The sequence below is a fragment of the Seriola aureovittata genome, chromosome 6 (assembly GCF_021018895.1).
Source record: "Seriola aureovittata isolate HTS-2021-v1 ecotype China chromosome 6, ASM2101889v1, whole genome shotgun sequence".
NCBI classification, from domain to species: domain Eukaryota; kingdom Metazoa; phylum Chordata; class Actinopteri; order Carangiformes; family Carangidae; genus Seriola; species Seriola aureovittata.
This window is the reverse complement of record NC_079369.1, coordinates 4,393,857-4,608,940: the sequence shown is the minus strand read 5'-3', so window position 1 is coordinate 4,608,940 and position 215,084 is coordinate 4,393,857. Positions and strand designations below refer to the sequence as shown.

The window sequence follows — 215,084 nt, the reverse complement described above, 5'->3', positions numbered from 1 at the left end:
GTGCTCAGTAACATGAGGATTCCCACCATTTGATTCTGATCAATAATCTAACTATGTAAAATCTGTGCAGCCACACCACTCTCTTGAGCTCTGCTGAGATATTCCTGAAATTTGAGTTTCAACAAGTCGAACATATTGAGCAATAAAAGTGCTTATCTGGTCCAGTTGGCATTCTTTTCCTGTTGGGGGAGTTCTTTTTCAGCTATGCTGAAACCGTAGCCCCTGTCTGAGGTATGCTAACTTTAGCCGCATCACACACAGCTGGTTCCTATGCTGCACAAAAATATAACTACGCTACGTTTCATATTGCTGCCAGAATCCATAAACCAGTCTCATTTTGCTGAATCGCAAACGCTGTTTTGATTGTGGCACATGGGCACTGCATGTGTGTTTTTTTTTAGAGATTTGAGGCCCTTGTACTTATTGCTGGAAAACACTAGAGTGTTTCCAGTTGGAAGAAAAGAAAAAAAGTCCTCTCTAGCCTAAAATTACACTGCTCGTAATGAAAAAGCTCGATCATAACTGGCTTTACACCACAAACATCTCCCAATCAATTAATGTTAACGACTTTTTTTTTCTCTCTGTACCCTTTTTGTTCATTTCCAAGCAATGGACTTGTGCATGCACATGTGCAATATGCATGGCCATACACACACACACACACACACACACACACACACAGCAAACAGGCTGTTTCCTCCATGCATAATTTTACTGACTGATTTGCTGCCCAAGCCACAAATCCAAACTGAAAACATAAACAAACTGGAAAAAGTGAGGCAGCACTAACTCTCATGATTCATATGTCTGCACTGTTTGGACAAAGTGTCTTATTTGAGAAAGCTGTTATCTATATCTGCTTTTCAAATGGAGGCACCAAAACTAAAAATGAAGTCTGACAGCTTGCAGTGATTGCTATTAGACTCATTTGCTACTGATTTTATCTAGATCCACTTTATCCAGATGATACAGTAGGCACACCTGGCCACATCCTCCCTCACACAGCAGAAGGCTGATTGCATCGACTCAACAGCCTCCTGTGAAAATAACTTTTTTCTCTTCTGAGCTGGTTGGGAGTTTATGTTTCCGCTGGTGTGGTTGAAGTCGTAAAATTTTAGGAGAAGCACAGCGGCACACGTGGCTTGTGCAGACACATCGTTCATTTACACTTGACCAACTTGTGGCCTCAAACCCAAAGCGTCCCAAACCACTTTGGGAGGCGGTTTTTAATACATATAGCAGATAAACAGCTTAGGATCCTGAACCATAATGTGTGTTGGTTGCATTTATTCTTGGCTTTTTATCTCTCTGACAGATCTAAGACGTGACTGTGTAAATGAGCTGGTAGATTTGTTCATGTTCTGTTTTGAAAAGCATCGATCCATAGACAGAATTTAAACTTCAGTAAAGGTTGAACCATTGTGAGTGACTGTTATTACTCTAAAAAACTCATAGAGGGAGAGGAATGACCACTGTTTATTTTCAATAGAAGGAACTTTTGCTGCGCTCATTTGGATTTGTGCCAACACAAGCATATCATCTGTAGTGCAGATGACATTCATGCAGCAGACCGAGCCTGCTTGTGTGTTTGCTGCTTCTACGCTTAAAATCACATTTTTATGCCTCTTGGTTTTTCAATCAGCGTTTTGATTATACAGAGAATAAACTGTTGAGTATAGGGTTTAAATGCATTATTAATCTAAACCTAATTCATTGTGGAACTAGTGTTTATTCCTGCCAAACCAGCCTCAGACTTGAATAGAGTTGGGGAAATGCATTTTAAGCCTATGGCGTTGAGTGGACCAGGTAAAATGATTTCTTTATGTAAATATTTAATTAGAGAGAAATCAGATATCAAAGCAAAATTTCACATGTAATTCTTATATTTTATGGTAATAGAAAAATTACGAATGCTAAGTAAAGTAAGTAAGTAAAACAACCAACCAACTAACCAACCAACCAAACAACCAAACAACCAACCAACCAACCAACCAAACAACCAAACAACAAACCACACAACCAACCAATCAAACAATCAAACAGTCAATCAGCCAAACAACCAACCAACCAACCAACCAACCATACAACCAAACAACTAAACAATCAACCAACCAAACAACCAACCAACCAACCAACCAACCAACCAACCAACCAACCAACCAACCAAACAACCAAACAATCAACCAAACAATCAACCAAACAACCAATCAATTAAACAAACAGCCAGCCAACCAACCAACCAACCAACCAACCAACCAACCAACCAACCAAACAACCAAACAATCAACCAAACAATCAACCAAACAACCAATCAATTAAACAAACAGCCAGCCAACCAACCAACCAACCAACCAACCACCAACCAACCAACCAACCAACCAAACAACCAAACAATCAACCAAACAATCAACCAAACAACCAATCAATTAAACAAACAGCCAGCCAACCAACCAACCAACCAACCAACCAACCAACCAACCAAACAACCAATCAATTAACCAAACAACCAACCAAACAACCAATCAATTAAACAAACAGCCAGCCAACCAACCAACCAACCAACCAACAAACCAACCAACCAACCAACCAACCAACCAAACAACCAACCAAACAAACAAATACTGAGTCAATTGTCCATCATCACATTTAATTAGAGATAAAGCAACAGTAAACTCTGCAGCTCCATTTGCACTCTAAGCTGCAGGTGTTTTTCTTACAAAATAGAGCATCTTCTGTGGAACCCAGCAGGAGGTAAGTTCATTGATCCGTTGTGTTTTCCATGGACAGAATCTGGAATTCCGGTTCAATAAGAACCATTTTCCCAGCAGGACTGGGGAAAAAAGTAGAAAATCGAATTTTACTTGATGGTTTACAGTCGGTGTGCTCAGGTCACTATAGAATTGGCCCTGAGTCATATGTAAGATCTTCAGTTGCTAAGTTGAAAACTCTTTCTCTAACCACTGAGTCTGGCAGATTCAGAATATTCAGGAGGAAAACAGATTGTGAGGTGTGAGATTTGACTGAAGTGAAAAGTGAGTCCCATATTCCTTTGCACTGCACAAACTCAGATGCTTTAAGTAAGATCATTTTTTTCCATTGTTTGAAAATGTATTCACAGCATAGGTGTTTTGGCCACAGTGGGGTTTTGGATGGCATGTTTCTAAATCTGTCATCCAAAGAGTGAATGGGCATGAAAGTGAGGGTGTTGTTGAATATTACTGGGTTCTTCGTAATTGTACAACATTTCTCCTTGTTACCGAGGAGTAGTACGGCATTGAGTGGAAAGGCATTGAGCTCATGTTGTTCAGCTGTGATCCATCGGATTTCACTTTCTTCAGAGTAAAGCTAAATCCATACTCACCTGAACTCGGTTGCAAGATCAAAATTGGAAAAAGATTCAGTTCAACTGAGAGATGAAAACTTTAACATAAAGCTGATAGAATTTAGCAAAACCACAAAAATAGCCATTGCGTCAGGGGACAACTGAGTATTTGTTTTCGTTTAACTGATTTCTGGTAAATTTTCCTTTGAGCTTCCTGATGAAAACGCAGCTCTCCTTGCTGCCAGCATCTGAAAGAGACACACAGCACAAGTTTCAGGAGGGCCAGACTTCATCAAGGTTTGTTTTTCCATCTAGGAGAACTGCCCCGCCAGGCTTCCAGAGTTCAAATCTGCACTGCAACCAAACCAAATAAGCCAGGTCCAAGTACCCGCTCCTAAATACAACCAGATGTCTGCCCACAACTAATAATCAGAGAAAATACACACCTTTCCTACGACGGGTCCAGCAGAAGCCCCAGCTGATCAGTGAAAGCTGTCATCCAGAAAACAGATGTGCAGACTGTGCATAGAAATTACACTCACAGCCCGAGGCAGCACTGAAAGGTGAATGGAGCAGAGGTGTAGTTAAAGAAAATAATAAAGCTGCAGCAAGTTGCTCTGCAAAACTCTGCAGCTGATATTGACAGAGAGGATCACTAGACGTTTCAGTGTTTGAAAGTGGACAGTTTTGAAGATTGACACCTGCTTGTGTCATGCTTAATTCATGTTCTCTAAGTATAATATTCTGAATCAAGTTTTCTTTTTTCTTTGCTTTTTATTTGTAATTATTCTAGTGCAAATGCTGGCTCTCCCTTACTGTTGATGTTTTATATAAAATAAGATTTAAAGAGCCTTTCCCCAGAATGAACACCGTAAACCTACTCATTGATAACTGAGCGGTCTGAGTGATTGTACTGTTTCCTGTCTGATTGTCAGACTGACATGAACAACCTCAGTGTGTCTCCGATGGTACCAACCAAATCAAATTTCACAAAATGGCCCACAAAGCCCGAGGCAGCCCCGAGGCAGAGAGAACTGTTCTCACGTAAAGACCGTTATTTGTGTTCCCTTCAACACCAGGCACCAGGTTCCAGACAGAAAACCTGAGCGTAAATCATTACGTTTTTTTTATCATTTTCAACAAAGAGTGGAGGAGGACATATGTGTAGATCTGACAGAATCTGTGACGGATCATTTGCCCTTAAGAAGATGCAGTATATTCACCACCAGCTCCTGGTTAAAGGGCTGGTTCACCCAAATGTGCTGACTTACACTTATGAAATTATCCAACCGTGCAGATATCGTTGTGTGTGGATTATCCGACACTGTTTGTGGAAAGACACGAGGCCATTAAACATATTTTTTCAAAAGTTGTAAACACCGCAAACAAAATTCTATTCACCTCCACTGTAAAGGGATGGAGAGAGACATTTTTCTGAGATGGATAACTCAAAGTCTGGTCGAATAAAAATAAAGAAAAGCTTAACCTAAGTGAATAAAACATGTTTTTTTTAGTTTCTTCAGCAGGGCCGGAGGCGTTTTTGCGTTGTCTGCCTGTTCCATTCTCGTGAACACAAAATCTCAGTATCGCCTTGAGGGAATTTCTGAAATTTGGCACAAATATTCACTTGGACTCAACGATGAGCTGATCAGATTTTTGTGGGCAAAGGTCAAAGTTCAGGATGACAGTGACCTCCCGTTCTTGTGAATGCAATCTATCAGGAACACCTGGAGGGAATTTCACTACATCTGGCACAAATTTGGACTCAAGGATGAACTGATTAGAATTTGGTGGTCAAAGGTCAAAGTTCACGGTCACTCTGACCTCACAAAACACGTTTTTGGCCATAACTCATGAATTCATATGCTAATTATGAAACAATATAACATAAATGTCTGTAGGGATAAAATGATGAAGTGATGACATTTTATATCTAAAAGGTCAAAGGTTGACTTCACTGTGACATCATAATATAGGAAGGGTAGATTTCCTGCAACTGGTAGGTGGAGGCATAAAACCCGAGGTGGTAATTCTATTTTTTTTTTTGGGGTGAACCAAACCATTCAATTTGAGTCGTGAACTTGGAGTCAAGACAGACTCAACTTTGACCGTAACACCACAGATTAAAAACCATGATTATGAAATTACAGTTAGAAAAGAGTCTGCGTTTTCCTGAACAATTACATGAAAAACATTTGGCTTAAAAATTTCAGGTTATTGTAATTATTATTTCCGTAAAGTTAAAATACTCTGAGCCTCTCTTCTCATTGGCTGACTTTTTTCTGCATGATTAAATAAAAATATAGCAGATTTCAGGTAAACATGCAGAGAAACCAAATCCTGCAAGGTTAGATGGCAGTTCCAGGTGGGCGGGGCTTGGGACATGGCTGAGGGTGGTGACTGCTTTGTTGTGACATCACAAAGTCCTGACGGCTCATTTTATGGCTCAGTTTCTGAATACAGGCTGTGTGCATTTCTCTGTGGACTGAGCACTTTGATACTTTCACAGTATCAATATAGAACCTAGACCTGATCTATAATCAAACAAGACATGGGTAGAGAGCTTTGTACTATATGGGACCTTTAAACAAAAGAAGGATCATTCTCTTATATTGCTGATATTTGACATTAGAGCAGCTGGTAGTGGGAAGGAGTCGAATAAACTTGCAGTGAGTCGTACCAATCAGCCTTGAAGGGGAAAGCTGACGTCTGTTCTTTGGGGTATCTCAAGGACAATTGTGAAAAATCTTTTTCTAACAGTGGTCACATTTTTTGAGAAAGAAGAATATCAGAATACAATCGTCAAAGGTAGCCTATCCCTTAAAGGGGCCCTCTCTGTTGGCTGGACTGAGCTGAATTCCACAGACACGTTATCATGAAGCCTCCCTGAGGAGTTTTCATCTCTGCTCTCAATCTTAATAACAGACTCTTCCATGCAGCTTAGTCATAGTTAAATCAGACCTGGCTATGGTCTGTCTCTTCTTCTCTCCTCCTCCATCTGTAGGCCCTCCCCCTCTTTTACCAATCAGTACAAGTCTTATTTTATTTTATTTTTTTGATTTTTTTTCCAGTCTGCTGCAATTTGTCTTCAAGCATTGGTACAGAGATTCCTGGCGTTTTGATGGTTCAAGAAGCTTCTCATTACAAATCTACTAGGTTTTATAGTCTGACAGCTGGGCTTGACTTGCTCTTGATTTCCCCTGAAGATCAATAATGTCCTGCAGACAGCAAAGGCAGTATTATATAAACAGCTCTCTTGATGAGGGTCCCATACACAGCATCACGACTCGGTAAGCCTTAGAGATGGAGCACCTTTCACACCGAGATATCTGCTTCTCTTACTCTGGAGGCTGTCAGGACTAGAGGGGCAGCAGGAACGCTAATTTATGAAAAGAAGCCCCGTGATTCTTATAAAAGTCCTGCTGGCCTGATTGCTCTGGTATAAACAGTGCTGTCCCCGCTCTGCAGATCCAGCCATGCTCCACTGCCCTGCAGAGTCTACACCCTATATGGTCAGCATAGTAAAAACACTCAGGGTTAGAACCCAAAACAAATTATTCACAGGGACCTCTGTTTATGGAAGTGTCACCTTCTTGACGTTTCACATTTTTGTGAGGGTTCCTGTCCTCTGCTGCAGCCCAGCTGCACAAGATTTCCCCCTCGACACACGGGAAAGTGAAACATGAACCTCACGCAGTAAGCAGAGCATTTAAGCGTTCAGATTAAACCGCACATCTCAATGTCATAAATCCCTAATGATCAATATGTCACATACACAGGATTAAAGTTGACGTCCATGAAAGTGCCACGTGTTCCTCGGCACCTGTGAGACCTCCTCAGGCCAGCAGCTGTTACTCACCATCAGTTTACATCAGCTGTTCAGTTTATTAAGCATGCACATGTGTTTCTTTTGTTCACCATTTTCCAATCATGAGGGAAATTCGCTGGTGTGCTAACACCTCAGCGCTGATGTAAATCAGACGTGCATATGATGCAGAGCAGAGCGTTATGACCTTGCCTGGTAGTGGTGAGAGCTACTAGACATACAGCCAGTGTTTGGTTTGATCTGCTAATGCATTATCCAGCTGGCCCTCCTCCTCTCTCTCTTATTATGGAGGTCTTGGATGAATGCCCTTGAAAGGTTGATCTTATTGAGAATTGTTAATGCTGTAGTTATTTTCATCTGAAATATCATATACTAATATAAGATGTTTCAGATATACATCGAGAGAGAAGTAAATAGCCAAATTCTTTGTGACAGAATAAAAATGCCTTTAAATGTCTGTGTATGTCAAACACACGTTACTATGTACAGAAGGAGTTTTAATTTCAGCCCATTGATTCCAGGTGTTCCAGGTTGGCAGATTGTTAGGTGTTGGGGCTTTGCTTTATGCCACAGTGAAAGTCTCAGACTGTACACACAGTAGCTTTAATAACTGACTGAACAAATGTATATTCACCACTTTGTGTTTATTACAATTTTCCAATTAGCACTGAGAAAATTCAGTAAGCTATGAAGTGAATATAGACCAGAAAAAATACATACAAATATATACATTTATGTATGTGCATACATGTAGAAAAACAAAACAAAACAAAAGGTTATTTTACTCACCAACAGTTGTCTCCTCAGGTGGGAAGAAACACCGACCAACTCTGTCAATGTCTTTTCTTTTACTGAAGTTAGCATGCTAACCAGCTAGCCCCCGGCCCATCTCATCACCTTCCAATACCAAGTCACTGCAGCCTCCAGTCTGCCCTGAAGATGTAGCGCTGCCCAGAGGCCGTATTATAACCTGTTGTCTTGTAAACTAAATGACAGCTGAAGCTCTTGTCAAGCAACAATCACCACCGCCCACCACTGGCAAGAATCCAAGTTTGGTGGCAGGGAAAACTTACAAATAGCCCCTTTAAAAAGGATTAAACCCAGTTATACCTAGAGTAATATCTGCCACAACACAGACACAAGTCACTATTTATCAGCCACATGATCTAATATTGCAGAACTGAGCTAATTATCTTAGTTATGTCATTAACCGAATTTCACCTCCAGTCATTGCATTTCGCTGAAAAAGGCCCATGAGACTTCTACCAAACTGAGCAGTGATATAACACCTCAGTATCAACTTACATACAACTAAGAAATCCTCTGCTGTCCTGTAAACCTTCCTAAAGTTAAGAAAAACTATCAGCAACTGTGACATTTAAAGCCCAAATGTTCAGCGAAGCAGTTTGAGAAGTTAAAGTCATAAAGAATAGTTGTTCTAAAAGTTGAGCTCTGCTCATGAGAAAGATTTTTTTCTCCTGACAGCAGCTTGAAACTGCACAAAAACACCTAATTCCTAATTCTTTCTGCCTCACAGAGAAAATCAAATGTGCCGCAGCTCTTATCTCCTCTTATGAGCAGAGAAATGTGTAAACCCTTCCTCGCTGCCTTGAACACTGGACACCAGCAGAGGGTTCATGTGGCTGCAGAAGACAGCTGACCATCACCGGCTGCATCTATTATGAATCACACTAAGTTTGCCTCCGTAACCTACGGCTCCCTCTAGCAATTTTCATCCAGTGGCCCTGTCTTGTCAAAGAGACAGCCTTGACGCACCTTGGTTCTTCCTCCAAACAATATATTTACTCCACAGCCTTGACAGAGCAGCCTGTGTGAAGGCTGCCATATTTCTGGCTCTAAGCCTCCTTTTATTTGTTGTATCCCTGCTGTCCTTACTGTCGGCGTGCCTCGCTGCTATTGTGGGCACCGTGCTCATCAAGGTTAACTCTCTGACTCTGTCGGCATCGACTCCAGCTGTTCTTTCGTACAGTTCCCACGAACCCTGACGAGAATAATCTTTACTTAAATGAGCCGATAAACTGAATATTTTCTTTACATTAAAAATTAATCATTATTTTTCCTTTACAATACGCAGAGCTGAAAGCAAACTGCAGCAGCAGAACATTTTCTCAAATGTTCCTCTGTTGGTGCTGCTCAGGGCTTAAAGGCAAGAGCAGGGAAGAGACAGTGATATTTGTACAAAACTCAACTGGAGTTGATTATGTTTAATGTAGCTATTTATTTAGCGATTACCTCTATTACCATTGTGGAGGAAAAGCTTGTGTCTCCACATGCTGCTGTTGTTAAAGCTCTGACGTCACTGCTGATATTAAAGCTACTGTGTGTTGACCTGGAGGATTGTTGTACACTCTCCAGTGCACTGGTATACTTCAATAATCACTGTCCTCCTCTGTCTTATAATAACATAACATATAACATAGAAAGAATAAATATAGAGCAATATAAAATATAGAAAAGGTGTATGAAATAGAAGATAAGGTCGAGATGACTTTCAGGGAATTTGCACATCTACTCTTACGTCCTCATAGAGAAATCTGGATCAGGCCTTATGCCCCGCCCACCACCGCTGCTTGCACTAGGTCGACAGGTGAAAGAGCAGAGAGTATCTGGATGGTTAGAGGAGGAAACATTCAGTTGTGCATCAAAATCTGTGCTTTTATTTTTTTATTGGTTTGACACAGCGGCTGACACAGGATTTGTTCCTTAGTTACGTATGAAACTCATCATATGTCTTGTAAATACATGAAAAACACCACACGTCAACAAGGTTAAACACTTGATTTCCATCAGAGGACGTCTTGAACTGAGTAACTGAGTAATATTCCTTTCATCAGTTCATTTATTTCTTTAAAATACAATTCATATCTGATCATCAAACAACGACCGATATAACGAATGAAATAAAAGGCTAAAAAAAGAAGTTTATCATTTTGCAGCTAAAACATCAGTTTGGCCCACATGATGCCTTTCCTGTGAGGCCTCCGCATCGATGCATGTATGATTTGCACTTGAGAATTCAAAGCAGCCCTCTGAGGCAACGCACAGAGCTGCAAATGGGGGGGGCTGTAGCCAGTGTATCAGTCATGGGGGACATGGACAGTCCACTTTGATTAGACAGGTTCATTGGCGTCCCGTCGGGGTGTGTGTAGTCCTTCAAGAGCTTCATCGGTGCCCTGCAGGAGCTAAATGTATCGCTCCTGCTCTTCATCTCGGGCCTCGCTGTCGATTCAGAGACTGCAGCGGTCAGTTACTCACATTCACAGTCTCTTTTATGCACAGTATCAAACATCAGCAACTATTCCCCATATTCCCTCTAATCCATATGAACTGTGAACTTTGTTTTTGAATGTTGTCAGTCATTAAAAGTAAGTCCGCTCTTTAAATGTCTTTAACGCCACCTACTTGCAGAAAGAAATGTGAATACTGTGCGTAATTACAGTCATTGCTGCACTGTAGAGTGGCCACAGCGAATAATTCACCCCAAGGATTTATGACTTTAAAAAAATCTGCTGACATGAATAGTAATTTTTTTTTTTTTTTTTTTCTCTCGGGGTGAGGAGGGGCGACAATCCTATTTGTGCCAGCTCTGTGTTATTTGCATGCCTGCAGGGTCCTGAGCTAAGAAAAGAAAAGATTGCTATCTGCATGGGGCAGTCAAACTGAAATAAACACTCTTTAAGTTAATATATTTAAATGGAAGTTTCATACTGATAAAACATAGTCATAACTGGTGACAGGGTTTAGTATAAAGCCTTCACATTATGCCAGTTTAGTCCAGCTGACTGCAGCCTGATCACAGCATCTGATACACTGTGGTGCCAAGGAAACGCAGTGCGTTGTGTAAAACTGCAGACGGCATGCTTATGGTGGTCTCAAAGCAGATAGGGACCTTCTTTGCCGTAAACTGCACGGTTACCGACACCAGCGTAGCTCATGTGGTAGCTGGGCCGCACTAAATCTCCGTTCCCAGGGGTAAACGTAGTCATGCGGGCAATCATTAAAATTCAGGCTCTGTTGCGATCACAAAACTGCGGCGTACACACAAAGAGCTCCCCCTGCTCTTATAAAGCATATTTAGACCATTAGATTAGCCACAGCTGACAATTAAGTTCTTGGCTGCCTCTCCCACACACACATTTTCCTGAGCCTGGTTCGAATATTAAAACACAATCTTTGCACAGAGTGAGCAAAGGGGCTTCCTTGTCAAACACTTTCAGTTTCTTTTTATAGCTGCTGAAAGTGTTGATTCAGTGTAAATCCACGTGAGGGAATTAATCCTTTCACACAGTAAATTTTGTAGTTGTTGTTGAGTCTCTTTGTGTGCTTTGATTTGAATGTGCAAATGCAGTCCATCTTATCTGTGCCAGATGTTTCCAGCTTGAGGCCATTTTAGTGCGTGTGACTTGAAGGGTGCTAACTAAAGGAAATTACATCAACCATCTGACAGACTACTGTCACATGTATCCTAACATTCAGCCTAGTAAACAGGAAATGGCTGAAGAGAGCAACAAATCATTTAAATGAACTCAATGAGCTGCAGAAAACTAAACAAAGGCTCTTTTGTTATTCCGCTGCAAACTGGGAAAGATTAATTGTTTGAAAAAACAAAAATGGATGTCCAAAGAAAATCACTGCAAAAGCATTTCTGGGTATAAGATTACATTTGTGAATGTGGCGTCTGTTACCTGTTGAATTCTATCATGGCTTTGAAGCAGGACATGGCATTTTCCCAGACTACTCCTCTTCTGGAAGCTACGGCGTACCTGCGGTCCGGCAGCCACCTGCTCTTCCCCACAGAACAGCAAAAACATCTGCGACCTGCAGAGACTTGGCCGCCTGGTGTAAGCCCGGTGAGCAGACACCAAATCATAGAGGGGAGAGGAAAAAATACAGAGAAATAAAGAGAGACCCACAGATGTTGCATTGCATATTAATGCTAACAATCTGCACAAAGATGGGAAGAAAAAAAAACACAGTCAGGGATCCAGATGTGCGGAGGGAGCGACTCCCTGGGGGATACTCCTGGCAGAGGAGTGGCGTCTCCTCTAGATGGAGAGGAATAATTCATCCTCGCATGAACGCTGCAGACTCTGCTCGCGTTGTGTTTGGGCCAAAGGGTCGGTGTGGATGTCTGGTGATCAACCTCAGATAAACCGAACTGTTCCCTGCAACCGTCCACTGTCACCTCATCAAAGACATCACAACAAATTAAAGGAGCATTTGTGAGGGCACAAGGGTTCTCAGAATGGCTTGATGAGTATGAAAATGATGTGAATCCAATGCTATTACCCCATCATAGCTAATAGGCACATCACACCTCTCAGCGTTACCAGGTGCCAAGAATCATAGAACATCCCACTGGTTAACAGGTTGACTATGGGCAAGTATGTATAATGTGACTTTTCTTTCCATTTTGCACAAAACTGCAATGGCAACCGGATACTCTCATGGAAAAGAACTGTAAAATTGTACATGTAAGGGTTGTTAAAGGGCTGAATTATCACATATATCACATTGTGGTGCACCTGGCAACACTGAAGCCGTCAACCTATTGCATTTCTCCACATCACAGAGGTCGTATACACGGCACATGGGGCTGTAAGGCGTTTTCCATTTGGTTTAAGCACGACATCATGTATGTAGCAATCACATGCATGTCTAAGACCTATGAGATTTGCGTGTTATAGCTGGAGCTAATGGTAGCTTAACTAGCTAGCTTACTGAAGCTAGCTCTGCTGAGTCGTTTCAACTGGGTCACCGGCTGCTTTAGTCTGCCAATGACACCAAGTCTCAATGATTACTGAGGGGTGTCAAAGTGGTAAAATCTGCCACTGTTACTGTAAACTGCCAGTGGCTGATAACGTAGCAAAACTAGAAGGAGCATAACTTAGCGAAAGAGATTTTGGAGGGGAAAAGTTTAACAGCACCCTCTCAATGTCATCAAGGAGAAGTGAAAAGATTATGGAGGCTTGTGATGAAACAACACTTTCTCCTGCAGCTTCTTCCACGTCTTACTGAGGCAAACAGGGAAACGTAGTCCTTCCACTGAGTCCTGGCTCAGCACCAAAGTTTCCATCCAGTCTGTTGTGCTTGGTTCACCTCCAAAAAGACGAATGGCATCATTCAGCACCTCAAGTGATCTAATAATTCTTAATAAGACTACAGCTGGCCGTCACTATTGAACAGCAGAATGAAAGGTCAAGTAGGAGCATGACTCAGGTTCCAATACAAACAATTAGAAGTCCTGTTTATTGGTCATTTAAATCTGTTCACTACGAGGGGGCAGTGCAAGTTGCTTGTTCTCGCTTGCTCAGTGAAACCTACCCGAAATTACAGATGGCACAAAGTGTAGTTTCTGCTGCTGCCTGAGATGTGTTCATTGGCACTGCAGAGGGGCCGTGGTTACACACTGTAGAGGCAGAAAAGGTTTGTGTTGGATAAGGACCAGCAGAGAGGGTTGCGCAACATTAGGCTGAGCTCACTCTGCATCATATCTGGGATGGGGAGGGACAGAGGCAGAAGACAAACCACCAGAGCATAACTCAGAGAGTAATGGAAGCGAAGGTGAGTCAAGCTGTCCCAGGGGACGACGAGTCCATGTCCTCTTCATATAGAAGGTGATGAGTGGAGTTTAACTCAGACTTTTGTCACAGAGACTTTGTCAGAATAAACTGAATCCACAGCTCCAAGTGTGTGTACATGTGCAATGGTCAGGAGGTGAAACTGTAAGAATGAGCTCATTCTGCACTGTCAGGACTATGAGATTAGATAACACACACAACATCATATTTCTCTGTGAGGTGATGTGCTGAGGTCAGTGCCGTTACATTATGCAACTGTGTCATCACCAGAAAATTCAGGTGTCTGCACACACACACACACACACACACACACACACACACTGGCAGCGACCCAGTTCTTTGTAGTTGCACATACACATGCGTGCCAGATGCACATACAGCACACTGTAAGGCATATATTATGTACACGATTACACACAATATGCAGGATGCAAGTTTGCACAGGCATGCACACACACACACACACACACACACACACACACACACACACACACACACACACACATACACACACGCACACAATAATTCAGAGAAGCATTCATTTTTGCTTATTATTCACTGTGTACATAGTATATATATTAGAAGTATTATAATAGTATATAGTATATGTAGTACTATATCCAAGTATATAGTTAATGCAACATCCATAAAGACGCAAGTAATATTTGTTTCTGTATTTAACAGCTGTTCCTAAATGATTGCTCAGGTAACCGTTGGTTAAAGCGAAGGTGGTGGAGTGAGGTCACTCAAATGAATTTGCTCATATGCAGCTCCCTCTAGTGGAAATAAAGTGCCATTAGAGTCTAGAGCAGGATAATAGCAAACACGTCTCCTGCCTAATTCAGTGGTAAATAATACATCATATTATCATAATTATCAGCTTTTTGTTTTTTTGAATCTTTTCATATTAAACATCATAACACTAAGGACTACATTCACTGAAAGGAGAAGTAGGAAATGTGTATGTGTATAATGTATGTGTGTAATGTCTGCATTTAGCATAGATGATCAAAATAATGGCCAGGAGGAAACTACAGCTTTTATGGTTAATTATGAATTTGTGTCACAGCAGCTTAGAAACGAATCTATCCACGGCAGTGACACGGCTTGACTTCCATGGGCTCCTTCATGTACCATGTATTCCAAATGATAAGTAATTAAAGGGCTTGGATTCACACAGTGCTATTCACTGTTACCATTCACCCATCCTCATATAGTGAAGTCCATGCCCTGTACTGATCCGCCCTCTCCTGCAGCTCTCAAGAGTTCACTTTCGTATACAGGCTTTCACTTGGTGGCCTATAGCAGTAAATAAAAATACATAACATATACTGCAATGTCCCTGGTTTGATTCTGGCTGGGGGGTGGGGGGGTCTATATTTCTTAACCTCCTCCCACATTTCCTGTGTGTATCTACAGCTTTCTATTAAAAACAAAAACACATAAATGTGCAAACAGTAAAAACAGCCAGACACTGCTGAAGTGAAGATAGGAGAAAACAAACATTGCTCCATCACTGTTCATTCCACAACAACACTTCATAAATGTGCATGCATTAATACATTCGAACAATTCTGTGTAGCTCGTTTCACCAGGATAGTTCACCCAGTGTCAGTATTGCACCTCGGGGAGTCCTGGGTACAAACATTTAATAGAATAACACAATTGAACTTGGTATAGATCAAGTGCTCTGGTGTGAGTTCAGTTTACATTTGAGAGCCTGCAGACCAGTTTGTTTCCATGTAGACCTGTCCAGCCGATTTCATATAGTTGCATCATAATAATACAGACTGAATGCAGCATCTTTGGCTGCAGGGATTTTTCCAGGAAATGTAGATCCCATGTTTCCATGTTTCTAAAACTCCAACGACTCCAACCAGTCGGCGGAGCGGTGGGGTGGCCGGCCAATGTGACATATTAAAGGCCATGTCAGTGCAGTTGCTTTAATTTAAACTGTCCACTACACTGGTGAACGTGCTTACCCACTGGCAGCATAGAGTCTTAAAGTCTGTTGCTTGTGTGTGGAATTTGGGCTCTTTTTGTGCCAACACACAACCACAAAAACTTTGCTGCAGAGAAATTTACAGTCACTTCACCAGTTTATGTCGAAATAATTTAAAACTAAAACTCAAACGGAAATGGCTGGTCAGCAGCGTTTCATTAAATTCGTGCACACAGTGTACTAAGCCGTCTCTGACTGTAATGAAGAAATAAAAGTGGTGCGGGATACTTTTGAGATGCATCTGAACTTGATTGAACCTCTTCAGCACAGACAGACACTTCTGCAGTGAGAGGGATGAGTGTGTAGAGGAGTGCAGACTGCGACCCCGAGCCAAAGTCTGCATTCCGCAGCACTACAGTACATTTATTACAGCAGCTGGATGTACAGGAAGCTGCTTGGCTGGTTGAGTGCGTTCATCATGCCAAAGTGTTGGGAATAACTGGCTGAGGCTGCTGAGTGAAAAAAAAAAAAGCACATCATATGCTGCTGCCACACTCCCACTAAAAACAAGTGAAACTCCTGCGAAGCTACTGTCTCGGAAAGAAAAAGAAAGAATTAATCTGTGATATTGAAATTGACACGGGGCAGCCAGCTGGATGCCACCATACATATCCAACTGGGATGGGATTTCACCGAAAAGATGATGACTGTGAACAATAAAATCACTCACAGCGTTCTGTCATCATGAGATCAGAGTGCAGAGAGACTCAGTTCACTGTGGATCTAACTTCTCTGGCGGGGGAATCATTAAAACAGTCCCATCGCTTGATTTCCCCCGATGGCAGTGTTGCCCTTATACCCAATTGTTTCTCAATTAAACTGAAAGTGTTGCAGCATGAAGGCGCAACAGTAAATAATACAACTGCATGAAAGCTCAAAGACTGTCAATCAATTATCCCATTAGTGAAAAACTTTGCTGAAGAGCCCAAACAGGCCTTGTTTGTCTTGTGTGATTATAAACTCGAGCAGACTGGCATGTTCCAAGGGGCCACATTCTGAGGCGGACTCATCCAGTGGCCCCGATAACAAGGCAGACGGGGGGTCCCGCCGTAACCTCACTGTTACCCAAACCAGCATCTGTTATTCTTTTGTGCAAAAGCATTAACTTAACAACAGAGCCAGGGCCATTCACTATTCTCTTTATAGAGCAATCATGGGAGGCAAAATTGGCTTATTGCAATAATGAGCATGCACATACAACATCTGACACGGACTCACAAGATTTCTCTCGGCTTTGAAGAGAACAAACACATCGGTGAAACTTTAAGCATTCTCTTTATTTCTCTTCCTTAGATATGTTGTGAAAAGAAAACAAATATCATCGCAGACTCCAAAGCACTTCTCATCTCCAGTGTACAGAACTAATCAGCCTGTGTTACTCGCCCAAGGTCTTCCCATTTTTTTATTAGCAACGTTCAGCCCCCAAAGTGAGGCAACATGAAAGAGAAAGCAGAGCGCTCAAAAGATGGCTTCGTCTTTGCAATTTATGTCAATCTCACTTGCTTTAGCGTGTTTACAGAGAGATCAATTCCCAAACTCCGAGGGCCAACACTGTCAAAAATGAATAATTTAATAATGATAACCTTAAACTTTCTGTTTTTCCATAATTGCCTCTGTAATATTCTTCCTGATTTTTTTTTTTTCTGTGCCAAATAGACATGACTGGAATCAAAGTAGTGCTGCTTGTTTATTTCGAAGCGGTGACAGAAACAGTTTTTTTTTTTTAACGACTTTGACCTTCAGTTGTTCACAGATTTGGAAAAGAGGCTTTGTCTGCGAAGCCCTGACGTATTCTAATCTATTCTAATGTCTACACAGTTTTTAAATGACTTTCCTGGCTGATTTCTAGGCATAATAAATGACTACAAAGTTCACACAGATTAGTTTTCCTTGCCCTCTACTTAGCCCTTTAAATCAGTCCGAGGCAGCGCTAAGGCCGGCAGCCTGGCACCGCACCGCTCTGTTACATCCATCCCACAACTCAACTGTTTAAGATCTTGTATGAGCATTAGGATGTGAATATCCGCACTCCACGTGGCTCATCAATGAATTATGGCCCACTGATTTCCAAAAGATACCACTGTGTGAGATCTGCTTAGCTGATGAAAAATTACATCAACATCAAAGAAGTCCTCTTAAAAGAGCAAGTTTAGAAGAATTAATATTTGATAATGCTGAAACCCTGCATAAGCACACAGGCAATGAGTGCCTGATAATCTCTTAAGAATATTAAAAGCCCTAATATGCCATATTTACTGATATTAGGGATTAAAACAGCATATAATATGCATTTAAAAATCGTTTTGCATATCAAAATACAATTTGTGAGCAGTGATTTAATGGTAGTTAATAAGACTCACACTAGGAATGGGCACAGCAGGCTTCCCTCTGCCACCTTGTGGTCATTTGATCTTACTGCAGGGATGAAGGGGAGAAGGGGTGTTCAAAACATTATTACATTATGATTATCTTGTACGTATTTGATGCGGTGCATGTTTCGGTTCATTTTTTGATCTTATATTGCACGCATGTACAAAGCCAGTACAGATGTTGTTACAGGTGTAAGTTAAAGGATCGAGCCACAGATTTCACACATGCTGGTCATCATTACAAGTATCGCTTCTCATGTATGTAGTTTTCTGTGGGTGAGGAAAAACACTGTGATGATTTCTTCATGGTTACTTCAGTTTAGGCCTGGTGTGTGTGTGTGTGTGTGTGTGTGTGTGTGTGTGTGTGTCTGTGTGTGTGTGTGTGTGTGTGTATCTGTGTCTGTGTGTGTGTGTGTGTGTGTGTGTGTGTGTGTGTGTGTGTGTGTGTGTGTGTGCAGTTAGTGACCAAACATCAGAGTTTTACTGTTTTAATTCTGACAGTTCTTCTTAAAAATCTGTCTCCTCTGAGTTCTCTTACCTTTAGTAAGTGCAACACTTAGCTGGAGTACAGTCAAGAATCTATGTAATTTCAATTTTAAAAATGTAAATGTTAGTTATTTTGAATTCACAATATTAGCATACATTGTTAAAATTGTGTTGCCAATTTATCAGTGGTGAAATGTTACCAAGTACTTAAGTACAGTTATTAGTACTTGTATTTCTTTGTGCATCACCAAGGGACATATGTTAGTTTTTATATTAAGAATTTTCATATAAAATCTATAACCAGTTTATAAAATATGCTGCATTTTCAGGATAAATATTTTTTATTTTTAAAATTAGCTCCCTCTCAACCAACTACAACACGATACAATACTGCTTACATGTTAATGCATAAAAAGAAAAGTAATTTCTAATGCAGCACTTTTACGTAATACAAGATATTTCCATTGTGGTTTTACTTACGGATCTAAATATATCTTCCACCATTGCAATTTCTTTAATACATTGAATAATGGATACTGTTTATATTTTGTACTGGTTGTTTTCTACAGTGGACTAGTTGTTTGTTGCTTGTTTTTCAGATTTAGTTAAACTCGGTCTATCATCTGTAATAGTTGCATTTTGTGTGTGCTATAGTGCAGCATCGAGCAAAGCTCCCCTGCTGATTCTAAAGTCTATAACCACAGGGCGCTTCTTATACTTTGGAATTACCTGCTTTGAAATTAAAATTTCCGTCATCTTTTAAATCACAGATAAATCTTTTTTCTTTTTTTTTTCCAGAGAGACATGATGACATGTCACAGCAGGTAAAGCACAGGTGTAAATAAAGTATGAATAAATGTCTGGAAAAGGTTCATCACCGGTGCTCAGCAGATGCATGGCACTTACTTGGGCTAAAGCTTAATTTATAATAGAAAAAAATGAATTTAAAATAGTGAAGAGTGGTCAGGTGCTGACCTTGAATTCTGAGTGAGGTCTGAAGCAACCTTTATTAGTGAGGCAGTTCACCTGTGCGGCTGGGGAGAGACAGGCTGTGATCTGTGTTAGTGAACTCAGTCATTCACATACTGTCTTGTGCCCTGTGATTTAAACTGGTTCTCTGCCTCTCTTTGTTAACTAGCTTCAGTATAATGATGTAGTTTTCTGTGATGTTCCAACACCATGGCTGGAGGCAGGAGTTTAGTCAGCAGCGAGCAGGATCAAGAAAAAAAAAGTGAGCCACTGAAAATGGAGAAAAATGGCTTTCAGTACCCCAAGGTAGGAAATAAATTGCAGACGATAACTAGTGAAGCGAGGCACAAACAGCATAATAAATTGTTCGAGATTTTTGCTCTCATTTTGCAGAGCAAAATCAAACTTTGGAGTGCACAGTTGGCAGGCCATTAAAAGAATTACTTCATGCTCTGAAAACAGAGGGCTTGTGTCAATCCCTATATCTCACACAAAAAGACAACGCACTCCTCGGAATTGCTTTGTGTTTTCTGCCATCTAGGTGGGTACGATGATAAGCTCAGATCACAGTGATGCAAGCACAAATACAGTAAGTGACTTGGAAATAGCTTTAAAAGCAACACATCTCTGTTGAATAAGGAGCTAAACCAAGAGTTAATACACACTGGCATGGAGTAGATAAATATTTATGCACAAATATTTATGTCTTACAGTTTCTCAATATATCAATATTAATGATTAATGATCTGCATTCCACACATTTAATAATTTAGCAAAAATAAATAAATCTTATTTTGCCCACTCTATAAATATTAAACAGATTTCGAGAAATTTTAGCTGTCTACAGACTATTTTTGTTGATAATAACAATGTAATTCAAAGATTTGTTAGTTGTTTGCTTAATCCAATCAATATTTTATGTGTTTATGAATATGTGAATTACCACTGCAATCACCCACTGAAGACACCACACACATACTGTGCTTTCCTAAATGCACTGGTCAAAAACATACTAATGTTACACACAATAAAAGTATATTATGGTTTGGTTATATCTGATTGTGTACATGGTCTATGGTAGAATTTAGATGGATAACCTAACATACCTAACCGAACCTGTAAGTTTGGACTCCTCCTCGAGTTGAGCTCCCAAGAACCCAATGGTCACTCTGACAGAGCTTCAGAGATGGGACAAACTGCCAAAAGGACAAAGGTCAACTAAAGTACCGAATTAGGGGGTTTTTAATAAATTTGCAAAAATTTCTAAAAACATGTTTTCACTTTCTCATTCTGGGTTATTACATGTATGGACGAATGGACAAAAATGGCAATTTTATCAATTTAAATTAAATCCACTATAAAGTGTGCAAAAAGTGAAGAAGTCTGAAGCCACTATAACTCAATCAAAAAGGCTTCCAGTCTGCAGTCAGTTTAACTTTTCATAAAAATTAATCTAAACATGTTCCACGTTTTGGATGCCTTTTAATAGCCTAAAATGGAAGGAACAGAAGGTACTTACTTACTTACTTACTAACTTAAACATATTAATTCATCATTGTGTATATGAGGTTAACCATGCTTAAAGCTTGCGATTTTGACTACTTAGATAAGGAATAAAAAATACATACAACATTTCAATAAATGATTATTGTGGTAAATAACACCTGTTCCAAGAGACACTGAGGATGACGATTTTTTTTCCCTTAGACGCGAGGTTTTCAAGTGGAAACATGAAAATTACACTGGGGCCAGAAAAACCATGCAACAGTATTAATAATGCATTTTCAACATGCATTCTGCATCATTATTCTACAATTTAAATGAGGGTTAAAGCTCACTAGCTTCACTTGTACAAGAGCAATTGAACATTAAATATACAACAGTAGCACATTTTCACCAGTGAATCTTACACTGGAGCCATGTTGAAATTCAGTTCATGGTCACCTAAGACAATTTTAACCCTTTCCGTCCTGCCCTGCTTATATAGTCTAAGCTCTACTTACAGTGCGAATGACACTGTTGTGTTTAAAGAGAGCAACAGAGCAACACTCTTCCCTGTGCACAGTCATATTAGATATGTTGTGATAGATTTCTTTATTTTTATTTTGGTGTACCCTCTGTAGGCCATGACACTAACAGCCTACTTATTACTTATTCTGTTTAATCTTAGGTAATTTAATGTAGTATGCAGTTCAAGGTCATGCACCTCAATCCCAAATTTTAAAAAGAAAAAACTTGTTGTGTTGTTACACTGTTATCCTCCTATTTCATATGTGGGGACATTAGTGTTACTTTAATATTGTAGCTTGGTTACTATCCTTTGATGGTCCTAGTGTGTTGTTCTCTCGGGCTCGCGGGGAACCTGGACAAAAGGGGTCGGTGTGCAGTTTGGGTGACGCTCATTTCTCTACCTCCGCCGTGAACAGTGAAGCCCTCTCCCCTGGACCGGAGTACAACCTACGTGATTTTAAAGCAAAATGGCGACAGTCTAACAGAAAGGGAAGAACCAGTGACGATGTCAACCGCAATGACAAACTTGTGGACTCCGATCGTCGTCGTCGCCCTCAGGTAAGCGTTACACTCTGCGGTGCCGTATGATGTGCGCAGGGATACATTGTATCCAGGCACGGTCATTAGTCAGTGACGTGTAACTGTCGGAGGTCGCTGTGAAGCTATGAAAACACTGCAGTGCCTTGAACGGTGCCGCCGTGTTTTCTCACATTAACTTAAAACTGCTTCCGTGTTGCTACGTGGGGACTAGGCGACAGAAAAGAGCTGTTACGGTTGAATTCGTACGGCGTGATAACATTTGTTGTCACGTTGGATATCTTTGTAGGGAATATAATCATCTCACGCAGACCTAAACGGCTACATAGTAAACTTGGCTTCTCTGCCTTCCCTCTCTGACTTTAAATGGCCTATTACAAACACAGGGTGATTGTGAGAAAGAGTGAGTGAGAGTGATTTTGAATGCGGTGGCTGTGGGAATATTAGTAGACCCACATCGTATGGAAGTTATTAAAAGCCAGGTGTATTGCCAGTGGCTAAAGCAAAGCTGAACTCCAGTCAACCTGCAGGTCAAATTGAGACTGCACTGAAGGGCCGGAATGAGGACAGCAAAACATGACATCTAACATAGCATCTAAACACATTTTTAACAACTAAAATTTGGATTTTGAACAAGCTGTGGTCTATAGCTGTTCCCAATTAGACTAAAAATATTTTTTTTGTTGTTGTTATAGGACTACACACCTAGGCTCCACCCACACAGGTGTTTTAGCTGAGGAGACTTGTCCCCAGGACTGCTTGGGTGAGTACAAACTGTGGTTGATCAATGCGCCCCCCCCCCAACTTATTATTATTATTATTAGTAGTACTTACAATCACATAATTGCCAACATAGCTTCACCCAACGTCTGCCTGATGAAGGCTGTGTTTGAAATCACTCCCTGTTTACTGTAGGCGCCTTTAGTGCACTACATTTACCCTCCCTTCATTTTTTATTTGACTGCATTTTGAGTGTGGAATTTATCCATTACATAGAACCATCAAAATTTCTCAAATTGGTTTGACAAGAGTCCGTGATTCTACTTTCCACTGACAGTCACACAACGCGATACACATGATACTACATCAGTCAGTAATGACGCAGTGTGACGTTGATTAGCAAATGTCCAAAATCTAAATTAGCCTTTATTGTTCACTATAAAGTAAACTATTCACCGTCTTTGTTATTCTGACATGTCCACATAATATTGGCAAAATGGCTGCAAATGCACTGCCGCTGGCAATTACATTAAAATAATATCCATTGCTAACACTAATACAATCAGTTTAACTAATCTTTTGGGAGATAGACACTGTGTGTTCGTTTGTATTTGGTTTCACTTGGTAATGAACTGTTACATAACACAACAAAAGTAGCTAATTTAGGCTGTTTATTTGGTGTGACTACAAGGTTAGCACTAGCGCTAACCAACTTGAAATAATACATGAATACTCCCAAATCAGAATAAGGGGTGTTTTTTTGTGTTCTTCCCATTCTGCCGACAGTGTGTGAATGTAGCAATAGTTTTGAAGTCTAGAGGTCTAATGAATCAGAATAATCAAAAACACTTTGTCGTTGTGTTTAATTAGATATTATTACTGTCTAAATGACTACATTTGCATCAGCTTGCAGTGCAATATTTTTGTTGTCTTTCAATAGCTATTGCAATATTCAAGCAGTAGCATGACAGCACTGGAACTGTTTTAATAGCTCACTGATAATTATAATATAATTTCTTCCAGTAAGAAAGAAAATTATTTGCATACTAATCTTCAAATTGTCTTCAGGATTTGATGTAGTTGTTGTTGAAGAGCAGGTTAAGGAAGAGTTTTATATGATGGTAGAGATTATAGTATTTTAATAGCTGAGCTGTTGGGGACGATACACACCTTGGGGAATAAACATTGCTAAGGAAACATTTGACAATTGACAGAAAGAACCCAAACACTGGTGGTTCTGATCTGCAGAGTGTTATGCAGCAAAAGGTGTTGTTCGGTTGAATTTGCTATAGCGTTCATCAGATATAGATATTTTTCTTTGGAAACATCATCATCAAACTGAAAGCAAATAATGCAGAGACCAATTGAACTTGCAACTAATCACACATTTCCTTTATGGTGTGAGTATTTTGTTGATATTTTTGTGCTCAGTAGTTTTGTCATTACAGAACTTCCATAACGTTGGATCTACAGTAGGAGAGCTTATGTACATTGTAGTTTGATTGTGCTAGACTTTTTAGTTTATGTCTATTTTTTGTGTTTGAAATATATTTTTCATGTATAGATAAATCTAAATGAAAAATAAAAAAAATAAAATAAATAAAAATCAAAATAAGGACTCCAATACGCTCCAATAGTTGAACACAACTGTGGTTTTTGCCTCGCAAACACTACTCATCATGAACTGGCCAAAAGGGAGCGTTTTACGTCATAAATCATGGTAAATAATAGTAAATTGGTGGTAAAACATTTTCACCGAGACAAATGGTGCTTCGTACATCCATCTGTCCATCCCCAGTGACCACCCAGAATAATTATATGAACAATCTATGAAAAAAAAGGCACCTCCCTTCTATATTAGCTGAAATATGTGATTTCATGAGTCATTAAACAGAAGAGATAAACAAGCATATGAGGCAAAAGTAGGAAGTTGTAGCTTCTGCAGACAGCGAGTATGAATGACATCCCAGCTCAGGAATTGAGGTATTGTAAAGATGAAAGGACAGACCTAAAGAAGTGAGTCCATCACTCCCTGCAGGTGCGTAAGGACGAGCTTACGTGGCTATAGGAAGAAGTCAGTGACAGCTTAACAGCCTAGTGTAGGTTTTAACTGCATTAATGTACCGCAGAGAGTAAAGGAGTCAACTGTTGGACTAAATAAATCACATGGTTGAGGCATGTTATCCAGAAATTGATTATATGTCACTCGACAAGGTCAAATATTTTAACCAAGATGCCTGAAGTCCCTGAATGCTCAGCATAGCAAACAGTTATGTGTTCTCCGTTGGCCTGGCTGGCTGCTTACACAGCTATAAATGAAGACACCTGGGACTACTTAAATGGGAGTACACTGGCCTGAATTAGCGACTCGGCTGAAGAACAGCTGCAGAGATGAGATATTTTAGTAATCAGGTGGATCTACCAAGAACGTGGAGTTCTGCAGAGCTATATTAGAGGTGAGGAAACAAGGGCGGCGTGTTTTCACAGAATCACATTGCTATTGCAATTGAATCATCTGCATGAAATTAATACCTATCAGTTATTTCTCGAGGTGGTCTTAACATATGACGCTGTTCAGGTTTTCTTTTTTCTGTCGCACAACAGGCCGAGATGGTGTCAGTAAATACTAATTTTATCCAACCAGTAACTGTTACATAAGACAGAGGAGAGTTTAAGGTAAAGTTCATGAATTGGCAGCAAACATAACTGCGACACTAAAGTCTTTTATAAAGGTGCTTATTTGTCTTTTTGGCACACTTACCATTGATTAACTGCCTTTATACGTCTTAATGTTTCCTTATTATCTGATAAACATGAATTTGAACGCATGTTTTCAATGTCCACTACAGAAAATGACACATTACTTATGTTTGTTTACCAGTTTGCTTAAAGAGGCCCAACAGGGAGTTTGACATTTCCAGGGTTGAGTTGACCCCAAACATAAGTAACTTCACCATGAAGAATAACAAACATTACAGTTTTTGAAGGACTATTCGGCAAAGAAATGCAATATATACTGTATGTTTAAATATACAACATATAAAACATCTGGTTTAATAAGAGTGCATTATGGTAATTCTTGTATTTTGTCTCTTTCAATAAAAGTGCAAGCTCAGTTTGGGTGACCACTTCGATACTTTTCTATACTGGGTTTGAACAAACATTGAAAGAAGAATGTTGTTTTTGTTGTTGTTGTCATCATTATTTGAAGCTTTAGTGATGTCCCTCACTTGTAAGTCGCCTTGGATAAAAGTATCTGGCAAATATGTAAATGTAAATATAGGTGTATTTGTACATGTGCAGTAGTGTGCTCTCTGTGGGACGATAAGGAAGTAAAGCCAGTGCCAACAAAACACAAGGTTTCTCTTCTTGTCAATCATTCCAGTCCTTAATCCGACCCTGCTAAAACCGTATTTCCTTGTGTCCTTACTTGGCTGTATTGTTGAGGAAATAATGTCAACAGTTTTCAGTTATGAATCCAAAAAAACAAAGGTTGAATTTGGAGGGACAGATTCCCTGAGGCAGGGTGTGTCACATGGATTCATGAAACTGCACTGAAATCTTACTTGGGTTGTTTCCCATGTGAGATCTGTGTATAGTGTGCCGCCTGTCAGCTTTATTAACAAAGTTTCAGAACACTTTACTAACTATTTGACTCTGTTACAGGCGCGTTTTAAAGAACCATGTGATGGAATCAGAGCTTCGACACAGACTGGTGAGTACACATTGACTGGTTCCTTCTTCGAGTTTTATCTCGTTAAACATACTGTCTGATTATTCAGATACACTCTCTCAAATGTTACAAACGGAGGTGGCATTAGTAGAATATTGTCTCTTAATAGAAGTGACATTATCCGCTCGTGGCTCATGATTCAGACAAGAATCCCAACAAGGTGACATGCAAGTGAGGCGATGCACATTTATAATTTGTCTCAAATAGCCACCGAACTGAAATGAAGCCACTGCTACAGACGAGCGAAAATGCGTGTTGGTTGTTTTAATTGAAAAGCAAGAACATGTGTATTATGTGAAGTCTTAATATTCTCGTTAATAATGCAATTCTTCTAATCATAATGGCAGAGCATAAACCTAATATGTGGCCGTCTCTGAAGAGGTGTTATCGCTCAGAGACACAGTTGTATGTCTCCTTACCGGCTTAACACCTGAAACTGTAGCTCAGATGTGTGAAATGCTCTGAAACTATAGCTGGGTGTGATTAGCAGTCAAATTAAATCTGAGATGTCAGTTACATGTGTCAGTGCCTCCACTCCTACACTTGGCAGGTTGTAGGGAGTGACAAGCTGGCTGTTGATTATTTTCCAGTGTGAAACAGAATCACTGACAAGCAAATAGCGATCACAGTTCAGCTGTCTTTGTTTTAATTTTCTTAAAAATCCAAGCCACTGTGGTGAATTTGGATGTTGAAATTGTCACCGCATTGAGTGGTAGGATTATTAAATGAGTAGTTCAAGTGTTGCTCAGGAGTTTCTTCTGTAATTTTTATAGCAAAATATTTACTAAATAGTGATTCTGCTTTATTGTCTCCAACTTCATTGACAGCCTCATGCTGGTCGCTCTCTCTAAACAACCTACCACAACACAGACACGTACACAAGAAGCTGTGTTTCTCCCAGAGGTTCATTTCCACCTTTTTTTTAATAAATGTCTTTTTAATTGGTTCTCTATGACAGTGGTTGGACAGAACAAGAAATTTGAAGATATCACCTCGGTGATTGACATTCTTCACTGTTTTGTGACACTATGTTAATTGATTATTGAAATAGTCGTTAATTGCGGGGCTACGTCGTTTTGATTTTTAGACTTTTATACAGTACCAGTTACAATATAGTGTCACTTTTTAACATTTCAGTGCAAATACGTCAGTATGTGATGAAATTTAATATGAAAAGTATGGCGTGTATTTTAAGTCTCCACATCTTTATACATTTGCTTCTTATCTTATTTGCTCCATCTCATAAAGTTTCTATACTTTCTAACCCATGTTATGTTTGAGGGATGATCAGATTTTTGAAATTGTAAAATGCTTAATAGTGGCCACTAGTACCATTTTGTGCAAATTGATTCTACCTACACAATTTTTTGACATTTGATTTAATATGTCTAGTATGTGCGTACAATCTTATTTTCAACCCTCATACAGTAATTTCAGCTCTCATATTTGTTTCCTGGTTACAGTGCACGTCATATAAATGAACATTCACTGCTGCTCCTGTAGGAAGCTGTATGAAGACATGAGAAAGCTTTTGCTTTCTTAATTTGTGACGGCAGCTGTTCTGAGAAGGGTTCGCAGAAACATATTTTGGATGAATTTCTAGGGATAACGCTTCGTTCTCAGATACTTATCCGCTGACACATGATGCAGCCTGATTATAGAAAAAAGCTTCAAACAAGCAACTTACAATACAGTGCACATCTTGACAACATGAACGCTTGGATTTCTTTTCTTTTTAGTGTCTAGTTCTGGTTATCATTCATGTTCGTAGACGTAAATTTTCTGTTCTTAAGGGATTACGCATGAATTAAATAGCACTCCCATTTATTCCTGGCAAGGAAATAGTTTCAGAGCAGAAACAGGCTCAGACTATTTAAATCTTTGGTCCATCAAAGGCTGGATGAAGCACTGGATCAGGCTGCCGATGCCCACAATCCAGCCTGCTGCTCCCCCTCTGCAGATCAACCCTCCTGTTATCCCGCCTCACTCAGGCTATGGACCGTTTCCTCCACTAAGGGGCAGAATATGATCACTGATATGCAAAGTCGTCACTCAAAAGGATGAAGTATTGAAAAGCAACATCAGATAATGTGGCCTGTGTAATCACATTACACTGAAAAGATGTTAAAAAAAAGAAGGGATGAATGATGGACACAAAGAAGGGCTAAAAATATATGCTTATCATTATATGAAACCTTATAGTAAATAATGTCCGGAGGTAAAAAAAAAGAAAAAATCCATATGCACATGCAGTTATGTGTATTCATAATATTATAGTACAAGTCATTTAGTGCTTATTTTTGAGGAATAATCTAGTGTACATCCATTATTTATATTTGAGTTAACTGTGGTTTTATTTGTCAAGCACAATAACTAAATCCAAATTACCAGGCAACCTAAACAAAATAAGCGCTGTATGTATTTATACTTCAGATCTGACCCAGATGCACCCAAGTCTACAGGAGTGTCAAATTAGAATAGTCTTGTATTTATCCCTCTGAACATTTCACAAGTCCAAACAACCTCTATCTCTGAGGGTTTGGATTAGTGAGCTTCTATTGTACATGAGCTGTGAGACAGCTAACCCTTTTCTGTGATACCTATCTAAGGTTGAGCTCAGCACTTTCCTCATTAATTTCCCATTTATTCTCAGAGTTGGATGTGATATTTTAGAGATTTGAGCATGCGGGGCACAGGTTAGGCGCAATTATGCTGACGGAGGGCTTTTACAGACATGCTCAATGAAATCTTGAGTATAGGATTATACATGTAGAAAGTTATATAGCGATTAACCTTCATTTCAGTCCCCTCGGTGATCTCTTGGAGGCAAATCCTCCTCCAGTCAGCAGCTGTCAGGTATATTTCTCCACCCTAATAAATGACCTTCAGAATGATACATTGAGGCATTCATCCTCCTCCTCCTTCTTCGTCTTCTTCTACTTCTTCTTCTTCTTCTTCTTCTTGCTTTTGAAGCATATGAGGAAGGAATAGCATTTGCCCCTTCAGGTAGTTCAATGCTTCCTTAAACTACATCCTGCTCAGTTTTTCTTCAGCGGTAACTTAAAGGCACCCTGTGGAGTTTTTGACCACTAGTGGCGCTATGGAGCAGTGTTTTTAGCGGTGAGTGGACCCTTGTTTTGACTGACAGGTAAGATGACTTTTTTTTTTGTGTGCAAGAAAACTCCACAGGGCACCTTTTAAAGTATGAAAGTGGTATGTTTTATTACCTTTTAAATGAACGTCTCTCTCACAACATGTGCCAATCTTGTGTTTTCATCCGTGTATTTATTTATGATTTTTTTTTTTATTATTTCTGATCATATTTATTCATTGTTATGTTGGATTGTAGATTGTCACAAGTGTTTATTAAAAACTCCTACCAATTCATTTTTCATGTAAAAAACTGTGGTGGGGGTGCTGGTGGTGGTGGTGGTGGTGGGGGTGGGGGGGGGGGGGGGTTAGAGTATCATAACCAGTTTAATAAACAAACCTGTTTCACAAATTAGCTGGAAATAAACGACAGTAATTTGAAACAAGACAGAATAAAACTGATTTTTGCACCAAAATCAAGAAAATGCCAGATGATTTTAAAAAAGCTGGAAGCAGGTGAAATAATCGCACCCTCCATTAGCTTAGATTTTTCACAGTTTGAAGAAAATAACATTTTTGGAAGCGGGGATTTTCACAGTGTGTGTTTGAATATGTTGGCATGTGTCTGCATGTGTGGGTTTGTTTAATTTGTTCTTTTTTTTGTTTTTTTTTTGCTGCGGAGTCAGACATACAACAACTGACGGTATGTTAGCAACAGCAATAAAACAGTGTCTTTTTCCTTTTCAGTGAAGTAAATATTCCTTTGTAACAAGAAACTGGAAAAATCCTGTGAATTGGCTCATAATCCAGAAAAGAAATCAACACCCATGTTGATGTTATAGTTGTTAAGTACCATAATTCAAGGTATATATATATATATATATATATATATATATATATATATATATATATATGCCATGATTATAATTACTTAAGCAAAGGCATTTAACACTGTTATAGATTGAATTAATATAATTATCACAAATGCAGTAGGACTTCATGACCAAGCCACTTCAAACTATCGCCAACTACCGCTGTCTATTATTTTTGGTGCGTTTTGTACACCGACGCCGCAGTAAGCAGGCTTTCACAACAATGGCAGTTCCCTCCCTCGCCCCTCAAAGAAAGGACATTTTTGAGCCCCTTTGATTTGGCCCAATTTGTTTTGATGTGAGGAGTGAGTGGTTTTTAAAATCTCCTTAACTCCCCAGGCCTGGCCCAGCCTCCCACAGGCCTAATGACCGTAGCCTGGCCCGTGTTGAATAATACAAATGCTCGCGAGGTGGAGATGGGGAGGAGGGCAAGGGGTTAGACACGGGCCCTCCTTTTACAGTACACCTCCATTGATAAGATTGTATTAATTGGTATGAATAGAGAGGGTTTTCTCCCTCTCCTTGTATACATTTACCATTATACTCATTAGCTTCCCGTTGCCTCCCAGCGAGTTTCTCCTTCACATCCCCCGGGCTCTCCTGGGAGGCAATTTGCATCTCTCCATGGTGTCTCTCTGGGGTTATTGAGGAAATATTAGCCCCCTTTTCTTCTGTGGCCGACCCTTTGATTTATTTGGAGCTGGAGCTGATAGAGTGGCACTCACATGTTAATGACTGGCGCTGATACAGGCCCCTGGTGCAAGACGACTCATTGATCCGGGTTGAAAAGGTACAATTGACAAGCAGTACTGAATAATCGTCTTACATGTGTCTGCGTGTGCCTGTGTGTGTGTGTGTGTGTGTGTGTGTGTGTGTGTGTGGATCTTGGGAAATGACAAGGGATTCCCACTGCTGTCAAGGCTACTGCGCTCAAGCTGTCCACTTTTTCTGATAGAGTTAGATAAATAGGCTTTTGTTGGCCTCTGAATTCCTCGTGACTTTTTGACAGCCACAGTTTTTGGCGTTTTTTTTTCTTCCGAGGCTTGTTTCTTCTTTGTTCACCATAGGCTCTGCTGTTCTTGTCATCTCTTTGACCCCCATGTGATCATAGTGGTTCTTATTTTAGCCATTTCTAGGTCTCTAAACCCAATCAGAGGCTGCGAACGACACACTTGATCCAGTTTCTGTTTGGAGTTGTTTGTCCTGATCTAATAATAGAACTCAAGGTGACTACTGAGGACTCGCTTTGGTTGCCATTAGTGACTATGAGGCCCCCCTCCCTGCTCCTGCCGTGGTGCTCTCATATTATGTTTTAAAGAAAGATAATGAGAGATTTCATCCTAATACCTGCGATGCTTGACATGCCTCCGTATCTAAGCTCACTGATGTCTGCTCTGCAATGTGGAGCCTGTCCTCAATTTGGAGAGCAGTTTGACACCAACTCCCTTTCATCTGAATGGTCACATGTCTACGGCAAAGCGGCAGCAACAAAGTTTGTTATATATTTATATATATATTTCTTTTTTTTTTCCCCCATCTCAACTGAAGTGGAAAGCATCTGAGCATGCCTAATCATAGCAACAACCTCTGTCTTGCTTAGTATTTATATACTTTCAGTTATATGGTAATAATAACATTTAATAAAAGTCAACATCCTAACTGCCACTAAACAAAAATACCCACCGCTGCAATCACCGCATCTCCTCTGCATACTTATAACAGATTAGAGGTTATGTATATCAATTGCACAGCTCATGCATATTGTTATGAAGGAGAAATGCAGGAAATGGAAATGTGCCATTTCAACGAGCCGGCACAGCTTGCCAAAAGCGGGCAAGTGGGTAGTGCTTGTGGTGATGGTCGGGTTTGTTTTCCTCTCAGTGTTGGGGGATGAGAAGTCATGTATCTAAACAGAGCAGATATGATGTTTATGAGAGCCATCTGCTTGGCAGCCCTCCTGTGCCTACTGCCCTCCTCAATGTGAGAGCAGCCTCATTAAAACGGTCACATGCCTGAGAAATTTCTAACTGCTGTTTTTTTTTCTTCTTCTTCTTCTTCTTTTACTTCTTCTTCTTCTTCTTCTTCCCCTCTTTAAAAGGAGTAGAGTTTAAAACTAACAAAGCCTTGGGAAATCCCCATCAGACATCCCTCCCTTAATCCATTTAATTTTGAAAGGTATTGTTTAAAGCTTTAAAGTTTATATCGTTTAATCCCCCTCCAACACTACGGGCAGCAAATGAGGCCGTGTCAGCAGCTTGAACAGATATAATCTACTCCACACAACAGAAAATCCTCCTTCAAGACAAGGTTGCATGGGTTTCCTGTGAACTCACTGTTTGATGTTTCTACCTGCTATTGAACATGACTTCTGTCTTAACCCAACTGTCACTCGCTCCCTGTCCCCTTTTATCACTCCGAATGTTCTCGCTTCACCTTTTTTCATCAGTAAATCTACCATCACAGCCATTTCACTCATTCCCCTTTTTCAGGAGGGGGGGGGGGGGGGGGCAAGGAGAAGTTTGTTGTGGGCAGTTTTTTTTCTCTCTGCTAATGTTGTACCTCGGCCAAAGAACAAGACTGTTTTTGGTTTGTGTGATTGGTTCAAGGCGCTGCTCTCGCCGGTGTGAACCTTGTCCCGTCTCTGTGTCCCATTTCTCCCTCTTCACTTTTTTGTTTTTTAAATACATTATTTTCTATCCCAGAACTTGGTTAAAGAAGGAGACATTTTAGGAATATATGCTTGTTGAAACCGGTCTCATATCAGTCCTCTAAAAAATGAACTTAAAGCCAGCGGCTGGTTAGCTTAGCACAGAGACTGGAAAAGGGGGGGAAAGCTAGCCTAGCTTTTAGCCTAGCTCTGTAAAAAATACACCAACAACAACTTGTATACACCTTGTTCTTTTGTAGGCACTAAACAAACAAGATACGACATGTTTGTGAGCTAGAAAGCTGCTGGTAGTAGGATTTTGTTTCCTTTGGACAGAACAATGTTAGCTGTTGATTCCAGCCTTTATGCTAAGCTACTGTAAGCTAGCCCGCTGCCGGCTGTAGCTTCATAAAAGTTAGCGTCTTGACGTCACGGCGGGGTTAGCCTTCGTTAAATGAAAATGAAACACGCTATTAGAAAAATTGAAACATTTGTGGTTTTAAACAAGTTAAACAACAATTACTTTGTGAACATACAAAAAAAAAACCCACTGTTCCCATAAAAATTCACCGCGGCGGCAGCAGTTTTGTTCGTATCAATGATGATCACCAGTAAATCTTTCAACTTCCTAGTTGTAATCTCTGCTATCTGCTTCTTTAGGGCTTATGGGAAATGTTGTCTGTTAAATATGTTGTTGTTTTTTGGTTTTAAATACCATCCTTGTCTAGACATATGGAGTGAGCCACACAACATACTGTTGCGTAAGCTTATGTTCCAGGGATGGAGTTTTTAAGTTATTAGTGTAGTAACAAATTTCAGTGGGATTTTTAATGAGGTTGTTGTGCAGCAGAAGTTTCTGTTCCCTTTATTTTGTGCATGTGTATACCCTTTACATATTTTATAACACATTATTTTCTATACTAACATCTTATTACTTAAAGCAAGGTAAAGTTTGATGGGGAGATTTTTTTTTGGGTTTTTACCTCAGGCTATCTGTTACCTCCAGTGTTCAGTAAAACTAAGATAAGCTAACCAGCTGCTGGCTGTAACTTCATACTTAACAGACAGACCTCAGAGTGGTATTGATCCTCACATCTGAGTATTTCTCAAATATGTCACAGTATTGCCTTAAGTTACCACTTCCAGTAATGCTTACCTGTGAATCTTTACTTAAATCACGTGGATGCATGCCGATATTCTTGTTGCTAAAGCATGCATTAGCATTTAATTTATTGTTTAATTTGTCTAAAAAGCACAATTTCTTTGCAACATACGACCTATGGCCCTCATATATTTCCCTTTACTTTGAGTCAATATAACTCCAGTATATATTTTCACTCAAGCATGAAATTACATTGTTTAGTTATCAAAGGCTTTGTGTAATTACATTTGTGCAATTCAGGATGACAGGGCTGATAGTGTCTGCACAAGATGCTGGCATACATAATCACAGCCAAAATCCCATTAGGGAGAATGGAGACCATTATTATGGAAATGACCTTTGGGTGACAAGAATTCAGTGGGATAAAAGAGTATGTAATCCAGACAAAGACATCGTGTGAAGCCATTCTCTTTATTTTCTCCTGTGCAAATTTAAGAAATTTAGGGTTGTTTTCTGAATCTGCAAGTGTTGTGTTTTTTTAATTTTTTAATTTTTGTATTCTTATGCAAAACAAGACAAGCTTTATCATATAGTAGTAATTTCTTCCTGCTTCTCTGCTGTTTGATACTGTGAGTAACGGCAGGGCTAAGATAGCAGAAGAAGAACTTAACAGTGTTTTTCTTTTTCTTTTTTTTTTTTTTTCGCTGTGGCACCTTCGCTGAGAGAACATACTCACCCTGGGATTACTGGAGTGTCAAGCTGTATCTCTGTCTGTTTGTTTTGAGCCACGCTTTGATACTCTCACACTAAAGAGGCAGCTTCATAAATTCACATTGTGTCAAATAAATCAATAGATCCCATTAGCTGAGGAAGTTGTGTAGTGCAGTACTTGAGGGACCGTGGCCCCCTTGTTTAGACATTTCTCCAGCAAAGGCGATGGCAGAGGAATATAAGGTTGGCTGTTGATCCATACAGACAGCTCCAGCAGTTGAAATGGTTTGGCTGACTGGTCCCAGTTGGTCTTTAGCGCCGTCTCCACTGTGCTGCCAGCCTGGGTTTTCAGTTGAACAGGAAGAAGGAATTTGCTTAGACATTCACAGCCTTACAAGCCTACAGCACCAAACTCTTCCTGCTCAATCAGCTTGTTGTCCTGCTAGACTTTAAGTTCTGAATTAAACAACTTTGAGTCACAATGAATCTATCTTTTTTTTTTAATTTTAATTTTATTTTTTAATGTTCATGATTCGATGTTCAATGGTCAACGGGACTTTGTCTACTGTGAGGTTGCAACTGACAATTATTTTCACTATCAATCACTATCTCTTTCCCAGATTAAATCGAAGGCAACTGGACTTGTATTTGTCTGTGGAAGACAAATACAAGTCCAGTTGCCTTCGATTTAATCTGGGAAAGAGATAACAATGACCTGGACGAATGAGAACTTGCACAGACACTATCAATCACTGTGTAGATTGTTATCAATCAATAGTGTTGTCTACAATATGTCAGAAAATACTGAAAAATACCAATATTGACCAATATTGTTTTGTCTGACAGTTCGAAACCCAAAGACGTTCACTTTACAATGCCTTGTAGAGTAGACGGTTCTTGAAATGTAGATCAGAGAATCGCACTGACAGGGTCTAACAATAATGCTTGACCTCTGCGCTCAGTGTCATTGTGATGGACGCAGGTTGCGAACTTTGTCTCTAATCACTTTCACCTGCTATTATAGTCACATTGCCCTTAAAGAAAAGTCATATGACATTACTGCCTACACAGTTACCTAGATTAATGAAATAAATAATTCAAGCTAAAAAAAAAAATTTTGCAGGCAAATGTTATGGCATTTTCACAAAATTAGATTGTGCACAGTGGAGAATAACAGGAAGATGAAAGAGAATAGGGCATGACATGCGCTGAGGTTGTGAGCCAGACTCAAAGCCATACTGATGTGAGTACATGGCATGCTTCCCAACCCACCGACTATCACAGCATACTGCAGGAGATCATTTTTAACTCCATAACTTGAGTTGATGTCACTTTTGCTGTTAGTAAAGTAAAAATCAAAGCTTTTATTATTATGGCAGTGGAGTTTACAGTTTATTAGGTACACCTCTAACAATCTTATTTCATCCAACACAACAGCCTTGCAACAACTCCCATCTCTATAAAAGTTGAAAACTCCTCCATTTTTTGTTGGTGCCACGATTCTGCACGACTGCATTGGTGTATACTGAGATGTGTTTCAAATGATTTGTCCACTTCATTTACATAATAAATGGTAGGCAGAATATTAGAAACAGCTCTCAGCACTAACCATTCCCTAAATGATAAATAAATAGCTGAATTAATGCCTCTTTGACAGTGTCAACAAAACTAAATATTATAAGCTTTATAAAGGTATTCGGTTGCATAGGATAATACAGATGTGCCTAATAAAGTGGCCACTGAGTGTGGTTGGTATTTTCTAATACTTTGTTCACCCAGGACAGATTATTAAAAAAAACGTGTTACAATAATCTTAAAGGCTTCAAAAAAATGTAGGTTATATTGCTTGGTTGTTGTATCGGATTACATCAGATTGGACAGGTGTACCTAATAAACTGGCAAAAGGTTTATCTATAGCATGTGAATTTATTCCAATTTGAAAACATAATTTTCTATTCCTGTTGTCCTCAAAATGAGATGCAGACTTCATGTCCTGAAAGACAGAGAATGAAAACTGCTCAGTTCATAACTGAAAGGTGTTCTGTAGTTTGTTTTCCTTTGTCTAACAGAACACAAAAATAATGACGCTCTTTCTAAATCTTGTTTACCAAATTGAAAAACAAGGCGAGTGTCTTGGGTCTTGGGTAAAATACGAAACAGGGTTCACAAAAGTACACAGCAGATTGATCTGTGCATACATCTTAACCGTATTAAAGCTGATAATCCCTGTAAATATCTTCAGGTAAATCAAAGTCAGCCTTTTAACATTGACTAAATGAAGTAAACAGAAGCAAATACATTTTTAAAAAATCGCATTTCTGTTGAACCTCTGTTCGTTATAAATATAGAAGCGAGTTGTGTGAGTCGGCTGCTAATGAGGCTTGCACATTTTGAACCAAGATATTTTGATGGTTTTTGCCACCCTGCCGTTTTGGGGTAACAGTGAAGTTTGCTTTAAATATAGAGCGTCTGTTCCCCCTTCAAACCTCTAACACCACAACAGATGGGGAGAATATGGAGCTTGGAAGGTTTTACCTCAGAGGTGGTAACAGTGAAGCCACTCATTAACACTGAATTTACCACTTCGTTAGCAACGCAACTTCCTGTAGAGAGCGACCAGCCCTGGATGTCAAATCCACCGAGCTTACATTTTACACTAAATCAGCCTTGGACAGCACAGTGCAGTCTGTGATGAGATCTAGCATACACATGTTGAACTGTGTGCTGATTATGATCCTGTTCAATGATTCAAAGGCATCAATTTTAATATGTTTGTTCAAATAAATATGAATAAAAATAAGAAAAGAACCCTTGTGGCTTAAATTCAGCCATTCTTAAAAGAATTAGTATGCCTGTCCATGTGGATGTGCAAAGGTGTATGTTTTCTTTGTGTGCGTTTTACACAGATTGTGTGCCTGCCAATTTGGCAGGATTCAAGTAACAACAGTCTCATGCTGGGATCTGTGTTGGCACCATCACAGAGTGATAAGACACAATATGATCTCATTGGAGGTGTACTTTGTTCCCATGGAAATTGGTCAATTTTAGCAGACGACTGAGAACTTTAGGTGGCGAAGCAGGAAGGTTATCTCCCAGAAGTACGCTCACATAATTAAGCATCCTCGCCAGGGTATTCAGGGCTAACAGCAGGGTTTGTTGTGAATAGAGGTGGCAAAAGAGGGTGTTGGAAAATCATAATGCAGCACAGAATAATACCACTCTCATTTTACGGAGCGGTGGGAATAGCCCAAAAAACTATTTCTTTCAACAGTACCATATTGTCAGTGTGAATGAGAAAGAAATAGATTTTATTGTACCTGTTGTACAGCAGCGTGTCCTTTTGTAATTTACATTATTTCATTTGGTAAATTGTCTTAGGATGAAAAAACAAAGTGGTAATATGCTTAGCTAGGATTATAAAAACAGAGACGTCTTAATAATATTGTGATGTTCTTTTATATTTCAGAAAGTACTGCTACTATGTCTGATCTGAAGCCAGATGTTCAAGAGGACAAAGACGTGGAATCAGTGTCTGACAGCCCGGGTCGTACTCAGGAGCCATTACAGAGTCACACATTTTCTCTGAAAAACAATACTGCAGGTCTGTCCTCAGATGAACACGAAAACCCTTTAAATGGAACCCAGCCGAATCCATTTGTATACAGCAGTGTCCCCGCTGTTCCCCATGCAGGCAATTCATTGCCTTCAGGAGCACTTGTTAATGGGCCTGGTTCACACCCCACCTCAGAGGTACACTGTGTCCTGAACAAAGGCTCTGTTTTATCCAACAATGTCCTGGATGCCGCGTGGCAAGTGGAGAAGGACATGAGCCCCGAGGTGTTACCACCACCTAGTGAGCTTCAATCAGACGCTTGGAAGAACACAGCGGGGCTCGCTGTAAAAACACTGGCCACACAGCCAGGTGTCAACACGCCACCGTCTCACTCGGAGGAGAATGAGTCTAAACTGGCCTATTCCGCACTGTCAGGTGACAGTGCAGAGCAAATGCACATTAGCCAACCTCGGACAAAAAAGACAATAGAAACAGGATCTGGACACGGCGTTGAATGGCCAGAAAACTCCTCTGATGATTGCGATGATGTTGAAGTAATCAGTTGGGATTCGGAAAGAGAGAGCTTCCTGCACACTGACAGAAGGCTGGAGACCAGAGTGATACACCAAAGAGACAGGCGCCACAATACACATGTAAAAAGCATGGCAGGCTCTCTGGAAAAGGTTAACAACAGCTTAAATCACACACGCAGACGTTGCTGCAGTGGTAATGATGTTGAAAACGTTGACATCGCCGGCAAAGCCGATTCTTTGGACACACAATGCGGTATTAAATATTCCGTGGTGCCATTCAAAGATCTCCCGGCTTTACACTCCGAGCACCATATTAATAGAGCAGCACAGGAAGGCTGTAATGAGGAAAATGACCCTGAAGATGAAGACAATTTCAGTCCAAAAGTGGAGCAATCGACAACGAAGCAACTTGGGCGAGATCCGTCTTTCTTCTCATGCACAATATGCAATGTTAATTTCAAGGAAAAAAGACATTTCCATAGACATATGATGTATCATTTAGGCAAGCATAATCAGGTGAACAGTGAAAATGTTTCACAGACCTTTATATGCAGGGAGTGTGGGCGTCTGTTCTGTGATAGCAACTCCCTCATGAGGCACATCATTATTCACCAAGATAGGCTGGAAAAACTTATGGAGGAAATCAAGGGTCTCAAAAACACTGACGTTGAAGACGGAGGCGCCGCAGTGCAGTGCCCTCAGTGTGTGTTTGGTTGTAAATGCCCCAAAATCTTTGTCCAGCATGCCAAAACGCATGATAATCTGAAGCACTATTACTTCTGTGAGGAGTGTAACTACATTTCTCTCACACGGCAGGCACTTGAACTACACTTGCATGTCGCACACCTCGACACACACCAGCCTCAGTGTGGGGAAATGACTCATACTAATGATGCAGAGGAAGCAGACCATGTTCAATTTCAGTGTAAGATGGGTTTTTTCACCAGCAGAGACAAAGTAACATTGGAAAGACATCCTGAGCTGGAGAATCCGCGATCACACTCTGGCGATTATAGAAAGTTTGCCGACCAGCCCAAAATTGCTGGGAGTAAATCTGCCTTTGGAGAAGCAGCCCGTTTCCCCCACTGCTCCGGTGGACATGAGGACATTTACGTTCAAAAGTCTGAAGACAAAACCGTCAGTTCCCCTCAGTTCAAGTGCCACGTCGGCTGCACCAAAAACACGCTGTCGCCATCTCTGTGGAGGATCGGCAAGCATGGAAAATTACTCCTGCAGCCAGAGGAAAAATTAGATGTGGCAACTGATCTCACCTGTGTGGAAGAAGACGGTGAAAAAAATGACCACGAGGCTTTTGGCAGCTCAAAGCAGGCAAACTGTCCTGCAACGGCTGATGTTTTACCATCAGCTAGAAGTCTTAAATTAGACCAGATGTTCTGTCAGCGTAGCAAGAACAACCTGGAAACCAGGAGTTTACACGCCAAAACAAACCAAAATTCTCTATCAGTGAGAAAAATGTCAACACCTTTGCAAAACACTATTGACAACATGAATGGTAATATATTGCCAAGGCTTAGCCGGAGGCGTAAGAAACATTTTGGAGTTGGAGAGCTGGAGAAAGGCTGTGAGGGCGGCCATAACTTCAGTGATGACACCAGCAGAGCCACAGGCAGCTTCTTGGAAAGCAGTGAGAGAGAAAGGAACCCGTACGCTCGGAAGTATTTCAGAAAGAGGCAGAGGTTTTCAGCCAAAGACCAAAGCGCCCATAAGCTCACAGATGAAGATGACGGAGATGAAGACTGCAGTGACATAGAGCAACTCATAATCAAGGAGGAGTATATCGAAACCACAGTGTGTGATGATTTCCCAGAGTCGCCTTGTACGTCTATGAGTGACGGCTTTGTTGTTTCCCCTTCTCAAGTGGTAGAGCACAAGCTCTGTCCGTACTGCCCCGCCATCTTTGAGTCTGGAGTGGGTCTGTCCAATCACGTGCGAGGGCACCTTCATCGCGTGGGCTTGAGCTATAACGCTCGGCACATGGTTTCGCCGGAGCAAGTGGCGCTGCGTGATCATCAGCCGCGAACCCGCAGAAGGATCCCCGCCGCCATGAGGAAAATGAGAAGAGGTACGAGCTTTATTTCAACTATTCTTACAGGCAATTAAACGATCAGAACTCAAACAAAGGAGATATGAATGAGTGTTTGATAAACCCCTCCCCCAAAAGCAACCGTCCAGACATAGTTTAGCAACCAACAGGCACAGCAGGCCTGTCTAGCCTTTTTCAAAACAAATGAATACACAAGTTTAAGAAATGGATTAAACAGCATTGTTTACCTGCTCCAACATTAGTCCTTCCAGCTACCTAGCGTACTACCAAGAGTCAGACGCTACCCAGTGTTACCTCCAAGGCCTCGCATTTCATAATAGATTATCTTGTGGTGTACAGGTTATGTTAAAAAGAAAAAAGAAAAAGCCCAATTCACGGCCGGCACTTCCACTGTGTAGTATTTCCCCACCGTACAGGAGCAGGTTCTGGATGCTATTATATCAGAGTTGTGGACCAATGTTTGCAGCTCTGTCCGCTCTTTTTTCTGTTCATCCTGAACATCCTGCTAAACAAAAGATGAAGCATCATGAACTCTGTATCCCAAGGCAAGTTATATAAGCTAAGTAGCTAAACAGGGTTAAGAATGAAAATTGTCTCACATGATATTAGGACCAAGTAGTTCTACAATGCAATATAGGAAAAATGCTGTGTCTTATAGTTTCTCTGGATCATTCACTAATGAGGATGCTATCTTTAGCCTCAGTCTTTTAGCACAATATCATGTATGTTCCCCTCGAGTTTTACAAGGCAGCATTGTCACCCAACTCATGGAGCTATCATTATCTTAATAAGCTTTCTACAGTTGATAAAATCTGCCAGCGAGAGTTTTCATCTCTTTGGTGAGAAAGTAAAAAGCACTTTTGTCTAGCTCCGTCTGAAATGAAAGACCCATTATTTTGAAAATCACTATAAATTTCAAGCGGCAAATTTATCTGGTTGTCATTATAAACAATGTATGTGCCATGTGAGAATTGAAAGAGGCATAGCAACAGTAACCAACGGGGGTGGGGCTTGGTGAATGGCAATTGTCAGCTTACTTAGATTTTGGGTGAACTTATATTCAGTTGTAAGACAGATTTAGCCTTTTTTTTTAGCATGGCTGCTGTAATTTCTTTGCTAATGCATGATAATTAAAGTCACAGCTGCAGTACGGGATACTGTTTTGATCCTTTCATTTCAATTATTGTGACAAACTTTATCTTATAATACAGCTGTTAAGCCAGAAACAAAAGGAGAGCACACATGTCCCCTGTGCTGGGGTTGGTTTGATACTAAGACTGGCCTCTCCAACCATGTGAGGGGACACCTGAAACGAATAGGCAGAAGTGTTACCAGCACCAGTAAGTCCCCGCTGTGCATCCTAAATGAGCTGCTACAGGACAAAAAGGAACATGGGAACATACTGCAGATCCTAAACAAGGACCACTTCCCTCCAGGACCTTCAGTCTCTCAGAAGTTCATCAGCAGCAGCGGCCTGGTCTTGATGCGCGCGGCACTACCAGTGACACTCCAGTATGAAATGAAGCGTCCACATGCCATAGGGGATAGATTTGTACCAAAGCAGGAGGCACAGGCCTTCTCAGAGAGGAATAAGCCACAAGCAGAAGCACAAACAGACCTGAAGGCCTCCTCAAGCACTTTAGTTGAACTGCTAAAGACGAGACGGGAAAGTTCGGCGCTCACAGCGAGAAACAACCGCGACGCCCATGCAGCCAGGAAGCTCTGTGTTATGACCAAAGATTACAAGGAGGAGACACAGATGACAGGTGTGGAGCCCGCCTGGACTCACGGTATGGAGGCCTAGGCTTTGAGCTTGAGAGCAGTTTCATGGCTGAGCAGGTTTTGTATGTTTTAGCACGAGTAGAAGTGAACTCCACAGATACAGTGACTTACATCACTGCCAAACACCTCAGGTAAGTTTTGAGTCCATGCAAGTTGATTTTCACACTGTAGGAACTACAGTAGGAGATTAAATTACATTTGTTAAATTGGTTAAATTGGTTAAATTATACTATATTTGTAAACATTTTTGCAAAATCCCTCATAGACATAAGAAGAACTTCAAGAAATATAAAGTAATTTACTACTCAGTTGAATCATTCGTGTGTTAATTCTATGCGAATGTGTAGAACATGTATTTTGTGCGAGCTGCTTTGTTGTTAACAGTGGCTAAAGTTCATAAGTTATTCTCATCAAATACACGTATATCCCTTAAATGATTTATAATAATATATTAGTTATGGTCACTTGCTCATTTTATCATCATCAGTAGAATAGCAGTGTCTGAATTGCTTGATGGGACACTATATCTTAAAGTACAATAGTTAGAATAGAGTTATTTAACTGCATATTATTCATCTCCTGTGTCTGGTGCTTAATTTGAATTGCAGCAGGTGCATTATATTTTATACCTTTTGCTTGACAACACTATTTTGGAACAGGAGATTTTGGCATCATCAATCAAAGAAAAGTGAAATATTTTACCCCCGAATGAAATCTGGCAGTGAAAAGACTTGACAATGCCTTAATGACGGTAAAGTAGAATCAAACTGCTCGTATTGTTTCCCCTTATTATCAGTAGAGGAGCATTTGAGCTTTGTTTGACTGAAGAGGAATGCACCACGTATTGTAATGGGGATAGCATTTGTTTAATCAATATTTTATCACCAATTTACAGTTTCTCAGTACAGATACCTGTATTCTGCAGGGGGAAGCCGGTTAAACAGTGTGAGAATGGTTCACAATCATTTGATTTGTGGGAGAAAGAAAACAACACATATTGTCGCTTGAATGTCACCAAGTGTTTTTGAAGTTCATATTAAAAAATCATGAGATTCTCTTGATGTCGAGTTGGAAGCCCATCATCCGTGTTTGCACGATTTTGATTAATGTCTGTCCAAATCAAACTTTCAGTCAGGGACTGAGAAAGATGTTGGTGAAGATTTAGAATCAAACTGCTCTTTGTTGAGTTTTATTTTAAACTGAATATTACAGCGCTTGTCATTATTGTAGTGTTATAGTGGCAGCTTAAATGTACTCCCAAAGATGGCTGTCTGCTCTGTGTCCTGCCCTGAAAACTGATTTGGATTCCGGTTTCTATTATACTATTAGATACATTATATTACACCATTTTTAATCAACATTTATATTATTTATATGAAGAAAATCAATGGGACACTGTTTTTATCTCCTCTTTAAGCTGAAATTACTTTAAAAAATCAAATCAGGTTATTTAATTTTAATGTTTAATGTTTTGGGAAAACCACTTAACCATCCCATTTCTGGGTATTTATTACAAGTAATGGAGTGCAGCAGTATCGCTGCCGGTTTTCTGTTATAAGACTAACAGATCTGTGATTTCTTTTATTTATTTATTTTTTGTGTGTAGTTTATGAATCCTGCGTGACTCTCATGAGGTGGTGTATGTGAAAATGGCCCCCCTGAAGACACAAGATTGTGTTAAACTTTACCGGTAACACTTTTCAAACAGGAGAGTGCAAATCAGATGTTTGCAATGAAACCAGGTGGAAGAAGACTTAAGATCACACTGGGACTAACAGTTTTTGCCTGATAATAAAATTACTGCATGAACTCAAAACGCTATCCTACAGTGCCTCTCTCCTTAAAATGCTATGTAACTTTTGATGATCCTAAACCTTGATTTTAGGCATAAGTATCAGATAAACAGTCTCAAAGTGAACATCATCCAATACTAATTCCCATTAAAGCATAAAGACAAAGCAGGTGGAAAATATAACCACACCCATTTGCCTTTTTCCCCCTTGAGTTTAATTTATTTTTTCCATGTTCTATCTTTCAGGGGAATGTGATTCAAGTGAGATTTGTATTGAGTGTAACAGCAACTTCCCCACTGCTGTCAGTCTGTCTGGTCATCTTCAGGCCTATGCATGCAGGAAGAGGATTGCTGTATTTGAAGAACCGGGTAAGTTTCTGAAAAAGGAAAAATGTCACGCGATAAAAATTGTAGAAAAAATGTCAGAATGTAAGATTAACATCGATTAAGTGGCTCGATCTGCAGAACAAAATTAAGAAGAATATTTTTGGATGAATGCTGCATTGGGAGACATACATCTCACTTTAACAAATGAGATTTTGACTAGAATAGATTATTGGCTGTGAGATTATTTATTTATATTTTGCCTGTCAGTGATAACCTAATACACTGCCTCAGATAAAGCAGTGTGCTGTTTTGTATTTTAGGCTATGATTATAAGCAGAAGAAGCCGAGACCAAGGCCTGGGCTGAAAAAGAAGATTTTACCCTCCTTGAACTCTCAGATTTACACACTCACCTGCAGGTACAAAGAATGGAAGGTTACACGTGTAGGCAGCGAGAAATCTCTCCACCCAGTTACAGATTTCATACACAGGCACAGGGCCGATAGCTCATCGGCCATGCAACTGGAACGCATGTAAAATACATGTTCCGTATCTGTGCGGCTGCAAAGGTCTGCACGGGCCTCAGTTCAGACGTCCATATACGGCCTAAAATGTGTGACTGTGTGGAATGTGTGCGCTGCAAGTGCATCAACTGTGCATGCGCTAGCAAAGCCAGCTGGATGCTTGTCGCTGCTGGCCAAAGTAAGCCACGGAGGAACAACCACAAAAACATTTGGAACGACAAACTTAATGAGACCCGTAAAACACCATCACCCTACTCAACATGTCCAATTTCAAGAAGCTAGCAAAGGCAAAGCGGCTAAAACTAGCGCCACGCCGCTTACCTCACCTGTGCATGTGTGGATCCAAGAAGTGAAGATTTATAACCAGAAATAATTAGTTTCCCCTTATTCATAGAGAGAGAGAGAGAGACCCCTCACCTTGTTACTTAATACTTAATAGTGACTGTTTTATTATGAACATACATTTGAGCTGTATTGATTGAAAATCAGAATCTGCCAAAACTGGAGTAAACAGGCCAGACTCTCAAAATATCAGAAAGGGGAACCAGCCAAGAAAATCCCCGACGATGAGGGGCACCCCAGAGCTAAAAAGGTGCGGCCTTTCAACCACAGCTATTGCACCTATCCTCTCCCAGATTCCAGGCCCATATCCACCTAAACAACGGGCCGCACCACATGCGATATCTGAAATGTCAAAAAATCAACAACTCGTTTCAGAGTGCAAACATGGAAGCAGTGGCTTTTTTTTTCTTTTTGTCAGTGTTTTCCTGCGAGAGGTTTATAGTCCACAGCTGCTTGGGAAACCACTCAACTGGCTTAAGGGTGAGACACTGTCAAGACACCATGTAGTCAGTAGACAACAGCTTCCCTTCTTCAGAGTAAATTGAGGACGTCTACGAACTCCCTTGTCAGAGTAATACACTAGGCACATCACCTGACCCAGGCCACTCCCTGTACATATGGAATCTGTAACTGAGGGGTGGAGAGATATTAATACAACAGAGAACATCTTACATTTTCTGACTGGAGGAAAATGTTTGCGTGTAGTAGCAGTGACTGTTTCTCCCTTTCTTTACCTTTGCAGATTCTGTGACCTGGTCTTCCAGGGTCCCCTGTCCATCCAGGAGGACTGGATCAAGCATTTACAGAGGCACCTTCTGCACACTGACGTGCCCCACTCAGGAACAGGGATGGTGGAGGTTTTGGGTCTTCGACACAAAATACAAATAAGCATGACTCAAGAGCACCCAGGCACTGTGTAGAGTTGCACCGGCCTGGAATGTGAAATCTGAATTTGCACAATATTTAATACCACTCATTATTTTAAAGTAATCTGCGACTGCTGATAGAAGTATATAATAGTTAATTCAGAATACTTTAAAATCTTATATATAAATAATACTGTATATATAAGCAATAACTTTATTATAGGATATTACAATGCTATGCTTTGCCTTATCCACTTAGTTAATACAACTTTTAAGATTTATCTTTTAGGATCTATCTATCTAGTTTAATTTGAACATAACCGTGGCAAAAGATAAACATATTTCTCCAACTCAAGCTGGTCTGCATTGTTTGTCATGATAAGAAAAAAGTGCCTTGTTATTATGACAAACTAGTTTGTAAAAATGAGAAAAGATTACAATTATAAAATGAAAAAAAATATCCAAATATCTGACTTTCTATGCCAATAACTGAAAAAAAATCTCAATATCTTACTTTTTATAAGAAACTTTTTGCCATAAGAGGAATATTGCCACTGCTATATTGAATGACGGTCATGTCTCACTTTCTCTTAGAGCCAACATAAAATAAATAGTGTGCTCTTTTTAAGCAGTGTACAAGGGGCTGTCATTAGTTTGCGGATGCTTTGTAGGATCACACCTCTCTGTGCCTGTAGCAGAGAGTCCTCTTAATCAAAGTGACATTCAACATGCTGCATTATGTTGAGACAACTTGCTCCGTCATTGTTTATTCTGCTGCTCAACCTTCAACCATCACTGCAATTTCTGAAACCTGGCCCTCGTCGCGGCTGCGATATCGGCGTCTTTTTTCGTGATCTGGTTATCACGAGAAAGATTTTACAGTTATAATGATATATTGTTATTTTTTTTCCCCTCATTGTTGCAGCTCTGTATGTCTGAAGGCTTCGGTTCTCACGTGAGGAAGGATGTCTTGTAATTAGTGACATATTTGCACTGAACATATACAGAACATGCCCCGTAACCTGTCCTCCAAACTTTAACACAATTCCTCACAACTTGGTGCTTATTTTGCCGCTTAGCAGAGACAGTTTGATACTTTCAGACAGGAGAACGGGCTATGCAATGCACAAAGATGGCATATCAGTTTGAACTGGTGCACTTAAATTCTAATTTTTCTATTTTTTCTTCTTCTTTTTTTTTTACATTTTCACTGTTCAACTAATCAAGCAGGGAAGAAGACATTCTTTTTTTCCTGTGTGTACATTGTATATATCAGCTACAGTTTGTCCTCCTTAGCGCACCCACTGTATGTGGTTGAGTCAGCTGAACGCATTATCAAAAAAATTCACCCCACACTTCAAAGAGTTTGATTAATCCATATAGAAAGAGAAAATCATTATTATACATTCAGTTGTCAGTTGTGCGGTCTAACCCAACAGCCCTGCAGAAAGCCCTGCTTCATGGAGGTTAAAATGTTCAGCTTGAGTCGAGTCGAGTCGTGTATTTTGCGGTACCGTTGAACTGCATGTGTTATGTTGACAGGTGTTCCTATTATTTTGCCCACTCTATACAAATCAATAAGCGAGGGGCCAAACAACAGGCACACCTCTCTGTATAATGCGATTAAATTCAACAGCAGCACAAATTACAGCCTCCAAAATGATCACATTATCGAGTCAACACAATTCGAACTCAACACTATAACCTTCATGGAGGAGGATTTTCTGAAGGACTGTTGGCTTCGACTGCATTTGTTTTTAGCTAGGTGTTCCTGATAAACTGAGTGTATTGAACGAATGTAAATGTATATATTGCTCCCCAGTTTTTCACATTTCACACTGTAAAACTTTAACTAAATTAAAGAAATATTTACCCTGGTTGTATGACCAGATGTCATAAAAGATTAGGCATTTTATGTATTTATTTATCTATCTATTTTTCCTTGAAATATTCAACTTGTTACACTTGAGAGTTTAAAATTGTAGCACTCCGAAATATACAGTAATACCCTGATTTGTATTATTAGCGTACAAGTTATCAAATTATGTAATAATTTCTATATAATATATATCTTCTCTACTGAGCTTCGATTGTTTTTAGATTTCAAGTTTAACTTAGAAATCAGTGGCATTAATAAACAACATGCATGATACAAAGCGTCACTACTATAAATTTAGTGAATTATACTTAATCAGCCAAACATACAAAATCAAAGTCAGTGTTGCTGAGTTAAATGAACAATGGGATGTTGATGTTAGTAGTAACTCATGGGAACTGGTTGGTAATAATAGTTTTTGGTGAAGTGGACAAAAGGTTTGACAAGTGTGTGAAACAGTTCGGCAAAGTGTCTGATGAAGACTTTGGATGTACAGTTGAAGCCTGATAGTCATGGCGATTGATCGGTGGAAACAAATGGACACATTTTTTTGTTTTATGTGGAGCTCAAAAGCAAAAACACAAGAAGGTTAAAACTGAATCTTTCTGCAGCTTTACACAGAAACAAGAAAATACTATGGATCACACTAAAATTAAAGTGTAACATCTGCAATGACTCTGTTGTATTTCCAGGATTATCTTTGTTTGGTTTTGCTATATGTGTATTGGTATAGTGTTGTCATCATCATCATCATCGTCAGCAAGAAAAAGAGAATATGTGAACACTGGTTTAACAGGTGATGTGTGGGAGGTACACTGCAGTAATGATATGGTAGCAAAATAAAAACAATGAATTTCTGGTAGATTTTATGGAAGAAAACGCAAAGTTGTCGAGTGTTGGTCATGTGATCTGTTACTCCCTGTTCGTACTTCACTTCACTGCCGACAGTTGTGTCGATGGCCGTGTTGTTGTAGCCGTAGCATAAACAAACTCAAACAACAGACTAATTAGTTGAGGTTAAAACTCATTTCATATCAAGGGGAAAGTATCTGATAAACTTTAATTACAGAGTTTCAGCAGCAGCTGGAGTCTGTTGTTTAAAGGTGTGTTATGTGCTAACGAACCGTTCCCCCCCGCCCGCGAAACATGATCCAGTTTTATTTGTTATGTTTAACAATAATTTAGTTGCAAAGCTTTCGGGTAAAAAGATACAGATTCCAGTGTCACTTTGCACTATAATTCCCATCAGGAAGTAATTTTTAGGGCTATGTGCTATTTTAAACTCCGGTTTGTAGCTTTACAGGCTGAGTGTTTGATGTATCCAGTGCTTGATAGCCACTTCTGGGTTTTCTACTTACCAGTGGCAAAGGGGGCTAACCCTGCAGTTTATCTTGGGCAGTATTTAAAGCAGCGATCAAAGCTGTACAAACCAATTGTCATCATGCTTCTCCGGAGGGAATTTTGAAGTACATTAATGCTCCTTCTTTGGGAAATAATTGTGCCACTCTGTGACTTCATTAGGTCTCCTGGCTGTTTCAAAAGATGTTCTCTCTGGAGGTTGAAAGCCACATCGCTGGCAGACAGCATCCCAAGGGGCCGAATGAATAAAAAAGGAGAGATTATAATGAGATTGAGTTAGCCATGACCAGAATTGGGCTTTTCATTATTCCACTGGCTGGAGAAAGAGAGAGAGAGAGAGAAAGGGAGAGGGAGAGAGAAAGAGGGACAAGGCTGACATAAAGAAATGTGTTGTTGCAGGACGCACACTTGCCATCTGCCATGGGGGTCCAATGGTAGGCAGCCACTGCATGCTTATCATTGCCATGGGTATCAAAGGGGGCCTCCTCTCTGGAGATTGCTCCATTAAAACTGCAAACGCCAAACCCCTGTACACACAAAACAGAGACAACCTGCACTTCAGTCAAAAGTAACACTTACTATTGATTTAGCAAAAATTAAAACGGGAGGAACCACTGGGAGAAAAAAAAAAACTTGACTTATGTTTGTATATTAGCGTCTGAAATATATTTTAAACTCAGAGTTATTTAATGAAAATAGTACCAGTTTGTTTTTATAATGTGTGTTGCAGCGTCCTGAGATGAGTGCACCAACTAATAGGACTTTTTTCTGTCAGCCAGTCTCATGTTTTTCCCCCCCATTCATTGTCTGTGGCAGCAGAGATCCGGAGATCAGGACCATTGATCATGACCCGTCCTTTGACCAGTTATCCATAAGTCTCACAGACTGCCTGTGTGAAAAAGAAAAAAAAGAAAAAGGAAAAAAGAAGAAAAATCAATAGGTTTCCATTATCTGGTTGGGCAGTGTCACTGGCCTGTCAATGATCCTGTTACAGCGGTGGTACAAGGGTGACACAGGCCCACACTCAGTCGCTGCTGACAAGAGGAAAACATGCTGACAGGCACCGGGAACAAGTTGGAACACAGATTTGCACTTCAAGCAGCCGTCCGAGGAGGTATCGTGCAAGGCCACCACGCGGCAAGGGGCGAGCTCGGTTGGGGTGGGATGGAGGGGGGTTGAGTGGGTGGGAAGGAGGGGATGAGAGAGAGGGGGGGGGGGGGGATTCCCAGCCAGCCTCCTTCTACTGTCTGACTGTCTAGCTCTCTACCACAAATGCTTTTATCCTCCTATAAATTATTCACCTCTGGATACAGCAAAGGAAACTCGGTTGCACTGATTGTGGCTGAGGGGAAATTCATGAAACCTATGGCCCAGTCTACATCCAGAGCTCGGCCACTCAACTCATGCAGACCCTACCTATGCTATATAATGTATGTGTAGCATACATATAAAATACAATGCAAAGATTCTTTTTTTTTCTTTTTCAAATCATCATGTAGTGAAGTTTCAGGGCATATGTCAGTTTTATGGCAAATGGTCACTTTCATACTCATGAGCTGACTCATTAGCTCTTTGACATATTAGCTCTTCACCTACAAAGAAAACAGGAGTCTCCCCTCATCAGTCAGTCCAGATGGCCAGTCAGAAATTAAGGAAGACATCAACTGTCTCTTGAAACAACATGAATCAATATATTTTGACAAGGATCAAATGTGCCTCAGATGAACCTCTTGGCCCTCCCAAAACAATCTTTCTCCTCTTGTCAAACCTCTTTATTTTTGTTTGTCCACATGAAACGATCACACATCCCGTGACTCATGATTTTTGAGCTGGCTTTCAGCAACGTAATTTAATATTTAACACCTGAAACTCTCAGCTTTAACCTTTTAAAAAGCAGGCATGTATCAGGAGGAGGTGGATATATTTCAACATGTAAGTGCAGCTTGTACATAATTGTTTTCATTCAAGCTTTTATTGTCTAAACCAGGTCTTGGGACATTATGACGTCACGCTCCTTGTTAAATGTGCTTGAGAAAAACTACCCAACATTTTTTTTTTTTTTTCAATTACACATACAATATGTGTACATTTTTTTTTTCTTATTTCTTGTGTAGCCAATTCAGCCCATAATGACTGGGGAATTCAGGTTAATATGTTGACAAGGTTTAACAACAGCGGGTCATGTTGCACAACACGCATGGCTGGCTCCGTTCACTCCGGCTGACAGGTCCTAATCATGCGCTGCCCTAAAGGCACTGGGGCAAAGAGGGTTTTAATCACTGAATTACAGACCAGCGCGAGGCTTCAAATTGAGACGTAATTGAGTGCGTTATGGTGCCATTAGATTATCTGCTGTAATTACCTGAGTCAGAGGAGGAGGAATGGTGTGTGTTTTCTGTGTGTTGATGACGCGTCATCGTCTTTTATTCTACGGTGTGCAAAATAGAAATAAACAAATATATCTAGTAAGTAAATTTTTATGGCTTTTTGAGGCCAAAATAAACCAGAAAAAAATACAAAAAAAAAAAAAGTGCACAAGTTTTTATGTTCTAATTAATGAAGTTTCATCTGAGGCAAATCCATTACAAAGGCTACCGTGCAAATATAAACAATCTGAGCATCACCATCACCAGTGTGTCATTCACAGTGAGGACATTAATAATGCAGCCGACAATATGTCCGCTCTTGACGTCCTCGGTAGCGATGCCGCACCTTCGAAAACATCATTATTTCCTATTAATTAGGCGACTCACCAACCAATTGCCGCAGTAGGTGTGACGGGGGAAGTGGTCAGGGAGCAGCTGCCCTGCATCCCGCCGGGCTCAGGCTGACCTCCTTTTTTTTTTTTTTTTTTTTCTAACATCACTAAACTGGAGGCTTGACAAACCGTATATGCGAGCACAGTGGGTTTGATTTGGATGAGGGGCGAAATGAAGAATATGAGCCAGAAATGACGAGTCAGGCAGGATTTCGAGTTCTGCCAAAGAATAAATTGAAAAAAAGAAGAAGAAGAAAAAAATCCAGATCTTAAGGTGTCTGTTTTTAGGCGGAAGTGTCTGGAGTGATCCATCATATTATACCCGCACTGCTTCCATCCTTACTCATTCAGTCATTTTTTCCATCTCATTCAACAACAACAAAAAAAAAGAAAAAAAAAGAGAGATGAACATGTGCTGTGAAATCCCGCAGTCATTCACACAAAAAGAGAATATGAGCACTGGTGATTGTGTCCCAGTAATCACTCAGAGGGGTGTGAAACGGCTCTATGGGATTAAAAGCTGTTTACTAACCACTGGGCCCACGAGGAGCTGCATGCACCGGCTCCACTCTGCAGTTTGACCGGCGGACGGCAGGGGGCGCTGCTCATTTCGTTCTGAGAGCTACACAAGGAGAAACGCATCAGCTGGGTTACACGGAGCGGTTATATTGAAACTATAACAATGATAGCAAAATACCACACATGAGATAAATGCAGCAAATTAGGGTGGTGAATTAACAAAATAAAAGCCACCAAATTCAACATGAATGGTGCAGAATGCTGCGTTTTGTTCAGTTCAGTTTATTGTGGTGTTTTTAGATGTGCCCGTTTGTGATATAATATTGCCCAGATGATGTTGGCCTATTGCAGCCTAGATGGGCTTCCAGGACAGTGAGCTCCCAGCAGTCAAGCTGACTTCCAGACCTCCGTAAAGGCCCTTTTTCCATGTTATTTCATTTTTATTAATGTGCTGTGGCTACTGCAAGCTCACATCCCTGCTCTCAGATATCTGCAGGAGCTGCGCAGATTCTCTCAACATCACATCTGTAATCAGACACATCTCAGAACAAAAAAAAAAACAAAAAAAAGAAAAAAAAATCTTTGCTTTTGTCGCATTTGAGGAAGAAATTTAATTACAACCGCGGGTGTATGCAGGCATTGAAAGAAAAAAAAAAATACCAGGCGACATTTGAATATACAGAGCAAATGACAAAACATGAGGGGGAATAACTGACAGATGAAAAGACAGAGGATGTGCAGCTAACAGGCAAAACGCGCCGGTACAAAGCCGTGCACACCTTTGAGAGCAAGAGTTTGTTTTATTGCACTTCTCCCGGGTTGCATCTCCTGTCGATTTGCAGAAAAGGAAAGGGGGATAAGCGAACATGCCCTGTTTAAGAAACAAACATGCAGATTAGATGGGAATCTGACAACACACAGCTCAGACTTCATGTCCCACAGCTCAAATCTCAACAATGAAAAAAAAGAGGGTTGAAAAATCCACTCAGCGCGGTTGACAACACTTACCGTCATTCTGCAGGAAATAAATAAATGCAAATAATGAGGTGGCATCTGGAAATAAACAGTGGAAGTTAAGACAGACTGATAACAACTCTGGTCCGCTTAAGACCCAATGGGTGGCACTCAAAATCTTTATTTAGACGTTTCAAGGGTATAGACACGAATATGAAATAAAACAAGAAATCTATAATGTGTAAAACGCGAATTTGATGGATTTGGTGCACTCACATATATATATATATTTTATTTCTAAAATAGAAATTAAACCTTAAAAAGTCTCTCTCCTGAAGCACAGTGGATTTGGGCGTAGCCGGCAGGAAGCCTTTCTGAAGAAGACGAAGAAGAAAAATAAAAACAGACCTCACAAGGCACGTGTAACATTTACTTCAAGTGCAGGGAGTTGTCACCTCTTATGTTGTACCAGGCTACATGTCAGCAGCAGCGTTCACAGCCTCCACTCACTCACTCACTCACTCACCTTCCAGGATGCTGCTCCACTGTGGACTCCCACCCACCACCACAGGCCTACATCAGCCAGACTGGTCTGAACACACCCAGGGCTCACCTTGCAGACGACACACCTTCCCGCTGACTGTAGCCTGATTGGAAACTTCAGTGTGGTTCTGAATACAGATCAACATTTCTTTATGTTGTGTCATCACCCAATGAATTTATTCTGATCACTTATAGAATTACGTACAGAATGCACGTAACGTTATAGTTTTTAAATCTTTGACACAGTGTAATTCCTGTCATGTTATATGGTCTTAGATTAACGAGTCAAAATTGCAATAGAGGCTACAGAATTTAGGCGTACTGGTGTCACATGATCATACCTCCCAAATCCATTACACACAACACCAATTAAATAAACAAACAAATAAACAAATAAATAAATAAATAAATCCTGCAATACTCTCCTGATTTATAAAAAATGTTGCAAAATGTTTTTTTAAATTTTATTATTATTTTAAACCTGATCTATGGAGTTTAAAAAGTCACGTGACGTTTACTTCGGGTCGTGACCTCGTGCCAATCCAGGAAGTCCAGGTGCGGCAGAAAAAAAAAAGGCGGAAAATATACAAGTGGGATACAAAACAGTTTCAGCTGCTTTGCGGTTTCTATCAACGTTTAGATTAATCCGAGTATTATCGCGATAGTTTGCAAAGTTAGTGGCACGAAGTTATTAGAAAGCTTTTTGTAAATAAGCGAGAAGCCGCTCGGTTTGTCCGGATCTTTCTGATGGATTTGTTTCACCTCGACATTGATGGGAGCTTCCGACTGAATGAAGACATCCGATCGGCGGGAGGTAAAGCTCTTTCCTGACATTACACCTCTGTGTGCTCTCTGATAGCCCCATGAAACACTTAAGATAAGTCACGATGCTGCTGTACAGGACGGTTCAGTGTCGCCATGGCTTGTTTATTTCTGGGCCTGATCTTCCAACATGGCCGCCTGGTCTGGGCCTTGGGGGTGGGGATAGGGTCGCAAGTCAAATCTGAAGGGTCACAGGCGGATTATCTAGTTAGGAAAGCATTAAAGAAAAAACTAAATACATTTTTGTGTTTGGTGTATATTTAATCTGAGAGGCCAAAATCCTAACTAACTAACATTTTAAAGGTCCCCTCAACTCAAACATGTGTTTTGCTTGTTGTCACTTAGATGTTTGACTGTGCAGAATGATGTACGGTATCTGCACATTGTGACACTAGAAGCCTGTTTTTATGTTCATGTGCTGACACAGCTTGTCCGTCCTCATCTTGTGACATCACAACTCCTTTGAGCCGATTGTGGTCCAATATGAAATTTTATTTTCATGACTTTTTAACTGGTTACATGATTCTTGTGTGTGTGTGTGTGTGTGTGTGTGTGTGTATGGAAAAACACAACAGACACAATTCTGCTCCACAAAGGAAAAACAAAATAGCTACAGATTTGGTCAAAATTAGTGTATAAACTGTATCTGACCTCATGACATCTATTTTATATATGAAAACACAACGTCTTAGAGATGTGTAATTTTCCTGAAAACAGACCAAGTCAAAACACAGTCAGTTGCTGCACTCTGGCTTGGTTAACGGTGTGCTGCAGGACTCGTCACTGCACGTACTGCACTGTCTTCCTTTGAAAGTTAGCCAACTAGACAGCTTAAGTAAGAGGGCTACATCAAGTGAACGCTTGCTTGCCCAACAGCCTTAACATCCATTCTGGTGAACTTACAATTACCTCAATAGTAGGGCTGATATTGTTTTGACCGTGTGTGTGTGTGTGTGTCCTGGAGATACCAACTGTGGCAGGAACTACCACAGAGGTGGTTGTGAGCACTCTGTCAGGTGTTTGCGTGTCTGTGGACAGATTTTGTCACTGTGATAGCAACACAAACTGTGCAAAATACAGTCATGAAACTTTACAGCTGTGTAGTGGAGATCCAAATGAAGGCTGAGTTTGAAGGTGGGTGTGGCCCGACATCAGAGTACTGCAGCACTCACGTAATGGTCTAAATGTAGTATTGACTACTGAGCGCTCGTGGGTTGGAACGTCGACATGTTGACGGGTGTCGCGGCTGGTGGGATCCCATCGCAAAATAGTTTCTAGTGTTGTTATTCAGTGTGTTGTTCCATATAATTAAATAGGGCAGCAGTTATCAATTCATGATGGGGGGGGGGGAAGCTAGGCTAGTAGCTATGCTAAAGGTAGCAGATCAGGTAGCTGCAGCTCATGTCTTGACTGGTGAATTTTATGTGAGTTGGTGTGGTTAGGCTTTCTTTGAATGACGTACTTATATGTATTAAATTATAAATGAAGGTATTGTTTTGAATTCAAAATAAATATTAATATTGCTCAGACATAAAGAAACACAGTCAAACAGAAACACTTGATTCCTCAGCAATGGTGTCCATGGCTTTATAGACTATAGGATGGCTTGTAAATAATAGTCAAACTAAAGTTATTTTACTTAAGCAAACTAAAATGGAGTTAATTAGAAGATGATGCGCTTTCTCTGAGCTCTCTGTGAAGACTGTCCAAAGGCTGCAGTCTCAGTATTGTTTAGGAATTGTGAGCTCTATGGCGATGATTCTTTTGTGTAAAATAATCAGCCTAAAAAGGCATAAAGTGAAAATATTATAACCTTCCTGTTTGTTTCCCAGTTTGCTTTCCTGCCTGAAAACTTTCAACCCTTTTCTCAACTTCACTGCTTCTGTTTTTAATGCGATCTGCCTTTATATGGCAGAATTATTATTTAAGGAATGTATAATAGCTACATGTCTGTAGGGATACAACATGTGTAAGTGGGTACAAGCCAAAAAGTTTGAGAACCACTGTTGTGTTGTGTGAGAATGAACTGTAACACATAATTATAAGTAAATTACAAGAACATAATTGTTGGTTTTCTAAAAGTAAGAATGTGAGCTTCTCTGAATGAAGATTTTTTTTTTCCTGCACCGCAGTAAACCACTAATGAAGCTCTTTGAATACTCAGAATCATTTCCTCATAACCTTTGGGCCAGTGTGAAATAATCTTTATACTACACTTTACAAGTGTTTCATTTTTTTTGCCCAATTTCCTGCTCTGTGAACTGTAACAGTACACAGTGGCAGCGTCCCCACGGGCCTGAACATTACGGGCTGCTGTGCATCAAATCTCCCTGGCAGCCTCATTATTCCATTCTCCTCCACCATCCAAGGTTGATCTAATCACCAGATCAACAACTGCGATGTGTGAGAGAACAAATAATGGAGCCAAAATGAACAAATGATTAGTATGCTGTGAAAAGTACAATACGTTTCTTATTTAGCATTTAGATAACTATCTATCCTGAGGAGCAAGCTTCAAAGTTGAACTCAGTTTAGGCGAGGGGGATTAATTCTCTCTACTGCATGCTTCATTGAATCTCTCATTACCAAACTTTGTCTGTATTGATGTTAGATTTGATTGAAGATTAGAGCATTTAGCAAATCTTGCTTTTCCGCATGTATCAGGCTTTTTCAAGCGCGGCACACCGCTCGCTGGTCAATACCCTCACTTTTATCCAGTGTCTGCTTCATTTAAACTTAATCAACTCCATCAATGAACTGGAACAGCGAAACGTCCCCTGGAACAATAGCTTTTGTTGGATAATGCTTTGGTCTTATTCCCAACCGGGTGGCGATAAACCTAAAATTACACTATGATGAACTATTTCAATCAATATGATAATGGAAATTGGCTTGGTGACTCTTTGCAGGGCTTAAGGAGGCAGGCTAAAGCCTATGTGACATTAATACATCTCCATGCTCTCTCCCTGCAGTTGCAACCCCCTACCTCACTTTATTGTCCCATCTTTTCAGTGACATTGACTACACCATATTGCAAAGCGCCTGGTAGTTTAATGATCTATCTGCACCGGGGAATGCTTGTGCTGAAATGGATGCACAAGCTCGACGGTCTCATGCATTGTTCTCCAGCTAAATTATAGGCTCTATAGTTTGTTTCCTGTAGTGGCTCAGCGGGGTGTAGATCAATCATTGATGGCACCGCTGTAAAGCAGCCGCAGCACGACTTTTGCTGCTCATTTGGACGTTTTGTCCTTGTGTGGGATCCAGTGCCTGTTATAGGCTACAGTTCATCATATTTATACTGCTACCAAAAGACCAATTTCACAAGCCTTAGCAAAGAAAACGCATGCTCCCCATCTGTTGCATACTAATAAATATGCCACCTTCTGGGACAATCCAGGAGTGATCATGATGATCAACTGCCAAGTGATATGACTTAACCATAAACCTGTTTATTTGAAAAGTTTCCCCTCAGCCATTAATTGTCATTTTATCTCAGCATCTACTATTATTTTCTGAATTGATTTATAAAACACACACAGAGTTGTTTTGCTCCGCACCTCCACACAGTCATTTCATTATCATTTCTGAAGCCAGTGTTGGCACATGGTATGAGATGGATGCCTTTGTGTTGTTTCACACAGACCTGAGCATTTATTACTGGAGCTTAAAGTCACAGCTGTCATTTAGAAAGGAATCCATGATCAACCCAATCTCCTATGAGTTACATGCGCTGATGGAGTCATTGGTGTGGTTTTCCCACATGTCACAAATTTGTCTTTGAAACTGACAGAATTTATAGAGAAGGAATATCTTCCCTAGTGGTAGAACCAAGAAAATATGCAGTTTGGCCAGCACTTCAGATATTCAGTTTCAGGAAATACAAAGCCATATCATGCACAGATTCAACATCTTATGTTGGAACAATAATGAAGCTTAAAATATGTTCACATTTTAAACAATGTAAATTATATTTTCCTTATATATTATATATTGTTTCACCCACTCGCAACTCAGAAGCAGATCAAATCAGAATTTTTTATGACCTGGCCTGCCCGATCCGCGGATTAACCACAGTGACCGCGGATATAACTGCGACCTTTGCATCAATAACGTGTACTGTTCATCTCTGTTGACCATTTCCCAGAGTCTGTGGTGGTTTTTTGGATTACCTAATGTTTTGATTGGATCTTTCCATTGATATCTGTAAGTCATGAATAAGAGACTTGAAATGATGAAAAGCGTCACCGTCTGCTTGTGTTGTGTTGTTGTCGTTACATTATTATTATTATTATTATTATTATATGGTAATGCAGTGCAGACTTAAGTAGTGCTTATATGATTTGTAGTTAATTGGCTAAAACATTGCAAAACAGCAGTATTGCCCTTTAAGGTATTCTCCATCGAAGAGACGAAGGTGCAGACGAGGCAGACATTACCGGCAGATTAAGTGCTAATTAGTGATGCCGTCTTTATGTCATCACCACATAGGGGTGTATGTGGAGCTGTATAGAATCTGCATGATGCATTGGCACAAGTTGTTGGAGAAAAATGTCCTCACATCTTTCAGCAACCCCCCGTCAAAACTGTTGGCATTACTGATTTAAACCACCAGTAGCTGCAGCCAGTAGTTTTCAGCAGTCGTCACATCACTTAGACCAACAGACAGTTTTAGGTTTTTTGACATAACAATAGACAATATATTTATATTTGAGAATAAAAACAATTGAATAATGATATATTGGCTATTTAATAGAATTTTAACCAAGATATTTACTGAGTCTGACATTTTACACTTTGGTGGGCAGCATTAATAATATTCTAAGTGTGCAGTCAGGTTAGAGTCTTTATTATCCGTTTTAATAGTAAACCTTTAACTATTTATCCACAGTCTAATTAGAGTTAGTTTTGCTGGAGGACGGTTCATGACAGAGATGGATACTCCCTGCCTCTGTAACCTCTCACCTCCTGCAGCAGCCAGTCTCAATTAGCCTGTCCTGCATCTTAACTGACTGAAGCTGCTTCCATGTCACCATCATCCAGCTAACATGAAACACCAGATGTGTCGTTTGACACTTTTGAATATGTTGTTTGCCTTTGTTTCCATGTTTTTTTCCCGCTCAGTGCTGGAGATGATTTGAGAGGACAGACATGCACAACAGATACAGCACCTTGAACATCAAAGACCTGCACTACAGTATCAGTAGCAGTGTGTGTGTGTGTGTGTGTGTGTGTGTGTGTGTCTGTGTTTCTGCTGTAACGCTGCGCACGATTGTGCACACCCGCGCATTTGCTGTGAGTTTGCGTGCACGTCGCTGCGCCTGCTGTAGGAAAGCATCCGAGACAGCCCAGAATATAAAAATTTACAGGCCTTTTTCCTGCTTTGTCTGTCTTCTTTCCCATTCTCTTAGGTGAATGGGGCCTGAGTGATAGATCCAGAACCTTTCATCTCACCCAGTGAGTGTAAATAGCTGTCATGTTTGATTGACGCTCTGACGTGCACATGTGATGCTGTGGAACAGGGGAAGAGAGAGTGAGAACGTGGTACATGATGGTTCTGCTGTCTTTAGACCAAAGTTGTAATGAATGAGTAATTACACAAAAACTACATCTACATTTTCTCAGATGAAATTTTCCCACAGTGCACTGCAGGGAAATTTGCATAAGTTCCATAACTGCTTAAACTGAACAAGATTGGATCCACATTATTGGCTTAAATCTTATAGTAACACAAATCTTAGCATTTCATAGTTTGCAAACTGAATAATTTCAAAAACTGCATTAATGTTAAACATAATTCCACAAAACAGTTTATTTCTTATACACTATCATAGAATTCATTATCATTTTGGATCTGCTAAGCATGTTGCAGCCTGTGGCAGCCAATTAAAATTAAGGTTACTTATCATAATTGACAACTATGATATGTATACTGTAATATCAAGCATATTTACATGAGTAAATTGTGTTGTTTTGTCAAACTTCATTCCTTTACTGCAAAACAAAGCCAATGTTACCGCTTGTCTCTATCACGTCTTTTCTTCTACTGAAGTTAGCACGCTAACCAGCTAGCCCTGGCCTGTCTGATAGCGACTCACTGTAGTCTCAAATCTGCCCTGAAGACGTAGCACTGCTTATAACCTCTTGTTATGTAAATGTGACAGTGGCCGAAGCTCTCTTCAAGCGGCAATCACCACTACCTGCTTCCGGCAAGGAACCACGTTTGGTGGCAGATATTTGTTCCTCTGAGCTTGAACTGCAACAATCTTCAAGTATTGTTTGTGTTGTAGGCATCTTGTGCTCTAGTTTTCAAGTTAAATCCATAATAATTGGGGTTGGGGTGAGTTGGTTTAGCTGCTGTTTGGTCCTCTGTCTTTATGTTTAGGATCCTTCTCCTGCTTCATTGCTCTAAAAATGGGAGACTGTGATTTTAAAAAAAAAAAAAAAAAAAAAAAAAAAAAAGGCTGAGAGTCCTGTACTACTCACCTTCAACCTGCACTACTTACACCTTCAAACACACTTTAACCTGAAAGTCAACACCTGAACTCTAGAGTCACGGTTTTTTTGAAAATCCCAATGTGTTGGCTTATGATACCAACACAACCACCTGACACTGTCCAAATATCAGTTGGATGATTACCCTGTCTTTGATTTTAAAGAGTTAATGTATATTGTTTTAGAATACATTATGCACTGCGCTCTGTGATGGCTTGACACACATTTCTTTGTTTGGCCTCAGAATGTTTGCTGATGTATTTTACAATGGGCTTTTGCTTTGATTTAATACACCAAAAAGCATATCACTCTCATCTGCACTCCAATGGGCTGGAACTGGCGAGAAGGAAATCATTTAACTAAAGAGAATATATGCATCAAATGAAAAGCAGATGAAAAAATATGCAATTATGTTCCTGATTGGGTTAAGTATTTCTCTGCCAGCACATGCCAGCTACCACTAGAACCTGTCCAAAATGGGCGGCTTCCAGGCCTGGGCGAAGCCCCAGGAAACGTCACATCAGAACGGTGCCATCTCCCGCTGCATCTCCTTTTCCTCAGATCCATGGCCAGTGCGTCCCCCTCGTTCCCCTCTCCTGTTTGCTCCGCTCAGCCCCTCTCTGCGTCCCAGATAATGGAGCTCAGCTTCTGTCTGCCAAAGGGTCCATAGCTGCCCGGGAGTAATGACCTGAGGGGGTACTTTGTGACAATCGGGGTATAATAATGCCTCCAGCCACAGACAAAGCAGACCCTTGGGGTCAATTTTTAAATACTTTTATGTTTTTCACCGAGGGTACGAGTCATTTGTTTTTATTGTAGGCCATATACTACACATACACTGCAGAAACAACAAATTTATTCCAAACAAGGGATATAAAGTGTGTGTTAATGTTGTTTATTTCAACAAAATGTGGTTAAGTTTTGATAGAACACTGCTGGTGCTGACCTATCGCTTCTGATGAAACATCTTCCACTTTTCAACAGAATTCATCCGGCAAAATGTCTGTAGGCCGTAGTCCCTCAGATCAAAATAGAGTTATTGAGGCACGCTGGGGAGTATGGAATCACCTGCGAATAAAAGACTTCTCCTAATAGGTTAATTGTAACAAAAGCACAGGGTCTTGCCCCATTGAACAGAAAAGGATTGTCGAACACAGGCCTGTGGAAATGATGTCAAGCAATGTGCTGCCTGCTCTCCCCTGCAGGGCCAGAGTTTGTCTGTCAGCAGTTAAATGCTTACCTCCTACTCCTCCCCTAACACTCAACAATCAATTTACCTCCTCGGGTCTATGAAACCAAAGATTTGACCTTGCAGACTTGAGCTTTGTTTCCCCCTCATCTCTCACACCTCAAAGGGTACTTATTAGAACACGGAGGAAAAGGTATTTCGAAGTCGGTTTTTATACACGCAGAGCGGATGTAGTCAAATGCTTCTGTGGCCAAAACCACAGGGATTCATTCATTTGGTGAATGAATCCAAAATTTCCATGCAAATAAGTTTTGACAAGAAACAATACAACAGTAGCATTGTTATTATTTTCAGTTCCTGTTTCAGGCCAAGCGAGCTGTTCTGCTTCAGTCAATATAATCAGGTGTTTGAAGGAATTGACACTGAGAAAAATATACTTATTGGAGTTAGTTGAGAAGACTGATACCACTTTGTCTGCTAAATATGAAGCGACAGCCAGCAGGTGGTTAGCTTAGCTTATTTTAACGACTGGAAGGAGGGGGAAGAGCCCAAAGGTAGCTCCAATATTCACTAATTAACATCTTGTTTGTGTAATTCATAAAACCAAAAATTGTAATTTTCACACTTCTGTTCTAATGTGTTAATTAGGGAGCTTTAGAGGTGTTGTTAGCCACATTGTTTTTTTCCCTTTGGACAAGGTAGCTGTCTGCCCTTGCTTTCAGTGTATGATAAGCTAAGCTAACTGGCTGCTGGGTGTGGATTTCTATTCAGCAAACATGAGAAGATTGATACCACTCTTCCCTCTGTGTGCAAAGTAAGAGGCTGGAGCAGGAGGCTGTTAGCTTAACGTATCATAAAAAGTGGAAGGAGGTGGATACAGCTAACATGGCTTGGCATAAAGGTTAAAACCTCTTCTGAGTTCAGTTTGTCATTTCTACATTTTCAGGAGACGCTCCAATGGGTCGTATCAGACGGTTGGTTGTTCAGGTTGCTGGGCTGGTTTAGCTTCAGAGGTATGGGCCTATTTATGGATGTTGGAGCGAGCTAGGCTAGGCTAGCTGTTTACCCACTGCGTCCAGTCTTTATGTTAAGATAATCTATAACTATACTATTAATAATAGTCTGTGCTATAGGTAATAATATGAAAACGTATCAAAAATGAACAGCATCTTTCAGTGTTTTGTATATTTCACGGATGATTTACTTTCATGTTGATGGGTACACAGCCCGGGGGTTGTCTCTGTGTCAATCAAAGACTTCAAATCCCAAGATTTATTCAGTCTCCCACCCATTGGTGCAGTTACCAATGGAGAGAGTGCATCTCCAGCAAGGTGCGGGGTAATTGTGCAAAAAAAAAAGAAGAGGAAAAGCAGCACCTTTTTCTCTTATGTGACATTTATTGAAACTGCTGATGGTTCGCAACAAAGCTTTCTTCAGGGTGTATGAGGAGAGATTTTTAGTGAAGTATCATCTGTTTCATCTGTTTTTAAGAGATTATTTTTAATGGCGCCTTTTGCTTTTCAGTTTATAGTGTTTTAGTTTTCAGAGAGGAACACAGGAAATGGTGTGTTTGTGTGGTGTTGGTGGTGGTGATGATGGGGTTGCCTGGCTCCAGCTCACACATAGACTGGCAGTTTGGATTGATTTCATTTGTCATATTATATTCTCATGCACGATGGCTAATACACAAATTATGCAAATGGAAGCTGCAACATCCAGAAAAAGTAGTAGTTTGACATTTTGGGAAAAAAGTTTGTTTATTATGATACACTTTCCTGTCGAGAGTGAGATAGGAAGGCTGTACCCAGTTAGCTCAGCTTAGCATAGAGACTGGGAACAAGGGTAAATGGCTTGCTTAGCTCTCTCTGTATAATAACACCTCTAAAACTCGCTAATTAACATGTTATATCAAATTTCTTTAAGCCACACAAACACTGAAGCTTGTGATTTTTATCATCTGCATCATGGCTGCAAACCCACCGCAGACAAATCAACCCTTTACACTGTCATGTTTCTACCTGGTGTCACGTGATGATGAACTGCTGCAAATATCTAACACAGAAACTACTTTAGGCCGTGACCTCAAAGTTAGCAGATAAACCTGAGTTGGTTAATATTGTAATAATGTGTAAATAACTGGAGGGGTTTTTGTTGTGGGGTTTCCCATTCTGCTGACATTGTGTGAATGCAGCATTTTGAGGAATGGGTAGGTGGATTTTTATGCTAAGCTAATGGTCTGCTGGTTATAGCTTCATATTTAGCGAACAGACATGTCCACCGTAGTGTATTTCCCCTGATTTATGTTGAACCTTTCTTTTAATATTTACTTATTTTATCATCACATGTTGACTTGTGGATATTGTTTTACAGTATATTTCACGTTTTTGTCTTTTCACTGGTCGTTCCTCAATAGACATTCAGTGTCTTGTGGTAAAAACTAATTAAAGACATGATTTTTTTTTCTCAACTACACCATGTGCTCCTGAAAATCAGCTTTTGATCAACTCACCGACGTATAACATACAACAGCGTCCGCCGTCCATGTTGGTGTGCAACAGCACAGTGTTTCAGTATGAAAAGAGAAGCTTCTGAGATCATTCTCTGGCAGGTTGTGTCGAGGCTGGGCTTGTTTTCACCGCCGCGTTAACCATTAAGACAACACCGTATAGTTTGGGCCGGTGGAGTTTTCATTTGCTGAGGGGGAAGACAGACTGGTTGAGGATGTATACACGCGGGGGAAGAGCTGCAGTAATAGAACTCAGCTGGAGTAGGTTACTTGAGGGAATGCTTCAGGAGCGGGAACGGAGCCAAAAGAGCGAGGAAACATACTTCACTTTATTGATTTTGTCGATCGTCTTAAATGAGGGGCACTCCAGGCCAAGGGCTCACCTCTGCATTTTCTCCCTGTGTGCCTGTGCTGTTTGGTGGACAACAAGCAGTAGTTACAGGCTCTGGGAGACAGGAATTATCTGTGTGCTTGTGTTTGTATAGGGAGGGAAAAGTGTGTGTGTGTGTGTGTGTGTGTGTGTGTGTGTGTGTGTGTGTGGTGAAGTTCTGACTCAAGTTTATTATTTTTGAAAGTGTTGGACATCAACCGTTTATCTTAAACTGTTCATGCCGGCTGTCCGTGATGTTTCCGTGGTGTAAATAAGCCTATTGTTTGGACCCCATGCATCATCTTGAAGTGCAGAAAACGAGTGTGTCCATGAAAGACACCTGGCCTACACCTCCCCCCATCCTGAATCATGACCTTTTGCTTTACACCAGAGATACACGCTACGATTGTGACTTATTCATCAACTGTGACTCGGTTATAAATGGCTTCTTAAGGCAAATATTGATTAAGTCAAGTGTAACATCACTTGGCTTAAAGCAAATGTCCATAAGCAATTACGGCATGTAGTCTCATAGTATTTCCATTTTTGCTTTAGCTGACATCCTCATTTGTTTTATATTCCCATAAGTCCTGTCAGCTGGGACAGGATTCCTTTTTCTGTACAGTCGGTGTCAATAGTTATTCAATAACCAGGACTCTGACACGTACACTTAAAGACACGTACACAACAGTTCAGTCACTGAGAGTTTTTCAGCAAAACTCCACACCATACTTTTAGATTTTTGTTGAGCTGTATACATTTTCTCAAAAAACTCTGATAAACGATTTTATGCATATCATCCACCCTAAATGTATTCACAAAGAATCGTTTGTTGAAGGAAAGTGTGATGTGGAAACTAAGAACAGACCTTTCACTGAAGGGAGTCATCTTGTGTCCAGCAGTGATTTGCACATTCATATTTCTAGAGGTTTGAAAGAGGAAGGGTCTTAATGTACCTTATCACATTGCTGCAATAACCCAGGACTTCCAGTTCAGCCACTAAACAAAACTCATCACAGCTGACAAATGTTTATCATGTTGCAGTACACGTGTATATGGTTGTCCAACCCGACTAAACAATCATCTATTTTGATAATTGTTTTTTTATGCAGAAATAGTTTTCTTCGTCTTTTGTGATGAGCTACGACTCTTTACGTTTTTGAAGCATTGGTTGCACAAAAGAAATCAATTTGGTGACATCAAAGTTGGACGTCAGGATGATATGAAGGAGGTTTTATAGAAGAAAAGATTTACAGATGAATTGAAAAAGAATCGGCAGATTCATTATGCTCTTGGAAATGATTGTTTTTAATCAAAACGCACCACTGAGCGCTTGCTGTTCAGGTGAAATCATTTTTCTCTGGCCCTGTGAGTTACCTTCCTTTGCTCTTCATGTAGACCTGTGCCTGTGAATGTGACTGTGTGTTGTTACACTTTGGAGACACCTTTTGCGGTGTTGTTTGTTGCCATTGTTGTAGATCATGACACATTTTATAGGCTGGGTGTTTGGTATTTGCTTCCTAACAGCGGGCTCAACCTGCCTGAAGTGCCTCTCTCTGATCTGAATGTTGTTTCTTGAACCTCTGTGTTATCCCCTATGATTACCTTTTCTGTGGCAATAACAGTTTAGCTGCACTGAGGGAATTGATATGATTTTTTTCTTTTTTTTTTTTCTTTACAGGGTCTCCCCCCTGCATCCCCATATTCTTGTCCTGCAAATCATCTTCATCTGTGTCTCTGTTATAAACTACCTAAGCTTCCTTATCTTTTGTCCCTCTCACTTCATTACACAAAATCCCACAGAAAGCACTGGGCAGGATCACTTAGTAGCAGCCGGCTCAGTGGTTTTCCTGTTCTTTTATTAAAGTGTAATCAAACATCGGTTTAAGTGGAAAATAAATATCCAGATCTAATAAGCTGCTCAGCCGGATCATGTAAATGCAAATTTTCAAGCTGGTTCCCATCCGTCCCACTGAGGGGGAGAACAAGCCACAGCAATCGCCTCCTCCACCCGCGATTGTAAATCAAGGAAAATAATGGCTGGATAATGACCAGTTTGCGGTCTCAAGCAGATTGAATGATAACAAACCGCGCATGTTGCACACAGCTTTTCATTTAACATCCTATCATGGGGAAAGCCGGCGAACAGCTTGGTGTGCCTCATTAAAGGGGTTGTCGATGCCTTGTAAATTTTGTGGAGCAAGGGGTAGAAAATTCACAAGACAAACTTCCTGATAGGGGAAGACAGGGTTTATTCCCCGCCCATAGGGGCCTCCTGCGCCGAGGCGGGGAGCCCGGAGATCTGAGAGGACCAGTGAGCCGCCAACTGCATCGCAGTCGTCTGTTTTCTAATGTGAAGGAGTAAGAGTGTGAATGAAAAGAGAAGAAAACCCACTCAGACAAGCGCTAAATAATAGACATATAAATTGCTTCGTTTTTTCTTGTTTGGGGAGACGCTGATTTAGCTGCTAATTGGTGACAGAAACTGTCAAACGGGTGGCAGATAGTGATTGTGGTGTGTTCTGTCAGGATTAGGTGAGAAGGAAGAAAAAAAAAAAAAAAAAGAAGCAAGCTTTCTTCTGGTGAAGGCAAAGACAATATGACGGCAGTCCCCTCCCTTCACTTGTCTGATATTTACCCAAAACACATTAAACAGATAAAGAAGAGAAAAGAAACAATAAGCTCGGGATTATGGACCCTGTCTCTTGCCTTCGTCTCGTGCTCTCATGTCTTCTCTCTTTTTTTTCCCGCTCCTCTAAGCTGTCTCTGTGATTGATTAACGTGTTTGTTTGAAGAAATTCAGAATGTTTGCCTGCACAATAAAACACACACAGACGCACGAATGCGCGCAGGATGTACACAGACGACGAGCGCTCGCACGCACAAAGACAATGAGGCGGGCTGTAAGCAGGGAGATGGCGAAAGAGACGGATAAAGACTGACTGACTGATCTCTCGAGGGCATCTTCCTCTAACCCTGCCTTGACTCTCCTCCCTTCTCTCTGGAGCATTAAAATGAACAGTAATTAGGCTTTGATACTCTGGCAAATGAACAGTAATTAGAGTGTGCTACTGTGGATCCTGTGCCTGGGCTGCTCATTGAATATTCACACCATTATTGAACGTTAAGATTAGCTCGCCGCTGTCGTGCACAAACAGTGTGGCATGGCAACGGCCCTTTGCAGATGGTGTTAGGGGGATGGTTGAGGCAGTGTGTGTGTGTGTGTGTGTGTGTGTGTGTGTGTGTGTGTGTGTGTGTGTGTGTGTGTGTGTGTGTGTGTGTGTATAGACAGGTCGCCCAAGCCCGGCGGACCCTCAGAGGGGATTTTCTGGTTATTAGATCCTTGCCAGATCATGGGCCAATTATAAAGAAAACTGTCAGTCAAGGCAAAGTGGCTATGTGATTAGCGGAAAAGGACAAAATCAGGTGAGGAGTGTGAATCTTTCTGGAGGCAGCTTTGATTTGCTAATAAGAGGGAGAGGGAAAGGACCGGGGCAGGGTCCCCAGCTGTAGTCCTGCTTTGCTCTCTTCATTTTCACTGTGACCTTCTTAGCACTGCTGGTCTAATCTGCACTGCAGAGGAGACATAAAGAATGGCTCTCGAGGGGGTTTTCTGGGTCCAGACTCTGAATGAGGCACAAGGGGGTTGGCCACCAAAAACGAGAGCCATACCCCTTACTCCCAACCAGAGGGACATGAGTAATCAAATAGTTCCTTCAGCGCGACAGGGGCCAAATGCTGCTTAATTACCCTAATGGTTTTTAAAGACTTTTTACTCCTGATAAAAAAGAAAAAAAAAAACACTTAAACCTATGTCACAGAGAGAAGGAGGAGTGAAAGGATAAGAGGAGGGAGGGAGAGTCGCTTGTCTCTGAGAGCATCCTCGACAGACAGAAGGTCTGTCCGCTCCTCTTCCTAATTTCTAAAAGCACGACAGTGTATCCTAATTTAGTGGCTGGTGACCAGGGCTGACATTGAGGGGCGTGGTAGGGGCCTTTTTCTTCCCCGGCCGGGGTTTTCTGGCTGGGGAGAAGCGAGCGCAGAGGGGAGACAGGCAGCACAGTGCCAGCGCTATAATGAAGCGCGGGAGACAGCAGGCCTGACAGCTTTGGCAGGTGATGCATGGGGCCCATGCTAATTCTTCAGCAAGCCAGTGATGGATCCTGAAATCTTGACCACACATCCCATTAGCCCCTGTCTGTGACAGGAGAATAAAGATATTAAAAAATCCAGGAGAAGTTGGGAGAAGGGGGTGCAGGGGGATGCGGAGCGGGACATGGACAGCCAGTCAAAAGACCTTACGCAAACCTCCGAGTCCTCTGCAATATTTTCAGCAGCAAAGTTATTGATGACTTAACCTCTGGGGTGCAGGTTATGGGTGATGGATACTGTGCATCCCCAGCGTGGAACAGCAGAGGATAACAAGGTAGACAGTGAATCACCTGCCCACAGCTGATAAAAATAGAATATGACATGTTCTACAGCGTATACACCACATTATTCCACTGTAAATCCTAAAGAGATGAGTGAACTGGGCGTTCCTGTAAATAGATTAGTTCATTGAATGGGTTTTCTATGGTCTCAGCTGTTCTGCACATTCCCACTGCCCTGGCTTTTGCATCTCAGCACTATGAATGGAAGGACTGTTTATTAGGCAGCTTCTCTGCGACCTCTCTTCCTCTCAGGAGTAAAAAAGACTAAGGAAATGAAAAGCGGAGGAGGGTGTGGAACTCCTCAGCTATCAAGCACTCAGATGTGTTTACCATATATCTTTTATCTTCCTGTGCAGGATAAGGCTAATATTTTTGACAAGTTTTGTGTGAAATATAAATGACCCAGTCCTGATACAAATAGGAAAACTGGTAGCGAGGCGAGCCGAATCGCAGCCGGGCCCTGAGAATCCTTCCTATTTCTCAGGGTTGACAAATAGCACAGAGGAAGTTCCAGGGGAAACTGAGAGGTTACTGTGACAGACAAGGAGCACAATTATCACACTATGATGAAAGAGCCATGGCGAGCGCGCGTCGCACCGTTAATTACCGTCCTTTTTCCACCAGCCTCTAATGTGAGGAAAAACACGCGATGACAAGTGTGTAAAAGAGCAAGCACTAAATTACTGTCAGGAAAAATAAACGGAGGATCGCGCGGCCCGCACAGTGATTTACGGGGGCAATTAGTCACCGCCCCACGGAGATGCTGAGGACAGCAGTGCGGCGGGAGTGTGTCAGGGAGAGAGAGTGTGAGAGACACCTCTACGCTCCACCCACACTTCTAAAGAAATGGGATGGGAAGTAGGAGAATGTTCTCTGTGCTCTTGGCTGAGTGACCTTTGTCTGGCAGAGCGCCTTTATCCAACTTTCCACTGGTTTAAATGAAGTTCAGAAATGATGATCAAGCGAACGACAACACGGCGAACATCCTACTTCAAATCAGTGCCATGTTGTCATATGTACGTGTATCATAATGGAATGAAAGAAGTAACATCAATGGGAGATATGGAGCAAATTTAGGTCACCGTCACTTGTTTTATGCCGAAGTAAGTTGATTACGACACAGGTGTAAGACAAGTTAAGCAATGTCTGTCATTACACTATCAGTAGAATAAAGCCTTTTGTCTTAAGTCGAATGTGTCAGCGTACTTGAAATGCTAAACGTCTAAAATGAACAGTCCCCCCCGCAACACCCCAACACCCCCCCCCCCCACTCCACCATCAAACATCAATGGGCTCTAATTGTTTCTAAACGTGACACAAGTTAAGATACTTCAGTTTAAAGCCCGTCGTCACATCTCAAAAGTGACGCTTGATTCCTCATCTCGTCTCCGCGAGCAGCTTCTGAGACAGGAGGTTGCATCCCAGTCGTCACATGTCCCTCATATTTCATGCTCGGCTATGAAACGAGGCCTTTCATCACACATTAAAATACCTGTACTTTTAAGGAAGTAGAACCACTGGGAATATGCCCGAGCGGGCGGAGAGCCCATTGATTTGTAATGGCTGATGACAGATAGTGTCACATCATCTTTGTTAATTTCACTCATTCTGAGCCATTGAACAAACATGGCGTGCCCGTTTTTTTTTTTTTTTTTTCTGTTCTTTTTTCCCTCTGAGTGAAATTTCTGAAGTGATGAGGCTATTGTTGAATAAATTTGAAGTGAGCCTTGTTAAGAAATTGTCACACCGTGTGATATCTCGCAGACGTGATGAAATAAAGTAAAGATTGAAGGGGGAGATGCAGTCAAAAATTTATCTTAATATATCCATCACGGCCAACTAAAGACAATTACAGCGGAGCACTTTAAAGAAAACCCTTATAACATAGACTCTTGACTCGCTAAGCCTTTGAAGCGTTCACTTCACTTAGCGCTAATACTCGATGCTAACATGACAACATGTGTTGGAAGATATTGACATTTTAATCTGCCTTGTCATGCTTGTATACACATTTAGACTGAGCAGTTGCACATGTGTTGTAGGACAATAATAACACTGCCAGTAAGCAGAGTGTTATGGGCAGTGTGATATGAAGTGGGAGGGTGAGTGAGTGGGGGTCGGGGTGGGGGTGGGGGTGGGTGGGGGGCTTCACATTCTCCCGGCCATACAATTCCAGTAGGGGCTAGTGAGTGGGCTTGCAAGGTTGAGCCACATTTCCAGGTCAGTGGCCTTGAGCATGCTTGGTTACAGCTGCCGTGCCCATTCTTATTGGCAAAGGTGCCATAAGACGGGATTGCGAGGGGCCGTAAGTGGTGAGGAGGAAGAGCGGTGGAGAAGCTAACCAAGAGAGGACCATATGCATGTCCAGTAGACTGCTTCCCTCAGGCTCTCTTTCTCTCTCTCTCTCTCTCTCCACATCCTTCACTTCACTGCATTATCCACTCCTTTGCCAAGGCTATAAGTGCCAGGACATCAGACTTCCTCAAGCTGTCAGCCTCGCTTTTGCCCAGAACAGCGCGATGTGAGATTGGAGGAGAGTAAGTAAAAACAGCTGGTGGTGCTGGAGAGCAATGAGGAGAGAAATCCTCACAATCAGGTTGGAAAGAAAGAAAAAAAACAAGGTCCAATCTGTTTTAGCTTTAGCCGCTGCCACTGCCAATTAAAGGCATTTTTCTTTGTATATGTCTATCTGTCTCACACCTTATATTATCTCTGTTCCCTCTACAGTGTGAGAGTCTGAACCATTTTCGATTTGATGTTTCTCCTACTACTCCTATAACTACTTGTAATTCGCAAAGATACGCACTGAACTGACAGTTCACCATTACATGTGTGTTATCATTCTCCAGTTGTTCACAGTCACATGATGTATTTTTACATGTGCAGTGAACTGGCTAGGACCCAAACTAACCCCCCAAGTAATGTAGCTTGAGATTTCAAATCTTATGGTGCTGGAGTTTAAAAACATGCTGCTGCTATGCACATTTCATTCTTACGGTGTAGCAGATCAGCTAGTGAAAAGGAGTCATTTGACATTTTGGGAAATCCAGCAGCTGGTTAGCTTGACACAAAGACTGGAAACAGCTAGCTTTGCTCTGTCCAATGGGAAAATGGGTAGAATGTGTCAGTTAGCGAGCGCTGGAGATGCTACAAGACAGATTTGTTAGATTTGTCAGTTGGACAGTGCCAAGCTAGCTGTTCTCCCCTGTTTCCAGTGTTTGTGCTAAGCTAACAGGCTGCTGGCTAGTCCTATATTTTAACAGACAAACATGACAGTGCCACTCTGCTAGAAGCACATACGGTAAGCAACATGAATGCTAGCAAGAGAGCTAAATGTTTTACATACCTTTTGTTTTGTTGCTAGCTTGTTGTTTAAAAAATGCTAGCATGACACTTTCCCAAAGGCATTGGGTTGACGGGGTTTTTAGCTGCAAACTGTGACTTTAAAAATCTTATGGAAACCAGTTTTATCAGCAGCAAACGGTATGTTTATGTTGAAAATATTCTGTATATAAAACAGATTGATTTTTGGAGTCTCATAATGAAGGAAATGCAAAGAGCTTGTTTTCCTAACTCTTCACAAATCTGTGTATTCTCAAAATATCCTCCGCAAAATCCACACTGGGGATTTAAATGTGTAATTTTTATCAATGTTAAGTTACTAATCATCAAATTAATTTTGCCACCCCTTTTGCAGTCTTTGTGTTGTGTTTTTTTTCTGGTTTATCAAGGAAAGCAATTTGAAAATGTATTGGGGCTTTTCTTCATAAAAGAGATGCAAGTGTGAAAACACTCCTCGACTTTTTCCATCTTTATGGCTTCTGGTGTTCTGTGAAAACAAGCTTTGAAATTAGGCTCACTAACTGGCTATGAAATAACAGACAGCCATGGAGAAGAGGAGGTAAAAAATAGGGTCTATGAATCAATATGGGCAATGGGGGAAGGCCAAATGTAATAAATAATACAATAACAAGCCTAACTAATGAGCTGTTGCGACGGTGCAGTTCGCAGAATAGTCCCTTTGTATGAATCCCTGCTAATAATCTTGGGGAGCTGGTGGATGATGAAGTGTTGCCATAAGGCAACACCTGTGCAATTAAAGCAGCAGATTCTTTTGCACGTAACATTAATTTCAGCCCTTTATAAAGGCCCGATGAGCACACTAATAATCTAGTCTACTTGACTCCGTGTCTAGCTGAAACAGAGCATCTAATTAGGTAAAGGTAATTAATTAGAGATAAACGGAGCTAATCAGGGCCCGTTAGCACTCCCACTTTCTTGGCATTAAGACACGGAGGCTCTTGCTCTCTCATTGGCCACCATGTCATCTGTTCAGCGAACATTAAAAAGATATGTTTTTAATAGAGGCTCTGTGATCTGATGGTGAACTAGCGTGCTCCCTCAAGATCAAGATACTATTCTGTTCCTCCTAATGATCTTATTAACTGCAGAATTTCTCGGTAAATTATTGTTTTAGAAAAATTTCAGGCTGTTTCTCTTAAATAGCCATCATGATAGTTACACATTGTCTAATTGGGGTTATCTAAGGTGCCTAATAAAAATGGAATGTAGATATAATATGTAGATATAATAGAGCTGAAACGATAGATCAATCAAGAGAAAAATGATCCGCAACTGTTTTGATTAATAATTTCAGTCATTTTTCCTGCTTAAAAAAACAAAACATTGTTGAGTCTTAATCTTCTACTGGTGAGGATCAGCTGTTTTCCTTTCATCTTATGTGATAGCAAACTGAATATATAACCAAATTAGAAATCTGAAGATGCGATCTTAGGCTCTGGGAACTAGTGATTGGTATTTTTATAGACCGACTAAATAATCGTTTCATCAAGAAAATAATTGTCAGATTAATCAATAAATGAAAAGTCCTAAACAATCCTTTTTAGTAAATCTAAATTCTTGAAAAATACAGCAAGATTAGTTGGTAGCATCTCAAACCTAAAAGTCTAATGGTGCTGCACACTACAACCTGTGACTAGAAATTATATTACAAATACATGAATGTAATTTTCTGTTCTTTCCCCAATATTTCACGAGGGAACATTAAGCCCGAGACAGCAAACATCCAGCTTCCTATCATTTTTGTTCTAATTATAATATGAAAGGTGAAGAGGGAGGGGGGGGGGTGAAATGTATGCACAGCGATGGAACAGTTACTTCTGTGCTACATTGATGCAGCAGCAACATGAAGACCCCTGTGCTTCCGCTCATGTACCTATCATGTCCAATTTTTTTCCCCCAATAGATATTCCAGTCTGCGCATACGTGCAAATCCTGTTTGAAAATGGAAATTTAATGGTTATTGTAATGAATGTTGACTTAGCGGATCAGAAAGCAGGAGGAAGGAAACGCGAGAGATCCTGTGAGAAGGAGAAGGTTTGTTTAGATGCTCGGGTGTCGTTGGGTTTTCATGAGGAGGAATGATTTGGGGGAAACATGATTATTTTTTTCCCTCTGCTTTTCCCCTCGTACACAGGGGAGTCGTCTGCTACAAGAAGGCAGGGCGCTCCCTCGACACGCATCATTAGAAGGTTTTTTACAAGCGACAAGCAGGCTATTTGGCTGTCATTGGGATTGTTTGAAGAGAATATGTTTCTGCACCGTACTCCAGGGAGCCCCACATCAGGAAAAAAGTAGATCACCCTTGAGCACTTGACACTGCTGTTATGCATTTGTCAATATTAAGGCTAAGAGGTTGGGCTAGTGTGTGTAAATTGGAAGTTTGCCGCCGTTGCTCGCCTCAAATGTGAGTTGACCTTTAGCCTGGCGTGTCACTCATTCACTAACCTTGTTTCTACTAATTGCTGCATTCAGCCTCACCAGTGCTCTTCAATTATTCAGTTAAACCTAAAAAAATAAAGAGAATCTCTTAAATAGTTTCAAGTGTGCTAATGCTGCGCGGCTGGGTTAGCTTTTGTTAACGTTCGGTATTTAGCAATTGTGAACGCAGCATGTGCCACATTTGCAGGCACTCGGCTGTTTTATCTGATAGTAGTCAAATTAATACATTTCAAACTTTTTTATTTATTTATTTATTTAAAAAGCAGTGTTCGCTAGAAAAGAGCCTGTGTGAAATAAACTGCACAAGACAGCAGTGAAAAGTGAAGTGGCGCATTGCGCGGACATGATGGACTGTCATATTCTGAGCGCGGCCCATAATGCCGCCATCACTGGTCCAAAGTGCAGGGTGTGTGCAGCGTTTACAATTGAAATGAGGCAGAGTGTAGGCATAGAGATCCTCATTATATCTTTTCCCCAAGGGCTGAGGGCAGCGCTTCAGTTGGGAAGGAGGGAGACAAGTGCATCCTCGCTGCTCCGCAAAGACAGAGACGAGTAACAGTTTGGTTTCAACAGCAATCTCCAAATGGCTTTTCAAAAGCGAACGGAGACCAACACAGTGGGGAGAGATTTGTGTCGGTGTCTGCGATTCTGGTTCATTTGTCTGCTGTTCACCATGGGCGAAACAGGCAAACATGGCACACGGGTCACATCTGATTCCCCATTGGAGACGAGATGGCGAGAGGATGGCAGCAGTGCGAGGCAGCATTGCAGCACTCTGCCGTGTCCAAAAGTATCTGCATCAGTGGTGCTGATTGTGAGGCACCCGCTGGCGCTGTTTAGATAGTTTGACTACATCAAGCTCCCTTCCAGACGGCTCTTACTGGTGCGATTAGAGGAGGGTGAAGATGAAAGGTGTTCGGTGTATTTTTAAAATTGTTGATTTTCCGTGTAATGATAGCTCGTGCAATTAAGCACTGGCTTCAGGCTCTGCATGTCCTTGTGAAAAAAATCTCAATTATTTGTGTGTGTGTGTGTGTGTGTGTGTGTGTGTGTGTGTGTGTGTGTGTGTGTGTGTGTGTGTGTGTGTGTGTGTGTAAGTGAGAATGAATGTGTGTGTGTGGGCATATCTGCCCATGCTTCAGATAGATTTTCTACATTAATATTAAAATTTTAATTCTATGCACCAGACTGAAATTTCTGTCAGTGTTTCGCAGATATAAAATGATGTACATCAACTTATAGTACATCAATGAAATTTATTAAAGGAGTTCAGATGTGTTATCATGGTAGTATGTTATTAAGCTAACCAAAAACCACTTATAAGACAGTTAGGTAGGAGGCAGTGTTTTTTAAATGCAACTTATTAGAAAATAATATGTTCAAAATAACATTTAAAAAGGAAGTTGCTATTGTTGTTGTTTTTTTTCCCAATAACGCTGCTGAAAGTGAGAATGTGCTGTAAACAACAGCAACAGAGGCAGCATCAGCATCCTCATGTTGTTTATTGAGATGAACTCGCCTGACAGCAAATGTTTCCTCTTGGATTGAAACATAAGCCAGCGTTTTCTTTGTTTTCTGATGTATAGTTTTCACGGTGCGAATGACAGCACATTTTGTGTGTGTGTGTGTGTGTATGCGCGTGTTAAAAGGTGGTAGGCATGTATGCATGCAGTGATGGGGCTTGGGTGGGTGGGTGGGTGGGTGGGGGGCTAACCTGTAGGGGAGATTGTCAAAAGGGCTAAATTTGCCATGAGAGTAATTGTGCTGTTCCATGACATTCACTTCTGCTAAATGTAATCACTTTAAATAATGTCAGTGACATCTTGTGAAGTATTTGGTGGAAGAAAAGGCACTATGTAGGGCAGGCATCTTAGTGTGTGATCCCGACTGTCTGTGCGTTATCTTCTCTTTCATTAGAGATGAACAGCCTGGGGTTGGATTGGTGGGGGGGGGGCAGTGTTTGTGGATGCAGGGGGTGGGCAGTGGTTATAGGAGGGGGTGGTTTCACTGGAAATGGTAAATAGGATTATAAAGAGGGCTCCATTGTTGCCTAGAAGACAAAAGTGACTGATGATTAGCTTAATATTTGTTGCACAATGCAACACTGGCTGAACATTGTGAACATTTATTGCTAGTGCCAGGCACTTTCAGCAAGCATTTCATCACACCCAACTCTGGCCCTGTGAAATCCCTTGTAATTTTACAAACAGTCAGCGTGTTAGAGAAGTAGTGAAAAAAAAAAGAGAGAGAGAGAGAGCATGTTATCGGCGGCTGCCTGATGTGCCGTCTATACCTTGAGGCACGGTGCTGGAAAATTCAGCGTGAACTTTCGACACTTAAATGCTAAAATGCGACTGATTTGAGATGATAATAGGCGCCCTAATAGAAGCTGATCCTTTGCAATGGCTTGGAGTCTTATAGCACACCGCTGTAATGCAATGTGAGTCGACAGCTAAAAAAAAAAAAAAAAAACGGAGAAAGGCACAGATAGTGAAAGATAACACAACACATAACCCTCTTTGCTGGCTGAGAGGGAAACATGTCTTGTAGTGCTCTGCTATGTATCAGGGTCGGTCGGAGGTAGCGGCAGATTGGAGAAGGAGCAGGAGACGGGGCAGGAGACAGTAAGTGGAGCTGGCAGAGTGAGGATCCAGGCTAAGGGGGCTTGACGGTGTAAGAATGGAGCTGACCCCTCAGCCCTCCAAGATCCACAAATGGACAGAGGCGTTGGACGGGACAGGCCTGGAGTCAGAGACCTGCTCAAGGTTGACAAGAGCCGGGGTCAACCTTTGGCAAGCCTGACTGTAAACAAGCTGCTGTAAGAAACCTAAAGGGCTCGAATCAGGAGTGCTTCCATGGTAATTCTTCACTTATTGCCACGCTGAGTTGGCCTCACATATTTGAGGGCTGCCTCAAAGGGAAAAGATCTTGTAACCAGTTTTTGCTGCAGCTACAGCAACAGTCACAGAAATTATATACAGTTGTATTCACTTTAGATAGTTCCCATTCACTGCAAAGGGAGCTTAAAGGTTTGGTTCGCCCAAAATATGAAAAAACATATTTTCTGACTTGCCTCTGGTGGTATAGATACTGTTATTTTATTTTTATTTTTATTTAACCCAGCCATGAGAGATTTCTGCCTCTATCCAGAGTCAGTTTAAACATTTTCAACACTGAGCACCGCAGACATAAGCTTTATTTGTCCTTACATCCTGACTTCACTATAGCCTGTATTTGAGCCCAAAAGCCCATTGCTTAGTGAAGTTTCAAAAATAAACCTACAGATTCCATGTTTATGGGAATGAAAGACAGTTTTCACTGATGTGCTTTTGATAGATCGTGGGCAACAATGGAGGTATATCAGGCCACGGCTATACAATCAGCTCTTGTTAGTAGGATCATACTGAAGTAATACTGGGTAAACTTCCAGCTTACCTCTGTTCCCTGTTCTGCCTCGGCTCAGGCAGCTGTCAGCTACACTCCTCTAGGTGGTTGCTTGTTGTACTGTGAGTTTTTCACAGATCTGCAAATTAGATTTATAAATGATATAGATGATATATAGATGTATTGATGAACACCTATTGAAAATTTTAAGGACGTCATAAAGAATGAGTTCCATTGAGTTCGATTTGCTGTCATGCCGTATATCTGGTATTTTATGTTTTATGCTGTATTTTAATATGTCTCGAGTTTGCATGGCTGCTATCTCGGCCATCTTCTTTTTTTTATCTCAATGGGACTTCCTGGTAAAATAAATGAAACAAATCATTCATTCATTGTTATTGTCTTTTCAATATGACAATTTCCAACCTTCCTTAGCTCAAGGTCCACTTACTAGTTTTAATAGAGCTTTCAACCCCATCTCACACACAGATATCATATAAGAAAATATGTATTTTTTGTCTTTTTGTGAACTGAACCTTTACCCTTTTTTAATTTTATTTTTATGGAATGATATAAAACTGAAAAAATTTGAATAGAGATAAAGCCGCATAGTGTGTTGACTTAGCAGCATGGCTGCTTTAGCACATTTACATGAGACTTTCGGGCTGTCCCCGCTGGTGATAAATTGAAGTAATGGTACAAGAAGCAGCTTCAGTTATTGTGCAGATGAATGTAGCTGTCTTCTGACTATAGGAGGATGTGTTAAAAAAAAAAAAAAACTTCTGCTCATTTGTCTTGTTCATCATCTCATCAACACGTGGGGGTCCTATGGTGACCATGTCCCAGACAGACAGACGGTTTGTCAAGAGTTTTAATTAGTAATGGGCGATCTCCAGGGGGATGGATATTATGGAAGAGGGGGTAAGTGTGTGTGTGTGTGTGTGTGTGTGTGCGTGCGTGCGTGCGTGCGTGTTGTCTGTGAATATGTTCATGTATGAAAATACTCTTCACAAAAACTGTTGATTGCCGATTGTGAACAATGGAGTATTTCATGAGTTTAAAGCATTCTTCCCGCACAGTTGATATTAACACACACATACACACATCTTGCCTACTCAGATAGGGAGGGAAGCCGCCAGCAGTCACACACACGCTTGCATTATTATTATTTCTGATGCATTTAATATCCTCGGTTTAAGCTTTGAAGACAATCTTTGGGGAATATTGAATCTAACCATTCTCTTTTGCCCCGGATTCCTCTCTCAGACAAAACTTTGTTAATTAGCCCCATACCTATAGGCAGAGTTTTCATTTTCTGACTTTTCCCTGATATTATTAAAGATGCTGCTGACTCTTCCCACCCTGCCTCTTCCTCCTCCTCCTCTGTTGTCTTGTTATCCGAATGTGCCATTGGCGTTTCTTTCATGCAAATTTGGGCCAAGCATTTTTCCAGCATCCTCCCATACCATTACTGGTTGTTGGCCCACGGTTGGCCCTCCGTGCCGGTTGAAGCGGAGTCTTCAACGCTTTCTGATTGTCTCCTTAAGGCCCTCTTAGCCCAGTCCACACCAGCGCAGTCTTGTTAGGAGTTATCTCTGCACCCTTGTTCTGGAGTAGTTCAAAGTCTTCACAAATCCAGCTGTCAAACTAAAGTTAGGCATGGGACCTTTTAGAATGTATTTTAGAAATCAATAGGCCTTCCTGAGCCCACCTCCTCCTTCTTCTTAGCTCCTCATTCTATGAACTTGCCACAGATTCCGTCACAGACTGACTATATTTGACTTTTTTTTGCTTGGAATATCTCATCCATTCAGGTTTTCAGTCAGATTAGCAACAACACTGTTGCAAAAATAATTTGCATTAATAAGGATGCTGTAATATGCTTCCCATAAGGAGCCTTATAGTAACTCATTAAGAAAGGATTATGGGTTTTACACTTTACAAGCTCAGTGACGTCAGTGACGTCAGTGACGGGTTGGGAGGTTGGTTCATTGTGATGGTGGGACATTCATGCTGTTTCCTGAAGACTGTGTGTGAAAACTGCCACTTCTTTGAAAAAAAACCCCAAAAAACAAGTTCCGAGGAACTCAAACAAAATCATAATTTCTTTGAGTTAATGCAAATACAACCCACATAAACTACACTGTAGACCTGACGTGGTTTCTGGTGCATCTGCTGCTCTAGTGAAGGTAACGTTTCTGTTGGACAGCTGCAGTGTAGAGTCAGCAAGCAGTGTTTCCTGTATCCACAGTTTTTTTTGCTTCTTTCCGTGACCTTTCCGATGGTTTGGTGTGTTTGGATTGTCCGTCCGGCGTGGCTCGCTAATCAAATATGATGCTGAACTGTAGGAGCAGACATATGTAGCTCAAATCAAATAAAGAGCGCCAGCCCTAATGAGCAGACGCCGCCACAACGCCAATGGAGAATGAAGTTGGGTTTGAATTTGTAAGTGCTAATATGGGAACTAAACATTTATTTTCCTTTGAACACAGAACAGTCATTATGCAGACTCATGAGGAACGTTTTAATGAAGGAAATCCATCCTGTTTACAGAGTACACTTGCACAGCACTATAAGCTTTTCATAGCTAATGACGCACTAATAACAGACTATTAAAAGCACTGCTGCAGATGAGTTTATTTGAAATGTTTAGCTTGAATAACACCCACTTTTACCAAGTAGTTGACTGGCTTTTGAATAATTACATCTTCCTTTGATTTGACTCTGACTTTAAGAATATGAAGCGATGTCCTCCGGCTATGTGATTCACACTAAAGGACTGCTTTACATTGCCAAAGGGGCAATGCTAGGTTCTCCCCCATCACACAAACGGATGTTATTCACAACAATATGCAAAGTACCATCACCTGGGACTCTCAAAAGGAACCAGACTTGAGCATTAAATCACTGGAAAGTCATTATTCAAAGAAGTTCTATATTTTTTGTTTTTATACCATACTAAAATACATGATTTATCTGCATTGAATAGATAATATGGTATTACATATCATAACCCTAGGCTTGTTGTATTTCATATTGAAGCTATTTATTATACACATAAGCAGCTGAGTGACTGGAGTGCAGCTCCATGAGGGGGTATTTTATCTGTATGTGTCTATTTTGTCTAATGAAGAATAAAAAGTCAAAAGTCTGTGTTGCTCACAGCTCTGAAAAATGTAGACCTTTTAAATCCAACCTCGCCTCAGTGGCTCCGTGTATCACTTTCCACAAAGTGCTGGTCAGATTTGTCTGTAGGCACTTGTGTGCAGTAGAGGTGTATTTTGTAACCCTTGATCGAGACATATACAGGGAGAAGCAGACGGGAGAGAGAGAGAGAGACAGAGGGAGAGAGAGAGCCATGTTTGAATGAGCCATTCCTTCTGATGCTGCACCCAGGCAGGCTTTAACAATGCTGTAAAGCATAATGACAGCCCCTCAGAACAGCACCATGATCACAGGCAGTAAAACTATGCAGATGGTGGCAGATGATCAGTGCTATGTGAACAGAATACAAATGACTGCAGTCCGATAGAGTGAACTGTGGATCCCGTTAGGACAAAGGCGCAGTAATGGCCGCCTCTGGGATAATACATAGACGACTTCTGCTGTTGCCGCTTTTTATGGCAGCAAACTTTTCATTTGTGCAAAGTTATTGAAGTTATTTGCAGAAAGCTGCAAAACTGACAGTGTGCTCATGTCGCCCATTAAATCCCATATGAAGGGTAAGTGTGTTCCCTTTGTATGTCCTATATCTGTTAATACAGCTGGATATTTACTGAGGCAATTCGGGTTAAGTACCTTAGATACACAGCAGCGTCCCAGCTGGGATTCCAACCTTCTGGTCACAAGTCTGGTCTTTTAAACATCCCTGCTAATTGGGCTGTGGGTAGATTTCAGAAATTGTTCAGGAGACCAGCTCTCCCCTGGTTACCAGTGCCAGACGCTAACTTTGAGAGCACTCTGCTGTAACAAGCATATTATCTTTTGTATCATGGTTACAAATATGTGGAATTTTCTTTTAGCGTAGATTATAGAGAATTAAATCTTATTTCGCATAAATTACCTGCTGTTATAATTCATTACTTTTTCTTCCCATTAAAGAAAAAAAAATCTATTTATAGCTGATATTTATTCTGCTTTAGCCAAATGTTTTCACACTCACTCATCAGTCACCTCTCTGTGTTGGATTTTGCATTGTCCGCCATCCTCTCACTGGATTGACTTTGCATGCACTTGCACTGAAGATTCATGGGAAACAAGGCATGCGCATAGTAGTGTAAGTAATCTGAAAAAGCAAGAGCCGGGGTATGAGTACATTGCATATAATTTATGCACATGCGTGAGTGAATATGTCAAGTGACTACGTAGTCCGAAAGAGCGGAGAAGCTGGGGTCCAGGGAATTTTTTGAAGGGGAAGCGTGTTTGCGTCGGAGCAAGTGTAGCCACAGAGTTTTATAAAGAAAACATCAAACTTTCATTGTGGCTGAACAAAATAACAACCCTCTGAAAGTCAAGAGTTACTCGCAGCCCTCTGTAATACGTCAGGCACAGTGTTTCCTGCCCCCACTGACCAATAAATATGTTGTGTTGAATGGAATTGTGGGATTGTTTTGTTAGGGCGTTTTTAGCATTACCGCCGCAGGATTCACCAAATCCACCACAACTGAAATCCTTAAAGATTGTAACTTATAGTGTACACATGAAGTAATACGGCTCCCAACGAGGGATCTCCAGTGTTTGCATCATTTTTGTGTATTACTGCAAAAATAAATAAATAAATAAAACATAGGCCTATATGTATCCTGACTGGAATTGGTCAGTTGTGTTTCGGTAAATCCAGTAAACAGAGACATGTGCTCTGTCACATTCTGTCAATGCAATATCCCTGCTGTGACCGAGCATTCGCAGCGTTGGTGTGTGACAACCCTTGACAAAAGCATGTGGCAGAAATGGGTCACTGTATTTTAAATAAAGTAATGACCAATAAATAAAGCTGCTATTTTCTCTTTTCCAGGTTACATTAAAAACCCTACAACAAACAAAACAAAACGCAGAGACTTTGCAGGGTCGGATGTCAGCGTAGTCATTACATCTCACTAATAGGATATCTTGTTTAGATGAGTATTGGTTTGTTTATAGTTCATCATTTGTATTGTATGTGAAACAGACAATAACTAGATCAATCTGGCATGTAATAATCAGAGTGCGGTTAATATTTCAAATAGATTTGTCTTATCAAGAGGTTGCTGCCGGCAACACGGCATTTGTTGTGTAATTCATGCAACAAACATCCATCCAGACTGAACATCGTATTGTGCGACCTGATGTGATTTCTAAAATCACTTCTGTCTCTCTCTCGCTACTCCTGGTTTTTTTGGGGTTTTTTTCTCGCCGTGTTTTTAAAAGGAAGTAGATGTGAGTTTGAATTAGTGAGGCGAAGATGCACCTTGTTGTCTGTGTGTTTCAGTCGGTTTGTGTGGCTGGTAGACTTTGAGGAACAGTGTGTGACCTCCACAGCTGGCTCATTTGGACTGTACAGTTAGATAATTGTGAAGTGTGTGATGCAGCGTTAGAATACCCTTTAACCTCTGAATCTCGACTGAACTGTGCATAATTGGTTGGTCAGCTCCTTTGCTAATTAGTGTAGCATTAATGTGCACGGCCCTGGGCTAGCGTGGTGCCAGAGTTGCTGGGGGGAGTGTGGGGGCTGGCATGGCTCTGTGGAGCAGCCACCATTAACACTGGCCCCGTAGGAAGCCCACTGGGAGGTGAGAGTGCTCTAGACTAAACCCAGTCCGGTCCCGACTTGGCCTTGAAGGCTCGGAGCTCCTTCTGATCCATATCTTCCATGTCCTCTGCGGAAGGAGCGCTGATGCAGACGCGCAGAGCACCAGTGACGTTATAGGAAACTTCCTCTGTGATCGCTCGCTCTGTAAACCCGTGACAGGCATGCGACCCCTGCCACTCCTCAGCAGGCCGCCCTCGCTGCCGGCAGGGCAGCGTCGAATGGTGACTGATGTTGGCATGAGATGCGCTGCCAAGTGCCCTACCCTGTGTGTCCAATCATGGATGTTGATTTCAATTAGCTCAATCACATGCTCCAATACTGACCTCTCTCATTCCAGGGCTTTTGTTTTCAGTTGCATTTCGTTCTCCGTGCACACTGCTTCCACTTCCCCCCTTTGGCACACAGGGTCAAATTGTTCGGTGTTTATGTGGCTCCCGGTAATGGCGGGTCCTTGGTTATGTTAGCCAAGACATTTCAGCAGTGGCCTGCCAAGCCTCGTTGGTCATCAGGAGGTGGGGTAAAGGGGCAGGGGGTTGGGCTTATGATTTAAAAGCTACCCTGATAATCAGTCTGAACAGCGGTCGGTCCTGATGGCTGGTGGCTGCCTGGTGCTAGGTTGATTGATGCTGGCCTGCGCTTCCATACGGAGCCCTGCCATGTGGACCCCACTGTGTAAACACTGTCACTACGGCGAATCTCTTAGTTCCTTAAAGCCTAGATCAGTGGTAAGCTTTGTAATCTGCAGTGGTGACCAAGGGAGGTGTGTAAGGGGATCAACAGGACTGCTATCACATACATAACCTGACAGTGTTTAAGGATTTCATGGACACTAAATGTAGCTTTTGAGGGAAAATACTTTAGATATGATTAAGTTTATACATTGATTTATAGGCACTTTATTCTTATTTCTGCCAAAAAAAAAAAAAAAATCCTTCCTGTATCTGTTAGAGATTCAGAGGATGATAAAAACACACTTGTCTCTGTTTTCCAACCTTTTATGATGCCTCGGCCCATGAATTTCCTTGCTACCACAGCCCATTGTCTGAGGCCCAGTGGGGGGAGGCCATTTCTTTAAATATCCTCAATGTCACTGCGATGGAGTGTAGGTCGGCTCTGGGGCCTGCAGACCAGAGCAGTGCTCCTCTCTCCCATCCCATCCCAAACGCTGAGCTCACAGTCAGAGATAAGTGCTTCTCCAGAGATGGCCCCTCTCCCTCAAATTGCCTTCCACATCTGTGTAAGAATGTCCACAATGTGCATGTTTAACATGTGACCATTAATCACAGTGAGACAGTCAATTAAAGCCATCAGAGCCACGGGGGCCGGAGCCAGAAGCATGTGCTGGCAAATAATACACAGACACATCAGAGGACACTTTCTTCTTTTAGTGTGGCTGCAGTTCATCAACAGTCTCAAATATGGCCGAGGAGGAAGTGGTTCAGTGGACTAAGGACTGCCCTCCTGACCAGGTCTTTTTGTGTGTTATTATTATGTTATTATGTTTGAGTCTGAATGTTTTTATAGTAAGACGAGGGTGATAATAGTCACATCTTATTGCGGCACCATCCTATAAATTTGTTGTCTAAAGTTAGCTGTAACATCGGTTACTTTATTACAGCAGGTACACCTGTACAGTTTACTGCGAATCAATACAACAGCTCTGCCATAAATTCTCTCAGTTCTCGCAGTTAGATGTACCTGGACCTCCTTATTTAAATACATTATAGGGGCAGAATATTAGGAACACCTGTGGATATACTACAATCCAGTACAGCACATTACTTACGACCTCAAAGCTGAACCGTAGGATTGAATTAACTCCTCTCCGACACTGTCAACACCAGCCGAACATTATGGGCGTCATACACGTAGATTTTTAGGACAGAACAGGTGTAGTTAAAAAAAAAAAAAAAAGTTCACACTGTGTGTATATCATGATATAATAATGATATTAATAATGACTTTAACTATCTCTTGCCCTATAGTAAGCATGTAGTTGCTGTTCAGATTGTTTATTTACGTAACACAACTTGTAATCATAAGTAAAACCTGTGCATTCAATATGTTACTTAAGTAAAAATACAGAAGTATTACCAAAAAACTCAATGAAAGTATCATGAGTAAAAATACTCACTATGCAGCAGACTGATCATTCTATTGTTATTTATTATATCATTGTATTATTATTATTATGACTAATACATTAATGTCCGCATCATTTTAATGTTGTAGCCAGTCAAAGAGGAGACAGATTTCAATGACATTTCATACGGTTGAGTATCAGAAACCTTTTGCAGTGCATCATATTTTTAATACAATGATCACATGTTTTGTGTGTAAAGTTAACCAGTAGCTGAACCTGACAGACGGCGGCGCAGTTAAAGTGAAAAGTACAATGTTCGCCTTTTTGAACAGCGGTGACATGAAGTGGCAATAATCAAGTAAAGTACAAGCACATCAAAATAGTTGGTTACTGCTTAGTTTAAAGTGTAGCCTCTTTATAGATTATTATTATTTTTTTTTAAAGAAGAGAAATCCAGTGACATAATTTGATTTAAACATCATAAACAGACATTTAATAAGACTCCAGACGTGACATTTAACCATGCAGTTATCCTGGTAGAAAAGACACCTTCCAGGTCATCAGAAGAGCAGCCCTGCTCTTTTATTTTCTCTTCCTATCTGTCAGCACTGCCTTTGTCATGGACACGGGCTATAGATAGAGTTGTCAAATCAGACCTGCGGGTCACCGGGTCGCGGAACCTCTTCACTTCCGTTGACCTTCACACAGACAGATTTATACACTGTCAAGTCTCGGGCGCTCCCTCCACAGCCCTGCCTCCCGTGATCGGAGACAACTGTAATAAAGACAACAGGCTTTGACCCCTGTCACTCTTCATTTCACCGGTAATTGTCGTGATTGCCGAGCAACACTCAGATTTCATACAGAACGCATTAGCCAAATGAGGTGAGGTGAGGACTGTGATGGGTAGCCCTTTCTGTCCTCGTATCACAGCCGGCCTGTTTGGAGAGGGAAAAAAAAGAAGAAGAAACAACTTGACTGATTTGCCAGTATAATCACAGTAAATTACTTGTAGCTCATTTGCAGATTGTTGTCAGCGAGATGGAGCGCAGTTTACCCATTTGACAGCTTAGTTAGCAGTCCAATGACTTGTGAAATATCACACTTCACTATTTTTCCAATTCGAGAGCCATGCAGGGAATGTGAGACTTGAAATTGTGAGATTAAGCCGTGGTTCACCTCCAGCAGCAGAACCCACTGGGCATACGTCATTTTTTTTCACAATAATAAGGAATTGTGACCTTGAATTAAAGTTTTGTTTCTTTTTTATTGTTGCCAATAAAACACTAATGTATTTCCTGCATGCTGTAACTGAACAGTGACCAAAGGGCAGTAATTACAAAACCAGAGAGGCTCAACTACCAATAAATGTGAATTATCGTTGTCATGGCATGGCAGCATTTTCATCTCTTCTCTTCTTTTTTTTTTTTTTTTTTTTGTGTGTTACCCCATGTGGGTAAACAAGCGGTTGACATGAGTTAATTATTAATTAAACATGAAACAGAAGAGAGAAAAGCATGAAGCAGTCCCTAAAGAGACCTCTAAACAAACGGGGCGTGGAGCAGGTACCAACGCGACCCCGCTCCCAAGAGTGTTGTCTGTGGTGAGACCGCCGACTCACTAATGAGCTGTTTGCAGAACTGGGTACACAGCGACAATGACCCCCTGACCTTCGCCCACACCGTCTGGGGAGCAGGGAGGGTTAGAGGGAGGGAACGCTGCCCTCTCCGTGCTCTGCTCCTGGTCAAATCAGTTTTTTGCGACTCTTGCCGTCCTGCCGCTGCGTTTTTTCACAAGTCTCCTCCGAGTGAATCACCGCAGCTGAAAGAGCAACGTTTCCTTTTTCCTCCTCACTGTGTGAAATTGACCCGCGGTCTTTCATAATGTCAGAGTGTTGGGATCTTGATAACGCTGGCTGAGCCGCACACTCACTTACATAATTACGATTATAAAAAGGCCGTAATGAGCATATCGAAACACGTGACCTTCAGGCGCTCCGTCTCTGTCCTTTTTTTCTTCTTTCTTTTTCTTTTTAAATTATCTCGTACACATTTTTTTTTTCACAAGTGTTCTTTACAGTGACAGAGTATGAGATACTAATGACCACTTTGACAGTTTGATGCTGTGCGCGTCGGCCACCGAGACCGGCGACAGTAAAAACCCATCTAATTAACCCTCCTGGTATGACATCATGTGATTAAATTAAACCACGTCATCTCCCTCTGGGTTTGCCTGGAAACAAACCCCAACAATTCATTCGCTAAACTTTAATTTTCAAACCTGTTTCAAAGGCCTGATGCAAAGATAATTACTAGCTTCATCTCGGGTGGGTTTTTGTTCCATCCCCTTGTTCATTAATAACGATAAGAGGTTGGAGGTTAAAAACTCATTTAATTGCCTTTATATTAATGGCATTATGAATAGCAGGGACTGTGGAGTCTAATTCTGTCCAGTAGTTAGTCTACATGCAGGGGCCCCCTGGAGGGCCGCTCATTTTGCCAGAATTACACTACGGCAGAACTGGAATTAATGTGCACCACACTTTAACAGCGATGACAAACATGCTCTCCAGCAAGGAATTATCTTGAGAAATGGCTGCGGAGACACGCGCTCCCTCTCTTTCCCCTCTACACACACACACACACACGCACACACACACACACACACACACACACACACACACACACACACACACACACACACACACAAGCACGAGCTGCAGTTGCATCATGAATCCACATTTTGTAAACAGAGTCCAGTCCAACTCATGTTTAGATATTCTCTTGCCTTTCAGGGCCCCAGTACTAATTAGAGCCTCTTTACCCTGATGTCCTGTAGAGGTGAATTCCTTCCCACCTCCTGAAAAGAACCGAGCCGGGCACTGATAACTAAATTGTAGTCTGCTTAGGAATAATGATAATGAAAATGCCTTTCAGCCAAGCCATTTCACCCATGAATATTGCAAAGAGGTAATTTCAGCGAGGCGTTGGCATTTTAACTAATTTGAATTCCTGTTATCTCTCCGATTTTTTTGGCTGGTTTTATGGTTACTGGAGCAGATTTAGTTGTGTATGCATTATGGCCACGAGAGCCTAACCATACATCTGAATGCTAATTAAACATTTGAATAATCAGCTGAAATAGTAGCTTAACATGGGGAATGCTGCTCTGTTGTATGTGGTGCTAAAATCCAAGCATCTAAAGCCTGATTTTCAAGACAAAGACAGTTTTTCGCACCAAAAACAGTGATTATAATATAGTTCAGAGCTAGTTTTTCTAACCTTTGATTATCTCTCTGTTTCATTTCCTCTACTGTAAACACCCCCTCTGTCTGTTCATCCCCACAGTGTGTGCATTGAAGTAAAAAGTTACAGAATTTGTAGCATTATGATCCTAGCTAAATAGCACAAGGAACTTATTAGTTTACAAGTATCACCAGCCAGAAATGAGGCCAAGGGGGGGATGATGAATGAGTATATTTCCCCAAGCAAAAGGCTGACCTGGATACTGCTTTCTTTCCTCTGCTTCCCCAGTGCCAAGTGGGCCACCATTTTTCACTGGCCTCACACTTAGCCACGGACAAGGCTTATTTGGGCCCTCGCTAACGGTAGCCCTGACCCGCGCGGTCTGCCTCCGCCCGCCCAACCTCGCTCCGCACTCATCCGAAAATTGTAATCCCTTCTGCCGGGGCCCTGTAATTTGATCAAATAGCATGCACCCTTCCCCAACACTTATTGGCCAATTAAGTCAAGTTCTCACGCAGGGGGTCCAGCTGGCTCGGTGTTATCTGGGGATGAATTGATTGAAGCCATTCCACGTCTATGAACCCTACTTTAATGATGTAGGTGATAATACTTGTAATTCTTCTCAGTCAGGGGACTCATGGGCACAGCTGTTACCGCAGTAATCCTTGTCCTGATACACTGAAGTACCAGCAAGGCATTAATCAGTCTCTCAGATTCTCCTCCGCCAGGTTTTTCTCCACCTTTTCCTCCCTCGTTCTTGCCGTTGCTTATGTCTCGTAGCTAATACTACATCTGTGAAATGTGACACTGAAGAGAGAGAAGAAGAGAAAAAAAAAAGACGAGGCGTAGCACACGGTTGTAGGGGATTCAACGTTAATGATTATGCACCGCTTGCATTCCCCAATTCGGGCCCTGACCACTTTGTTAAAAAAAAAAAAAAAAAGACACTCGCACCTGCCCCACCCACCCCCCACCCCCACCCCCCTTCTTCCTCCAACTAAACCATGACAACTTAAGAAGGATAGATTTAGGAGTGAAAAATCAATAAATACATGCATTAGTTTCAAAGGCAGACATTAACATTCTAAAACAGACTTCTCTTATAATCCTGCCTCTAGCCATTCAGTCAAAATATCAAATTATCATAATGAGGTCTAACTGCATATAAATGCTAAGAATTAAAATCAGAGGAGGAGGTTACACATAATGTGATACATTCTTTATTATAAACTGCACAATATCTCTATACAGGCGTAACATCTCCATAGGCTCTTCATTTAATAGTTTTCATCGCAGCACTTTTTTTCTTTTTCTTTTCATTATTGCTCATTCACCTCTAAGACAATGGGAATAGGTGCGAGCGTGAGCGTACGCCCTCACGCCTCTGTTTCACATGCTTCCTCATAAAGGTGGAATGCTTTGTCAAAAAAAAATTAAAAATACAACAGATGACCTGAATTTTAGGCATATTATGCACAAAAGAGTTGAGCGTGCTCTTAAAGAGTGTCGACGTTGTCTTTTAACTTGAGATCAGAGAGTGAGAATTGCATAGAAATTAGTCTGTAACCGGAGCCTCCATCCCTCTTAAGTTCCTCAGTTAGAGATGGGAGAGGAGGTGGGAGAGGAGAGGTTATCTGCTCAGCTGCTGGGACCTTGACAGCCTGCGTTTCTTTTTTTTTCTTTTTATTTTTTTACCCCAGTCAAACCGCTGCACTTTTTCCAGCTCACACACACAAAAACAGCAGCTAATAACACGCTCTAAGTCACCATTAGGTCACGATTAGGGTCCTCAGGGGTGCGGTGGGGGTCAGAGGTTGCCAAAGCCAGGTGGAAGTCTGCGACAAATTTATCAAGGGAATGAGATCATGTAGGTTACACTTTAAAAGAAGCGTCGACGCGGGCAAACACATGCAGGCCAGCTGGTGCCGCGTCGCGCTGACAACACTCACCTGCCAATGAACAGTGAAGATATTTACCACCACAGTTCAATTCATTACACTGCCTCGCCTTTTGTGCGTCTGCCTTCAAATGCTTTGCTGGGCATTTGCTGTCTGCAGTTATTAAAATAATTTCCACATATTAATGTTCACAAGGCAGAGTATCCATTTATCTGTGCCATTAAATTTACATTTCCAACTTCTGTAAAAATCTATTTCCCTTAAAGCGATTGTGTCTTGTAGGGAAACATAAAATCTTACATTTTGTATTATGTGTGTAAACTTAAGTATACTGATAGAATTTGCAAATCACTCTGAAAGTGCATTGAATAATAATGAATAATACATAACTGCTGAACAAATTAGACTGGTGTGAGCTCCGGCGTGTTAGCTGTGTTAGCTGAATGCCATTAAGGATCTCGATATTAAGGATGAAAAATTGGGCGAGTAAGCAGCACGAGCAGGCTGGATCGGTCTCATGGTAAACAATTTAGCGCGGGGGCGTGCAGTAATTACTGCTTTCAGTCTCATTTAGAAAGCTTGTTGGCGCTCGGGAGCATGATGTCACTACAATGCTGGATGCCTTTCTGGATTCGTGATGTGCAGATATGAACAGTGATTTAAGTGACAGGACGTTTGAGCTGTCATGCCAGCTTTGAACACTTCCTAACCCCCTCCACCCCCCCTCCTTTTTTTTTTTTTTTGCTCCCCTTCTAGACAGTGTCACGCCTACTTTTGTCTGAACACATATTGCTCAGTTTAACTGCTACTTTTTTGTCTTACAAATATGTGTGTGACTGTGTGTGTGTGTGAGTGAGAGTGTGTGTGTGTGTGGATGGGGGAAGGAGCAGTAAATGATCAGCAACCTTGAAATCTGCTTATGTGTTATGGGTTTATTGCAAAATCAAATGAAGAAATGCATTATGTACATTTATGTACATACATAGCAAATCAGCAAAGCAGCGCCAGTTTTTGTGTGTGTGTGTGTGTGTGTCTGTGTGTCTGTGTGTGTGTGTGTGTGTGTGTGTGTGTGTGTGTGTGTGTGTGTGTGTGTGTGTGTGTGTTTTTGTGGCTGCAGGATAAAATAAGCAACAAGCATTTTGGGCTTGTAAACACAACCATAGAGCAGCGTCTGTTGGTTTCTGTCCTTATTATTTTTGGCAGGGTTGCATATGTTCCCGGTGCAGAGCTGAGTTTGATTATCATTCCAATCAGCAGAGGTGGAGAGAGTCACATTAATTTGTAGTAATTAATAGCACTGCTGCATCTGACAGCACATGCTAACGAGACCCTTTGATTGTTTGGATCTCTAAGTGTGCCTCTCCTTGTTTGCATCACCTCGGAGGAATTCGTAATATCAAAGCTTAGCGCTATCTGATACTTGTCAAAATGCAATTTATAAAAGTTTAATTCTTTTATTGATTTAGTTTAGGTTTGATGCCTGCAGTGTCAGCTCCCCTGGTAGAACTTAGTGGATTCAAATGCTTGTCACCAGCTCGGCCTCCTTTTTACTGAGAACAATTGCCATAGGCCAGCCCAACAGGCATGGTTTAATTGCCATTAATTAAAAGCATAAATCTTTTTCTTCAGTTGCTCTGCTCTTAAACAGGGCTTTGCGTATCTGCTTTTTTCCTGTGCTTGTCAGAATCCCTCCTGGCTAGTCAGCCACCCCCCCCCACACACACACACCCCATCACCCCCCTCCTCTCTCCCTCCCTCCCTCTCTCCCCTCTTCCTCCCTCCCTCCCTCCCTCCCTATCTCCCTCCCTCCCTCTTCCCTCTCTGCTCACCAGACGTTTCTGGAATCATTTTTTTTAGCACACTCCTGCATGATCTGACATGAAGTGCGGGCAGCATGGTGATATTTAGTAAACCGGCTTCCTTCTTTATTGATGTATAATGAGGTCAAATGAATCCCCTCGTACGCATGCTTAGATGGCTCCTTGCCTCAAATCCTTTCTGACAGCGAGTAAAACAGCCGGCAAACACAACGCCGGCTCCCTGAGACATGGTTGTGAAAAAGCAGGAGAGAGAGAGAGAGAGAGAGAGAGAGAGAGAGAGAGAGAGAGGGAAGAAGAAAAAAAGCAGCTCTTTTATACCTTGGCAATTTCCCTCCTGTCTAGTCCTTAATTAGACACTTATTACCCTCTGAACAGTATTGCTCTTCTGCTCTAAGCCTCTAATACTGCAAATACTGGATGGTAGAATTAACATTAATGCCAGGTTTATTATCAAATGACAGCTTTATTTACTCAAAAAAAAAAAAAGAAACACTACAAGCTTTCATACAACTTCTGTTTGAATTGCGCTACACTGGTTGTATGTTGGGATGATATTTGGCATCACTCAAAGAGCAGTACACCATTGTTTAAAGAGGGATCACTGGCATCTTAAATCATCAGCGGTGTCAAAACAACTCAGTTCCCTTTCACTGCCAAGCCTCGTCCCCCCTCGCCCCTCGGTCCAGCACCCTCTGCTCCTGGGTGGCCGCGTCACCGTCAGCGGCTCGTCTCATTGGAGCCCTGTACGCCCGTTTACGCATATTAGCTTTTTTTTTGCTTTTTTTTTTTTTTTTGCTGCATCTGCCAGCATTCACAGCCATTCCCCAGCACAGCTGCATACATAGTCAGGACTGAGCCTTCCCAGGCCTTATTAAAGCCAAGAGAGTGTTTCAGTTCAGGGTCATTGAGAGAGTGCAGCACATAAATATGTTAGGGCAGCACTATCAGCCGCTCAGTTTACTGGGGGTGATCGATGATGGTCCCAGTACACTTGCCCAACAAACATCTTAAGCGGATGCGGTTTTTGCTTAATTGGGAGCTTTGCAGCTCAGATTCCAACTTATTTGATGTTGATGATGAAGCCCCAGGAAAGCTGTGAGATTCTTGTAAACTAAATGTGCATGCGTGCTGTCTTCATTCATACGCTGGTCAGAACTGTTACCCGTCAATTTGACCTGCATAGTCGCCGCCCCCCACCCCCCCCCCCCCACCCCACCTCTTCTTCTCAGGGAGTACAAACGCACGCACACACTTACACATACACACATACACACACGCCCTGAGCTCATTTTTAATCCTTGCAGCTCACTGTGAAGGCAGGAGGAAGTTCCAATTAAAATTAAAATAAGCTCTTTTAACGGTCTCTTAAATTGACAACTGAACAATGATTTTCGAATTGGTATCTGTCAAAGGTCTCGGAAAATCCTCAGTTGATAAGGCCCAACGCATCCAATTAGTAGCAGAGTAGGGCCTCAGCCAGTAATGATTTCCAGGTCCCCTAAGATGTGGCGCGGACACTTATTGCAAATTACTGACAAAGAGCCCTGCTGTATTGATGAGGGGGAGAACAGCCAAGTCTCTGTGTTCCCATCAGGTGGACGAGCACCGAGAGGGGCCTGAAGGAGAAGCCCGGGTGTCTCTCTCTCCCTCTCTCTCTCCCTCCTCTGCAGCCGTAATGTGGCCTCGCTGTGTAGCTCATATACAGCCCCCCTGCTGACACGGACTCCGAGAGACCGGCCTCTCTTGACATGAGCCCCGGCTCAGGGAAAATGCTAATGCTAACATGAGGGAGGTGTCAGGAGTGGATCATCAATATTGTCTGCAAGTTTACTGCCCTCTTCTAATTATAGCTCCTCTCTCTCAGGGCCGCAGGAGGCTGCAGGGCAGCTCCTTAATTGAGCTGAGGTAGATTTCCTTCCTTATCATATTCACGGCCCCATTGTTTACAGTCCTTGAAACTGATTGAAAGGAATCAAAAGATTCATGGAGATGTGATTCAGCACAGAATGTATTTGGTATGCGGGAAGAATGAATAAAGGAGGAAGATTCTTGATGGTCAGGTAGGGATTTATATTTGAAGGCCATGCTATAGCCAGAGGTCATATCATTTATTCTAAGCATCAACGCCTCTGGAATAATGTATGTGCTGTGTTTTGCTTTCTGCCTTATATTGCAGGGCTGGTACCAGAGGGGCAAATAAGAGCAGCCTCCATGACAGTCTAGTAACTAGTGCTGTTCACCTCAATTATGGGAGTTAATGAATAGATAATCACACTTTGCATTTGGAATCGCTGCTTGTGTAGTTGTTATTGTGGCGCGCATTTCCTCCACTGCCTCCGGGGAGCATTGCTGCGGGTCCACCCGGCTCTCGGGCCAATGTCGAGTCCCCAGATGTTTCCACGAGTCTGAGGCCTCCATCCTGCTGTAGGCTCAGTAAAGAAGGTGCTGACCCTGGTGACCTGAGCCTGCTTCCATTGGGTGAGAAGGGGCCGCTTCATTCTCCATGCTTCAGGGTCAAATGGTTTGTAGTTTGTAGTTTCCTCTAGTTAGATGTTTGTTGCAAATGACTGTTGAGAAGTGGGAGGGTCCGGGCTGGTAGCAGAGAAGGTACCCGGGGCAGGGAGGGGTTTGGGATGTTTTTTTGACATTTTTGCTCGAGGTCGATGATTGTGCTTCCGTCTTCACGAGTGCTTCTTTTGGAAAAACAGTACGAGCCGGTGTGTTGATTGGTGATTAACACTGTTTATCTTCGTTCATATGCGGAATTATTCGATTCTCTGCACCTGATCTGCGTCCGCTCATTGTCTGTGTGCCGTTGTAATCCCCGCTAAACTTGTAGCCCCTCTGCACGTCTGTGTTCCTTTAAGATGAGAGAGGCTTTGATTTCCCCCATCTTTGTGTCACTCTGACTGGCATACTATTTGACAGGTGGAGTTAAAATAGAGAAAATTGTGGATGAAAATTCGTCAGTCTCAATCTCTTGCCCTGGGCTGTAGGCAGCAGAGACAGAAGCCCACTGCTTTGTGTCAAATGTTTATCAAAGGGCCTGATTAAATTGCTGTGTTCAGGGTAACAGCCTAATAGAAGGAAAAAAAAAAAAAAAACTGAAACTACTATACCTTGGCAAGCAGTCCTTGTGTGATTGTGAGCGAGAATAAACCCGGGGATGTTGAGGTGCCAGAAGAAACCTCTGACCAGCCAGCTGTAAAGGAGGGTGGAATATCATATGCCCTTTGTTGTCGCACAAAAAGAGACGCAGACTCTGAGATCTGTTGTTGTTCTCACTTTCCTCAGTCTTCTCAATCATTCTTTTTTCTCTTTATTGCTGGAGGAAATAAACCTGCCCCCTTTTGCTGAGGCCGGCTAGCTTCCCCTGGCCATTCCTCTCTGTTTTGTTTCAAAAGGGCAAGGCTCTCGAGCCTGAGCAGTTTGCCCTGCAGTCCCACGCCAGGGGCAATGCTTGCCTCAGCTGCTTCATCACCGGGGGACTGGGCTAACGTCTCCTGACTGCACTTAGCTGTGTTTCTCTGATACGGTCATATCACATCAGCATGGGCACATGTGACATTGCATCTCCTCCTAACTTTAAGCAGTTTGTTGCCATCCACAGTCTTTCTGCTTTTATCTTCCCCTCTTTGAGTGATGTTATGATTTGTTGCAATATTTTCTGGCAGCGCCGCTGCCACACGTTTGTGTCGGATAACAGGGCCTATTACAAGATCTCTCGATCTGGCCAGTTTTCCCCTACAGGAGACACGGCGAGGCCTCTCCCCAGTTTTTTTTTTTTTTTTTCATCCTTACCCTCACATTTGAATTTCTAGATAATAGGCTTTGACTTCTGGCTGCACGTTTATGGGTCTTTTCATGTTATCAGCTTAGCTCATAGCGTGGAGCTGAAGAACACAGACTCCTAGTGACAGGCCAGCCAGTCAGCAAGGCGAGCCTGTCAGGATCTCTCATACACTAATGATTTCCCTTTAGTCTATTTTCTGTCTCATTGGCCGTTTCCTTCAAAAACAAAATTGCTCATTTAAATTCTCATGCCTGGGGCATTTTGGTCTTCAAATATTGTTGGAAAGTGAAAGGATTAGGCAAAATATGCTTTTTTAAAATGTTAATATATTTTCTGGTTCACTTTCTCCTCTGAGGCCAATTAGGGAATTTCTGCTGGCTGCATTAATGTCAAACTGACATCCCCAGCTATAATTACACTGTGCTTGAAACCTAACTTTCACTTGTGGGTAGATGAGTGTGCCTTGCAGTGACACAGAGACTCGCTCTGCCAGCTTTTGATCATTTAATCATTGCTTGCTTTCTTTCACTCTTTCCTCCCTTGCTTGCTGGTGATTTCACCTTTTATTCTTTCTGTTGCAAAATGCAGCGTTGTGTTTCATTATTCACCGCCGCGCTTTGCAGGGTTCATTAGTGACATCATGCCTCCACTTTGCCTGCTCACAATAACACAAGGAGAATGGGATGGTCCCTTCAGGTGCAGATACCATATGTACATTGTTTATTCGCTTGACTCGCAATTTACATTGTGTTGTTTGTGGTTTTTTTTGTTTGTTTTTTTTTTTTACAGTGCAGGCAGTGAGTGTGATGTCAGTATTTGAAGGGTGGGTAATGTGTGCCACAAATGCACCATGCCTCTGCCAGTCCTCCTTATGCTGCAGCTCTGCGTCACCTAATGATGGTTAATGCATTTGCCACGAATATGAATGCTTCCGCAAAGAGCTTCTCAAACCATATGGCAGATTCCACTTGTGGTTTGGGCTCCTTTTGCCTGTCACTCGCTGTACAACCACTGATACTTAACACATCTTAAATATTTATAAGGAAAAGGTCATAAGAAATATTGATATTGGACACATTTATGAGGTATAATAAAATTCAGCATTGTTTTAGTTGAAAGTTTGGTTTTGCTCCAAAAAGCTTGGCAGTGATTTCTGCACCTATATGCAGCCATTTTTACAGTTAGACACTCAGGATGAGCAAAATGGCATGGGACGCCTGACTTTCTTTCCTTTTAAATCTGATGAATTTTCCAGGAAAAAAAAAAGGGGGGGGGAATGCTTAAAGAGTGCAGAATTTCATGTTTTACTGAAAGCTTTTAGATGTTTGTGATTATGTTTCAGATTGTTATCAGGCATCAGCACCACACTTGTTTCTTCCTATGCAACAGAGGTGTTGACGCTCGTGCAGATGTGCGACTTGTAGCCAAACTTCGCCGCTGATCTGGTTCCAGACACCAAATGTTGCCCTCCAATGAAAGCGGGACTCTTGTGAATGAGCCGCATGCCCCCTCTCCACTTAGCCTCCAACAGCTTGACAATTGTGATGCCAATCAACTTAATGACCCAGTGATTGTTTTGAATTTGCATTACCCCATGTTGGACACCATCAATCTGTTACAGTGTGTGCTGTTTCTGGCTCTGGGGAGAAAAGAAAAAAAAAAAAAAAAAATATCACACAGCACAGTTTGACAAAGTGCACACAAGCTTCCTCGGCTATTCGTAATGTCCATCGGCCACCCACAACACCCCCCGCCACCCCCTCCCACCCCCTCCCTCCTCCGTCTTTTCTCCTCGCCTCACTCCGTTTGCATTGTTTTACCCTTTCGCTTGGACTTCAGGTAATAGGAAATGGCACTGACCCCTCCTGATCCCCCCGATTACCTTCGTGAAGCGTGAGTGTGGTATGGAATCACACATCAGGAGACGAGTTGTAATTATTTTTGCGATGCCATCAGCATGGATCAATCACTCAGGGAGGCTGCTAGTGGAACGCCGCTCGCAGCCATGGATGGAGCCAGCAGCGACCCTCTTTGACTGACAGCTTTGGTAATTAAGTGATTGTATAGACCCCTCCGACTGTTATAACAACCTTGTCAGGGCCAGTCTGTGTTTGGAACACACTCAAATCAATGTGTTCTCCACTCCCTGAGCATTTCTCATCATGTACCTCAGTGAGGCGGGGGGGCAGACACAATCCTGTGCAGTGACACTGCTTTCCTTGAATATTTGTCATGGCAGCATTAAGAAAAAAAAAATACACTTACACAACGGTGTGTGATTTTTAGGATATTTTATTCTCATAGCAGACCGGAAACATCAACACCCGGCGCGCTAACCCTCCATGAATAAAAGCGGATTCACTTTCCCTCCTGTTTTGATCATATTTTGAATTGTACGGCACAGAATAATACTAACCCGCACTTTAAATTGAACTTGAATGTCACATGTTTCATTACTGCACAAGTCGAAAATGACGTTTAGAGGTTGGAATAATGTACAATACGTCCATCCTAAATGTCAGATCACTCTCACGCTGCAACCTTTAATTCCAAAGCTCCTGGGATATAATTTTGCATTGAAATTTGATTCCCATCATCACGTCATCCTAGCCTCTCTCCATCGCACTGAAATGAAAAAATGTTCTCCGTTTGCCAGAGGAGGAGCAGGTTGTCCTGCATGTGTAATCTCATCACTAATATAGTTGTAAAAGAGAGTAATTGGTGCGAATGTCCCCACAACTATCCCAACATCCACCACACTGATGGTGCAGAAGACAAAATCCATGCCCCCCATTCATATATATGATTATGAATTATTTCCATTATATTTTCCAATTATATTATTAGTTGTATATTTTTATTTTGTTAATTAAATGAGAATTTATTATTTATTTATAATTACGTCGTCACTCTCCGTGGCGACTGAGCTCCGCCTTCTGATGAAGGCCATTAGTTGCTGCTTTTTGAAGTCGAGAATGAACCTTCAAGCTCAAGAGTTTGAAACCTGCCTATTAATAGATGCTTTATAACACGTGTAATGTGTGTGTGTGTAGTCATTAAAATGTGATTACAATCGTGTTAAACTGTGTTATCAATCATTTATTAATTGTTCACACAGCAGTAAAATATGCTCTCTAGAAGTTATAACTCCTGCCAGATAAATGATTAAACCCACATCTGATAACAACTACATTATAATGCGTTAGCAACCATTTAACAAGTGTTTATACACTGTTGCTAAAAAAGGGGAGTTAAAGTTTGAATGGTTCTTGATGATAAATGACAGTTAAACTTTGGAAATGAAGCTTCTGTGTGACAATATTTAATGTGAAGTAGGTAGTATATAACTTTGTGTTAATTGTGTTGTGGTTTTTTTTTATTGTTATATTTCACAGTATACCCAGAAAATCTTTTGATTCAGTGATTGCAGACGTACGTTGAGTCGCTTGCCCGCTGATGTTGAAGTTACGTCACTTGTTTCCTGGTTAACGGCCACATCTGCAGCTTCATTCCACTTTGTCAGAGGTCTGGGTTGAGTGAACTGTTGTCTCAGTCATACCAACACTAAGTGGTTTACAAGTAAAACTCAAGTTGTTGTTATTTATTTTCTTAGCTGCTGTTTCCAGATCTGTCATGTTACAGCACTGTGTAGGCAACTTAACTAGAAATCATAGGTGCATGGATTGTGCAGGTTCTCAGGTATAATTAAAATAACTAAATAAAAAAGTCACTTATAGTGTTTTTTTCATTTTGACCTGTGACTCATTTGGATGAATAAATGCTTTGGAGCTGCTGTGGAAATGACACATAACAAGTGCAAACAGTTAAATGAGTTGACTGCGCCACATCCAGAGAACAAACCTTGATCAACACTTTTACAGTGTGAGACTTAAGAGAAATGTTGTTCTGTGTTAGGCCGGAGATTTTTTGCATCTGTTTTCTGAACAGAACATCTAAAAAGAAAGATAATTTTTCCAAGTGTCGGCACGTACAAAAGATGCGTTTCACAAAATGTTATTTCAGGACATGGTCAGAGACCACTGAGTGCTCATCAGAAGCCTTTTTGATTTAAACTGTAATTCTCTGGAGCAACATGCTTGTGGCAATGAAGATGTTTTAATTCTCTCTGAACTTCTGTGTCAGCTGTTGGAAGATCACTGGAGCTTTTTTTTTTTTTGAAGTACTGTAACCCAGCCGGTTACCTTTTCCTGTTTTCACCTGTTTTCCAAAACCATACGTTCTCCATTGGCTCATCACGACCTCCCGGGAAATATAATAAACACACAGATGCACAAAGATTAAGGGTGTGATATTTGCTGGAGCCGGATACTTCTGAAGTCCGGGAAGATATTTCACTAGAGGTTTTTTTTTTTTTTTTTTCTTTTCCAGAAGTAAGTCATCATTGCAACAGACTGATTTGCACCAACATGGTTCTAGGATTTTAAAGGATTTGATTTTTGGGATTGTGAGGAATCTAGCAGGCTGCTGGAGGTTTGACAGCTACATCCACTCATCCTATATCCTGCATGGGCTAATAAAACATTTAGCCTGTTTAGCCTTCAGTAAATACATTTCTCCTCCTTTATCCGTCGACCACCACACAGGAGTGACGACCCTGGTGATGTAGGTTTGATAAGTCACAATGATCTTCTGACATTTCAGTAACTAGAAATCATACATACCGTTAGTCAGCTTTTAATCAGTAAAATTGGCCATCTGACCGTCTGTGAAGGACAGCCAGGCTTGGATCAGATGCTCAGTAACAAATCTTCCCATTTTCATATTGTAGCTGTGTAAACTGATGAATGCAAAACTTTACCAAATTAGTGAAATTTGCATAATTTGTTTCTAATTTCAAATACAAACATTTGCAAGTTGGGGGAAAAAAAACAAAAAACTCTTTTAGATTTCCCATGACCATAAGCAGAATTCTTCAAAATATCATTTCTTTCCTCAAAGTCATGCAGTTTAATTACTCAGCACGTCTATTAGGTCATGTGACTGGGATTCTTTTTTTTTTTTAGTAACTGTAATACATTACAAACTGTGATATGCAACTTCTGGTGACACTTTATTGTAAGTTAGAAGCAGGAAAGATTAGTTTCATGGTTATAAGTGACAGGTGAAATTAAAAATTGTTATTTAAAAAAATACTTTAAATTGTATGTAAATAACTACAAAACGCACTTTTTTAGTGACTTTTTTTTAATGTCATTTACGGTCTGATTGTTGGATCCTGATTTTCATGACGTTGGTAATAATGTTATTTTAAAAATGAGACCTCTAGTAGTCGTAGTATAGTGAGATTATGTTTATCTCTCATACAGCCTTAAACGTATTTTTCTCTTCTTCGTGTCTTTTTGTAAAAAAAACAAAAACAAAAAAACCCCCTCCATCTCTGTGCGCGCGTCCCCGGCTGCTGCAGCCTCTTCCCCGCAGTGACTGACGCTCTAAATGCGGGGTGTCTCTTTGTAAACGCTGCAACTGTGCAACCTAAAGGTCGCCAGCGGTGAAGTGACAGCTTACACGCAAAGCCGCCCGAGAATCAATATGGTGCCAGCCACTATTACACTGTCCCATCATCGACCATCAGCTGAGGCCAATAAGACGATACCCTAACTGGTAGCATTCAATTTGCTCCTGCGGTGCCTTAAACCTAATAAAGCGATTGATTGCTCCTGTTTGCAGTTGATGAACAGCCCGCGCGGCTCTCCACACATTGACTGACATGTTTAAGCATCGCTTTGATCTGATCTGAGCGATTTGTAGGGAATAAGGTTTGGAAAAGGCCTGATTACAGGCTGCATGTGGACAGGATGGTCTAATTGGCTCTCCGCTGCGGAGATAATGGCTTTTATATATTTCTGCCCATGTTGCTGTTCCTAATCTTGTTTCTGTGACTGGCACTTTTGTTTTTTTAGACAAGAGCTTCATTAATGTCTGACTGGTTAATGAATACTTGACGTCCATATTCATTTACTATCAGGTTCTGTGAGTGAAATGTGAGGTAATTCGCATTAAATGGCAGCCGAGGCCTCAGAGTTTGCTCATGAACTTCACTGCTGCAGAGTGTGGACTCGCTTTGTCGCCGCCTTGTGCTCAGACTGTGGAGAAGGAGAAGCTGCACCTCCAGTGAGAGGAGGAGGCTCCTGCACATTTCCACTGCTAGAGCCATGAAACCTCACCGTCCTGCTGCACTCCATTTAAACACCTTTCACTAAAAGATAATCATTTCATTGATTACGTTTAATGCCTGATACAAAACACACTTTTTCTTTTTTTTTCTTCTTAAAAAAATAATTAAATAAATTAGATCCTAAAATTACTAGGCCCTATTTTTTAAGTAAATGACTGATATAAATCTGCTGTAAGAAAGAAAAAACATTGAACAGTAAATGTTTGAACACCTAATTGTCAAAATACTACTGTTTACAACTGTTAATGAGAATTTGCTTGAAAACATTTGACTTATTTATAAAAATTGAACGAAAATTAAGTTAAAACCCAACATGAGTTATTTTGTAATAAAGTGATTGTTTTTAATCTCCATACTTAAAAATACATTTCTCGTTGCATGCAAAGAGCAACAGAATAGAAATAAAGAAATACAGAATAAATACATAGATCCCCTTTTAATTGATAAAAATCCCTGGATAATTGTAATTAAAAAAGAAAAGAAAAAAAAGAGCAATTAAATCAAGAACAAACCTACAGGTCCGGATTTGTGGACAGCGAGAACAACAGCATAAAATCTTCATCCGTCTCACATCAATAATCATCATCAGCACCGTCTTCATCATCAACCTGCTGGAGAAGGAAAAAGAAAAATAATATAATAAAAGCTAAAAAAAAAAAAAAAAAAAAACCCGCTCCATGAGTCATCCCCAAATTCCGGGGGAAAAAAAAGAAGTGCGGAGGCTGTGTCCGTCTGAAAGAAACAACACACGTCCGACAGAAAATGTGGGGCAGGAGCACATACATTCACCTTTCTATGAGAGATGGCATTTCCCATGAACAGGCATGATCCAGAGGAGCGAGCACATGTCTGCAGAGCTGCTGCAGCTTCTCTGCAGACACTCTTGTCAGCTGAGCGCGCCGCACATTTTCCTCCATATCCTTCAAGTCCACGTCGGGGGAAGAAAGTGCTGAATTCCTACTACCTTTGAACGCTCATTAGCACCTCATAATTACTTTACTAATTAGGATGACATGGTTATTAACAAGACGCGCTGTCATGACAGTCACCACCACTCCTCCCCATCCTAAATATGTCGACCTTGCGGCTTTCAGATAATATCCATAACGATAGATGCCATCCGTGACACCGTCAGCCGGTGATCAGGGCGCGATCATGGCCGGATTTTCTGATTTGAAAAATCTTTATTTTTCTTTTTTTTTTCCCCTAAAATGATTTTTTTCAATTCAAAATCTGCTCTGAATTTTGACAAAGTTTAACATAGCCTATTGCAACAGCTGAGCTTTTTGTATCCCTCACAGTTTATAGGCTTTGAAAAGTTTAACAAGACAGATTCAGGGAAAATAAATCAACTTCAATGATAAAACAAAAAAACAAAAAACGTTTATAATTTATCCTACCATAGTGCTGGAGCTGCTGCACTGCCACTGTGGAGTTTTGCCTTTTATCAAATTATTTACAGCTCTGAAATGTTTGGGGTTTTTTTCATTATTTTCCTCAGTCTTTTCTGTCGCAGCTAAGATGTTTCATATAAAATGTTTCCAGCATGGCCTTAAAGCACATGCATGTTTTTTTTTTCCTCCTTTTTTTTTTTTTTTTTTTTTTTTTTTAAAGAGCTATATTAGAATTAAACTCAATTCAATGGTTGGCTTGAACTGTCTAGATAAAGAAACAACTCCCTGATTGGTGAGGTGCCGGAGCCGGTCAGGATGTGAGCCAATGGCAGCGGAGGGAGGTGGAGGGGGCGGCGGGGGGAGAGAGGGAGAGAAAAGGCGTCGAGTGTTTATTATAAAGGAGAAAATATTAATTCCCCCTCGCCGTGGGCCGTGACGTCAGTATAGGAAGTCATTGTAGAGCAACACTGGAGCGATTAGCAGCAAAAAGGGGGAGCCTGATGTCGAGGAGTCAGCCCTATGTATATCTCTCTATACGCCTCAACTTTTAACACAAAGTTCAATATCCAAACACAAAAAGGGACGTGGACTACGCAGACCCACACTTTGCTTTTCCGTATTTTCACTGAATGTAACATCTTGGACCATAGGCTGTCTGAGCCGCTTGTAAACGTGGATTTTGTCTCTCTCCTGGGTTTATTTGTCAACTGTTTTCTCTCTCTTTTTTCTTTTTTTTTTTTGCTCTTTTTTTTGTTGCTTAATTTTCTTTCGAACTCCGAGTTCATTTTGCTGACTTTCTTCTGATTTGCACCGGAAGAGAAGCATCTCACTGTTGTTATGAAGACTTCTTCACTGCTTTCTTAATATGGAAGGATCCAGCGGGTCGAGCTTTGGGATAGACACTATTTTATCCAGCGCCTCTAACTCTGGTAACCCCGTGCTAATGAACGGAGATTTTCGGCTCGGCGACAGCAGGACAGCGGATTTCAGGAGCCAGGCAACCCCTTCACCATGCTCGGAGATAGACACTGTGGGAACAGCCCCCTCATCCCCCATCTCGGTCACCATGGAGCACGCCGCCGATCCGCATCTGGTCCAGGACAGCCTTCAGCATCACCACCATCACCACAACCAGCCGCAGAGTTTGCCGCTGTCGCCTCAGCAGCAGCCGCTCGCCGGGGCCGGCTGCGCCCCGAGGACTGCCACCTCCTCCTTTTTAATCAAAGACATTCTGGGCGACAGTAAACCGCTGGCAGCCTGCGCACCTTACAGCACCAGTGTATCCTCACCCCATCACACGCCAAAACCAGAAAGTGCCACGGCTCCGGACGGCTTCAGGCCCAAGTTGGAACAAGACGAGAGCAGAAGCAAGTTGGATAAAAGGGACGACATTCAAAGTGAAATGAAATGCAACGGTAAGAGCGCAACGATGTTGTTTATCTCAGATCATGTAGGCTGGATGTTGTAGTGTTGTGTTTCCTTTTATTAAACTGATGATGAGCTTTTACAGGCTACAGAAGCCCAAATGTAGCCATGAAAAATAGAGCAGGGGTGAGAAGTAACGTTATTAATTGGCACATAATAAAAATAATAATAATGATAGTATTAATAATAATAATAATAATGATAAAAATAATAAGGCTCTACAGTCTGATTCTTTGTCTTAGTTGCAGCTTCCTTTATTAGTCTAATAGATGTGAAAACAGATGTAAGCCTGGTGAAGTTCCCCGTGCGCGGGGCCTCCCTAGTGGGTCAATTAGAGAGATTATTGTTCTTCCTAGAGGGGGGATCATGGTGCACTGAAAAACAGCTACAAATAGAGATGGATTGACATATTGATTTCTCGTTTTCTGAAGGAAAAGAACCACAAAAAAAAAAAAAAAAAACTTCAGGTGACAAATAGGCTGCACACAAATATCTTTTATTGCTCCCGCTGCCACACGTGTCTGTGTGCATCACTTTGAGCAAGTGTCTGAACAAGTTGGTGAAAGTTTGAGTGGAAAGCGTGGAGCCTCTGAGTTTCCACCACTCCGTGTGGTTAATATTGTTTAGTGGTTTTTATTGGATCAGTGTTGTAAATAAGGCTGAATAATATTCTTTGACAGTGAGAGAAATAGTCTGCAGATCTCTATCTCTTACAGGCCTAATTGTTCATGTTTAACTACATCATGTTTTGTGTTTAGGGACTAAAGAAGAGGGTGACCGGGAAATCTCCAGTAGCAGAGACAGTCCACCGGTGCGCACGAAAAAACCTCGCAAAGCACGGACAGCCTTTACCGACCACCAGCTGAACCAGCTGGAGAGGAGCTTTGAGCGACAAAAATACCTCAGCGTGCAGGACCGCATGGACCTGGCCGCGGCTCTCAACCTGACAGACACACAAGTCAAGACCTGGTACCAAAACAGACGGTAGGCAACACACACACACACACACACACACACACACACACACACACACACACACACACACACACACACACATACACATACACATACACATACATACACATACACATACACACACACAGGACAGAACACACACGGTCCAACTGGTGCAACAACAGAACCTGTAAAATAAAACGAAACAAAACTCTTTATTAGAACAGTATTAAAACCAGCTGGAGCCACATTTAATCATCTAAAAAAAAAAAAAAAAATGTAATCATGTTGGAATTATTACATTGTTAAATAATTTAACTGTCACGTTCATCAGGAATTTGATTTTAATAAAGCTGCTGAATTCTTTTTTTTTTTTTTAAGCCTGTGTAATTCACATTTCACATGTTTGACAGGCCTTTATTTTGGCAATACTTTTACTCACCATTCGTAACCTATAGAAACCCAGTAATCACATCACATAGAGGAAATACAGGAAAAACTTTTATTTGGATGTTTCTGGAGGTCACAGATGCTCCGATGATTCTCAGCTTTTGTCGTTTGAGAAAACAAACAAACAAACAAACAAACAAAAACTCTCTCTTATTTTATTTCTTGAATAAGTGTCTACACCTCTGAGGCCTACATTATACATTCATAATAAAGTCCTGTGTCATGTCATGTCAAGATGTATTTCGCAGAAAGAAATTATTCTACAAATGTTTTTTTTTTGTTTGCACGTGTTATGCATCTGTTTGTTTACAGCTTCATTAAGACCTATTATATACATTATATTTAAGAAGTTATAGTCAATGCAGATATTTCATTTTTTTTAAATTTCCACTTTTTTTTCTTGCAGTATATGTTTCCTCTGCAGACCTTCTTTCAATTTCCTGTAACTTTGACATTTTACCCGCTGCTCTTCAAAATAAAGGTTTCTCAGAAAACTTAATTATAGAGCGTCTATATGAACAGTTTTACCGGCTCTTGTGCAGGTGTGAGAAAAGTAGGTTTGGGCTAAGGAGACCTCAGACTAGTGTCTTGATATTTCCTTTTCGCCTAATTAAACCTTAACCATAAACTCCTGCCTGCAATAATTAGGCCTCTGCATAGCAATTAAAGGGGCGTTTGGGGAATTAGTAAGAGAGCGAAGTGATTAAATAATTCATCTGTTGTATTTTGATCTGATTTCCAGGACGAAGTGGAAGAGGCAAACGGCGGTCGGATTAGAGCTCCTGGCTGAAGCAGGAAACTACTCGGCCTTACAGAGAATGTTCCCGTCGCCCTATTTCTACCACCCGAGCCTGCTGGGCACCGTGGACAGCACGACGGCAGCCGCGGCGGCCGCGGCCATGTACAGCAGTATGTACCGGACTCCTTCCACGCCGCATCCCAGCCTCCAGAGACCTCTTGTCCCGAGGGTGCTCATTCATGGCCTTGGGCCGGGGGGGCAACCGGCACTAAACCCCCTGTCTAACCCCATGCCCGGCACACCGCACCCGCGATAAAACACGAAATAAGACGAGAAAAGACGATGGCCAGAAAACCTGGTTGAACACGTGATGTGAGTAACTGCATCGGAACCACATTGCAGGACTTTTTTTCTCCCGTCAAAAAGACACATTTAAAGACATTTTACAGAAGTAAAGGAGGTATTTAATATAGGCCCAAATAGCCTAAACCCAGTCCTAAAGACTCTCTGTCCGGGCCGAGACAGACCACGAGGACTGCCCATGTCTGATTGTTTGTTTGTTTGTCTTTTGTACAAATACACTTACATTAGCAAATAAACTTATAAAGTTTATTAGATGGAGAAGAACGGAATGAATAAAGAAGTAATGATACTAATTGAATTGCAGATGCTTCTATTCTAAACACGAGTCCAAACATTTTTTTTAAATGAAAACTTCATGCAACAGGAAGAAGATTCAAAAATCTAGAAACTATTTTAACTAATTCATGAATTTATCGATGACATATTATGGATTATTAACTGGGTATTGGATTAGCACGTTTGCGGAGATAGTGCCATAGCAATTAAATCTTATTTTCTAAATAATAAAAAAATGTTGATATTTATTTAGTGGATTTTAATTTAGTAAGAGAATTTTGTACTGTATATATATGAGCCTATATTTGACCTATAACACATTTCATCTCAGTTCGCCCTTTTTTTTTTTTTTTAGACTGACATAATTTTTATGACATAAATGGATCAACGTAAATAATTTGTCATAGCAGCATATGGCCTTTAAATTGGAGGATACTTAATTTGGTTTCAAACTAGTGACTTGGAGGTCAGTCTCCACGCCTTTACATTTATGTTTACCAGCACATATACATATGGATGCGCAGCAGCTGATTGGTGGTGGGATGAATGGTTTTGATGAGTCGGGTATACTGGGAATGTGGCCTTGGCTTAGCAGCTGTTCCCTGGGAGCACAGCAGACAATAAGCCTGAATTTCTCAGCGTGAGCGATCAGGCGCAGGATCAGGAGAAGAAGTCTGCAAGAAAAAAAAAAAAAAAAAAAACTGCTGATAATCTGCTCATTCTCAGTAATAACCAGTAGCTGTCAGCGAACTTGTTTCTGCAGGTTTTTGAGGGAAAAAAATCTCTGGTGATCTCGCTGCACATTGTGGTGTCATTTTTAATTTTGCATCATTTGCATTTTGCATCACCTTTTCTTAAAAAAAAAAAAAAAAAAAAAAAATCCATGTTTCATCTTGATGTTTTTGCGGTATGGCTGAATTAGGATTTCCTGTGATCATGCGCGTTTTTCAGTTTCTGCTTCTGTAATGCGGCGAGATGCTGCTGCATGGTTCAGGAGCAAAAAAAAAGGAAAGAAAGAAAGAAAAAAACTGAACAAACACAACCCGGGTCTGAAATTAAATGTTATCAAAATACTTTGATTTTATTTAGCCTCCTATAAGCGCGCACCCCGGAGAATCTGCCGAGGAGGCGCTTCGTGTGAATTAGCGCCTCGGGGCTCGTTTGTTTGGGTTTCTCTTCTTTGAACCCGTTGCTTATTACTGTGAGCTAAATTGACCTTCAGTAGCCCCACACACATATTCAATTCTACCTTTTTACAATTTTTTTTGTGTGTGTGTGTTGGCATCAAATTCTGCAGATTTCATACGCGATTGTTTTTGCTTTATTGTTTCTGATATTTTCATTCTGGTCACATTCTAGAGGAAGATGGCCTGGGCTACATTTTACATGCTGCATTTTTATTATTTGAAAGTGTGTCTTCTAAGCAGAGCGGCCATGTTCACATATGCACAGGCCCGCAGACAGCCACGAACATATGACAGCAGTGTCACTTTGCCAGTGGAAGCAGTAAACACAGGCTTAAGTTTAGCTGCTTCTTAATACTTTGAACACATGTTAATGATGCCTGTTTAAGCCGTCTGCTTGTCATTCACTGCATGGACATTTCTCTCAGTCATTTAGTGCAGAACAGCCGCGCAGCTTTCACTTTCTGCAGCATGGCTTTTCCTCCACGGACGGGAGCCTTTAAGGACATATAGACACATTAAAATGCGTTATTTATTTTTTTTCCTCCCATTTAACCACATTGCTTAGACAAGCGCCAGAATTATTATTGGCACGAGTGTTCACAGCTACAATTATGGCGCGCTTCTCGTACAGTGCGGCCCAGAGTAATTACACTAAATACAATATCCATTCTCATTAAATCTCGGGGTTTATGGATAACAGAGCGAGACCACATCAGGGTGCAGAGGAGGCGTTTGGAGAGCGCGCCGGTGCAGGATGAATCGCTCCCTTCTTGGCCTTGTAAGCAATGGGAGATGATTGCGAAAACAGCCCTGGCCTATATCGCCAATGTTGAAAAATATTAGCCTACCATATTGACCCAACAGCTTCAGCCCATTACAGCAGTATAGTGCCGACGCATGTTGTTCATATGCATGACTTCTACAGCATTATTTATTTATTGCACTCTGCGGGTGGGAGGGGAGGGGAGGTGGGGGGTGGGGGTGTCGGCGGTTGTGCGGGCTGCTCCAATTCATTAATAATCGCCTAAGCCATACAGCAGCACTGAATTAATGGGCTGCTTCCATCTCATGCTACCTGCTAATTTTGGGCGTTGCTCTATAGTCAGTTTATTGCAGGATTTTTTTCCTCTCTCGCTCAGTAAATACGCGAATTTACAGCGACAAAACAAAGCAGCTGAAATCTCTGTCATTTTAAACTGGGCCACAGTGAGTCTGAGTTTAACTGGCACCATTACGCTGATTGGCATCATTTGCATTTGTTATGGCTTCAGTCGATGGCAGGATGAATGTAAAATTATTATTATTATCATGCTTTTTTGATTTATTTTGAAAAGGTTTTTCAGAGGCGTTAATAGTCAAAACTCGAGAGTATTTTTTGACCTATAAAACAAAAGCGCAATTTATTAGATATGTGTTTTTTTTTTGTTTTTTTTAAACTGTCTTGATAGATGATGAAACATTATTATTATTGTTTGGACCAGAACTCTCTGTGAAGAAGCTGCTGGGGCCAAACGGAGTTCTGCTGAAGATGAGCAATACTTGAGAAAACACAATCACATGGTGGAAAAAAAAGAAAAGTGCAGCAGACTTGAATAAAGAGGATTAGGCTTTTCTTTTACGTGGCGCATATTATCCAGAACAGATGGGCTTTAGAGAGTCGTTTTCTTCTTCTTCTTGCCTCAAGGAACCTTGTTGGGCACTTTAATTGCCACTTTTTCCAACTGATGTAATGGTGGGATATCTTTTTCATTACAATAATGAGGTAACACTTGCTCTCCTTGGCCTCTCATTATCACATCTCCTACATCACTCACTAAACACAAATTTAACCCCACCCCCTTCCCCAAAAAATCTTTGGCGCTAACTTACTCCTATACATCTTGTACACTATTATCAACAGCTGCTGTCGACCGTTCCCATGCCTGACTGTGTGTTGATGCGCGTTGCAGCAGCAGCAGCCCTTTTCATTAGGTGGCTGCAGGAGAATTTAAAGCTCTGCATAATAATAAGGGGTTTGACCAGCAGCGTCTATTGGCCAGATCACATTTTAAAATGGTGCATTATAGCTCCTATTGGAAATATACATCATGTGCTGCTTTTGCCACCTCAACTCATGCATGCATCAAGTTGGTGCGGAGTGATCTTCATCCAAAACACATAAAAGCCAGACTAAGAGAAACTAGAGCTAGATGGTCAGCCTTGATATTTTCTCAGTGGGCACTTCTTAACCATTTCTCCAATCATCAGCACTGTGCTTCCAGTTTTCCCATTTTCAAACCCTATAAATATACCGGAAATGTTACAACCTCTAGAGCTGCAAGATGAAGCCAGAGGTGCAGTCATGCTCCACATATGTAAAATAATATAATGGTTGGAAATAAATACACAGTGTTTTCAGTGTCAGTCAAATAGCATTGACATGTTCAGCTGCAACCTCTTAGAAATAATAAGTAAAAAAATAAAAAAAATAATTTAGCATTAATTAGTATTTAGCCTATTTTGGTATTAATGTAGATGCTAAAACATTTACAGCTGTGATGCAATATTACACTTGCTCACAGAGGCATTTTGGGTCATAAGAAGCAGATTCTTTTAGCCTACTTGAACATTGCATATATAAAATATTTAACTGTTTATATGGTTTTAAGTTCTTAAGTTGTTAAAATGAAACTTGTTAGTGCTCATTAAGAATAAACCCCTTATCATTCCCATCAGCCTCTAAGTATATATTGTAATAAATTAGTCTTACTTATTAGTTTTACTTTGAAATATCTTATCTGTCCATATTACATGTCAAATTGACTTAAATTTCATTTTCCATTCATTGTATCACTAATATTATCATTATATTTTAACTATGAGATGTCAGGAATCTATAACAGTTTATCCACAGTTATTTGGTTATTTAAGATACTAAACGTACACAGAGGTCAGCAGCAGCTGAAATATGAATATACATAAAAATGATTATCAAAGACTGTTAATCAGAGTTTTCCTCACATGCACAGAGTTGCCTTTCTCTCTGACCTGGCAACATGTTACCTCTAGCCCCCCTGTGCTGATGCAGACAAACAAATTAGTGGTAGGAAGTGTTTGTGATTTAAAAAAATAAAATAAAAAAAAAGTGCTTTATAGCTTTCCCTAACTAAAAATGCTCCTAAAGTTTGGTTGTTAAGAGCAGTGAGTAACCAGTGAACAGACTTGTTGAGATGGAGTCTGTAAGCCATCCACTCGTCATCTCATAAACACCCACCTCACGGCTGAGCCGAGACTAGCGCGGACATCTGCAACAGTCCCGCTGAATGATGCCGTATAGCTACGACATATCATAGTTTAAATGGCCTCATCATTTCAGCAAATCCAGCCAGTTTCCCTCTCTCTTTTTGTCAAGTGACAGGACAGCTGATGGCAGAGAAGCTCCGCTACCTTTCAAGTTTCAGCCAGGCGCCGTCACATGCGACCGCACAACCAAGGAGAAAAAAGTCTGTCAGCAGTGATGTCAAAAGCTTCAATTTTTACAGAGCAATTAGGGGTTTCATCACAGCGGAGTGATGTCAGGATTCATTACGGCTCAGCAACAGCTAATTGCTTCAAGGTTAAAGTAACAGATCTGACGGCATTATATTTTAAGTGACAGACTCAAATTCTGGTGGTGTTTCACAGAGCACAGCGCTGACATTAAGGGAGTGTGCTCAGGAGGATGGGGGCTGAGAAGCAATTGAAATTACTGCACATTAGGGTTGTGATTGGTTGGAGTAACTAACTCTCTGAGGAACATAGGGACTGGTGTTGGGGTCTACCTGTGTAAGGGGAAACAAAGGACAATGTAGCATGCACTTTGCAAACATCCGTCAAGTACTCCACTCTTGGATTGTTTCTTGGTCCTGGTAATGGAACTAATGGAAAATCAAATTTCTGTCAGCACTTTGCACCTGTCTAAACTACTCGGCACCCTTTCCTGTTTGTAGTGTCACCAAAACCTATGTACACAATCTCCAATACTAAACATTTCTGCTTGTGACCCACGTAACATGAGGCCATATCTGCTCGCAAAAGAGATCTCACCAATCTCTCCAATTGTTTCATTTCGATAATTTCTAAAGGCCTAAAAGGTTACACAGTATTTCACAAGAAAGAAGCAAAGACACAAGAAAATGTCAAAAAAATAAATACATGATTTAAATTTTTCTTATTTTCTATTTAGGCAATCATTTTGCAACTCACTAGATTAATCTTGAAACCACCTGTGGGGGTCCTAACCCACAGGCTGGGAACATCTGGTGTGCGGTACATCTGTGTGCACCTGTAATAACTTTTATTTTGGCAACGTGGGGACAGGGGAAACGAGTTGCAAACATAACATTATTGGCTGTCATGGTGATGTGGTGAACCAATTAGCAAACAATTGCCTATTTGAATATCAATCAATATCAATGTAGCAACATTAGCATTCCATCATTCTTGTGTTTCTGTGGCCATCTGCTCATTGCAAGTCCAAAATACATTAATAATATGCAATAACAGTATAAATATAATGGTTTTGTCTCTGTTTTTGGTCTCCACCAACTTCTAAGGGAAATGAAAGCTCCACTAGATTCACCAGCCAGCAACCAACTTTGTCAGGTCACTGTTCATTTGGTGCTGGTCAGCTGATGTGTTTTTAAGAGCTTTTGGGCTGGACCACAGCAGCATCATGAATGTCCGTGAGTGACTGACTGATCATAGTTGAATGATCATAATTCCACGTTTACAGCCTGCCTTGTTCCCAACTTATTATTATATAACTTATTAGCCTATTTATCGCTTGATTTTAGAGACATTTTGGCTGCATTGCACCAGCGGTACAAAGCCTCGTTTTTTATCCACTTTTGTCAAAACTACTACATTATCCGTCAATACAAACTCAGCACTTCCTGTAACCATTTCAGATTAAAAGGCCTTTTAGCATTTGAGTGGACAGAAAACCATTACTTCTTAACAGGGCTTTTGTTGCTGTGACGCAGTGAGCGCGTTTAGCTTAGCGGTTATACCGATGGTTTCTCTCTTCCCCTCCGACTATCCTGCTCTCTCTTGCTCGGTGTGTTTTACGTTTAGTTATTCCCACGCCTACTTTAGTGATGAGGGTAAATGCAATAAATGTAGTGTATTTTCCATAATGGAAGCAATTGTCAGTGAATTGGGAACGCGACTCTGTCTCCCTGCAGCTCCCGACTAGCTGGGACGCCAGGGCAGCTGAGTGACTGCCCTGTGACAAGAGGTGTAGCCCACGGTTCACACACATGCATGATCCAGCCATCCACCAGGTTTATACCTATTCCTGTTTACTGAAAGCAGCTGCCTGCTGTGGCCGAAAACAGCTCAGAGTGAGAGCCGTGAGAAACAACCAAAACAGTAGAGTTGCAGCCCCGACAACCAAAACAACGAGCTGAAAGTCGCTGTAGTACACTGCAGTAATTCTCTGTGGGTTCATCTGAACCTTTTCATATTTACGAATAGTGTCATCTGATTGATAGTTAATACAGAATATTGATCATAGCAGCTTTAAGACAAAGGCAGCAGAGAGCTAAGTCTTTAGTGTGGGCTAAACTAGCACCCTTGTATTTAGACCTTTTTTTTTTTTTTATAACTTAATGACCCAATTTAAGAGAGAAATCGAATGTATTTGAGGAAAATGAATTATAGATTGGGGCGTCCATGCCAGGGAGCTGCTGGAGTCATTCCTTTTCAAATGAGCAGTTGTTTACCCTTGGCTTTTTTCTCCTTTTAAAGTAGAATACCTGATCCTTTGAACTGATTGTTTGTTTAACTGCTGCTGGGAATCAAGAATCCCTGAGGTCTGAGTAAGTGTTGATCTAAGGTTGGATTTGAAATAGCCTAATGAGGAACTCTTTGGATAATTAGTGATAGCTGGAATGCTTGTGGATAATTTGAGTGCTTCGCCACCCTGTACGAGCAAGACGATGGGGAGGAGGGCGGATGATGAAAGAACAGAAAGATCAGGGTTAATGAAAATTAGCATGTCAAGTTAGTCCTTACCTCTGTGTTTTTTTCTTTTCTTTTTTTTTTTTTTAATCTTTTGTTCTTCTTAAGATGCGTTATTGTTGATGTAATCGAACAATTAGCGGTGTGGTTCATTGCAGGGATAAGGTGCTGGTGGGGAGGACGGCTGCTGCTGCTGCTGCTGCTGCTGCTGCTGATGGAACTGCAGCTAGCGCTGTGGTAATTAGAGTCAGGGAGGTGTCTACTGGTGAGGTCCAGCAGGAAATGAGGAGGTGGCAGTGAGCCTATGGGGAGAAAAAGGCTGTCCCCCTTCTGTGCCCACTCGGTAGTCAGTGGGAGACCACAAACAAGAGCTGTGCCCAGTTCAGACAATCATACAAGTTTGGACTGGTCTGGACTAAACCACTAGCAATTCTGCCTCTGATATTTTTCACGGCTGATGCTTCATTTATGTGTGTAATTGTGTGTGCGATGACACTTAGCCATGACTGGTGTTGGATAAGATTTCATCTTTTATAAGGCAAGAGTTGTCATTTGTTGTCAGTATTCAAGAAAACAACACTTCTACTCAAGTCCAACAGAGTTACATTTGTAATAAAGAGTGATTACAGAGTGATTGTTCCATCTATGATATGATATTGTTACAGAGTACTTTGTAAATAACAATCAACTTCATTTCGAAATGATAAATAATGTAAAAAGAAGCAGCGAAAGAAAGCTTGTCTAAACAGGAGCGGAGCCGGATTTGATTTTACAATATGGCAAAGTGAGGGTGACATTAACCTCATTTCCATCACATTGTTTGTTTTTGTTTTGAATCACAAGAATAAGCAGCGAGCACTTGCTGGAGGTTGTGTTATGGCACAGTTAATTACATTTTTAAATTAAGGCTGTCTCCAGATCAACTTGGTGAAGAGTGACATTGAGAGCAACACTGGGTGTGAAGAGAAGGACTGATAGGAGTTTACAAGTACCTGCGACGTGCAAGCACAGGCCTGCCGAGTGGTGAAATGTGATTAGGAGCTTGTGCTAAGCGCTGTCTGGCCCTCTCACCACTTTACTGCTGCGGGCTTCAGGCCAGAATGCAAGTTGTTGATTGGCGCTGCATTTGTAGATATTTCACAACCGTCATCTCCTAGAATAACGGGGATGACTATTTCTAACACATGCATACGCAGACATATGTCTGCTTCTCATACGCATAAAGTGGTGAGAAACTTTAACATATGCCTGTGCATAAACAGTCAGAATTGCTAAAAGTGTTGCTAAATGGATAAGGAAGGATCAGATCGCCAAGGGACTCAGAGAAGCACACTGAAACAATAGCTGTGTGTTTCCCTGGCAGTTGGAAATAAACAGAGCTTTTGCAGGGACAAAACTGGTCTTTCTCTGCATTAACTATGGGTATGGGCTTTTTATAAGGTTATTTTCCCCATAGCCACACAAAGCAGCTACCCCCCTAGTTGAAGCAATTTGCTGTTCACAATGCCTCAGCTTAACCAGCTAGGTCAGGTCAAGTTGACTCAGACAATAGGGACTTTAGTGTCTCACCCACAGCACAGAGTGTCGCAGAAACAAAGCAGCTCGCTGCAAGTGGAGCAAACATTTCATAAAGTCGTGGCCCCAGTCTATAAATGTCCTGTCTAATCTGCTATTTCTCGTCAAGCAGACCTTTTATCCATTTTTAGGATGTTTCTTTAAAAAAAAAAAAATCAATATTTGGCAAGAAATTGCACCATATTATTCCCTTATGCCGCATTCCTTTGATAATTTTGATGCACTTTACCACAGATAATGATTTTTACATATGTATACAAAGCATCAGGTCATATTGTTGTATGTTTTTCCATTCAAATGTTTGAGTATAATAAAATGTATATCGCTGCACCATAATTCCATATTATTGTTTATCAGCGTTCATTGAAATCACACCATATATGATATGAATTATTAAATTAGTGACTGCAGGCAAATCGTAATTAAAAATGAAAAGAAAGAGCTATTAATGTTTTAAATGTATGAAACATTTTCATCTACGTGAAAAAAAAATATTGTTTTGTGAATTTCGTGATATCGCTTTGAGCCAGCCCGTCCAAATAAACGTAAATGCAAAGAGGATTAGAGCTGAAATGATCAGCCAATAACCGATCTGTTGATTTGTCGTTTATCAGCAACAGTTTTGGTAACTTGAGCTTCTCATGTGAATCTTCTCACTTTTTTCTTTGTTTTCTATGATAGTAATCTGAATGTTTTTGGGTTCTGGACTGTTGGTTTGACATATGACTCTGGGGAAACTGTGATGCGCATTTTTAGCTATTTGCTGCCATTCAGTTAATTGATCAATTATTTGGCAAATTATTCAATAAAGAAAATAATCATAAGTTTCTGCCCTAAAGGGGATAAATGTCACAAGTCGCCAAAATCTACACAGACAGAAATAGAGTCTTTATTGTACGACCTTTAGGTTTCTTTCAGCACGTATAGACAATGTAACATCATTAGGGGTTGCCATTCGCTGTCAGGTTTCCACTGCTCTGAAATGACTAGGGGAGAGACCCAATTATAAGAGAACATATGTGCGATAATAGGGAGATAATTGCAGGGTGTTCACAATACCCATTTTAAGACCCAGCAGCTAAGTCTCCGCTCAGCTGCTGTATGAAAAATACATTCAAGCCCAGGTATGTATGAAATATAAACTAAAAGCACTCAAGTATTTCTATGATGCCTGAATACAGACCGTAAAACAGAATTCCCTGAATCTGAGGCTCGATACTTTGTCCATACTTTATGGATGTACCCATCAACACCTATGGGAATTCATATACAAAGGTCTCCAAGCAGCATGCACAATGGCTGCATATAGCGGGAGATGAATATCTGATTTGTCACATTTGAAACGCTAATGTTTAAACCAGAAGGAAGAGCACACAGTAATGTGTTCATTCATCTGCATAAACACCACCTGTCCCGGCACAGACAACTCCTCAAGCAGCGAAAGTTTAGTGGCAGCCTGTGTGCAAGCCAATCAGTAGGGGCCCAGCTGTGGTTTCACGAACCCGTAGCGTTTTCAAGTGTCAGAAAGCGCTCTGAGTACTGTTGGTGGTGCTAGAGAGAGAATACTTTCATTTCATGTCATCTGCCAGCGAGACGAATAGGCGACACGATAACAAAAAGAAAACAGGGTGTGCTATCACGATTGACATCCAAAGGTAATTTATGCTGGCCCTTTATTTACTCACGCAGCTTCCATATACACACTGAGAGTTGTTCTTGAAGGCTAATTTGGAGCATATTTGGCATATTGCAGGCCCTCTCTCCTTAAGAATTTCCATCATTTGTCTCAGGCATGAGCAATGTGTTATCAAAATCCAGAACAGCATTGATCACCTTGCCTTTTTTTTTTTTTTTTTTTCATAGTGTTATCATCCCTGGAACAGCTCCTTAGTGCCAAAGCTTTTGTTTGTTTTTCCTGTTGTTTTTTTCTACACTGATACTAGAACAATACTGTCAGTTTCTGTCTTGACTTCTTTCCAAAAGTGGAATATGGCATGTTCCTCAAATGGTATCTGTAATGAAAAGGAAAGCTTGCCTCACATGACACCTCTTCAGCTGCATGGGAGGGACAAAGCTTGTAGTTTGTTTTGATGGTTAAAGAGGGGATGGCATCTGGCATCGTAATTATTTGAATAAATTACCGTGGAGCACTGATAAATGAAACCGAAGTGCTGTCAGATCTTGATCAGGTTCTGTTTGTTTTTAAATGCACAATTCTTTTAGAAATGCGACCACAGTTCTCAGAAGCCTGTTTTTTTTAATTATATGTCATCTTCTCCTTTTGAATACAGTCATTTTTTCTTATTTGATAAATGCAATTTAGTTATTTACTGCGTTTTTATAGATGTAATTCAGCAAGTAGAAATCTTGTTTTTTTTTTTAGTAAGGTTAGGTTTCTTCACAATTGCACTTACGGTAATGGTCACTTCCTCCAAGTAGTCCACTTTCAAGAGAAGCTTTTAAAGGCAGAATTGTGGTTAAGTCAACCACCAAAATCATACGACTGATCCACAAGGAAGAAAGGGCCAATTAGAGATCATTTGGCAAAATAGCTTTAAATTGCTTTCACTCGTGTATTATTTGGTCTTTTATTGACTTCTGCTGAGAGCAAAGGTGGACTCTCTGACAACCAGGAGAGGGGCCGCCGCCGCCATGCTGCTCTTTCATCTAGCATTGTGAGAGCACCAAGTGCCCGTGTGTCCGCCAACCACTTTAATCAACTTAATGCGACTGATACTGGCTGTTGTTATGAGCCTCTGTTCGGATTCAAAGAGGCCCACACGTGGACAATACCGTGGAAGCTTTTCTGCAGACCAAGTGCTGTGTAGGTTAGAGATGGAGGCACAGATAAGATGGGGGTCATGGGACATGCAGACAACACTCAGACAACCTGTCTGCAAGGGCATGCTGGTTCCTCTCTCCCATCCTTCCATATCCACATCTTTACAAGGGCTACACAGCACATCTGATATGAAATGTGGGTGATGGACCTTTGTTTAGTTCAAAGGTTCATACCTCTTTATTCCTAAGTCCCTTTGTGGATCCTTGGGCCTTGAAATATGTATAACTGTCCTTTTCATTCCAGCCATCTGAGGGGAAATCAAAGCCAGAAGATTCTGTGAGAATCAGTTTGAAATGGAGTGTCCATACGGTGTCATCATTTCTTAACCTGCTACCTAGCACAGAGCCCTTCATGACCTCCAGCACTGCTGATCACAAAGATATTATCAAAATACATAATCATGTGTTTCAGATCAGTGGCTGGGAATGTTTTCAGGCAAGTTTTATTTTACTGCAAAGCGCTCTCACACGCTGAATCATCTATTGTATTCATTTTCATGTTCTATATATATATATATATATATATATATATATATATATATATATATATATGTGTATAATTTGTCATTTGTTTTTTGTAATTGTCCTTTCTAATGAATGCAACTTTGATCCCCAAATATTATATGTAAGAACTTGATAACAAACAACAACTGATATTTATCAACTGCGAACAAACTAAAGAAACTTGACATGAATAGGTCAAGTAAACTGACCGTGTACGTACTGACCTATATTGCATTGTAAAAGAGTTAAATGAAAGAAATGAACCAGATATATCACATTGTGTAAACCAACCCAACCCTCAATTTAATGTTGATTTTCAAGTCACAAAAACCTAAATTTCATATATTAAATCCCAATTTAAACACACTGACAAAACACACAGTTCCCAGTTTATCATTAAAGGAGAAAGACAACTCGCTTTAGCAGTATTGGAAAATGAATTGTTGATTAGGCGAGCTACTGCAGCAAGCAACAAAGAGCAGTACAGTACCTTCAGACAATGAACGGATGCCAACACCACCTCCATGACTTCTAATGTCAACACAGTGGTGGCTAAGCTAATCTCTTCAGGTTAGCCACATGATGAGATTAGAGTAAGTAGATAGCACGAGTTGGTAATGTATGGTGCGGGTAGTTAGGATGGGATGTACCTGATAGCTGTGGTGGATTGTGGTGTATTGCACCCTACTGACACCCACTGAAAATACAGAACATTAACATTGCTGAGCAACAGCGGTAACCGACTCACTGTTTGAAAGCACCTTCACAGTTTAGCTAGCTAGCCACCGTTAATAAAGAAATATCTCTAAAACCTAAATTCAAGGACTTATGAATAGCGGCAAATATACAGTTCATACTTCCTTCTTCATTTTTAAAATTAATTGTAACGTCCAAAATGAGCTAGCTTGGCAGGCTATGTTAGCTACTCACCTCACAAACATCATGCTGCAGCATTACTAGCTTTCGTAACCAAAGTGAAACTGAGGCACGCACAGCTTTTTGAGTCCTAATTGATTCATAATTTGTCTTTGGTGCTTTAATTTTTCCCATTATCATAGAAACATTACTGCAGCTGAATTTGACCGTTAAACTATTCCAATCACTAAGCTACTGAACCGGACTAAGACGGAGTATTTAAAACTAGCCTGATTGCTGTCAAACCCCTGATGAAGGCAATACCTTAACTATCTTGTTCACATGAATAAAATGAGATGGGAGGGAAAACCTTTTTTTTTCTTCAAACACTTTTACTTTGCATCTTAGAATCTGAGTAAAAAGCAGAAGGAAATCAATGAAGGTGTATACATGACAAGAAAAATTAGAAAGATTGATACGCGATCCAGGCCTGTTAACAGGTAAAGAGAATAAATGTATGTCGGATAATGAGATCAAGGTTTCAAAAATTGCGTCACTCAATAAAATGATGAATGAGAGCCCGTGTTAAACTGTCTCTCTGGAAAGGAAAAATATAATGGGAAATAGGAATTGTCTGATAATACCTGTGTCTATTGTCTGCTGTATGTAGGAAATTTAATTGAGTAGTGCAGAAGCCTTACAAAAGGACAGAGAGAGACACACAGCCCTTCAAGGCATGACATTGTTTTTGACTTGGCAAAGTGCTGAGCTCAACAGCAGACCACTAACAAGGAGACAATCACCCCTGAAGGAAGGATGCATACAGAGAATGGCAGGAGGACTCTTCTTTAAAGGGAAAGTGGTGAGCACTCACTGTCTGATACTCCTGTGGTTCGCTCCTCAGTCACAACAAAGGTCTAGTGGACGGGTGATTTTCATACTCCGTTTCTCCTGCTTCATTTTATATTTGCACTGCGGTTCAGCATCGACATCAACATTAAGATTTCTCTTGAATATCAATAATTTAGCTTTTGCTTGGAGTTCATTTTCAAAGCACTCAGTCAGATGAAGAAAAACTGCATCAACTCGCTTTTATCTAACATTGAGAACAAACCAATCTAAGGCATTGATGTTATTTCTCCGCTTTGTTGTCTGAATTGGAGTGTTGATCCCCGAGACACAGTCGAGGTTTTGTTTTTATCTTTGGATTAAGGAAGCATAGGTCTTTTTTAGATTGGGGAGTGCTCTCGCAGGGGTCAAATAACAGATTAATAGGTCCAGTAATGAGCTCCCTGGAGTGTCCAAGTCTCTCTGACTTCCCAAACCTCCATTATGTCCTTTTATGATGGATGGTGGCAAACATCATTCACACATCTCAAAGAAAAATAACTAGGATGCCATTTGTGTGAAGGAGAAACATCACATGAAGTGATATATTGTTCTGGTATGATGTTCTCTTTTGTATCTTTGTTTGTCATCCATGCTTAAACTGTCACTGCTGTCTGCTTTTGTTTGGTCGCCTCACAGCAACAGGGATGTTAACACGCCACTCTGGGTGTCTTGAAGGTGCTGAAAAGAACTTGGGTTTTTAGATCTGGTGGATTCGTCTACTTTGATCCAATCACACCCTTGATGCTCAGACCACACACTGGAAAATATGAATGACAAGACACCAAAGCTGCCCATTCTGTCTTCGCAACAAGCCACCGACTGCTGTATCAGCACAAATCACATGTCAAGTACAGTAATGAGGTGAATCCAGATTTCTCACTGTTAAATCTAACTTATGATAGTGTGAAATTAAATTTTTAGTTTCCCGGTAATCATGGTAACGGGTATGTGTGAGGACAGAGATTTTTCTGTCTTCAATCGATTGTTAAGAGCAGAGTTTTTGTCCTGTTCCATGTATTCTGGCAGTTCCACATTAAAAAGTGAAACCCAGAAATCTCCCCCTGTATTACAGTAAAAGAAGACTCTTTTGTCATCCTGTCTCTCCGTTTGTCAGTATGCAAACCATGAGGCTGAGTAGCAAGGTCGACTAATGACTCTCATAATTAGTTTGGTCTTTTTTAATGTGCTCTCTCACACCAGTTAACTGCAGCATGGCCTGCTGTCTGTCACAGGAATGTGATTTCCTCATATGGATACCATAGACTGTATATAGAGATGGACGTAGCCTCCGTGATGTCACCCAGGGGTTTCTGAAGAGCAGTTTTGAAGCTCAGAATGGGCTGCTCCACCTTCGCCATCTTGGCAGTGCCTGACTCCACGTAACTCCCAGCTAATCCAAAAATGGGCAAAGAAGTGGGGCGTGTGTGGAGCAGAGACTAACTTTAAGCCTTAACAGGTGAATTATATAAAAATTTGTACCAGGCTGTAAACATGTTTATTGCTGGTGTAAAGTTGGACATTTTAATGTGGGAGTCTATGGGGCTTGACTCGCTTTTGGAGCCAGACTCAAGTGGGCATTTGAGGAACTGCAGATTTTGGCACTTTCATGCTGGCTTCATTCTTTAGCCCCGGAGGCTGCCGCTTGGTGGCTCCATGTCATGCTAATGATGCAGTATGACAGTTGCTAAAAGTGTTGAGTGAATGAGTTATCCGTCAGCTCCGTATGACTTTATCCACCGCACTAGAATAGCTGTGCATGTTCCCTGAGCTTTCCAAAAGGCTAGACAACAACACATGGTCAAGGTGAGGGAAAGATTGTGGTTATGATTAATATAAAGGTTTGCACCAAGTTCACGTCGGTGAAGTTGGACTTTTGTATTTCCCACATACTCTGCTAATGGCTACACCATCTGGCTACGCATAGGGCCCACTCCTTCCTGCGTTGGCACTGAACGTTGGACAAAAATCGCGAGGCGTCCCATACAGATGATTGATTCCCGGGATACTGGACATGGGCATCACTTCAATGCCATTATAAAACTGAGTCATTAAATTGGGCCATTATCAGATTAATACATTTGGATCAAATTAACAGCTACATTTTTAAATTACAAATTAATCAGGAAATGTTACTTTTATGTCTTGGTATGCTGAGACATCTTTCATTAAGATCTCTGGAAGGCAGAAATGTTGCAGGAAAACCAGATCTTCACACCTATCCACTCAATCCCAATTTATGGTCGGCCTCCTCTCATTGCAAAATCTTTGATGAGCAGTGGGGAATGTTTAAAATCCTTAACAGTGTTGGCCTTGTCATCTCATGGCTGATTAATAAGTGTGGGGAGCAGAGCATAATCAGCTGCCAGAGCGGCTCCCCTGGTCAGATATCTCTGTCCACCATCATTAACTGACCTTACACGTGTAGAGAATAACCACAGGGGGAGGACAGACAGTACAGCAGTCACAGGAGACAGATCTCAGGAGGTGATTACTTTATGCTACGCCATGGAGCGATGCTAATGACCTCTGTGCTCTTGCATTAATGGCCTTTGCTGTCACATTATCATGTGGCAGAGGTGTATGAAGAGGTCCTCACCCCGTGAAGACAGTTTAATCAGAAAAAGGCTCAACTAATACTTGGAATAAGGTTTGATGTTTAGGACGTGCAGGGATGAGCAACTTTGATGGTGGCATTGGATGAAAAACTTCAGTTACAACCTACAACAGTCAGAAAGTGTTTGTGTATGATAATTTTAGGACCACAGACTTTGCAGCGGCGTCTTATTCCTATGATGCCCTATAGGGCAAGTGATATGCTAAAACAATTTCTTGTTGAATAGCTGCTGCATTGACTGTGTGCAGCTTGTAATCATAGTGAGGTTGCCATGTTTGGTACGACCTTTTGACCTGTGCTCAGTGATGGAGGCTCACCAGGAGACGGGGCACTTAGAATCACTTCCTGTATCAGTGTCACGTGGCTGTCGCCACCTCCCCGCCCCATCCGGAGACCAGCAGCAGGTCTGAGTTTGTTCACCCCAATGGGAGAAGTGAACGTGGATTATAACAGATTATTTCACCAAATAGTCACCAAAATAACAATTGGACCCATTTTTTCCACAAGCCACATAACTTCAGAAGATCTCTGGAGAGATCTGGCAACACAGATAACTTTTCTCTGTGTTGGTTCTGGTCCAGATTCACTGCTGCAATGCTGCAGACATGGCTTTGCAAACGGATAAACAGAAGTTAAGAGGGACTTATGTGTAAAACCGTCAATTAAAAGTTAAAACTTGAATAAAACTTGTTTCTTTGCTTGACAATATCATTATTGTACAGCAATTGTACAGTATCTAGTGTTGTATGTATTGTTATGTTTTGACATGGACAAGCCATCATGGCCACGCCCACTCCGGAGACATGAAATGTGTAACATTTCATATCATTGGCACCGCTTGTAATGTGTCATCTTTGGTATAGAGTATCTGCGCTAATGCTAGTTTGGCAACATGGGTGATAGCCGGAACTATGCAACAGGAATTCGTCAAGACACAGCTTCACACTATCAAATAACTACCACTGAAATCACTAATTGTGTTTTTGTGTAAATGTCTGACTGATGACGTGCACTGTGTAGGTGTTAGTGAGCATTTTCTTTTTTTTTCCAGCCAGGCTAGCTAGCTGTTTCCTGCTAAAAGGCTAAACATGTCCAGCTCAGTCCTGAACCTTCAGGCATGAGATGAATGTCGTTTTTCACATCTCACTCCTGGAAAGAAAGCCAATAAGCTAACTATTCATTTAGCTAAGTGTTTGTACGAACTTCAGTTTACAGGTTCCTGGTAAAATAGAAGATTTTTTTTTTCGTCTTCCGACAAACAAAGTCATCATGAAGAATGTGTGCCGTGCAAAAAGAAGAGAGCTCCAGAAATGACAGTATCACTGCCTTAGTGGAGGAGGAGGAGTGTGTCATTCCAAATTCAGCAACAGCTTCTATTATAGCCTCAATACGTCTCATACAGAGCGGCAAAGCTTTATGTATCTTAGGACCCAATTTCAGAGTGAAAAGAGCTGATTGACTTAGGGGCCCAACTTTCTTTTTTTTCCTTTCAGTGAACCTCAGCTAGAGTGAATGCAAATCAAGGCAGGTGTATTAATGGACATCTCTCTCACTGTATGAGACGGGGACTTAACGTCATGCTAAATTGTTTGTCTTGTGCTCTGGGTTGAGCTCTTCATTATATAGCTCTTGGAGGATTACTCCGGGATTTGTGCGATTCCTCTGACTCATACGGTGAAAACAACACTGAGGTGTATATTGAAGCAGCATATGGAGAAATGAAACGGGGGCACAATATTAAAGTAGTCACACACTCTTATTATCTATTTTTGCTAATGTTTATTAAAGTTGTGTCTCGTGATAAAGATTTCTAAAAGAAACTTCCTCGTGACATTTTGCAGCCGTATCCAGTTCAACCCTTTTTATCTCAATGACGATGCAGCATTTCTGCTCCTGTTCAGTCTCTGTTACACATTGTTGTCTCTGTTGTGGCTCACTATTCTTGTGTCAAGTGGGGCCATAACTTGTGTGTTTGCGTTGCCCCACCAATACTGATGTCAACGCGCTTTGTCCCCTCTGTGCAGAACCACACCCTGAAGGCAAATGTGCTCATTCACAAGGTTGAGTGGATAACACTCTTTGGGCTCATGTATGCAACGTACACAACGAACTTCACTTTATGTTTACGTCGGCCTCTTCTTCAGCTCCTACCTCTTGCTGATGGCGTTGCCAACTTTTGCTTCAAACCTGCGATTTCGAGTATGTTTTGCCTCATTTTCTGACGTAATTCACGTCCTAAAATGGGCTAACAGCTCAATGAATCCTTACTTTTTTTCTTTCTTTTTATTTTACTTGACCAGCCAAACAGAGGGCATTGCTCCTCGGTATCCATTTCTCTATAGCAGACAGCAGTGGTTAAATGGCTGCCGTGTGATTCCTGCATCTTCAGCAGACCCAGGCCTGAAGGAAAAGTGTCGTCTTTGAATTCACTGCAGAGACACAGAGCTCTGGCCCCTTTCTCCTCTCAACTTCCCCCTTGAAGTTTTTTTTTTTCTTATAGCTGAAAAGAGAGCAGGATTGTGCTTTAAAAAAAAGAAAAAAAAAGTGAGGGGGTTTTTAATCTGGGGAATGAGTGCTTTGCCATGCAGCCCAGCTCTAGAGAGAGTGCCAAGCAGGGCCAGGCAGTGTATTAATATTTAAATTCCAGTCCAGATAATCAATAGAAGGGGGTACTTCTGTGTGCTGTTACCCTCAGATGGGAAACGATAATAGGGAGAAAACCTGCTGATTAGCCTCCTTAGAAGCTCTCTTCTCTGTGTAGTGCTCAATACTTTAGGAGTGATTATAACCTATTGAGGCAGAAAACCTGATCGAATATAACCTCTTTTGAATTCCTTGTTCCCTCAATAGTGTGTCAAAAAGAGCATTCAGTGGTTCGTGTTCGCGTTCGTGCCTTTCTGAGTTATTCTCATTTCTTCTTTGCATATGGTGCGCACGAAAAATTTCAGGCAGCCTTTATGTCGTAGCATAATGCTTTAATATGGGTGCCACTGCCATAACAGGCACCAAAAGGGAACTTATATTTTATTCTTCTTTTCAGTGTACATAAAAAAATCCCAGCTTAGTCCTTTTTGTCTTTTGAATGCTTTGAACTCCTTTCAGCCTTTAGGGGGACTTTTTGTGCTGTGGACTGTGGTGTGCATTCACTGTAAAGGCACTCAATACCGCAATAAGACCACAAGCAAAACTGAGTGTCTTAAGCGGGACCACACATCTAAGGCATTTGCATAATTTAAGGAGGGAAAAAAAAAAAAGAAAAGGCAAAAAACCAACCCTCTTCATTTAAGATGAGAATCGAGGCAACGCATACCTCTCTCGACCTATCGGGTTACTTCGTGTTTTGGTCAAAATGGTTCAACAACAGCTGAAACACAAAGTCTTAGAATTTAAGCCTTTCAGGGCGAGATTCGTCTTTTTGTGGAGTTAAGGTTTTAGCCACTTTACCACCTCCTCATAACACGGTGTGTCTGAAAATCTGAATGCATAAGAGAGGTCAGGATTTTTTTTTTTTTTGCCATTGTCCTCACTTAGTTAAAGCATCAGAGATAAAGAAAGGGGGTGTGTGGGGAAGGAGGTGTGGGGAGGGGGTGGCAATGCTTTTCCTGAGGATAATATCTCGTTTGAAGGGCCAGCAGAAAGAAAAGCAGAAGGAGTTGAAGTAGTGGTGGTGAGTATCTTGAAAGAGAGCAAGGCCAAAGCTGAACTGCTCAGTTCATTTTCCACCTCACTGGCGTCGTAATCCATCTTGGCCAGCTGCTAACAAGATTGAGTCTGAAGTTTACCTCCACAATGAGATAATCAGATTAAGATGCACAAAGATCAAATAATGACCCGGCTTTAGGGCAAGTTCAGCAGGCCCTTGATTGCGATGTGTGGTCCTTCAGATATATTAAAGAATTTAAATTGTCTCTCCATAAACACGTACGCGTTATCAGAGAAATGCGTCTGAGATGAACAACGATGCTTATTTTCATGCTTTATGTAAAATCGTCACCAACCTTTTTTCCGTCTTTTGCTTGGAAGATAAATGTATGAAGTGAAAAAAACATCCCCAAAAAAAAACCACATTCAGCAATTTAAAAGGTTTTCAAAGTGATATCTGATTGAGAAGTTTTGTATTTTTCTACCCAGACTCCTCTCTCCTCGCGTACTGCTTTGCTTTAATAGAGTAACGGGATTATTCAGAGAAGCATACAAATGTGATTGTCTCACAGCAGATGGTGCGCACTGCTTCACCTTTGAGAGAAGTTAATTAAGCCCGCCATATTGTGCCCATCCAGGGGAAAAAATGTAGATGAATATTGAGCAATCGAACCCTGTCTCTTTCTCAGTCCTCAGTTGCGGGGACAGAGGAGGCCATTGACACAGAATTATGTACAGGGTTCAATTCATTCACATCCACTTTCCAGCTCTCTCTTCCCACGTTTCCACGGACCTCCTGAAAGTTCGACCCGCGCTAAATGCGCCGCATCACGGCGGCTGCCAAATTCTCAAACAGCCTCTGTTGTGCGATATCAAATGGGTCAGTGGGAGGGAACTTTCCTAATTCCCCTACTCTCTCACCGTCAACAAATTACCTTCCATGACCTTACAAAACACTTAGTTTTCACGCTTCTGTCCTTCCACTTAAATTTTTTTAGCGATGCTTAGAAATGAATGAAAACTTAAACTCGCTATGAAATGTTTTCCAGAGTTAACCCGTCAAACACTAAAGCGGCTGGTGTGTATTCCACAAAACATCAAAGGCCTGTGAGGTAGAGTTTAGAAAAAAAAAAAAAAAACAGGGAACTGCGGATTATTAAACCAAGTGAAGTCAGAATAACAAAATAGTGTTCAAAGTGCCCAACATGGAGGGGGAAACCTGCTGAGTGCAATATAAAAGTAGGGGTTAAGCTTATTGTAAACTCCCTCCGCTACGTTCCAAAGGTAGATGTTACATATGATTAGAGGAACTCTGCTGCGGCAGTCACGGCAAGCTACTTCCGTTCCAGTTGAGCATTGCTAATTTTTTAAACCCTTGACCACATGTGTGGCACTACTGTGTAGCTCCTTTTTTCCTCTCTTTTTGATGTGTTTTCAGAGGGGGGGGCGGGTGACTGCAATTTTATGGTAAAATGCCTACTTGAGCCGTATCCTCGAATGTTTAATCATGCTTAGCGTTTCCCAAATTATGTGAGGAAATAACTTAGATCGGCTGTAATTAAAGGATCATTAGGTGTGATACTGGCCAAATAATTAAGCTTTTTTATTTGTATATTTAAATTATCTGTCCTATAATAATTTCTATTTCCTTTCAACAAATGTTCATGAGTAGCTCCCAATGGAGCACTGACTCTAAAGCTATTTAAAGTAAAGTCATGTGCCCAAAGTGCTCAATTGATCCAAACCATGTTCTTTAAAAATAGCTACTTCAGAACTTAAACTTCTGATCAAAATGGAACACAGTGACATGTTGTTATTAGTATTTATATGAATGTAATAACTACTTGAATAGATGATACCTTGTATGGATCACTCAGTGAGCGGGACAGCTTCTCCGACTGGGGTTATATTTATATTTCTGTCCACACATGAACTCACTGCTGTACCTTCACTTTCCAACCCTGGCTTTACTTTTATATACCGGCAGTTTGCAAGAGTAAGTATATTTTGGGAGAAATTAAATGCTATAATTGCTTCTTATCATCAATTAGGAAATGTTTTTAAATGAACTTATCTGCTGAGTTTCAGAATGGCTCACAGGTCCTTTCCCTACAACATCTCTTCATAGCAACTAAATCACAGCGGCATTATTTTATGGTTTTATTCAGGCACCCGGGTCTTAATTAAGGTTCAGGAAAGACTGTGTTCTTGAAATATTTAAAAAGCTGACAGTGACTTGAAACATGAAACACACTGTGTTTACTTCACCTTTAACCAAAACCACAACTATTCCTCAACCTTCAACAAAGCGCTTTTGTTGCAAATCAAGCAAACATGTTTTACAACTTAATAACTGTAATGGAAGAATAATTCACCAAGATACCACATAACAAAACCAATAAAGAGTACAATCAACCATTATCATCTGACTGTATTGTGGAATAAAATAAAGACAGACTTTTCAAACCTTTTAAAAAGTATCCAGTGTAGTTGGAGCATGTAGTGGTTATAAATGGTACTGCACCTTAAGGTGTGTCTATATTGTCTTCAACTCTCGGCAGAGGTAACAGCCACACTGATTTTGAATTGATTATTTTTTCATTGCCTGTTATGAACACTGTTCACTGTTCAGAGGAGGCGGTGGAGATTTTACATTAAGTCAAAATCCAAGAAATGACAACAAGTAAGACGTGAACTTTTCCTTTGGATCCCATTAGACCACGGCATCACACCAGCTGTTACTCTTGTTGCCTGTATACTTGCAGTGGATACCCACAGTTACAATATCTCATTCAAATTTATTTACAATATAATGTAAGTCATATTAAACAAATGACTTGCAGGTAGCAAGACATGAAAGTGACAAGATGAGCAGTGGGTGATTTACAACAGAAGTAATATCATGCATACTATGAGGAGAGAGTGTACGTCTGCTCAGGCTAACACTCATTAAAACAGGCATGACGCTGCAGGGTGGAGGGTCATATTACAAGGTTGGGGATTATGCAGCTCCATCACTTTTGAATTGACAACACAAGTTACCCAGATCTATAATTATACTTCTCTTATCTGCTGTTACATTGGCTAATGATGGAGGAAACTTGAAGGCTTGTCTGGGTTAGTTTTAATGAGTCCCCTTTCTTTAAAGACCACAAAATGCCACCAATTTAAGCACTGCCAATGCTCTCCTTTTCAAGTTGAGAAACACACGTGGAGAAGGAAAAAAATCATCTCGTTGACCGGCAGTGTCAGCAGTTAAGAAGCCAGCATGAGCCTGCTCGTTCTCCGTGGCAGAGATCAGATTAGATTTTCACGAAATGAAAGTTTTCTGGCACAAGATGATCACGGCGTCACTCAAACCTTTAATTAAAATAAAAAATAGTCCATCCTGCACAGGCACTGCATTTTTTTTATTGATTATTTTTTTAAAGGGAAACACCAGTGATTTAACAATCTAGATGTTCTTAGTCGTCGCTAAGACATAAGGTTTAATTGTGTGGCACTCTTATAACATACAGTATGAATGGCTCTCTTCCAAAGCTTGAAACCAGAAAGGTAATGAAGCACAGAATTTAATCAGAACAAATGGAGATACTCAGACTGGACCGCTACGACTTGCATGTTAGAGAGTGGCAAGCATCATAGCCAACTTGCAGTGTGATTATCTATGGAACATGTGCTCTACAGACGCCAGCTAGAGTATCTTAAAGCTTTTGACATTTAAATGACCCAGAACATATTGTCTGTGTGTGGGATGTTGAGTTTTCAGTCTTTTTAGAACTTGGTCATTTGATCCATCTTTGTAAAAAGTAAAAGTTTCGTGGTCAACATCAACCTCGCCAAGTAATTTAACTGCTAACAAATTACAGAGCACTTGTCCTGTATCCTGAGGTGTTGTAATAAAGCCAAGTAAGAACTAGCGAAAAAAAAAAAAAATGGAAGCAAGAGATCTCAAGCCAAGAAATTGTCTTGATACATAATATGATGTTTAGTGTCACAGTCAGAGAATCTCTTTATCACTTTTTGTCAATTTATACTCTGAAATGAGTAAATGGCCTGTTAGCTGCAGCTAATTGTTCCATAATGCAACACTGTGATATGTGCAGTAGGCAACCAAGGCTCTAATAATGAGTGTTGTTATATTAGCATTCAAAAACGTCCTGACTTCCAAACTTTTTGGCATCTTACCACTCTCCTCGCTCAGTCTACGCTTTGTAAGTTATAATGATTACCACCACAAAGCTGCTGACCTAGGCTCCTGATAAACATGCACCATGCAGCTTTGGTAACAATACATTCTTTCCATAAAACCAGGATTAAAGAGTAAGAAATATTACAAGTTCAGCATCAAACTTCATCCATACTTCATAATCACCAAGAGCAAGTCTCCAGCAGTGGAAAGCAACGTCGATGCTAACTCTTGATTCTATTTCTATCACTTTTTTTCTTCTACTGAAGTGAGCATACTGAGCAGCTAGCCCCACTGGACTGTGTTTTCACTTTCCGATACCGAGTCACTGTGTTGCCCAGTCTGCCTTGAAGAAGTTTTGGCTGGTCCAAGTATAACTAACACTCCAAAAAGAAAAAAAAAACCCATTAAAAACGATGAGAAAATGTTGGTTGTACAATTTATGTTCTCTGTGGTCTTTCTAAATAAAGAATTGATCAAAAAAAAAGGGAAAAACATTGTAGTTTTTCTAATTAATGTGAAGAAACACTCATGAAGGTGCTCTGAGCAGAGAGTGCAACAAAATATATAGACAGATAGACAGAACCGTCTTTTTAAAAGCATTCAGTAAAAATTTAAACAGTACAAAGCTTAGTGAAAATACCTGCATGAAATTCACCACCTGGGCCCTTCATTTCTGTTTAATTCAAGAGAGCAGTAAAAACTGATTTACTACACACTGAGAGCCTTCTCTTTAATTACATTCTCACAAATGCAAATTTTTCTCCAATGTATTTTTCTCTCCTGATTTAGTTTAGTGATCTTAAATGCTTATTTGGAAACAAATTAGTCATTGCAATGTGGGATTTAGCCCTGCTGCATTTCCTCTCTGAAGTTGCATTGGTATTCAGCTATACCACCTGTTCACCCAGCCAAGGCTCTTCCGCAGAAACAAGGTGTATTTGCTCTCCTTCCTCATGCCCATTTGATTTGCTGCAGCGCCGCATGATGATTGGATACCAAGTGAGAAAAAGGAGAAAAAAATTGTTTATCCACCAAGTTAAGTCAACTGGCAGGTGTTGGGACTACCAAAAAAAAAGATTTAGATTTTCAGTGTGACTCATATTGCACTTGAAGCTCGAGTGGTATGATTGGGTAGTGAATGATTTAATTTGCTGGCACAGTTGGTGTCCGATACGCTCGGTAGCAGTGAATTACACTGTTGAGCAATATCACAAACTAACCTGAGACCTTTTTGGGTAATTGTCAGGAACATTCGTGTAAACATATTACTGATTTAAAATGTGACACATTCAAAAATATAAAGTTCTCTGAACACCCAATTCTCACACAACTCATTTTATTTTCTAATATCCGCTGAAGTCTACCCTTATTGATATAAATGTGGTGGACAAAATTTTAGAAACACCTCCCAACATGCAGTTCAACAGCACCACCACCCTCACCTAGTGCGTTCAAGATGACCTTAAAGTTGAATCAGCACCATCTCATTAAGTAGGATTGTGATGTTTGTATGAGACTGCTCACTAGATTTACTACTTGTCCTGTTTTGAGGGAAAACTGACAAGCTGAGGTTTGGGAGGATCTCTGCATGCAAAGCTTTTTCAGGTTGTTGTGAATAGTTTTCCCATTTTTCTCATGTTCTTCATGGTCAGTCAGTCAGACCGAGACCTGCACAGTCTCACACCTCCACCCACGTTGTTATTTTTTAATCATAGACATTTGACCCCACCTTATACTTTTCATAATGCAGATCATGTAACTCTGACTTGTATTTTCCCACTGTCAGAGTTTCCTGTTGTATTTCCTGTTGTTATTTACACTCAGTTTAGACCTTCTTTTGTTTGTTTTTGAAGGTGGGACTCGAACACTGATGGTGCTTTATTGATTGATTAATTTAGGTTAAACTATGGTGTTATTTTGTATCATTTTTGTCAGCAATTAAACCTATTTATATGATGAGGATAAATGGCTGTAGAAAACAATATATCACAGGACATAAAGTAGTATAGACCAGTGGTTCTCAGAGTGGGGTCCAGGGACCCCCAGAGGTCCTTGAGGGGGTTCCTAGGGGTCCCCAGAAAAAAAGGGGAATAATTTATTTTAAGTGACACAATGACAGAATGTATGACTATTTTGGTCATCTGTCTGCTTCATACACTTTCTGTAATAGAACATCTAAAAGCAAAATGATCTTATCAAATGGGGGTCCATGGTCTAATTTGTGTCAGTTTAAGGGTTCTTGATGTGAAAAAGTTTGAAAACCACTGATAAAGACAATTTAAACAACTGTAGTGTAGACCCGCCCAGTTCAGGTACAAATCCAAATCCAGATACATATAGTAGCTTTATCACTGCATTCCTAGTTCCTAATAAACTGGCATCCTATGACGTCCTATAATGAGTATGCAATCTCACCGCAGCCTTTGAAGACTCTGATGGCACTAGCATAAAAACAGCTGAATCACTGCCGTGCATATGGGTTTGTTTATCACGCGTTACGAAAGTTAACACAAAAGCACAAGAAATTACATCAGCTAGAAAACAATTTCTGCTGTTTCCCTTCAGCCAAAAAGCATAAGCACAAGCAAAGTGATGCATAAGCTCCACGTCTGAGGGAGCGCTGGAGACGGTCGGTGTTTTCCTTTTAAAAATAGCTTACAATTCATGAGAATCTAAATCCATTTCACATTCAGGTGTGATAAAGTTCCTGATATTAACCCGATGATGTTGAAGCCATTTTTGACTGAAACGTCAAATCTTCCATGCGTTTTCACAGAAACACATACATCTCCCAGTGATGCTGGTGTTAATAACATTAGCAGATGAATTGGAAAATTGGTGTTTAAGAATACGAGTCTCAGAATGAAACTGTATAGCCCGCATGACTACGAACGCGTCCCCGGATCATCTTTGCATGAATCTGTGCAGCAGGTCAGGGCCAGCAGCTTTTCTGAATTTCAAAAAAACACACTTCAACACGCATGTTAACTGTGTTCCTCACAACTATACTTGCATAATACTTCTTAGCGTTCGTGATAGTCCAGAGGCATCATTCTGGTAGAAAACATAAATGGATGGTTATGTTTTCAAATCACAGCATTCCTTTTTCTCCCAGATTCAAACAATGTAGGCTAGACACAAAAACAAACAATGCAAAGCTATTTGGTTTTTAGCTCCCGACCCCCCCCTTCCTGATCTGTCTCTGCAGAAATGACAGGAGAAGTGCACATTTGTAGCTTGCAGGTAGTGGTTGGGGTACAGATTGAAGCTATGATATATGACATGTGTTGCAAGCAGTCTCTGTGTATCTCCCAAGGACCTGTCACAGCTCCAGCACAGGCAGTTAAAGGCTCTGTTATACACAGTTTAATCCTCCATTTAGGTCACAATTCACTGCTAAAAACACGGCTTATTTACAGACGTCTCTTAATTCAAGTATTAAAATTACCATTGATAGTTTAAAATGAGCTTTTGGCAGCTTAAGCTTTTAGTATTTCCCCGTTTCCTGGCAAATCCAGACATTTAAATGTGAAAATACACAATGGCTGAAGAGGCAGAAGCTTCTCACTGCAGCACATATTAGTAAAGCTGCTGTATTTTTCCACGCTCTTTGATTATTTCCAAAATGTTTTCTTTTCCAGACATAATACACATGTCCTTAAATATAGTCAATTATATATTAGCCCTGCGCAAATAAGTAATTGTTCTGTTTTACATTTAAAGGCTTCTGATGTTCCCCTCAGGTTTTTAGCCCCCGATCATGTGCTGATTAGGACTGCATTATTCACTCAAGGTTGTGTCATTGCTAGAAGCCAAACCAAGCACAAGCCTTGTCCAATAGACTTTATTTCAACGGTTAAATGTACATGCGCACATGGAAAACTGCACTTTAAGGAGCATATGAATACATTTTGTGTCGTAGCTGCACATAAATGTGAGTTTAAGAAAAGTCTGATGAAAGAAGTAAATGAAAACGGAATAGTAAACAGGAACAAGATGAGCTAAAGGAATCGATCCGCTTGTGGTGTTTTTTTTTTTTTTAAGAAATCAAATCAGGTCAAATCTAATTGAACCACCTCCTCCTTTGAAGAAATATGATGCCCTTACATGAATTGCAGGAAGACTTATAGAGCAGATACCAGCAGTTAAGTCTTAATAGAGGTGTTTTTTGCTTACCCCCCCCCCCACCCCCCCCATCCTGAAACTGCTGTGATGCTTAGCCAGATAATAGTCATAGTTTGACCAGAAATAGATCTCACACGAAGCAAACTGGGTTGATATTTTTTTTTTTTTTCCTGTAAGTGGAGCACTGAAGAAATGTGGGATCTTCTCTGTTGTGACACGGGGATGATGAGAGAGGCACATCCCCTGAAATGCAGTCTGAAGGTGTCTCTGTGCTTAGAGGACACAACGTGTATAAATGACATTCCACCGGGCTATATCCCTGCGTTTTGCCGTTGTGACCTATGGGTTGGGGGTTGTGTGCCTCCGATCACAGCAACAGTCTGAGGGGGAATCTGTTAAGAGTACAGTAAAGGGAGCATGTCTTTCTCCAGAGCCTGCGGCCGCTGGTGCTGAGTAAGCCCATGCAGCAGAGGATGCCTGTGAATTAATACTCCTTGACAGTAAATGTCAACAGAATTTAAATTACACTGCCTGCTCTCTCTCATAAGCATGAGAATGTCTTTAACTTATATTGGGTGCCATGAACACGGCCACGGGAGCCTTTGGGGGAAATCTTTTTTTGCACTTCAAGATGTCTCCCGCGTTTGAAACCACCAGCTCAGTGTTTCTTGTCGCATATCTGAAACCAGCAGCAAATTCAGCAGGCATGCATGTGGCTAATTAGTTGAATTTAACCGCAATGATCATTAGCGTTGTAGACAGATCTGCTGTGATCTCAAACCAGCGCCCTCCCCTCTCCTGGTCAATGGAGCGTTTCACTGTTCATTAAAGGAAGACGTTGTGATGGAGCAGGCCCTGGCTGCCTGCGTTAGTGTTAAATCCCATAGCAGGAGCAGCACAACAACATCTATATTAAGATGACATCTTCCTTAAAAACCCAGTTTTTCCTCCCTAAAACACTGGAGGAATAGAAACACGCTGGAACATATCATAACAACATGATACTGGAGGTTGTAATGTGCCAGAAAGCTTGTTTTAAATGGAGTAAGCCGCAGCTTATATTGATTCCGGTGTCTCGTCATTAACACTTGAAACAAAAACACCTCTAATGGTGAAATAATGCCTGCTAATCTATGCTCAAATTGTGATCACAGAGGTAGGACATCTGCAACAAGGAATACAATAAGATGCTTAATAACTTTCTTTTATCCCACGCTGGGAAATTGGAGCGTCACCAAAGCAAAACTAAAACAGTATGTTATAGTGTGTTATGAAATAAACTGACCATAAGTGATACAGGGTGGGACATTTTTCCAGTTTAAATTATAATTATTATAATAATAATGATAAAAACATACACACGAAGCAATGACTTACTTAGCAAACGGGAAAGCTGTAAAGATCGTCTCAAGTGTGAGTTTCGGGGGCTGGCGCTGAAAAGTAACACAAATGTTGGCGGGCAGTGGCTACCCTGCAGTGACCCCTGAGACTGGACTTGTTTCAAAAAGAACACAGTTGACAGGCCAGCACTATCAATGAGCTGACCTCTCTGCAGCCCATGCCAGCAGGTATTTTTCCAATTGTGTGTTTTTTTTTTATTTTATTTTTTTTATCTTTTCTTCACCCTGCCACTATTTATTCCCGGTGTGTTGAGGTATGAACCGTGGATTTCAGTGGTTGTCCTGTGGCTGGTACGGAGACGAGCGAGCGGTGAAACGACGCCATACATTCAGATTGACACTGTATTTACTGTACACGGCACATTTTGAATAGTTAATAGCAGTTAGTTAGCTTACAGTCTTTTCCACTCGCATTTACACTGTGATCCATCATTTTTGTTTTCAATTATATTCGATATTGGTGCGTATAATAATATGTGTAATTTTATGTATAATTATGCATAATTAATCCATCTGAGTCACTAGTAAACCGTGAGGCTGGCTAGTTAGCGTGCAGTTTCAAATACCTGTAAGTGATTCATTTGGCATGGTGACATGTTTGTGATACAAATACATTGTGATAATATGTAGTGAGCAGTAAAATGATGCCATACATTCAGACTGACATACACTGTAAAAGGCACATTTTTTATCAATCTAATATAATGTGAGCGACCTCAGACGATCAGCTTCCGAACTTTTCTTCATTTGCATTTACACTGTGATCTTTACTGTTGTTTTCAGTCATATTTGAATCAGTGCATATAATAATATGTATAATTCTGTATAAGTAAGTCGCTAGTTTTGGTAAACTGTGAGGCTAGCTAGTTAGCATGCAGCTTCAAATAACCTGTAAGGGGCTAATTTTAAATGTTTGTGAGACAAATACTTTGTGATTTTATGTTTTACTGTAATATTAATAAGAAACCTATTAAAGTGTAGCATGCTTACTTTTATTCAATTCAGTCCCAATCTAGTCATCCATTTATCCTCGTCTTCAACATCTGTCTGCCTGCTGGACTGCAGGCTTCACATTTACCTTTTAGTGTGAATTGCAAATGTTACCGAGTGTAAGCACAGAGTCGGATCCGAGACGGGGGGAAGGAATATTACATGTCAACAGCATGAAACCACCTTTACCTGAATAGGCCCTAATAAGCTAATTGACCTTTTCCCATCACTGGCTCTTTCACTGCTGTCTGACGCTGAGAGGAAATGTTGGAAAGTGAGCGCGTTTCTCCTTTTAGAGGGTACACGTGCAGAACTTTGTTTCTTTACTTAGCTTTTTAAGGATTTGAGTTTAATGAGCAGACTCTCTCCCATCTGGGTGTTCAGGTTTCTTTCATCTCTAACCTTCCATATTAGATGCAAGGATACCTACCTACTGACTCTCTTCTCTTTGTGTGCCGAGGAGACAGAGGGCTAATGTCTCCTTTCATTTATTTCCACAGTAATAGTATTGTGGTGTGCGAGAGCTTAACATTTATTAAGCTATTTATAAAATGTAGTTGGAATATATACATGTCAGATGTGATTCCATTGCAGTTGTTGTGCCATGTGTTCCAGCAACATCCCAGACTGCTCAACAAGGAGGCCACATTATAACCTATAAACATCAAAATTTTTAACCGAGTCTCCCACTGCGGTTGTTTCAAGAAATGCATTTGTGACACCCTTTGGTTTGAATTCCAAAGTGTATTTGTTTAATGCTCTTTAAAGCTTGTCTCTGTAAGTATTCACATCTGTCTTTGAATTTTCTATCCTACAGAATCGCGGTGCAAGAAAATGTCAAGACGGATCTTGACTCCACCTCCGTCCCTACCCCCTCTAAAAACCACTTAGCCATGCTGAAGTGCACTTTGTCCGTAACTAGATATAAAGGCCCTTGTTTTGCTCCATTTGGAGAAGCCGCGGTGTCCAAAGCATTAAGTGTAAAGCGCACATCTTCTTGTATATGTAATTTTCTGTGCAAATATGTGTTTTGTTTACAGAGGGGGAAAAGGTTCATTGGCAAACCAAGCATGAAGTGGAAAAAATATGATTCTGATGGAGCATGAGTGGTCAGTTAGAGATGTGTGCTTTCTTTTCCGTCTTCACTATCCTGAGGTCATTTCTTTTATTCTGTTAGCTCCACTTTCTACCCCATCCAGCCCTCAAACCCTGTTTTATCTCTTTAATTACAGCCCTCACGAGCAGACACATAAGTTATAGAATTGGGTGTAAACAGGAGAATCGTGCCTGCAGTTTTGCATAATCTTTGACATCGGCCCTCTGTATGCTCGAGTGATATCTGCATCTGATGTTCGCCGTCCTTAAGACTGGAGGGCAAGAGGGGGAGATCCATACTTTGGAAAGTGCTACAAATTGAATGCCGAGGGCCAGGCCTGCTCCGCGGTGGGAGGGAAGAGCGTGTCCGCGGAGAGATGGCCGCTGAGACAAATTAGAGCACAATTTTCCAACTGTGTTACCATCATGAGGACAAACGTAATAACTACAGCTGGAGTTGGGATGAATGTATTAGACAAACGTGACTTGCCGCCCTCGCTGACAATAAACAGGGAGGTGGGTGGGTGGGTGGGGGGGCGTGAAACTTGTTCAAACAAAGTCGTCTTCGCTTGTATTATATTAGATATTCATATTTTTCATGAATTTTGATGTTTTAAAGCATTAGAAGTTGTAATGATAAAGAAACATTTAGACTTGAAGTAGAAACCGCAGCGTTCCCTTTAGGCCACACGGCATAACCATTTTATTCACAGTAATTAAACTTGCTCTGCTCTTAAGCAGACACACATATCTCTTATAGCCTGTGGTGTTTTTGCTCTAAGGTTTATCCAGAGGGAAAAGCAGCCAACTTTCACATAACTGTGTTAATACTCCTCTATTGTCTTTTTTCCTCCCCCCATTAAAAACTATAGTATCCACCTTTAGTTATTATTCGTGGCCGAGGTATTTTCTAAGGTTTCTAGCATCCGTGGAGGATGAAAAGAGGAACTTTGTTAAAGATGATGCTGCAGAATTAGCGCTTGATGTTGAAGCGTGTTCAGGCCCCCCCCCCCCCCCCGGTCGCCTCTTGTTTCATTAGAGAAGCCCCTCTTTGTGGGTTTTCCTTTTCCACTCCGCGAGGGCCGTGTGGCTCAGACAAGAGAAGCAAAGAGAGCAAACGCGCTGTGACAATCGTGTCCTCCTTTTTATTCAGGAGCTTTCACCATTGGCACGACGGTTGGCCAGGTTAATGTCTCCATACAGCATGTCAGCAGAAGCATCCTCTCCACTAGATGTGCACCGTGGTGTGACGGCCGGCTCAGACCTGTTTGCTCGGAAGCATCCCACTGCAGCAGAGCTAGAGGAAATGTATGCTTTTCTAATTTTACACCACAATTGATGGTATATGATTTCGAGAGAAGGTGAGAAAATGGGTGTTTGTCGCGTGTGTGCAGCAACAAAAGTGAAAAGGAATACAAAGACGGTATTTTGACAGCACGGTTATTTCAGTGCTGTTTAATGTACTCGCCAACTACCCATGGTCAGCTAATTTTATCATCCCTGTCTTTATGCAGGCCCTGATAAATTCACATCAGCGTCGCATGGACGAGTCACATTTCTTATCTTCACAACAAACGTGTGAATCATGGTGTGGCAAACCTTGTTAATCTGCCTGTTTACAGTTTGATGAGTGGTATCACACTATTCAGGGCACATGGGGAGCAGTGGAGCCTCTCCAGACTTCTGCACAGTCCCGTGTCATTTACTCGCCGCATGACAGGATACGTAAACCGCGCTTACTGGAGGGAGCGACGACTTCTGTTCGACTCGAGTGCGTTTGTGCTGTTTTGGACGGATGGTTTGACAAAGGCCAGCACTCGTCCAGCCTGCTGCACAAATACTCCCATTTAAGTATTTGCTTGACTTTAAAGGCGCGAGGCTCCCGTCGCTCCTAAGCAAATGTGGCATGATGGTGTGCCACAAAGTTGAGTCCATTTGCCTCGACCGCTGCGCTTTTCGCCTGACCATGCGCCTGAGATGGAGGGACATTTAGACTACATATGGAACAGAACTGTTGTCACACACAGTTGTTGTTCGGGCGCGTTGCCGAATGTGAAATTGCGTCCAGTTTGATTGCGCTTGTTCTTGCACTTTAGGGCGTGGAAAATGCAAACTGTGCTGATACACCTGTTATTGTGATCCGACACTATTATATTAAAATAATCAGACAGTTTTGGAGCAGACTGTTGTTTACGGGAAAGTTTACTTTGAGATACATGTAGTTTACTTTATACTTCTATTCTTCTACATTAAAGAGAAATATTACTTTTTACTTCACTACATTTATTATTATTATTATATATAATATATATATATATATATATATATATATATATATGTTATTATTATTAACAGCTATGATTGTCACTTGTCAGATTTAACACGTGATCCCTTTAGAAAATATAATGTATTTTACTTGATAAAACTACCCAACAGTATTTAAAATAGTTAGTTTATGGCGTGGTTTTGCTACTTATACATAAGAACATTATCTAAATACTTCTTCCATTGCTGCTTATTTGTTCCCCAATGATCAGTTTGGTGTCTGCGTCCCTGAAAGGTCATTATTATGATAATGATTGTGTGAAAATGCAATAAAATGCCTATTTTTTTAATTTCTAGATGGATAATAAAGATGGATCTTTGCACTAAAACAGTGATTTTTTTTTTTTTTAAATTCAACCAGTTTCTCTTGAAGCTAGTGCTTAATTTTTATATGTAATAACCTTTGAGGATAATATATATTTGTTTGACGGACATAAAGGAAATGTTACTCGGACAGCAGATGTTTTAACATATATCTGTGATCCGATGCGTCACTCTGGTGTGAGAGTAAAAGCTCTCCACAGTGCGTGTGATATCTCAGGTCCTCAGTGATCTTTGCCATGTTTGAGCTGTAAATAGAGAAATGTATGCCGGGGCACAGTCTGTGAGATCCTCCGTGATTAGGTTGCTTAACACTTTAGAGGATGCTTTGAAAGTGAGATTCCTCCTCTCTTTAACTCATTGTCACGTTGTTTTTCAGGTCTATAGATTCCGCCTCTAATCTGTTTAGCTGTACTTTGAATTTGGCTGCGTTGACATCTCTTCGCTTTAAGGCCAGGATTTCTTTTTCTCCCTGGTCGAATACCCTTTCACGTAACTTAATATGCCATTTTGGTCTCCCAGGGACAATAATTGAGTTTAGGCGAAGTTTAAATAGCTTAAAGGACAGGGAATACAGATGGGCATCTCTGTGATTAACAGACTCCAGCCCAAGGTCTCTGTGTCAGGCGCTGGATTAGGACATTACGAAGAGAATGACAGAGCTTTTTGGCACTTTATTCCCTCTCAATAACATTCTTTCACATATTAAGTTAATTCCACCCCTAGGTAGGGACTTTATCATGCAGAAGACCTTAATCCACTGTTGTTGAGTCCATCTCGCCCGAGCTTTGATGAAGCCCCCCTGCTTTTCTGTGGGTGCAGTGGGCCTTGGTAAGACAAAGCACCCGTGACAGAGACAATAAGATGCAGCTTGAACCACAACAAAAAGGAGGTTTCATCCATTGGAGTGGAGAGAAGAGGTGTTGTTGAAGGAAAAATGAGAAAGAAAACATCAAAGGAGAAAAGGAAAAAGAAGACAAATTCACACAGGAGAGCCAGCACTTCTGATCAAGAAATGTATCACTATTAACACTGTGTGCGTTTATTAGGTGTAGAAGGCCCGGCCCCACTGATCTCTTGTATAGCACTTTATCTGAGGGTCACCTTTGACCCCCTGTTGAAAAGCCCCAGTTGATATGATGAGCGTAAGCTTTGGGTGTTCTTTTAGATCTCGTATTGGTACTATCCCAAATTGAAAAGGCGTGTTTGTGGTGCCAGCAGCCAATTTATCTTTTGGCTTCTGTCACTCTGCATGGGAAAAAAGATTAGTAGTCAGCCCCCCCCCCCCCCTGTGAAATGACCACCAAGGGAAATTGAAAAGTCACAGAAAACACCTTGGAAAGTTTTGTGCTTCTAATTGATTCGCTTAGCTGGCGTTCAACGGGAGGTTAGAGAAGTTTGAATGTTCATATCGTTAAAAAAAAAAGAAAAGAAAGACGGATTTGAATGATTTCTTGAACAAAAACAAAAACAGAATCATAGTTTAATTGTTTTCCACAGTATGGACACAGTAACAAAAAGCTGAGCAGAGCATATGAGCAGTCCATTGACCACTCTATAGAAAACATCTCTGTTGCACCCTGAATAGAATAATTAATTCAGTCACCTGTCTGAACTTAAGCTGTCCATTTGATTGTCAGTGGTGCTCAAAGTCTCTGAAGGTTTTGATCCTTCTAGCGCTAACAGATGGTTGTTGTGGCTCGGCCTGGGCTGGGAATCGCTCCTTAAGAGCAGACAGAGGGTTGGAGGGGGAAAATCCCCTGTTGCCATCCCTAAGAAGACCATAAGCTTGAGCAGAGAAAAAGAAAAGGCCTGCTACTGGTGCTAATTACCCAGAAACCACACAGAAAGTGCCCACTGTCACTAACTGAAGAGGTTCACATCCCTTCTTACACAGATAAAAGGCGTAGTACGAAAACATTTCGCAGGGGACAAAGAAGGGAAGATTACCATAATCTTTTGGTTTGTATCCCCTGTAAGCTGTCCGTGTGTCCTTTTCCCTCACTCTTTCTCTTTCTCCTGCTCCTCCACCCTTTCTCCCTCACTCTCCACTGCTCTCTCGTTTCTGCTTGTCTAAAATCTGGTTTGAAGGAGCAGAAATGGTGGGAATTGGCTTTGCAGCCTAAGCCTGACAGTTGTGTTCTTCCCGCCTTCCTGTGATCATCCATGTCATTGGTGGGCTGCTGTTGGGGTAATCAGACAATGGCAGGCGAAACGAGGTGTCACTGTGCTGACAGACCCCTCTTCATGTTATGTCATTGTTAATCCTCAGCCTTCAGCCTGCTCCCACTGCTGCTTTCATCCAAGCATTCTCCATGAAGGGGATAGAGGATAAATATGATGCCTTCATATTTCTACATATCAAAGCGCTCTCAAGCGGCTGTTTTCTCCCTAAGTGGTGAGGGATTGTACAGCACACAACTCGGAGTGAGAACTTTTTAAATGAGGACATCACAGCGGCTGCACTGCACTGGCTCCCTGACTGTCCCAGTCACAGGAAGCCTGGACCAAAGCCAGTCACACAGTCAGGAAAACAGCCACTTTAAAAGGAGCTGCATAAACGCTGTCTTCTCTGGCTGCGGATCACCCCAGAGGTCTGATCGTTTTAGGATTGTGCCTGCCTTAGAGCACCTCTGCCACGCTCATTGGAGACTGTGATGAGGCGTCGAGACATGGCGGAGGAAATGGTTTCAATTAAAGGCAGAGAGTGACGGGTGACTCTAAGAGTCCCCCGTGTCTCTGTGAGAACAACAGGAAGTGGTAGAGTCTCCGGCAATCATTATCCAGTGCTTTTACAGCATCTAAAAGCTCAAAACATTCAGATTGATGGCAGAATGTGTGCTCAGTGTATAAGACATCCCATAAATGGCTCCGTTTTCACTCTCTTGCTGTCTGCTTTTTTTGGCTTCTGAGTGGGTGGTGTTGAAATAATGACAGGAAACCTGCTAGTTTTGGTAAAATCTCAAGTTTATGAGCGATTATACTACTTCTCAGCAGTGTGAGGGGGAGCACTTTGCATTTTTCTCTCATGTCAGTGTGAACAAAGTGGCTATTTTCATTCAGGTATAACAGTCATTACATTTCCTCAACATACCCTTTAGATCAGCCGCTGTTTGGTTTGTGAGATTCAAGACTTGCCTCTGTTCACCTGCCTTAAACGCAGGTCACGGTTTTTTATTTATCCTTTAAACAAACTTCCATTTTTGTCTTTTCAGATGTGACACATTCAACTAAAATACACCCAGCCCTTTTCATTTTATTGTTCGGTTTCACCGAGCTCTGATTGCATTTGAAAGTGATGCCACAGGTCCGTTCCCATTGTGTGCGCTGTGCTGCGAGTCTTCGCCTCATTTCTTTGACAGCCTCAGTGTGAGACTGATGTTTCAGAAGGTAGACATGTGTGCTCCCTGTAACGCTGTGTTTACAGAGCCTCCCCACCAAGTCTCTGTTCACTGCATACATGGCACAGAAGGCCCAGATGAGATAACACAGTTTACTGCTGCTCTTTCTAGTGGATGGCAGCAGAGAGAGAAAGGCAACCGTTGGACAGAGCTACACTATTGCTGAAGCTCTGTTCTTAATAATGAGGAATCAGAATCATATTCACACAGTGTTGTCATGCTGACTGATCCCATCATCATCATCATTATCGTCGTCATCATGTATACTGCAGCAATCAGAATCACCGTTAGATAAAATCATTTCTGCCACCATTACCACCAGTTTGTTGTTCAGCCACGGTAGAAAGGATGTAGTGATTTGACTCTCTGTCAGTTACGGAGTCAAGACGATGTTAACGTTGTTAAAAACTACCATCAGCTTTCATTCAAGCTCTGGCACAGCATCTCTTGCAGAGGTCAGTGTTGCCTCCGCTGTCTCACTCACCTCTGTACTGCAATAGGTTTGCATTCAGTAAAACTAACAAAACGTACGCACCCTGTAAAGACATTATGAAATAAATAATCATGAAAATGAATATAAAAGAAACCAAAACTGTGTCATAATTTAATACATTTAAGTCAACCCATTCATATGAAATGTTATTTGTATTTATTTTTCATAATAACACTTTGAAAGATGAAATAACATTCTTCCTCATACAAATGAAGAAAAGTTCATTAGCAATAAAACTCACCTTTTTTCAATTCAATCCGCTCAGGATTTTGAGTGTAGGCAACATACAGTATGAGCAGTAGCATAAGGTGGCTAACGTTAGCTATGTCCCATAGCAAAGGCTCCTTCAAATGCAGCCCCATCAAACAGCGCAGAAAGAGAGCCTGAGGACGCTTTTAAACCGGCTTTCAGCTCAGGTCAACAGCTAACGGTACAACTTGTAAAACCAAGGCCCTTAAAGCCTAAAGTTTTTGTAAAAAAAAAAAAAAAAAAAGTTACATGTTGGTCAACGTTGCTAGGCGACAGGAGCTGTGTTGACAGATCGTCTCATTTTGGTTCGACGACGACTACCTACACCATGTTTTAGCATTTAGCAATTAGCCTACCCCGTAATTGTCACTTAAAAATAGTCTCTGTTTAATTTCAAAATGCGTATGTTCATTTTATAATCAAATAGGAGTCCCTCTGCTGACCATGCTTTGTCATAGCAGCCCACAAACTGCTTAATTTAGCCAGCTAGCTCCCGTCAGTTAGGACTAAGAATAATGACAAAATAAATCCTGATTAGCCAACTAACAGCTGTCATACAGTGGCAATCAACAACTTCTCCTTGTATTTAGCTCAACAAGGGAGGAGATGCTAAAAAGTTAGCCAGGTATGAAGGTAGCTTTCAGCCACGGGCGCTTTGATTGTGATCTGTGTTACCTTAGCAAAGTTTTGAGAAAGACACAGCTCTTTATGAATAACAAGATTATAGAGAATAGTTTTTTTGTGTGTTTTTTTTCTTCTTTGGCTGACTGAGCTGGCAGGAACTATCTGGCTAGCTGGCAGGCGCAGAACTTGCTAAAGGGGAAGATTCTGGAGGGACCGTTTCGACGAGGGTCACGTGGCCGACACGCTAAAAGAGCTATCGCGCCCACGCAAACAAGCTAATCTTTTCACTCAAACGATAATGTAGGCTACCGGAGCTGCATGTTTTTTTTTTCGCTTGTCAGATATTTTTCCATCTAGTCTTCCAGGGAAAACAACACCAGTGACCATTTTCAAAGGCACCATAAACAAACTCTACAAAACAATGTGTTGTGTTACATTCACTGGTGTAGAAGAAAGGCACATTACATATGCCCTGAAACAGCCTTTGTTGTAACGCAAGTCAAGATGATGGCAGAGGCCACAGATGTGATTACACTGAGCTGAGCACATGTCTATTTACTCCCCAAATTCCTGTTACAGTCAATCTGATTTTCTTATTCAACCTGACCGAGCTCATTTACAGGAGAGACAGAGGAGACAGGGGGTAGAGAAAAGAAACAGGAGATGCTGCATTTTTAATCTAGGACATTGGGTAGGAGATTTTTCTTGACAACAAACAGCACTTACAGGCGTGTTACACACACAGAGATTCTTCTACCCTGGAGCCCTGTTGCTGAGAAGCAAGAGTGAAGTGCTGACCCTGAACCAGTCAGCTAAAGACAGTTTTCATTAAGGATTTCCTGCGTAACGTTAGTCTGTCACTGAATTCAGATTCTCTACATACAAATCCCAAAACTTGGTTTAGAGAACCAGTCCTCCCAGGGTTGTGAGCATCATAATTATGCCTTGGAGTTAACCATCACTGGAGAATATTTAGTCAAATCTGTAATTGTTTCTGAATTACCCACGGATCATGCTAGAAAAACTGTAAAGGAAAGAAACTCTTCAAGAGGCTCTGTGGGATTTCTTGGCGTAAGTGTTTTAACCATAAGCGAGAGTTGCTTTAAAAAAGTGTATATATACACACCTAATGTATTTTTCATCCTTCCCAAACTGTAATGGGACTGAACAGAAGTTCAGTGTTTGGGAGCCATCTGAACTAATTACAATCACTATCCATAATTGAGAGGCAAATGCATGGAAAATCGCTCTACATCACATTTCATTTTAGTGACAAAGCTTTTCAGAGCAGCGGGTGACTTTTTCTGTGTCGTAGCTTACGCCTGGGTGGTGCAGTGCTTGATTCCGTGACAGAGTTTATTGAAATGATTTAGTCTGTAGCGGGCCGCGTCCAGGGATTTGCTGTCCAGAGGTGTTGGGTCTGGAGTTTGAGCGGCACTTCTTAGTGCTCCATTTTCCTCTGTTCTCTTTGTCTCAACACCTCCTGCTTGCTGGGTATCAAGCCTTTTTTTTTTAAATGCCTCTCTTTAAGCGAGCCGTTTTGAGGTTTATAATCAAATTATTTCCCATCATAACTTGTGCCCCCACTATACTGTGAATGCTGCAGTGTTATTAGTCAATTGGTTTATAATCCTTTGTTAACTAAATGGATCCCATGTATACAAATCCCCCTCAGCTGGACCTGTGGCATTCTTTCTTTGTGTAAGCTCACACACACACACACACACACACACACACACACACACAAAAAAAGGGATTTTAATTAATTCCCAAAGAAGACAATAACCACCAGGAATATGGGGTTGTGCACTTTGGTCACTAAATTGATTGCCACCATATGGGATGTTTTTTATTTGATGGTTCTTTTCTGCTGAACCACTGTGTTCATATTCTTCAGCTGGTAAAAAGATTTAGATGCCGCTTACCGCTCTGTTGCTCTCTCATGTTGGATTTGTGCGTCTGTGTTGGCCTAAATATGCTTTTTTCTCCGGTGTGGCCGATGCTGCGCTCTTATGGAGCCCCTTGATCAAAGGATAATGCACAGACTGTCACTTGGCCTCCCTCAGCAGTTGGCAAGAGCACTCTGAATTATTCAAATGCATTCTCATGAATACTCGTGCAGCTTACAACACTGTTGATGGCAAATAACACTTAACTAAATACAGTAACATATCCTCTTTTGTAATTCTTTACTTAACACACTGGTGAGGACTGCGTTCGTATAGTTGGGTTGTCCATGATTATACAGCGAGGATGGCACAGTTCTTTTGTGTTAGTTGCTCTGTGCTGTAGATCAATTGTTTCCAACCTGGGGGTCGGGACTCTCCAAACAGGCCTGAGGGGAAATGGCGGACAGTCACAGAGTCTACTCACATTCTGTACTTAAATACAGCTCTGAGGTACTTCATTTTTATGCGTCTTAATATCGTCAGAAAATAAAAACTAATGATATTAACGTCATATTCTTGCTGTCAGATCCTTCACTTGCCTGTACATGGTTCTTGTATCATTGATTTGTGTGTGTTTGCAGTCAGGATTTTCAGTTTTGGGGTCATGTTTTGACACAGGGAGGTGCTTCGAGGGTTTAATAGGCCACTTAGTGAGCGACTGACCCGAGTCGAGGGTCACTTCAGGTCGGCCCACCAGGCTGCCGCAGTTCACCTGCTACAAGAAAGTAGAAACACGTGAGAGTGCAGAGATTAAAAGACAACTTATTTATATTGTTGTGTTTTTTTGTGCAGTTGCTTTATCATTTTGTAAATCTGGATTTTTTATTTTTTTAGGCTTAATCTGTCTGATACAAAATTTTGACAGTCGTGTCTGGGGTGACCTTTGACACGTGACGGCCTACAAGACATTTTACCTCCTACATGAAACTGCTTGAAAAGGGCAGATATAATCTTATACAATATTTTACATAACAGTAGTATTTGAACATTTTATTTTATATAAATAAGAATATCGTCTGTACTGAAAGGTTTAAAATCCTTAAATGTATAAAGCGCTGTGTCGGCGCGCTGATCGTAGGTTAAATGGAAGAAAGAATCTGAATCATCCTGTAAGTTTATCACACATTTCTTGACATATGCAGGACACAAATGTTTGTCGCTTCTGTAAAACGAACTCATGTCGACCTCGTAAAGAAGGAATTTGGGGCTAACCAACATGGCTTGACTGTGACTTGTGAGACTGTTTGTGTTTATCTTCTCAAAAAAAAAAAAGTGAAGCTATTGATTTTGTGGGCACCCGATATCTCCTCTTTTGTTCTTGAGGTGAATTTTTGGAGCTGTGGTGCTGACAGTCGGTCAGCAGGCCCCAGAAAGATCACGTGACCGCGCACAAGAGTGTCAGGTCATCTTTTCAAGCCTCCTCTGATCTCGGAGCTGTGTGCTCGTCCCACAGATAGGCCAGCTGAACAGATAAAGGTTGGATGAGCCAATGCATGAGGTGCTGTGGTTAGTAGAGCAGCGGGAAGTGTCTATCAAATGCAGTTTTGTGCAGGAAGATTAAATTTGTACTACTGCCTACTCTAAATGTAAGAACACTACCCTATTGCACATCAGCAGTGTAGCAGATTTATATAGCTTAGGGCTACACCATGTGGATTTGGCATTAAAATATATCATGTGGGAGTTGGGTTTTTTTTTTCTTTTCTTTTCTTTCTTTCTTTCTTTCTTTTTTTTTTAATGTACCGAGTAGTGACCTCTTGGAGGATCTAATTTGACTTCCAAATGCAGTAGTTAAGAGCAGTCATCCACCGAGTGTCAGGACTACTTATTAAAACATGTGGCTGCAGCTGACAGGTGGTGAAATGTACTTCATCATAGGGTCCACACTATCTGTCTGTCTATCTATCTATCTATCTATCTATCTATCTATCTATCTATCTATCTATCTATCTATCTATCTATCTATCTATCTAGCTCATCAAAGTGTACTGGAAAGCTCACTAGCTTGCAGCCATTGCTAATTACAAGTGAATAATTATACTTTGTCATTAAAAAATGTTTCAATAATATTCTAATTCATGTACTTGTACTTATATAATTCACATTAACCTTAACACTTGTTTTCTTGTGTCCTTTGGACTGAAGCTAATTTGTCTATCTAGTTCGGACTTGTCCGACTCCCCCGGATGTAGACTGTGGGTACAAGCCTGCAATTTGCCGCGTGCGTCACGTTTCCTCTTCCCTGCCTGTAACCATTTTCACAGTCTCCTTCACCCAACCTACACGCTGAAAATAACAAGTTTGACCGTTCATTCACACAGTAGACATATGACTTTTACTGTTTTTGTGGCATTTTCTTTGCAGGGAATTAGCCACCTATCTGTCCATAGGAAGCTTGTTTAAGTGACTAATTATCTTAATGACACGCTTGGGACACATCCAACTACATTCTAATCTTTATTTGTGTTTTTAGTTTTAATAGTTAATATTCTAACTAGTATCATAATATGTATTTGCAGTAATTCATTGTGACCTCAAGATTCCTTGTTTGTCTATATTGCACTTGGCCGTTTTGCGATTTCGATGATATTTCGATTAATTATTCAGCCCTATCTTCCGTCCATCCACTGGGAAGCTAGTTTAAGACATTTTAAGTGACTAATTATTCTAATGACACACTGGGGATACATTCTAATATTTATTTCTGTTTCTAGTTGGCTAATATTGTAATTAGCGCAATAATATGTATGCACAGTAATTAAGTGTTTTTCCTCCGGTTGAAGCTAATCAAACGGCCTCTGTGGCCGCTTCTGTAATCACACCTTGACTGACACTCGCTGCTCCTCACTTACTCGTCTTATCAGCCTCACTTTATATCATATTGTTGGAGAAGAGTGAAGGGGATGAATATTTCAGCAGCTGAGTGAGCATGAAGCACCAGCAGGGCTTCATGCCATCTTGTTTGCACTTACTACAGCCATTAAGTTTACAAGCAGCATTTGTATTTATCACCAGGCCTGGATGGTTAGAAGCAATCAAAAACCAAACACAAGGAGAGAAATACAAGGTTCAGGTTGACATGTGAAGAAAAACTGAGGTGAAGTGCTGACATGCTGATGTCTTAGCAGATAACACTTAAATCATTTTCCTCCAAAACTTCACTGGTAAGGGTTCAAAGAGATATAGCCATAATACAAATTTTTGGAGTAAGTAGTGGTGTTTGAAGTTATTTTATGGGATTTTGCTGTAAGGCCCAGAATTGATTTGCAGAAGGGATAAAAGGAAGATACTTTATCTTCGGAGCTTTGTCGGAAAAAGCTTAGCATCCATTGGTAGTTCCGCCAATATGCCTGCAGGGCATGGAGGTAGGGTGAGAGGGGGGTTGCTGGCATTGACATTATATACCAGAATGAATTGTGCTGAGTTTACACCTCCTGCTGCTTACGTTCTGCTCTTTCATAATCTTTCATGAACCATACAATGTTTTATTTAATGTCCTGGGTCAGAGAGAAACTTGAGAAAAAACATATTAATAATGAAACGCATAGTACTAGGGAGGGAAAGAAGAAGAAGAAGGAAAAAAAAAAAAAACTTGGTTTGAGGCTCCTCAGCAAACAGGTCAGAAGGACCTTTTGAAGTCTACTGCTTCAGTGCAGTCAATAGTTTAAGAACTTGTGTTATTTCTGAATGTAAGGCCAGCTTGGACTTTTCTCCTACCTGAAAATGCCAAATATCTCATCGCTGCTGCCCAGTGTCTCACTGCAGTCCTTGAAAGGCTATTCAAGCAGCCAAGAAAAAAAAAAAAAAAAACCCCTCAGTATCTCAGGTTGGTACTTGAGTGAAAACACTCCATGACCAAGAGATTATTCTGTAAATACTCCTTGGTTTCAGAAATGTAGAACTAGGACTGTATTTGCACGACCAAATACTATGTGCTACGCTGAAGGTTATTAGAACTCACGTAAAAACCTCAGTATTTTTATAAACATCAGTGAAAATATAAAGAAAGTTAGACATGTGCATATATGTATTTTAATAAGTTGCTCATCAGATCATCCTGTGCTTCTTCCCCCTCCCCTTTGACATAAGCTATTGGTATCAGCACCAAAGGGAGCAAGCATATGCTATAGCCATAATGTCTGTATTCCCCGGTGAATCCTCATTTGCCGTCTGTTTAGATGTGTATGGAAAGCCAGCTCTCGGCCTCTCTGCCTCTCAGGTCTTAATTGCTTAATTACAGTCATTATTTGAACTGGAAGAGAAATCACCTGGCACCCTGACACCACGCTGGCCTCACAGAAAGAAAGAAAGAAAAAAAAAAGGGCTTTGAAAAAATCTGAGTGGATGTTGTGGGGGTCTCTGGAGGATGAATGAAGACGCCTGGTGTGTGATCCACAGGGTTGTGATGTACTCACACACACACATACGCAAGACAGGCCACATGCATATACAGTACATTCACTTGCATGTATCTGAATTCCCCACGTCTCCGGGACATTTCAGCGCTATCAGATGAAAAGCTCTGTGTCAGAGCCTCAGTACCTTCAGAGGAAGGTCCAGGGGCTGTGTGACTTATTCATGACTCTCGGTCCCGGGTCTCTCTGCTCTGTACTTTAACCTGTGCTGGCTCACAGACCGGCTCTTTGCCTTTTCATATGCTGCAGCTCGCTCATCCTGTTTAAAAAGTAAACAGTAGGTTGCATCTGTGCCAATAATTTATGTGCAGGGAGAGAGGAAGGTGTTTATGTGGGGAAATGAGATGGCATTAACACCTGCTCCGCTGTGGAATTAGCTCCCGTTAAGGTTTATGCAGCTTTCACCACACATATTTCACCTAAGATGTTTTTCACCACTTGCCTTTTTTTTGTACACAGATCATTTCTATGATATCCATTAAAATGGCCATTTTTCCAAGCTGGCATGTCTGTATTTAAGTGGGTTGTCAGCTCTCAAGTGTGAATGTCCAGAATGGTGTTCATTAGAAAACAGGAAATTACTGTGCATGAGAATATGAGGTCAGAGGTCACATTACATGGATATTGTAATGGAAAGAAAGAAGCTTTTTGGGTAAATAGGGGAAAAGTGATTTCAGTATTTTTTAGTCTCTACACTGTCTGAAAATAGAAACGGCCATTAGAACTTCGCAGGGCTCAAAGTCAAATCTTCATATTTGCTTGTGTTGTCCAAAAACATTCCAAATACCAAAGAAATCAATTTACAAAGTCTGAAATATCTCAACAACTGTTGGATGGATTTGCCGTGAAATTTTGTACAAACATCCATGTCCTCCCTAAGAAGATGAATCCCACTTTGGTGATCCCCTGACTTTTCCTCCAGCACCAGCTCAAAGTTTTCACCAGTCAAACATCTCGACATGTACTTGATGAAGCGCAGCCAGTCGAGGTCGCCACGCGATGAATTCTAATGACTTCTGCGAGACCCTGACCTTTCCTCTGGTGCCAGTGAGGTTCACGTTTGTGGTTCTCAGTGAAATGTCTCTGCAACCATTGAAATGTTATAAGCTGGTAAACACATTCACGCGCCCCTCTGGATGATTTTTTATGACTTTGTTGACTTTTCATCTGGCACCAAAATCAAGTCAAAAAGAAAATATTCCTCCAAATCTTTGGTTAAATAGCTGTAAAACAAATGACATTCCCATCAGCCTCAGCTGTGCTTTGTGTTTAGTGCTAATTAGCATGCTAACACACTGAAATCAGATGGTAAACATGGCAAATATATCTGCTAAACATAAGCATGTTAGCATTGTCACGGTGAGCATGTTAGCATCCTAATGATATCATTTAGCTCATTACACCACTGCGCCTGTAAGTACAGCCTCACTGACCTGCTAGCTTTCTCTTGTTGCTTAAACATGACTTAAACAATTAATCAATTACTTTCTTATCAATCAACTAATCAATTATTTGACTTATTTCTAATGATTTAAAACTGTTGCAAACAGTGCTGTTGTATACAGCGACTGTATGGCAGTAGTTAAATATTGAGCGTATTCACTAATGGTTTAGACTCTGTTCCAGCCCGGCTTTCTTCAGCTTCATGCTATCCGACTGTGTACATGATTTAGCATGACAGGTGTTACACTTACTGTATGGCAGGAACACACTTCAGCTATATTTAAATATATCTGGCTAATACCCCATAAAATAGTTCAGCCGTCTGCATCTTTCAAGATGCTATTTCTTTCAAACTTCCTTTTAATCGTCCATGCTTAAATGCTAATTGCACATACCTCTCTCAAACACATTCTTTTTTTTTCCCATTGTCAGGGGCTTTTTGTCATAGAAATATGTTACTAATGGCTTATGAATTAATAAGAAGCCAAACTGAATTAGACTTTCATGCAAGGTGATTGTAAAGAGCTTGAAAGCCCAAACATTTTATTCAGATTGCAGAATTTTCTGGACGAGTGGGTTCCTTTTTGCTGTGGCCTATAATGCATCCTTTGTCATCATCTCTCAGCAGTGATTTTGGCTGTGGGACGTTCTTGGTGTAATTTACTTACCCAAGCAGAGCCATTAATTTTCTATTATTGTGAAAAGATGATTCGTGTTTTGGAGGCTGTCTTGATTATTTATTTAGATACACAGCAGGGAAACATGAGGCAGTGGCTAATGGAATATAAAGTCACAGGCCTCATTCTGACATTTAACTACAGAAGCGGCACATGTGTTAATGTGTCCTCCCCAAGCACCTTAATTCGACTTGAAATTCCTAATGGAACTCGCTATCTGTGCTGGGCCTTTGAGACAGTGAGGGGGGAAGGAGGGGGGGACACCAACCTAACACATAAATTCACTTGTCTGAGTCTTGGCTGTGCGTCTAGCGACTTAAATGCTCCACTGGTTGTATGTCTAGAGGGAAATGACAGCAGATAGTAGCATTTTCACTTGCACTGTTGCCTCCTGTCCTGGTTTCATACAGTGACATGATCTTTGCTTTACTAAATCACACGTATTCATATTTGTACAGGGCCTTTTATATGAAAACATCTGAGGAATTAATGGAGGAACTTTTTAATAAAATATTTGAGTATCGCCTCCTCATAAGGCACCTTTATATATCTAATAGCTTTTGTAATTGTAATGCTTAATAAAGTATTTACTAATGCTTTATAGATCAGTTACAAGCTATTAATAAAGACACCTTTTGCACTACCAAAAATCCATCTCGCTGGTGAATCATTCATAGCCAAGTAATTAATAAATACTCAAGTTGTTCATGTTTTAATAAGCCATAGTGTCTGCAGTTAGCATTACTAATATGTCATTGAAGGAATGGTTCTGCATTTTGTGCTGGAATGTAAGAAGAGAAGATCAATAACACTCATATCTGTCTACAGGCAACTGCTGGTTAGCTTAGCTTAGCTTAGCGTAAAGCGTGAAAACAGGGGAACATCTAGCTTGGTTGGCTTAGTTTAGCAAAAACCACACTCACTTTTGAGAGTCATAACTCAGTTAAATCTGAACACTAAGACATGATACCTGCCAAATCAGTATCTCTTATGTCCATCATTGATAAATATCCACGATGGAACCTTTTTAGAAATCACCGTAATTTTGGGACTCTTGCTAACTTCAGCTCTCGCCTCTTGACCTGCACATCTGAAAGTTCTTTAGCATAGAAGTGGCCCCGTGATTGTTGTCTCCTTGGTTACAGTGCAAACAGGAAATGCTTAAAGATAATTTGGCATTCATGAAAACTGTCCTAGAACCAACACGTCCTCCCTTGTCCCTACCGTCGGACACAACCCACACGACTGTACCAGCAGCAGGCGCACCAGACCTCTGTCATCATTATAAAGGATAGGCTAAGATAGGGAAGGATGAGGACTTATCCTAGGACCTTTACGAAGAGCGTGACCGATATTTGTTTTGGAGTTCTGAAAGCTGAAAAGTTGAGTAAAACGCTGCCACACTTTAATGAAACTCTGCTGAGTGGCCAAAAATGTTTGCATGATGGGTTGGCTGTGAATCAGAGCCTTGACACTCAATTGTTATTACAGTTAATGACAGCATCTCGTCTGAATGACTAATGTGATGAAGTGGTATGACTCTTTCCTTTTTGGCTTTTTTCCAGCGCGGCGTCCAGGCTCCGTCAGGCTCCGTCAGGCTCGTTCACTTCACTGCAAAGGACATCTAGCGGTTACGCTCCCTCCGTCTCCGCTGCCTTCCCTCTGCAGCCTGCACATCCTCACAGTTGTCTGAGGTAAGAGTTGTAGAGAGTAATATCCTGATCATGAAATACTATGTTCTTCAAGGATGAAAAATAGCTGTTAATTAAACAGTGTCTTTTAGAATAAAGCCAATAGAAAATGATCTCATAAAAGATGTGACGGGACAGAGAGCTGACTGACACAGTTGTAATCTCGGTATGAACGCGGTGCAGGCCGCCGGATAATTAAAGAGACGAAGCAGTAAGGACGTGGCTATTAGCAGGTTAATTAGGCAATAATGAAAGAGATACCTCAGGTTACTGTGGGCTTTAGCACAATATGATTCCTCGCAGAACGATATAAGGTGGGTGTTAAATTTAATCCGTGCACATTAATAGTGAACGGCGTACCTTCCAGTCAGTTATTGCCGAAAGAGTTCACCTGCTCTGCACGGTCACAAATGGAGAATTCAGAATAGATTCTATTGGGTGGCTGTCCACTCTGATTAGTTTGATGAAGCTTACAAAGCTTTTAGAGGGGATATTTGCAAATTTAGCAGGTGGCACATATCATTCATGGACCTGCTTATTAAAGAGATTGAAGTGTTTCATTTAATGAGTAATTCATTTCCTGCTACTTTTTGACCCACTTTGACGGAAGTAGAAGTGTCTATCTTTTTTTTTTTTAAAAAGCCACTTAATGGTAGTTTCATAACCCTGAGTGTGGCACTAGTCTCTATTTGACGCCGCCTTCATCTTTGTTTAGATATTCATATATTTAATTATGAGTCAGCGTCCGTTGTGATCGAGTTATTTCAGAGCAGTTACAACCCCTCCGTCGCACAGGAGCGGCTTGCAGGTGTTAGAAGTCAGGGAGCTGGGTGAGGTCAGAGGTCAGTGTCCGGCATTATCCTCCTCAGGTTAGAGCGACAGCCAAACCATGCACTTCATCCACCCCCCTCTAATTGACTTACAAATGCTGTGGTGCTTTCGGTGTCAAGTAACTCACAGCATTAAGTATGGCTGTAAAGTCAATATGACTTTATCAGTGGCTCGGTCTCCATTGACAGGCCCCTACTTGCACCCTTGACCTCAGCTAACTGTGATCTACTGTCCAGAGACCACTCTTCTCTCTGCTTCGAACCTTCCTCCCTCTCTCAGTCTGTCATTATCCCACCTCTCAATGATCATGTCACCCTCTGACTCCAAATCCCGGAAGAGCGCAGGCGGCCAGGAAATTCAACATTGTTGCTTCCCTTTTTAGGAGTCTATCAGTAAACCACCGCTAATCCTCAAATCCAACCTTGGATTTGAGCGGCTGAGTCTGAGGGGAAAGTAATTGGGTTGTTGCTAATAATTGGATTTTCTGCTGCTTGGTTAAAAAAAACCAAAAAAACACCAATGTCCAGGCAAGAACGAGCCCTCACCCCTTTAAGCTTCAGTTCATAGGTCGAGGCCGCCCCCAGGTTGCGCATATAAAATGATTAACATTTAAAATCTGTTTTCAGCTTCTGTGTTTTAAATAGGGCCGTTCGAAAGATCTAATTATGCGGTAAGTCCTCGTTATATGACCTGAAAGGGTCTTAAATAAAAAAAAAAAAAAGACATTACAGCTCATCAGCTGGAAGTAAAAAAGGTGAAACCACAGACACATATAGAAATCTTTCCAGTTGAAGGTGCATTCGCTAAAGCTCTTCCAGCTCGAAAGCATTTACTCAAATCTCTTTAAGGGAATTTTCTTTTAATTGCTGTGTGCATTTGTTTTTATAAAACCTGGCGACCTGCTGTGACACTGTGGATTTATGAATGCGAGCGGTACCATACAAAAGGTCTGTGGACAGACCTGCACAGTGCTGGAATGTAACATGGAACGGAAAGTACATTTACCAAAGTTAATACTACTCTGCAGTAATACTCTTCTTTCTTTACTCCACTACATGTGTTTGGCAGCTGTAGTTACTCGTTACTTCGCAAATTACAATTTTACAAACAGAAATACAGTAAAAATACTTAATTGTGTAACTCTCACATAATAGCTTCTTTTACTTTTAATACTTTGAGTATCAGTTTAGTAAATATGAGTATTTTTTGACAGTGGAAACCATTTTCTAATTCATTTCTAATTATTTCTCCCAATCTCGTGAATGACTTTAAGAAACACTAAAAGTAAAAATACTAACAAATAAAAGTCCTGAACTTTAAAAGGCACATAAGTAAAAGTACAACAACATGTAGTTAAAGTATCAAAGTACTCTGAGTCCCTGTGAGTCTTGTATCATTTTTTAATGTATTATTTAATTATTATTACTAGGATTTTATGTGTAAGTAGCATTTTAGTGTTGAAGCTCATTGAGGTGTGGCCAAGTTTCTACTACATACAATATAATCCATAACAATGCACCTGATTTTATTTTGAAGTCGATATGTAGTTGATATTTGTTCGTAAAATCTTGACATACAAAGTAACTAAAGCTGTGAAATAATGTAGTGGAGTAAAAAAATCTCTTTGAAAGATAGATGAGTAGAAGTATAACATACGATATGGAGGAAACACTCAAGTAAAATTCCCAAAAACTGCACTTTAGTACACAAGTTATTCCTGAAATACTCACTTTCCAGGTTGGGCGTTCTTGCGTGCTTCTCACGGACAACATTAAATATGTTAACAACTGCCTCCATTGTCCGGCATTTTAATATATTTCTAGTAACACGTCGACTGAAGACTCTCTGTGAGGTATTATTGTGGTTGTTGAGAAAAGGTGCCTGGAAGTCTAAGTTTTAGAAGCTGTATTCATGGGCTGGATGAAAAAGTCTCCAGGAAGCCATGGGCAGCTACGGAAATGAGCAGCGTACCACATGTTGGGTCGGTGGATAGGCCAGGGGAACAACATTGCTCCCTATCGTGACTTTGAGATCCCAGCCCAGATTATTGGGAGGGAGCAAACTTCACCTTGTTTTAAGGGAATAGTGGAGGTGCTTGCTGCACTCTCCTGCAGCTTACCCACCACCCTGGATGATACAGTGAAGCCATCCTGATTGTTTTCCCTTGTGAAGCCATTAGATCTAGAGACATGCTGGCTTCACAATGCGCTACTCTAACCACCAACATCTACCAAACAAGTTCTCTATACGACGAATACATAGGCTCCTACAAATGTTATTGTACCGTAGATCCCTGCTGGGTCCACAGAAATTCACTTTTGTGTTGGGAAAACATGGATACCCCGCTGTTGAGAACAGAGAGGCAGAAAAAGTGCAAGATTTCATTCTTATGCATAGTTTTACTGGTTGGATTTTTGAAAATGTTAGAAACACTTGCTGCTCTGTGAGTCATACACTAATGAGCTCTGTGTTAAGTATGTGCACTATGAGTCCTTAGCATTTAATGTTGCCATGTGAAGACATATGGGTGGAACTCTTGTGTGCTTCAGTTCTGACACACAGTAATTGCTGTATACTAATAATGCAATGCAATACTTCTATTGCCATAGTACCAATACTAATAGTATCAACATGGCCCAAGGGACATCATCTACAAGCACACATGCATGCACACAGAACATCTGGAGACATGCTTGTTAGGACATGGACATGGTGGTAAATGCACAGGAGAGGTGCGTATCCTCTCAGCACTGCTCCATTCATCGTATCATGTACAGAGACGTGACAATATGAATGAAAAGTAAACACAAAGAGCTGCAGAAACCAGCACCTACCTGTGTCCACGCTGATATTTCAGTGTTTCCACAAGAAATCTGAGTTGCCAGTCCTGCCAGTTCCCCACAGGCTGCGCTGATGAGATGCACTTCATAAGTTACTGTATATCCATGTGTTGTGCTGCCGGTGGCCAAAAGTAAACCACAGGCATTTCTTCCTCAACATAAAGCTCATGTTCATGACAGAGCAACAACTATGATAACGATCCATTACATTAAAAATACACATAATACTCCTTGTATTTTATTTTGAAAACTTGCATTTATATATATAATTCTTTCAAATATTGAAAAATGCTAAAGATACTGTGGGTTTGGTTTGATAAGGTAAAAAATAATCATGTAAATAATGGACACCAGTGGTTATAGATGGTGTAAAGTTTAGAGAAATATATGTCTGTTTGATATCTATCTATGTCTTAAGTCGTTCAGAAGCAGCTGAAAGTAAGTGGATTGTTATTGCATTAGTGTGAATTGGGTGGTTCATGTCAAAAGAGCTGTAAAGTATGAGAAAAGACAGTTATTAATTTTATGAATTATTGACATTAGTCCCCTCTGGCTCTGCTGTACTTATGATTGTGCCGACACCTGATGTCAAAAACGTCATGTTTTTCAGAGATGAGGTTGTTAATAGAGCAACACTGAGAACTTTTGATTTCCTCTTAAGCTCAAACAACAAAATGAGAGAGACTTTGCTCTCCCACCATTGTCCACCCAAGTTCCCTCTTTTGGTTTTCATGTCTCAAAAGCCGACATTGTCTCCCAGGACACAAATAAATCAGTGTTCTTCCCTTTTCATCTATGTTGGAAAATAATTAAAAAAGGGAGTGCTGAATTGTGTACAAGCTGATTCCTCTGTTCAGTAAGCCACCTTCATCTAAGAAAAGCCCCTTTTTTTCTTAATAATATGTTCTGCTCTGTTTAAGATTGAGATCAAATACTCTCTCATAGAGCTAGGATAATTAGATTTCACTATGTAAATGGCCTTTAAAGCTCACTCAGAGTGTGAGACGCTGTGCTCACATTTGCTCGCTGCACTGCTGCCTCCCTCAGGTCATTTGTGTATGAATCACTTGGCATCGCCCTGAACTGAAACACACAGCTCTGCCACAGAAACTGCTCCAAATAAAAACTGATAGGGAAAGCATTGATACTAGAAGCTAAATGAGTCATTTTTTTTAAAAGCACTGAAAACAGGTCGTTTCTGTATGAGTTTAACAGCAGTCTGTGTGTATGATTTTATTGATGATTTCATTTGTTTTCGTATTTGCCTAATATTCGTCAAAATGAGTCTGAAATACACTCGCAGACAATAGACAGTTTATTGGCCTGTGATGTCACACGCAGCTAACTCTATTTGTCTGTTGTTTTAGCAGTTATAATTTATACTTATATTTCTTATGAAAAAAACATTGTAAAAACACAACATTGATAGGCAGAAATATTGGTTTGAGAAAATAACAGAATAATTTGGGAGAGCTCGTATAATAAATCCATCTCTAATTGATTTAAAATGGTTGTTTTGCAAAAATGAGTAAACAAAACAAAACAAAAAAAAAACAGCTTTTAAAATTCAACCTTCATTCTTCTCATCATTTCAAACAAATAAGTATAAATTTGGGGATATCAGCATGTGTATAATTGAGATGTGTAGAACCTCTTAGTGATGGATTTGTTGTTATTATTCAAATGTCATTTTTTGGGCGGGCGGGTGGGGGGCTGTGTTGGCTGATGAGGGGTGGGGGGTGGGGGGTGGTGGGGGGTCTGTCTTGCTTGTGAGGCAGAGACAGCAGCTATTGTCTTGAGGAGACAAAAGGAGTAGTGACATCACTAATGTTTCAAAAATAAACAGCAGGCTCCTATTATGTGGTACAGTTAAAGCCTGGAAAGGAGACCATATGTTAGGCTGAGGGCTACGCTGCTGAGAGTAGCCACGCACTTCATATCACTGACAAGTCTCCTCTCCCTCAGCCTTGTCAAACCGCTGCTGTAAAACAATTAAGCTCCTATTAACATATATTTTATTAATTGCCCTATCAACATGGAAACACAAAGACATGTAAATGCCCCGGCCTGACAGATTTAGAAAAGCGTAGCGTGGCAGCTTTCTCACAGATAGTGACAGCTGAAGGAATCAGGTCAGATTATATGAGCATGGACAACCCAACAGATTTGTTTGCTATTGATAGCAGCAATCAATTCAATTAGTTGTCTCTCGTACGTTGAATGGCTGATGAGATTAGCAGAGGTAGTGTTTTGTCATTTGTTGTTTAATGTATTCATGGATTTCTCTTTCAAAAGAAAAAAGCTCTTGGGTTTTTTTTTTTTCATTGTGCAGTGACTGTTTCATAATTATTGCCTCACAGCTTTCTATTTCCTCTGGAGTAATTGGACTGCCCTGTTAGATTATCCGGTCTAAATTGCAATACTAATTATAAAGCCTAACAGTTGTGTCGCATCAATAGTCTATTAGGATTAATTAAGATAGGAAGTGACAGCTGACGATTAAGCGCATCAGTTGCAGTTCAACAATGTAGAGGTCAAACGATCAAGTTCTTCTCTGCCACAGGAACGTTAAGCCTCCTTTCTAAAATGCAAATGTTCTTCTTTTTTTTTCTCGTACTGACACATGATGTTCTGCAATCGCATGCACAGACTGACTTATAGGTTTTATTTTTTTTTAATCATTTATTATTTTATTTTTATTTCGATGTGGCCCGCTGTCTTCCCGTCGCAGTGTCAGAACAAACGATTTCATAATTGATTATGCTTCTAATTACAAAGCATACAATTAGTGGAAGTTATTGATAGTTCAGCGTGTGCCTTTTAACCCCGGAGCTGTCCGTCTACTCCCAGAGGAGATGTGTGTCCTTCTGTGTTAATGAGGGAAACGACTTTTAGATAACAAGGGTGTCCCAGACGATCAGCTGTGTTTACACAGTGACCTGGACATTTACTTGCTTGGCCTCTGTATCTTCCCGCCTTTATATATATATATATATATATATATATATATATATGTATGCTACCGTCACTCTAATTTCATAGCACTGAATCACACCGACTCGCGCTTCCACCACATGATTTGATACATATTTGGAAGTGAAGAATTTATGATTTTGTTTGAATTTGGAAAATAAAAATTTTTCCCCCATATTATTCTTTCCTGTTAAGGTTATTTAGAGGATGCCCCTCGAGAAGCTCTTGGAAATGTACTTATCAAGACGTTTTCCGCAGAGACGACTCTTCACAGATTTCAGACAAACTCTGCGACGCTTCGATAGTTAGCGTCAGACATTTCCAAACATCACAGAAGCTTTCTGTTTCGACACGACGTCCTTATCAGATAAACTCGAGCAGCCCTCCATCTGCACCTCCCATCCCATTCCAAATATGTTCATTTAAAATGGATATTCGGTAGCACTGCACAATGGTGGATATTGTTATAACACAGTAAATGTTTCGTCCGGTGTAACTGTTGATGTTTGTAGAGGTCGGCTGGGTCAAGTTTGCAGACGTAACACGATCACTTCAAATGTTTAGTCATTACTTTAAGCTAAGTCCTTCTCTGTTAGCTTGATGTGAAGCGTGCAGTCGGCCTGTCGTGGCTTCCCGGTTGTTGGGATGATAGATTTACGAAAGATCTGCAACAGATCAGTTTGTAATCCGTTTTAAATTTCTATTTTCTCAAATCGGCTGCGATCCTCGGATCCACAGTCTGTGAGGAAGTGCAGGAGAAGCCGCTGCAGGTACAGGCGACGCTCCCTCGGTGGACGCACATCAGCGGAACCATCAGTAATGAGCTTATCTTGCTGAACGCCTTCTCGTCACTTTCTTCTGTGTAGCCGCTGGAACCCGGCCGTGGCTTTTGGTGCTTTTTCTAACGCCGATTTAAAGTATCTTTATATTGAATATGAACAGGCATTGACGATCTCCATATCTGTGTAGATAATCTAATAGTCTATAATTGCTGATCTCTGCAGGAGATAAAGCTGGTGGTTGCATTTCTCAGTTGAGGATGTTCAGTAGCTGATATGTTGTGAGCAAGTGTAAGGACTGTATTCAGTCCAGTATGGTGAGTCTCTGAAAGGGCTGGAGTGCTAGGGGGCATACTTACCCTTGAGCTCCCAGAGGAGCAATGTTATTATTGGTAATAAGAAGCGATAAATACAGTGTGAGGGAAGCCTATGCCTCCATACAAGTTCCACTCCAGTGTAGGCACCTTTGAGAGTTGCTGTAGATGAATTTCTGTGTCTTCCCCTCAGATAAACCTTTTAGCATTCGTGCAAAAGCGAACAAGTTTGTTAAGAAATGTTAGTTTAGGACGTAAGCACATTCTGATGCACAAAAGAGCGTGGCATCTGTGCTTATGACAATTTCAATAGTTTAATCTTTCAGGGAGGGCGGTGGAGTGGGGAGCGATGCTAAACTACTGTCAAGACAAATATTTCCAGCAGAGCCCACTTGTATAATGGAATGAAAAAAATATATATAAGCAGCACTAAAAGTGTTTCTTCTGCCTCTTGCCCCTCGGCGTCAGGCTTTTTCCTTCCCTTATCCAGCACAAAGAGTGCATTGTTAGCAGGGCCATTACAAGCAGTCTTGACTGCACTGGACAACACATGGCTCAAGGGAGAAAGCTATAGATTGCATGGACGGGAGAGACAGGAAAGTTCATCAGACCCATCTCATCTGACCTCGGTTGGTTCCGGGGGAAGAATGCGCCGAATGCGAACGCTGAATAGACAGATTTTCCAAATGCTTTGAATTCCGTTAGGATAGCGAGAAAGAAAAAGGCAAGATGCTCAAAGAAATGGATTTGGCCTATAAAGTGTAAGTGGCGTGATGCCCATTTCTTCAGAAGGATGACATTAGGGGACCGGGTTTATTGATGGCTGCACAAAAAGGGGTAAAGAGTGCACACAATTAGGAGTCAATTGAAGGACTAGGGGATTAGGGTTGATGTATTTTAGCCCTATAGCTTTAGGTCTTTTCATTTTAGAAATACAAAGAGGAAGAATGGAGGAGAGTGTTCATTCTTAAATGCCTTTTTTCCTCTGTTCTTTTATTTATTTTATTTTATTATGGCTGTTTTTGTTTTTTCGCAGACGGTAACCGCAACCTCTCATGGAACAGATGTATTACTTATGACAACCCAGTTTTCATCCGTTCACAATTTTTACATTAGAGTTAAATCTCTGCAGCTGGAATCTCACGGCTGAGTTAGCCGGAGCCCATAAAATATTGAAACCTTCAGAGCCACTGGCAGGCAGGTTGAGGGGAGTTCATGTCCAAAGCCAAGCTTCAGATTCACAGACATCCCAATAGGAGTGTACTACAGAAAAAAGCACTAATAAAAATTTCATTGAAATGAGACAGGGATATTGCTAGCATTCTCCCCAGCATCAGTATGAAATCTTAATCTGAGTTAATGGAAGAGATATGAAAGCCTTTCTCAATTCAAACACAAGCAGTGCATAATTTATAAATTATTGTCAGAAAAGTGATTCCGCTCTGAGATTTACTCTCTTCTAGATGGAAGTGAACTCAGCAAGACAATAAGAAAACATAGTCTTTTTGACCTCTAATGCCAGGAGATTTTACAGTAGAGCTGTCGATATAATCAGGTAAACTGGTCTTTTTTTTTCTTTTTTTTTTAAAAAAAAGGAGAAAAAAAGGAAAAAGAAAACACTGCAGCAGCGCTCAGAGCGAACAGATACCAGCAGAGGCTTTTTCTGGCAAGCCACAGACCAGTGCAGAATGAGTAAATAAAACAGCCTCCGGAGGATGGAGTGTAAGAATCCTTTGTCCTGAAGGTTGACAGTTTGCTAAAAGCTTCATAATGTCTCAAACATACCGTCTCAGTGATGCGGAGGAGCCGAGTGTTATTTTAAAAAGCCTTTCCCCCGTCTTCCCCCTCGCTCACTTTTTTTTACTCCAATTACACAAGATATGTTTGCATGGCATGCTCTGTGGTTAATTCACAGTGACAGCTTCCTCTTCCTTCCGCATGTGGAGCGTAATAGAAACGGTGTCCCATGCTGGAAAACATTATTCACTAATGTAGCCTCAGCGTGTCCAGCGTGGAGCTCGGGGTTGTTCCTACTCCATTACATGGCAGGGAACAGGTCCTGATTAGGATTAGCACATGTACTCCCCCCCTCCCTGAAGACAGCCAAGTTCAATCATCCTGACTACTGCACTCTATTCACACTCTGCAGCCTCTCTTAGCGAGTCCTCCAGCCTTACGGTTACTTTTATGCAAGCGCTTGTAGGACACGCTTTAACAGTCCAAACCGAATGAGGCATCCTTCATTTATTTTACTGGGCTGATTAGGAAATTAGGCTTCCGGAGAGAACACAGTGACTGAAACCTGAAACTGTTCTTACATGTGCTATTGCTTCGGTATTAATATTAGAATGTGACTTAATTAAATCCACATATAAACCAATAAATCCTGTTATCATTCATATAGTTTTTAGAAATTCGGACCAAAATGAACTACAGTGTCTTTAATGTGTTGGAGTAGATTTTAGATGTAGTGGATTCCCCTGTGTACAGTGGGGGGGGAAAAACCCAAAACCTGTCACCTGGGTCAACAGTTGTTTTCTATCAGCCATATAATCCACCTTGATGTTTGTGTCACTAAATGGTAAAAAGCCAAGTTGCGGACACGGAGCGCAGGATGTGTTTTACTTCGGCGGGCCGCTCGATGTTCCTGGAACTGGCAGATAAGGGAGAGCGCACACGGTCGGCTGAGTCGGGCGTATCCAAGGTGATAAAAGCATAAAAAGGAGACATGAATGTTAGATGGGGCGCTGAAGTATACACTGCAAACTTATTTAGGACAGCAGCATCAGGCTTTCTAATGCAAATAAATGGACGTGGATCTTGTTTTTTTTTTTGGGGGGGGGGTTGCCTTTGCTTTGCTTTGCTTTCATGTGTTCTCGCATATCCATCTGCTGGATTTGACGCTGATGAAGCTCCGAGAAGCCTTAAGGGAGCGCTGAGCGAGGCGACAGTGTCATTACACGCCCTGAGCCAGCGAATCGTAGCCACAGGTCACGGAACTTAGGTTTTAACGTGCGAACGGGGAGTTTTATCCATTATTCACAATCGCTTATTGTGGTTGATCCACAACAACAGTGTTTTAATGTAAGTTATTCATTCGGTGGGTATTATTAGGTGAGTGCCACGTTGAAACGAGGCCATAGGGCGAGTGAGTGAATACCCACCCAGAGGAACGTGCGGAATCACTTCAGACGACACAATCAGTGAGCGCCGGCCGGTAAACTGGAGCTGCCAGTGATGACTTATTGATGACGGAGCTTGTTCTTTCCCCAGTTTAATTATGAGAGCTAGTTAATTCACGGCAGCTGGGGAGTCAAAGCAAGACGTGTTGGGTGTCATTAAGATATCCCACAACTTCATCACCAAGGCCCCATCCATAATTCACCCTCAGTTCATGTGTGACTAAGAGGGCTTTATTTTAGAACAGCCTTAACGGGTAAACTCATGTGGAAAAAGGTCTGCTGTGCTGCACTGGTCTCCGTGTCCCGCCAAGTGGAAGAGTTAAGAAGTGTAAAAGCTGCCTTTTTGAGAGGCCAGAGTGGACCAGCGAGAGAGGAGGGAGACGTCTCTGGGCGGACGAGGAGAGGTCACGTGATGCGAGAAGGGGGGGGGGGCATGTGCGATGGGAGCAATTTCTCGACCTTCTAACTGCGGCCGAGGTGATGCTGTTCATCTTTGGGAGGCTACTTATGTCAGGAAGTGCCTGGGCTCCGGGGGCGCTGTGGGACCTGACATGCACTCCGAAGTGTCCGGCCTGGAAAAAACCTGCGAGATGTCCCCGGACTGGTGGTGCTCACTCTCCCGGCTTTACTTTACAATTTCTCTGGAGGGACCCGGTGCCGACCACTCACTCTTTCTCAGTCTGTCTCCTCAGCTCACTCCCCTGTCTCCTTTCTCTTCCCATTCTATCCATTTTTTTTTCTCCACCTAATTTTTTTCCCTCTCCACCTCTCCACCAGCCCCCATCACATCCATCACCACACTCTCACATCCATCTGTTGTCTTCCCAGCATATCCTGGCTTGTTATTGTTTTTCTTTTTAGGCTTGGCAGGCCTGTATTCACAAATGGTTTGTTGCCTGCTGACCAATGTTTCATACTCTCTTGTATTAATTACTGGAGTAGCAGGATGGAGTTGAGGGCTGGATAAAATACCAAAGGCTGTAACTCATAGTTTTAAACTGACTGCACACTGCTGTTCTCAGATTCTCTCCCTTATAAATGATCGATTCACAGCGATATTGGCAACTCGCCTCTGTGTGACTTCATGATGAAATTAACGAGACGTTCTTGTGCAAAAATGGAGCGCTAACACTAAAAAGTGCTCCCATCTACCTGGAGAAACACATTCCTCGTCTTTGTTTTTCTGTTTACTTTCACCTGACTTGGCTGCATGTGCCGATCATAGGACGGCGTGCTGGCCCTGATCCCAGCACTTGCATATTCATCTGGTCTAGGTGCTAATTTGTGTGTTTCATGCCTGTACTCACAAGCTTGTTTGCACACCCTGTTCCACCTGGGCTTGTTTTGGCGTCCTGTCAAAGCCCAGGCCAGCAGAACAAACAGCGTCTGTGAAAAAAATACCCATGCATGTTTAATTATGACAGGACACTCTCTCCCTCTCGTTCTCTCCTCTGAGAGGAGGTGCCTCCTTGCAACCCTGCATTATTGTCGCCTTTTTGAAGTATGGCAAGAAAAAAAAAAAAAGGTATTAATATTTAAAGTTCTCGCTGCCATCCTCTCACACACTCACACGTATGTACACACGTATCCTCGGCTTAATCCGGTCCTGATTTGGGATTTAAGATGAGGTATACTGTATGTATTGTTTGATGCATGAATTGCTGAAACATTCATATTTAAGTGTGTTCTCTAATCCACCGGGCAAAAATCAATCCTGCTACATTTGTGCAGACATCTTTCAAGCAATAATGCACATCACACTTATGTAACAATGAAGACACTTTGGCCGTACACCGTGCACACATGAACATGAGTGATCTTAAAAGTTGATACTGCAGCTATTGTGCACATTTTTCCTTTTTTTTTTTTTTTAGATATGAGTTATTGAAAGATTTGTAGAGACAGTGTCCAAGCCTCAGGCCTATGGGAGGGTATTTACCTGACATGCCAAGTCGTAGCCTCAACCGCCTGCCAGCTGTTTACAATTTAAGATGTTTGTCCCTTTACAACATTTTAAAGTGATGTTCAGTTTGTATTCTGGTCACAGAGCACAAGCTAATTAGCCTAGCATGCTAACTTTAGCATGGATTCCCTATGTGACGTCACTTTCCCTGTGTTTTCATCCAGTTGTTTTTTATGGGGGGGGGCAGTTGCAGTGATGGCAAATGACTGGACTGAGGTCGACCTTTAACCTCAGCAGAGTAACATACACAGTCTGATCGGCTTCAATGACTGATTGATAAATATGAATAAGCAGAAATATCACTCAGTACCATATGAGTAATAATTCCTGCAAAGTCATTCTCCCCTTCAGCTGATCAAGACACTGAGGAGAGTCGGGACATGATCAATCATCTCTCTTCTTCCCAGCATTTAGAGAAACTTCTTAAGAGTTTCTGTTTCTCTAAAGAACCAACAACAGGCAGAGGTGCTTTTTTCAAAAAAAATGAAATAAAAATGATCAGTGATATCAGTCTCTTCCGGTGTAAGTGCGATAAATGGCAAATTTTTTTATCTCCTCGGTTTCTGTGTGTAAAGGAAACATCACCGATTTGGAGGCGGCCTCACATCAAGGCATGAATTTTAAGTGCTGGGGAACAACATAAACTTCCAGTGCTCAGCATTATGAGAGCAGCCACTGTGAGGCAAAACAATAGACTCATCACAGAGGAGGAGAGAAGGAGGGAGGCTTGTTTTCTCACAGGCCTGACCTCTTTTTCTGATGTGTCACATTATGGTTATACAGAATGTGTCTCCTTTGCATACAAAAGGTCAGGAAGATAAATCAAAATCCGCATATGTGACTTACCCGATTCATCACAGCAAAGAGGGTCAAAGTGTTAGCTGTAATCAGATTTCACCCCCCCCCCCCCCCCTTAAATATAACATGAATTGTCTTTGTTAGCAAAATGTATTTGTGGAAATGGAGGCTCTGGTGCTTTGTACAAACACACAGTTCTAATTAAACCCTTCAGTGAAGGCACGTCCCTGCTTTTTAAAGGAACTGGGTGAATTTTGTTTTATTACTTTTTACACTTTCGGTGTGAGCAAGGAGACTAATTTACCCCTCAAGGTCTGAGAGATGTTTGTTGGCTTAGTGACACTTGAGCTTGTTAGATAATCCGCGATGATGCAATACACTGAAATGAAATGGTCTCCCAGCTAGTAGAGCTCTAGTTTGGATCTGGGCCTGTGAGGGTTTTAGCTCCATCTCAGTGTTCCCTCCACCCCTGCTGAGACATTAATTAAGGCTCCTTTCAGGTCCTTTTTTCAGCAGTTGCCCCCGTAATACTCTCGCACAGTTAAAACCTGCATACGCAGGTGCCCCCATCATCTCACAACAAGCTCCTTAATTAACTTGAAGTCGTAACAAATGGCTACACTTTTGTCTCTATCTTTGCTCTCTCTGCCTCCTTCTCTTTGTTTCCCTCCCTCTCCGAGTTTCTTTGACTGAACATAATAAATAAAGAGAAGATACAAAAAAGTCAGTCCTGTCTCTTTAACCTGGCGCCTCTCCCCCGTGAAACGTTTGTCTTCCTCTCTCTGTAGTCTGTCATCTCTCGCAGTGGATGATCTCAAGAACAGGCAGAGGTTGAGGAAGGAGTGGAGCGCTGCCATTGAAACAGGCATCACATCTCTCCCACACACTGCTAATTAGAGTTAATTATTAATACACTTTGATTTAGCCTTGCTCCCCCACCATCAGGTGCCAAAGTATATTTTACATGTTTTCACAAATGAAAGGAGTGAGGCAAATTGATTGATACAGAAGTTTTTTTCTTACCTTGCAACTTAAATCAAAGGCCCTGCCAGTTTAATTGAAGGCAAGAGAGTGTTTGAAAGTCAATTTTAAAAGATATTACAAGTTAAGTTAAAAGGATCAACTTTTTCAGTGAAAAACTTTGTGGTAAAAAAGAAAGGCATATTGGCTCCACGGATAGAAAAGAGGGAGATGTTTGGGATACTCTTTGTTGATGCTGCTCATCTCGTCCTTCAGTATAAACAACAAAATAGTTCATCATTGCCTTCGAAGAAGTGTTTTGGCAGGACGACATTGTTTGTCAGTGCCGTCAGTACTAATTTTAGTCAGCGGTCAAATCTGCGTGAATAATGCAAAAAAAGAAAAAGAAAATTTCCTTTGCTTTCTATGTGAAACACACCAGTCTGTTTATGACAACTCCTCCAGCCTGAACAACCAGCTAGGTCGTTTTTTTGCAACCCTCTGATACGACGCACAGGAGTGTCCCTTGAAAAAGCGCCTTGATGGCGGCAGGCGTACCGGACCTTGGGTGCCATGGTTACAATAATAAATACGCGGACTGTACGTAGAGCGGGTTAGCCGACGCCGTGTGCCGTGAGTGTTTCTGAGTCTCACTGATCACAGACCCGATTGTGAAATCCAGTTCATACAGTTGTTTTCCCCTCAGTCTTTTTTCCTCATTTCCCAAAACATTTCTTATCTCTTGGACCTCCTTTGAAATTTGTGTTACACGTCGAACACACGTTTGGAAGCATCAGTCTGCTGCTTTTCTGGCAGGACACTATAGAAGGTGGATGCATAGTGAACGCAGAACAGAGGACGGGTGTGGAAACAAGGTTAAACTGCAGTCACAGGCTGACCCTGGGAATACTAGTGCCATCACATCTGATGACAATCACCAGGTCTTGAGCACAGGGAGCAATGGAGGGTTGAGGGAAAGAGCAGTGGTGGAAAATGGCGGCTTGATTCATTTGAGACATTAATCAGTGATGACTGGCGATACGGTTAAGGCTCCTCTCTCCAGTGGTCATAGTTCTGTCAGGCTGTATAAAGGCTTACAGGTGCAGTAAACTGCACATTTAAGCCTGGACAAAGCTGGTCGAGAATGTATGTGTAATGTTAAAATGTAGAAAAAGAAGCTTACATGTGTTTTTTGCCTCAGGTTTCATGAATCACTGCAAAACTAAGAAACCAAACCTCCACATACTGATTCCTGGAAGTGGTATTACTAGATCCATTGATAGATGCTGTTTTTCATAAGTCTAAAAAGACTAAAACATAATAAATAGGAGCCTTTTGAAATGAGACCTATGAAAAAACATTTCATCTCGATTTCATCACCTAATTATGGTTTTAATGCAGTCCATTTTTTATTTTAAATACGTGTATTTATCATACATTGCAATCTCTTCATCAGTAAAAACGTTTCTGCACCAGAAAAGCTAACGTTAGCATCTTTTGAGAAGGAAAAAAGTAATAATTTTATGGGCTAAATACATCCACCCTCACCAGAAAGTAGCGACCATGCTGGCTGGCACATTTATAGTAAGCTAACGTAACATTAGCAAAGTTTATGGACGTAACGCTAATGCTACTTTCACTTGTTGTTAGTGTTTACAGGCTTTTGGTTCAAAGCTCAGGATTAATGAAATACTTCTGTGGGACCGTTAGCTGATGTGTGACGGACGTCCGTCAGGCTAAACCCAGGAAGTGAACAGTATTTGAGTGAGTGAATAGCAGCCATTGTTTTTGGAGGGACAAATGTCATTAACCGGAGCAACACATCAAAGGTGGCAACAATCTTCAGAAAATTTAGAAGAAAAAAAAAAAAACACATTATAAAATGTTTACTGTCTAAAACAACATTAAGGTTGAAGTTAAAATACATAGAAACATATGTTCCTCCGTGCTGGTCATTTGAAGTTTGCTCTTTAACACCACATCACTGCTCCCACCTTGTTGCAGGAGGCCCACTTTAATAAGTGACTCACCCATTAAATTGCTCTGACTTCTCTGTATTCCCACTTGTATTCCCGGTTTGGAGCGTGGACTCTGTAACTCATCACCGGGGCCAATGATAATACCCCTGAACCCGTGGCTGTCTTGTGCCCGGCTTTGGCTCTCATGAAATAGAATCATCACCCCCTGCTACAAAACAAATAAATCCTTCCTCTCAGTCTGTTTTGATATGTAATGAGCCGGTGTTTGACTCTTCAGAGATCTTGTTATGTGGTGTATCAGGGATGTGTCTCTCTGCGGCCGCAGTTCATCTGTCAAACTGGATTTTTCCACCTCAAAATAATGATCCTCTGCTGCACTGAGGGGCCTGCTAAAGTATCTGCTTATTTAAGATGGCTTTGCACTGTTGTTCCGTGTAGGTAACACCTGGCCCTCAGGAGCCGTCTGCAGTGGCTTACAAGTGGAGAGGCCCCTGGCAGAGATGGAGACACAAACAAGCGTAGTATCAAGGGGTGGTGTGTTTTTTCGTGATGTGTAAGTAATGCTATGGTTATTGTCTGTGGATCTCCACCAATGATGGATGTCATAAAGATATATACCATACTTAGCTGCAGTGTTGGGCTCCAGCAACCCCAAAGAAGAATACCACATCTTGTCAGGAGAGACATTTTAAGGAAGTAAGTGATGGAGTAAGTCATGCTGCCGTCAGGGGTTCACTACCATCTGGATTCATGTGTCAGACATGTCTTCACTATGACATTAAGAGTCTCTTATGGCTTTCATGCTCTTGAGTACCTTCATTTAAATCCACTGTATAACTTCAGTATCTAGACGACAAATGATTGTTTCGAATCTTAAGTCTTAAGATATTACTTTTATAAAAATTGTAGGCACCATTAAGACAGTTTGGCTAATTCATGATTAAAAATTATGCCTGTGATAAAGCAAAATATGAATTTATAAAACACCATAAAATATTTGGATGCTCCCTCTTTGCCTGATGTACTAATCATGGAGGCGTGCGCTACTCAGATTTATGTGTCAAAACTTGACTTGGCCTTTAATCTGTGTATGATGCCTGGTTTTCTAGTTGACAATAAGTGACAATCTAATTTTCTATAAAATACACTGTTCCTTGATAATAGCGAAGCCTTCCACTAAAACCCCAAGATCAAAGTAATACGTCTGTTATTGTAAAGAGACAAGACATGCTGGCCTGTTCTGTGTTTGATGACGTTTATCAAAGCTCCATAGACGACACTGAGTTACAGGCCAGAGAAAAGACACGTGTTCAGCAGATGAAATACATATTGTTTTTTTCTATTATTGACTCATTTCATTCATTCAAAAAAAAAGTATTAGTATAGTATTATATTGACACCAACAAACGGTGAGCATTTGATGAATAGCGCTGTTTTGTGTCCAGTTTGCTACCATCATGAAAGGTCTTCACATTTCACTTCCTGCGTCTCCTTCAGACGCCGTGTCCACGTTGCTTTTAACTCATCCGTGAGCAGCTTTTTTTTTTTTTTTTGCCCGCATAGTCTTAGAGATAGGAGTGGCACGAGGTTGAGCGTTGAGTGCATGAGGGCAGGCAAAAGCAGTTGGTGCTGTAATCTTGAGAAACAGCTTGGCCTTGAATCCTGGCCTCTTCTTCATAGAACTGTCAGAGCCACGGAGGCGCCATCCCCGGTGACCGGCCGAGGCCGGCATGGCCCACCTCTCTATCCTCTACCCTGCTCGCCGTCATAATTGAGTGGGGCTCTGAGATTGTTTTAAAAACCTATTGTTTTCCCAGGATGCAACCTTAAACCCATCTTAAATAATGTGAGCGGTGCATGCTGGGAAGGCTTTTCTTAACCCTAGCAGGTAGCCAAATGCAAAGGATCAAGTGAAACACTTACAGAGTGAAAGGACTTGCAGAGGCTTTAAATTAGAGGAACCATGATACCTGTCTTTAATATATTCTAATTATCTGTTTCTACCACCTTCTCCTCTCTGCACACTGCTCATCTCACTCCCTGCTTTGTCCTTTTAGGGGGAAATTAAGGTGATGATTGAGCTTCATTAAAGAGGTAAATAAAGAGGGATAGTGCGTGGCCCCGGCGCTTCAGCCGTGTTGCTAATTGGCACAGCGTGTGGGTTTGATGTGGAGCGCTGCAGAAGGGGAGGACGTCGGGGGGCGGGCCAAGCATGTGACCCGGGAGCTTCGCCAACCACCACGCAGCCTCTCTCTCACTCTGTTCTCCTCTGTGTGATCACGCTGTGGTTCTCTGCGTGTTTGTTGGGTTTGCTAAGTCAAGGTCTTCTCATTCATTTTAATGACTCCACTTGGATGTAAAAAATTAATTGATATTCTTACAAGCAAACACCTTCAGGCTCATTAATCAATGTGTCAGTTTCTCCCTGCCATAAAAATGTACTTTACAGGATAATTAATTTCCTAATATCCTCCAGTCATCCTGAGTGCCCTCAACTTAAAATACTTGACATTTAGCCCTTCATATACAGCTGACTGACTCCGAGAGCTCTTAATACATTGTAGCGGATACTGTAAAACAAACTGATGAACTAAACAGAGGGATCTGTGCATGACGACACAAGGCTGCCACAGGCGCGAACGCCAACGCACTCTGTTCATTTTGTCGGAAGTGATGCCAGCTGACTTTTTTCATCAACCTGCTCCTCCTGTTTAATAGTTTTATTACTTGCAACAGGCCCGTATACATCTGGCTTCGTCATGAAATCACTCGTGCACCTCGACCAGCTAAGATCAGAGCAGAAGCATCACATCACACTTTGAAATCCGGTCTTAAACCAAGAGGTTCAGTTCACTTCATTTGTTTGGCAACTGAGTCACACATTTAAGTTAAGATTGTGGTTTTAGGTGAAATATTAAACAAAGACCATTATCGTTCCCTAACTTTGACCAAATGCTGTGAGAACCATAAACATAAAAAAGACAACGTAAACATGCCAGATTGTAATAAAAATGCTAATTTACATCCACAGTCCCTAGACAGGTAACATAAAAGAAATCACAATAAAAGTAACAATGCACTACTTCAAATACAAAATACACAAAATAAAAAAGACAAATACATTTAAACATGCTTTAGTTGTTGCTGTTCCAGTGGATATTGTAAGAAAATTAATTAAATATATTGTCACAAATGATGCTCAAGAAAATGCACAAGGATTTGAAACAGCATCAGAGGCCCACTAGTATGGATTAAGCTCCAGAAACACAGGATCCTACATTTCCCATAAAGCAAATGGACAGCATCTTTCATTCAGTGCTCCTAAGCGCCGACATCTTCCGAGCCTCACACCTTCACTTAATAACACAGGCTTCCTGTTATGAATTTTAAGGCTCAACCCCAAACTGAGATGCATGATTTTTTCAGACTGTGGAAAGCTCCCTCCAGTGCCACACAATACATTATACAACTGTTTTTAAAGGCTGAGTAGTGCTCCCCTGATGAGTATCCCTTTAAGATCATGCTAAATTAACCACACAAGCACGAGCTAGTGAGCAGCAATTAAAAATTGGTGCTGGAGAATGAAGATCATAGACCAGTCTAGAGAAATACCATATAATGTAATTCATGTATTTATTGACAAAATCTGATGACAAGTGGGCAATTAATATTTGGCTAAACCAGGCAGTAAAAGTAAGTAAATTGGATTTTCTCTAGATTACACTTCAAACTGAACTGATTTTTTTTTCAATATATTTCCTCACTGAATGATGCAGGCGTGTGCTGCTGTAGCTGAACTATATATTTTTAACTATTTTCCATTCACCTGTTTTAATGCACATTTCCTGAATGAATGAGAATATTGTGATAAAAAAAACGTTTTTATTCTTTAGATCTGTGCAGCGTGATGTGGAGAAGAATATAACGTTGTAATGTTCCTCCACATTAATGCATGAAACTTGCAGGAATGTCATGTTTCCGTCATGTTTTCTAGCGAACATTGTTTTTCAGCGTTTGAGGTTTGACTGGCGCTCTCTTAGTGACATCATCCTGTCGTCCTCACAACATCAACACTTCTTTAAACACTTTGTTTCAGGAGACTTATCGATATCGAGTAGATTTTGTTTAGTAAAAGGAAGTTAGTCGCTTGTGATTTCATGTATTATTTCACTTTTATCTGCTAGAAATACTGTATGTAGCAGTCAACTGCTGAAAATAGTCCCTGTGGGACATCATACTGTGTTCTGCAACATGTGTGATGTCATCCTATTTTTTTTTTGCAAATGTGTATTATAGTTTCAAGTAAACAGTAGCAGAAACAACAGTGTAAATATAGGATTGTCACCAGGAATTAGCCTAAATGCTACTGTACTTACATGGGATACAGTGCTGCTGTATCAGTCTGAGGCACGAATACTTCATGAGCTTGCCGAAACAGGCGGGTGCTTTTCACCGCTGTTGATTCTTGTTGATGACTCTGTGGTAAACCTTTTGGAAAGAAAGGCATTTATCTCCCCTCGCTGGTGTAAATGCACTAACTCCAGTGCTTTCCCGTGTCCCACACCGCAGCAGACATCTTGCTGTGAACTTAACGATTCAGCACTCAGCACATCAGACTGAGAGGCAGCAGAGAACATTGGAATATTTGATTTCTTGGCATGCCACTGAGCATAAGTAACACTCTGGAAAATGCCCAATAAGTGATTTACAATGTGGCATCCTTACATTACTCCCACTTAACATGTCTACAAATTTTACTCAGAGCATATTATAGATACAGTAAATAGTCCCTACAGGAAAAGGCCACCGGATTTTGGCTGAAACTGTAGCAGCTGCTGAGCGGATACATTAGTGCTATAACTGACGCTCTGCTTAATCATTCATGGACACTTTCTAAAGGCTGTTGCTGTCGGCTGCTACAACCCCGACTTGCGCTTGTATTGACAGTTTGATTTAACAGTGTGTATCACCAGTTAAGAGTTACTGAACTTTATCAAAATGTCACTGCGGGGATATCTGGGTCGTATTAGACGCTTACGTGTTGTCTTACCCGCATTCAGAAGAGTTGATCAATACCAATTACATTCAGGGATCCAAGATGTGTTTGACTAGCCTAGCTTAAAGCAACACTAATCAATATTTTCATATTAACTTAATTAATTATGGGTCAATTATGTGTAATGTGAAAGAGATCAATCGCAGGGACGAATTCACAGAGAACTGCCACACGACTCCCCTTTCCCTCCTGTCACAGATTGGTTTTATTCTGTTTAGTGTCGCAGACCTGAATTTCATTGTTCTGGTTAAGTCTCACCGCTCTCATTGGCCTTGTTGTAGAGCAGTGAAGCATTTAGCAGCTAAGGAGCTAAATGTTACTCTCAGGAGTTGACCACTGACAACAATAGCGAGGGACGGGGCCGACACATTTGCCATGTCAACTTTATAAGGTGACAATATGTTATTCTCATCTGTCTTTAATGTTTTGCTTCCTGGGGTTTAATAAAAATAAATAAATACTGCTGATGTAATGTGAGCTCAAAGACAGAAATACTGTTAGCCTACCTGTAATTATGAATGCACATCTAATAAAACCTTTTAAAGGAGAAATTTGTAAGTTTTATTATTGCGACATAGCTAACGTTAGCATTAACAGCTGTTTACTAATCAGTCCAGAAGAAACGTTGTGAGTTCAGCGTCAAGCTTCATCCCTTTACTCACTAAGATCTGTCTCCAGAGCTGGAAAGCAATCCTCTTTTGTTGCTTCTATTTCCGTCACGTTGGTTAAGTAGCAATAGCAAAACTTACAGATAGCTCCTTTAACAAACCAAAGGTAGTCTTATTTACCGGTTGTATCTGTTTAACATGTAACAAACGCAAATCAAGACAGAGTTAAGAAACTTTTGACAAAAGGGTCTGACAAAGATTTGTCACATGTTTTGTCCTCGTGGTGCAGTTGTCCGCTTTTCAACACAGCCAGATACAGGGCTCCAAGATGGCACCCGTTTACTCCATGTGAAAGCTGCATATTTAGCCTATATCCTTGTGGGGCCCAGTGAACACAGTCTTTCTTTCTTTTAGACTCTAGAAATGCTTTAGATGTACGGTATTATATATATATATATATATATATATATATATATATAAGGTTGGACTGGAACAAACTGGCTGCAAGGCCGACTCTCTTGGCCCTGTCTTACACCTGGTCCAAAGCAAAATGCAAGTGTCTTTGCTAGCTTCAGACTGAAGCCGTCGTCGTTGCCAATCCAGCATTGACGATGTTTAAATAGCAGGTGTGGTCAGGCGCGTGCAGTTTCACAATGAACTGAAAATGTATTTATACTTCTCATAATGCACGATTTGTGCAGTTGCTCCTTTGATGAGCTGTGCACTGCGCATTGATTCGCTCAGGCCTTCCTCGCCCACAAAGCTGCTGCACACGTGTGTGTGTGTGTGTGTTAAATATGTAATCAACTTGCCACACGTATAATTCTGTGTGAAATACTGCGCCATTATAATAGCAATGCTCCAAGGTGCAAGCACGCCTGGCTTTTAAAGGGAATGGGAGATGGCACAATGATCGGGTTATGTATGTTACGCCCCAAAATGCTCCCATGATTAATTAAGAGATTAAACACATTCCTTCTGAACCATGTGATCGGCACAGTGACTTTCTTCTGCAGTTAAAATAGCAAAAGTGGATATGGACACTCCCTAAACACACTTGTGCTGTTAGTTGTATCCTGCCCTTGCGATGTTGCCGTGGGTCACACCCACACGATTACTGCGGCTAATGACACCTCCAAACCCGTGCAGGTTGAGCTGTACTAAGTGTGTGATATCATCAAACTCCCTGTATTAATAAGGATAAGGAAGATGTAAATTGTAAAACAGAACTAACAGGAGAGTGAAGGAGATGTCAATCAAGCAGAGCCCATACACGCCCACATAGTCCTGAGCGAAGGTCTAACCAGGGAAGTGAAGTGAAAACACCTGTGTGGGTGGAGTCACACCCAGAAGACTCTTGAGAGCGTTGCTGACCAAGTCTGCTGGTTTTGAATGTCAACAGGTCAGATTTAGATTTGGTGAAAGGCAAATCCCTTTTAAGATGAGCTGAACACATTTGGACCCGTCTCTGTTCTGAGGATTTCACTTGATGTCAGTGTACTAGTGTGACTCACAGTAAGACAGCAACTTGTCTGCCTGTTTCTCTTTATTTCCCCTCCTCGTGTCATATCAGAAAACTTGTTTTAGCCTTCTGTTTTTAAAGCTTTGCTGCCATAGCACATTGCTTATAGAGTTCAATAGTTTCTAATTTGCACCAGCACCAGGCTTGGCTGGTCAAATGGATGTTGTGTCCCACTCAGGGCAAGCTGTGGCTTGTTTACTGTACATGTGTGAATGCTCCGGCTGCCCACTCAGTGTCTGAAAACCTCCTATACGGTAGCAATAGCTCGGAAAAATGTCTGCCTCCGAGTAGCACAGACATTTAAGCTAGCTTGTACTGTAACACGTCCTCCTACTCACTCCTCAGAAAAGTCAACTACCGAGCTATGGAGCTCAATATGTTGACTTTTTATTTTTTTTATTTATTTTTTTTTTTTTATGTGTTCACAGATTGTGTGCTTGTATTTGCAACTCTGAGGCATTATGTTCAATGTTCATATCTTTTTTCTGAGATACACAGTTACACTTGTTACACTTGTGTGCTGAAGAAATATCTTAATATCTCGTTTTAGCTGAAGATTAGATACAAATGTTCGCTTTAAACGTCGCAGTGCGTAGGATTGTGAAAGTGCGAGTACATCATTGAGAGTCAAACTCCTGGCAGAGACCAAACAGTTAAGCCTCCTTTTAGGTCTGTGTTGTGCATCGTTATACAGTTAAGAGGAATATTTACTAAAGCAATCTACAGTAAATCCTTGGCTCGGGGCGGCATCACCAGGTTTATCGCCATATGGTGTGAGCCTTGCAACCCTCCAGTCATCCACCTAAACTGTGCTGTCAAGCTGCAGCCTTTTAGAAACACAAGACAGAGTTTACTGATTAACATTTTCAAACTGTGAAGCTCTGAAAATTAGGCCTTGGCTTTATGTACAAAATCTGTTTCTCTTAAATGATTCATGTGCTCCAATATGTTAAGACTGGGAATTATACTTCTGATATTTATTTCATGGTATCATGCCCTTGGAAACAAATAGAACTTTATGCTGAGGATGAAATATTAAAATCAGATCTGTAAAATAAATAAGTAGAAAGACCAGTATACATATTTACAAGAGACATGGTGTGATATTTGAAAATAAATGAGGGCTCATCTAGCATACTTAGAAAATGATGTACAATGAGGCAAAAAGTGCTTTGGGATATTTTGATGAAATTATTTATGAGTTTAAATAAATCATTTATTCACCCGAGCTTAAGCTATTTATCTAAAATGAATGCACCCTGCATTAGTTTTCATAGCTCAGCATTTAGAGCTGCATTAAAAGAGGAACTGTGGAATAACCGCACTGGTACTGAGAAACACAGACAATGTCAATAAGGCAGAACATGGTGTTACAGCACATTCAAGCCTCTGTGAAGATATAATCTTTTTTTTTTTTTTTTTTTTTGAGGATACTGACCACTTCTGACCCCGCGTGTCACGCATCAAAAATATAATTTCTCCGCGGCTTGTTTTGTGCATTTATTTTAAATTTTTCAAGACTGCTTTCCACGAGTCAGCAAGTGCTCTGAGACAGAATTTTTTATTTAAATCTTCTTGAAGTGATGACTCCTTTTTGAATCTAATTGAATTTAATCAGGCCAAATGCTTTTAAGCTTATTCTGCAAAAGTGTTATCACTGTGCACATTGAAAAGTAGGACAGTAGCCTGTACACAGTGAAGTATACTGTAACCATAAAAAAAAAAGGATAAATAGTGTGGAAATGAGTGTGCTAATGATGTTATTAGGAGTGATAAGGAGGCATTAGCATAAAGTGGAAAAAGCAATGTGCTTCTCGGTGTGGATATACTGGATTGTCACACTTCTTACAAATAAAAACTGTTGCATTTAAAACATTTAACCCATTTTGCTTCAGTGTATTTCACATATCAAAAGGCTGCTTTTGAGAAGCGCTCTGTTCTATAACTGTAGGGTACACTTTGTACGCTTTTTACCCTCACCCCCTTCCCTGGCCTGCCACCCCTCCGCTCTTCGTTTCTGAAGAAAGCTAGGTGTTAACACTACAGAAGCAAGAGAGTGAGAAAAAAATCCTGCAGGTACCCTGTGGGTATCTTTCAAATTAATCATCTGGCTGGTCTGTCTTATGTGCAGTTTTGAAACATTAACAAGACCTTTGAGAGCAGGGGAGAAGGGGAGAGGGAGAGGGAGAGGGAAAGAGAGCAGGACATGGCATGATGGTCTTTAATGTTTTATTGAACAGATACAAATTATTTTGGCCCTTGCCTTCGCTGTTTGGTGGAAGTCGGTGAGAAAGCAAGTCAGGGCATGCCATGGGCACTGTGTGGGGACGAAAGAGGAGCTGTGTGTGATTGAGGGCCCGAGGCTTAAAGACACATTCACTTTAGTTATTTATTTCTTTTCAGAGGAAAACAATACCATCAGAATCTCTCAGAAAAAAAGGCTCTGGGTGGAAAGCTTGATGTAGTTGAAACAACGTGATATAAGTCATAAAACTGATTCCCAAAGCTGAGACATGTATGTTCTTTACAACACTGAATAATGAACGTGCTGCATGAATGATGTGCTTCATGCTTTGTAGTTTTAGAATAACTGCAGTGTTTTAGCTTCTAGCAATTAGCATCTTATTTCCAACGTTAATAAAAGTTGTCATTATGTCATCAAAGTAGCTCATCCTGAAATTATCCACCATGTGTCAAATATTTCCTGGATATTAATCAGTGCACTCTGAGTTATTACATTTAACCTGGTAGGCACTTTTCATTGATGAGTGGTGAATTTGAATTAGTTATTCGTGGCTCTAATGCTCCAATACTTTATTGAGCGATGGAGATGTTCTGCATCATCCGCAAGTCATGACACTGTCGTGGTTTAGTGGCCTGAACAGCGATGACAAAGTTTTCAGCGGCAACATAATCAGGCGTCTGTTAGAAAACACTTTTGACAGTTAAAAAAAAAGATCTTTCTGTGAAGAAAACTGTAGGGTTACAGGAATATAATTATCCCCAGCATTTGTCATGACTGTGCTTAAATAATTCAGTCAAGTGCTGCTTTCAAGTGACTGACAGCAGAAATAAAAGATTAAAATTTGGGAAGAAAAAAATTCTGAATGTTTAATGTAAGACTTTATAACCAACTGTTTGTTCAGGTATTACTGAGTGCCTGTGAAAACATTCAAATTTGCACAATTTAGACTCAGCTAATTTGCTCACTGTTGCCAAGTCCACTGATTTTTTTGTTTTGATTTGACTTGATTCGAGTCACCTCGCTGATCCTAGTGTTTTCTGCCGTGGCCGGAAGATAAGGAACATACATACACTTCAACACCATCACTCATGTTAATAGGCAGGCTTGTGCTCGGTCCTGCTTTGGTTCAGGTTGACATTTGGCAGGAGCGGCTGGGAAGTTGTTCCACCTTAACATGTGCAAGAAACACAAATAACAAAGTCATGAGCTGTCAATCGAGCCATGTCTGCAAAAACTGTCCTTGCGCAATACAGTCAATAAGCCAGATGAAGCAAAAGCAAACAGAGGCACAAAGGCTTTGCTGTCCTAGATATCAGAGCGTGACTAAAATACTGTATTTTTTGCATCTGTGTAGGCCATGTTGTGTTTGTTTTGACACTTTTGTGCCTTAAGAACAGTGGGACAGAAACTTTGAAGTTGTCCTGAGCTGAGCGTGGCACACGACTGAAGTCCATGGGGTCGTTAAAATCAGGGGGTTTATCTTCTGGAGACCACAAACTTCATGGTAAATCGGCAGATTAGATTTGTCAGCAGGTCAAAACATTGAGCATTATCCTGGACAATGAATATCCGATGTGGATGAGTGGACTGACACAGACTGACCAACAGACCAGCATTACCTTCCACACGTCTCAAAAACCACAATCCTACTCATGATTTATGAAAAACATAGTGTCGAAAAAATGAATTAAATGTGTCAAATATTCGCTAAAATTTCTCTCAATCTGGAGAATGTTTGTGGGACTTTAAATCTCTGAATGTTGCTGACTCGTGTGAGCTGCTAAACAAAGAGGTTGCTGTAAAATGAGAGCAGACCTGCTTGATAAAGCTTCCTCTAAAAGGAAATGACAACAAAGAGAATCACTACCTTGATTTCACTTGTTGTCCTTAGAGTGCAGTCACTATTTATGCATGATTAACAGACCTGCTAATTCAATTAGTGTAACAAGTCATGGTATTTTCCCTTACACTCAATTGTTTCTAATGTGCTAATGATGCATTTACATTGTTAATTTAAGATACTTTTTCATGTTCATCATATAAATGATTTGTGTAGGATTGAGTGCCATCTGTTGTTGTTAATCCTGTTAGAATATCCCACTGATATTAGTGTGGGCACTGACTCATTAGTCAACACCATAACGCGCCTGCTAATGCATGTACAGTAGCTATATACGCACACACAAGCAGTTCCAGTTCTGTCCGGTTAGCGATAACATACATTGTGCTGGTTGTGTTAACGCAGTTGTAAAGTGTCATGTTGTCTCCGAGCCAGTGCTGTTGACATGACAATCTTCAGACTCGGTGTGGTGGGGTAATTTCTTCATGCAAACAGATGCATGCAGTAGAAAATATGCAGCGTCACTGAAATGTGTGTGTTTTGCAGCCTGGGACAAAACGCACTGAGTCAGCACTGATAACGCCAGAGAATGTGGTTTGTTGTGTTTGAAGACTATTTTCTCTGAACTGCTCTAGTTCAGTCAGCTGCTGTATATCCTGTAGGTTATGAAGTACAAACCTTGTGTGTATTGCTGTGTTTTGTTTAGTTTATGTTCCACTGGTACAGGGTCAGTCCCGCTCTGTACGTTTGGTTGGTAAATTACGATGGAGCTTCTTATATTTAGAGGGTTAAGGTTAGTTGTGCGCTGACGTTGGTGACGAAAAACCAACAAAGAACTGATGCTGCTGACAAGTCATTCCTAAATCTGATATATCTTATTGCTCTGTGCCATGGAGCTCCATATTTGTCCAAAAAAGTAGGCTCTTAAAAACACATCAGTGGTACATCCGTAGAGCCGAGAGGTTGGGATGTATAGCTACTATATAACCACAAAGTCCTCAGTTCCAGCCGGGGACCTTTATGTTGTTCCCTCTCTCTTTTTCACATTTCCTGGCTCTATCTCTACCATCACTATCAAATAAAGGCCATAAGAGGTAAACACTGTATGAGTTATATTTGTGAAAAGCTAGTGAGGCGCCGTGGCTTATAGTTGGTTAAAGTGCCAGTCGGGTTAACATGAGCTCCAGCAGAGCCTTTTGAGGGTCAGCCGTGGCCTAGAGGTTTGAGAAGCAGGCTTGTGAATGAGCAGCACTTTCCCCTCCCTCAAGTGTCCTTGAGCAAGGCACCCAGCCCCCCACTGCTCCTAATGTGTGTGTGTGTGTGTGTGTGTGTGTGTGTGTGTGTGTGTGTGTGTGTGTGTGTGTGTGTGGGTTTGTTCACTACTTATAATTATATAATAAAGCATATTTTGGCCTTTTGGTGAATGAGTCAGTCACTCATGGTGGACAGACAGAAAATTCCCTCACAGTGAAGTTTTCAGTGTTGTTGTGTTTTCTGAATTTATTCATGTGTTTCACTTTATGTTGTTATGAAAAATCAAGCTGATGAAGGTTCAGTTGTAATACAGCCTAGAAAAAGCTCCATACCAACACGTCTTTTTTCTCTGTGCTTTGCCACAGTATACCAGTCAAGTGGTGGAGGGCATGAACAAATGAACATGGTGTCCACATGTGATCCATAAAGTACCAGTAGCAGGAATCTATCACCCGACGACTGGCTTCTTGCGCTCAGACAAAAGCGCGGGGAAAGAGAACAGAGAATAGGATCGCATTACAAGTGTTTACTGAATGCTCCTCTCTACGATGGATCGCAAAGTAGCGTGAAAAAACAGAGCCGACTTCTTACTTCATGGATGGACCGATGCAAACATCAATGAGGGCAGATGATATGCACGTCGTGTGCTTTCAGGTTCAGCTTTGTGGGGCCTTAATGTGAAAGCGGAATAGTTCACTGGTCATGAAAATTTCATCATCTGCCATAAGAAAGCCTGCAAAGTAGCCATTAGATAGTTTTAATAAGGAAGGGGGAAAAAAACAGTCAAGCTGAAGCATTGAGCGTAATTTGAATTTGACTGCAAAGGGTTGGAGTATATCTTTAAAATCCAGTTTTTGTGAGGCACATTTATTATTGATCTGCAGCCCATACTGTTACATTCGGACATCCACCTGGATTCAGATGTTGAGTTCCTGTGGGAAAGCTGGCGGTGCAGTGAAGATTCACATGAGACTGAGGAAAGAGGCTTGTGTTATACTAGAATTGTAGATGGTATAACTCTTGCTTGTGTTATGTAGTGGACAAAAAAAAAAATGCGGCAGTTTATTGCAAGGCTCCATAAGTGGCATCAACAAAACTTCTCTGAAACTAGTATTCACAGGTTTTCACGTTACAAAATGTGGGGTAACATTCTCACTAAATAAATAAATAACCAAAAGGAAAAACAGCTGGTCTCACACCAACATATCTGTAAGTGTTGAAAAATAAAACAATGATAGAGTCTCTCTTGCATAAATGGTCTGCGCCTGTTTAACATCATGAAAGAGTCATTAAATGTCCAGTCTAGCCAACATGGTTGAAACGGTACATTCCAGTATCGTTCCAGCAGTAGATTCAGCAGCCCTGCTTCACACGCACTTTGACAAACTTCTCTTCTAATTAGCAGGTTTATGCATGAAAATAAAATAAAATAACTTGCTCTAGGATGAAAAAATTTCAGTACATTCATTTTACAGTTGTTTCAATTGGCTTACAGCCCTCGGGGTCCCAAAACTGAAAAACTGTACTTAAAGACAAAGTCAAAAATATGACTGAATATTTCAAAAGAAGCATAATGATTCATGTTTTTCATTTAACTTTATTTATTTTTAGTTTTATAGTTATCCTTCATTAGCTCATTTTATTTTTCAACTCTGTTTCTTATTTTCTTTGGTCTTTGCACACATGAAATCATTTATCTACTCCCTATTTCCCCATGCAACATTTCCCTCTCCTCACCACATTTTCAATATGTCAAGGTTTATATGCGATTTCAATGAAGTGAAAGACTTATTTCCATTGCACTTGATAAAGACACCAAGAATGCACTTAAAGATTAAAATAATGTTTCATGCAATGCGGCTTTTTAACTTCCAAGTAGCATCAGCTAGCAAACCATGTTGCATTAACTTCCTTGCTAAGATTTGTATATTTTAACCTTTATTTAACCAGGAAGTCCCTGGTTAAATCCTGGCCAAGCTATTGCACAAAAATTACAAGATTACAAAAATTATAAGATGGAGCATATCAAAACAGACAAGGAACAATTATCCTGGGTACCTGGTAGAGCAGCCATCATAGCAGCAGTTTGTGATTGATGGGAGATTACACAGATATGAAGGGAGTTTGCCTTGTATGGCTTTGTAGATAGAAGTGTACCAATGATGCTGTCTCCTTAAGCTTAATGAAGACCAGGAAACTGGATCATAAAGTAGCAGAGGAGGCAGCATGCATGTAAATAATATCTGCATCGTCTACAACTCTGATGACCCTCTTTCAGTTGAGTCTCCCCTCGAAGCTATAGATGCTAGTATTATTCGAAATCATACATTTGGTTTTCTTAACAGTGGGAACAGACTTTAGGCCATAAATTGAACCCTGTTGCTGTTTAAAGTCTGAAGTTCATCAACAGCCTGACACCGAAAAGAGGCAACTGAGTTAGACTATTTTATCATCTGCATAAAGATGCACTTCAGCTGATTTCTGTCCAAGTCATTGATTATATCATTTGTTACCAACATAGCTGCTGTTATGGTACTATGACCTGATCCGAAGTCAGATGGATTTTCCTTTAAAATGTTATTGTCTGCCAAGAATTGTTCCAACTGAAAATTTACCTTTACCTATATAGGGCGGTAGTTGTTTAAATTTGAAGGGTCCCCACCCTTTAGTTGGCAGAGAACAAACGCTGCTCTCCAGATTTTGGGTATGGAATTTGTCTGAAGGCTCTGATTAAAACATATGAGTAACAGGCTGTCAGCTGTAAACCTTAAAAGACTAGAAAAACAAAGTGGTCCCAGTGTGAGCTGGTATAGAGGTGTCAGGAAACTGGTCCTAGAGCTCTGAGAACCTGCTGCAGTTGTATTAAAGACAGACCCAGCTGATATATATATATATATATATATAAAATGAATAATATTATTCTCAGTATTCCACATTAAATCAATAAATCACTTTCGACATACATATGACTGAGTCTTTTACACTCCTCTTTTTCTTTGATGTGACTTTCTTGTTATTGTCATTGTATCTTTCGATCGACTGGTTGAGAATCAGCAGGGCTGTGGAGTGAAAGGAACTGTGTTGAGCAGGAGGAGGGCTGCTGTAGATGTGATGTGACTCGGGGTCTGTGAAGTGTGTTTGGTCTGTGTAGTGGGCTGCAGCCTTGCCTCTTGCTTTGAATACTTGACATAATTGATTTCTCCTTACAGTGGCAAAAGGAGCAGTAATTAAGAGCCCAGGCCGTTTCATTGATTGGATTTCCCGTCTGAGACTTCACACTGACAAATCATTGCAGCTCTTCCCAAGGGGTCGATCAACTGAGACCAAGTTTGTGTTAAGACTGCCTTAAAAAAAACAGATAGACTGCATATATGCAGCCCCTTTTCTATAGTAAGAGACTGTATAAAAAAATGTATTTTTTGTATTTTCTTCCTCAATAACTCACTGGAAATACACCAATTGAAGCACATACAAAGGTACAAGACTAGACACACTCTTTTTAAAAAGAGAATGAGATAAAGAGTTAGCTCAAATGTTCAAAGGATTATCTTTATATACAGGCATCAAGTATCAAAAATACCGAAAACTTCACACACACATTCACTGAAACTAAACATATGCTGGGCATGTCGTGTATGTGTGTGTGTGTGTGTGTGTGTGTGTATGTATGTGTGTGTGTGTGTGTTTTAGCAAGCTTTTTTGACCGACAAAACAACCCTCAGCCCAACAGGAAATGGACTGACAGCAGTAATAGTTGCTCAGTTAGTTACACTGGATTCAGCAGTAGAGTGGCTGCAATGTTTGGGACACACTATTCTATGTTCACTATCACTTCTGACTATGTGGGTACCGTGAAAATTATTGATCCATTTACATAGAGTTTGAAATTGTATACTAGTCTTTATGCACCTGGATTATATGAATATTATAATTTAGTTATTAATATTTTGGGATATTCTAGAGAAAAGTGTTGCAGCCGAGTAATTTCCATACAGTCCCTAACCAGAATGAGAATATAAAGAAAAGACAGGAAAACTGTGGTAATGGTTAAAAACCATCATAATAACAGCAGAAGTTGTAATAACTCGTATCAACAGTAACACTGTTGCTACAAAAATATTGTATTATGATGACAGTAGATGTGAGAGCAAACATATAATGCTAGAAGCTTCTTCATTACAAAGACAGAAAAAGTTGCCACTGTTTCAATGGAAACAAACATTGCTTTGGGCTCCTTTGTAAACAGCACACAGCTGCTATTTCGAGTGATGGGAGCTCCACCTTGTCACAACAATTCCCTTAAAGAGGAACAGTTTAATGTCAACAATATTTTCTCCATCTGCCTGCTCATGAAAACCTTCCAATCCACAGGGAAAATGTTTCTCCCATTCCAAAAGGAAAAGCACAATAGAAAGAGATGAACTGATAACATCAAGCGTGGATTGTAGTCAAAGGCGTATATTAGCCTGCCGCAATGAGAGCTTTTGGTGGCACACATCCATCTGTTCACTTTTGCATTTTTCAAAGAGGTGTCATGCCTTCCGTTATTTAGAAATTTTCTATGCAATTTTCACAAGGAACTCCTCGGAGCGCCGCGCCAGCTGACTGATTTGCATGGCCACGTTCGCAGTAAAATGGAGGTATTCCTCCTGCCAGGCTCCTGCTCTTTCTTCTGAGAAGTTTGATCGCTCAGTGGTAATCTGATTGGGAGAGATCCATCCAATTTGCGCTGATAATGAGGCAGCTTGACAGGGACACTACGGCAGTTACCATGCGAGGCATACACTGTCACAGTCTAATTAGACAAGGTTATATACAGTATTTCAGTTGGAACGATTGCATTGTATATCATACTCTTATTTTTTGCAAGACAGAACTGAATGGAGTGAACAACTGTTCTTTCATGTTGTTTTTTTTATTACTCAATAATTCTTTCACCCACTTTTTTCTTCATTATATCCTGTGTTAATGTTATTGTTGTGTGGGAGCAGCCAATCGCCCTGAGGCTGGGAGCAGGCCCAGGGCAAACAGTCTACCCACCGCAATAGAGAGTGAGAAGTGCAGAGGTGAAGGTGAGAATGACAGAAAGAAGATTTAATCCCTATAACCTCCATCACCGTCATGAGGAATGTGAGATCCTTGGCAAAAAAAAAAAAAACATTAAAAAAATGGACGAGCACCTTGCGTCAGTCAGGAACATCCGAGATCTCGCCTAACGTACGGCATCGAGACGCAGCTTCAGGGGAATAAACCAGACACTGCTATGGCTCCGGAGGTTTATTAGCTGTTAACATCTTAGTTCCTCCCACTAACTACACGAGGAGGAGATGCGAGGATGAAACACTGAGAGTGTCATTGTGAGGAAATGTCAGTTACCTATCACTGAGGCTGGGTAACAAAGCTAAATGGGTTCTTTTTTTTTTGGGACAGAACTAGATAATTCATAACACCGAACACCAAAAGCTGGCACTTAATGCCTGCTCGGAGTACTCTGCTTTACTCTGCTTTTATATTATTTGTTAAATGAAAAAAAATGAATATTCCTTATTGTAATTTATCAAAAAACATTTTGGTATCAGCATTAAAAAACTAAGATATATCAGCACTAGTGTGAAAAAGCCCTACTAATCACATCTTGTACAGCTGCATCACCTGTCACTGGCCTTATAATACCTTGTTCTGTACCATCGTCTCAGAGCTCGGCTTCACTTAGATAATGTCTCGTCGTATTAGATGATGCGCTTCTGTGTAAAGTTATTGACTCTTTTTGTTTTTCTTTTTTTTTCTTACTTTTCTCTCCGTCCATTTGTTTCCATGGAACATGACAGACACGACTATACGATTGATTGAAGTGTTTGATGTGCGCTGCTCCACAGATCCACACACAACTATTAATGTCTGTGTGAATAAGTATCAATCAAGCGCATTTCACAGGGCTTACATTACGTGCAGTAATAAGCTACATTCTCCCATTGATCAGTGGCCCTTTCAACTATTGTGGGTATATTGTTTTATTACATTTTTAGGATGTGGGTGCAAGAGAAGAGACACAATCAGAGGCTGATGAGATAACAGTTTTCATTTAATTGTGGCATAAACGGAGCTTTATCGCGGAGAGAGACAGAGAAACCAATAATAACTTCTTTAATCCACACAGTAACAGTGAATATCAACAACCTCAACCCCGAACACTGCAGGCAGGGAGAGACTTCAGGAGCATCGGACAGCAGAAAACACCCGAGACAAAAAAAAAAACTCCAACCGATTGTTGTAAATTTATTGATAAAGTAAGCATTTTCTCAAGTGTATGCAGATGTGAACACAATCACACATTCAAATAAACGACTCCCGTATCGGACAACACTCTTCCCTTGCTCCTCGTCTCCCCTGAGATGCATTTTACTAACTGGAGCGTCTTTAAAGATGGCGGACCTCAATTGATTTCCAGGTCATAGGCCAGAGGACAGAGAAGACAAGGATGCATAAATTACAGAACTAATGTTACAAACAGCAACAAACTCGTGTCAAGTCATTGTTGCCGACTCTGGATGGTAGATTACGGTATATTTTAACAGTGAAAGTTGTTTTCTGTCGTCCAGGTGTTGAACCGTTGCTGTTGTAGTTTATGTTTTGCCCGCAGCTGGTGCACGAACAGTGTGTGATATTGTCCACTTAGATTTAATAGTGTACACTTCTGCTTTGTTCCCCTGTCTTGTCGTCCATGCCCTCACCAGCTTTATCTAATACATAAGACCTTGGACTTGTTTGCTCTATATTTCCCTGTTTTACCACTAGTGTTTTTCATTACCTCACCCATATAAAATAGCCCTGATTGCAGCGATGAGTCTGCGCTACCAGACAGTGCTAATCCTGTCACAAACCAGTGTCTACTGAGGTGCAGTACCTATGTCTCTATGCGGCCATGATCTCAGAGTTTAGCTCTGTGCTATCCAACAAATACAGAATCAGAAAACATATTACTTTTTAACAGACTGTCCTCTACTGTTTTTATCAAATATTCCGCAGGACTGAGATTTTCTTTTAATAATAACTTTAATAATAATAATTTTTCCGTGTGTTGGTTTTGTAAAATACTATTTAGGTGTATGTGAAATAGAGTTTAGATTTTGATGTCAGTTATTTGACCATATGAATGACTGGATACTGATTCTGATGTGCAAGGATAAAATCACATCACTGATCTCTCTTTGTGATAGTAGTGCCATCCTGAGAGGGCTCGCTGATAGAGGAAGTATTTTTCCTTGACTTAAATAGCACTACCACTCTGTGAAATAAATTGCAAGTCTTACAAGCAAAATGTATTGAAAGTATAAAAAGTAAAAAGAAAAATGCAGAACAAATGACCCCTGTGAGAGCTCTACTATTACACAGTAATATATCATTAGATTTTTAACTCTGATGCATTAAGGTCTGAGTACTACAGTACAGCTTACGGAGTGAGGCTGCAGTCAGTCATGTTGATTAATGCACATAGTTTTTTCTGTTGTAGTTGGAGCTAATTTTAAACGACCTCACATGTTTTTGGTTAGTTTGATCTATAATAATGCATCATATTTCATAACATCATCATAGTTTCTGGATGTAAACTTTTAATTTGCAAAACAGCTATTAACTATAGGTGGAATTTAGATTTAAATTTAGAGTAATAAGTGTGAAAAGTTAAAGTGTGGTGGAGAAGAAGCACAAAGTGGCATAAAATGGAAATAAAGTATAGTTTTACAGTAAATGTACATAGTTAGTTTCCACCACAGAAAGAGCCTCACGGTCCTTTTGTCTAACAGTAATCACTGATTAACTAATAGCATCACTGACACTGACATTATGTGAACCAGCATATAGAAAGAAATGTTTAATTTACAGATTTAATAAAAATGGTGTGGAAATTCAACCATACTGCTGGCTGGAGAATAAGTCAGGTATTGAATGTGTAAGTGGGGAATCTGGTTGCTCAGCTGGGTCATTGCACCATCTCACTGCCAGTAGATGACTTGGTTAAAGATGTTTTTACATCTGACCTTTACAATCGTGACGACGTGGCCAACAAGCAGCGGCATAAGGCCTGTGCAATGATGTTTCACTGTGCAAAGTAATTGGAAAACATTATAAATATAGATACCTGTGAATTACCTGGAAATAGTGGCGAGTGTCTGACATAATAATAATGCATTATGGGTATAAATAAAAAACATATTATAATAATTTGCCATGCTCAGTTTTTCTGCAGATAAGGGGTCCTTGATGAAAGACTGTGCTAATATATGAAAAATATTTATATCTCAACTGTGCATCATCTTGACACCAATGCAAATGTTGGCCTGTCAATTTGCACAATACATATTGAAACCTTTGTCATATAATACACTATATTTATTTGTGTATTGTGCCCCCCCCCCCCCCCCACCCCACCCAAACTGTCATCCCGTCATAAGTGGCATGTACTTTTAAGTTACTTGTCATCCACATAACATGTGAAGACCGACCATAATAATCAATTACGTCTGCAGCTGCCTCCTCTTCAGCAGGTCAGATGCTCCCAGTGTGAGGCCTGCTCAGATATGAAAATAGTATGGAGATTTACTGAAATTTGCAATATTTAATTGGAGTTTGTGTGCATCTCTGTGTATGTCTCTGTATCTACTGGCAATGTGCCTCGCGAAATTAAAGCAAAATTCTTTGATCTGATATAAGATTTGAATAGTGGAGATTTAAATATTTAAAATTCTTCTGCAGTGTCACTTTGATCTCTGAAATGATTAATAGGGGTTTGTTATAGAAAATACACTAAACGGATCTGGGAGAGCCAACCCACTGTAATTGTGAGTTGTCTCGCAGAGTGAGGGTAAATTACACATTTTAAAGTAACAGGGTAAACAGTTCATTTGAATTTTATTTCATTCTTTTATGTTTAATGAGACAAGAAGACAGAGAGTGACTTCAAACACCCCAATCTAAAGAGGAAAGGATTCTCTCCGTGAGAGAATGACACTTGGAAGGGAAAAGTGCTTTCATCGTTTATCATGATGATTAGGGAGAGGAGGGTCTTTGTCTCCGATCTCTGCCTTTTTTAAGCATGAAGAGGGAGAACTTGGCCAACACCCGAGAAGACAGCATCACCAAATAATGCTAATACAGATAACAAGGACTGTTGATTGTGTAACGCTTTCCTCGCAGCTTACGGTCTTGAAATTACCCACCTTAATCAGTATACACTGTACAGGACCTGTAGAGTGGTAGTACATTGACATTTTGATCTCTCCTTTTTTTAGCCCGTTTTAGCTGCAATGCCCAGTTGTAAATTGCTACTTGATTCATAGTTTCTATGTGTAAAACTGAAAGTGACCTTTTTGATCAGCAAACTTCAGTTATTGTTACTACACATGTGCAGCTTCCCACTGTCTCACAGCACATATGCATTTACTGTGATAACGCTGATGTAGGCCTGTGAATCATTTCTTAGCAGTGACCATTGATTTTTGCTGGCTGAAATGACTTTTGCTGCCAGATTTTATTAGCAGTAGCTAGCTTGCTAATTAAGCAGCTAAACATTAGCTAAGTTGGTTTGAAACTGGCAGCTGACTCCTTTTTAGAAAATATTCTTCAAATGGTTTGAAATATGTACTTGAGAGTTAAAACGTTAAGCATCCAGTTGATGAACCGTGTAGGCTAAAAGACACTGAAATGAAGAAACAATCTTGTTTTTGTACCGTAGCGAAATGCTAGATTGTACTACTATTACTATTACTATTTACTTCTTTTAATAAGCATGATAAGGAAAATGTAAAATCGGATTGTTTCATTCTGACATACAGACAGTAAAAAATTAACGGCAAAACCAGCATAAAGTGTCTTAGAAAGGTGTTGAGCCACTATGTTTCCCACAAGCAGCTTAATTGCTCTTTGACATTGGACTCTTTGGTTTCTTAGCTTACATACGCTAATCTGTCGAGAAAAAGGCTTTTAAGATGAAGACTGACTGATGTGCCAACACTACTTCAGTTAAAGTTGGTTGGGGTTGCTGGAATGTAAACCACCGCAAATCCAGGACAGGGCTGCTAACGTTAGCCAAAAGGCTGCTAATGTTCCCCTGAAGTCAGGACCGGCTTCCACACAGTGGGGAAATAGTGCTCGGTGAACATGCAAGTTGTGAACGTGGCTTTCTTTTTACGTAACCTGTAACTCTACAGGTTAATGTAGTTACATCTTGGCCATGGAAGTAATGCTCAGTTACTGTTGTAAGCTAGGTAGCCAGACATGCTAACGGCTGCAGTCTATTAAAAACAAATTATTACGACATTCCTCCCACTTTTGCTGTTGTTTTTTTGATTTTGGAAAGGAAAAAAAAATGATGTTATTGTCCTTTTTACAGGTCCATGCTCATTGCTTCATGGACATGAGGAGAAATGTTAGAGTCAAGTTAACAGGCCTGGTGTGCTGAGTTAAAGTTGCAAGCTATGATTGGGAAATCTTTGTTTGAGGGGGAGGGAAGTCAGTTAGATAAAAGGGTAAAACTCAAATTTTTCCATAAATGTTTTAACTGGATTATTGGTGAAATTAAACATTTTTTAAAGTTATTCTTTTTTTCTTTTCTTTTAAAAAAATATGAAAATATAAAATTTGCCGCTTTGATACTCACAGTGAGTGGAAATGTAGCGTACTGAAGTAGTTTGAATTCAATAATTGTATATGTTATTTGATTTGAATTAATGTTTAATTCATCCCATCCTATTTAAATGAATCAGCATTCAGGGAGTAGAGTTATTGTGTCCAGTTCATCCTCCAATGCTTCAGTGACCCTGCCCAGTTGAATATAATATCCTTGTAAACTGTGCATTAAATTAGAATTGCTCTCCTTACAATACAGTGCTCTTTTTCACTTATAAATATTCAAATTTAGACCGCTGCAAAAACAAATACGGGACATACAGTCGCTCTGTTGCATGAATGTTTCATTTATGTATGAATTCAAACAAGCCATTTCAATTTCTTCCCCTACTTTGAGATTCACCTAAAGTTAACATGGACAGAAATTCAGTTTATTTCAGTCTGACTGAAGAACAGCATGAATTTGTAGATGAGAATCATGCAATCCGCTGAACACGTTTCCTACCAGTCAGCTTTGTCCTGTCACTTGACCTTTCATTACCAAACGCACTTTTAGAGTCTTTTTTTCTTAAACACATAAAACACACAATCTGAACCGAGGCAGATATGGTCGGAAGAGTGTGTGCTTTCGTGCATGTGTGTTCATGCGGGGGGGGGGGGGGGGGGGGGGATTTATGCGGCGTGTCCTCTTAATGGCGGCCACAGGTCAGTGAAGATGTGTCTCAAGAAACTGTTGTCGGCGGCTGACAGGTGACCTACTGGACCATGAACTGCCTGTCTAACATTTCGGGCGGCGTACCAAGCGGTGTTTCCAATTGTTGTGGCACACTCCAAGAGGGCCACCTGCTCACCGACCACAGTGATCAATGATGATGATTTTTTTTTTTTTTTTTTTTTTTTTTTTTGCGACACAACCCAAAAGAGGTGGTATTGACATTTGAGGCTGGGTTGTGAATCGATAGGAACCAGTCAAGCCGTCTGACTGAGCAAAACCCATAAACGTCGAGGCCTCTTGTAGTGGTTGGAGGATTGATTGATTGTTGGAATGACAAATAAAATCTCTCAGTTGTCGCAATTTTATTTTATTTTGTAAATAGCTGTTATTCTAATACACAAATGAAATGCAGTTTGGAGCAGGGTAATGTTTTGTTATTTGTCAATGAATAGAAACACATTAATTCACAGAAGAGGATGTGCTCTGTTATCCGTCTCCATGCGCAGCTATGCCCTGAGTAGCCACCTCCTCGGCTGCCTTTGCCTGTCTTGTCAATATCATCGTCTCAGTAAGTAAAAGCCACTGACAGGTCTGATTTAGTCATTGTGCCTCTCAAAGTATCTTTCCACACTAATCAAACTGACTCTCTGTTAAATAAAGCATGAAAAAAGCTTTTCCATGAACGGTGTGCCGGAGCGGAAGTGATCTTGCCTGTAACGCTAGATGATTAATCAACAGATTGGATTCTGCTCAGCATTGCAATTCCCTGCTGCAGCCATTCACTTTAACCCAAACATTAGATTAAAAAAAAAAAAAAAGAAAGATGTGAGAAATTAAAAGGCAGACCGACTGTGTGTCTTTTCTTAGGGCTGAGACCTGTCAAGAAGATCTGCTCTGTCTGTGTGTATGTGTGTATATGGGGGGTGGGGGGGTGGCACTGTGCATACTAGATTGTGGTCTGACTGGAAAGTTGGCACTCATTGTTGCGTGCCTTCACTTAACAGGGTGTGGCAGCTTGCTCTCTGCACTCACCACATGCTTTATGGGTCAGTCACTGATGAAATGTAGCATAAAATTGTCTGGAGTCTTGGTTCGTAGCTGTTATGACAGGAAGGAACCGCAAAACAAGCTTTATCAGTCATCGGACAAGGTATTACTAACTTGGTAATTATCACTCTCATTGTGGTATATAACTATAGTGTGGCCCCAAATGATCCATGCAGGCTGTGTGGCAGGAAATCCTTCATAAAAAAGAAATTGATTTTCCTCTGTTTTCTGCTTGTTTACTGTAGCATGAGAGAGGTAAAGGGCAAATTTTCAGAAATAGAATCAGCCCCTGTCTTTTTCTGCTCAACGCGTGAAAATGGTATTGATTAATGGTCATCGCCCCCTTTTTCCACGCAGAGTGATGTAAAGACCCTGTCAGTTGCCATCACCTTCTCCGAGAACGTGTTCCATCAATCTCGACGCCAAACGGGCAAGCAATGGCAGGTGGCACATATTTCACCTGCCCAGGCAAAATGGTCCAGAAGTGGGACAAGGCAGAGACGAAAGTGACACATACGAAGGTGACAGCTTTTCACACCTGGGAATAATGGTTTTGATAGGTGTCCTGCTTGTTTCGCTGCTGCGGACTGGACAGAGACCAAAAATGTGTGATAATATACACAATTAGCTCATGGCGCAAAAAGACCCAGGGCCTTCACAAGCCAGGGCAAATCTAAACTCTCTACCTTTCACCAGGAAAGCGTGACGGCTCAGTCTCAGCACAATGCTGGAGGAATACCATGTTTTGACACATCAAGGATACAATTATTGGACCCTAAAGCTATGCCTGTCCACACATGCACCCTTCCCAGTTAGACAGTGAATATTTGTGGGAGCAGTGCAGTTAATTTCCACATTGCCACCAGAAGACTATCATCCCAGCTCCACCTGATTCTCCATGTACAACACTGAAAAGAATACAAATTATCACCAATGCAATACACATATATACCTATATATGCTGTGTATATTTCTGTGATATCCCTGTCTTGTCTGTTTTATGTCAGATGATATTACACATGTGCAGCAGCTTCAAAAGTAAATCAGTGTTAATATCACTTTGGATGTCCAATTTATTCTGTCACAATATCCCTCTCCCTTGTGTTTTGTAAAGGAAAAGATAGCCCCTCAACAGAGAACGCCTCACCAATTTATGTGTCATTATCACTGCGAGTGCATGCGGAGCTATTTTTGTTTTTCATCTGACCATGTTGACATGCTCACCACATTCATGTCCTACAGTGGAGCTGCAGCTTGACAGAACAGAGGATGTGCGGGAGCGTGACGGAACGTTTTGATCATCTCAATGGTATATTATCTGCATACCGTTCTTCCAGCTTGTCAGCACGGGACAAGGTTGCACCGCTCACTCTCTGTAGGGCATCCCTAAGATGCTTCAGCTTATTATCAGCACCTCTTAAATGCTTCCCAGCAAACACAGCTGTTGGCCCTGGAAGAGGAGAAAAAGGGGGAAGAAATCAATAAAGTAATGCCTCTAATAAGGTGGGAGAAGTATTAAATATACATGGTAAACTTCACACATGAAAACTAATGGTGTCCTGGAGCCACAGTCAGCAGAAATTACCTAAACGTTGAATATAAAATCAAAACACAGTCATTATTACCATGTATTAAGATTTTTAAATCTAAAAAATGCTGCTCACTTTCATAACAAATCCATTTAGCAGATTAATGCCCGGGTACTCACATTATTCTGTTTTTATAAACTAGATTTGCTGTGTTATATAGGTTGATATGGGACCAGTCATTTTTCACATTAAACCCTTTTACTTTAAATTGAATATTTGTGTTTACAAATCAATAAAAAGTATAAAATTTTCTGCGATTGCTTGGTCAGTATAGAACATTAAAGTTCATCCAGTGGCTGAGCTTCAGCTATTATATTATTACCACATATATACATCCTCTGGATATGAAGATATAAGATTATAACATATGTAAAACCCATAGTAGAATTAATATATTTACATATATTAAAAACTATCAATATAATGAGTTTTTATATGGTCTAACATGTTGCAACCAACAATATATATCTCTACAATATAAGCTTACATACATAAACATACATATTTGTATGGGCTAGACATACATGTGTTTTTATTTAATGTGTACATGTATCCATATATATCGAAATTCATTATTTGTACATATATTACATTTGGGTGTAATGCACTTTTTGGATCATAATTTTATAATAAACGATGCCACACACAAACCTATTTTAAATTCATTACACCATTAGCCCGTCATATCCATTCACCTGTCTTGTTACACAGTGACAATATTACTGTACTCTTTTAAGTAACAGTAAGTAAGTGTGATTTATTTCTTAGTCCCTTAGCCCCTTATTCCCAAACCTCTTGTCCTCTTCCCTTCCTCTTGAATACAGCACATATACACCACATGTACTAATGAATAATTACACTGCGTTACATGGGTGGTGATTTTAAGTCTTAAAGTATTAGTAATACATTCGTTTATAAGGAAACCATATTAACCAACTGTTTAAACCTATATATACTGTTATCGTAATGGTAGACCAGCTGATTTTCTCAACAGGAATTTTATGAATAAGGTGAATACAGTCTAATGTATAAATCATATGCTATTTAGTAACTAAAATGAAGAATAAAAATGAGTAATGAATACGGAAAGAGAATACTGAAATGACCTATTTCCTCCCAGTAATAATCCATGGACACTGTCAGCCCCCTGTCCGCTCCATCCAGTCCTCCCTCCCTGGGTGAGCCAGCGGAGGTCTGGGACGTGTTTATGGCTGGTTGGGATTAAGGAGACCAAATCCAACCTGCTGTTTTTCAAGGTCTCGAAAAAGCTGAGTCTGATAATTAAACTGTTGAGACATGGGTCCTTTCTTCTTCTTCAACTCCCGCTTTCCCCTTCCTGCGGTTTAATTTATTTGGACAGGGGGCAACCCGGTGGGCAGGCTGGGCAGGCTTCCAGCTCCACTGTGAATACAGCGCTACAGTGATGCAGTGGCGGGAAGAGTTCAGAGGTTGGGGTGAAAAGGTAGAGCCATCAGAGATGAGCCGGGTCAAGCTATTTAAATCAATATTGCTCACCCCGTCTGACAGCCACAGTAACACCTTCCTGATCCATAAGGCCAGTGGACAAAGGAGGCGGTGTCTCTGTCTCATCAGTGAGGGATTGTGGGCTTCGGCTGCGGTAGAATGGCTGGAGGGGCAGAGGCATGTGTCCGAGGGTCCCTGTAGAGCAGGCATTACAATGAAGGACTTACTGTTGTTGACCTAGCCCCAGGCCACATGTGTCACTATAGCCATCAATACTACGATGTTATCACATTTGCACTTAAAACATTTAAGGCACAACTTGATAGATTCTCTCACCATTGTCAGCGTTTACGTGCAGTAGAGCCCAAGACTTCTTTTTTTTTTTTCATTACAATGATTACAATTTCAAATTGCAAATGTGAGCTGCCTGTTTCCAAACACTGCTGTTATATTACTGAACGTTAGAATATTTCAGAAGAAGAGATGACGTGATTAAAAGAGGAGCAGTTAAATATCAAATGATGGAAGACAATGTGGAAAACCAGAGTGCGAATCAGAAAATGACAGTCAGGGAGGGTCCATTTTTTCTCCAGGACGAAAGGGAACCCAGTGCAGTGCAGGCGCGTAGCTCAGTGAACGGAAGTGCTACAATCCTTAGAGTATCTTGTTTATCTGAAGATGTCAGATAAATGTAGTGGAGTAGAAAGTACAAGATTTCCCTCTGAAATGTAGTGGAGTGAAAGTGTAGTAGCATAAAATGGAAATACTCAAGTAAAGAACAAGTAACTAAAAATTGTACATAAGTAAAGCATGCAATTACTTAGCATTGTATTTTAAATGTAGGCCTATTTTAATATTGTTCAGTTACCCAACAAGTGAAAACAAAGGAGCCTCTTAAAAGGCTAATATCGAAAACGTAAAAGACTAGCTAAACCACCACAGCAACAAAAAGAATATTAAAATGTAATAATGAACTCTATATTGATGTCAAGACATATCTTCACAATAACTAAAACTCCATTGTCCCACTGGTCATGACTGAGCACTAGTGTTTGCTAACATTAGATCATGTACGACATTTTATGTTGGTAATGAAATGACAAGCTAACACTGGAAATGAAAGGGTGCGCTATTAGCTAGCTAACATTAGTTAGCTAATAGGTAAATTAAGACAAAAGTTAGAAACTAGCTAACATTAGCGTCCATCTGTAGATACCTGACAGTCTAATTCAGAAACTCTGAAGGTAAGAAAGTAAAGTGTATTAAAAAAGCTACATAGTTAGCTACTGCTGCTTACATTTACCCACAGTGTCTCAATTTGCTTGTGCAAGGCACAGGTTCAGAGACACTAGCCACTGACGGGAGTCAGGCAGACAAGATACTCAGCTAACATCAAGGTAAAGAAATGGTATGGTCCACTTTAGGGGTGTCTGAAATCATAGTACAAGATTCTTACAGGGATGAATATGGGAAACATCTACTTACAGTTTCCACTCAGGTTTTCAAATTGAAAATGTGCATAAAAAACGGGGGAAACATAAATACATTATTCAGACGAAAGATATTCATGTTGAATTCTTAATATACATCCAAAAGGAGATGTAGTGTTTCAGACTTTGTGCACCTTTTGTCTTGGACACATATAGTCCATACAGTGTTGTAATAGCAACAATCAGCAGGCTGTGCACATACTATCGGCCCTCCCAGCCCTTGTGTGGGGTCAATCGTCCCACCTTTTGCCAAGCCTGTAAAATGTCCCTTATCAATATTTTAGCACATCAATTGTAACCCTTGGTAAACACATCTCCTCCTGAAAAGTAAATTATCAGTGGACACAGTCACTGGGGATCGACTGTCTGGGACGCTGTCAAGGCGTTTCTCTTGTGTTTGCTCTATCTCACACACTCTGTCAATTCCATCTTTGAGTGGGGGACCAGCAGAATCCAGCAAAAGCTCTTGTTGAGGATTTTTCAAACTAAACAATGCCCTGGGCATATTGTATTCTCAGGAGAACTGTTGGCCAACGTGAGATATGCTTCAATTCCCAGAATGATGAACACTGTATGGCACAGTGAGAAGACCATGTACACAAATATTTAGATATATTTATCTTAATATATAAATATATGTAAATCAATAACATATTGTCAGGAATTCTATCAAAAGGATAGTTTGATCTTTTGCGAAAAATGCTTTCTTGTCAAGAGTTAGATGAGAAGATTGATGCCACTCTTGTATCTGCATGGTAAATACAAGCTACAGCTAGCAGCTGGTTAGCTTAGCTTAGCTTAGCATACGGCCTGGAAATAGGGAAACAGCTAGCCTACCAGCACCTCTAAAGCCACCAATTAACACATAGTATCTTACTTGTTTTATTTGTACAAAAACCAAAGTATAAAAATAAGAAGTGGTGGTTTAATGGGGAAACGTGCTGAACTGTTCTTGTTGTCACCATGCGGTTGCTAGACAACCACAGAAGACTCAATTGGCCAGATGCATAAGATTCATGACTTATCTGTGTGCATGCAAAAAAAAAAAACAACTAAAAAAAATTAGGCACATGTGCTTAAGCCTGATTTCCAGTTCACCATAAATTAATGTAGAAAAACCAAATCACCTGTTACTTCTGCCCGCTCCACCTCTAATAAGACACCTCAATGAAAAAAGGGAAGAGGTGCAGTTTTAACAAATGTATTGTATCGGTGCGGTTCTCCAGCAGCAGCGGAGTCACTGGGAGGTGGTTGGGATGGATGCTGACAACAAGGTTTGCATCCAGAGTGCCGTCTGTAGTTAGACTAAGGCAACACAGGCACTTGTGGCTGAAGTCATAGTAAATGTTTTTTTCTGTATTAAACAAACCCACAATCGTTAACCTTAACCAAGAGCTGTGAGAGTCTGAATGCAATGCTGAAACGGTTGTAGATACTGTACAAGTATTTTATTTATAAGTTCAGTATCAACATGTTGGCGACTTACATAAAATAACAACTTATACTCATTATGTTTATAGAAAACGTTTCCTACAAGATTTGCTGTTGCAGTTTAGTTGAATATAAACTTAATTTCTATAGGAGACAGGGTTGTCAGTGGTAACAGCAGGAAGATGATGATGTGCTTGTACTGAAACTGACGATCTGATGGTGCCAACCTAAAGTCTGATGGTGCCCTAAACTTATAAATAAATTGTAAACTAAAAATGATAATTCACTCAGTGAAATTTGAACCTAAAGAAACAATATTTGATTATTTACATCACATCTATTATCACATCTATTACATGGAAGGGCTTTGGCTTTACATCTGTTTGTGTTACAGTATATTCACATATTTGTTAAAGCTGACTGGTTGCACTTTGTGCTGCACAGTGATATATCAGGTTGCTGTAGCTTCCCCGCAGACTGCAGCTGATCAGGGGCTGGTGGAAAGACCTGCAGAGCAAGAGAGCTTCATCACACTGAGATGATGGTGTTCATCGGTGTGTGAAGTTTCTTCAGGCAGTCAGAGGCAAAGTTAGCACGCAGAAGGATTTTAATCTAGGAAAGTGCTTAAGAACACAGATTATCATTTAATGGCCAGTCTTTTCCAACCTAAAGTCTGATGGTGCCGTTATTAATTTTGTACATAGTATTGATGTAGACGTGACGTACCAATGAAATTTAGTTTTAAATATATTTATAACTCGGTCTGAAAAAGTGAAAGTCAACAGCTCTAACTGGGAGTAAGGAAGACGGGTTTTCTGGCCTTATCTGCAATGTGCCGATAATTCACAACAGACGTTGAAAATATGAAGTGTTGAAAATTGATTTTATGCTTTAACATAACAACAAAATTGAATAAAGGCAACATGCACAGAGGGCATGTGCAGAAATATTCAGACACACAGTAAACACGTAACACTATAATGCAAAAATTATGTAACTCAAATGTACGGAAAACACACACGGCGTCATACACAGAACAGAAAACAGTTAATTAATTAATCAGTGGTGGTGATGTGAAGCCGCAGTCGCATCATATCGCACATTACTGACTTTGCTTTACCAAACCACCTCAACAGCCACAAGCGAGGCATTGCTCATGTCATCTGCAAATCACAAATCGTGGCTCCTGACGCGAACCGCTGCACAGAAGCCAAGTGCCAAAGGGCTCTGGCCAAAGCCAGCATCAGACTTTAAAGTGATTTGAAACAGTGAGCAAAGGAGGGGCAGAAATTGCCTCAGAGCTTAACATAGACAGAGCTTCAATCTTCAATGGAATGGAAAAAAAAAAAGAAAGAAAGAAAAAAAACAAAAAGATGAGAAAGGGGCAGAAACAGTAGCGTGGCCAGCTCATCCATCATTTCTTTAAAAGGTCAGGATTTTGTAGGCGGAATTGGGAAGAGCAGCGAATTGCAGATGCACCGAACAGCAGGGTATTTTCCGCTGCCATGACCAGCTAAGGAGAGCTCCTTTAAAACACATCTGCCAGTAAACATTTTGGCCTGACTCTGGGTCATCTCTCCTGTCTGGACGAGACCCAGCAGAGCGTGAAGATGTACCTGCACAAACCCCAAGACCAACTCAGTCACTTCAGACCTTCCTGTTAGCCCTCCTCTTTAATTGTTATGATGATGCATAAATATCTCCTGGACTCGGACGGGTTTTCTCAGCCCCTCAATTAAATTTGAAGTTTCCTTCCTTTTTTTGACATAAAAAAAAAAAAAAAAAAAAAATCATTATTTTAATCACATCGTCAAGGGGGAAGGAACAACAGCAAAAAAATCTGAAAAAAAAGAAAAATCACAGCAACATGAGTATAGTTTTTATCTGAAATTCAGATGTAATAAATGACAAGAAAATGTGGCACTATAACACAGCAAATGAGCAAATAAAAATGTCATTCTCGATGATATGTAATTACCTAACTACATGTCTCAGAGGTGCATTTGGAAACATCAAGAGGAAATGGGGCAAAGAAATCACCAGCATGGCCTGTCTGAAGGAAAGCCCATCAGCAGCTAAGTGCCTCTTTACCTCCTCCAACCACTAGAGACCAAAGGGGGAAAAAAATGACCTTCTGGCATTATGGACTGGCAAGACACAAACCAAACACACGTCAGTCAAAAAAGACGTACACTTTCTCAGAATGTACTGTACTTACAGAGGAATTCTGTACAGTCAGAAAGCACTTTCTCTCGCACTGTCAGAGTGATGAAAAGGTTGCTCTCTCCGAGAGGAGAAAAAAAAAAAAAAAAAAAACATGGCGAGAGGGACAGATGTGAGCTTCGTTATAAGTCTCTCCATCAGCCCTGTAGATGCCGCTCAGACACCCCTGGGATACGAGGAAACATCTGGAAAGAATTGTCAATGGGATTGATACAGTACCTAGAGTAATAAAAAATGAATTTCCCTGCCGCGATATAAACACAAATGACCTGAGCCATGATGCATTTGCTTAGATCCGCTTTGATCCACCCCCCACCCCACTCCCCACCCCCCCTCCTGTATCTGTGTCTTCCCCACTCTCCATCTCCATGTGCTTCTTAAGCAGTGTGCACACCGTTTGAACAAAGTCCACAATTACAACACAGTCCTGTGGATTGTATGGATTCAGCCTCAGTGTTAGGAAATCCACCGCGCTCAAACGACTCGCCAGTTGAGGCCCGGCTGATCCCGAACACCTATTTAAAGGCGTCTTAATATCAGAATTTATAAAGCAGATGGTGCATTATTACCTTCCAATAGAGATATAACAAGCACTAAAGCTGCTGTACAATCTTTGAACAGCCTTCGCGCATGGATAGACAAGTAAAAGAGAAGCGATACATTAAACATGAATTGTTCGAAGGACACAGACTACATAAAAGCATGTGGTGACAGGGTCACATGCATTGTGTGTGACGTGAGTGAAGGGGACAGATTTGCAGAGTCTTTTAATGTGCGCGCTTGTGCTTAACATTGTTTAGAGCTCAGTGATTTAAGATTACTACCACAGGGGGCAGCCCTAGGGCATTTTTATGATGAGCTTTTGGAAAATGTTGCCAATAATACACTTGGCCATCTCTTGCTTCTGCTTGGCGAAAAGCTTTTGCATCAAACTTGGGCTTAAACTGACTGATTTAAAACCGTGTAGCCTTTCTGACAGATTCAGGTTTTATGCCCACATCAGTAAACTCCGCCAGTGTTTTTTTTTTTTTTGTTCTGTTTTTCTCGCACTAGCTGTCAGCGAGATGTTTAAGTTGTGGCCTTGAAAGTTTGGCTCCCCCCGCTCCATGAATGATTCCTGAGATACGAATCAGGTTCCACCCTGCCAGCCCACCTCCAGGGACCTCTTCATTATCTGTCATTAAATGTTTTTAAGTTTGCATAATTGATCTTCTCCAATAAGTCGTCATTGATTTATGGAGGTCTGGGCTGAAGGAGGAACTGGTTAAAAATTCATAACCCTGCTACGCGTCTTCACAATCCATTAGCTGCTCCTGGACCCAGAGTCCTTCCATTGATTGACCTTGTGCTGAGAATCTCATGGACTTTGCATTTTTCCCCTTTCATTGCACTGTGGGAAGAGTTATGTTTTAGCCTTTTCCCCAGATAGGTCTTACTTTGATTTTTCTCCCTCTCTATTGCTGTATGTCTTTCTCTCTGTCTCACCCTTCCTCTGTCTCTCTGTTTCTGCTTCTCCATCTAAACTGAAGACCTTACTCTGAGACGATGAATAAATAAAGCATGTTCCATAAACAGCTTTCCACTATTATTTAAGCTTCCAGGACCTCGCACTCTGACAGCCTCCTTTCCCTGCCATCAAATTCAAGTGTGTAAATTTTCTAAAAGGCTCTGAATGTTTTATGATGATTTCAGGGAATGATGGAGTAATAGCTGAATAGTGAAGCTATTACTTTTAATATTTATATTGAGTGCTTTGAATCATTAATGTGACAGGATGTAAAATCAGAGCTGCGGGACGTATGTACTTCACAACCACAGCCACTTGGCAAAAAATATTTGTTTTCCTGAGCAGCCCGTTCCAAACTGTTGTGAGGGACCCATCAGGGCGTGGGAGCGACGCTCTTTCCATCAATTTTAATCTTACCTTGAGAAAAGGCAATTTCTTGGAAAGCATTAGTTCAAATATGGAGCAGGTTTGAAAAAGAGTTGCAACAAATCTTTCAGAGTGTTGTGTTTATAATTCAAAGGTCAAGTTGTCACAGTGCCTGGGACCCAGACCTCTTTTATTCTCCTCATGCACAGTAGTGCTCGGTGATGTTGGTCATGTGAGACTCCCTGAAAGAAAAAGAAGGAAAGGGATATTTAAAAAAAAACAAACTAGTTCATCTTTTTGTTCTAAAGAGTTAAAGAAATAACTTAAACAATAAGTCTGACTTATCATGACTGTTTTTTGTCATCACTACCTTTTTTATGTTTTTGTTTTGTTTTACTTCATACTGTCATTCATTACAATTTTGTCTTTCTGCTTAATGATTGTTCAATAATATTTATGGATTTTATATTCAGTAATACTTAGATGAGTTCTAAGTTACTTGCAATTTAAAATTGATTACATTTTTTGATTACATAAAATACCTATAAGATACCTATAAGTTTATGTGTGAAACTGAAGTAAAACTGTGAGATAGTGAGTCACGTTTTCAACTTAGTTTCTCATAATTGTGACTTAAAAGTTCGAAATGATCAATTACAAATTGTTATTATAATCATATAATTATTACGTAATGTTTTAGCTTAGCTTAAAGTAAGAAGTACTATTTTCAGTTTTTAACATTTCATTTCTTTTTTTTTTCCTAGTTAAAATGATCTTCCAGAAAATTGATGATCATGTTACATCATTAGTTAGAAAACTGAGGTTTCACACCACATGACTGTTTCTATGACAATTTTTCTCTATAAGCAAGAAAAAACAAAATTGTGTTGTGAGTGAATGGAATTAGTTCAATACATGAGTTATACAGTGAGTAAAACTGTGAGATAATATCATTGTTTTTACTCTGCAACTAAATTTTACTTGAATTTTTACACAGTAACTGATTTTTATTATTTATTATTTAAAAATTCTCATAACAAAAGTGTGATTTATTGTTATTATGACTTTGTGATGCTTAATTTGTTTATAACTATATCATACTATCATTACTATCAAAATAAATCATAGTTTTACTTATAATTCAGACTTAAATTGTCTCATATATGTATTCATTTATAACTCCAAGATGCATTTGACTGCTTGTATCACAAGTTTTTATTTTGTGTCTTTAAGTATTTACCCGTGATCTCTGCATGCACTCACAGTTACTAACCAGCTGTTATAACTAGCTTCTTCAAAGACGTGTTGTTTTAAATTCACTCACATTTCCACACATGAAAAACAGCCAGCAGAGAAACACGACCCAGCGTTCGCTCATGACATTAGTTATCAGGTGGTCTTATTCACATGTTTTGGTGGAGGTTATAGTGTGGGGGTCTTCACAGATTTGTAGCCTTGGTCTGGTGTTGTTTTGTCCCTTCGGCACAGGGAGCTTTAGTCTGTGTATCTTGTGCTGTGTGGAGCTTGGCAGTTAAAGGCCAGTTTATTCTTGCGGGTATCAGGCAGCCTTGTCCTGAGGGAACGAGCGCTTTCATGCACAGTTAGTGCACTTGACTCAGCATGGAGATGCTTTCAGATGGAAAAGCCATGTTTAGAGGACGTCTTATGAGACATTAAAGCACTACTGTTCTATTGTTTTAGCTCTTCCTAAATGTCACTTTCCTCTCCTGAGCCTGCCCTTCACCACAGTGTTGTGGGACACGTCACAGAGAAAGGCCTTTTCTCTGGCTCCCACTGAGGGTCCATTTGAAAAGAGGAGCCGGATGTAAACTCACCACTAAGGCCATTACTGTCATCTTCATCTGTTTACTCTCTATGCCATATTTATGGAAAAAGAACAGGACAAATCAGACAAATTATGGCCTCTTTAGGGCAGATTTTTGTAAAATTCTTTGCTTCATTTCCTGCAACCCTATTGCGGGGCGGGTATTTTGTATTTTGTCTACACTTGTTGTGTATATTATTATTGTTGTCATTATTCAAGACTCAAACAAGTTTCTCCTTATTTTGATGATCAAATATCAATTCCATATTCTAAAAATAACATACACAGTGCCAAAATAGTCTCATCTGTAGTTTTTCCAGACAGAGAACAGCCTTCACTCTTTGAATTTAAAAATACTCGATACCTGATAATACATATATATGAAAAGATTACAGCCTGAGTGGAGTCAAGAGGTCTTTTTTCTTTTAATAAAATGGAACCCGCTCCATTTGTACTGATGCGCTTATGGCATTGAACTGACAACGATATCTGTCAGTGGGCTGTTTCATAAAGTTTCAGACTTAATAGAAGCTATCAGCACACGGACGCTGGTTGGAAACTGGAAATGCATACGTGACGACATACAATGCAAAGCCAACGGGCGGAGGAAGGAGCAGGATGAGCTGAACTCAGTAACTCTCAATGCTTCTTTACGTTTGTGTTTTATCCACTTAGAAATAGCAATCGAAAACAGACTGTTGCTGACTGTCGCCGTGGGAAACGCTGACCCATTCGGGCGAGTTTGAAAATGAAATTAGATTTGCAACAAGTGTTGAGGTGTGTGCCCCTTTCCTGCGCTCAGTAACGCTGGTTTAGGTGGCCAGTAATGACTTGTGTGGATTCAAATGGTGGTATAATTGAGAAAGAGATGCCGTGACTGGAACAGATGTTTCATACAGACTTCAGACTTTGGGTAGAGGGACTGATTTTGCCTTTGTAAGAGACATTTTTGAAATTATCTCTGAGCTCTCTGTCAGGGTGAGTTCCTCCGTTATAACAGGTACAGGGTATGGGCACGGTGAGGGTAAGAGCATTATAATGTAATACAATATCCTCACATATATAACAAAAACAAAGTCTTATGTTTGTGTCTGTATGAAGTGACTCCACGTCTCGCTCTGGATACATGAGAGGAGCTTAATGTAATCTCAGCTTCCATTAACTTCTAGAATACTTTGGAGCCCTGTTGTTGTACTGTACGTGCCCATGAATTGAAAACAAGTTGAGTACGTGGTGAAGCTCCTCAGTGATTAACAACACCAGCGTCCCATTTTCCGTGTGTTTGCCACGCGGTCCTCCACAGGAACCGTGCAAGTGACACCGAGCGGCCTCGTTTTGACTTGCACCGAAACAGCACCAGCATCAAGTATCTCCTTCCTATATGAAACTACGAGCTCTTGCATGAGAGACGTTTCATTGCACTTTCCTAAGGTTGAAGTACATACAAGGGGACAGATTTTATTTTTGTTTTTCTAAATGGTCATAATCAGTCCAGAAGAGGCCAAGATATCATGAGTTTTTGGAGCGGCTGTGGCTCAGGAGGTAGAGCGGGTCATCAACTCATCAGAAAGTCAGCAGTTCTTTCCCCGCCTCCTCCAGTCCGTGTGTCGAAGTCGGGCAAGATACTGTGTGTGTGAATGGGTGATTGTGGCACGTATTGTAAAGCGCTTTGAGCGGTTTCTAAGACTACAAAAAGCACCATATACTGTAAATACAGGCTAGTTATCATTTTATGAATCCTAAATATTTCAAATTGCAGCCAATAACCCTGTCTATTATCAGTCTGCCACACTCTGTCTTGGATGTAAGGTAGTAATGGGAATCATCTTCTAATGTGCACCATCTGACAACAGTGTGATTGCACCGTTGGCCATGTGACGGTTAAAAAGTAATTACCTTGAACAACGGAAACTGTTCGCTGTCAAACGTCTATATTATATATTTATGTGTAAAATAAGTGGAGTG

At 40.8% G+C, this 215,084-nt stretch overlaps 2 protein-coding genes and 2 long non-coding RNA genes across 8 annotated transcripts; 3 read left to right on the top strand and 1 right to left on the bottom strand.

Annotated features, from left to right (window-relative positions):
* Positions 1–21,858: 21,858 nt before the first annotated feature.
* On the top strand, positions 21,859–49,331 carry znf644b (zinc finger protein 644b). 4 transcript variants are annotated; one of them, XM_056378779.1, is made up of 8 exons: positions 21,859–22,144; positions 22,819–22,886; positions 26,510–26,558; positions 38,465–41,167; positions 42,361–42,915; positions 44,970–45,092; positions 45,371–45,467; positions 46,657–49,331. In XM_056378779.1, the coding sequence occupies exons 4-8, from the start codon at positions 38,479–38,481 to the stop codon at positions 46,832–46,834; spliced, it is 3,642 nt and encodes a 1,213-aa protein (XP_056234754.1). In that variant the 5' UTR covers positions 21,859–22,144; positions 22,819–22,886; positions 26,510–26,558; positions 38,465–38,478; the 3' UTR covers positions 46,835–49,331. The 4 variants fall into 4 exon arrangements, with proteins under 4 accessions (XP_056234754.1, XP_056234752.1, XP_056234753.1 ...); XM_056378777.1 differs by having other exon boundaries at positions 42,361–42,939; XM_056378778.1 differs by lacking the exon at positions 22,819–22,886 and having other exon boundaries at positions 42,361–42,939.
* Positions 49,332–52,768: 3,437 nt separating this feature from the next.
* Positions 52,769–54,146, bottom strand: LOC130171441 (uncharacterized). The gene is made up of 2 exons (XR_008828140.1): positions 54,072–54,146; positions 52,769–53,395 (listed from the first exon to the last, which is right to left on the bottom strand). It is a non-coding gene; the product is annotated as an uncharacterized LOC130171441 (long non-coding RNA).
* Positions 54,147–55,513: 1,367 nt separating this feature from the next.
* Positions 55,514–202,338, top strand: LOC130171442 (uncharacterized). The gene is made up of 3 exons (XR_008828141.1): positions 55,514–55,603; positions 159,570–159,698; positions 201,582–202,338. It is a non-coding gene; the product is annotated as an uncharacterized LOC130171442 (long non-coding RNA).
* Positions 106,413–110,231, top strand: barhl2 (BarH-like homeobox 2). 2 transcript variants are annotated; one of them, XM_056379459.1, is made up of 3 exons: positions 106,413–107,422; positions 108,200–108,416; positions 109,579–110,231. In XM_056379459.1, the coding sequence occupies exons 1-3, from the start codon at positions 106,873–106,875 to the stop codon at positions 109,889–109,891; spliced, it is 1,080 nt and encodes a 359-aa protein (XP_056235434.1). In that variant the 5' UTR covers positions 106,413–106,872; the 3' UTR covers positions 109,892–110,231. The 2 variants fall into 2 exon arrangements, with proteins under 2 accessions (XP_056235434.1, XP_056235433.1); XM_056379458.1 differs by having other exon boundaries at positions 106,414–107,422; positions 108,191–108,416.
* Positions 202,339–215,084: the final 12,746 nt, after the last annotated feature.

What these genes read in the sequence shown, in the direction of transcription:
- znf644b (XM_056378778.1), top strand. Translation starts at nt 38,479, where the DNA reads ATGTCTGATCTGAAGCCAGATGTTCAAGAGGACAAAGACGTGGAATCA. An exon ending in TGCTGTATTTGAAGAACCGG is followed by an intron (nt 45,093 to 45,370) that starts GTAAGTTTCTGA and finishes TTTGTATTTTAG; the next exon opens with GCTATGATTATAAGCAGAAG. An exon ending in ATTTACACACTCACCTGCAG is followed by an intron (nt 45,468 to 46,656) that starts GTACAAAGAATG and finishes TTACCTTTGCAG; the next exon opens with ATTCTGTGACCTGGTCTTCC.
- barhl2 (XM_056379458.1), top strand. Translation starts at nt 106,873, where the DNA reads ATGGAAGGATCCAGCGGGTCGAGCTTTGGGATAGACACTATTTTATCC. An exon ending in AAGTGAAATGAAATGCAACG is followed by an intron (nt 107,423 to 108,190) that starts GTAAGAGCGCAA and finishes TTTTGTGTTTAG; the next exon opens with GGACTAAAGAAGAGGGTGAC. An exon ending in ACCTGGTACCAAAACAGACG is followed by an intron (nt 108,417 to 109,578) that starts GTAGGCAACACA and finishes TCTGATTTCCAG; the next exon opens with GACGAAGTGGAAGAGGCAAA.